This window comes from Pecten maximus, chromosome 19, assembly GCF_902652985.1.
Source record: "Pecten maximus chromosome 19, xPecMax1.1, whole genome shotgun sequence".
NCBI lineage: Eukaryota > Metazoa > Mollusca > Bivalvia > Pectinida > Pectinidae > Pecten > Pecten maximus.
In genome coordinates this window covers 8,638,972-8,889,138 of record NC_047033.1, presented here as the reverse complement: position 1 = coordinate 8,889,138, position 250,167 = coordinate 8,638,972, and the positions used below count along the sequence as shown (strand labels likewise).

At 36.8% G+C, this 250,167-nt stretch overlaps 7 protein-coding genes across 14 annotated transcripts; 5 read left to right on the top strand and 2 right to left on the bottom strand.

Moving 5' to 3' along the window:
* Window positions 1–2,388: 2,388 nt before the first annotated feature.
* Window positions 2,389–12,218, top strand: LOC117317889 (acetylcholine receptor subunit delta-like). Its single transcript, XM_033872858.1, has 6 exons — window positions 2,389–2,571; window positions 5,686–5,837; window positions 8,110–8,154; window positions 8,405–8,517; window positions 8,759–9,291; window positions 10,766–12,218. Exons 1-6 carry the CDS (start codon window positions 2,529–2,531, stop codon window positions 11,194–11,196), a joined length of 1,317 nt encoding a protein of 438 aa, XP_033728749.1. The 5' UTR covers window positions 2,389–2,528; the 3' UTR covers window positions 11,197–12,218.
* A 10,962-nt stretch (window positions 12,219–23,180) lies between these two features.
* LOC117317796 (trihelix transcription factor GT-2-like) lies at window positions 23,181–33,696 on the top strand. Its single transcript, XM_033872730.1, has 3 exons — window positions 23,181–23,316; window positions 26,493–26,537; window positions 29,849–33,696. The coding sequence occupies exons 1-3, from the start codon at window positions 23,214–23,216 to the stop codon at window positions 31,009–31,011; spliced, it is 1,311 nt and encodes a 436-aa protein (XP_033728621.1). The 5' UTR covers window positions 23,181–23,213; the 3' UTR covers window positions 31,012–33,696.
* A 4,197-nt stretch (window positions 33,697–37,893) lies between these two features.
* LOC117317761 (zinc finger protein 62-like) lies at window positions 37,894–53,573 on the top strand. 3 transcript variants are annotated; one of them, XM_033872681.1, is made up of 3 exons: window positions 37,894–38,003; window positions 39,398–39,453; window positions 49,009–53,573. In XM_033872681.1, exon 3 carries the CDS (start codon window positions 49,168–49,170, stop codon window positions 53,365–53,367), a length of 4,200 nt encoding a protein of 1,399 aa, XP_033728572.1. In that variant the 5' UTR covers window positions 37,894–38,003; window positions 39,398–39,453; window positions 49,009–49,167; the 3' UTR covers window positions 53,368–53,573. The 3 variants fall into 3 exon arrangements, with proteins under 3 accessions (XP_033728572.1, XP_033728570.1, XP_033728573.1); XM_033872679.1 differs by having other exon boundaries at window positions 39,398–39,457; XM_033872682.1 differs by having other exon boundaries at window positions 37,894–38,054; window positions 39,398–39,457.
* Window positions 53,574–91,247: 37,674 nt separating this feature from the next.
* On the top strand, window positions 91,248–163,903 carry LOC117317832 (ankyrin repeat domain-containing protein 33B-like). 5 transcript variants are annotated; one of them, XM_033872782.1, is made up of 5 exons: window positions 91,248–91,338; window positions 136,741–136,938; window positions 147,462–147,591; window positions 160,812–160,952; window positions 162,373–163,903. In XM_033872782.1, the coding sequence occupies exons 1-5, from the start codon at window positions 91,327–91,329 to the stop codon at window positions 162,846–162,848; spliced, it is 957 nt and encodes a 318-aa protein (XP_033728673.1). In that variant the 5' UTR covers window positions 91,248–91,326; the 3' UTR covers window positions 162,849–163,903. The 5 variants fall into 5 exon arrangements, with proteins under 5 accessions (XP_033728673.1, XP_033728675.1, XP_033728672.1 ...); XM_033872784.1 differs by lacking the exon at window positions 91,248–91,338 and adding an exon at window positions 92,919–93,112; XM_033872781.1 differs by lacking the exon at window positions 91,248–91,338 and adding an exon at window positions 116,976–117,409.
* Window positions 163,904–169,811: 5,908 nt separating this feature from the next.
* LOC117317301 (opsin-3-like) lies at window positions 169,812–178,767 on the bottom strand. The gene is made up of 3 exons (XM_033872085.1): window positions 178,047–178,767; window positions 173,013–173,106; window positions 169,812–170,394 (listed from the first exon to the last, which is right to left on the bottom strand). The coding sequence occupies exons 1-3, from the start codon at window positions 178,680–178,682 to the stop codon at window positions 169,928–169,930; spliced, it is 1,197 nt and encodes a 398-aa protein (XP_033727976.1). The 5' UTR covers window positions 178,683–178,767; the 3' UTR covers window positions 169,812–169,927.
* A 5,197-nt stretch (window positions 178,768–183,964) lies between these two features.
* Window positions 183,965–214,358, top strand: LOC117318134 (perlucin-like protein). Of its 2 annotated transcripts, none has more exons than XM_033873145.1 (5): window positions 183,965–184,028; window positions 188,956–189,047; window positions 200,112–200,199; window positions 212,727–212,940; window positions 214,202–214,358. In XM_033873145.1, the coding sequence occupies exons 1-5, from the start codon at window positions 184,001–184,003 to the stop codon at window positions 214,233–214,235; spliced, it is 456 nt and encodes a 151-aa protein (XP_033729036.1). In that variant the 5' UTR covers window positions 183,965–184,000; the 3' UTR covers window positions 214,236–214,358. The 2 variants fall into 2 exon arrangements, with proteins under 2 accessions (XP_033729036.1, XP_033729035.1); XM_033873144.1 differs by lacking the exon at window positions 183,965–184,028 and adding an exon at window positions 185,267–185,377.
* A 3,864-nt stretch (window positions 214,359–218,222) lies between these two features.
* On the bottom strand, window positions 218,223–248,941 carry LOC117317278 (fibrinogen-like protein A). Its single transcript, XM_033872023.1, has 5 exons — window positions 248,341–248,941; window positions 227,981–228,096; window positions 225,938–226,034; window positions 225,446–225,613; window positions 218,223–218,508 (listed from the first exon to the last, which is right to left on the bottom strand). Exons 1-5 carry the CDS (start codon window positions 248,684–248,686, stop codon window positions 218,261–218,263), a joined length of 975 nt encoding a protein of 324 aa, XP_033727914.1. The 5' UTR covers window positions 248,687–248,941; the 3' UTR covers window positions 218,223–218,260.
* Window positions 248,942–250,167: the final 1,226 nt, after the last annotated feature.

The window sequence follows — 250,167 nt, the reverse complement described above, 5'->3', positions numbered from 1 at the left end:
TATAGCTTCTGTTTGCAAATTAATATTGAGTCAATTTGCATATTGTATCAGGCGCGTAGCTGCCTGTACGCAGGTACGCAGGTGAATCCACTTAATTTTTCATAAAAATGCATCTTGTATACATTGTAGAACCATATAGTGACACTGACACATCGGGAACAGAAATGAAAATTAAGGTTTCCTGGGAGGGAAAACCGGACCATCGACTTTGTTTGAACTCCATTTTAGTAAGTATTTTCAAAACTTTCCAAAACTTTCGAGCTCGCGCTCGTGAATCCACTTAATCAAGGGCCCAGACTTTAAAGAACTTGAATCAGGGTAAACTTTAAAGAACTTGAATCAAACCTGAGAAACCTGGATTCCCTAAAAATATGCGCTACCACACACAGTGTTACCACACACGAATGACAAAACGCACTCATTTCCAACACCAAGATCAAAACGCACTCGTTTCCAACACACATCGACCGAAAACGCACCATTCTGCCGGACACAAGAAAAAGCACAACACCTATCACAGTGACATAGAAAATGAAAAATACAGTGAATCATCTTAATCAAACAGAAACATATGATCTAAGCATAGTGGAGAAATACGTTACACTATACACCATACATACATATTTACATAATCGTTTTGTAACAACAAGGACAACTTTCAACTTTGTTTATTACTTCTCTTTACAAAAAATACAGTGTATAGAGAGAATATATTTACAACATTCAACAATTACAATAGATATGGAGGACAAATCATATAACTTTTTTAAACAGTACTTTGATAAATTCCTTAAAGATTTGATATTGGTAAAGTTCATTCTGTGAAAATTGAACAATATAAGGTATGGTATCAAAGTATTTCTTAATACATAATTTTCGTTCAACAGTAAAAAAAAAAAGGTCATTTTAATAAATAATAAAATTCATCACCGATGTCATTGGTATCACAGTGTGGAAAACAATCATGGACACAACACAGCTTTCCAACACGCACACTCATTCACCACACACGTGCAACTCACACACATGGGGGATGTCGTCCAAATGACCCAATAAACTGTTGATAGGATATTACACAATGTAAAACCAATCCAACCCATGTACATGTGTATTTGATGCGTAATCACAGGTGAAAAAAAACCTTATTTAACATTATATGGTCTAATTGTACGTTTTATTTGTTATTCGTACTCCATGGGGCTAACTTTTCTAAGTTTCATCTTGACGTCAACTGCTTAGTTCTGCATTGACATTATTCCCGACAAAGAAGCTTACTTTGTCAGGCATCGGGCCAAAGATGAAAGCGCGCCGCTGAAATTCTGACACAATTGTAATCTGGATATATTATTATTCACACTGTATTGGAACGCGGTTGTTGTGATAGAGGACCACGGAGGTTTACTAGATAATACTATCAACCTTAGTGTTGGCGGCATACTATCATAGTTAATCAAAAATTAACATATAAATGTTTAACAAATTGCACTTGCACTTTAAATGATTTAATTTTCCGAATGTATACGTACCTGGTACACTAAACCGAACCAAAATAAGCTCGCACTTGAAATTACATTTACAACTGACAAAAGCATATACCAAATTAAAATGCTTCTAAAGTAACATTTCAAAAATATGATTTAGATTTTGCTTGATTATGAAATTTATAGAGCTATGCATGGGCTACTGCATCTACAAATCGAGTTTTTTTTTCATTTCATTTGAACGATTTAGAGTTTCCTCCAACATATCTACAATTTAGACCCTTAAATTATATACAATTTATACCCTTAAAATTAAATTCAATTTAGACCCTTAAAATTATATACAATTTAGACCCTTAAAATTATATACAATTTAGACCCTTAAAATTATATACAATTTAGACCCTTAAAATTATATACAATTTAGACCCTTAAAAGCATATACAATTTAGACTCTTAAAATTATATACAATTTATACCCTTAACATGCATAAGAATGACGAGTTTTAGACGAACGAATCAGTTGTTGATGCTGTTTGGCTCTCTGTATCTGACGCAACTTGTAATGCTTATACATGTATCATAATCGTCTTTTGTACAATCCATGGTAAGGAACTCTCTGGTCGCATCTAAATTAGAGTGAAGCTATTTTCACCATATTTTAATATTTTTGATTCTCTATGATAATCTCAATGACGCATATACATATATATATGCACCCATATATAGCATTAAGGCTTAACTTAATCCAGTTTTAATCTATAATAACAGGTTATGAATTATTCCTGTGATAGTATAATTCCCCTTGTTTCGTGATACGGTGATATTGATGATAAGGTGACTATTAGACCGCGTCCTTAATATATTGTATAAGGTTAATGACTGGAGGATTAGCCACAGACGCCTTTAACACTTTAACACTAGTGACTGCCGTGTTCTCGGTAAAAAGAGAGAGGTCGGCGTATGAGGTATGAGGTTTTATCATACCTGATGCTGTTACGTGTCTTACATGTGTTAGAGGAGCCTTGGCTTGGATAAGGTACCACCATGACTACCTATTGGACACTGTTACTAATACTTCTTGCTGCAGGTAGGAATTTTGTTGTCATATTAGTAACTTAGTAAATTCAGAAATGATTAAGAAAATCTCATATTCGCCTACTTTTTCGAGAACAACAAAGTTATACTTTCTTCGTATATCATACTTATTATGGCGGGTATAATGTGTTTTTCTTTGTCAATTTGCATTACATAATATTTTATCAATTTAATATAAGTAAAAATATACATAAGATATTGGCCACGTTTCTCATTGATAAGGCTAATAATCATATATCGGAATTTTAAAGCAACCATATATAAGAGTGAATTGCATTATTCATACAAATATTTCAACTGTTACTAGTTTTAGTAATTCCCGATGAATATATCTAATACAAATTCAGATTTTTATTCAATGTCAATGGATAAGGCAACAAGGTGGTGGCATTGTTCAGTGCATTTTTAACATAGTATTGAGAAAGTACAACTATTGAGAAAAGCCAAACATTAATCAAATTTCATTACACTTCTAGGACTCATCAGCAATTACTTTGTCTATAAAATTTGTTGAAGTGAAATACTGTTGTATAACGAACAAATCGGTATCCAAAGTTATTTAGTTATCAATTATTAACGGCCAATCAACACTGTTAAGGTCATTAGGCCCAAAAATGGAGAGTAAAAAATATGACTAAAATAGGCAAAAGATGAAACATCAAACAATATAAATTGGTACTCACGTTTAAAATCTTGCGATGCAGACCAACAGCTTTCAGATAGTTCAAAATTTTGTGTATATTAACAGACGGGAAAAGAATCTTTTAGACTTGCTATGCTGTAAAAACACTCTTGTTCGTTGTAGATCTATGTAATTCAATTTAAAGTGTTTAACAGTAAATGGTGTATTGCACGATGCACAGATGCAGGTCCCCACGCTTATAGAAAGTAGAAATGAAATATATATGTATGGCCCATCCTACGACGGTCACAAAGCCATACGCAGATATATCATACAATTAATTAGCTGTTGGCAATATATGATATATACATAGTTACTTATTGTAATGACACTATCATTAATATTACATTAGGGACGTATTTTAATAGAATACAAAGAATAGAAGAAATACAATAGGATATCGGCGTATTCGTTTTAATCAGCAAAACTAAAATCACATTATCATACGACATAAATCCATGTTTGATCGTGTATACACTCAGGTCAATACAAATGTTATGTAAAGTATCCAATTGTGTCATGTAACACAAATACTATTCACCTAAACAATCAAGACATACCAACTTAAACACTGACCCTGGTCAATAAATGGGACATAACAGGATTAAAAGAAAATTAATACATGGATTATAGAAGATTTTTTCTTACTAACACAGCACGCTGTCTATAATGAAATGAATGTTATTCATGACTATATAAATCATGATTATTACAAATACCATGTACATAAATGCGTACATTTACGTTGCGTGCTATTTACGAAAATATGACCAATATACAGTCAAACCTCGTTAACTCGAAGTCATCGGGATCGTGAAAAAAACTTCGAGTTATCCGAGTCTTCGAGTTAACCGAGTTTCAAGGTAGACTTGTTGGTATAAATATATCTTTAAAAAATCATTTACATAAACATGCATCCTTAACAGAAACACGCCTATTTGATTTCAAATAATAATTATAACAAAATCGTATTTATTATTTATGCCAAAAACGATATTTCTAAAAAAAAAAAAAAATATTATATTTCATGCAATACAGTCGTATCGTTTTGAAATCAAGTAAGCGTGTATGTCTGTGATTGGGATGTCATTTTCTAAGTGAGTGAAAGTCGAGAAGATTACCACGCAATTTCATCACTTTAATATCTATTTAAATAATTTCTATCGTGGTACATAAATGATATTATTATTAAAAATCATAAAACAACAATATAGGAAGTCTGCAGCAAATACTACATACATGTACACAAATGTATCGGCACAGGCCACGTGTTGACAAGTGCAGTAGCAGCCGGAAATGCACAGTAATTGTCTTGATATATAGTACCACACATATGCATGTTAAGAGTTTAACACGAGATGTGTTTATGACGAATTTGTCTTAGTAATGCTGTAGCTATAGAATATGAATGTCATTGTGTCGTCCGCCATTCCGCCATTATATTTAGCATTGTATCGTCAAGTGCCCGTGGTATTATGACGTTTGAAAGTTCGCTGTTATACATTATGTAGATGGCATTATTTCGTTTGACTGTTCTTAATTATAGTTAAGTTGGATTTGGTTTAATTTGTTTAACGTCCTATCAACAGCTAAGGTCATTTAAGGACGGCCTCCCGTGCGTGTGACATGTATGCGTGTGTTGAGTGCGTGTGTGTGTTTTGGGAGGCTGCGGTATGTTCGTGTAAAATCTCCTTGTGATAGGCCTGAACTTTTGCCCATTTATAGTGCTACCACACTGAAGCATACTGCCGAAGACACCCATTTAAGCTTAACATTCCCGGGTTATATACAACAGCGTTCAGTTTGATGGCATCACTACCATTATTAAGTTCGACACTCATTTAGAATTAATATGAACTTTGAGGTAGTTAAATAATGTATGTCATTATGGCGTTTAACAGTTTTTGGTTAGAGATGTCGTTAAGATGTGAGTCGGTCAACAGCTAGAACTATGACATTCGTTCGTATAGATGCCGTCATGATGTTTAATAATCCGTCCGCGTCTACAAATGTCTTTATGGCGTTTGACAGTCGATAGGAAGATTTGTCAATATTAAGCTTGTCAGTCTGTTGTCACAAACGTCATTGTGACTTTGAAAGTCCTTTTAAAATCCCATTCTTCTTTAAAAAATCATCAGATCAATCAAATTGAATTGTCTGGACTGGTCTATATTGTGACAGATCTTGTTTTATGATTAACGTTTCCAAATAGCATACCATATGACACTTAAACTACATATACTAGAATACTTATCCAGTGCTCATATCGTCAATCAGACAAGGATATTTTAAAGCTGTGCATACAGTTTTACGGTAGATTAAAAATGAACTTATTTTACATGATTCAGTTCCTATAGCAAATACCCCAACAATTTCAGAGGTATAATTTTTATGTTAAATCTGAAAACTTTATTATTCTTGCAGAAATACCCGTCTCGCAGGCAGTTTTCGACTATGCTACGGAAAGCGATCTTCGAACTCTTATATTTACAACAAATGGTTACCGGATACAAACAAGGCCAGCTGAAACGGTTGATGTCAGCATCACCTTCAGCATTCTTACGTTCAACACTCTGGTAAGTGCGAATACAGTTATCTGGGCCCAGTTGTTCAAAAGGTGATTAGCTTCATCGCTTGATTAGTGAAAATTTCATTTGTCATTTAATGCAAAACCCATCAGTATATCATCTTTAAATTATGCCAGTTGGGAGAGAATTAAACATTACATAATTCCATAAAGTTGTGTCAAGTTAGTTCTACCAGAAATTAATATATCAGGATTTGAAAAATGTTACAAAAATGTGATTATCATAATCACCTTTAAAACAACCTGGTCGTAGTTATAATTCACAGCATATTGATTGAAAAAGTCAATAGAATTACTTAAAAATGCTTTGCATATAAAAGGACGATGACTGATAAAATTGTTATAATCTTAAATGCTTGTTGACAAAATAAGGTCGTCCGGATCAGCAGATGGTGGGCTTCGATTGTTTTAAAACCAGAAACTCAAACAAACTAAAGTAAACATGCCAGACAAACTGTAAAAGACGAATGCTGTAATATGAAAAGTACCTCGTGTAGGTTGAAGGTCAACACATTCCAATACACTGTAAAGGCTTAGTCTCATCGCATGCTTTAAACCGATGCTGGACATCGAGTTTCAGTAATTAAGAATAACGGGCAGGTGTATCAATTACAAGACTGACAGGGACAGCCTTGTCTTGTCACCTATTTTTATATAAATCATTTGTTTGTTTGTTGGGTTTATCGCCTTGTGAACAACAAGAGTCATTATGATGCAGTCTCCTTGTAGTAGTTGGTGACTACCTCACTGAACAACATATAGGAGAACAGTCACGTGTCATCCGGTGCAGTTAGGGAAGAATGTCTTGCCATAGAACAAAACCACGACACCACAGACCGGCGTTTCTCAGCTCCACAGGAAACAGAATCTGACACGGTTGAAAACGTCGAACCACGCACATTGGATCTTCACCCGACGTTTCCAGTGCCCTTTCCTACTGAGCTATCGCAGCAGCTTACTGAACGTCAAGGAGACAACTCACTGTACTCGGTTAAATAAATTTTAACATTCAGCTTCCTATAACTACAGTTTGACATCATAAAAAGCTTTTATCTGTATAAGCATCTGTTAGATAGGTTGGAAAAATGAATATGGCAGTTTTCTGACATCTATTGATTGATAAAAGCCAAGCACAATGGCAAATCAACATCTTTGGTCATATATGGCCTAACTAAGTATACAAAGAATACAAACAAGAATATTTTAGTCATGAAAGGTATCACTGTACAATTATCTGGTCAATGAAAGTTAACAACAAAATCAATTTAAGTAAAAAACATATTGTCATACATTTATAATGGTTTTATTCATACATACATATATATGACTTCATGAGATCTTACAATGAGGACCCATAGGCGTCTTTACCTCAAAATATATCGTAGTTCAGAATATTTCAATGGCCAATTCTGCAAAAGTTACAAAAAGTCCGGCTTTGTTTCAATATATCCATTTCTAATAATATTTCAAAGTATTGATATGATCAAAATATTTCCTTTGTTTAGTTCAGACAAGCGACATGGTTTTAGGATACAAACTAGACACATTTTGTCCAATGCATGCTGCTGCGACAAGGATGGAAATCGCCAAAGGCATTTGCTCATTTAAATTCATGAAGAACAAAATGTATATCAAATATCAATTAATAATGGGAATCGCTTGCAGCCAAATACTATATTTGCCCAATGTCTCTAGATTATCTAAAATTTTGATTTTGTTAAATAGGATATGTCTTATTCAAACTAGGGAAAGATAATCTAGTATTAGAATTTAGCAATTCTTAAAAAAAAAAACTGGTTGCCAGTCAATTACGTCATGTACAAGGACTGATACTGCCAAACCTCGATTAGACATTCTGATGTTCCCGAATTACTTCCCCTTGTTCGAATCTATCGGTACAGGTTTAATAGCGATACGCTTGACAGCCGATGAGGCCAAGAAGGTGGTTCGGGAGTAATTATATCTGTTTACAGGCATTTGTCGTAAACCATATGATTAAAGCAGGAACGTCCCGGTCTAGCTAGATCTATGTAGAGTTTTTAGACATTAAATAGTGAGTTGATTTATATGCTACATTGAGCGTACCAATCTCCAAAAGAGCATAAAAAGATACTTCTGTACATTTTCTATTGCACAGAATAGCCGTCATACGAAATTCTAACTTGTACAGAATAACCTTTTAATATAAGCAATGCATACAACCTTTCATTAATGTCAAAGCGTTATCTTGATTGTGCTATATTTTTTTTTATATTTCCCAGGATGTCCGAGCTCAGTCTTTGACCACTACTGGCTATTTCGAATTGGTAAGTGCTGACTATTTGTTTCTGAAACATGTCGAATAACACATCGTATACTTTCAAATATATTGTTAATTACATTCACACAATGATGGAATCCTATATATTGCGCTTGGTTATCATTTTCTCCCAGATAAAAAAAAAACACAAAAAAAACTAAACTGTGTCCGTGTAGCAATGCATTTCACAAACTACATGAAGCAGTTATATAATATGTACTATAATTTACTATAAGGTACAATGTTGAATATTTTAGTCCTGGTATGATTCTCGACTTGAGTGGAGCAATCATTCGACCTATAGCCGTATTTTTGTTATATACTCAAATGAAGACACGGTGTGGCGACCACCTCTCATCCTGTCAAATTCGTAAGTATTCAAAACTGAACAACGGCAGTAATAGTTTGACAGATAAAGACAATTAAAGAAAAAACGTTTAACGTGACCAACATATGTCTTGAGTAGTTTTAACACAAATAGTCAATAAAACTACAAACCTGGGGAAAATATTAATTTACAAGAGTTAAGGAAGAGTAACTTCACATTGATAAATATCAAATACCATATAATTATTCACACAAACATTTTTTGGATTTGATATATCTTTTAGGGTAAATGACATTTCTGTTATGAGCGACTCTGCCATTCCAATACGTATCCTCCTTGATGGAACCATCACATGGACACCGGCTGGGATATATCAGACACTCTGTGAGACGGATGTTACATATTATCCGTTTGATACACAAGTTTGTGATATCACCATAAGTACGTGGGGTTACACATCAACCGAAATCAGTCTTTATTTTGATTCATCACCTGTCGACACTACCTATTTCACCGAAAACGGAGAGTGGGAGTTTACTTCATCTTCTACCAGTACGACAACAAACCAACGACGTGGAAAATCATTTTCTTCGTTGACGTTTCATATGAATCTCAAGCGACGGCCGATGTACCATGTTCTGAATACTTTGACTCCGACAATTTTACTAGCCTTTCTTAGTTGCATGGCGTTCAAACTACCGCCGGAGTCGGGCGAGAGGATTGGCTACAGTCTCACAGTTCTGCTTTCCTACGCTGTATATTTAACTCTGGTATCCACTAACATTCCTACTACGTCCGTCAACACATCTTTACTGTGTAAGTATCATAATGTCGAAAAATGTTTTTGACTTATAAGGTCATGTAATAAACATTATTTGTAACTTAATTTCTTGTCAACGCCCAGTATTTAAAGCCAATAAAGTAGCACGAAATATAGCGCTGAAATGAACAAATAGGACTGCGGGAATGGGCTCGGCGTTATATTTACACATTAAATCCTCTCTATGTTTTTGATTGTATATATAAACTTTATCAACTTAAGCTTCACAATTATTTGGGGAATAATTTTCATGTAATTCCCTTAAAATCTACCAAATTACACCAACAATTCATAATCAAAGTATGTAAACATATCTATAAATAGAACGTGAACCAACCCTGCGTACGCAGACTTACATCCCCGGGTGATATAAAGAAAAAACATGGTTCCGTTTATCAAATGCCGAGAAGTGTCACTGTCAATTCATGGTGGTTATTCACGTCAAACTTATCTTTAATATTTGTCCAAAAGACTTGCGTTGAATCTGTAAGTCGTAGGTGGGGTAGTGTTTTTTTTACCCAATCCTTTTCCTTGCCACTGCGGCAGCAACCAGTATGTCTGATCGCCGTCGGGCTTTATGATGCATGGCTTTGATACAAGTCCGCCATTCTTCAAAATAAACCAGTTTGCGCATGCGGGCATGAACTATTCCGCGGTCATTTACATATAGAGAGTGAAGCACCGCATTTGAGATTCCCTGTAATCAATTGGTAATTTCCTGGTTTTAATTGCGATTATGAAAAACAATGGTATTGATTTCTACATTTATCATTAAGGTATAAATTCTATCATTCAACTTTAGTTGTTTTTTTTTGTTTTTTTTTGTAATTTTATCATAATATTGATTATACGAAAACATAGAGGCTTTCAAAGTCATAGCAACATGTTCCTCTTTCAAAGATGTTTAATTACGTTAAATGACTAAGATTTGAAAATAAAAATGTGATTTAAAAATCTGTCGACAGTTTTTGAGCATTTATAGAGAAGCATAATCATAAAAAGCTCTTTGAATAATTATTTGACCCTTGTATTGTGTTTTAAGGTTGCTGTAAGATGCATATCCAGTGATATTTTTAAAACGTATAAGCATATACTGTGTTCTCCTTAGATTCTGAAATTAACAAGTAGCTTAACTGGTAACACAAGCTCCATGGCTAAGCATGATAACAATTGATCAAGTTACTTCCGTTCCATTGCACCAGATTAATGATTCATAGGCTTGTAAAATATCAAAGGATTTGCTACTTAGACAACCTTTTTTGGGGGTCGAGAAATATATCTTATTATGAAAACATTGATTAATATTGCTGTGTGATACAAAATTCATGAAATTATGTTATATTGATTGCATCACATTCACTTTCTGATACAAAGTTATTAGTATTTTCCAAAATATGTTCCATTACCATCCTGGTACGTCTTGTCTTTCTTTGAAGGGTTTACATTACTGCTGTTTGTTTTTTGTTTCAGCTGTGTACCTCGTATTAATTCTGGCCTTGGGTATGGTATCCGTGTTGTTAACCATCTTGGTTCTGGAATGTCACCACACCGACCCGGAAAAGAAAGTTCCAAAATGGCTTCTTAACATTTTAAACTTTCTGATGATGATCACATTCCAGAAAAGGAAAAGTGATTTTCGGTGTTGTTGCTTACCTGGCCAGCGAAAGAATGACGTCGAGACTTTGGAAACACCTAATCAACAGCAAAAAGACAAAACACCAACGAAGGATGGCAGCATCGGTGCATTAGCCACTAACAATTATGTATCGGGTACCACTTACACATGGATAGAGATCGGTCAGCATTTAGATAAGAGTTTTCTAAGGTTATTTTTGTTCATTGTTCTCGTATCGACGATGGCTTTCACACTGACTCTAGGAATTGTGTATGCTATCGGTTAACAACATACATAATTTGTCAGATTCGCAATAAGACCAAGTATCAAGGTTCCTAATCGATTCCTAATGAAGAAACATGGCATCGAGGTGGATTGGTTGGGTTTGCTTTTATTTGTTTAACGTCCTATCAACAGCTAAGGTCATTTAAGAGTATGACTTTCAGGTCTTGTGGTTGAGATTTTGAAATTTGACATTTTCTTCTCACGTGCTTTGTGTCACGTGATCATTTGTTTACGAAATCTGGAATCATTTTGACGTCGCATCCTCGTGTTCAACTTGTGACTTTATGTGCTTACTGCTACTGAAACTAAATCCGTTCTGTGTCGAAAACTATTACGTTCACCCCATTAATTGTAAAATATTTATGATAGCGATTTGTTCGACAAGGATTTTGATGATTATATTGCATGATAAGTAAGCACAAAACTCAGTAATCCAGTAATTAAAGAAATTCGAGCTTCCTTTCAAAATGTTATGGTTGAATGAAACGTATACAATTTGTTTAGAACTGAATTGAATGATAACGATACAAGAGATTACAATGCTATTATTTTGACAGAGCAATTACATAATTTGAAAAAAAAGTAATGATAATTATGAATGTTTTAAACGGCGACCTTGAAACTCAACTTGTCCCGAGATATTATGGTCCATTGTATTTCTGTAAAGTTTGATATAACCCCCATACCAAGTAATGAAGCCGGTAGACCGCTGACATAGGTGTGCATTGGTTTCACATATACGTACGTACACAGACGGACAGAGAGGGAAGTCCCACTCTCATTTTTTTACCGACGGCTGAGGACTATAAGAACTATTAACAACAGTCCGATCTCACAGAAACATTCCAGATCAAAACTAAGAGTCTAAACTCCGACAGTAACAGCAGATTGCACCATATTGTGTACATTTAGTTTGTCATCGTTAAAGAATTATCCAACTGCAGGTATTAAATTTTGAAAAACGTTTAACTAGCATCAGTTTGTCGCATAGTTGTTCATGACAAATATATTTGAAAGTAATAAGTTATGTTCATCATTATGCCATATTTGCATACGACAGCGAACAAATTTATTTCAATATCGTTATTGTTTTAGAAGTTGAAAGGCATGATCCTAGATCTTGTTAGCTATTAAAGGGGCATTCCTTCGTTCAGAAATCAGAAACATGAATAATTTCTATTGATGAAATCTATGTCCGAACGATGATTGTATGAGAGTTTGTGCCTTCATGTAATGAAAATAACGCTGTATCGTATACAAATACCGTATGACTTTGCGGTATTTAGTGATACTTCGGGTCGAATTAAGAATTTTCAGGAGTAAATCTGCCTTATTAATGTAAAAAATATAACTTTTACTACTTGGAAAACTACATATTTTCTAGGAAGTTTAATTTTGACGACCTAAACTTTATTCAAATGAAGGAATGCCCCTTTAATTAGCCTGAATGAAACATATACTATTTCTTACAACCACTGTGTTACCATGTAATTAACATGTAAAACACGGAGAGAAAAAAAAACAAAAAAAAACATCAATCCTGTGCCATAACAAATCAGAAAGCGCAATAATTAATATAGGCAAACACATTTTATGTGATTAGTAAATGGTCATGTGCAAGTTAAATTACAAAATTTTCCAACCGGAAAATGTTGGGTGCGATAATGTATTGGCACTCTTTATTATCGCCATGCCACCACGGAAAACATCTCCAACAAGGATGAACATGTGATCACCCTGGCTTAATGCCAAAACAACTACCTGTGAAGTTTGATGGAAGTCATTGATTTCATCGGAATCTGTATATGAAGTTCCCCTAATCTCTCCATTCACGATCAGTTGAGTCTGGAATGCTTTGTGAAGATCACATAGAATCGTCCAAGAGATGGCATAAGTACCTGGTTCTGGTACAATGTAAATTCCGTCATTTGGGTTATATCCATTGCCCTGGTCCAGAGTCTCGTGGTTAAAGACCACTGTAGCCAGTGTTCCTATGGTTACTGATGCTGTCAGATAGGCATGGAAGGCAACAGATTCGACAGATGGAGATACACCTGTAAAATATAAAGTAAAACCAAATACATTTGCGGGATAACTGCACGCAAATATTTGTAAATATGCAAGGAATATCAAAAAAGGGAAGCCCTGAAGGGTCATCTGAATTTGGAAATATTTCAGTTAATTTGACCATTTGTGGCACCGCCTATCAGCCGAGAGGGATAGTCAGGGCCTACATATGAAAACCATCAAACTGCCATCATCGAAATTCAACAATGATATTGAAAAATATAATTTCTTATATAAATTATAGTAAAGTATATTAAGCATATGATTCATATTTTGGTTGACCTTAGGCCATTGAAGGTTTCTGAGAAATTTCATTGAAAATGGTGAAGGGGTTTCATAGAAGAAGTCGAAAATGTAAGTTTTTTACGGACGGACGCCGGACAAAAGGAGATTAGAATAGGTCGCTTGAGACTTCGTCTCAGTTGAACTAAACGTTTCCGCAAGGTTGTTTATTTTATTCATCTATCTATTTTGTATTTCCACATTCCTTCGACAGTTGGAGCAATTTAGGGTCAAACAACACCATAAACAGACTTTCAGAAACTAAATACACTAATAAGTTATCAAAAAACTCCGGTGATAAAAAATCGATTCACATCTCTACATTAAAATATACACTGAAAACATTGACAAGGGGTCTATGGAGCCTGCATCGTTCACCTAGATATAATGATTTTGGCAAATTACTTGAAGTGATATAACAAATACTTTTCTTATGTTGAGATCTACCTCTTGATACCATATATTGCGGTCGAGATTGTCCTCTTACTAATATTTATATCTCTTGCTCCAAAGATTAGAGAGAAAAAAATCAAAGTTAATTAGAATGAAGAGCACACGGCATTAATCTATTCGTTTGGTCAAAATCCACCGAATCCTTAATGGTAATCAATATCCACTGAATCCTTTATGGTAAGTAACGATACCAACAAGTACACAATTAGTAGGGATTTACCTCTCTTTTCTCACACCTTTGCTTATGTAAGATACATTTTTCTCTCACCCTGGACAGGAATATCCGCAGTTTTACCGGGCTGAGATTTTCTTATCTCACCATAGGTAAAAGACAAGCTACACGTGCTCTTTGAACGTGCTCTTGTTCTCGATAGGGTGACGTCACTATGACCTGAACCGGGACGTTGGAATGCTAAATATCAATATTATTCACAAAAGAAATTAAAATAAGTATTAATTATCAGAGTTAACCGAGTGTTTGGTGTTCTTTTTGACAAGCTAATCGCAACTATATTTTGTATGAAATCAACACCATCAGGTGTAAAGCGTATGCTGCAGCCTTATCACAACTGTCATCCGCCGTCCAAGTGTTGTTGTTTACATACGTTTGCATTTGGTTCACACTTCGATTGCAAAACAGGGTAAGAGAAAAATAATCGTTCATCCCTTTTTGGGATGAGATAGGGGGATCTCAACCCTCGGAGGGAGATTGTTAAGAAAGCCTCGTGTTTGGAAATTTAACAATCTCCCTCCTCGGGTTGAGATCCCTCAAAAGGGGTGAAAGACTCTATTAGTCCCATGTGGAACATCTATCCCACATAGTTACACCGAGTGACCTCAGGTCCAGGACTACATTTTTATGTACAAAGGGGAGTAACAGTCGTTTGCTTGACATATGTAAAGTAACTACACGTATAAAGGGTTTGAGACTGCAAGTGTGAATGATTTCATTCTGGATCAAGAAAACGACCTTACTAGGAGAAAAAACACATGTAGTTGTTGAAGGAATTCCTAGGTACAAGGTACATTTAGTTTGAGAAACATTGAAAACATTGAAAACATCCCACCCAAAGACCTAGACAAGTATCTCAGTGACTTCATAATTAATGTGAGGACTAAAGATGACAGAGAGTGTGAAAAGGGAAATGGTCGGTAGTTTCGACCGACACCTTAGAAGACAGATATGGCTATCAAATAATGAGCAGTATGTGTGGTGAATTTTCCACTACAAAGGATGCCCTTAGGGCCAAGCAAAATAGTCTTAAATCACAGGGGAAAGGCTCAATGCCATTCAGATTAGTACCCATAAAAGCTGACGACATAGAGAAAATGTTTGCTTCTGGCCAGTTAGGAAACAAAACTCCAAATAGTTTGAAAAACACCCTGTGGTATAAAAATACATTGCATTTCGAAATGAGTAGCGGGTCGGTCGAGCATAGAAATATGTGTTAGGGGCGACGTACTGTATTTTTAAAATCAGACACAGGTACCAACTTAGAGTATTTGGAGTACAATGAAAGGATCACAAAAACAAGAACTGGGCCTGAGGATGTAACAAATACCAGGACATGTCCACCAAGAATAGACGCTAACCTAGGGAATTGTTGTCCAGTGTTTCTTTTTAAAAACTAGAGCCCGTCAGACTACTGCAATTTGGTAGACCCTTTCTACCTCACGGTCGTTACAAATGAAAAAAATCTAACCAATCTGAGCGCTGGTAATTGAAAGCCTCGGTTCTGACCCCCAAATTCTACACCCTAGGTAGGAATTTCCCTATCCCAAATACCCGCATATTGATAGACTGTATTAATCCTGTTTAGTTTAAGTTTAGCTTTACAGTTGTTGGCCAAAACAAGTTTGCAATATGGCCACCATGGCTCCAGTAAAATGTGTGTCGCAGGCTATATGTTTATGTTGTACAAAGTAAGAACCGTTTTAGAAACCATGCTCTCCGGACTTATTAGCAGAGGTAATTTTTTGCCTATGACAGAAATAATTTTTGAGTTGCTCCCCTTTTTACGTGTTTTTGGTCGTCTGTTTCAACCATGGGTCGCCGTGGGGCCGAGATGATAGCTGATGTAAAAGAAACTATTGGTAAGCTGTAAAACGAGGGTAAATCTTCTGGTAAAATTGCAAGTATAACTTGAATAAAAGCCTGAACCACTCAGAAAGTTTTGAAACGGAGAAACCACCGAGAATCAGCCGCGAAGAGGAAGACAGAAATTGTCAACATACAAAAAAAAAGTACCGCGATAACAGATTCCTCTTCCGTATGGTAAAGACAAATCGCCGACAGACTCTACGGCGACGTCTGTTTGCGGAAGGATACAGAAGAAGTTTCGTTTCCAAGAAAATTGCGATTTCACCTGTGCATCGAGCGAGGAGACTTAATTGGCTTTTTTCGGCAAAAACTGACATGGAATGTAGTGGATACTAGTAATTGTTCCTCTATTCCTTTTAGTGATGAGACCAAAATTATACATGTAATTGGTAAAAAGCAGAAAGTACTTGTTTAGAGAACATCTGATGAACGTATATTAGGTTGGAATGGCAGACTAGGAGAGAAATTGTCACGCATCGATCACGTTTTGGGGATGTATTCGCTAGTACCATGCAATTGGAACAATTGCACCTGTCGATGGTAACATGAACAATGACAAATATATTTCAGCACTGGATGAACATGTATGGTCTGTGGTTGCTGGCATTTTGCAAATCTGCGTTTGATATACCAGGAAGAAAATGCTTCATGTCATGTTTCCGCGGCGGCCAATAAATGGAAAACGGACAAAAACAATATTCCAACACTTTCTTGGCCAGCACAAAGTCCGGACTTAAACCGAATTGAAAATTTTGAAGAGAACAGAATATTAACGTTCAGAAAGTGAAGCGCCTTAACTTTCTACTTGAGTTGTACAAATTCGTCGTTCTGGTGTTGGATTTTTTTTTCGAGTTGTTGGATGATTTCGTCTTTGGCAGTCAGGCGTTCCTGGTCGATATCTTTCTGATTATGAGAATCGTGAAATGTGTGGTCCTGATCTAAACTGTGTGTTGTCTCACCGTGTATTTCTCCGAATCCACACAGAATTAAAAGAAATGTTAGATACATTATGTACATCTCACTGTAAACCTACATAAACCTACGCGTGTATTATACTGATACAGTACAGGATTGTGATAAAAACCCTGTAGACCTATATATACTTCTTATCTATAGAAAGTCAAGTAGACCATGCTAATAGAAACATTGGTATTTCTATTAACAGTTTAAACTTAGCTGTAGCCAAAGAGTCAGAGGTATGACTTGAGAACGGTATGCGTTAGCATTGTACTGAAAATGTTCCCTTAATTAGAGTATATAACGATACTCGTAATCAGATATAGAAAAAAACTATTCTTAGGCAATTTAAATAGGAACAAGTGGCCCAAGGGGCCTAATCGCTCAATTGGATATTTCAGTTATTATGGCAAAGTTCTTTTGGCTTATATTACAACCGGTTTTCCCATTTTAGGGATCAGCCGCTCGAGACCTCACATGATTTTTTTTCATAATTTCCTTATTTCCTTTGAAGGAAATTATAATACCTGCATGTCAGCGAAGGCCGCAATAGTCATCTTGACGTCATCTGCCGATATCGCTGATGCCCAGTTTGACATATTACATTTAGTTTGGTTTGTTATTGATTAACGTCCTATTAACAGTTATGGTCATTAAGGGCGGCCCTCCTTGCATGCAATATGCATGCGGAACTTTTGTCGATTTATAGTGCTATTCTCACTGAGGCATACTGCCGAAAACACCCAGCAGGACACACCACCCGGTCACATTATACTGACAACGGGCGAACCAGTCGTCGCACTCCTAATATGCTGAGCGTTAGGGCAGGAGTAGAAACTTTTAATGAATCTGGTATGTCTCGGCCAGGGGACAGAACCCAATGCCTTCCTCGTGAAGCGAACGCTCAACTCAAAGCCAAAATTGAGGCATTGTCCAGAGAGTCGTTATAGGAAGAAGAAAGTTGTTCAGAAAGAAGAGAAAAAATAAGACCCCAATTTTAGTCGCCTCTTACAATCAAAGGGGGCAGCAGATACAATTCTAAAGCCCTACCTGCAGGTAGAACCTTGTTGATATTGGGCGGAATGTTTATATTGTCAGTGGGAAGTGGAGTTTAAGAGAGCCCAACTAGTTTTAACGCGTTAAATGTTATGTTTAACGCGTTTTACTTTAATTTAGTTCAAACATATTTTATTGCCATACAAGCAAAAGGATCGGGCACAACATTATCAACGCCCCCTCCTTTAGAAATGGACAGTTGCACATATATATACATCATAATATGGCATTAACAGTGATTTCTGTACAATAATAAATATAATTTAGAGAGAGGGGGATTCCTTCATGTTTAAAACCTTAGCAAGGATCCTCACATGATATCAAAAGGAGATGATATTAAGAATATTAGGAATGTAAAATGGCACGTTAATGGAGCCGTTAGATTTTTCTCGTTTTTGACATGAACGGCATTTGATTCTAAAGGTCCTCGGAAGAATTACCCTTTTTTCTCCTCGTTGGCGCAAACTATTAACTAATCTCACTATGTCCGCCAGTTTTAAGATTTATTTTTGACTTAATTTGCCCTGTAGCAGTCTTAGGATTTAAGACAGAAAAATAGACTTCAGTTTTATTTCATAATCCCCAGCTTAAGTCTGTTTCCAGACTTGCGTCTAGAATCTTAAATTTAAGTCCAAACTCAAAGGTTGTTTCATGATCCCAGCCAGAGAATACCGATACCATCCGTTAACCAAAGGACAAAGGTCAATATCACTGATACGAAAAATAGAAAATTCGTTTCCTTGTGGTTACTGTTGTAATCACTCAGCTTTCTGCACATGACACACATCTTCTACTGTGAAATTCTTGTGTGATGAAATATCCTCCTTCCACAAAAGACCGCTAAAGATAAAAATCAGTTCTTAGTTGGGAACGTTCTCAAGCGGGGAAAGAATATGCTTGCTTTATCTTACTGCGCATGACGTCTGCATGTTGTAGGAGACGACTGATTAGAATTGAATGTTAAACTTGGAATGGCATTTTTTTACAACAATCTTATTTCTTATGAAAATCAACTGAGAAGCATATCACTGAATCAGCACGAATCCAGCCTTTGTTTGAATAAGATGTTCTTTAAAGGTCACTTAGAACAAAAACTCCGAGATCGGTTTATTCAAAACTGGTTCTCTAACATCGATCATTCGTCGAGAGGTCAGTTTTACTCAATTTGCAAGTCTGAATAAAGCGCGAGGGAATATCTCACTCCAAAACCGCTTAAAGACAGAACTTTACAATATATATATGTTTATTACTATGGGACAAATTATACACAGCAACAGACTTCAATGTACTAAGGATATAAAATACATTTAACAATGTTTGGAAATGTACAGATTGATAGTGTTGGTTGAACACGCCTACCAAACATCATTCATTTGCAACGATTTTAAAGGGCTGTGTGCATCAAGGGTCATTTTTGGCCCCAAGCCCGATTTTTTAAATTTTCATACAATTCATATTACAGCATATGCCATTTGTAAAAAAAAACAACGTAGTTTTAAAGTAATTTGGTAAATGGTTGCCTAGCAACAGTCCTAGCAACCAATTATTATATGTATAGCTTTTTTTTCAGCAACAGTACTGTAATAACATCAAAAACTAAATTTCAAGTTGTTGGATGGACTATTTACTGTATAATTTCATAAACACATGTATTTCATTTAAAATGCATACATATATAGCACCATAAACAATGTTCCATATCAACAATTTTGCCTTAGCAACGCATGCTTCTACAAACCAACTTTAAAAATGAATGGTAAAAATGAATATGGAATAACACTTTTGATTTGATATTTATCATACATAAATTCGTATTTAATCGATTTAATTTGTAAGAAATTTGTTACTACATATTATCCACTTACAAAGTAGTAAAGTCAGGCTCGTGGTGGAGTGATGGCAAAAAATGTACCCATATCAAAACCTCTCTTTAATATATTTCATAATTGATATATAAACACAATTGTATGCCTAGAAAATTCTCCATTTCTGAAAATTTATTCATTTCAGGGAGATTATGGTTATTTCAAAAGGACTGCTATTTCAAGCTAAAACTATTGTGTACATTCTTTTTTAAGATTTCATTCATTATATACAGAGATTCATCATTAACGTATTAACAAGTTTAAAATTACAGTTATCGATATCATAAAACAGTTATTGGAAAGGATATTAAAACAACAATGTCTTTGAAACAACGGGATACAAATCAATACAATTTCCCGATCTTGGAATCAAAGGATGCATGACATGACATGAAATATATAGGATTTCACAAATGTCAATTTCAACTTATTCCATCTTAAGGAACCAAAAGTTATTCATCAACGGAATCGTCATCGCGTTCGTCTACTGCCTGTGGTTGTGTTAAGCTCTTAGCAGTCATCAGATACATGCTCCAGTCCTTTCCAGGTTCATATGGTAGGTGTAGATGTCTGGCGAATCCGAGGGTACCAGAGTACGGAAGAAAATGTGTACACATGCACCAACTACCCTTGATCCAGATTTACACTTACAATACCAGCACGTATTGAGTATTCAATCCACAATTGGTATGATTTAAATGACTTATGCCTGCTTTGGATCTTTGCACAGACTAAGCCATCCTGTGTTTTGTGTACTAGTATATGGTACCGCCCTACTTCGTCAATGTGTTTTCTGCTATATAACTTGGCCAATTTTAACTGGTACACTCCTGTTGATACAGAAATATTACATGTATGTCATTTAATAGCCGTTACATGAAGCAACAATTTCATTGTGTTTAATGATGATGAAAATGAATATGGTATGAATGGAGATGTTAAAGCTAAAATCAAAAGTTTTAGACATTTTTGCAACATGACAAGGATTCACTTGTGGGATGCAGGTATCAAAGAAAAAAATACAACTCGTTACTTTTGAAGAATTTGTTAATGTCTGATACACGCATATGTTTAAAATGGAAATATTTCGCTTTTTACACATTGTTAGGGGACTGTGAAGTTCAACATTAAAATCTTACAAATGCATACTGATATTTTCTTCTATGCAAGCTAATTACCTAATGTGAGGTTTCGGAGCTGTTCCTCATCCAGTTTGGGAAAGTCTATAACGGCATCAGAGGCATCAATCGGTTTCCAAATTACGATTCGTTTATCAAGTTTTTTTCTCACAACGTATAGAGTGTTTGCACACAGCAGGAATCTGGTAGCTGTGCTGGGGAATTTTGGAGCCTGGTCAATGTTGTAATTCCTAGTATCAAATTAGTAATTTAACTTTCTTCGAAAGAAAATCATTAATTCATAAAACATAATTGAGAAGAGGAGGTATTAAGCTTTCCATTAGTACAGTTTATTCTAATTTTGAACAAAGTATACATTTGCAGCGTCTCAAGGAAAATTGTCATATTTAGTATATAAATACGATATATATAGCTTGAGTGTAGTGGTACCACCACATAGGGTATATACATATATGTGTACCAGTGTGAAAATTTGGCAATTTATTGGTTTTTATTATGTTTGATATATTTTACACCAGGTACGCGCCGCTCGCTGTTTTAGTCAACGTTTTCGCGGTGCGCGCGGACTTGTGTACGACTGTGCTGTTTACCTGAGTACGTTACTTGTCTTACATGTATGTTGTGAATTGTTATGTAAATGTATATTATTAATTTAGGACATTATTATTTGTTCCAGCAGAATACCGGCCGGCACTGGCTGAGAGTTTTCTCATGAAATATTTGACACCCCAAACCCATTGTTCGGGAACGTATGTACATGTATGATGTAAAATTTATAGATATGTATCATCGATGGAACTATATTAAACCATAGATATATTAAAGAATATTTTGTTTGTGTAAATTATTCTATAAGCTAAGTACATGTACGCCAAATGGCGGGAAAAGTTAAATAATTAAAGTTTGTAAGTTTCAACGTGTAACATGTCCATAATACTTATAATGGTGATAATATATATACGTATGTATGTATATATACTGTTTTACTATTTGTATTGTAGGGTTATTTTATATGAATAATAAAGGCATGGAAATTTCAACTCGGCTTGGATGATTTTGTTGGAAATTACATATGTTTATCTAAACCCACATCCTGTGACATCACGTGAACGTAGTTTATTGTGGCCTTGTTTTGATTTGTATTCTATACTTCAGTATTAAATTATACATATGTTTCACTATAAAGTTGGCCTCGGTTCCTCGCTATCCGGAGAAATCAAAACACGAAGCCTCCCAAAACATTTTATTCTTACACAAGGGAAGACGAAATACTTTACTTTTGCTGTTGGTACATAAAACAGTACAAAAACTAAACAAAACCATTCTTTATTTCACATTTACATTAAATAATAACAATACAATACAATTTGAATAATCAAAGACTTCAATGTATGGTAAGCCTAAGTGGAAAAAAGTCCCCATTTATGGTATCAATAAATCGAGTTATGGATATCAATAATAATTTTTTGATTTTCATAATTTATTTATGGAAATCAGTAAATAAGTATTGAAATCCATAAATGAAATACTGTATGGAATTTCCTGCTTAGATTTATGGATATCCAGAAATGAATTATTGATATCCATCAATGAATTATTGATATCCATAAATGGGGACTTTTTTCCACATTGGCTTGCAATATTAATGTGAAAAATAGAAAATAAATGACGAAGAAAAAATATATAACTAGATAATTATACAATGATAAATTATAATCGTATACAAACAGAATACAGGCAACTGTTGAAATGCATACAGATATTACAATATTACAAATTTAAACCAGGGGCCTAACATTCTATTATAGGTCTCTCTTTAAAGTTACTTAAATAAATACATGTGTGATTAAGTACATTGAATAAAAAAATAGATTCATTCGCCGGTAACACACCGTACAATGTACATGTATATACATATTATTAGAGAACTTGACTCGTATAACTATACAGCTTTTCTGGTAGGCTGTAACAAAGCATTCCACGGGAGCTATCTACTTAAATATCGATCAATCATGACTACGATTACCCCGCATGGGCCCCATTGTGACTTGTAATCATAAACATGATTGACAAATCGCTGTCGACCAGGGCATACAACATGGCGGACTCCGAGCTAAACAGTCGATCGTTGCAGGACGTCGGTTTAACGACTTCGTCAAGTGAAACGACGGGTGATGGGTGTGGATTTGATGGCAACGATGGTAAGAGAGATTTACTTCAATAAGTAGCGATAAACATGTATAATTCTGACCCTTTCCCACGAAAAACAGAACAATCATTGTAAATCATGATAGCAGCCTAAGGCCGAAGCATAACTATTCTAAAGGGGGCTCCCGGCGGGGGATTTCACAACGCCTATTAATTTTCATTCGTGTTGTAATGTCAATTACATTGATTATAATGTTATTCTCCCATTTATACTGGTGGTTTGACATCTTATAAGATCACTGTGTACTTACACATCTATGTACTAGTATATGCCTTGATAAAATGCCGATTGAATGTGTGTATCGACCGACTCCACAGTCGACCTATCTCCGTAATAGATATTGAGCTACACATATGTATACGCGTGTAGAGGGAGGCAGTGTAGTTTGTGTGTGTGCCTGTCGATGATAGATTATAACAGTTTAAGTATGAGAGTCGATCAGGACTGGCGTGTGTTACACATGTAATCGACCATGCAAAATCTCTGTATGCTATTACTTTAGTATTATCGGACTGAAGTCTCGAGCTCGCTCCTACAGCCTCCGATTAATGTGGTGTTGTGAACGGAAACCATGTGTCCGACACAGACGGAGTTAGATGCAGACCTAGCACTCTGTTCTGTTATCTTCTTTTTAAGCACTGTAATACGAAAGTTATAACACAGAAAAAAATTGTTTATTCCATTACGTATTTACTTGTATTTTATTGTCATTTTAGTCTAGTAAGGTTCATAAAAACATAACTCGAATAATGACTGCTGAAAAATGCACATATGATTGACTGGTGATTTAAACTCCTCGCATGAAATTAAAAAGGTATACAGTGTATATATAAATGTCGTAGGGATTCAATATTTTCCTTGGTAAATTATTTCTACGCTATATTTTTGGTATGAAATTTCCCCGATCTTCGAGTTACACATCGAACCCCTTCTTTTCAGGGATCTGAATGTACAGTCGTTAATCGCGCTGTATGCAGTAATTGGATGGATTCACTGGATGGATGTTTGGGACTGTGACATTTGAATTTTAAACTCGTTTAGTAATATTTCCCAGTGTAACATTAAATGAGTTATATTCTTCATGTAATAAAGTTTTGAAGTGTATTGAGATCATGTAACGCTGGACTCGCATGGAAATGTTTTCAAACCCTACCCCTACCTCCGCTGTCATTAAATTGTATTAACCTGAAACCCCCTCCATTCCTTACTCTCTGTATACTCTTTTATACTCCAACGTACCCCTCTCTTTCCGGGTAGGAAACTTCAATAACATATATATATCTTAGAGGGTTGCACAATTTAGATTCCATTGTGTATGTGTGTTTTTGAATGTGCCGTTATGGAAATCGTACACTTCAATTTACCATATAAAAAGATGATATGTGAATTGTTGACATTTTTTATATACTATATATCTAGCAGGCCGTTCATGTTGTCTTGATTGCGTCATAACTGGAGTGTTGAACAATATGAAATGTTTATATCCATCTCATATTCGCCAGAAAATAAGTCTGCCGAAGCAATGCGATTTCCACTCAACAAAAATTATACGTGAACAGTGTACACAATGTAGTTATGAAGTATGGGGCGCCGTTTTACTATTTATTAACAAAACTGGATATCTATAATTCGAATTTAGGATATCCATAATTCATTTCTGGATATCCATAATTCGAATTTAGGATATCTTAAAATGTTTTGAATTTAGGATATCCATAATTCGAATTTTGGATATCCTTAATTCATTTTTGGATATCCATAATTCGAATTTAGATATATCCATAATTCATTTTTGGATATCCTAAATTCCATGTATTTTTGGATATCCATAATTCGATTTTGTAATATCCAAAAATGCTCAGTGTTATCAAATTGGATTGCTCCCGGCACTACTACCGGTCAAAACCGACCCTTGTTACGAACTTGTAAATACGCGTAATGGACCTGAAACAACGTTTACGAAATAGAATACAGCAGAGGAGTTCCAAAGGACAAACTTCCCCAGACAGTTAGGCCCTTACATACAACATTTACCAAAAGTTACTACTTAGGGTGCTCCGACAAGTCAACGGAGGTTTTGTACAAAACAGAACATGTCTGTCGATTTCACTGTCTAATGCTCTTAAAGCACTTGACACCATTCGCTCCATCTTGGATTCGCATTGATTCGTATAGTGAAGTCCGAGGACTTCCGATCCTACGAAAAAACGCGCCCGCGGGAACAGGATGTAGCAGGGAGAAATCATTAGACAGTAAAATATTAACATTTCCCCGATTTATGGATATCCAAAATTCGAATTATGGATATCCTAAATTCAAAGCTTTTTAAGATATCCAAAATTCGATTTAATGATATCAAGAAATGATATTTGGATATCCAAAATTCGAATTTTGGATATCCATAATTCGAATTATGAAATCTTAAAATGCTTTGAATTTATGATATCCATAATTCGAATTTTGGATATCTATAATTCATTTTTGGATATCCATAATTCGAATTTTGGATATCCAAAATTAATATTGGATATCCAAAATTATTTAATGATATCATAAATTCGAATTTTGGATATCCAAAAATGAATTATGGATATCCAGTTTTGTTAATAAATAGTAAAACGGCGCCCCATAATGAAGTACTTTTCATTAAACACATGATCCAGTGATCCTTTGAATCCGGATTTCGCAGTGCCGACTTATTTCCACCAGTGAATGTTACTTGAACTTACTGACTCCCGCATAATATTTTGGTGCTGACAACAACACAGTGACCAATTTTGCAATTACAAATTCGCTTATTTATTTTTTTCCGTTGAAAGGAATTATGTGATTTATGGAAAAGAAATCTTAGTTAAAGCCTCTATGGTTTTGTTTATAGATGTAAAACTTTATCAAGTTATCATCATTTACAAAATGTAATTTCCGTCAAACCTTTTCGGTTACGTTAACATGTCATAAATTACATGTAAGTACGTGTATGTAATAACTTTAAAAATATATCGTCAACCACATATACTGAGCTGGAACTGTATGCATGATTCGTGCTATGAAATTGATTTGTGATATTCATATGATCATAATTGGTTTCCAGGAAAACTGTGAATACAAGAACATACAATATGTTCAATTGATAAAATGTGTAAATATATTCAATTTCCTCGTTTTCAGAACCTGTGTTTGTCAAGACTGAGATGATATCAGATGAAAGTAATGGTAAGTATACATTGGAACACACGAATTATACAACAATCCTGTAAATGCGGAATAGACTTTTTGAATTATATTTGTGAAAAGGGGCCATCAGGTGTCGTAAATGCCATTAAAAAGAATGAAATAAATTTAGAATTGGATGAATATATAAATATCAGCAAAGTCATCTATGTTTGCGACATAATTTTCTATTATAACGGACCTTATATAACATGTAACATTTGAATAGTTTTCTATCATAACGGGTCGTATATAACGTGTAACATCTTACTAATTTTCTGTTATAACGGGCCGTGCATAACGTGTAACATTTGAATAATGTTTTGCATGTATTATAACGGGCCGTAACATTTGAATAATGTTATATTATAACGGGCCGTACGACTTGCATCACCCTGTGTATAACAAGGATTGTTGCATACCAATATTGATATCGATAATATTTCTCATAATAGAAGTTCAAAATGCAATTCATACATGTGAAATAAGTGCTCAAGAATGTGAATTCTTACAAGCCAAAACAACAATTGATACGTTACAAGTTTTTTCATCATCATTGTTTCCTAAAAAATATGCTGTCATATATATATTTACTCATTTTACGGGAGAAGACGGATTATAAGTTTTAAAGTTGTGTCTGATCCCATTTTTAAAAAAATGTTCAAATCAATCCACTCGAAGTCAAGATACCGCTATCTGGGACTTTTGGATAATTGTTCGAAATTGATAAAACTTGTTCTTCAAAAGTGAGCAGTTTCCAGACAAGATTCAAAGAAGAAACTTTCAAATTCAATATCGTGGGTGTTCAATTTACAAAGTTCTACGGCACGGTCGTTTTTTTTTTTAATTACTCAAACTAAATTAATAAACAACTTGTAAAAGCATAAATTCGGAACAATTCTGATGTGAATGGAAACCAGGCTGGCAGATACGTACACTGTATATCACAGGTTTGTGAAATATACGTCATTGAGACGCATAAACTCACAAGCAATTATCGGCACGTGTTAGAACGCCTGAAAGCACATGCTGTGACAGGTGTCTGGCTGTTAATAGGACGTTAAACAAAAAAAAAAAAAAAAAAACCAAACCAAATTTGACGGGTGTGACGAGCGTGTGGACCGTATACATGTACTGCCCTGCAGGTAGGGCGTAAGAATTGTACCTGCTGCCCCCATTGCATGATCGTAAGAGGCGACTAAACTTGGGATCTTATCTTTTCTCTTCTTTCTAGATAACGTTCTTCTTCCTAATGTCTCCCTTGACAATGCCTCACTTTTGGCCTTTAGTTGAGCGTTCGCCGCTGTGAGGAAGGTTTTGGGTTCTGTCCCCTAGCCGAAACATACCAGAGTCTATAAAAATGGTAGTTGCTACTCCTGCTTATCGCTCAGCATATTTTGGAGTGGGACGACTGGTTGGCCCGTTGTCAGTATAATGTGACCGGGTGGGGTGTGCTGCTGGGTGTCTTCGGCAGTATGCTTCAGTGAGATAATCTTTAAATCGGCAAAAGTTCCGGCCTATCACAAGGAGACTTCACATGAACATACCACAGCCTCCCAAAACACACATACGCACCCACCACACACATGCATGTCGCACGCACGGGAGGCCGTCCTTAAATGACCTTGGCTGTTAATAGGACGTTAAACAAAATAAACCAAACCAAACCAAAGTATACATGTAATTGCACATATTGTGAAATTGTTTAGCGGTATATGAACCCAATCGCAGTCGAGTACTTGTAATTTTCCGAACATGGTTGTATAGATATTTTACTAGTTAAGTCCTGTTTGAAGAGAAGACATGACTTGCGACACACGACTGGGAAGTAAAATCACAAGTACCCCAATCACTTCAAGGTCATTTATTTAACAAAACACGTAACCTTTAATCAATGCGACAGGTTTACATATCAAACAGTTTAACACGTTTTTAGCATTAATTATAATTAGTCATGATGGATTTAACTGTCTTTTCGTGTTACACTATCAAAAACGAAGCTGAAATTTTGGTTTTAATAATTATCTACAATATTGAAATATATTAGTGCATTTTGTTGACGATGACGAGTGAGCTATGGCTACAATATATGCAAATACACTTTAGTTCCTTTTATACCTCTTCATAAATTTACTGTAATGTTTTCTTATTTAGTGTGCTGTCTGCCTCTACTACAGGTTGTAAAATTTATTCCATAGGGTAGATGGAATTCTAAATGTAATGACATTTTTCACAATGTTTTGAATTTTAAACACCCTCAGTTATATAGTCAATTAAAAGTAAATATGTGCTTCCATCTTACAATGTTGGGAGTAAGCTCATGGGTTATAGGACAGTTCAACCTATTGAAGTTTTAGCTAACGATCAAGGGTGATTTAGTGCACTGTTGGGAGATATTCCGATTCATATATTTAATTGGAATATTTACCCAAATGCAAACTGTCAGTGTTTGTTGTGAAGGATGTTTTTTTTTACATAATTTCACTGACAATGTTCGTAGATATATTCGTAGATATATCTTCCTCAAGCATTTAATTGTCGGTAAGCCATGGGACCATGACATGTGTATATTAAACGGTCTGTATCTGTAGAAGTACGTTGTAGCCCGTAGGTCCTAACACTGGTGATATAGGACAGGAGAGAATGTCAACGTATTTATATTTGAATATTTATTTGCGAATAAAATGGCACATTATATAATAACAAAGTGTTGATGTCGTGTTCTTTCATAGTACATTGTTTTGTGATACTATAGGTAAGAAATGGTAAACACGTAACTTTATATTTTTTTCGGTGATTGGCCGATAACTGGTCGTGAGAAACAAAGCAGCCGTGTTAGGAAAAGCGGTCATTTTCAGAGTCCGTTTCACTAAGATTTAATTTTCTAAAAGGCTACAACTGGATATGGTTGGATTCCACCTTCTTGTGGATAATCTTCGTCAAATTCATCAACCTCAAAACTCATGTTAACCGATTTTGATGCGGTTTGCGACATTCTTTGTTGATTACATGTACATAATAACATACATGTATTTGAATATCGTTTTCCGTTCGGAGTACACTTGAAGGGTTATCATGGGAAGTTTTTTAAGGGCGTTAGGCTGTTGCAGAAATTGCGTTGAGACTGGCAATGCAGAAACTAAAAAGAATGGTAAAAGTATAACATTATTGAATACTGACACATTTAGTCACGAAAAGGTATAGATTGTAGCATGTATGTGTGTTCGGTTTTGAATGGATTCTAAAGTTAACTGTTCGATCTCTGTGAGAGTCCTTATTTCCAACTGTTCAAATTTTGTTGCTGTATTTTTCAGAAGCCGGTTCCACAGACCTAAGCTATTATCCTGCGAAAAGACCACGCACCTACTTTATGGATAATTCCTTGAACTCCACTGTGACGAATGTGCAACCGGAAACCCAACATCCAACAGTGTCCTCGTTTGACGATTCGTTTGACCGTCCACTTGTGATTGTGGGCGATAGTAAGTGGACGACTCCCGCGACCGGTTTACTTTTAGACCTATATATCCAAAATGAGGATAAGTTCAACAGTCCTCACATCAAGAAAAAGTTATTGTGGAGAAAAATATCCGAAAGATTGAATGAAGCTGGTCATATGTTTGACTCAGATAAGTGTGAACGTAAGTTCTTGAATCTGAAGACGACTTACAGATACACAGTTGACCACAACTTACAAACAGGCAACCAGAAGCGTTGTGCGTTCTATGATCAACTTGACAGTATTTTTAAATTTCAAGCGTCCGCCGAGGCATCTGCATTTTACAAAGAAAATAATAGTAATAAGGATGACACCATCGATACATCATCCTCTCATCTCAATAGGCCGATACCTCCTCCCGATAGAGGGAGCGTCATGCACGCGCCTCATCCTGCATTTCCCGTCATGAAGAATGACGCTTCGTCCATACATTCAAATGCACAATATATGAACAGACTCACAAACGCCGTGTCTGGAGCTAAGGCGAACCATCATGTAACCATGGCAACCAGACATGACCCAGTACCGGTCTCGCATCAAAATAGTCCCGTAAATAGTGTCTCGTCACCAACTGATAACTTCAGTCGTCAGCATTTCCCGCGGTTTCCTCAAGCAACACACCATCGGAACGTCAGCGGACCAAATACAAGTACACAACATCCGAACAACAACAGTAACGATAATAATCACACACGGCGACCTCCAACATATGTCATTGAAGACAATGGACCACCTGAACTTCCGAGCTCATCGGGCAGCATGGACGAATCCGAGACGTCCCGATTTCAGAGAGGACGGAAACGGAAGCAGACAGAACTGGATTATCTTTTGGCCACGTTTGAGCGTTACTGTGACGAGCAGCGGGATAGAGAGGAGAAACGCTTGAAGTGCATGAAGGAATGGCATGATGAGGAAATGAAAGTAATGAATAGATTTCTTGATATTATTCAGCAGAGTATTCAGTCTGGGAAATCCTAAACCAGCTGTGTCGGGATGTTGATAGCTCTATCTATGTTCTAACTGCAATCATTTATACTATCGCAGATCAGTGATACAATAAATGGAGTTACGGGTATTTATATCATTACTCGGCCGGTAGATGTCGCGGCATTTACTTTGGAGTCGTCATGCTATAGATACACATTTGGTACCATAGTCCCATAATCCACCAGAACTGTGTTCACGTGTGTCTATAGGTCATAGAGTCTCTGTTACTAGCAAGCACAGGTACGCATGGTATTCTGAAGCGTTTTTCAATTCGAACATGTTAATCTGGACAATTATTTGAGGCTAGTTATCACTTTTTGAGAAGTGAAAATTAGATATGTACTTTCCATAAATTATTTGATCACGTAATTGCGCAATATAGAGTTATGTGTTTAGATCATCATTACTGTAGTTGCAAACCTCTTCGTCGGAGCAATGTGTAACCCTGGTAAATACTAGCCGCAATATACCGCTCGGCTAGAGAGGTCTTCTCTTTAGCTCGATCGGTTGAGCGTAAGACTAGTAAGCCCAGAGGTCCCGGGTTCGATCCCTAGCGGAGGCAGTGATTTAAATTTAAGTTATCATGCGCTCTGTTACAAATGTATCAGGTTGATCGATGCCAGGGTGCATTGCTATCTTGTGCATGGAACGCTGGGAGCCGAGACTGAATTTGACGACACGGGCAATTATTGGATATGAAAATGATTGTCATGTCAATTCCTCAATGATGTATATTTTTTGTCGTGTGCCAAGTAAAATGATTATAAAAAATGTCAAGATTGTGTACAGTAATAATAATATGATTATAACGTATATACATCAAAATGATATACTATACATGTGTGACATCAGTACAATGTACTTATACATGTACAATGTACATGTACGTATACTGTAGTTATATCTAGTCAACTTCAAGGCAACAACACGAGTTTGATAGGTTTTATATTGGTTAATGTTTTACATGCGTCCTATTAACAGCCAGGGTCATTTAGGACGTGCCAGGTTTTGAGGTAAAGGAAAGCCCGTGTACCTGGAGAAAAACCACCGGCCTACGATCAGTACCTGGCAACTGCCCCACGTAGGTTTCGAACTCGTGACTAGTTAAATAGGCAATAATGCAAATGTAAAATTACTCTAATATGCCGACCCAATATCCAATACAAGTTTTGATAGTTCAGTGCCCAAATTGTTCAATAATTGGAGCTTAATCACTTGATTAATGAAAACCTCATTTCTCCTTTACTTCGCACTCTGTGAGTGAATATTGTTTTAAAGTAGGCAGGTAGGAAGACACTGACGAGTGCTATAGTTTCATAAACTTTTGTTCAGATAGTTCTACAAGAAAGTATTTTATCAGGATTTTAATTTTTTTTTTGCTAAACTGCGATAAGCCTTATCAGCTTTTGAACAACTGGGCCCAGGTGATCCTCATAAACTGTCGAAGCCCGGTGTATCAGCAATGTCATGCAATAAGGATTGTTTCATATGTTCTTCATATATGTTATATATAATGTATAGACAATCGTACTGGTGTTAAAAGGTGTCTGTAATGCTGTTAAGAATTATTAAGAAAATAACTATTGTTGCACGAAGGTCAGGGCCCAGTTTTTCAAAAGGCGATTAAGTTAATCACAGTTTAACAACAATTTTAAAATCCTGATGAAATAATTTCTGGTAAAACTAACTTGACAAAATTTCATGAAACTATAACACTCTTCAGTGTATTCTTACCTGCCTATTTTAAAGGCAAAAGGAGATTTTCACTAGTCAAGTGATTAAGCTAATTTACCTGTGTCCTTTCTTTCTATTGTTGATTTCATTGTTTCCTCTGACCCCACACCAGGTGTTAGTCACTTTGGTCGACTTGTGTCAATTTCAATTTCTTTATTAACTGTGGGCCATATTGCCCAATAGCACATGTTATAATATACAAAGTCGTAATATACGTGAACAGCAATAGAAATTACAAAGTGGAGAACGAGTTCAGAGTTTGTACATATAGCCAGGATCTTATTGGCTTCGAAAATAAGATTTGCATGATACAATTCACTGACATAAGTTATATTAAATATAAAAGTCTATGCTTAGTCAAATCATGTACTATTGGTTACATATACTATTGATATAATAACAGTATATTAAAAGCTATGTATTTGATCCAAATGAATCATCTCAACGGTGAAGGAGATGCGAGAGTGGTTGGGGTTACCCCTGACATGGGACATCCTTCCGACGTCTGATGTTGCTGGGGCCAGAGTAAACAAGGCTTTATCGGCATCCTGAGAGCCAGGATAAGAAAGTTGAAGTTCGATTCCGTTTTTTTCCTCTGGAAGGTCTCAATGGATCGGTTTATTGTCGTGCATATAGCATTAAGAACTGATGAAAAATAATGATATAAGTACATTCATCATATTTTGTCAATACATCTTGCCAGAAGAATGTATGATTAAGAGTGAAAAGTGTGTGAAAGTAAAGAAAATAACAGACTGAACCAGTGAAGATCCCAATGGTTGCGTCAAGATTTCTCTGTGACCTTTTGACCAAGTATTTATGATGCATGTTCTAAATGAATGTTAATTAATATGTGGATATCCGTACAGTGGCAATACAATTATGTTATACTAGTGATGTCCAATTCATTTGGATTTTAAAATAAAATATCGTAATGAAATGCTTGTGGTCTCTTCATTAGCTTACGCGTACATGGATTATAGTGAAGAGCAGACATTCAATAATGATGGAGTAACCAATGTAATAATGGATGAGCGCCTTCAACGTTACATGTAAAGATCGGACATTTCATCTCATTACAGCACAAGGGGAGCAACTCATAGTTCACATTGCAGGTCTCGCACAGTTTCACTGAACCAAGTCCCCGAAGAAAATGTGTTTCTTAAGTTTGTAGCTATTTCCTGAGTAAATAACACATGCAATGGATACTTTCTATATATGAGAATAAATAGTCGGGTCTTGAGATTTAAAAATCAAAACACTGGTATAAATAGAAAGGTTTAGGATTCCAGGTGTAAAAAGGCGGGAATTCCCCAGGTGGGGGTTCCCCTGTCCTCTACGGTTACTGTTTTCCAAGTGCACTTATGTGCTGTTTAACCTTTTCTGGTAGGGAAATCAAGCTTTAATTTCATATAAGTTTCACATTTGAACTTCAAATGAGCGATTGAGGGGATGGAGTCATTGGTCATAACATATACTGAAATAATTAGTTGTGCATGTGAGACCTTGCAAAGGAAAGGGCCCAAACGGTTGGAAATTTTGATCCGAAGTTGTTCGTATATGAAAGAAGACAGCACCCGGTGATACATTTTTTTCATGCGAGCCTTGACAAAGACTTTCAAGACCTACAGTTACATCTGCATGCTCGTCAAGATATATATTATTTAAAAAAAAAACAAATAGACCCTCGGTGAAGGCTAAGGTAGTGCAGCTGCAAAAAATATGTTATGAATTATCAATAAATTTATTGAATAAAATAAAATAAATGTACGTTAACACAAATGAGTTACAAATAAATAAAATAAAAGGGCCACACCCACCTTCCGCACTCAAAGTCAAGAATTTAGGTAAAGAATTAGTATAAGCTTTTCGCTTGTTTTCCAATCCTATTTGTATATATCATTGGTATTGTGATGTTGTATGTAAGTACTTGAATATTAAAAGAATATTGATTAAACTAAATTTAAGTCATAAAGAATTAAAAATTTGAATTTGTTGTCGAAGAAGCTTAAAGTAATCACTGGCGTTTGCTTTTGGTTAGTAGGCCTATTAATAGAAAAAAAATTATTAACCCCTTTTCTTAATATTGATATAGTAAGAGTAAGTGTAGTGGCTGATATTATTTTTTTCTATGAATACTTACCATAAAAAGACGCATGTGAAGAAACTAAAACTAAGTCAACATCTCCTTAATTACCCGGACTTTGAAATTGAAAACCAAACAATGTAAGCTATTGTTTATGTTCATGTATTCACCTTGAGAGTCGTGTCCCTAAAATCGGACATATAATTTTCAAGTGAAAATTGTTGATGTTTTGACTTAAAAAAAAAAAAAAAAAAATCATTTCTACCACTGGTGTATCGAAAATTATTCATCATCAAAAGTAATAGTTTTCATTAGTGCAAAATATCACTCTTTTTGAAATTATTTAACATCAAAAGTGGAACTTTTTCATTACTGAAAAAAATCGCTTTCTGAAATTACAATGTATTTGTTATCAAAAAGTGCTATTTTTCATTAGTGGAAAATAACACTCTTTTTGAAATTATTCATCATCGAAAGTGATACTTTTTCATGAGTGAAAAATATCACTTTTTCTGATTTGATCAATCAAAGCACTGCTTACAGACGACAATTGAAGAACCTGAAAGCTGCCCCGGTAGATTTTGCTATGAAATGTAATAAACTGAATATCAAACAATATCTTCAGTATATCATAAAACTGTTTGCTGATGACACATCTTTGTATGTCATCGTTGAATCTCCACATCTTAGCGCTAACCTGTTAAATGATAACCTTAGTAAAATTAACGAATGGTCTAAAACATGGCTTGTTAACTTTAACCCTTCTAAAACTCTAACAATGACCGTAAGCATAAAAACTAACAAACCGATCCACCCCTCCCTATTCATGAATAATACCATACTTACGGAAGTCACCTCACACACACATCTAGGTATCACACTCTCAGCTAACGGAAACTGGACTGATCATTTACAGCACATTATAAGTAAAGCCTCTAAAAAACTAGCTGTCCTTAGAAATCTCAAATTTGGCATTGATCGGAAATCCCTTCAAACTTTATACTGTTCATTTATTAGACCTTTACTAGAATATGGAGACATTGTCTGGGACAATATAACATTAGGCCAAAGTAAATTATTGGAAAGTATACAACTTGAGGCTGCTAGGATCATTACCGGGGCTACAAAACTTACAAGTCACGACCGCCTATATTTATAGTCTGGTTTAGATACTCTTGTTAACAGAAGAAGAAAACATAAAATTATTAAATTTCATCAAATGGTTCATGACCAATGTCCTACCTACTTAACAAACTTACTTCCAGCTCGCCACTCCAATATCCACTCCTACAACACAAGAAGAGCCGACTCCTTCAAATTAATTCCCTGCCGAACTAATCTCTTCAAAGACTCTTTCCTTCCCTCTTCTGTTGTTCTGTGGAACGCACTACCTGAGGTCATAAAAACTAACCCCTCTATTATTAATCTTAAAAAATTCCTCAATGCTGGCACTGAAACCGTACCCCTATATTACTATCGTTGTAAAACTAGACACAGTCAGATTCACCACGCACGACTCAGGATGCATTGTAGTTCTCTGAACAGTCATTTATATACATACGCAATCTAGTTGACAGTCCCCTGTGTTCATGCAACTTATCTGACGAAACTACAGAGCACTTCCTTCTTCACTATCCAAACTACCAGCACATCAGAATTCAATGGTTTAGAAACTTACCTCCCGACTACAATGTTAACATTTTATTATATGGTAACCCTGATATGCCAGACCAGTATAACGAAAATATCTTTGATATTGTTCAAACGTTTATTATGCTTTCTAAAAGATTCTAGAGTCACTGGTACACGTCTAACATCACATTCTTATAATGTGTGCTTTTTATATGCGCAATATCTATACGCACCGAAAACACCATACGATTCCATACCGCAGACCTGGTTACCGATATAAGGTTGTAAGGTTGTAAGGTTGTAATACAATTATTTCGGTTAATACATGTGCAAATATATTTATATACATATATATATATATTAACAAATTAATCCTATCGGTAAATCCATGTAACAGTTTCCTCTTCTCAACCCCACACGCTTTCCTCCCCTCCCCGCACCCCTCACTACCTGTATTAAATAATGTAGTCCACTTTGTCAGTACCGTCATTTTGCCAATATGTTACAACTTATGGAGACAGATTAATATAAGTACACTGTACTTGTTTCTGAATCCGATCATTTTCATTTATGTTGCTGTACTACATGTTGTATCGAATCACAAATAAAATACGATTTAAACTAAACTAATATCTTCAGTAACACCAAATAAATTTCCCTCGTATGGCCAGAGACCTATATACTAGTATATAGGTCTCTGGTATGGCTAATATTTTGATATTTTTCATTCCTGCGTGGCTAACATTTTGATATACAAATATTAGCCACACGAGTGAAATTTATTTGGTATTACCAGATACCTATATACTATAGGTCTCTGGTATTACAAAGACACTTTTAGATATCCTCTCTGTATAGATTGTATTGTCTGAAGAATTTCGGTTATTGAACGTTATTTCAAATATTTCAAGCGATATCATAAAAAAGTGACAAAGCTTTCACACGAAGCAAATAAAAGTTACATATAACATCATACAGGTATAACTATGATTAGCAGTAAAGTGCTGTCCACTGACAGCACATTACATGTAAGCATTATGCAAAATGTTAGATTCAAGATGTCTGTTTTTTTAGTAAGTGATCGTCAGAATCTTGATATATACGTCTAAAAAATGATTAATAACATGCACAATATAGATGTCCACGCTCATCCCGAATCTAACGAAAATATATGACAATGGCAGTGGGAATGTATACAGTAATATATTGCTGAAAAAAAACAACAGACACGCGGTCATCCCTGTTATGGTATTTGATATATGTAGTAGTCCTTTTTTTTAAATAAGATATTAAACAGCTCAGTAAGAATTAAGAAAACCCAATGCCAATACGACGCATTGTATTGGTGTAAAGACCTTGTCGATGACTCACTGAAAATATCCGGAATTCTCCTCCTTTTATATTTTAGTAACATAGTAGTACATCCGTTGTTGTTTTGGCGAAGTAGTGAAATATGACATTAATATTTATCCCGTCTTAGCAGAAGATTTCTCTAAGCTGCATTCACACGTAGCATATTCCATACATCATGGTAATTAATTGTGTTTGCTTTACCATGCTGCATACACTTTGCAAACTCGCAGTAAGTCTATTTATTGCAGGACTAATGGGAAGGCGTGTCTCTATAGGGGCTATTTTGTCTTCTGTTTACGGTAACACCTGCAGTGCTTCAACTGCTCAATGCGGATATTTGTTTATAGTGGGAATGTAGCATGACATGGCAATTTTATAAGCTATTTATAGTGAATTATTGGGTTATTTCTCGTACTGGCCGTGCATTTTCCCTCTACTATTACATATGGCGGCTAACTAAATACCCACTGATGTGGTATAGGGTCTTGCGTGTGTCTTCGGGGTCGAAGACTTCGTTAAAGCAGCGAAAAGTGTAGCTGAACTGGACTGGGATGAACGCTGGCAACCAGGTAGCACAGTTGGTAGAGCATCCAGCTAGTGCTCAGAGGTCCCGAGTTCGAACCCCTGTCTGGATGTGCATTTTACTGTGCATTTTACCTCTCCTATTATATATAATTACAATTCTAGTGCTGTTCTCTATGGCTGAATCTGATTGTGGTAAGAAATTGGTGAATTCATGTCTGCTAAGCAAAATCTTTAGAGGAATTAGTGTGTCTGTGTATTGTGTAGCTGATCATGAGGTTGTGTCAATCTCGTGTTCAGGGGCCGGGCTCCAGTGTGCATGGATGACCCTAAAATAGTACCAATGATTGCACTGGTCTGATCTGGCCTGGTCTCCTTTGTGCATGTATTTATACATTTCAATATTTTAGGTAAAAATAAAAAACAATCTCAACGAAATTAGTGAAGCTATTAAATTATACAACTGTATACATAATGAAAACAAATTCACCAATGAATGGTGGTTAGTTAGCAGATGTTAGCATAACAGGAGAGGGAAAATGCAGTGACCAGACCGGGACTCGAACTCGGCACTTACAAACTCTAGATGGACACTTTAATCATTGAGCTATAGCTACCTGACCAATGGTGTTCAGTCCAGTCAAGTTCCGCTACATTAGTAATAAGTCTGATGTTCTGTTAATGAATATCTCTATTTCCTATGGTATGTTAAATGTATGCAGCTTTGAAGTATTTTTGATATAAAAAATTACAAGAAAATACTGATCTCTAAGTCGGTTCATTTTCTCTTTCTGCTACCCGTGAAATTCACATTAGTTCTGTTGCAAGGGAAATAACTCTTAATATAACCAATATTGCATACTTTTTTTAGAAAAATATAGTTATATTGTTATGGCTATTTGGAGGTGGTTATTGACTTCACAGAATGTTCTAATGTAAGTTGACATTTTGGTACATGCATTGTATTTCATCTGATCATCATAAATATGCATTGTTCTAAAAAGTTTTCAATTGGAAGACTGCATCTAAACTTGTATTTTTTACTCCCAGATTGTGCAGCTCTTGTCAATTAATGAGATGTGAAGGAAGGATCCACAGAGAGAAGTGTAGGTTTGTATTTAAAGTATTCTCATATTATTGCACATTTGTTGTGTACATGTGTGTATTGTTGTGCATGTGAGTAGCACATCCCTATATATATGCACACACATTCCCTGCAGGTATTGGGCGTACGAATTGTACCTGCTGCTGTAAGAGTCGACTAGATTAGGATCTTATCTTTTCTCCTCTTTCTAAACAATATTCTTCTTCCTAATATTTCCCTTGTCACTGCCTCAGTCTTATGGAAGTTGGACGACTGGTTCACCATTTGTCAGAAGATAATGTGACCTGGTGGGTGGTCCTGCTGGGTCTTTGGCAGTATGCTTCATTGAGGTAGCACTTCAAACTCGGCATCAGTTTCGCTCTATCATAAGGAGACAAGCAAAAACATACCACAGTCTTAAAATTTCACATGCTTATACACCCCATGCATGCATCTCGCACACTGGGGAGGCCGTCCTTAAATTACCTTAGCTGGTTTTTTTTTTATATTTTTTTTTTATTTTTCCAAAGTTTTTACATTACATAAAGATCCACCCCACACACATTTTCTTGTATTACAATCCTAATACATATATCTATTATTATTTAGCAGTAAGTATAATACACAAATGTATTAAATTTATTTCAATGCCTCTGCTAGGATTCAAACATGGGACCTCAGACTTTGGTTTGGTTTATTTTGTTTAACGTCCTATTAACGGCCTGGGTCATTTAAGGATGTGCCTGGTTTTAGAGGTGGAGGAAAGCTTGAGTACCTGGAGAAAAACCACCGACCTACGGTCAGTACAAGGCATCTGCCACATGTGGGTTTCGAACTTGCAACCCAGAAGTGGAGGGCCAGTGATTTAAGTGTCTGGACACCTTAACCACTTCGCCACCACGGTCCCGTCAGACTTACTACTCTCACGCTAAACTGATTGAGCTAAATAGAACTTCTCTCTTGTTGAAAGATATATAGAGGCTTAGTTCACTAGTGTTAGATATATACACCTCCACCAGGAAGGAACTGGTCTTTAGTTTCCAGAGCTTGCAGCAATGCTATTAGTTTTATAGGTAACACTAAGTATATTTTCCAAATCCCTACATTTGTGCAAATGAAACAGAGAGCATGATAGATTAAATTTGTTTCAATGCCTCCACTTAGTTCAAGCCCAGACCTCTGGCTTTCTAGTCTTACTCCCAATCGATTGAGCTAACGAGAAGTTCTCTCTAGCCTAGATGTATATTGCAGCTAGTATTTTACTAGGATCGCATTATATAGGAATCTTTATCAGCCATGTTCAGAACTGATGAAGTGGGCATCAATTCCATACTGTCCAAAGGAGGCAAGCATGAGGATATCACAGCCTTTCAAAATATACAAACATTCACCACATGCATGCATCTATGACCAGCTGGTGTTGTCGGTCATAAATGACATAATTATTGTGTAACAGTGCCTCATCACGATGTTACCTTGTGTCACAAGATATATATATGTCACAAGATATATATATTTATCTTGTCACCAAAATATCACAACAGTCCAATATCGCCATTCCTCATGTTTTACTGTAACTAAACATGATTATTTGGGTCAATGTACCGGTTCATATTTCTCCAACAGTTCTGATTCACACCCATACACATCATCCATACTTGGAACTTCTTATACTGTACACAGCCTGACTCTGAACCTGAGTCTGAATACTAATATGATAGTGAAGTATCCAATCAATATGAATGAATACAACAGAGAACCTCCTTATGATTGATGAATCTTATTGTTATTGAAGATGCACCTTATTGTTGTAGAAGAATCTATTGCTTTTGAATAACCTTATTTTGGGTTTAATAAATTGATTTAAATAATGAAATTTAAATTAATTCATTTAATTCAATTAAGAGATTTTACGTCCACTATTACGGCCTTTCAGCTGACAGGCTCATAGCCCCTACTACATTGTATATAACTTCAGCTTCCTCCCTCACGGAGGACAGAGATCTCTGGATATTAATTGACAGGACCAGTTTGTATTTCTTACACTAGTTTCATTTGTATACAAACTTCACTATTTACAATCAATATAAAAGTTTATCTTAAAGAGGACTTCTTCTATTTTCTACTGATATAGAAATAATATAAAACCATTATTAAGTATAAATGTTACCCTAGAAATACAGACTTCCATATACTGGACATTTCAGTTAAAGCTACACAGCTTCTAAACTTAAATAATGTTGTCTATTGAATTATAAAACAGTAGTATAAATTCTAGACCACTTACTGCATCTAATGGTATGAATATTATATTCTTCATTAAAATGATTATTAGTAATTTACTTTCTTTAGCTCAGAAAGTCTTCTGTACCATATGGTCACCATTGGGAACAGACCCTTCCCTACAGTCAGGGGTTATTACATGACCCAGTATGACACCTCTACCTGTACAGTGGATAGCCATATCCTGTTATCTATATATAAGTCATGTTTATTTATGTAACATGATTTAGACAATTTCTATCTGATGGTCATCTCTTAAACAGGGGAGGCTTTCCTTAAATGATCATAGCTTTGAATAGGATGTTAAACAATACTGAACCAATACAAACAAGTCATGTTGAATGTTTAGTTTGTTTAATTTTTAATGACATCTTGTTACACACAATTGGCAAATTTGATATTATAGCTAGGGAGCCACATAAGGGGAAATATGTCATGTTATTCAAACTATGTACTTAGAAACCATTAGTGCTGGAGACTTATAGAATATACTTCCCTGCCTTGGGGTGTGACAAAAAAAATCTTAACTCCAGAGGAATTCAGGAATGTCCAACCCGAAGCTTGCCAAAGGTTTGACATTCATGAATTCCCCCGGGGTTTGTATGAATATCTTGATTTGAGGAAGTACCCATCACAATCCCCAAAAATTGCAAACCAATCTCATCACACAAGAAAACATGGTCCTAAAATTAGTTCAAAATATTTATTCAAACAGACACTAAAATAAGTTATCTGTGATAGTATTCTTATAAAAGCAGAACATCTTGTCCCTTCACCAGAAAAAACCCACATGAGTTACGCATCCATGTGCCACCCAACACATCCGTTTCATGCTATCACAAGGAGACAAACATAAAGAAACTCCAGCCTCCCAAAACACACGTACATTCACCGGACAAAAGCATCCTGCAGAGGGAAGACCCCATCCTAAAATGACCTTAGCTGTTGATACAATTAAATTAGAATAAGACTTGTGATTTCCGCTTCTCTACAATACACTGCAATACAGGATCTAAGAATTCCCTGAAGGAGGTCATCTCAGCATGACCTTTGATCTCAGCCAATCAGCACGCTGGCTATGCAATTGTCTGTGTGATTTCATTCTTAGGAAGTATACACGCTTACGGGACATCCCCAAGGTATTCGGATGATTCATAGCAACGGTACACAATATTGCTTCTCCCACTCCAGCATCACCGAGAACACTTCAACAAATTCATAGTTATAGTAGTTATAAATGTTTTAGTTAACAAACGTGTGCTGCCTCTGTGGTTTTACTTCATTGTATGAGAGATAGGCAGTGAAGACAACAGCATCGCAAAAAAAAAATTTAGTTTGAAAGGGAATAACATGTAAGGTAGCGATGTTGACAACACTACCTGTCTTGTCCACGAGACATTGTATAATTGTTTTCTGTTCTTCTTTCAATGTAACGTCCAGAAGATTAGCAACTTTTTTTATCACCATGGCCATTAAGATAAAAACCAAACTAACCCTACACAAACACTCACAACATACACAGCCATGTGTAACCCTATACAACCCCTGACAACATACACAACCATGTGCCACCCTACACAACCCCTCAAACCATACACAACCATGTGTAACCCTACACAAAAACTCACATCATACACAACCATGTGTCGCCCTACACAACCCCTCACAACATACACAACCATGTGTCACCCTACACAACCCCTCACAACATAAACCATGTGTAACCCTACACAACCCCTCACACCATACACAACCATGTGTAACCCTTCACAACCCCTCACAACATACACAACCATGTGTCACCCTACACAACCCCTCACAACATAAACCATGTGTAACCCTACACAACCCCTCACATCATACACAACAATGTGCCACCCTACACAACCCCTCACACCATACACAACCATGTGTCACCCTACACAACCATGTGTAACCCTACACAAAAACTCACATCATACACAACCATGTGTCGCCCTACACAACCCCTCACAACATACACAACCATGTGTAACCCTACACAACCCCTCACAACATAAACCATGTGTAACCCTACACAACCCCTCACATCATACACAACCATGTGCCACCCTACACAACCCCTCACAACATACACAACCATGTGCCACCCTACACAACACCTCACAACATAAACCATTTGTAACCCTACACAACCCCTCACACCATACACAACCATGTGTAACCCTACACAACCCCTCACATCATACACAACCATGTGTAACCCTACACAACACCTCACAACATAAACCATGTGTCACCCTACACAACCATGTGTAACCCTTCACAACCCCTCACAACATACACAACCATGTGCCACCCTACACAACACCTCACAACATAAACCATTTGTAACCCTACACAACCCCTCACAACATAAACCATGTGTAACCCTACACAACCCCTCACAACATACACAGCCATGTGTAACCCTACACAATCCCTCACATCATACACAACCATGTGTAACCCTACATGACCCCTCACAACATACACAACCATGTGTAACCCTACACAACCCCTCACAACATACACAGCCATGTGTAACCCTACACAATCACTCACAACATAAACAACCATGTGTAACCCTACACAACCCCTCACAACATAAACCATGTGTAACCCTACATGACCCCTCACAACATACACAACCATGTGTAACCCTACACAATCACTCACAACATACACAGCTATGTGTAACCCTACACAACACCTCACAACATACACAACCATGTTATACCCTACACAACCCCTCACAACATACACAATCATGTGTCGCCCTACACAATCCCTCACAACATACACAGCCATGTGTAACCCTATACAACCCCTCACAACATACACAGCCATGTGTAACCCTACACAACACCTCACAACATAAACCATGTGTAACCCTACACAACCCCTAACACCATACACAACCATGTGTAACCCTACACAACCCCTCACAACATAAACCATGTGTAACCCTACACAACCCCTCACAACATACACAACCATGTGTCACCCTACACAACCCCTCACAACATACACAACCATGTGCCACCCTACACAACACCTCACAACATAAACCATTTGTAACCCTACACAACCCCTCACACCATACACAACCATGTGTAACCCTACACAACCCCTCACAACATACACAACCATGTGTAACCCTACACAACCCCTCACAACATAAACCATGTGTAACCCTACACAACCCCTCACAACATACACAACCATGTGTCACCCTACACAACCCCTCACAACATACACAACCATTTGTAACCCTACACAACCCCTCACAACATACACAACCATGTGTACCACCTACAAACCCCTCACAACATACACAACCATGTGTACCCTACACAACCCCTCACACCATACACAACCATGTGTAACCCTACACAACCCCTCACAACATAAACAACCATGTATTACCCTACACAACCCCTCACACCATACACAACCATGTATAACCCTACACAACCCCTCACACCATACACAACCATGTGTAACCCTACACAACCCCTCACACCATACACAACCATGTGTCACCCTACACAACCCCTCACACCATACACAACCATGTGTAACCCTACACAACCCCTCACAACATACACAACCATGTGTAACCCTACACAACCCCTCACACCATACACAACCATGTGTAACCCTACACAACCCCTCACAACATACACAACCATGTATTACCCTACACAACCCCTCACACCATACACAACCATGTGTAACCCTACACAGCCCCTCACAACATACACAACCATGTGTCACCCTACACAACCCCTCACAACATAAACCATGTGTAACCCTACACAACCCCTCACACCATACACAACCATGTGCCACCCTACACAACCCCTCACAACATACACAACCATGTGCCACCCTACACAACACCTCACAACATAAACCATTTGTAACCCTACACAACCCCTCACACCATACACAACCATGTGTAACCCTACACAACCCCTCACATCATACACAACCATGTGTAACCCTACACAACACCTCACAACATAAACCATGTCTCACCCTACACAACCATGTGTAACCCTTCACAACCCCCCACAACATACACAACCATGTGCCACCCTACACAACACCTCACAACATAAACCATTTGTAACCCTACACAACCCCTCACAACATAAACCATGTGTAACCCTACACAACCCCTCACAACATACACAACCATGTGTAACCCTACACAATCCCTCACAACATACACAATCATGTGTAACCCTACACAACCCCTCACATCATACACAACCATGTGTAACCCTACATGACCCCTCACAACATACACAACCATGTGTAACCCTACACAACCCCTCACAACATACACAGCCATGTGTAACCCTACACAATCACTCACAACATAAACAACCATGTGTAACCCTACACAACCCCTCACAACATAAACCATGTGTAACCCTACATGACCCCTCACAACATACACAACCATGTGTAACCCTACACAATCACTCACAACATACACAGCTATGTGTAACCCTACACAACACCTCACAACATACACAACCATGTGTCACCTACACAACCCCTCACAACAAACACAACCATGTGTCACCCTACACAACCCCTAACACCATACACAACCATGTGTCACCTACACAACCCCTCACAACAAACACAACCATGTGTCACCCTACACAACCATGTGTAGCCCTACATAACCCCTCACAACATACACAACCATGTGTCACCCTACACAACCCCTCACACCATACACAACCATGCATCACCCTACACGACCCCTCACACCATCCACAACCATGTGTAATCCTACACAACCCCTCACAACAAACAAAACCATGTGTCACCCTACACAACCCCTCACAACATAAACCATGTGTAACCCTACACAACCCCTCACATCATACACAACCATGTATCACCCTACACAACCCCTCACATCATACACAACCATGTGCCACCCTACACAACCCCTCACAACATACACAACCATGTGTAACCCTACACGACCCCTCACAACATACACAATCATGTGCCACCCTACACAACCCCTCACAACATGCACAACCATGTGTAACCCTACACGACCCCTCACAACATACACAATCATGTGTAACCCTACGCAACCCCTCACACCATACACAACCATGTTATACCCTACACAACCCCTCACAACATGCACAACCATGTGTTACCCTACACGACCCCTCACAACATACACAATCATGTGTAACCCTACGCAACCCCTCACACCATACATAACCATGTTATACCCTACACAACCCCTCACAACATACACAATCATGTGTCGCCCTACACAATCCCTCACAACATACACAGCCATGTGTAACCCTATACAACCCCTCACAACATACACAGCCATGTGTAACCCTACACAACACCTCACAACATAAACCATGTGTAACCCTACACAACCCCTAACACCATACACAACCATGTGTAACCCTACACAACCCCTCACAACATAAACCATGTGTAACCCTACACAACCCCTCACAACATACACAACCATGTGTCACCCTACACAACCCCTCACAACATACACAACCATGTGCCACCCTACACAACACCTCACAACATAAACCATTTGTAACCCTACACAACCCTTCACACCATACACAACCATGTGTAACCCTTCACAACCCCTCACAACATACACAACCATGTGTAACCCTACACAACCCCTCACAACATAAACCATGTGTAACCCTACACAACCCCTCACAACATACACAACCATGTGCCACCCTACACAACCCCTCACAACATACACAACCATGTGTAACTCTACACAGCCCCTCACAACATACACCATGTGTAACCCTACACAACCCCTCACAACATACACAACCATGTGTAACCCTACACAACCCCTAACACCATACACAACCATGTGTAACCCTACACAACCCCTCACAACATACACAGCCATGTGTAACCCTACACAACCCCTAACACCATACACAACCATGTGTCACCTACACAACCCCTCACAACAAACACAACCATGTGTCACCCTACACAGCCATGTGTAGCCCTACACAACCCCTCACAACATACACAAACATGTGTCACCCTACACAACCCCTCACACCATACACAACCATGCATCACCCTACACGACCCCTCACACCATCCACAACCATGTGTAATCCTACACAACCCCTCACAACAAACACAACCATGTGTCTCCCTACACAACCATGTGTAGCCCTACACAACCCCTCACAACATACACAACCATGTGTCACCCTACACAACCCCTCACACCATCCACAACCATGTGTAACCCTACAAACCTCTCACAACATACACAATCATGTGTAACCCTACACAACCCCTCACAACATACACAATAATGTGTAACCCTACACAACCCCTCACAACGTACACAATCATGTGTAACCCTACGCAACCCTTTACAACTTACACAACCATGTGTAACCCTACGCAACCCTTTCCAACTTACACAACCATGTGTAACCCTACACAACCCTTTACAACTTACACAACCATGTGTCACCCAACATCACGCCTCACAACTTTAATAACCATGTATCATGTATCCCCTTACACTATCCCGAACAGCTTGAAAATGAGCCACGTTTCACCCTACAATGTCCTGCACAACTTAAACAACCATGTGTCAAACTTACCTACCTTCACAGGAAATTAAAAGGGTATATTTGTTCAATAACAGAACTTGGTTTGCGTTTTGCCATTTAGTCTTTATCTTAAGTGTTTGATGAAACACATGTTCACATTGGTAAAGTTTGCTTCCTTTTTCTGGTAAAAAAAATGATGACATTAATCAGCACTTTTTAACAGTTGTCAATATTGAACACGAAATCATGTGACAAATATGAAGTCCATTGCGTCATAGTCCAAGGTCACAACATCCCATCTTGTTTAGAATATACATGTATGGTAGATATGTAGTCAAATGTCAATATAACCTGATTTTTGTCACATCACCATTTAGTTGGAGAAAATCATTGTTAAAGTCTTCAGTACCTAGTAAATGGGAACAGAATATATAGTTATCACTTTATATCTGTCTGTCATTGCAAATGTTGTGTACGGTGAATATCATAAACCATGGATATATTGCAATTGTATCCATATTCACACCATAACACTACAGCATGAGAAGCTACACACGATTTAACTTACATGAAATTCTACGACATTCATGACCTTGATTCATCACTGATTACTTAATTAACTTGTTTTTTGTTTTGTTTTTCAGACTGATAACCATAACATGCACGTGGAACCTGATCCCAACCATAACATGCACGTGGAACCTGATCCCAACGCTCCAGTAAACTTTATCTAGAGACCAACAGCAACATTTGTACATATCACATGAGTGCTACCCAGGAAGTAGTGTGGTTGGGGTGCCGATATGGATATCTCAAAATCGTATAACAATTCTGTTAGCTTTCTTATTCAAGAACGTCAAAGACTTCAGGGATTATCGAAATCACAAGTATATAAGGAAAAAGATTTGACTAAAATTAGCATGGCAGAAAGTTTTATGAATGGAAGAAGTGCTTCACCAATTGGCCATGGATTTGAATCTGTTCAGTTTAAAAATGACGTCATGTTCAGTAGTGCATCTATGTCAGAATCTTCAGCAGATGGACGTTCCACGTCTGGTAATGAAAGTAAAATTACAACTCCATCTCTTATCAATGCGGGTGATAACATAGTTTTTTCTGAGAGGTTTGGACAGAATGTTTCAACCGATCTGTCAGTGACTGACATGAAAAAGGAGCCTGTTTCTGATGACGAAGAAGCTGTGGACTCATACTATCAAACAAATTCACAAACCGTTTTTCCTGGAATGATTACATCATCGATTAAAACTGAATCTGACCTTGGTGTAAATTCTGCTCAATCTGAAAGTTCCCAAGACAATGTGTCTCTTGTTATCAAACAGGAACCACTGACAGATGATGATGATATAAATGACAATGGTGTGGAAAATGACGTGTTTGGGGATTACTTACTGAAAAGTAATGATATGGATGATGATTCTAGTACAAGCATGGTTCATCAGAGCGAGGAACATCAAAAGAAACGGAAAAATACCATGATTGAAATTGCCTCAAGTAGCAAAAGAGTGAAGAGAAATGCCACTGGAAAATTGTATAACAAGTTTGGTGATGAATTCCATATGGACAAGGTGGATGATCTTGATGAAGACAGTGTGCCCATCGACACGAACACAGAAGAGGAATACACACCAAGTTATTACATCGACCAGAAAGAGAAAACAAAGGAGACAGAAAATACAGAAATGAATGGTAAAACGCCATTTTCATTTGAAAATCTTGAAGGCAATACTTTAAACATTAAAGGAACGTCCAAGAATCTTCACGTTAAGATTTTTAAATGTCCAGAATGTCACGATATTTTTACATATGAAAGTGTTTTCAAGAAGCATATGCGTAAACACACTGGCGATTTGCCCTTCAAATGTAAGCACTGTAAGCTTGGTTTTATGACACAGTTCAGTCATGACGTCCACAGTCGAGTACACACATCTGACAAACGGTACAAGTGTGGAGTTTGTGGCGAGAAGATGAAACTAAAAAAGGAACTTAAAGAACACAATGCAAACCATACGCTTACAAAGAAAGCACAGGATGTTTCAAATCTGCCCGTAAAAATCGAACCAACATCAATAACTGGGGAAAATGAGAACTTATCTGATGTAGGTTTGTCACCATTCGGCTGCAGCATGTGTGCTTTTGTGGCAAAAGATTTCGCTGAAATTGGAAACCACGTGATGGAGTCCCATTTTGTTGACAGACGATGTTTTTGCGATATCTGTAGTAGACGGTTTGCTAATACTGACGATCTCAAGATTCACAAGACTTTGCATGACGGTCAGTATGAAGAAGTCAGTTGTGGTATATGTGAAGAAATTGTGGACAGTAAAGAAGACTTGATGAAGCATTTAGACATTCACCCCGAGGCCAAGCCATACAGATGTTGTCATTGTGGTGATAAATTCATTGTGTTGACACAACTAAGAAACCATATGCAAACCCATTCATTCACTAAACGCTACAACTGTCCACATTGCTTAAAACAGTTTTTTCACGAAGATACACTCGAAAGTCATTTACGCGTTCATACTGGGGAAATTTCATACACTTGTCCCGTTTGTGACAAGGGCTTCAGAGCAAAAGATCGACTACGAATACATATGAGACAACATCCAGTGCCTTACAGTTTATTCAGTAACTATGAAAATAAAGTGATAGATAATACTGGTGATGCCATTAGTTCAAAGAAAGAGATACAGAAGATGGACGCTTATGATGAAAGGAACGTAACTGATTTTCAAGAAAGCAATAGAGAGAACGATAATACTACGGAATCTCGAAAACTTGACAGTAATGTTGAACTTTCAAGTTCGAATGTCTATCTTGATCAACTGAAAATCCGTATGAAGAATACATCTGAGGAAGAGAATTTGGAATCGCTCGCAGTGAAAGCTGATTCAGTCACTATCAAACAGGAACCTGATATTGAGGAAAACACGGAAAATTTAGGTATTGGAATGGATATCAATTGCAGAGATGATTTGTATGGGAAAAGCGGAGAAATTGTTAACAGTTTTTCTGATTCTAATGTCTTCGAGAAACTTCGAAAACAGGGGAGTATTGATGGGTCTCAATTACAAACTTCCGGAACTACGAATACTGGAACACCGTTTTGCATTTCTGTTAAAAAACTGACGAAAGTGGCCATACCAAACAAGTCTACAAGTACTAAATGCACAAGTGCGAAACAATCAAATACAGGCATGCAGTTTACTGAAATGGAAGATACGATGAATCTGCAGATGAACATTCACCAGTGCATTGTTTGTGGTGCAATGTTTGCCTACAACAATATGTTGAAAAAACACATGATGAAACATGCAGGAAAAGAGCCGTACAAGTGTGATACTTGTGGACATGGATGTATGTCCTCGTCAGCCCTGAAAGCTCACAGCATGGTACATTCTGGTGAGAGACCTTACGTTTGTGACAAATGTCCTAAAGCATTTCGACAGAAAAGTGGTCTCAAGTCTCATTTACTTACACACAGTGCAGAAAAAACGTTCGAGTGCAAACGTTGTAAAAAGACATTCAAGGATTCATGCTTGTTTCAGCGGCACCGAAAAGGCCACTGTGAGCCGGATGCCTTTGGTTGCAGTATCTGTAACACCACGTTTAAGGATATAGCCAGCATCCTTTCTCACGTTAGCTCTGTCCACTTCAACGGACAGACTGATGTTTGTGATGTCTGCAGCAATCGCTTCGATTCCCTTCAAAGTCTAGAAGAACACCAAACAATACACCTAGATTCAAAGACATACACGTGTGGAATTTGCAGTAACGAATTCACAGACAAAGATGAACTAAGTACACACATGACCGATCATCCTATCGCCAATCCTTTCAAGTGTCAGATTTGTTGCAAACGTTACCGTTCAGCTACTTCGTTATCCTCTCATGTGGAGTCTCACTTAACAGATGGAAGCGTGTTGGACACGACTAGTAGCAACAATCTTTCTGCACCAGAGACAAGAAAAAAACCCGAACAAAATACGCTCGAGCAGTCGGGGAAACAGTTTCCTTGCAAATACTGCAATCAAGTGTTTTCTTCCGGAGTTCAAAGATGGGCACATTCAGCCGTGCATGACAAAGCACGACCTTATAGCTGCTCAATATGTGGAAAGAGATATATTAACAAGGGTAGTTTAGCTAGTCATGAAGAAAGTCACGAAAACCCAAAAGGGAAAAAATCAAAATGCAGCGGTGAAACATTGGGGAGAATGAAAGACCTAGTCGAGCAAAATAAATCACCACACACATTTGACGAAGGTCAGACAAAGAAAAAAGTCGAAATAAAAAAGAACTCGTCTAGATCAGCTAAAAAGAAAAAACAAATGAAGGAGAAAGACTCAATGGAATCGTCCGATATCTTTGAAAAGGAACAAACACTCTTAAGTTCGGAAGTAGAGGCAGGAAATATAGACAGTGATGTAGCGTTACCAGATACTATGAATGAAAGCTACGATTGTAAGAATTCTACGCACGATTTTTACGACCAAGATTGCAGTTTTATAAAAACGGAACCTATTTCTGTTGGATACCCTGAAACCGAGACAAACGTTAGCTCGACAGAACCTATTTCAACAGGTTATAGTGAAACAGAGACGGATATTGGCGAAGCCAATGTGGTTCAGAGAAGCTCTGGTGCCATATCAGCGCTTGATACCTCTTCTGAGAGTTACCAGCCAGAAATCAAAACGGAACAGGATATGGATGAATGTGACGCCATAAAACCAACATATGCATGTTCTATCTGTGGTAAAACATTCGTGAATCAACAAAAACTGGAACTCCATGAAAACAGTCATTCTACAGTCATACCAGATCCGGTAGAGTTGATATGCACAGAGTGTGGAGCTGATTTTTGGAAACAATCTGATTTGAACAAACATATACGTAAACACCACAACGAGACAAATAAACCGTCATTTAAATCCAAATTGAAGAAAATTAGAATGAAAGACAGCACACTAAGAAGTACTTCATAAATAAGTCATTCAGCAGTTTAACATTAAGTAAAATGATAAGGGTACCTGTCCATATACTGGTGTCTTGTCTTTCATCCAAAATTTAGATTTCTTCCGTCATTTTTTAATCTGTCGAATTAAAGCGTAAATGCTAATGTAAATTTATACATTCTTAAAAGTCTATTTACGAGCACGTGATACCAGTCAGTAATAAACATCAAACACATTGGCTGCATTTCTTATTGCTGATGCGAAAAAGAATGTTTAGATGTAAGGTGCTTCTTCAAGGTTAGGTATCTAATTGAGTTGCAATATTTTAAAAGGTTGCAATATTGAAATTTGTATGCATGTATATAAGCATGATTTATTACAAAAGTACAACAGGAATTCGTGAAAATTATTAGCTTTATAATTGTTTTTGCTTCATCTGCCAAGAGAGCAAGTGAACATGCGCCGTGGCGATGTGTCCGTCGTCCGTCCAGCATCAACAATTTTCTCTAATGGGGCCTTCTTAATTTTTACCCAATGAAATCTCTAGGTATAGTATGGATGGCTAAGTCTATTCAAATCAATAACCTAATTTCAAAGTGAGGTATTAGATTTGAATTTTCAGGTAAGTAGACTATGGGCTCTTATTTTCATGAAACGTAACAGTTTTCAAAACTATTATTAATTTTCCTTATTTTTGTGTTTTCTATGATAAACAACATCAATCTCAAAAGTTGTTGCCGTTATTGAAGTTGCTAATGAACCTTTCACAAGAGAATCCTTCGGAATCTATAAACGGACCTGACCTTGTCAATATATAGCAGCAAAGTTAGTTTTTAGCCCACCATCATCATATGGTGGGCTATTCAAATCAACAATTCTTGTTATCGCTATTTCTCAGAAAACGCTGAAGGGATCTTTCTGAAATTTCATATGTAGGTTCCCCTTGGTGCTTAGTTATGCATATTGCATTTTGAGACCAATCGGAAAACAACATGGCCGACAGACAGCCATCTTGGATTTTGATAATTGAAGTTTGTTATCACTATTTCTCAGAAAGTACTTAAGGGATCTTTCTCAAATTTCATATGTAGGTTTCCCTTGGTGCCTTGTTATGCATATTGCATTTTGAGACCAATCGGAAAACAACATGGCCGACAGGCAGCCATCTTGGATTTTGTCAATTGAAGTTTGTTTCCACAATTTCTCAGAAAGTACTGAATGAATCTTTCTCAAATTTCATATGTAGGTTCGCCTCGCTGCCTAGTTAAGCATATTGCATTTTGAAACCAATCGGAAAACAGCATGGCCGACAGGCAGCCATCTTGGATTTTGACAATGGAAGTTTGTTATCGCTATTTATCAGAAAGTGCTGAAGGGATCTTTCTCATTTCATATGTAGGTTCCCCTCTGTGCCTAGTTATGCATATTGCATTTTGAGACCAATCGGAAAACAACATGGCCGACAGACAGCCATCTTGGATTTTGACAATTGAAGTTTGTTATCGCTATTTCTTAGAAATTACTGAAAGGATCTTTCTCATTTCGTATGTAGGTTTCCCTCTGTACCTAGTTATGCATATTGCATTTTGAGACCAATCGGAAAACAATATGGCCGACAGGCAGCCATCTTGGATTTTGACAATTGAAGTTTGTTATCGCTATTTCTCAGAAAGTGCTGAAGGGATCTTTCTCATTTCATATGTAGGTTCCCCTCTGTGCCTAGTTATGCATATTGCATTTTGAGACCAATCGGAAAACAACATGGCCGACAGGCAGCCATCTTGAATTTTGATAATGGACGTTTGTTATCGCTATTTCTAAGAAAGTACTGAAGGGATCTTTCTCAAATTTCATATGTAGGTTCCTCTTGGTCCATCGTTTTGCATTTTTGGACCAAATGTCCTGAAAACCTGGCCAACAAGCAGCCATTATCGGTAAATCTCAAATTTCATATATAGCTTGGATTCCCTTGTTTGGAAAGTACTGGGGGGATGTTTCTCAATTTGCACAGATTAGTGAAAGGAAGGGAAAAATAGAGAGAAGATCAATCTGACATAGAACCTATAAAGATTATTCAATGGTGGGCACCAAGATCCCTCTGGGATCTCTCGTTTGGTTAGTACAGGTACCAGATATCTGGGAAATGCTGTAAAGGTCCTATCGTGTAACACACAGAATTGATATATAATTCATGATTACAATATTCGAGTACAATACCTTATTAAGACTTAAATTCATAGTAAATATCGAGTTACTTCATAATATGAATAAAACGTGATCCAATTACCGTATCAAATTTGACATATATAAACAATCAAGAAATGCCAAAAAGTAATGATGCATGATTTACAATATGAAAAAAAAAAAATCATGCAAAATTCATAATATGAATAGAAATGTAAATAGGTTTCACGTTGAATTTGTATACGTATATAAAAAGCGTAAATGGCTACCGAAATAAAACTGTCTTCATAGTATCTACATCTTTTATATTTCAAGTTTATATTTATTAACAAGCATGGCCATAAATGATTAAATGGTGCTTATAGAACATTGCGTTATACGATTACCTGTATAATTACTATTGTGTTTAGTAAAAATGTAATTACCGATGCCACACGAAAAACATGATTAAATATTTGAATGCGCAGAGTAATGATACCTAGCATGTTATGTAGACTTAAATTTGACTTCCGCACCAAGTCCATGCATGATACTGTACCGGGAGGATGTGATTGAATGAGAGCCGCCTAATACAAATCGATATATATTGTGTACAATGTTCCTGTCTTAAGCGATGATTGCGAAGTATGAGTGTGAAGTATGATACTATATATACTTTGTCGAGGTACATGTAAGTGTACATATATCTTAGCGGTAATCTAATTAAGCGCATTTTGCACTGGAAACATTCCGTTAAATTATACTTTTGCCAGTTGGAGTTTCTATATACATATTCAGTTACGGCCTAAAATTTGTGTCCACCAAAATCTGTATGTTTACACTGTATACATTTCTACCACAATTCGATGGGTGTTGAAACTCCCTGTGCATCGAATAAGCATTAAAACTAATTAGTACCTTATAACACATATGGTAAAGATTGTGAATGCCTTTTGACTGGTTAACGGTGACCTTTGACCGGGACTATTGTTTTAATCACGTGTTTCATTGCGTTTTGGTTGGCTGACACCTGAAGGCCGCTTTACGCGGTCGCGTACAGGATCAACACAAAGTAGGTCGCAATTGTTTTTGTGATATTTTTTCATATATAGATTTCTATCATTTCTTCTGCTTTAAATGGTTGTTATGAATTATAATAAATTGTTATATTTCCTCATATTTCTGACATTTTTGCATATTGATTCCTTACGCCCCTAACGTTGCGGAAACAAACACATTAATATCGGTCAGTTCATCATTAGAATATTTTTTTTCCATTGTGGTAGAAACAAGCCAAACAAACGTGTGGTTGTTAAATATATTTCGTTAAGTTATTTTTCAAAAACTAAAAACACTCGCTGAAGCTCGTGATTTTCTAGTTTTTGTTTTTGTTTTTGTTTTTTCTAATTTTGAAAAATAGCTTATTCAGGTGAAAGGAATACGATATACAACAACCACTCGTTGTGTAACTATAAATGTATAGTATCTCTGGTTATTAAACAATTTGAAAAATGTCTTTTACCACTTGTAACCTTTAACTGGACTTAAAGGTTTTTCCGAATGCATATTCAATTAAAACTTAAATATCTATGATATATAGTTAAGTACACGTAGTCTTTCTTAAATATATTGCATTTGTTTGCGCTTTCATGCAATCACACTTGATGATAATATTGTTTGTATCATTTACAACATACATAATGTACCTCGTTTTGACAGTTCTGTGCGTGTTAGAGGGAGAAATCTTTTTTTAAATATAACCTTTTTTTTATACATTTACCTCGTGGGAACGTATATGGATATGTATTTTTCTGAATGGACATTTCTTAGTTCAGCAGCGCAATAAATAAATATGTTTGCAGCGGTGATGTGGAATTTATCGTTTTATTTGTAGGAGTTATGTCCCATGTAACGGCTAATCAACGTGGACATCGTGTATCGGTCTAAATACCGGGGGAAAGGGGTGTGTGCTGACAGTTAGATATGTTGGGTAAGACTCCGTTTACAGTAATCAGTAATCACAGTAATCACAGTATGACATCAATGTAAGCCTTAAAAGGCTTGTGTGATGTATTACAGGTACATGTAAAGGGCAAATCAAGTGTGTGATGCAGTTTATATTCATTACTCGACACATGCTGCATATATCGTATTCATTGGTATTTATAGGTGCTATTTTCATGCATTGAACTTCTTTTAGGTTGCATTCATGGACTTATGATTGCCGTCTGGACATATGCAAATTTAATGAAGCGCGGTGGTTCAATGCTTATAATCAAGGAGACGAATTGATATAAGTACTTATGTACTTGTTTTCGAATCCTTTTTGTTGATTTTTGTAGTATTTTGTCACTGCCATATTTTGAATAAAATACTGTTTAAACTAATGCTTATAATACAGTATCAATCACTTTATTAATTCAAGTGTTCAGCATTAATCGTCCTGTCAACCGCCTACCCATGTTTATCCGTATATATATATAATAGTGTGTGGGACCATACAATACACGGCAATAATAATCAATGTAATACTGATATTTTCGACATATAAAATAAGGATAATACGTATTACACTTGTTAAATTTAATTTTCTATGACAGAAGGTTCATTTTCCGAATGTGCCATTTTCTTCACTGTTATATTCATACTCCAGTGATGAGTTGGTAACGCCCACCTACAGTTGGTAAGGACACATATTGACAATACCATAGAGTCGTAAATATTTTGTAAAAGAGCCTTTATTGATTGTTAATACGAATTACTTTTACAAAGATTGAAAAACAACAACAACAAAAAAACGTTCATTTATGGTTATGAAGAATAGATATATTCATCTCGAGGAGGTTGCATCATGTAGTTCGACCCACTGAGAGTTAACCGCATTTTATTAGGTCATCTGACCCGAAGGGTCAGGATGACCTATAGTCATCATGTTTCGTCCGTCGTCGTGCGTCGTGCGCCGTCCGCCGTGCGTAAACTTTTCAAATTTCAAACTTCTTCTCAAAGTTCCATCAGTGAGATTGAGCTGAAACTTGCCTGAAAGGATGCTGGGATGGTCCTGACCAAGTGTTGTTATTTTTCGGGTCCGTCTGAAATCCAAGATGGCCACCATGGCCCGCAGTGCCACTTTACTCGCTACAGAGAATGCATACTACAATAGTATAAGGGTCTTTAATTTAGAGTCAAATGACCGTTAAGGCCCTTGGGCCTCTTGTTATCGTTATGTTAAACTATTCCAGCATATCGTATCCATATGTGATGAAATAGTTATATTTCATTTTTTATTTTTTATTTTTTTTTCAGGTTCAAAATAATTTTATTTATCAAAAGCAGGCATGGAGTATACATTTGTGTCCTCACGCAGGAGAAGATTCATTCGACACACATCTCTCTATTTTCCTTTTTTGTTTATTTACTGTTTACTTGTAAATATAGATGACAAATGTACATACGTGTACCTCTCAGCTGTAATTAGAATCCAGACAGTACGCTAAATTGACAAATATTTGTATAACAATAATTTATGTAACCACACATACATACCATACATGTACATACATACATACATATATACATATATACATACAGTTCATGATAGTTTGATGGTTCAATCATGATCACCAGCTGTGAGCCAGTCGTGTTATGGTCTAGCGTGGAAATCCACACTTACCATGACTGACTCATAGCAGTTTTATTATCAGACGTCCAGATTCTCATGACTGACTGGTAGACATAAACTATCGATATCATAACGCTATGTCATGGAGATCAAGCAATGCACGGAAGTGCATATGCATGACGTCAATGACAGGATAAAAAAAACGGATGAGTTACACGAGATAATCAGAATAACGCTTGTTTTCCAACGGAATCCAGAAAAACAGAAATTATATCCATACACTGTTTTACGGATTGAAAATAGCTTATATAAAAATAATTTATTCTAAATATTAGATGCGAAATATTTATCTTGATTTTATCTGTATTCTAGCCGACGAGATGGTTGTCTGTTCAATGTTTTTCGGTCCGTCCGTCATCCCTCAGAAAGCAATCCGTGTTATCGTTATCTCCTAAAGGCTACATTTAACATTACAACGTCATAATTATGTTGTCCTCTTGGTCCCTTTGTGAATTGTCGATTTTGAATGGAAAAGCAAAATGGCCGACAGCCGTACGTCTTGTCTTTTGACGGTTGAAGCGTTGTCATTGCTATTGTAGAGAATTACCGTACGGACATTTCTCGAACTTTTTATACAGGTTCCCCTTGATCCTTAGCTGTGCGTGATCTATGTAGTTCTCTTCCAGTAACATATTAGTTATCCTTAAAAGCAATGTGGTCTCTGCAGATTAGTTTCGCTTTACTGTTTTATAGACGTGACAATGCCTCGTTGCCATACGATTCCCAGTTTCTTTAAGTGGATGGCTGACTGATGTGACAAGACACATGGCCGACCACAGGGGAACCTTATAGCCATAAGATTTTGTGTATTAATCTATTTATTGACTTCAACTGGACATTAATAATCTAAAAATAGCAATGCGATATTTTATCAGATAGTGTATTTCAATACCATACAATGTTTTAACATTTAGAGCTGTGTCTTCCTCGAAGCCTACGGTAGTCAACAGCGCTTCATATTTTGTTTGATATTCCCGATCGTAGATTTTTACAGATAAAGTGGTTTTAGGTTTTCGGAATTATCACACTGGTGATACTTTTTTTTTACACCATTCCATTGATTTCTAAAGTTTTAAAACAGTAAAATGAACATGTACACGTCTGTTTTTGCATAATTCCGAGCTATATAATATTCCTAGATGAATTTGATAACTTCTTACATAGGTTTCTATGAAGGCAAAACTTTGCCATGGTAACGATTTCGGTGTTTGCTCGATTTCATCTGTTAGCATTTATCTAATGAGAGCTACTTTGTTAGAAATATATGAACTTGTTTTAACATTAACAAGCAATGGCATTTCAATGTGCCACAAATTATACTGTTTGGTATTACCATACAGCCGGACATTTTCGCGGGTCAAATTTTCGCGATTTTTACATAAAACAAAAGAAAACTTGGTTTTAACGAATTATAATTTCATGATTTGGCTATAAGAGGTTATACAGATTTTGTGAATACTGCTCCCGGTGTCGTGAAGTAAATGTATACATGTATCTATCTAAACTGATCCCAATGCTTAAGTTAACCTGTGAAAGTACTATATAATGGCAGTCTTAATCGAGGTTTATTTCGTGGATGACATTTACCCGTGTCTTATTGTTTCATTGATTATAATTTCGCGACCTCATCAACGACCCGCGAAATAGCGAAAATACCATTTCCGCGAAAATACCGACTATACGGGTTTATCTTGTTGTAGATGTCGCTTGCAAACGAACGTATTTTAAACACAAAATCAATGAAAGAAAATAACAAAAGGAAAGATAAATACAGTATCAAAACGCTCTTTTACCGACAATGCCAGCCATGTAGATCCGAATCAATTTCAAGTATGAGCTGTCCTTCATATATTAAATACATGATATGGATAAAGATTACGTCATAGCTTCTACCATAAGACTTGCCCAATTTTTCATAAACCTGCATTTTTCAAAACTATATGTTTGTCAAAATTATGTAACTAGACACTTTGGTGTTTAAAACGGAAATGGAAACGAGTGGTTTACGTAATGTCAGTCGTCTCCTGGATTGAAATATTATAACTGTTCTTAAATACAATTTATCACCTTGACTTCTCCAGACCCTCAAGATGTATGCTTTTAAAAATATATTGTCTCGTTCGGAGACCGAGTGCTTAAGGTGTACCGACACTTTATCACTAGCCCTCCACCACTGGGTCGCGAGTTCGAAACCTACGTTGGGCAGTTGCCAGGTACTGACCGTAGGCCGGTGGTTTTTCTCTGGGTACTCCGGCTTTCCTCCACCTCCAAAACCCGGCACGTCCTTAAATGACCCTGGCTGTTAATAGGACGTTAACAACAACAAACCAAACCAATCGGAAATGAAATTCGGATCACTTTCGCCATGTTCCTTTAACAAAAACTTCCAGCCGTAATAATCAAGGAAGTAGACGGATTCATGATGGTTAATATAACACTACCATACACCCTGTTTGACAAAAAGACCAAACCACTTTTCCTTGCTTGATAACTAAGGTGACTATCCCTACGAATTTGCTTGTTTTTCCAAAGACAAAGTACTACAGTAGATTAAAATGCTTCAGTATTGATAACTTTCAAATTGCCGCTTCGTTATCGGGATGTACACCTTCCTCGTTTGTATTGGATTTCGAAACTTCACGAAAAGAAAAAAGAATGCTGACATTTGTACGACACCGTTTAAAAGCGAGATAAAGAGTACATATTATCAATACAATCTATATTTACATGGGTAAAGTTGCTTTATTCTAAAACGGAATCATCCAATTGGTTGGTTCCAATGATTGTTATATATAAGACCATCATCCAAGGTCCATGACAGGCTGGCCAAATCATCATTTATCCGTCCGTATGTCTGTAGACAAGAAGTTGTCGCTTTTTACTTCCTGAATTCATCTTTGTTCCCGTTTGTCCTTAGTTATACATGATCAATTTTGAAACAGGTTGCTATATTGAAATTAAACATCTTAAAGTTGTTTTTCTTATTTCTTAGGAAAATTAGTTATTGAGTTTTCCAAAATTTCATTTTACACTATCAAATTTCCTTAATACAACATGTCACTTGTACAAAAGATCACACCAAATCATATGATGGTGGGTACCAATATCCATGTGAAAGCTATTGTTGATAGTTAGGCCATAGATAGGTTTAATATATCTTCATCATACCAATCGCCTTTCAACGACTAATAAGGTCACTAACTGCAAATGAAAGGTGTTCACTCAGTTGAGTATGCTTATTTTTACGTATGTACTCTAGATGTGGATTTTCTATTGAATACCTTTTCGTAGATTCCTTGAGGCGATGTTTTAATCCACGTTATGAAAATTTTATGGCCGTTATCGCGGATTAATTTTAACCAGTGATGCGGTTTTGAACACGATGAGATGTCGTGTGTACTTTACAACATTTTTAAAAACCAGAGATAATTACATGGGCACATTTTTCATGCATGTATAATGAGTTTGTACGGTTTGAACTGGTGCTGACATGTGACATTAACTTTGTATAATTAACACAATGTATTGAAAAGTGATAATCGGTTAATAGAAGGTAGTCTGCCAATTTATTAATTGCATATTCTTCGATATTGTCGCATTGTTAGATGGAATTAAGTGGTTCTTTTACCGTCATGCACTCTCGAATTCAAGCTAATTCATCAGGCTGATTTCCTGTTGAAAGCCCTTTACTTCATCGTATCCTACTCTCCTTCTTTAGGTTAAGGGACTCCCATCAATATTTGTGATAGCCTTGTTTAATGTTCCCTTTGATGACTATGCCCGTTTCGATTTAAGCGACGTTGATTCATTTCAGTAGAATGTTTTTCTCGTGTGTATATTTTTTTTATAATTTATAATCTTTGGCCGCAAAACAGACTCATGACATGAAAGCTTTTAATCTCTCCCGTCGTTTTGGAACGAATTATGTCATTCTGTCAGAATGCCATTTATTCTTGTTTCTCGTACAATTCTATAGTTACGTGATAGCTTTGTGTCAAATATGAGGTAGATGCCATATTGGAATATCTGTTCAGTTTTCAATATTCGATCGAATCTAAACTTTTTTAGATTTTTTATAATCACTAGCAAAGTGTACAATGACGATTTTGCCCCTATGTTTTTGTCTAACTATCGACCAGACCCAAAGTGCTCTTATTCTGTTATTGTCCTTATGTTTTTGGTCTACCTATCGACCAGACACAAAATGATCAAAGCTTTATAAAGATGTCTATGCAACGTAATGTTCTTGTAAGAAAATAATTTTGAAATTTCGAAATATCCAGTACTACCAAAGGATTTTCAGACATACAAATGGATTGTAACACTATAGAGACATAAACACATATACTATATGTCTAGAAATAAAGAAGGGAAATTATGACCAGAAATACCAATAATATCACAGACAAATATATCAAAAAAAACAACACTTAATTTCAGTTTCTTCTCAAGTCGGACACGGTGAACTGAAAAATTGTTGCCTGTTTCATTCACCTACAGATTTGATCAGATCAACATGTGCGTTTGGATACGTGGCATTTCACCATTATTAATCCGCTACAAACAATTGAAAGACTTTGACGTATTTTTCGTCATTAGAAAAAAAAAGACAATTTTATTCGTATTTCGTTCTATGAAAATGACAATTCGGTAACGGGCTATACTTTCACATAGCCTTGGACAAATCGTATCACGTGGTCCTCAGATGTAGACTTTTGAAAGTGCACTATGATTTCAAATAAGGGAAGGATTATATATAAATTGAAATTGCATTATTGACTCTTGCTTTGTCGATCTTTCGGGGGATGAATTGATTTAGTCTCAAGACATATTCAACATGAACTGATTCGCAGTTTTTAAATGTTTCAAGACCAACTCAACCATCAGCCTATACAATTGATAAACGCTAAATTCAATCCTTAAGTAAACAACACTTGAGACAGATATATCAGCGGATGGTATAAACGACACAAAATATGTTAGCAACATTAAATGCTTATTGAGAATTAGATACAGTAAGGCGAAATGGAATCAACATTGCACCATACACAGGTTCTGTCCTTCCACCTCTGGGTTGCGAGTTCGAAACCTACGTGGGACAGTTGCCAAGTACTGACCGTAGGCCGGTGGTTTTTCTCCGGGTACTCCGGCTTTCCTCCACCTAAAAAACCTGGCACGTCCTAAATGACCCTGGCTGTTAATAGGATGTTAAACAAAAACAACCAAAAAAAGTCCTTCCAGAGTTCGTCAGCGTTACTAAGGATCTAATACATTGCTATATATCAAGTGACCTATCAGTTAATACTACAGGACGTGATCTGCCACCTGAGGATACAGGTTAACATTAATTGAGCTTCCTATTTTGATATATTGTATCGTTTATGAAAGCAGATAGCCGGAAGTTCTCATAGGCGAGGTCTATAACGTTGTACTTCGGCAATTTAGTTCGTCTGCGGTAAGTCAAAGACTGAGATTCAATTGTCCGACGTACAATTGGTTGTTTGTCGTCCCATTATCAGTAATCACCAATAATAACCATACAGATCACTGATATCGTGTGTGTGATAACCGTACAGATCACTGATGTCGTGTGTGTGATAACCGTACAGATCACTGATGTCGTGTGTGTGTGTGATAACCGTGCAGATCACTGATGTCGTGTGTGTGATAACCGTACAGATCACTGATGTCGTGTGTGTGATAACCGTACAGATCACTGATGTCGTGTGTGTGATAACCGTACAGATCACTGATGTCGTGTGTGTGTGATAAACGTACAGATCACTGATGTCGTGTGTGTGATAACCGTACAGATCACTGATGTCGTGTGTGTGATAACCGTACAGATCACTGATGTCGTGTGTGTGATAACCGTACAGATCACTGATGTCGTGTGTGAGATAACCCTACAGATCACTGATGACGTGTGTGTGATAACCGTACAGATCACTGATGTCGTGTGTGTGATAACCGTACAGATCACTGATGTCGTGTGTGAGATAACCGTACAGATCACTGATGACGTGTGTGTGTGTGTGTGTGATAACCGTACAGATCCCTGATGTCGTGTGTGATAACCGTACAGATCACTGATGTCGTGTGTGTGATAACCGTACAGATCACTGATGTCGTGTGTGATAACCGTACAGATCACTGATGTCGTGTGTGTGATAACCGTACAGATCACTGATGTCGTGTGTGTGATAACCGTACAGATCACTGATGTCGTGTGTGATAACCGTACAGATCACTGATGACGTGTGTGTGATAACCGTACAGATCACTGATGTCGTGTGTGTGTGTGATAACCATACAGATCACTAATGTCGTGTGTGTTTGATAACCGTACAGATCACTGATGTCGTGTGTGTGTGATAACCGTACAGATCACTGATGTCGTGTGTGATAACCGTACAGATCACTGATGACGTGTGTGTGATAACCGTACAGATCACTGATGTCGTGTGTGTGTGTGATAACCATACAGATCACTGATGTCGTGTGTGTGTGATAACCGTACAGATCACTGATGTCGTGTGTGTGTGATAACCGTACAGATCACTGATGTCGTGTGTGATAACCGTACACATCACTGATGTCGTGTGTGTGATAACCGTACAGATCACTGATGATGTGTGTGTGATAACCGTACAGATCACTGAAGTCGTGTGTGTGTGATAACCGTACAGATCCCTGATGTCGTGTGTGTGATAACCGTACAGATCACTGATGTCGTGTGTGTGTGATAACCGTACAGATCCCTGATGTCGTGTGTGAGATAACCGTACAGATCACTGATGATGTATGTGTGTGATTACCGTACAGATCACTGATGTCGTGTGTGTGTGATAACCGTACAGATCACTGATGTCGTGTGTGATAACCGTACAGATCACTGATGTCGTGTGTGTGATAACCGTACAGATCACTGATGTCGTGTGTGATAACCGTACAGATCACTGATGACGTGTGTGTGATAACCGTACAGATCACTGATGTCGTGTGTGTGTGTGATAACCATACAGATCACTAATGTCGTGTGTGTTTGATAACCGTACAGATCACTGATGTCGTGTGTGTGTGATAACCGTACAGATCACTGATGTCGTGTGTGATAACCGTACACATCACTGATGTCGTGTGTGTGATAACCGTACAGATCACTGATGATGTGTGTGTGATAACCGTACAGATCACTGAAGTCGTGTGTGTGTGATAACCGTACAGATCCCTGATGTCGTGTGTGTGATAACCGTACAGATCACTGATGTCGTGTGTGTGATAACCGTACAGATCCCTGATGTCGTGTGTGAGATAACCGTACAGATCACTGATGATGTGTGTGATAACCGTACAGATCACTGATGTCGTGTGTGTGATAACCGTACAGATCACTGATGTCGTGTGTGATAACCGTACAGATCACTGATGTCGTGTGTGTGATAACCGTACAGATCACTGATGTCGTGTGTGTGATAACCGTACAGATCACTGATGTCGTGTGTGATAACCGTACATATCACTGATGACGTGTGTGTGATAACCGTACAGATCACTGATGTCGTGTGTGTGTGATAACCGTACAGATCACTAATGTCGTGTGTGTGTGATAACCGTACAGATCACTGATGTCGTGTGTGTGTGATAACCGTACAGATCACTGATGTCGTGTGTGATAACCGTACACATCACTGATGTCGTGTGTGTGATAACCGTACAGATCACTGATGATGTGTGTGTGATAACCGTACAGATAACTGAAGTCGTGTGTGTGTGATAACCGTACAGATCACTGATGTCGTGTGTGTGATAACCCTACAGATCACTGATGACGTGTGTGTGATAACCCTACAGATCACTGATGACGTGTGTGTGATAACCGTACAGATCACTGATGACGTGTGTGTGATAACCGTACAGATCACTGATGTCGTGTGTGTGATAACCGTACAGATCACTGATGTCGTGTGTGTGATAACCCTACAGATCACTGATGACGTGTGTGAGATAACCGTACAGATCACTGATGTCGTGTGTGATAACCGTACAGATCACTGATGACGTGTGTGTGTGTGTGTGTGATAACCGTACAGATCACTGATGACGTGTGTGTGATAACCGTACAGATCACTGATGTCGTGTGTGTGATAACCGTACAGATCACTGATGTCGTGTGTGTGTGTGATAACCGTACAGATCACTGATGTCGTGTGTGTGATAACCGTACAGATCACTGATGTCGTGTGTGTGATAACCGTACAGATCACTGATGTCGTGTGTGTGATAACCGTACAGATCACTGATGTCGTGTGTGTGTGATAAACGTACAGATCACTGATGTCGTGTGTGTGATAACCGTACAGATCACTGATGTCGTGTGTGATAACCGTACACATCACTGATGTCGTGTGTGTGATAACCGTACAGATCACTGATGATGTGTGTGTGATAACCGTACAGATCACTGAAGTCGTGTGTGTGTGATAACCGTACAGATCCCTGATGTCGTGTGTGTGATAACCGTACAGATCACTGATGTCGTGTGTGTGTGATAACCGTACAGATCCCTGATGTCGTGTGTGAGATAACCGTACAGATCACTGATGGTGTATGTGTGTGATAACCGTACAGATCACTGATGTCGTGTGTGTGTGATAACCGTACAGATCACTGATGTCGTGTGTGATAACCGTACAGATCACTGATGTCGTGTGTGTGATAACCGTACAGATCACTGATGTCGTGTGTGTGATAACCGTACAGATCACTGATGTCGTGTGTGATAACCGTACAGATCACTGATGACGTGTGTGTGATAACCGTACAGATCACTGATGTCGTGTGTGTGTGATAACCGTACAGATCACTAATGTCGTGTGTGTTTGATAACCGTACAGATCACTGATGTCGTGTGTGTGTGATAACCGTACAGATCACTGATGTCGTGTGTGATAACCGTACACATCACTGATGTCGTGTGTGTGATAACCGTACAGATCACTGATGATGTGTGTGTGATAACCGTACACATCACTGAAGTCGTGTGTGTGTGATAACCGTACAGATCACTGATGTCGTGTGTGTGATAACCCTACAGATCACTGATGACGTGTGTGTGATAACCCTACAGATCGCTGATGACGTGTGTGTGATAACCGTACAGATCACTGATGACGTGTGTGTGATAACCGTACAGATCACTGATGTCGTGTGTGTGATAACCGTACAGATCACTGATGTCGTGTGTGTGATAACCGTACAGATCACTGATGTCGTGTGTGTGTGATAACCGTACAGATCCCTGATGTCGTGTGTGTGATAACCGTACAGATCACTGATGTCGTGTGTGTGTGATAACCGTACAGATCCCTGATGTCGTGTGTGAGATAACCGTACAGATCACTGATGACGTGTGTGTGATAACCGTACAGATCACTGATGTCGTGTGTGTGATAACCGTACAGATCACTGATGTCGTGTGTGTGATAACCGTACAGATCACTGATGTCGTGTGTGTGTGATAACCGTACAGATCCCTGATGTCGTGTGTGTGATAACCGTACAGATCACTGATGTCGTGTGTGTGTGATAACGTACAGATCACTGATGTCGTGTGTGTGTGATAACCGTACAGATCACTGATGTCGTGTGTGTGATAACCGTACAGATCACCGATGATGTGTGTGTGATAACCGTACAGATAACTGATGGCGTGTGTGTGATAACCGTACAGACCACTGATGTCGTGTGTGTGATAACCGTACAGATCACTGATGTCGTGTGTGTGATAACCGTACAGATAACTGATGACGTGTGTGTGATAACCCTACAGATCACTGATGTCGTGTGTGTGATAACCCTATAGATCACTGATGTCGTGTGTGTGATAACCGTACAGATTACTGATGTCGTGTGAGTGTAATAACCGTACAGATTACTGATGATGTGTGTTTGATAACCGTACAGATCACTGATGTCGTGTGTGTGATAACCGTACAGATTACTGATGTCGTGTGAGTGTGATAACCGTACAGATTACTGATGATGTGTGTGTGTGATAACCGTACAGATCACTGATGTCGTGTGTGATAACCGTACAGATCACTGATGTCGTGTGTGTGTGATAACCGTACAGATCACTGATGACGTGTGTGTGTGATAACCGTACAGATCACTGATGACGTGTGTGTGATAACCGTACAGATCACTGATGTCGTGTGTGTGTAATAACCGTACAGATCACTGATGTCGTGAGTGTGATAACCGTACAGATCACCGATGTCGTGTGTGTGATAACCGTACAGATCACTGATGACGTGCGTGTGTGATAACCGTACAGATCACTGATGACGTGTGTGTGATAACCGTACAGATCACTGATGACGTGTGTGTGTGATAACCGTACAGATCACTGATGTCGTGTGTGTGTGATAACCGTACAGATCACTGATGTCGTGTGTGTGTGATAACCGTACAGATCACTGATGACGTGCATGTGTGATAACTGTACAGATCACTGATGTCGTGTGTGTGTAATAACCGTACAGATCACTGATGACGTGTGTGATAACCGTACAGATCACTGATGTCGTGTGTGTGTAATAACCGTACAGATCACTGATGTCGTGTGTGTGATAACCGTACAGATCACTGATGTCGTGTGTGTGATAACCGTACAGATCACCGATGATGTGTGTGTGATAACCGTACAGATAACTGATGGCGTGTGTGTGATAACCGTACAGACCACTGATGTCGTGTGTGTGATAACCGTACAGATCACTGATGTCGTGTGTGTGATAACCGTACAGATAACTGATGACGTGTGTGTGATAACCCTACAGATCACTGATGTCGTGTGTGTGATAACCCTATAGATCACTGATGTCGTGTGTGTGATAACCGTACAGATTACTGATGTCGTGTGAGTGTAATAACCGTACAGATTACTGATGATGTGTGTTTGATAACCGTACAGATCACTGATGTCGTGTGTGTGATAACCGTACAGATTACTGATGTCGTGTGAGTGTGATAACCGTACAGATTACTGATGATGTGTGTGTGATAACCGTACAGATCACTGATGTCGTGTGTGATAACCGTACAGATCACTGATGTCGTGTGTGTGTGATAACCGTACAGATCACTGATGACGTGTGTGTGTGATAACCGTACAGATCACTGATGACGTGTGTGTGATAACCGTACAGATCACTGATGTCGTGTGTGTGTAATAACCGTACAGATCACTGATGTCGTGAGTGTGATAACCGTACAGATCACCGATGTCGTGTGTGTGATAACCGTACAGATCACTGATGACGTGCGTGTGTGATAACCGTACAGATCACTGATGACGTGTGTGTGATAACCGTACAGATCACTGATGACGTGTGTGTGTGATAACCGTACAGATCACTGATGTCGTGTGTGTGATAACCGTACAGATCACTGATGTCGTGTGTGTGTGATAACCGTACAGATCACTGATGTCGTGTGTGTGTGATAACCGTACAGATCACTGATGACGTGTGTGTGTGATAACCGTACAGATCACTGATGACGTGTGTGTGATAACCGTACAGATCACTGATGTCGTGTGTGTGTAATAACCGTACAGATCACTGATGTCGTGAGTGTGATAACCGTACAGATCACCGATGTCGTGTGTGTGATAACCGTACAGATCACTGATGACGTGCGTGTGTGATAACCGTACAGATCACTGATGACGTGTGTGTGATAACCGTACAGATCACTGATGACGTGTGTGTGTGATAACCGTACAGATCACTGATGTCGTGTGTGTGATAACCGTACAGATCACTGATGTCGTGTGTGTGTGATAACCGTACAGATCACTGATGTCGTGTGTGTGTGATAACCGTACAGATCACTGATGACGTGCGTGTGTGATAACTGTACAGATCACTGATGTCGTGTGTGTGTAATAACCGTACAGATCACTGATGACGTGTGTGATAACCGTACAGATCACTGATGTCGTGTGTGTGTAATAACCGTACAGATCACTGATGTCGTGTGTGTGATAACCGTACAGATCACTGATGTCGTGTGTGTGATAACCGTACAGATCACTGATGTCGTATGTGATAACCGTACAGATCACTGATGTCGTATGTGTGATAACCGTACAGATCACTGATGTCGTGTGTGTGATAACCGTACAGATCACTGATGACATGTGTGTGATAACCGTACAGATCACTGATGTCGTATGTGATAACCGTACAGATCACTGATGACGTGTGTGTGTGTGATAACCGTACAGATCACTGATGACGTGCGTGTGTGATAACCGTACATATCACTGATGACGTGTGTGATAACCGTACAGATCACTGATGTCGTGTGTGTGTAATAACCGTACAGATCACTGATGTCGTGTGTGTGATAACCTTACAGATCACTGATGTCGTGTGTGTGATAACCGTACAGATCACTGATGACATGTGTGTGTGATAACCGTACAGATCACTGATGTCGTGTGTGTGTGTGATAACCGTACAGATCACTGATGTCGTGTGTGTGTGATAACCGTACAGATCACTGATGTCGTGTGTGTGTGATAACCGTACAAATCACTGATGTCGTGTGTGAGATAACCGTACAGATCACTGATGTCGTGTGTGATAAACGTACAGATCACTGATGACGTGTGTGTGATAACCGTACAGATCACTGATGACGTGTGTGTGATAACCGTACAGATCACTGATGACGTGTGTGTGTGATAACCGTACAGATCACTGATGTCGTGTGTGATAACCGTACAGATCACTGATGACGTGTGTGTGTAATAACCGTACAGATCACTGATGTCGTGTGTGTGTAATAACCGTACAGATCACTGATGACGTGTGTGATAACCGTACAGATCACTGATGTCGTGTGTGTGTAATAACCGTACAGATCACTGATGTCGTGTGTGTGATAACCGTACAGATCACTGATGTCGTGTGTGTGATAACCGTACAGATCACTGATGTCGTATGTGATAACCGTACAGATCACTGATGTCGTATGTGTGATAACCGTACAGATCACTGATGTCGTGTGTGTGATAACCGTACAGATCACTGATGACATGTGTGTGATAACCGTACAGATCACTGAAGTCGTATGTGATAACCGTACAGATCACTGATGACGTGTGTGTGTGTGATAACCGTACAGATCACTGATGACGTGCCTGTGTGATAACCGTACAGATCACTGATGACGTGTGTGATAACCGTACAGATCACTGATGTCGTGTGTGTGTAATAACCGTACAGATCACTGATGTCGTGTGTGTGATAACCTTACAGATCACTGATGTCGTGTGTGTGATTACCGTACAGATCACTGATGACATGTGTGTGTGATAACCGTACAGATCACTGATGTCGTGTGTGTGTGATAACCGTACAGATCACTGATGTCGTGTGTGTGTGAAAACCGTACAGATCACTGATGTCGTGTGTGTGTGATAACCGTACAAATCACTGATGTCGTGTGTGAGATAACCGTACAGATCACTGATGTCGTGTGTGATAAACGTACAGATCACTGATGACGTGTGTGTGATAACCGTACAGATCACTGATGACGTGTGTGTGATAACCGTACAGATCACTGATGACGTGTGTGTGTGATAACCGTACAGATCACTGATGTCGTGTGTGATAACCGTACAGATCACTGATGACGTGTGTGTGATAACCGTACAGATCACTGATGTCGTGTGTGTGATAACCGTACAGATCACTGATGACGTGTGTGTGTGATAACCGTACAGATCACTGATGTCGTGTGTGTGATAACCGTACAGATCGCTGATGTCGTGTGTGTGATAACCGTACAGATCACTGATGACGTGTGTGATAACCGTACAGATCACTGATGTCGTGTGTGATAACCGTACAGATCACTGATGTCGTGTGTGTGATAACCGTACAGATCACTGATGGCGTGCGTGTGTGATAACCGTACAGATCACTGATGTCGTGTGTGTGATAACCGTACAGATCACTGATGTCGTGTGTGTGATAACTGTACAGATCACTGATGTCGTGTGTGTGATAACCGTACAGATCACTGATGTCGTGTGTTTGATAACCGTACAGATCACTGATGACGTGCGTGTGTGATAACCGTACAGATCACTGATGTCGTGTGTGTGATAACCGTACAGATCACTGATGACGTGTGTGTGATAACCGTACAGTCACTGATGTCGTGTGTGTGATAACCGTACAGATCACTGATGTCGTGTGTGTGATAACCGTACAGATCACTGATGTCGTGTGTGTGATAACCGTACAGATCACTGATGACGTGTGTGTGATAACCGTACAGATCACTGTTGTCGTGTGTGTGTGATAACCGTACAGATCACTGATGTCGTGTGTGATAACCGTACAGATCACTGATGTCGTGTTGATATGTTAGATGTTACCACCAATATGTACTTTAAAAATATATGTCTGTATCGTCCGTGTGTCTGTCTGTCTGTCTGTTTGCCTCCTATCTCTGTATCATCTCTGTGACCGCCTGTCTGTCTGTCTGTCTGTCTGTCTGTTTGCCTCCTGTCTCTGTATCATCTCTGTGACCGCCTGTCTATCTGTCTGTTTGTCTGTCTGTCTGTTTGCCTCCTATCTCTGTATCATCTCTGTGACCGCCTGTATGTCTGTCTGTCTGTTTGCCTCCTATCTCTGTATCATCTCTGTGACCGCCTGTCTGTCTGTCTGTCCGTCTGTCTGTTTGCCTCCTATCTCTGTTTCATCTCTGTGACCGCCTGTCTGTCTGTCTGTCTGTTTGCCTCCTATCTCTGTATCATCTCTGTGACCGCTTTTCTGGAAAACTAAGAGTATTCGGTAGTTCAAATCAAAACTAGACTGTTAAATGAGCAGCAATTCTCACTTCAAGTAAAAAATAATTCTACAGACCTATTGGTGTAGTTAATTTCATTTAACGTCCTATTAACAGCCAAGGTAATTTAAGGTCGGGCCAGGTTTTGGAGGTGGAGGAAAGCCGGAGTACCCAGAGAAAAAGCACCGGCCTACGGTCAGTAGCAGACAACCCTTGGTTTGGTTTGGTTTCGTTGGTTTAAAGCGACTCAGAGGTGGAGGGTTAGTGATAACGTGTCGGGACACCTTAACCACTCGGCCACCGCGGCCCCTACAGACATCTATATACAAGTTAATACTAAGAGAAAAATAAGTATCAAAACAATATAAATATACAAATCAGCACTATTCAGCTATATATACTACGAAGGATCAAAACAATATAAATATAAAAATCAGCACTATTCAGCTATATATACTACGAAGGATTAGGATGATCTATTTCCCGATTACTTATAGTGTGTTAATAGTTTTTGCATTGGTTTAAGCAGATTAAAATCGTTACTTAATTTCCATGCCGATCGCAGCAATATATAAAGCATACAACATCGTATGGACATTTGAGATGTCCTTTTCTATAACGTGGCTAAGCTACAACAGCTTCACAGACACAGGGCATGGTTGATTTTATATCATGATTTCCCCACGGGAAGCCCCCCCACTTCACCAGCACTCGGCCATCAATAAGGCGGAGAGCTGGCAATATCAGCTATGTGTCGCCCGATGCTAGCCGATCATTCACTAAAATAGAATATCGGTGCCACGGAACATGGACATTTAAAAAGAGTGCGGTATTGGAATTTCCTCGAAAACAATTAATCAGTATGTTTGAGAAGGTCAATTGTGATGCTATGTTTTGAAATTGATAGAAATCTACACATTGATCCTCCAGCACTTTTGTTTGCAGCTGTTTCTGGACCAGACAGTCTTTACAATTTTTGATTGATGCTTTTAAAATCACGTTATTTGCATAGTTTTAACAATCTTTTATCAATAACTGACATTTGAGTAAACACAATGAGATGATTCAAAGTCGAGAAAAAGAGGGAAGCATTTCAACTAAATTGGATTTACATTTGTTAAAGTTAACGTTAGGAACAGGCGTTCCGGAAGGGTAGACGTCAAAGATAGGTTAATCACATGTAAGGGCAAGGTCTTCAGAAACGAATAAGAATACCAAAATAATAACTAACTCAAAATCGATCAAAAAGGACAGAACATACGCAAAAACATACATTTTTATGGATGCTGTTGAAAAAGTACCAGGATACATATAATAAAACAATGTGTTCCGGAATAATGAGCGTCTTCCGTTTCATCGACGACATCCGCAATACAAATCTAGGTAAAATCTGGGTTAAGGCATACATATGTATTATCAAAATGGGAACTAAGGACGCGACAGCCGAGCATCTAGACATATAAACATGTATCTAACCTGCCTGACTTGATATCGCCTTAGGGAATAAAATAGTTCCTAATGAGATTATGTCGTCGAACAAAAAGTAAAGAACTGGGTTGGTAACTGCAAAAACCTATGACTCACTAGAATAATTTCCGGACGAAACCAATACAAGAGAACATTATATAATCCAAAGTAAATCTCAGACTTAATACCAGTAATCGCAAACATCAACCATATACTATCAAGGGTCAAGTCTAAAACAGATCTCAGACTTAATACCAGTAATCGAAAACATCAACCATATACTCTCAAGGGTCAAGTATAAAACAGATCTCAGACTTAATACCAGAAATCGTAAACACCAACCATATACTATAAAGGGTCAAGTCTAAAACAGATCTCAGACTTAATACCAGAAATCGTAAACACCAACCATATACTATCAAGGGTCAAGTCTAAAACAGATCTCAGACTTAATACCAGAAATCGTAAACATCAACCATATACTATCAAGGGTCAAGTCTAAAACAGATCTCGGACTTAATACCAGTAATCGAAAACATCAACCATATACTCTCAAGCGTTAAGTCAAAAACCGATCTCAGACTTAATACCAGAAATCGTAAACATCAACCATATACTATCAAGGGTCAAGTCTAAAACAGATCTCAGACTTAATACCAGAAATCGTAAACATCAACCATATACTATCAAGGGTCAAGTCTAAAACAGATCTCAGACTTAATACCAGAAATCGTAAACATCAACCATATACTATCAAGGGTCAAGTCTAAAACAGATCTCAGACTTAATACCAGAAATCGTAAACATCAACCATATACTCTCAAGGGTCAAGTATAAAACAGATCTCAGACTTAATACCAGAAATCGTAAACATCAACCATGTACTCTCAAGGGTCAAGTATAAAACAGATCTCAGACTTAATACCAGAAATCGTAAACATCAACCATATACTATCAAGGGTCAAGTCTAAAACAGATCTCAGACTTAATACCAGAAATCGTAAACATCAACCATATACTCTCAAGGGTCAAGTATAAAACAGATCTCAGACTTAATACCAGAAATCGTAAACATCAACCATGTACTCTCAAGGGTCAAGTCTAAAACAGATCTCAGACTTAATACCAGAAATCGTAAACATCAACCATATACTATCAAGGGTCAAGTCTAAAACAGATCTCAGACTTAATACCAGAAATCGTAAACATCAACCATATACTCTCAAGGGTCAAGTATAAAACAGATCTCAGACTTAATACCAGAAATCGTAAACATCAACCATGTACTCTCAAGGGTCAAGTCTAAAACAGATCTCAGACTTAATACCAGAAATCGTAAACACCAACCATATACTATCAAGGGTCAAGTCTAAAACAGATCTCAGACTTAATACCAGAAATCGTAAACATCAACCATATACTATCAAGGGTCAAGTCTAAAACAGATCTCGGACTTAATACCAGTAATCGAAAACATCAACCATATACTCTCAAGCGTTAAGTCAAAAACCGATCTCAGACTTAATACCAGAAATCGTAAACATCAACCATATACTATCAAGGGTCAAGTCTAAAACCGATCTCAGACTTAATACCAGAAATCGTAAACATCAACCATATACTATCAAGGGTCAAGTCTAAAACAGATCTCAGACTTAATACCAGAAATCGTAAACATCAACCATATACTATCAAGGGTCAAGTCTAAAACATATCTCAGACTTAATGCCAGAAATCGTAAACATCAACCATATACTATCAAGGGTCAAGTCTAAAACAGATCTCAAACTTAATACCAGAAATCGTAAACATCAACCATATACTCTCAAGGGTCAAGTATAAAACAGATCTCAGACTTAATACCAGAAATCGTAAACATCAACCATGTACTCTCAAGGGTCAAGTATAAAACAGATCTCAGACTTAATACTAGTAATCGTAAACATCAACCATATACTATCAAGGGTCAAGTCTAAAACAGATCTCGGACTCAATACCAGTAATCGAAAACACTTACCATATACTATCAAGGGTCAAGTCTAAAACAGATCTCGGACTTAATACCAGTAATCGAAAACACCTACCATATACTACCAAGGGTCAAGTCTAAAACAGATCTCAGACTTAATACCAGAAATCGCAAACATCAACCATATACTATCAAGGGTCAAGTCTAAAACAGATCTCAGACTTAATACCAGAAATGGTAAACATCAACCATATACTCTCAAGGGTCAAGTATAAAACAGATCTCAGACTTAATACCAGAAATCGTAAACATCAACCATATACTATCATGGGTCAAGTCTAAAACAGATCTCAGACTTAATACCAGTAATCGTAAACATCAACCATATACTATCAAGGGTCAAGTCTAAAACATATCTCAGACTCAATACCAGTAATCGAAAACACCTACCATATACTATCAAGGGTCAAGTCTAAAACAGATCTCAGACTTAATACCAGAAATCGTAAACATCAACCATATACTATCAAGGGTCAGGTCTAAAACAGATCTCAGACTTAATACCAGTAATCGAAAACATCAACCATATACTCTCAAGGGTCAAGTATAAAACAGATCTCAGACTTAATACCAGAAATCGTAAACACCAACCATATACTATAAAGGGTCAAGTCTAAAACAGATCTCAGACTTAATACCAGAAATCGTAAACATCAACCATATACTCTCAAGGGTCAAGTATAAAACAGATCCCAGACTTAATACCAGAAATCGTAAACACCAACCATATACTATCAAGGGTCAAGTCTAAAACAGATCTCAGACTTAATACCAGAAATCGTAAACATCAACCATATACTATCAAGGGTCAAGTCTAAAACAGATCTCAGACTTAATACCAGTAATCGAAAACATCAACCATGTACTCTCAAGCGTTAAGTCAAAAACCGATCTCAGACTTAATACCAGAAATCGTAAACATCAACCATATACTATCAAGGGTCGAGTCTAAAACCGATCTCGGACTTAATACCAGAAATCGTAAACATCAACCATATACTATCAAGGGTCAAGTCTAAAACATATCTCAGACTTAATGCCAGAAATCGTAAACATCAACCATATACTATCAAGGGTCAAGTCTAAAACAGATCTCAAACTTAATACCAGAAATCGTAAACATCAACCATATACTATCAAGGGTCAAGTATAAAACAGATCTCAGACTTAATACCAGAAATCGTAAACATCAACCATGTACTCTCAAGGGTCAAGTATAAAACAGATCTCAGACTTAATACTAGTAATCGTAAACATCAACCATATACTATCAAGGGTCAAGTCTAAAACAGATCTCGGACTCAATACCAGTAATCGAAAACACCTACCATATACTATCAAGGGTCAAGTCTAAAACAGATCTCAGACTTAATACCAGTAATCGAAAACATCAACCAAATACTAGCAAGGGTCAAGTCTAAAACAGATCTCAGACTTAATACCAGTAATCGAAAACATCAACCATATACTATCAAGGGTCAAGTTTAAAACAGATCTCAGACTTAATACCAGTAATCGTAAACACCAACCATATACTATCAAGGGTCAAGTTTATAACAGAGGTCTGAGTAAATAAACAACTAGTAATCAACACAACAACCATTTATACTCCAGCGTCAAGTCTAAAACAATATTCGGAGTTTATACAAGAAACCGTAAACATCAACCATGTATGCCCAAGCGTCAAGTCTAAATCAGAACTCATAGTATATTAATGCATACTCAAGCGTCAAGCCTAAATCAGAACTCGGTTTAGATAAACCTCTAGTAACCGAAACATCAACCATGTATGCCCAAACGTCAAGTCTAAAAGAGAATTTAGAGTTGATACAAGTAATCGAAATCATTAATCATATATACCCCTGTGTCAAGTCTAAACATAGCTCAGAGTATATTCATGTATACTCATGCGTCAAGCCTAAATCAGAACTCAGATTAATTAAACCTCTAGTACCGAAACATCAAACATGAATACCCAAGCGTCAAGTGTAGAAGATAATTCAGTCTTAATAGGAGTAATCGAAAACACCAATCGTGTATTCTCCAGGGTCAAGTCTAAAACATAACTCAGATTAAACCATAAGTAATCGAAACATCAATACAAAATATGTATATACCCCAGTGTCAAGACGGAACCAATAAGAAACGTATCATTAAAAAAGGAATCGAAACGAGTTGAAATATAAGTCTAGGAATACAACTCAACCGAAAGTTCAAACGAAGAGTCGTTATCCAAGGACATCGAACATAAAATATACATCCCAGCTTCAAGCCGAAATCAGAATCGATAGGAACATGCGGCATGTGACAATCACCATGTAGTTAATTATGGAAGATAGTGTAAGTAACCATCGATCTTTATCATAGTGAAAAAGGTCTTCATCAATAAACGTCACTGGAATCGTATTCCTAGAATATATATACCTCGCAGAAAGTATTTTCTCTTCTAGGACCATGGATGGTTGAATGGTACACTCGCTTTTCACCTAGGTGACAAGAGTTTGATTCACCGGTCTGAAGAGGTATAGAGTTGCGTGTAATTTCTCTGGCTACGTATACTGGAAGTGATTAATATAAGTTTCAGGAAACGGATTTTAAAAGTCGCTACAACTTGTTTCCGGAATCCTATTCATTTGTACTGTACTATGTATTGTTATGAGTTAAATGTTGAATTCTGCACGAACTAAAGTTTATATTGATATAAGTTGATATTAAGTTTGTATTTATAACGAACCGGCCTCGGTCGGTATTGGTTGTCCGAGCTCTATAAATCATCATATCGATAGAAACATTGCCGTAAATGTTTTATTACAATACGACATCAAAACCGGAGCCCAAAATGCTAAAGGTATTTTCCAATTAAGGATTGAATCTTGATTTGGTCGATTTCATGGGGTCATGAATTTAGTTGCTCTTGAGACAAATTTAATGAACTGCGAAGAAGTTCATGTTGAATTTGTCTCAAGAGCAACTCAATTCATGACCCCATGAAATCGACCAAATCTTGATTCAATCCTTATATTTCAATTGTTTTTTTTTTCGAATAAAAAAGTCGGTCTAGATATTAATATCTTGTAGCTTGTGCAAGTCTAAATGCGGAAAAGTCCGAGGAGTTCCGGATTGTGCATGTCTTGTCGGTCGAGTAAAATAGTCCGCAATTTTAGGATTAAAAACAGCATTATTTTGTCAAAAAAAAAAGTATCTAGCATATCTGGTCTTTCATAAAATACAAGAATACATTATCAATTTGATAATTTTAATAATTAATCCATGTTTATAACAACAATGTAGAAAATGTGAAATAGTTCCGCGGAAGGATTTTAACCATGTATTCATACGCACTGATCAATGTTAATCTGGTCAAATTCATGAGCAAATGAAACAGATTAAGTTTGGTAGTTTCATCGAGTCCAACTTGAGTAGAAATTGAAATATTGTCAATTAAACTGCACCATACTCAATAATGTTCACCACAACGTTATACATATCGTCAATACAGTGATAACAATCATTTTGAGCCCTCGTGCATCTTGACGGAAATTGGTGTCTGACAATTTTGAGTGGCTGAAATTACATGATGTCACAGAAAACTCACCCTAACGAGCGACACGACGTATTATCATTGTCGCAGAGTGCAACACGACGTATTATCATTGTCGCAGAGTGCAACACGACGTATTATCATTGTCGCAGAGTGCAACACGACGTATTATCATTGTCGAAGAGTGCAAAACGACGTATTGTCATTGTTGCAGAGTGCAATACGACGTATTATCATTGTCGCAGAGTGCAACACGATGTATTATCATTGTCGCAGAGTGCAACACGACGTATTATCATTGTCGCAGAGTGCAATACGACGTATTATCATTGTCGCAGAGTGCAATACGACGTATTATCATTGTCGCAGAGTGCAACACGATGTATTATCATTGTCACAGAGTGCAAGTATCGCTTCAGATGCAACGGAAGCGAAGAAAAAGATAGTTCTTATTTTGAATGTGTCTCTACAATATAGAAAGTAATTTGATACCGGTTTTATTAGCAAATAGTTCCAGGTACTGGTTCCAGCACATTCAAAATGGCGTTCTCTTGTTCCCAAGCGGGACATCAAAAGAATTTAACCTCAAAGTTTATATCTTCCCCATTAAAAAGAAACAAATAAAAAATCACAGTCTTAAGCAATATGGATATTTGACTCGTGAAATTTTCAGTGAGACCTGACTTGACCAACACTTTAAGGGATTGAGTCATTGTGTCAGATAAGTGTCAGTTTGTCGGTTCAGTTAGATTCAGTGTGGGCAATGGCAGTTGAGCATGTCACCGCTCTGATATATATGGTCGGATGTCACAGGATGTTAAGTCATTCGTCGTTAAAGTAAGTTTCGACAATGACAATGGAACATGTCACTGTTCTGGTTGATATGGTTGGAGGTTTTAGAGTCAGTGGTCGGTAAAGTCATTGGTCGGTAAAGTCAGTGGTCGTTAAAGTCAGTGTCGGTAATATCAGTGGTCGGTGATGTCAGTGGTCGGTAATGTCAGAGGTCGGTAAAGTCAGTGGTCAGTATAAAGTCAGTGGTCAGTATAAAGTCAGTGGTCGGTAAAGTCAGTGGTCAGTATAAAGTCAGTGGTTGGTAAAGTCAGTGGTCGGTAAAGTCAGTGTCGGTAAAGTCAGTGGTCAGTATAAAGTCAGTGGTCAGTATAAAGTCAGTGGTCAGTATAAAGTCAGTGTCGGTAAAGTCAGTGGTCAGTATAAAGTCTGTGTCGGTAAAGTCAGTGGTCGGTATAAAGTCAGTGGTCGTTAAAGTCAGTGGTCGTTAAAGTAAGTTGCGGCAATGACGGTGGAGTATGTCACTGTTCTAGCGGATATCGTCAGATGTTACGGGATGTCGTTAAAGTCAGTGGTCGGTAAAGTAAGTGGTCGGTATTGTCAGTGGTCGGTAAAGTCAGCGGTCGGTAATGACGGTGGAGTATGTCACTGTTCTAGCGGATATCGTCAGATGTTACGAGATGTCGTTAAAGTCAGTGGTCAATTTAATCAGTGTCAGCAATGACAGTTGACCGTGGCAACGTTCTGATAGATATGGTCAGATTTTACAGGATGTCGTTTAACTAAGTGGTCAGTAAAGTCAGGTTTCGCTGTATGTGATATTAAACAGAAAACCACTGCATCTACACGTACTCAGCTACAAAAGTGAGGCTACCAGTTAAGGAAGATTGCCCGGATGTAAATGCATTCAAACTTTCTCCAAACATAATAGCGACTTACTATATGTTAATGAGGTTTACAAAGCTTGACTTGTGCTTTTTGTTTTTGTTTTTTGTTTTTGTTTGTGGCCACGCGTTTGTTTCTTAAACATTTCACTTCGATATTTTCTAAGATTGACGGAATTTGGGATTTCGATTTCGACGTACATTATATGTACATATTTATATATGGTGCTCACTGCCCCCTCATCTCGATTAGGAACATAACCAAAACAGAATATCGCTTGAATAGCTTTAAATGCTTTTTCTGGATGTCATGGTTCATGATTTATTAACCAGGGAGTTGTGGCTGCCGTCTTTTGGACCTAGACATTTCAAATGGTTAACGTTTTTATTTTATTTTGTTGTTATAGCGTTTCGGTTTTAATCCTTTTGAGAACGTCTTGATGCTACCTAGACCCATATGTTTTTGGTAAAGGATATGGCACTTACTCTTCCGGACCTTATATATACCAATTATTAACTGCTAATATTTCCCAGCTACATTCTAATTTTGTAATACTCATATGTTCATTAAACTGGAAATCAATAGGAAAGGACTAACATAAGCTGAGCCTGTTGTCCTTTCCCTTTCGCCAACACCAAATCTTGATGATATTCTATGTAAACATACCTTGTTATTATACTTGTTGTGTTGACAATAAAATGTTTTGAAACTAAACTACTCTTCCGGAACACCTGGTCTTATTCCCGCTGTAGCCTCCAAAGGGTTTCCAAATGCTTTGCTTTTTTTCCTCAGTCTTTTGGAATAGGAATTATTGGTGTTGATTCTAGACCAGTAATTTTCAGTTTCTTTGTTCTATATTTACAGCCATCATCGAGGAGCTGCATTCGATTATGTACATGCGAATATTTAGGATAAGTATTGCTTCTAGATGCTTCACTTGCAGTGAGTGTTCTACTTGAACATGACGAAAGTTTGTATGATATGGTTTTATGACCGTTTGATTATGTTCTTGATTGCCGGATCTAAATTTTCGTCCTCTTACTTTTTTTCGACGGGTCTGTGACAATCGATCGCATCTGCTGAGTATCACCAAACTCTGAAACAAAGCCTGACCGAAATTCATTCGCTAATATGGTCCTCAGCTCGTACATTATTTACATTTAAATGCGCATATGCGTCTATGGATTCAATTGTCATCTCAGGCATTTAAAGGCCATTTGTCTGCGAAGGTGACTGACCATACAATTTTGTGAAAACGTTGCACAAAGCACTCAGTGTTATGCGAGCCTTTGTACAATACAAGTTTAGCAACATGATGTCAGCGTTTTAATTTGTGGTACAGGACAACCTCCATCGCAATATTTCGCGTAGCTTTGGTCACTTTATTACATATAATGAATTATAAGAAGACGGTTACAAATCCCTTAACCGGCTACAGTACTAAGCTGTGTTTTTTTTTCTATCATGTTTAATGAGGTTTCGAATACGTAAGGGGAATAATAGCAAGAATTTTAAGTTTCTTTTCTTTGAGATTACCACTTATATATTGAAGGTTCATTGTGATAAGAGTTTCATGGCATCACCATTTTAGTTGTCTCCCTGTTTAATAATGGTAATTATTGTGATTGATTTGAGGGGGGGGGGGGGGGGGGGGGGGGGGTCGTAAGTGATACATACATATATTGACCTATATAGTATATATGGCCAGTCCATAGTGTACTCTCCTAATGCTGTCTAGAATACCTTACATACTTGCTGTCACAGTCTACAAAAACATAAATTTCAAAGAAACTGTGAAGAGTTGAAAGCAAAATATTTTTCCTCTTGATTTTCTCTGTGAAAGAAAATTACATTTAGTGAGGTGACAAATTGATTCAGTGTAATAATTAATATAAGAATAATTAATTCACTCGCGCGTGGCGTAATTCCAAATTGGCGGGAAGCTAGTGAAATTATCATGGTGACAAATGACAATATAAAAACGCGCTTGATTTATAGAAGTTCTGATGCGAGGGATTGCGCTTAATAGAAAAAATAAAACGCGCGTATCCGCTTCAGTATAACACAACAGGAGTTAATAAAGGCATTTCCGTGGCCTGATACTTCAGCCGATCGATAACATTAGTGGGATTTGCTGCACTAGCGCTGCCCGTAAGTGGAATGACTATTTGTCCAAGCCGGCTATTTGTCGTCTGATAGCAGAGATCGCTCGGACCGGTCAGCAGACACAGATGCGGAGGCTGAAATCTTGAATTAAACCGTATTTGGCTTGATCCGCTTTTCACGGTTGTCTATGGATAATGTTCGCCAAATTACAGCATGTGGGCTGCGAGGAGAAAATAGGCTGATCCGTGGTGTAGAGAAGATATTGTGATTCGTAAAATCGTATACAGAATTACTATGTAAGGATTTCTGACATTAGGTCTCGAAACACTTTGTTTTCTAGCGTATTTGATTACTTTCACATTCTGTTTTCCCAGTCGGCTCTTGTCTGACTCCTGATGGCATCGACCTATATATTTTTTCTAAATACTGTATTGTTTTTCTCAGGCCAGTTCTTAATGAAAATACCACACTTTGCGTGTAATTATTTCCTAATTCTATGCATGCACAAAATAAGGACATGTTGGACAGATATGTTGTTTTAATTATACTTTTAGTTCGATTGTCCTCATCTTAAATACCGCTTTAACAACACATTGTTTCGTTATTATAATTGAATGGAGTTGTGGGGAACGAGATAACGTGAATTTGTTTTAACTGTAACACGGAACTGTGTTTGTTTGCTTGCTGCATTTATCGCCCAAAGAACATATATGGTCATTTTGATGTGTGGTCTCCTTGAAGAAGTTGGTGACTGTCTCTCTGAAAAACGTACGGGAGACCCATTGCATGATATCCAGAGTAATTAGGGTAAATGGACTTGCCTTAGAACTCTTCTTTCTTAACAGCTTTTTTCTTCCTGATGTCTCCCTTGACAATGCCTCACTTTTGGCCTTTAGTTGAGCATTCGCCCCTGTGAGGAGGGCATTGGGTTGTGTCCCCTGATCGAGACATACCAGAGTCTTTAAAAATGGTAGTTGCTACTCCTGCTTAGCGCTCAGCATATTGGGAGTGGGACGACTGGTTCGCCCGTTGTTAGTATAATGTGACCGGATGGGGTGTCCTGCTGGGTGTCTTCGGCAGTATGCTTCAGTGAGGTAGCACTATAAATCGACAAAAGTTAAGGCCTATCACAAGGAGACTTAACACGAACATACCGCAGCCTCCCAAAACACACATACGCACTCACCACACGCATGCATGTCGCACGCACGAGAGGCCGTCCTGAAATAACCTTAGCTGTTAATAGGACGTTAAACAAAATAAACCAAACCAAAACTAAGAACAAAACCACGAAAGCTTCTCGGGAAACACAAACAAACACGGGTAGGGAACGTCGGACCACTCACCATTGGCCCGGAGTTTACGTAGCCGGCGCTCTAACCCACTTAGCTATCGCCCCTGTAAAACGGAATGATACTCAGCCGTACATCCAGGAACAATAGTGCATATTATCACCATCTAACATATCAGCTTAACATGAACTGGCGCATTCACACCTCCATACTTGCCGTAGGGATTGTACACCTAGGCTGGAATTAGCACGACAGAATTGAAGGGCAATGAATTCATGGCGAAAATAAGATCATCGCTAAAATATGTACATTTGCAGAAATCAACCGTTTATTTTTGTTATGTACGTTTAATATATCATCCACTAAAATTAATGTTATGCAACAAAAATATAGATCTGTCAAACAAACTCTAATTTAACGGGGCAAAATGTACACAGAAAAACGGTCACAATTTATAGAGAATATGCAATGAGATAGGGCGTTTCGGAAGAGTAAGCGTGCTCAGTTTCGTCGAATGAAAATGAAAACCATAGTAGTTACGATGACAGTACCAGCATGTGTAGACACGTCACACTTCATACAGAGATCACTCGAGTAGTCAGCAACCTGATCTAAACACTGCGCTGTATGTTTTACCCTCCACAATCGACATTTATCACGGGAAAATAAAGCAAGCCGTGGACTTTGGAACTCTGCAATGTTAATATCTTTGCAGGTATGTTATTTCAGAGAAAAGAACATTAACAGGAGCGAGATTATTGAACCAATCCCACATATCATTCAATCTAATGGTAATTTGTCGACATCAATATTGTATGTATATAGCTGAAAATATGTTATCTACCACGTTCTTCAATAAACAACAAATGTTCTGAACACAAAAGAAAGCTGGTCAATATGATGACACGGTTTGTTCAGTAAGGTATAATATATACATGTACGTAAGATCTTAAATGATGGTAGATTTTAGAATAAGAGTCTCCGAAGATTTTTTTCTTATTTGACTTTGGCGAGCAAAAATCTAAATTTTGAGACGAGTTTCATGAAATATCTATTATCTGAATGAAAACAGAATCAAGATATTTTTTATTGTATAAATCATTATATGTTTCTGTCCGACGTAGCCTGTGAAAACGCCACAGGGTAAATTATAAAGGGGATATTTGCCAAAATATTACATGGAAGAATTGACTGGATAAAGGGTTCTTACTTGTCTGAACGTTTTCTTCGGGATTCTTTATTATATTGTGTATGAATATTTCCTACCTAATCGATTTTGAGTTTGAATTAAGGTTTCGTTATTATGCCAATAATCATTTTTATATATTTACATTTGGTGTGGCAATGCCCTTATATATTACTAGTAAATCCCTACCAAAAGCAGCTTCATCTATGAGAGTATAACTGAAGTTGCCCTGAGGGCGTATGAATATCTCACTTGCAAAATATAGGCCGCACTGCTACAGTTGTTAACATGTTCCATGACACTTCAATAGTTATTGTATGAATGTGATTTGTTTTTCAATATTGAATTAAATATGTTCTAAGTATTAAAACAAATGAATATAAAAAGATAGCGTTGTTTCGTCTTTTCAAATAGTGTAGGAAATTGCGCGTGACGTCAGCTGTTACTTGTGCGCCGTTCTAGATATTCACCTGACCCGACGGTAGAAAGCGGGAAATTTGAATTTTGGAAGATTTTTTTCATATTTTTTTTATTTTTGCGATTCATTAATAGAACGTAAATATAAGCAATAAACTGCCTAGATGCGGCAGACCTACTGGTATAACTGCCACATGTGTCACAGACAAACAATCATGGTGCGCTAGCGCGCACCATTCAGTTTGTCTGTGACACATGTGGCAGTTATATCAGTAGGTCTGCCGCATCTAGGCAGTTTATCGCTTATATTTACACAGACAAACAATCATGGTGCGCTAGCGCGCACCATTCAGTTTGTCTGTGACACATGTGGCAGTTATACCAGTAGGTCTGCCGCATCTAGGCAGTTTATTGCTTAAATATATGAATGAAAAACCAGTTTGCCACCAGTTTCAACAAATGTACTCTTTACAAGAAACCATATACTTCTCATCCTCAGTAATACTGCTAAGATCGTGTTGTAACATCAAACAAGGAATTGTTGAAATCGAACGCAAGGTATTAGCACATTTCAATACAAATTAGGAGTTTCTATTGTAGATATAGAAGAGACAGAAAATAATCAACTCTACAACTGCTTCATCCTTATGTCTCGTCAGTGGTGCATGAGGGCGTGGACGGGTGGCACAGTCACCAAGTGACCGGGGTTCGATTCCCCGAGCAGAAGTGAAAAGGGTCACCTGCCCGACCTAGTTTTCCCTGGGTTCTCCTTTTTTCCTCCCACAGTAAGACCCCTCACGCGCTTCAATCAGGGCCAACAAGCGCAATCAATATACGCTGATATAACTTGTTTTGAAATTGTTGTAAAACAAACCAAGTTTATATTTCACATGTTTTTCACAATTCCAAGGCCCGAAGTGTTCATACTTAGGCGATTGAAATTCGCAAATCGAAGAAATTACCATAACCTGGATTGAGCTACATGTATGAAATAGCCCCATTACTCTTTACTTTGCAACAGTTGGTTTTAAAAGAACGTCTTCACACGTGTTTTCATGGACATGACTACTACTAAATCACCAAAATAGTATTCTGTCATTCATGTTACGGCAAAAGCCCGGGAAAATGTCCATCAGCAGTTTTAATCACCTAAATCGCAAAGGACAAAATACACATACGATTATTATATAATAGTGCAACGTAATGCCAATTGAGAATTACATTGTGGATACTAAGAATCCAACAAACCATGCCTTAGTTTAACTCTCGGTCATATCTTCGGATCGCAGTGCGCTTTTCTCGAAAAAAAAAAAGAAGTTCTACAGTTTTATAGTTTATTTTGTCCTTGTGCTTTTAAAATGTAACATATTTTTCTTTGTACATTACATATTTTGTCATTATATGTTAAGACAAGAAATATGCAACCTTGTGTGAAATATCATTTCGTACGTTTCTGACATAGTGTTAGAGGTTGATACTGTGCAATATTTTTGTTTTACGTGTTTTAAAAGTCTCATGTCAGTCATGTTTATATGATGAGGACACGTGTCAAACTCAAAAATAAAAAAAGACAGGAAAGAAAAGAAGGGAATAAAAAGTATCATGATGCTGTGATACAATTTTGCATTTGCTAATTTGCGTTGAAATAATTCTATATTTTTTTTCTGTTGAAGTAACGCCGTAATGTTAGTGGGTTTCCCTTTGATTGCACCTTTCCACTTCTGGAAGCATACTGCTGCAAGGCAAAAGTGAAAACCAAAATCCAGATATGGATTTCATCTAGAAATCAACAGGTAACAGAATTTTGTAGTGTTTGTAAGATAGGGATCTCCTTTAACGCCCTTTGGTCCTGTAGAGGGTTCAGCGTTTTGTTTAGGTTATGGCTTTTTTAATTCAGTATTTACATCAGATATTTCACATGCTATTAATGCCATGTTCTCCATAATTGGCGCCGCCGCACACCTACGTAATATCGATATTCCGGTAGTTAATGAGATCTCGTTAAGGTGCATGTGTTATCAACAATGTACTCGACACTATTGATCCCAGAATTCCTAAGGGTTGAGTAAATATGCACACACCTTTTCATTTGTTCAATAATGAGAAATAGAAGAATCTGTGCTAATACGGACGTACTTCTAACACCACACCTGTATTGGTAATATGACATTGAGATGGTGAGTAATGGTCTTTTTTAAAACACAACAAATGAATAGCAGTATTTACACGAAACAATAGTCTTTAGTAGATCATCGATAAACAATTTATTTTGGCGCACTCAAATTTAAACAGATCAAAATAAATAAAGTTAGTGCACAAATAATGTAGCGGTCTGCTTTCAGTTTGAAGAAATATAAAATAAGATTACCACCAAAAAGATGCCAGTTTATATAGTTAAATCGTAAGAGCAAAAACCGTGCGTTCGGGGCGATTAAACACATTCTTCCTTGAAGACGCCAACCTTCTGATTGTCGTCACCATGCAATTTGGCAATTTGGTGTTCATATGCGTGTTCAGTAAAAGGCAACAAGAGTGATGCTCTTTTAAACATTAGAATGTCAACACCATGTGTAATCGTTATCGAAAAAAACACACCAAAAAAATAAGGAAAAACCAAGCAAACAAACAAACAAAAAAACAAAAACAACAGAAAACGAAACCTTATCCTTTTCAGCTGATATTTGATGTCTTTACTAATAGGGTTGTGAAGAAAGCAAGATCTGTCTTGGGTGATATTGGATATCATTGTTAGGTTATGAATGAAAAATTAAACCAAATCGTCATAGCACATATAGGGCATCTTCAATATGATGAAAAAACGAAGCAGAATATTTTCAGCTGATATTAAATGTCTTTAATGGGTTATGAAGAAAAAACTTAACCAAATCTATTCAAGGTGAAAAAGGATATCTTTAACTGGTTATGAAAGAAAAAGTATACCAAATATGTCGTAGCACCTTTAATGTGATGTAAAAAAAGAAACCAAATCATTTTTAGCTGATATTGGATGTCTTCAATGGGTTTTAAAAACATGAATAAATACAAATTAAAGAATAAAGTCTATTTCAGGTGATATTGGAGATCTTTTGTAGGTTATAAAAGAAAATTTTCATCAAATTTGTCAGAGCACATATTGTATATCTTTAATGTGATGTAAATAAAGAAACCAAATCTTTTTCAGCTGATACTGGATATCTTTAACGGGTTCTGAAAGAAACTACATCAATCTATCTCAGCACATATATGATCTCTGTCGATCACCAGGTTAAGTGAACTATGTTCTAAAGGTTGATATCCGTGTAGCGATAACGTTTCATTGTAACTAGACAACGTCGCCTACTCTCGATAATGAGGGAAGATCACCAGGATTCATATTAAAAAAAACCGGACATATATCAGCCCCCACTCACACCGAGAGATCACAGCCAGTACATTTGCCAAGGGTGCTGCGGATGTAGGAATGTGGATTATATTGACTTGACGTTGTGTGTATTCGAACAAGAACTATTTCAATTGCAAGACCAACAACATCTATGTCTTTATATTTCCCTGCCATATATGTACCAGTTGGTAAGTCATGTAGATGAACTTTCATGTTTTAATGGTAGTTATTATATATTGTCTCTATAGTTCAGACTGGATATCTTGGATATCATTATCAATCCTGATATTGAGCCAAATCAATGTGCTGTTATATCGAAGTCAGTGGGGTAATAAAAACCTACGTGATATCCAGATCATTCGAGGTAAGTGAGTATCTATTCTATATAAGTTTAACTGTCGGAACTGAATTTTACTTCGAGTAGAGTCTTCGAATAATCAGAATTCGGGATAACAAGGTTTGACTGTATTTCAATCCATATTTAGATAGCAGAATTGAAACAGTGAAATTTCGATAACCTTTAACCGCATTACAGTGGTAGGTTATGCTGCGTTGCCTTATTTGCTAGAGAGGAAGAGGAGTGGGATGCCATAGACATGTACATTAAAATCAATTACTTTTCGATGATATGACTGCATATCTATTACTTTAATGTAAAACATTATTTTATGATGTTTTCGTTTACATTTACCATTCGAAAGGGGCAAATTAGATTTTTCTTCCATCCTAAATATTAGTACTCAGATATTGCATTAGCTCATAACAGACATCCTTGTCAAAAAAGCTTTTAAATAACACAATCCAATTAAACCTTATATAAATTGTAACAAGGGGATAATCTAAAATGTGATGAAGTACGAGGAGGAACACGTGTGTTTGATTAAATTGATTGATGTTTACGGCCTACAGCCAGGAAAGAGCTCAATATCACTAATTACTGCAAGTAGTTTTTTCCCACGGTTAACGGTTGGATTTCGTTAATGTTTTTAAAACACATATTAAGTATGACAAAAAGAAAAAAAGAAAGACAAATAAAAACTGACCTATTGGTACAGTTGTGCAGTTTTCGTAGCGATGTGATTCCGTCGATGGTGAGTCCGCGTTCTGCACAAGGTCCCTATCGAAAATTGTTTTCTTTTGTCATACTATGTTTCGATGTTATGCAATGTATATTGTAACTTTTTGATGTAAATGGGGTCGTTTTTACTGAACCCGTCAAATTATCTCTTCAGGGTTAAATATTGGAATATCAAATTACCATATCTTAAACTTGATCAGGACATTTCAGGGCATTTAATTTAAGTATCATATTACAAGTGTTTTCTAAAATAAATGAAGCATAAACCATCTATTGTCTATTGAATGATGATTGATAGTGTCTTCATGCCGCGGTATATTTGATTGAATATCGATATCAATGAACAACAAATACGTTTAGGTTATATAGCTGTACAGTTTATATAACAATACAAACCCGGGATCTTTTTCGTAAGTTAGAACAATATTAGAATAATAATATCCGTCATCTGGTCATTCTGATAGAAACGCTATACTATAATTTGTAGACGAGATGTCGGAAAGGGTCTGACTGTTTTGCACGCAATAATAATCGTCATTTGTTAAGAATCAATCATTACTTCTGTCAGAACGGAAGTACTCTTCAAACATGAAGGTAAAGAAACTCACTGTGGACACGCGCTGGCGGTACATATAGTGTGAGTGAATTGAGATATTGGATGCCACACAGAGTCACGGTGACCAAACCAGCAGAACCAGTGATATTCGATATGAGGAGATATACGTGCTGGACAATGACTGGTTTTCACTGCTAAGGGGCAATAGAGAGATCATTTTCGCTTTAATTCATTATTCCTTGGATTGGATTTTAAAATTGTGCTATGCGTTTCTCACCTAGCTTGTCTATTAGTTACTAAACACCTTAATCTCAACACCATCAAAAAGGTAAGCGAATTATCAAAATAGCAAGAATAAATTTTCACTATATTATCATGTCATTCATAGATCATTATGCAATATGCCATATTTATTATTTTGAAAATTTAATGGTGGTTTAGTAATGATCAATACAAAATTCGTTTTTTCACTTAAAAAGGCTTAACATAGAAATGAGATTGCTTTCATAACTAAATCACAATCTAGAAACAGTAGTCTTTTAAAATTGTGTTTTGGATTAAAACCTGGGTATGTTGTTCTCAATCTGAACACTGAGATGTATGGATTTTCTTTTGCTTGCCATGACGTTTTATTTTTATTCAATATTTTATATTTATTATTCATTATGAAAAGCACTTCTTGAATGTTGAAAAATATATATTAAATGGTTACTCGATACGAAAAAGTTTTTATTTACGTTTGGTTAGTTTGCTAATTAACATGCCAATTAGTTCATTTTTTTGAAAGAATATACTGGCAATCTTATCTTCTATTTTGCAACAATGCAAATATAAAGGGAAATACTAATTGGCAAGGTTTTTGTAAGCTAACACATTTTCAGAATTGCACAGAATATTTGGTTTTGATACCAATAAAGGGAAAGGCAAATACATTGTTTGAAAATGTTTCCTCTGTAAGTCGGGTTTAATAAAGAATGAAGTGAGGTGAGGAATGATAACGGAGTTGTCGTTCCTTCCTAGGTCAAAATAGGGAGCAGGTATGAACCCAGCATGACAATGAAGAACTGAGGAAAAGTAAATATATCGTTTGAAAATTTTCCTCTGTAAGTCGGATTTAATGTGTATTAACAGAAATCAATTTATTGTTGAACATTAGAAGTGAGCGATTAGATATTCAAAAATGTAATTGTAATGGAGGATATTAACACACCAAAACAATAGGAAATACAACATTAAATTAAAGAAGGTAGGGTCGATATAGAATAACAGTTACTATGTCTTTCGAGTTCAGTTTTGGAACGAGCAGCTAACATACATGTATCACAGATTATCAATCCTGTGGTATTGTATAAGGGAACGTGATAATGTTATTTGATCGTATGTTCTAATCAGTTCAATGACACGGATTAAAATAGCTCCTAGGTGTGTTGTACATTTGTATTAGCAGTATGAACGTGATGTTTGTTGAAGTAAATGATTGTTGAAACAGTAGCGTATTTGTGTTCGAAACATTTATACCAGTAAATACAATTGTTGAATTTTGTTTCCCTTGAGATGATAAAGTGTGGAACAATCATAACCAATATCGGCCGTGGCCGGAGACCGCAGATGATTTTGGGTCGTTAAAATGCATCTTATCAATAACATTTAACTTCATATCATATATACCTTCAATACAGTGATAACGCATCATATGGCACGCTTGGCATCTGATACAAACCCGAAAATATATTAAAAGAAAGGCCAGAAAACGCTGCAATGTGTGTAAAGCTGCCCGTTCAATATCGCGTTGTCATGTGGTCAAGCATCATAATGATACGGGGTCATAAATAATGCTTCTGATTCTGGCTCTTTTTCGTAACATAGATTTTTTTCATCTTTAAGACAGATATAGAAAGAAAATTGAATTGTTTCTCGTTGAATATAAATAAAATATTTCCCTCATATGACAGAGTATACCGCCACTTTTCACTCTCGCATGCGTGGAAATATCTATATTTTGTCATACTGTTATATATAATGTATGTAATATTTAACCGGAAATCATTCAATTTCTACATATTTCACGTTTGCTTTGATTTCATTTCATATTCCTCTGTATATGTTGTATTTGCGGTAATTTAGGTTGTGACACCTTCATCCTTGTGATGACGCCGCGATTGTATTTTAGTGTAATGACGATGCGGTATATCTAGTTTCCTTTCTACAAACACCGTCATATATTTCGTCCCGTGTATTGACGATATGATTGAAATATCCTTTATTGTTGAATGCGTGTATACAATTTAAAATATGTTGGTATTTCAGTGTGATTGCACTACAAAAGCGTCCGTCATGGGGGATAATACAGCCGTGAATTCGAAATTTTGCGAGGACGTAACTCCAACCATTAATGTATTCATACAAAGAAAGTATAGTAATATCTACTTTCCTTTTTGTCATCGTTCATGGTCATATACTTCTGGTTCATCTACAGCAGGAAATGTTTATTTTATTTGATCATGTCGCTAAAGCCAGATATTGTATACTAATTGTTCTTCAGGGAACCTTATTGCTGTTGCGTATTATTCATGAGAACGCAATTCCAATTTATTAACAAAATTATGTCACGTAAGATGATCCAGTCTACAATAAGTTCAACAATATCGATATGTTTGTCCAGTAGGAACATATCTGAAAGGATTTAAACTATAACCTCGACATATCTTCATGTTCAAAACTATTTACACGTTCCTTTAAGTCTTATCTATATATATCAATACGGTTAGGTGAGGCAACCTCATCAGCCACATACATACTGTCTGGATTCTAACTACAGCTGAAAGGTACACGTATGTCCATTTGTCATCTATATTTACAAGTAAGCAGTAAATAAACAAAAAAGGAAAATAGAGAGATGTGTGTCGAATGAATCTTCTCCTGCGTGAGGAAACAAATTTATACTTTATTCCATGCCTGCTTTTGATAAAGAAAATTATTTTGAACCTGAAAAAAAAAGTCTTATCTATCTATTTTTCATTGATCGATACTATTGTGAGCTAAATATTTGTTATTAAGAAACAAATGGTTATTGGAAGTATTACCATGAAGAATACAATAGCTTGTGATATTGATGACCCGATAATGACAATGACGTATGAAATGTCGTTCCTAACATTCTTATCATAGCGGAAGCATCATAGATTTACATAGGCTACGAATTTTAGTAAAGAAACATGTATAAATGTGTTCTCATGACCCCAGTTTCTTCATAAACCTAAAACTCGTCCAAGGAAAAAAATTATTTCAGAAAACTTTTAATGAGAATCTTTCCTACAGCTTTACATGGTTTTTAAGTAAATGAGTTTCCTTAGATCTTGGAATATTGATAATATTTGGGCCAGGTAAGACTTACTCTGCCCTAAGAATAGTGAGCGCCCTAAGAGCACTCTTTATTTTCCATTCATTTGCGGTCGATAACCCTTCCCTTTGGCACATTGCTTTGATGCACAACACCTACGTCTTTATTTGAACTTGCTTCCTGGTTGTTGCGAGGACGTTGTACCGAAACAAACGGAATAACAGCATACAGATGTTTGTAGAGTCCTTTTTACAGATCATTATACTGTTTCCTTTAAGACGAGACGGTTTGTACTTAAATCTAATGTATAGGGCGGGAGAGCAGACATCACAGGATGGAGAGCTTATCCACACGATAAATCGTGAAATGGCTAAACGTTTTTTTATAGATATGTCTAATGGAAATAGAAAAGAGCAATCTCGTCAACACTTATATATTAATATGTATGTTAATTAATGTCGGCTGTAAAACAAAGAATGGAATCTATATACGTTCATTGAGAATGGGACCACAATGCTATTGGGTCTCATTCTATTTTTGTTTTCACAAGCAGACATCATGGTTCTGTACTGTTTGATGCAATCATTGTTTTGTGGTAAGATTAACAAGAAGACCTTTCGAGGTAACTAACTGGATAGTGGAACGTTTGGTGTGTTTATTAAGTATATATTCAACACAATATCATGTAGTATTTCTCACTCCCACTGATGACAGAGTTCACTAACAAGCAAAGAATGATGTATCAAAGCTTTGGATAGGTGTCTTTAACTTAAGCACGTGTTTTAGACTAAATGACGTCTATGCAATCATCAGTTTTCTTAGCTAAAACCATGTAGAGTATAAATCACGTATCCTTATTTGGCGCAACCACTTGTTTTAATCTGAATCACGTGTCATAGCCTGAATTATGCATAAGTATGTACCACTTGCTCTACTTAACCAGAACCACATGTCTTAGTCTTGACATTTCCTGCTAGGTGAATACTTCTAAGTCACATACACGTGTCTTAGTTTGAATAAGAGTGAAACGTGTCGCATTTTGATTCATCTTCCTCAAATTAATTGATAATAATGTCTTGAAGCCTCAATTATGTGTCCAAGGCTGTAATACATGACTAAACATTTGAAAAAGTCCTTGGCCTGAATCACGTGCCTTTACCTGAATGAGGTGTCTTAGTCGCGATAGCATGTCTAATTCTGATACACGTATCAGCACCGAACACGTGTCTAACTCATTCCCTCACGAATCTACCGATGAATCATGCTTAAATATACTGTGTTCCAGCAGTATTGCATTATTTTGCACTTCATCATTTAAGTTTGGGATTCGCTGACATCAGTACGTTATCATGAGACCGACACCCGCCAAATCAATGCAAATCCGTTTCTATGACTATATGTTAGGCATGTACAAGCGATAAAACGGTTAGTATTGACTTTTTTCAATCATTACAGACCAGGATATTCGCATTTCCGGTAGCGGCCGTGATTACTTCCACGCGCAAGTTAGAACGGATCTCCCTATAGACTGACCCAGAAAGGTTGGTTGGTACCATCTGAGGGTGATAACATTGCATTGGCACTGGATTTGATTTTTGTGTGTTATCAAAGTATTAATTATCAGCTACTCCACATTGCACTTTTGTGAGAACATCCCATACAAAGTCAAGGATCCTATTTTATATCAAACCCACGTTGATCAATCGTACATCAATCTTATTTAACTGGGAGAGTTCTTATCATAACATATAACATAAATTACTTGTATTAAAAGATTTCCTTAATAGCGCCTTTTGACAGTTTATTTTTTCTTTTATGAATAAAACAGAGCATGATTAATTAAAATTCAAATCACTGTCTCCGCAAGGATCAAACCCGAGACCTCTTATTAGTCTTATGTCAAACGATAGATATAAAGGGAAGAATCGTTGCTGTTTTTATCAGCGTTACGCATATTGAACTGCCCAGTGCAGCTGTCTCCTCCTTTTCTATGACTCGTCGTCAATGATGCAAGAGACATCAGAAAGCTGTCTCGTCCTTCTCTAGGACTCGGCAGTGAATCTTTGGGCATCATACAGCTGCCTCGTCCGTCTCTAACACTCGTCGGTGATGCAAAGGACACGATACCGCTCTCTCCAAGGACATGTCAGTTATGTAACGGGCATCATACAGCTTTCTCGACCACCTAGGACACGTCAGTGATGCTAGGGACCCCATACAGCTGTGTCGTCATCCTAGGACTCGACAGTGATGCTAGGGGCAAAACATGTAGAAATTCAGAAAGGACGTGAGCAGAAAAATCAAATTTGCATAAATAGATGATGAGATACATAAGGTATAAGGTATATATCACTGTGCCTGGTTTCTTTGGGATACATTTACCACCATTGGTATGGTTTTGTCTATATGAAAGCAAAAGGAACAAACGTAACTTTCGGGTCGAGAATTTATAATCAAGCAGTCCAATAATTAATTTCGTTTATAAAGCAGAACAATATGCTTAAACTCAAACTGTAAAAACTATGAAATAATTTCCAGGCACTATGATGTGCTCTAGGTTGCATTGGTTGTAAGCAAATACGTCAGAGGAACTTAACAAGTGAAAGAATCTTCCAATTTTACACTAACCCAATTTGCACTTTCCCTGTCTATCGGACTCCAAGATGGCTGTCTGGCGCTCTGCATAAGGCACTGTCTCCAGTGTGTATGGAACTAACATAAATTTAAAACCACAACAGCCCGACAATAAATCATGTATTATTTCAGGTGCTGGCTGGCCATCCAGCACGTGTCCTACCAATTCCTTCCTTCGAAACTATACCGTCTCGCCAATAAGACTAGTGATTTTACTCTCTGTCTCACTATTCGTAGCACATTTAGGATCGTAAACTAGATAACTGACCTTTGTAGGTGATACATTTGATGCGTTTGGGAAACAGTGGAAAATTTGCTCATCAATTTGTCTCTATCAGGTCTCGGGGGATATCCCATAAATGATCCACCTGTTTGATATCTTAATCAACCTTGTCCGACTTCTGTCTCATTTTATGAAACAGTAAGACTCGAGTAATGTCATAAAAACCTAACGACATTATGATGACGTTATAAATCTGTTGTACATACATGTATCGCTGCAGCCTGGTTGTTCTTTTGCTGCACGAAGAAGTAGGCACCTTTTTTATTCATCATTTTGGCACTGAATATGGATAACCTTGTCACTGTCCTTACATGTGACTCTTTAAAAGCATCTCTTGTATTTTTCCTCTGCATTCTGGTTTCGTTCTTTCACAGACTTAATGAAACTGCTGCCATTGCAATATTTAGCTATACTCAGTCCGACTGCTGTCGAGCAATCTACATAACTTTGTTGTTTTGCAGTTAATTATCGGTCGTTTCACCTTTTGGTGATCTCTTCTTGCACATTATACACCATGTAGCCTCTTTCTTTTAAATTCTGTAGATATAGCTATTGATGACATCTCTAGTAGTACTGTAGCATACAGTTGATCTCATTGTCCTCTTTGACTGAGTAATTCCATCCATCATTGCTGTCTTAGTTGTCTGGGAGTTGCTCCATCTGACTGTGTCACATTCGTGTAAGTGTGGCTTTAATTGCTTTATCAGACTTTCGAAACAATCAATTTTGTATGGAGAGACTCCAGAGCTATGACCGTTAGGCACGCCACGAAAGAGAATAGTTCTCCTCAAAAACTTATAAAACATCAAACTTTCCTCCGTCAGTCCCAAATTTTATTTGGCTTTCTTGGTTTGCTTGATGGTTTCAGCTTCTTTTTTTTCAATTCAATAGATCATGCACTTTGTTGTCGGGTTTCTCACGTCACGCAGTCTGAAGACACATGTACATTGGATTTCCCATAAAAAAGTAAAGACGGCGGCTCTGGCGAAAGTGATACCAATGAGACCCTGCTTCCGCAAGATTTAGGTCTAACAATTTGACCAACTACAACTGCACACACGGGGCCAAATCTCTCACATCGTTTGCCACTGCAGACGTTTGATGTCGGTGATGGACCCAGCTTCCATGCTTAACCGAACTGCTCCTCTATATGTCAGTGTGTCAGTCTTTAGTGTGGTACTCGATGAATTGGTTTAATATTGTTTAAAGTAATAACAACTGCTATGGTCATCTCAGGACGGCGTAACCAAGTAAAGTTTGGGAAGAGGGACCTAGCTCCAAAAGTTTTTAAAACGTCTGCACGTCATGCAGCCCAATGGAATGATGGAAATGTGTTCCATGACTACCACCACTGGCTCCCTTCTCTGTCGATTCCTGTATATACATTTTGTAATGATCATTACAGAGTACAACAAGTAGTTTCATTAATTGCATCATTTGATATTTTCTCAAATGTTTAATTGTCTCGTTACATGAATTTATGATTGAAGTTTCTGTCATGGCTCATGAATATAAACCTATGATTTTTAATTACGAATGCAGAGAAAACAATGTCCGTAGCATGCCGTATGCAAACGAGACATGTTCTGTAACACATCAGCACTTGATGTATATTGAATACAATGTTAAACATCAATTTTATATTAAATTGATATCAAACAATTTGTAAAATACAAATAACCTGCGCATTGCATCTTATTATTCTCAAGATGATACAATCGTTCATAAAGATTGAAAAAATGTTTTGAAAAATAACGGTGTTTGTCGTCTTGGATGTGCGATTAATAAATGGCTGGTGAAAAACAAATACAAAATGTAGCTTCAGCCAGGGCAATACCGTCACATAACATACAACTTACCAAAAGTGACGATAGGCCTTATTTCCCCCAGATGGTAGCTGTGGTGCGTCTTTGTCGATCTGCTTAATAATATATTACTACTTCGTTACATGGATATAAATCATACTTTCTCCTCGTCACAACAAGTAATGTACATGCAGCTTGAAATGGAAAATATTTTCTACCAGACCAGGTCAATCATTGTAACATGATACCACGGATGTTGACTCATTGAAATTGTATTTGATATTAACATTACACTTTAATTGTACAGATGGGCAGGGTTGATCGTGCACTGTCTTTGTCTTGAAAATCAAAATGAATTGCTTTCTTTTGTCCCTGTTTATTTCATGTGGCGCTACTTTCTTCAAACCGTTGTATCAATTCCAAAAATATTGTATATAAAGTTCGCAATAGTACAAAATCATACTTCATCAGTTTTCAGATAAATTGAAAAAAAAAATCATATATTCTGATCAAACGATATCTATTAAATCTTAAATTGTTGTGTTATAAAACTACTTAACATATGTCTTAGGATTACAATACATTGTATATGTGCTTAGCTACGACAGCGTATTAGGGCCAATATAAAAAAAATAAATCGTACGTACGATTAACTAATTCGTACGTACGGATTACCTATTCGTACGTACGATTTACTAATTCGTACGTACGGATTACTAATTCGTACGTACGGATTACTAATTCGTACGTACGATTTACTTATTCGTACGTACGGATTACTAATTCGTACGTACGATTTACTAATTCGTAAGTACGGAATACTAATTTGTACGTACGTACGAATTAGTAAATCGTACGTACGAATATGTTTAATTCCGTTGTAATTATCGTAATACAGATGACAGAAGAAAATATACCGTGTGTTCCTTTATCGGCTCCGTTCCAGTTGTACCAAATAGGCTACGGCATCATATAATGGAATGCAATTGAATCTCAAGCGAGTTCTAAACATGGCGGCCGTTGCTCGCTTCAAACATAAATATATATATATATATATTCCTTTTAACAGCGTAACGGATGTAAAATCAGTACCCGAATATAGCCGTAAAACATTCACATATATGATTTATAAGATTTCATCGCAAATGGAGAGTCCTAGTCTCGTTTTTAACATGACAAATGAAGAATCACAGTTCGGCCATCTTTGATCCAAGTGGTACGTTTGAAGATCCACGAGAACCGATTCTGTTGGAACAGTGCGTTCCATTATGAGCACAGCAGATTCCTACAGGGATAACCGATATATAACCGATATATAACCGATACAAACGTGGAGCAAACCTACACAAGCGGCGATTCATCTCGAGTCCCTGTGAAACATAACATTGTCTTAACCAGGCAGCTGATATATTGGTTTATGTATGCATGGCTACGAATACAATAAAGATTGTCAAATAATCCAGACACCGATCTGTCATATATAAAAGTAATTAAATGTCAACTATACAAATGTTGTTTTTGAATTGAATATTTTATTAATGTACGATTCTATTACATATTTCCGAAAAACAAAGGTTGCAATAAATATTCGGTATATTTGATACCTAATATTCAATGAGTAATAGACTCAATAACTCATATATCTAAAGTAATATAGGAAACAGTTTACCCGAATAACGCATATAACTAAAATATTTTTATATCAATGACTTCAGCATAAAGCGGAGCCCCCGAACTCAAATATGGAACAAAATCACGTGATTTCTAACACATTTATGGGAATTCAGAGAGCATAAACATTTTGAATAATTGCGACTGTTCCCTAGTCTAAAATATTGAAGGTGCTTAAGTGTGCATGCATTATCTTGTGTCGTTTGTACAATCATGTTGTGACATCTGGGTACCTCGCTTGATTCCTGACGTATATAGATATAAATAGTTTACAGAACGTGACCAATCTCAGAAATTCCAGGATCAGTTGTTTATTCTTTTCGTTAGCACCCTCTGTCATACATGTAGCATGTGGTCAGTACGTACGATTTACTAATTCGTACGAACGGATTACTAATTCGTACGTACGAATTAGCAGAGACATATATAGAGAGATTGGCAGCTCTCTATTTGCCCTTATGTCTACGTGGTGGCCCCTGACCTTCCCACAATCCGTTGCAGTCGCTCTGTTCAGTCTTCTCCTAATGCCATAATGGAAAAAACTTGAAAACCAGACACAAAGTTATCGATAATTTCTATTTGAAATCATCACCAAGATCCAATGATGTGCTTTAATTGCATTAATAGCAAAGTGCAGAAGTGTCATCAATATGGAATATATCACATTTCTGTCAAAGTGTTCGTATTTTGAGTATGAAAGTCAAGCACACTACAGGAAAGATGGGGTTTTCGAAAATACGGATAAATGACAACAATGTGCATAATAAACAAGACCATATCCCATAAGTATGATAGTTTTTGGATAATTTAGTAACTTTTGTAGTGGCCTAAATAAAACCATGTGCTTTTTGTGTGTATTGAAAATTGACGACGTTTTGGTCTGACGTAATGGCGGATTCACCAGAACATGTCGAATAAGTTCCAGTACATCGATAAACATGCGCTTAGCCCGATTTACCTGTGTTCGCGTGTGTTTGATGGGACAAGACGCTTCGATAAGGGATATGCTTGAGTGGTCACGAATAAATAGCGATGTTACTTTATTAAATCGTACGTACGAATTAGTAAATCGTACGTACGAATTAGTAATCCGTAAGTACGAATTAGTAAATCTCACGTACGAATTAGTATTCCGTACGTACGGATTAGTAAATCGTACGTACGGATTAGTAAATCGTACGTACGAATTAGTAATCCGTACGAACGAATTAGTAAATCGTACGTACGATTTAAAGTTTTTTTTATAGTGGCCCTAATTATACGCTTCCGTACTTAGCTGATGGTTGACGTAAATGCAAGGTTTAAAACAGCAGAAATAGTTCTGATGACGTCAATTCTAAATGTAGACTTAAACTTATAGGGGAATATATATTTGTCATGATAAGAAATTGATTGACAATTTGTGCATTTCAGCCCTTTTTAAAGAGATATAACGACACCTATCGCCATGTCTCCTCGCTTATCGGGTTAACTGAGTTAATACTGGAGAGTGTACATTTCTGTCTACATTCATCCGAATCAGCCAGCGGCAATTTTGTAGATAATCCGAGAAAATAGCTCCGATAATTTTTACATCCTGGCCATGAAATTGCAACACGCCGCACGTCAAAACAGTCACGTTAATATGTTGGATGTTTATTACGCATACGCTTAGATAGAATGTATTTAAGGCAACCGAGGTGAATACAGGTCATTGTTGTTCACTCTATCAGTGTATACTTAGATATCTCAGATCTACACTTGGATTTTCTAAAGATTAACTGTCAGTTTTGTGACGTCATTGGAAGGTGTTGATTTATTTGCTACCCGGGTTTGGCGCTTTAGGCCTTTGATCTGACCACATGCTATGACAGAGGGTGTTAACGAAAAGAATAAACAACTGATCCTGGAATTTCTGAGATTGGTCACGTTCTGTAAACTATTTATATCTATATACGTCAGGAATCAAGCGAGGTACCCAGATGTCACAACATGATTGTACAAACGACACAAGATAATGCATGCACACTTAAGTACCTTCAATATTTTAGTCTAGGGAACAGTCGCAATTATTCAAAATGTTTATGCACTCTGAATTCCCATAAATGTGTTAGATATCACGTGATTTTGTTCCATATTTGAGTTTGGGGGCTGATATATATCAAGTCATTGATATAAAAATATTTTAGTTATATGCGTTATTCAGGTAAACTGTTTCCTATATTACTTTAGATATATGAGTTATTGAGTCTATTACTCATTGAATATTAGTTAATATCAAATATACCGAATATTTATTGCAACCTTTGTTTTTCGGAAATATGTAATAGAATCGTACATTAATAAAATATTCAATTCAAAAACAACATTTGTATCGTTGACATTTAATTACTTTTATATATGACAGATCGGTGTCTGGATTATTTGACAATCTTTATTGTATTCGTAGCCATGCATACATAAACCAATATATCAGCTGCCTGGTTAAGACAATGTTATGTTTCACAGGGACTCGAGATGAATCGCCGCTTGTGTAGGTTTGCTCCACGTTTGTATCGGTTATATATCGGTTATATATCAGTTATCCCTGTAGGAATCTGCTGTGCTCATAATGGAACGCACTGTACCAACAGAATCGGTTCTCGTGGATCTTCAAACGTACCACTTGGATCCAAGATGGCCGAACTGTGATTCTTCATTTCTCATGTTAAAAACGAGACTAGGACTCTCCATTTGCGATGAAATCTTATAAATCATATATGTGAATGTTTTACGGCTGTATTCGGGTACTGATCTTACATCCGTTACGCTGTTAAAAGGAAAATATATATATATATATATATATATGTTTGAAGCAAGCAACGGCCGCCATGTTTGGAACTCGCTTGAGATTCAATTGCATTCTATTATACATTCTAACACGATTCGTTTGCAACGCGTGTTTTGATTGGTTGCGGACCGACTTCTAATCTGCGATAGAACCATGACATATCGTGTTAAGCCACGCCCCGTTTCTAATCAAAACAATATGGCGTCAAGTTCGACTCGTAGCGAAATTCAACACTCTGCACCATTTTCATGATTGATGACCCGTGATATTGGAATCGAAAGTGAAGAAATCGAATAGAATGAATTAACTTAATAAATTTAATAAAAATCGTTAACTTCATTCTTACCGTCATTTATTGATTGAAACTTTCATTTCGTCCGTGTGTAAGCATCTAAGGTCAAATAAAATCCGAAATGAAATGGAACAAGTGCACACAACTTCACATAACGGTTGAGCCTGTAGAAACACATCAACCCTGACTTTGTCAAAATGCACATGTCGTTAAGCATGCTGCGTAAATCCAAATATGTCTTTAAATCTTTGGAACCAGGACTTTCACAACAATCCAAATACCCCGCTTCGTTAACATACAGACCGAGCTCTCGCCAGTATGGGCGTGGCCAATTGACCGACTTTGATAGCTTCTTTCTGGTTGGTCAATCCGCCACAGTATGACACGTCACTAGCGGAGGTCACAGAGTACTTAACAGCGTACTTGTAGCGCTGTAAAACAATGTTTCTAAATATATGCGATAGTAAACGTGTTAGAATGGGGATAGTACGTTGTTTTTCGTGGCTATACTGGCGATTAGAACATGAAATTTGGTTTAAACTCTCGACCTATCGGTCTCGAGTTCAAACCAAATTTCATGTTCTAATCGCCAGTATAGCCACTCAAAACAACTTACTATCCCCTAATTGTATGATGACGTAGCCTATTTGGTACAACTGGTAAGGACCCGATAAAGGAACACACGGTATGTTTTCTTCTGTCATCTGTATTACGATAATTAAAACGGAATTAAAAATGAAAGTTATTGACAGTTGCCTTTAAGGAAGTAGGCATCGTTAACGTAAGTGATATCGTACGCCACACGTCCGCTGGCGGTAACCAAGCATTTCAACAGGTCTCTTGGAGACGGCTTTTATACAAGTTACTGAATCTAATTGGTGTTGTAATTGTTGTAGGATTATATCTCACTTCATTAAAATGAGATACAGTTCATGTTAACAGTTCTGCTTTCATTCTGCTGTGGAGAGGTCGAGGGAACGACAAGACGCACAAGCATCGCGGCAAACTTCTAAGAAATAATGCCATGTCAAAGATGCCCAATGGAATGTCAAAACTTGTCCAGTGACCAATGAACTAAAGAGGGCGCCCCACTTCCGTGGTAAACTAACAACATTGAAAGTTGGGGGAAAAGGTACCTGTTGTGGGGGTGTAATTATTATTCATTTTGAGCAGTCCAAAATTCCACAATTACATTGACCCCACAACAAGACAGAAACAAATAAGAAAGGTGTTTAGCCGAATTTTTAACAAATAACAACAAGCATTGACAATGCACATTCAACAAAGTCAATACACGTGAACTATCATCTAAAGCTATATGGCTTTTTTTCATAATAATCATTAAGGATCAATAAAGGATTTAACAAATCATCTTATTTCCATTCCTATTGTGTTTAATTTCGGTTTATCTCGAGTTGTTACACATTACCTTTCTTGATAGTAGCATGACTTGATGCACAGTATTCGAGATTGACGGTCATTTTCGCAAATCAAAATGACAAATCTATGTTATGTTTAGTTTCAGCTCAGATTCTTTATTTCCGAGATCCATCCGGCTCATATGCAAGATGTCATTCAATCACACCACCTGATACATACAATATATTAAATATAGGCATACGATTACCACTAAATAGGTATGCTTTTGCATAATCCTGGGTAAAATAAGAGGTCGTTCAATCAATAATATGGTTGACATAGTAGTATTTTCAATAACGACTTTTGGGACACCTCATATTATATCACTTTTCAAAAGCTCCAGTGGTATAATTGTCGATATTTTCGTTATTTATTGTGTGTCCAGGCGTCATATTTTAAGTAACACTTTACGATTTCCTGTTAAATTTGTATAATTGATACAGTAACACTGCGTTATTTCAGAAATTCGACAGACTAATACATTCTGGTGTATGTTATGATGGCTAGTTTTAAAGTATATATATATATATATATATAAAAGAACTTTTAGTGAAGCAATGCTTAAGTATACTCCCTATACTCGACTGTACACTGAAAGCAGACAACTTGTCTAAACATGTAAAACTCCTCTGGCTTGTTGGGGAATTCATTAGTGAGAACCAGGGTTAAGTGATATACTGGATCAGAAAATAATGGTCATGTTGACTTTTCCCTCCTTTACATTCGCGATAATGTGGCGCCCATGGTCTGTAGTCGGGTTGTGTTTACGTGATAGTTGATTTTGTCCGAATCAGTTTGGCCTGTGTGCCCTTGGACGCCATTGATTTGTCGAAGCTTTGTGATATGTGAGGCCGAAAGACACATCTTACTATTTATTGACCACAGTGCGGTTCCCGCAGAGATCGTGGATGTTACAGTCTTCATGGGGCAAGGTGACCGTTTTAATTTGTTGCTCAATTCAACACATGTATACCCGTCTTTATGTAGAGTGTAATGGAGTATCATTTGAGCATTTCGTCCATATATTGTGATTAATAATGAATGTAGGAACAGAGCTAATTGAAGACGAAAATTCATAACATGATCAACCTATCAGTTTATGTGATATCTTTTAAAGGTACAAGGAGATTAAGACCAGGGGTATCGAGGAGTAAGCGTCAATGTGTCTACTGAAGTAAGGCTCTCTAACAAAACAAAGTATACTATCGGCTGTATTCACGCATATTTGGTTTGGTTTGTTTTTGTTTAACGTCCTATTAACAGCCAGGGTCATTTTAGGACGTGCAAGGTTTTGGAGGTGGAGGAAAGCCGAAGATCCCGGAGAAAAACCACCGGCCTACGGTCAGTACCTGGCAACTGCCCCACGTAGGTTTCGAACTCGCGACCCAGAGGTGGAGGGCTAGTGATAAAGTGTCGGGACACCTTAACCACTCGGCCACCGCGGCCCCATTTACGTATATAAAACCACATGTAAAGAGACGTTATGTATAATATTAACATCACGTAACGCGAGATTTATCAATAGCTAGGAAATCGTAAAACAAGTTATGTAAACAAAGATCTCGTACAATATCTCTTACAGAGCAAAATGAATAAATAGAATAATTGAATTTACATAATGTTCCCTTACCGCTACGACAGAAACACTGGTCCTTAAAAAAGTTATTAGATATGTATATTTTAAGCGTATGGAGATTTCTGTGTGTACACGTGTTTTCCTCGCGGGCATTCATATGAATCAAATAAACATATTGTGACTGAGTTTTATACTGACAGACCAGCTGTCCTTTGTTTCACATGGTAGATATTTGTACTGTGTCTCTTTGCCGTTATATCAAAAACAAAATAACAAAAAGAAATTTGGCACCTTTAGCGTTGATACTAAAAAACTAAAATCTGAAGAATACTCAACGAATGATATCATCTCAAGTACAATTTGATTGGTCTAGCTCCTCGGATTCTTTACAAAAAGTTTGCAAACATTTTGTTCATACCCCTATGATTTTAAATGATCTTATAAGGGATTTTTTTCACAAATCGAAACCGTGCAACGTTAATAGCTGTATGGTGATGTCACATTATTCACGCGCGCCATTTTCGGATTTCTTTTTTTTCCACAGAGGCATACAAATCTAAACCAATCACAAAGCTGCATTCTGCATACAAACAATGGAAAATTCATTATTGTTTTATGTCCGGTTTACATCACCACTGTATGCAAGATGCATCTTATGGTGAGTGCTTCTATTTTGTTTTGAGCCTGCGGTATGTTTGTGGGTTTTTTCTCCTTGTGAACCCAGTAGGTCACATTCTGACAACGGGCGAACCAGATTCCCATAACTGCTGAACACTAAAACTGGTATGTCTCGGCCATCGGCCAAAACCAAAAGTTATATCCCGACCTCTGCAATCTATCTTGTGTATCGTTCAAAATAAAATGTAGCTCGTGATAACTTTCTTCTATACCATCACAATGACAGGACACAGTTATGCAGCCTGTGTTTTACAATCATTTTCGAGTTTTATATATATATCTTGTCTGTACTAGTATCATAAAACGGATAAATTATGGGGTTAATGGATTTATAGCAGGATTCTGGTTTGCTATATGACTATTATGTAATCCAAATCAGAAAATGTATCCTCAGTTGTGTAAGTGTCAACATATAATCATCTCAGAGTTTGGGATGGTAATGTCATGTTAAATGGTAACTGCACATTGAAATAGGGTGCTAACAATTAATATTAAAGTGCTTTTTGATACAATTAGTTGTATCCGTAAAGTAGACTAACAAAAATTATTCATTTATTTATCTTTTTTAATTTGAAATTTTAAACTTGTTTTTGAACATACACATTTTTTATGTTAAATATGTTTGTTTTACTCCGTCAGACAAAATTTTGTATTAGATATAGAAACATCTTTGAATATCAATGTATTTACATGAAAGACATCATCAAAGAGGCAAGTTATAGTTGATTTTTTGTTTGTTTTTGGTTGTTTTGTTTTTGTTGTTTTTTGTTCATTTTGCTATTGTGGTGTCCTCATAGCTTTAAATAAACACCATCACAATTCAATAAAGTTCCCAAGTTTGATCACAAAAGTAGCCTCATATCCTGGTGTGCGTTTATGGCGCGTTCCACATATATTTCAGTTAATTCACGATTCCTGGGTTCATTGTATGTTTCGTATCAATTTGGATTATCTATTCCCTAATCCTGTTGTTGAATTCGATTTTTAATGTACTGGTAGTCATTCACTCGTCTTTTTAATGAAAATGGTGTTAATGGGGTTGATATACAAATGTAACAATGCACAATTATAACATTTAGATGAGGTCGCTACATGGTTATATCAATCTAAGAATAAAGTATCGACCGTTGACGAACTCTGAGGTCGATGTTTTTTAGGTCGACATAACCATGTATTTACCTAAGTCAAAATGCTAAAATTATTTGTCTTCATTATTTTTGTGTTTTTATTTTTTTTATTAAAACAAAAAGCAAATGGAATTCTTCAAACAAACAAAACATAGTCTTGTCTCTGTAATGTAAACATGGTATTTAAAACACATACCGGTTTATTTAAAGAATAATTGAACAACAAATCCATAAGATCAGAATTGTACTCATTGAATGATTGAGTTGTTTACACATGGATACTCCCCTAGTAATCTCACCGCAGTCATTGTGGCCCTTTTGGTATTGGCTGAATCCGGGTTATCCAATATGGATTCAATTTCCTATCCTCTGAGCGAGGGGAATGTTTTCAGCTGTTTTTGACGTCTGCGTCGTCCATTTTCCCAAGAGACTTGGTAACAGGTCTCCCGAGCGCTTGACTATGAAGGACTTGGTGCACAATTCAAGCTTCAACGTGATATACGACGATACTCCCCTTGAGGTCTGTTTATAACCGTGCAACACACGTTTTACCACCCTTGTTTGCTTCCATCAAATCAACATCCTTTTTGCAGATGTTCACGAGACACAGTTCTAACCAATCAGTGAACATGAAAAGTCAAGAAAAATAATTCTGAGAATTGCGTTAGTACTTAACTTCTGTAATGATAATAGCATATGCAACTAAAACTAAAATGATGACATCACAGCAGATCAACAGCACATGCCGGTACAATGATGCATCCAAATCAGCCGGAAACCATATGCAAGTAAAATAGTATGTGATACAAACAAGTTCAACAGCTCATGCCAGCAAAGTGATGCATACAAACGAACTAAACAACATATTTCAGTAACGGCACATGCCAGTAAATTGATGGCATATAAATAAGTAAAACAGCACAGGCCAGTAAATTGATGGCATTCAAATAAGTAATACAGCACAGGCCAGTAAATTGATGGCATACAAATAAGTAAAACAGCACAAGCCAGTAAATTGGTGGCATACGTGTACCAATGTAATATAGAGCTTGTCAATGAAAACTTGTTAACTGATATTAGAATACGGATTGTTACCTGGCAGGCAATCTTATGCCATAGTCAAGGCAGTTGGAAAATAATTTGTGATATAACCCTAAAGCTGTTTGTGTGCATGATACCAGCGGCACGTTGAAACGATAAAATATTTCGATGAAAACATATTATCAGATCACATTTTAACACGAAGGCAGACATATTTCTTACAAGTAACTCCATAAAAGGAAAATTAAATGACGTCATCACAAACGATGTACATAAAGTTGATTGGTGTCTGAGCGCAACATTACGCCCTGCAGACCAACTATGGGAAGAAAGTAATGGCGATTATAATTAAATATCTCGTATATAAATTTACTACGAACAGATGCCAGAGTACATGTCTTGCTGTACTTAATGCCTCAGGGTATCTGTACGTCATCCACACGTGGCTCGCAGTAGTTCCTTCTACAACATTAAATTCGACCATGTAATTCACTTGGCAAAGGCATTTGCCCAAGATATAATAAACACTATTACGAGAATATTGATTGAGATAAACAGATGGTCCTGTAGACATTGCGTGTGGTTATTGGTTCGTTCTAAGAATGAGAATAGCAAGTATGTTCAGGATCAAGTAAACTCTTGATTTAATAAGGTCAGCTTTGCATGAACAAGCCAGGGTATCCCCGACCTGACTAGAAGCTGTAACATCACGAGACCCGTGCCCGTGCAGGGTTAAGAGACAAAACTTTTTGTCTTCAACATATAAGCAACCGATGTTAATTCGGAAGCATTCTGGTATTGGTTTTACTATATGCCTAGCTTGGCTATCTTTTTGAGAACGTCACAATTTTTTTTTATCTAAATAGTTAGCAAACTAGAAAACAAAATGTTTCTTAAAAAAAAAACGGTTTTATTTTCTTTGTACCAACTCATATCAATACGCCTTTGTACATGTAGTATATATGTCGTCAGATATATCTGTCCACATTAGATTTTTGATGTTTATTGTTAATCCTTTTCTGCTCTTTTGATTTTTACGTTATTGCTCCAGCGGATAGGGTCGTGTGATACCGCAGATAGTGGGGGTCGGACAGTAGTCATGTGATACCGAAGGTTATTTGGGGTCGGACATTAGTCATGTGATACCGAAGGTTAGTGGGGGTCGGACATTAGTCATGTGATACCGAAGGTTAGTGGGGGTCGGACATTAGTCATGTGATACCGAAGGTTAGTGGGGGTCGGACATTAGTCATGTGATACCGAAGGGAGTAGGGGTCGGACATTAGTCATGTGATACCGAAGGTTAGTGGGGGTCGGACATTAGTCATTTAATACCGAAGGTTAGTGGGGGTCGGACAGTAGTCATGTGATACCGAAGGAAGTAGGGGTCGGACATTAGTCATGTGATACCGAAGGGAGTAGGGGTCGGACATTAGTCATGTGATACCGAAGGTTAGTGGGGGTCGGACAGTAGTCATGTGATACCGAAGGGAGTAGGGGTCGGACATTAGTCATGTGATACTGAAGGTTAGTGGGGGTCGGACATTAGTCATGTGATACCGAAGGTTAGTGGGGGTCGGACATTAGTCATGTGATACCGAAGGTTAGTGGGGGTCGGACATTAGTCATGTGATACCGAAGGTTAGTGGGGCTCGGACATTAGTCATGTGATACCGAAGGTTAGTGGGGGTCGGACATTAGTCATGTGATACCGAAGGGAGTAGGGGTCGGACATTAGTCGTGTGATACCGAAGGTTAGTGGGGGTCGGACAGTAGTCATGTGATACCGAAGGTTAGTGGGGGTCGGACATTAGTCATGTGATACCGAAGGGAGTAGGGGTCGGACATTAGTCGTGTGATACCGAAGGTTAGTGGGGGTCGGACAGTAGTCATGTGATACCGAAGGTTAGTGGGGGTCGGACATTAGTCATGTGATACCGAAGAGAGTTGGGGGTCGGACATTAGTCATGTGATTCCGAAGGTTAGTGGGGGTCGGACATTAGTCATGTGATACCGAAGGTAAGTGGGGGTCGGACATTATTCCGAAGGGAGTAGGGGTCGGACATTAGTCATGTGATACCGAAGGTTAGTGGGGGTCGGACAGTAGTCATGTGATACCGAAGGTAAGTGGGGGTCGGACATTATTCCGAAGGGAGTAGGGGTCGGACATTAGTCATGTGATACCGAAGGTTAGTGGGGGTCGGACATTAGTCATGTGATACCGAAGGGAGTGGGGGTCGGACATTAGTCATGTGATACCGCAGGGAGAATGGAGTGGGTCATTAGTCGATGATACCGAAGGGAGTTTGGGTGGGCCGGACATCGCTCATGTGATTCTTCAGCTGTTCAGGTAAGATATCGATCGTATGATTCTAGAGGGATGAGACTCGTGTAATAATAAATTCAAGTGATAGTAGTGATATAAAATGACCAGCTACAAATGCGGAAATACGAATAATTAAACAATAATAATTCACATTGATGAACATTATCCATGGACTCGTGAAGATACCATGCTTGTATGTTAAAGGCCATTTAGGAAGAATTAAAGACGTATACTTAAGACCTAGCTAGTGATATTTTTGAAAATATCTCCTCTATTTTGAAAAAAAAAATGCCTCTCGGATATATTGATAAAATGAAATGGATATTGATTGCTTATTTTCGACCACGAGATCAATGTTATGTAATTATGAAGAATAATTTTGTCGACCGGAAGTGACGTTAATTGCAGTTAAAGATCACTTATCATCCGGTAAGAAATGCTATTTCCCCTCAACTCACACGGTTAGTGTCGCTGATTACTAAAAAGCACTCAACAGGATTCCACGAAGTTCTCTGTTATACTACCTATCCTGTGTCTAAAGCATTATGATAGCTATAATAGGTCTCTGCCAAGATAGATATATCATCAACCAATCGTCAATATAGACAGCCAATGACCATCTCCATACATCATAGTCTTTGTCGCTTTTCTATTATTCCCCATAAGTATGATGTTCACATCTGCACTTGGGGATTCCCGAATTGCATACATCCGTCAGACTAAACAATCTCTGTACATCAGAAACGTTTGACACTTATGTCTCCCTTGGTACAAAGGCATAAAAACAGTAATCAAGACTAGGGATTCTATAAATGTGGCCGTATATACATATCATAGGCGGTACGAGCACAATCCAATAGCGACTGTATATAGTGTTCGCTCATAATGGGTATTGGGTTGTTATTATTTTGTCAGTTTCGTGTTACAGCTCTGTACCATTATAATAAACAGTTCATGACTATATCGATATAGCCATATCCATGATAAGAGCGTATATATAACGCTCGTTACTGTAAATGTAGATATTTTTGTGTACTTCAATTCTGGCGGAATCTAATTTTTCAAAAGTGTCGTTACTCGTTTCGTTGGCGGATCCATAATGTATATAATGCATGTAGAATACAACATGGCGAAACTTTAAATTACAGTAATTATATTTTAGCGTAAAATCTTCGAAACAATAATCACATGAAATATGCTAACCGCAAAAATACGTCCGTTTACAGTATTAAGAGACATGGGGAGTAATTCGGAGATATAAAGGATACATAACAGTGTCACCAAAAATACCAAATATATTTCATAAGTAGGGTTAATATTTTGATATTTTTCACGAGTGCGTAGCTAGTAGCTGAAAAATATCAAAATATTAGCCGTACGGTTGAAATATAATTGGTATACCCGAAGATACTGTTGGATGTCTGTTCATTACATTCTGTAGCAAAATCTGCAGGGGCAGCTTTATAGTTCCCCCATTGTCGTTTGTAAGCAGTGTTTTGATTGGTCAAATGAGAAAATATGATACTTTGATACCTGGTGAAAAATATCAGAAAAAGTGATGTTTTTCACCATAGCAAATTACCACATTTTTAGAATGAATAATTGTCGATATTTTACTGGTTAAAATGTTATGATAAGTATTACACTATTGTGCGATGAAGCATTTATGTACACTGCAGGGTCCACCCCCCCCCCCCCCCCCCCCCCCCCCAAAAAAAAAAAAAAAAAAATACTGGTCCAAAGAATATTGTAATATTTGTATGTTTACTGTTGGCTCCGACACTCGACATATCTTACATCTACAATTTGAACATCACACAGCTGGACATATATGTACGACATCAGAATGTCGGATGTGGAGGTATGCGTCATTCTCTTTCTGAACGTTGAATGTCGACGATGTCGCAAGTTGAGCTGCGCAGCATCTAACTTCTGCGCATTGTATGCATCCAGTTTCCCGATTGGACGTCAAAAGGTATGGGGACACTTTCCCGACAATAGAGATTTGGATTTTACCCTGGTACTCCGGTTTCCTCCCACAATAAGACCCCTCGCGCGCTTCCATCCGGGCCAACAAGAATGATTTATATAAGTTGATATAGATAAAGTTAAAACTGACACAGTGGAGATTTTATAATGTACTTGGATTGATCCTTGTTTTGACTAAAATATTGGACATTAAAATCATTCCGATAGGTCCGCCTTTCCCGAATCGTAGCTCATGTCGAGGTTAGTGGTGCCCCTGCAATGAACCTATCTCAATACTGTACCAAGCGCCCCCTGTAGACTCATCACAAACAATACTCTGCCACGATAAACATCACACTGCAAAACAAATAACACCCACAGTGCTACTGCCAGCGCCCCCTGTAGACTATACTACCACATACCGTCGTCTACCACAAAAAAGCGCCCCTCCCCCATGTTGCCACACAGAGTGCTTCCTGCCGTCTCAGCCGCCAAACACAGCGCTTCCTGTCACACCCGCCGCCAAACACAGCGCTTCCTGTCACCCCGCCGCCATACACAGCGCTTCTTGTCACCCCTACCGCCACACACAGCGATTCCTGTCACCCCTACCGCCACACACAGCGCTTCCTGTCACACCTACCTCCACACACCGCTCTTCCTGTTGCCCCGCCGCCACACACAGCGCTTCCTGTCACCCCGCCGCCACACACAGCGCTTTCTGTCACCCCTACCGCCACACACAGCAATTCCTGTTGCCCCGCCGCCATACACAGCACTTCCTGTTGCCCCGCCGCCATACACAGCGCTTCCTGTCACCCCTACCGCCACACACAGCGCTTCCTGTCACCCCTACCGCCACACACAGCGCTTTCTGTCACCCCTACCGCCACACACAGCGCTTCCTGTCACCCCTACCGCCACACACAGCGCTTCCTGTCACCCCTACCGCCACACACAGCGCTTCTTGTCACCCCTACCGCCACACACAGCGCTTCCTGTCACCCCTCCCGCCACACACAGCGCTTCCTGTCACACCTACCTCCACACACCGCTCTTCCTGTTGCCCCGCCGCCATACACAGCGCTTCCTGTCACCCCTACCGCCATACACAGCGCTTCCTGTAACCCCTACCGCAACACACACAGCGCTTCCTGTCGCCCATGCCACCATAAATCCCGGCAAAAGCAAACATGGCACCTTGCACAGTCTTCTGAGAGGATGCGCGAGGCCTACATGAACATGTACCTCGCGGCATTGCCATATCGCTTCTCATCACCCTTTCGTTACGTTACATAATAGACCATACACTGTTGGACTGATCAATATATCGATCGACCTGGAAGCAGCTGGTTATGATGGGGTCAATCGTTTATCGCCGTATAGCCGGTTTTCAGCTTATTTTCTCGTTTCGATAGTTAATACTGTATTTACTGCATAGACTGTCGCTGAAGTGGAACAGTTGGAGATATAATATTGAGCTTTTGAGATAGTTCTATAAAAACATTTTTGTTTGTTTATTTTGATCGACTAAAGACAAGCTGTCGTTATTTCCGAGTGTTTCCTATATAGATGTCTCGGTATACACACTGATCTGTGATAACTGGGCTTATTCTAAAGGATATGAGGGACCACGTGTTGGATCAGACCGGTCAAGTGAGTACATGAACGTTTGATTCAGTCCAACTCTATCACTTTGTAAAATCATTAATAGGTTTCGGTAACATTCGCACTAACCGAAACAAAATTGAGGTTTGCTTTTGATTAGTAAAGTAAGGCAGCTGTGATTAGTATAACTAATATTTTTTTTACCAGTCTATAGTTATCAGCATTAATTGCAATTGCTATCACGCACATCGCACCCAAGTTTCATTAACGTACACAACTCAAGGCAATTCCTTCAGGTATTTTTTTCGTCCGAAAGCATTAGATTGGAAACTTAGTAACTAAGATCTTATCGTAAATTCTGTAATGATTTTCTATGAAAGTGAGTTGAGGAAAGCTTGTTACAATATTTTGCGAGAAACGCGAGAAACCGGGACCAGAAAAAGGTTGTGTTAATTAAGCGTGGGTTACTTTAAATGCGTAAAGCTCATAATTAAAAATGTAATATATTTTGTCTTTACTGTAATCATATCGTAAATAAAGAAAAAAAAGTAATATATGTAAATACTATTTTAAGATAAAACGGTTGGCTTATCGTCGAAGGGAATATTGTAAACAATAACGCCATATGTATATTTACTTAGGCAGAACTTATAATTAAATAAGTAGGAACCACCACTGAATGTATTGTTAACTTGCCCATTTAGCAAGAACGAATGAAATCAGAAATACGCAATATATCTGAATAATTCAGAAGCGCGATGTAGAAGTATTCCTGTTTTAACTCGATGACAAAATGTTGCCGTGCTAAGTTACGGAATTTCTAAATGAGTAATAATTCTATACTATATAAGCAGATGTCTATGGGAAGGCTTCTGTATAATTTATTTAGATATTTTCAATGTGCTTTGATTGTTTGTTTCATGATGTTTTCTGACAAGCTGGTCTCCGATTCCTTATCATTATCTTTGGTTTATTTGGAATGGGGGCATTTCACGTTGAGACTTGTACTACTGAAGGACTCACACAACTAAATCAGCCAATCAGCTGGTGAACCAAGTCCCCGAGGAAATTGTGTTTCTTAGGTTTGTAGCTGTTTTCCTGGGGGTTACAACAGCCAAAATATTGTCAAAGTAAGACTTTTTTGTGAGGTTTTCTAATTAGTCCGTTTCGTAGTCTCTTAATATTAGTATAGACCAGTACAATTTACTAATGTAGCTGTCTGAATTTCTTATATTATGTGATTGAGCTCATTTGTAGGTATTGCCTACAGTTTGTCTTTTCGCCATAGTATTTTCATATTGGTCGGAATTCTGGCTATATGACAACAAGTGGGAACATCTTTGTTTTCAGACATGATTCTGGATTCAAATACACAAGTAAATATCATTTTTGTGTTGACCAGTGATGTGTGATTGCTGTGTGAGACATTCCCCGTTGGAAATCTTAGAGATTTAGAAAGTTTACTGTACGTTCGGCGAATTTTCTCAGAATGCAATGAGAATTAATTTCAGTGGGTGTTATATACATATGGTAGAGTATCTCTGCTAATGAGATTAAAGGATAATTACGTCTGTCAGGTCAGTCAAGCGTCATTATAGCAGCTTATTTGTCCCCACCACCATTCTGACAGATCACTCAGACACCCCACCTGAGGGAGCAGAATGGCTATGTTTGATTCCCAGATTAAATCTGGTTACCAATGTTTATTTATATCATATAAGTATACTCTTCACTAGTACAAGACAGACTCTCAGTACCTCCAGCCTCTTACATTTAAAAAAAAATCTTGTTTATTTAATCAATTTTCAGGTATTTATTATATAATTATTTAAAAGTTGATAAAACTGCATTGAATTCGTGTATAAGTTTCAAATCATTAGTTTATTAAAGGTACATATGTGTATCACAAGTGCACCAATTTAGAAAAAAATAATGTTTAAAACGGATATGTAAACGAGGGCATCAACGTAGGTGAGGTCATTGTTACTCTTGGCACAGTCAAGGTCAGATGTGCCAGCTCATAATGGGAGACAATCTGCTATTTCAGGAGAACTGCTCAATGCAGGTTGCTGTGACTTGAGAATTTTGTCTGCAGAACATTATAGATTAATATTAATGAGTTTACGGCTAAAGAAAAAGTAAAAAAATGCTCTTAAAGGACTCGCACAACTAAATCAGCCAATCAGCTGGTGAACCAAGTCCCTGAGGAAAATGTGTTTCTTAGGTTTGTAGCTGTCTTCCTGAGTGCATAACATATGAAATGGGTACTTTCTAGGTACGAGAATAAAGTGTAGGGTCTTGAGGTTTGGAAAATCAAAAATATACACTCCTACTGAAAATAGAATGGCGTAGGATTCGAGGTGTAAAAAGGCGGGAATTCCCCAGGTGGGGGTACCCCAGTGTACTGTTAATGTCAGGGTTACTGTCTTTCGAGTACCCGAATGCTCTAATATGCCATTAAACCTATACAATAACAACATTTATCTGATAGAAAAAAAAAACTTCAATCTTTAATTTGATACATGTTTCACATCATTTGAACTTCAAACGAGTGAATAAAGGGATGAGGTCACTAGTAATAACATATAGTAAATTATTTAGTTGTGAGTCCTGAATAGAATTCCGTACTCTGAAAAGAAGAAGAAGAAAAAAAATCGTGAATACACGGATTGTGTTGATTTCTGTTTGTTATATTTTTTTGTGGAAATAAAATTCATTAAAAATAATTAAAAGGAAAAGAGCACAAGCCAAGCACAATAATATCACAACTGGATATGGTATTACGCAATTTTGTTATTATATTAAATAATTGACATATATCAATATCACGGGGTAAATTGAGTTGGGTTTGGGGCAAAAGTTAACAGGAACGGTTTAATCTTTCTGCTCATAATTTTTTTTGAACTAACGCATAAAAACAATAAGGGTGAGATTCGTCTTTGAATTAAAAAAATATGGAGGAAAAAGTATAAAACGTTATATGTATTTGTTGTTTGCTAGGGTTATCGCCCCGTGAACAGCAAGGGTAGTCTTTTGAGGCGGTGACTCCATGTACATGTAGTAGCTATGTAGCTACCTCACTGAACAACATGCATTCCACCCAGAGCAAAGTTTCTTGCCCAGAGACACAACCAAGACAGCAAAGATCTGTCCGTTTCTCAGGTTTCATAGAAACACAAACCGACACGGGTAGGGAATATCGAACCACGTACCTCGGATCTCACCTGATGCTACCTGACCGGCGCTCTAATCAATTGAGCTTTGATTAACGACTTTTGGCTGTAAACAAAAAAGTTAATGTTTATTTTAAGACGTGGTGAAAAGGTTTAATTTATTAATCACATAAGAAATATTTACCAAATTACATTCTACATGAAGGTGTTACATCTCAGACAAAGAGTTATTTTGATCAGTTAAAGACAATTGTGATGTCGTTGTATATTTTTTTTTACTATACAAGAACTCTCGTACTTCATATCAATATCAGTTGTAAAATACAGGCTAGTGAGAACGACACATACTGCTTCGTTAATATTGGATTACTAAAATCTTACTACCATTCTTGGCACATTTTAATTTGTGCTGCGGTCTTATTAGGATACAATTTGCCCCAGAAGTAGAATTAATAGGTTGTGGGTTTTGAAGAACTCTAAAGATCTTTCGGTTGATCTTATTTATGTAACGTCCATGCATAGGTTGAATAATAGAATCTTTCCCTACCTTGAGGGTGTGACAGAGAAATCTCAACCTGAGGGGGAGATTCTTGAATGTCCAACCCGAGGCTTGCCGAGGGTTTGAACATTCAAGAATCTCCCCCGAAGGTTGAGATTTCTTTGTTACACCCTCAAGGTAGGGAATGATTATTTTTCTCCCACCACATTTCCTTTATGTGTTTTCCCATCGGCGATCTCCGTCTGTTTGTAAACAAGCACACATTTAAAAAAAAAAAACGCGGGAAATAATCCACATTTCCATTCATCCATTTCACGTGGGGTGACGTCACTCACTCATCACTGTCCGACTCGGAGTAAATCACACGCTTTGAAATCGACTTTGTGTTGTCATTATGGCTGTGGAAATGGATGTTAAATGTTCGACTTCCCCCCACTAATTGTGGATCCATAAAACACCGATCTTGTGACATCGGACGGAGTTGGGCACAAGGAAATGCTGTTGTGCGATCTTTTTACTTGTGACAGTTGAACAATTTTGTCGCGATCGGTGCAGCCTGCAGGTAGGTGCACTTGTGCTCTCAGTTTCAGTTGTAGACCTACAGTTGGGGGATTCATTTGTATTTGAAAGAATGGCAGACATTTTTTTTGTTTTTGGAAACTGTTCAGTTGTCTGTAGTTGTTTAGAGACTGGGGATTTTTGTATTATTGTGTACACAATTTGTTTGTTGACGTAGCAGACGACGTAATGTAAACAAAAAAAGTAGTTCCGGTAGTACTTCCGGTGAAGAAAGTGAGCGCGTGCAATCTGTCACACCCTAGGGTATGACAGATTGCACGCGCTAAAAAAGACAGAGAAATCTTGTACACTCAAAACGGGAGACAAATCAGTGAAAGGTGGGAGAATGATTTTTCTTACCCTGATGATACTCTTATGTATCTAATATTGACGTTACATCAATGCCAGAAAATGTTGTTGTGACGTGATTGAATTGTCGACGTGACGTCATTGTACTGTTTCTATGACGTCATGTTATCGTCGACATGACGAAATAAAATTGTCGAGAACGTGAAAGGAGCACATGTAGCTTGTCTTTTCCCTAGGATGAGATACGAGATTCTCACATACTTCACAGGGTTATCCGACGTTTGCTAGGGAAAACTTAAATCAATCTTACACGGTCATCTGGCGCGCGCTTTATGACGCTGCTCACAATAACCTAACGTCATCATTTTACGTTGAGTAACCAAGTCGTAAATGATGACGTCATCAAATTTGACGCACATTCCAAAGAGCATTAAAGACGGCTCGATGAAAAACTTTCATAAAAACTTACGTACAGTTGCAAGTATGTGAGAAAAATAATCAATCATGGGTCTGTTCCGCGAACAAGGATATCTCAACCCTCGTGTAAGTGTTTGGCTGGCCAGCACTCAACAAGTCTCGTGCTAACTGTCCAAACTCTTACACGAGGGTTGAGATATCCCTGTCCACGGAACATACCCATGTTAGATTATATTAATTCCAATAAATGGGAACGGCGTTATACGGTTTAGGTACATAGCTGCGAGTGCTAGCGCAGATATACGTGTGGCCATGTTATAGAATCCTGCCGTACATTTTTCACAGACAACCAAGAATCTAGGGCATCGCAATATCTGAAAAAAAAAAAAAAAAAAAAAAATAGAAAATTCAAAAGCGAACGTCTGCCATGCGGGGTCATGCGTTTTGCATGCTAATCAATATTGTTTGCAAAATTCTTGATATTGATATCTAAAAGTCAGAAAATCACTTAAATGAAAATTGCTGCAACACGCGTGTGGAGGCATTGACCATATATCTTTTATATACGTGTAATACATTTTTGTACACCGTTATCTTAAATCGTGTGACAGTAATATTGCCTGCCGAGTGACAGTAGTAAATATTAAAAGGTTAATCATAAGAACTGGTATATAATTAATGCTCTTTATCTCGCACGCACATACTGAATATCACGTGAGTCGTATATCTACCTATCATATGTACCTGTCAGACTGGAAGTATCACGCAAATAGCAGAGGTCGTCCATGTATATGACAATGCATCTTATATTACCACATTGTTAGAAATGGCATGGCGGTTTTATAAAGTAAACGAATTACTTGATACATCTGAAAGCTAAGCGCATTACTAATCGAGAGCGTGGCCTTTGGGTAATGACGCTGTGCCCATTGTTGTGCACGCCTATCGTATCAAGATTTCTGAAAATAGACCGCTCTTTGTTGAAAAGGCGCTGAACCCCGCTAATGATTTGATACTCTTGTCCAAAGTCTATGTCCATATTGTGTTAAGGTCTGGACAAAGCCATTGTCGGAGGGCAGTTTACAAGGGTTATCAACTGAGTAGGAGGTTTCAAGCATATGAACGTGAGGAACGTGACACCTTGACATGAAGTTGGTAACCAGCTTACAGCATGGATGGACCACCGCAAAACATATGTCGTCATCGTAATTTAAAAAAAAAATAAAAAAAATATACCCACATAAAAATACCCACATAAAAAATACATCGGTACTTCTTTTAAAGTTATCAAATAGAATAGACTCGGATTACAAGGATTTTAATACGTCAGTATATATCTACCTTCCAATACATATCTTTACTTTGTCTTCTGCGAGACGATATTTTATAGAGCGACCTTATGAATATTTGACTCTTGTAAGATTTATCGTCGGTTGTGGACATCGGTTAAAAGTGAGACCTTTATGGCATTATACGTCCTGGAGTGTTTTCTTCTTAATGGATATGCTGGTTTTCCCTTTGACTGAACTTTGTCTTGAAAATCATATTTAAAATGTGAGAATTTACGCTGATAGTTCTGTGTCTATTGCGGATTATGTTTTCGGATTTGGACACCGGCCACTACTTTATTGGATGAGATTGTTGCTGAGAAAGAGGTGTTTTGTTTTAGGTATTTACTCGTTTACACGATTCTGCCTGCTGCTAATGTCGTCTCAACGACCATAGCAAGTGTCGCGTACTAACACGTCAACAGTGTTATCTACCTCTGCTTCTTCGTCGCCATTGCTGACTTTAGCCTGGGAGTTAGTAAACAACAGCCGGGCGATAGAATAACTGACGGTGCTTTTCCCGTTACCGGTGTGTTAACTGTGTAACAGGTATTTTTCCTGACTTATTAATATTTGGTAGCACTGATCTTGTCGAAGTTGGAATATCCTAGTAATTGCACCACATAATTGGTAATTGGCCTTTCAATAATCACGTCCTTTTGTCATCTGTCTATTTGGTATTTCGACAAATAACGATATTGCAATATTTGTGTAGGTAATCGCGAAGACGTTCCATGTTCATGATGCAGTTTTAATAATTGATAATTAACCTCATCATTTTCTAGATTCGATGAACTGAGCACAACCCTACATGATACTTATTGACACATCTCTCGGCAAACGGGGAGTTGCATAGGAGTTGATCTTGAGAACAAACGCTCAACGCAATTTCAGTATCTTCTATTGTTATCTAGCTTAAAGTTTTAATTTTTCTCATGAAAGACCACAATTTAGGAAAGAAACGCGCAGCAAAATAACAAGTTATTCTAATTTCGCTTTATTTGCATCTGAACCGAAAAAAGCGGCTTTTAATTTTGTTAATGAAAACATCGCGCTATCATTGGTTAATACCAAACGTTACATGTATACCATTTTTATCGGGATACAAGACTACGCAGAGATAATATAATGTTGATAATGTCTGATACGTCACTTGGAAAATGTAACAAATTGACTATCAGAATACACTGAGGTTGATGGAATGGGACATTTACCATATACTTGTACTTAAGCATTTAGTAAATATTCTTCATGAAATGTAGACTCGTTTGAATGTTTTGCTTTTGTTTAAAACAAACACTATATATTAGTGTAGCTAATTTTATATTTAGTAAATTCATTCTGACGCTAACATATCCCATAATGCAATAATGTACTGCACTCAATTTGAAAAAAAAAATAATAATAAAAAAAAAATGCAAGCACGCATGCTTTAACATTTTGGCGCTGCACGCTTTTTTAGACCTGTTATTAAAACAAATGTCGCTTATTAGCGACCAGAGACTACGTATCAATTTTGAAACACGTCATCTGTAGCTGGTTGTGGTTCACACCATCACTATAACAGTACCGTATATATAATTGTATATCCTTGCTCAGTGTTTGTGTCAGTCCAATACTTCACATGGACGCGGTTTGATCGTTATATTGGGATTATAGTGCTCGTTCCGTAAGAAAACACCAGGTGTATGACAAGGTAATGATGAACAACAGTGTATGTGGCTTTCTTGTTTACAGTCAAGGTACGTACCGTGTTGATTCCGAGGACAGTATACAAACCTGTCCCTAATATATTCATATACACTGTTTTCATTGATTTCTTATTACGTCCAACAAACTAGCAGAACATATCATGCTTAAATTTGTATTTTGGGTTCTTAGTATTCTGGAAAAAATGGATAACATATAACAGATATGCTAATATTCTTTTCAGCGGAAACGATCAACATTTCTTGCAAGTGTCGTAAAAGTTGTATTTTCAAATCTAAAAGGTATTTTTAAAAAGCACATCTTTAAAGTATACAAAGACTCAAAAGTTTTACCAGGATTTATACATTTTGAACATATATATTCATTACCTTCCGAAACTAAGGAAAATGTCATCATTGCCTTAGCATCGATTTATACGTGTGAGTTGGCCTTGTTATGGAGCCGAGTTCAGTCCTATTGGCCTGAGGTGGAGGACATGTCTGTCACACCATATCAATTTCCAACAACGTGATAAGTTTATAAGAACAAAAATGAACAACATTGTCACCAATTAACGGCAGGGTATGATTTTCCAATAAGGTGTCACCCCAGGGTCTGTTCTCGTTATCATTCAGGGGTCATGTACGTACACTGTGCCTATTGTCTTATTATTTACTGACGTCATATCGATACGACGTCACAACAATTGCGAACGAAGTTATATCAAATTATATCAGTCCCTCTTGTCGGTCCTGATGGAAACGCTCGAGTGGTCTTATTGTGGGAAGAAACTGGAGTTCCCTGAGAAAACTCAGGTCGTCAGACTGGCGACTACATAACTTTACTCGTCCGAACGGAGAATCAAACCCTGACCGCATAGGGCTGGTTTAATTGTTACTATATTTGATGTCCTCATTGCATGATTCGAAAGAAGCAATTAAATTTAGGATGTTACCTTTTCTCTGCTTTTTAAACAGCTTTCTTATATCTCTAATGCCTCGTATTACAATGCCTCAATTTTTGACTTTAGCGTTATGAAGAAAAGGAAGAGTTCTTTCTCCTGGCCGAGACATACTAAAGTCTCTTTAAAGTACATGTACTTGATATTCACAATATATAAATGTATCACAATGTACTTTATCCTTCGACAGCAACCTCAGATTTATAATTTTTTGTTTAATGTTGGTGCAATCAGCGTTTCTAATTACATTTTCAGGGACTCGTGCTAGAAAACAAGTTTGATAGAGGTTTTTATTCAACGTGGCAGCGAAATCATTTTCGTTGTTTGTGTGTGATCTCGATGTGGCGTAGATTCGATCAATTTAAATCATTTGACGTCGACAAAAAAAAAAAGATACGGAAAAAGTGATGACGCGGTATTGAGTTATTAGAAGGGAGGGAAATAGACGAACATGTCGTACATGTAGGGGAAACTCATAAACCTTTCAGAGAATTACGTCATCATTACCAACTGAAAGTAAACGAGTGTATTACAGACAGAGACATCGACAACTGAACAGGTCGTGTGGGGAAGACACCAATGGTTGTATGACAGGGGTATTTTTTCTGGTAGCGGTTGTCAACGAAGTAAAGTTTAAATGTCGTTTACATTTTTCGGGAATGATCGCGATGTTGGATATACCCGGACATCTAATGCAATATGTGTCTCAGTGAGAAATCTGTTCAATTAAATTTCAATTAACTTCCTACATAAAACTAAATAATTAATGTCCCTTGTCTACTTCATTGGTAATCGAGTTGCACAGTGGTAACACCTGTCTTTCACCTTGGCGGCCGGGGTTCGTTTTATATTGTTCAGTGTCTTTTCGTAGACATATGTAATGTATATCTTATCTACAAACAATTCTTTATAAGGGTAACCTGTTCTATATATACTATCCATAGACAAAAAGGGAATATCAACAAAATCTTGTTTGGAAATAGCAATTTTCTCTCTATCTCCTGTATACAAATTATTTGAAATCCTCCCTACCTCACCCCAGGCCCCAACGAAATTACAATAATCGCCCCTCGTGTGTCTTCAATCTCGCTCAGTTTTTCAGACTGACGTCTTGCATTTCAACCTCTGAAATGCTATATTGATATGCCATGATACGGTCTTTTTCTTTCGGCATCATGGAGATTCTTTGACAACAGTTACGTATTATTTAATCAAGATCCCATCAGTCCTTACCCGAAAATTTGACATATCATATTCTTTAAATATTTTATAAGAAATGAAAATGAAACAACTATAAGTTACGCATTTTAAAAGCAACAATGATTGGATAGTGGTTAACATACGATGTCAACACTTGAATAGATGATCATGGGTAGAGTCAGTATATGAAAGGGTTGTTTCTTCTCCATACCACTTTTATACATAGAAGGATACGTGATATGCTGACCCATTTCGTCTCATACGTCTCCGATCGAGTGTTAAAATGAAGCCATAGACATTACTGTAATCCCCACTTGTCTCGTCGCTGTTTATCGATCATCTTCATTGTAGACCTATAATAATTTGATTTTTTTTCTTCATTTTCTTGGCGATCTTTCGAGATTGTGGTGTACGCTAGTGTTACGTTAATGTTTTATATCAACACAATATATATTGAAAATATGCCACCACGCTCCCAGGGCTCGACCTGTCGACCTCTAAGCGGACAGCCTACCATCATCAGTGTGACCCAATAGTCCATCTACACACTACTCTTTCCTACACAAAGTCTTCGCCCCAAAAACAACCAGAAACAACGTTATTTGAACACAAGGAAGTCTCCTAAAATTAACTCTGAGTAAACAACATCAAATCTATAAAAGGATAGAATTTTTCCGGTGGTCGTTCGAATTTATGATATATGCTTGGATTTAATATTAAAATATAATGAAAACACCCTGTCCAAGCTGAAGCTAATAACATTTCGCTCTCGATGCGGACATCCTAGTATATGACACTATTCGAAAGGGATGTTCTAATCAGCCTGCCTGATATGGTGATCTTATACTCTAAATTTTCACATCACTCCCTCATACACAAAATCTTCTCTCCCGACGGCAACCACAAGGTTCGTTGACTCCAAGGAAGCTCCTCAATCTGCTACCACTAGCTTAAAAAGATTATTCCTAGCAGCGTGAGCTAGTATACTAACCATACCCACTCAGTGGCCGTTTTCAGTGATATATTTTAAAAACTCGACGGTAGATATAGTATATTTACTGAAAACATTCCATTTACTGTTAAAATAAGAGATAAAATCCCCTTTTGATTGTACGTTTAGGTAGAACATGTGCCCTGTTACATTTCTATTAAAACCGTTTAAATTACCATCAATGTACATTGTATATATAACATCCGGTTTATTACAGACCGATGATTAGTATTTGTACCACTCCTAAAATATAACCGAGGGAACGTTGCCTTAATTAAGGTGGACATCTTTTTCCATTGGGGAGACGTATCATTTTCTCACATACTTCACAAGATGAGATTTGCTGTAAAAGTTAATTTAATAAGTGAGATGATCAATCTCTAACGGAGTTCATAAATAAGTTTATATTCCATACTATTTTCGTGGGGGTGGGGAGTGGGGGTGGGGGTTACTTTATTTAAATATGTTGGGCGGGAAAATATATACCAAACGAATATCTTAATCACTTTTTCTGCAATGAAAAAAAAAGGTTTGATGGCTATTTTTTTTTTCATTTGAGTTTTCATACATGTAGCTTCATTCGTTTTTCGCCAGTAAGAGCACGCGCAGTATTTGTAGTGAAAGTATCGCCCATGAAGAAACTACTTATTGGGAAATATCAAAGAAAATGTCATCTAGCATTCTTCACGTTTACGCAATACTGGTAAATATTCGTCGTCTGCAATCTTCAACTTTCTGACAAATGCTGGCATGTACTCAATCACTGTCGCTGCCAGGAAGCAAGCATGTGACCAGTCTTAATAACTATGGCAAAACTAAATCAATTTGAACTGCGCTAGCTTCTATATTTTGTCATCAACAAGTCATGATCAACCCCCATGATCATCTTTACTCGACCCACGTACTGTACCCACGAAGTGACACAACTACAAGCATGGTGCAGTCTGTACACATTTTTTGTTTTACTCGCCCCATAATTTAATCCGATATGTAATAGGGCAGAGGCATTCGACTTGCATGAACATCAAGCAAGTCTTCAGAGCTCGCATCAAACGAGAAGGTGTTTCGTCCCGATTCATTTTCGTACCCAATTAGTATAGCTAGCGCGTAAGTCTATTCACTTCAGTGTTAGGGATTGAACATAACACACAAACCCTGGTCTTTGCAGTCATTTTTTTGTGATATTCATCTTTTATGCCCGTCCGAAAATCACCCCAATAGGTGTGGGTCGACAATATATTCACATTTATACATAGACATGTCCCTTAGTCAGATTATGACATCTATGTCGGTGATATTATTACGCGAACATTTTCAAACATTCTACAGTAGTAAAAACATAATATATTGATCGTAGAATATTTGGATTAAAGGACTGGAGCATTACATGTGTTGTATTTATTTACGTTATATTAATCTTTTTCGAAACTTGTCTCCATTATGTGGAACTATATTATTCAGTGGAGGAATAATATAACGGCAAAAAAGTAGACAGAGCGGCAGATTTAAAGTAGCATCGGTAAAGACTGGAAAAATCCAATATACAGGATTGAAAAATATAGTTTACACCCCACTCGATAACATATAACTGGTAATTAAGAAACAATGAATATTATCTATAGCTTTATTTACACAAAACACAAATTCACAATTTACAGTAGACATTACCACGTAATGTTAACTAGTCAATTTCAAATGGCTCCATGCTATTTAACAGCTATATACTAACTCGAAAACAAATATATTTTATAAGGAGAAGCTTATTGCAAACGCATTTTGCAGTGTTTTTACTCGATGCAGGGAGTTACTACCGACATTTTATATGTGGCCAAAGGAAGGTGTAGATCTGGTGATTCTGATGTGAGTAGTTGTAGATTACGAGGTTGAGTGTATCTTCATCAATACCGTTAAATGGAATAATATGACCAGTTGCCATACATGTACATGTACATATTTACCTATCATTGGCGTCTATCAGCATTAGGAATGTATCGAAAGCTTGTACGTGAGAATGTTTCTGATGAAATATATTTCCATGTCTTACAATTTTGATGAATTCTAAAATGATTCATTATACCTTATTTATTATGTAATATATTACTTTCATGGTGATAAGGTTTTTTAGTATATATATTGTATATAGGCCCGATTAGTTTTTATTGATCGACAACGTTACCCGTCAAATTATCAGTGTTTCATAGGCAAATATTATGTAAAGTGATGATGTAATTGTGCGAAATTTTGTTCTATTTGTAGATTTACGTAAATATCACTCACAATTTTAAGTGCTTTTAACATCCCTTAACCCAATATGACATTTTGTCCGATAGGAGATTGACATACCAGTTCATCCATTATCACATTAAACGACAATTTTGATATTACTGGGCTATCTGTGTGTCAATGTACTGGTACAGTCGTCAACAAGTGAGACAGTCGGCTACATATACAGACAACACTTCTATTTATTCAGTATTGTTTTGTAATAACCGTTCCCTACTTTTGTAGTGTTTTATGCACCCACCTAGAAAGGGGGAGGAGGGGTGTATTTAAGGATTGAACGGCTTTCAGTTGGCATTCATATTGACTATGAATGCCAACTGAAAGCCGTTCAATGCTTATATTTACCATCTGCGATTTTTTATTTGTCGTGCGATTTTTTGTTGTTGAAATTTTCCAATTCAAATTTCAGTTGGTAGTTCATAAGCTGGTGAACTCGCAACTGAATTGGTAGGGTTATATAGTGGCAGTGCCATACAATGATAAATATAGTGTTATGACCACGTCCCATCCCATCACGTCTCGCCCCTTTCCGTCCCGAGCTAGCTAATCTCGGGAACTACACATGCGATACTCACTAAACGTTGCATACAAAAAAGGTATATAGTGTTTTTGTGCACCCTTTTTCTTTTTTCGCTGATCAAGAATCCAGGCCTCTGATTGGCTGAAATCATATACAGTTAAAAACAACGAATCAAGTGGCAGCGGGGTCATTTATCCCTTACAGGCAGTTGCTTGTTGAATATTATCATATTTGGCATTGGCAACATTTTTGTTGCTTATATAATATTTGTCTATAATTGTGAATAGTTTTTGGACTTTATGTATTACATAGTGTTTATGTACTAGGAAGCGTTTTTTTTTAATTTGTAGATATCAATTGGTTTTGATTTTTAGATCACAAACATCTTCGTGGTGGTTTTTTTTTTTTATTATTTTTTAAATAATTGTTTATACATCTTCCCCCGAAACAGATATTTTATGTACGTGACATCATTGTACTATAGATGTCGTTTCCAAGTAACAAAATACAACCCATTTTCCGATTAGAAATACTATTTAAAAAATACCACGGTTTAGACCAACAGTGGATTGTGCAAGCTGACAGACATTTCACCTCGACAACAAAGAATAACCAAACAAACAAAATGACCTTTTAATCAATTTGTTTTTTGTTGATGAATTTTTCTCCTTTTCATGCAGAATCGGAGTATTCTTTCCTGTGTCTTGATTTTGTTACTGTCTTTCCCGCCCGTCGATTATTGGCTTAGACAACATTTCGAACATTCAGAACTGTATTACATTGTATGTTGTTCCTAGGAAGTCATTCAGAGACTGTCTCCTGGATATGTTTGTCCTTGTGATGTTGGGACACTGGAGATAACAATATTGATCTGTTCGCTGCATTGCAAACCTTACGCTAACATTTCACCAATTTCATTACATATGCATTTGTCCAGCTCTCTGTCTCCTGTTGGTGTCACCCTTGAGACATATTGCCGCGATGACGATAAAGCTTTTTGTTTGTTTGTTTGTTTGTTTATGTTTTACGGCCCATCGACAACTAGGGTCATTTAGGGCCAAACAATATACTAACGTTTTTTTATTTTTTAAGTTAAAATCAGATAAAATTTGTCATTGACGATAAAGCGTAAACAAACAAGTAAAACAAAAAAAACGAAAGTTCGTACTTAAAAAAAAGACGAACAAACACATGAAAAACATGTAAACTATGAAAAAAGTGACGTGACCTTTAAACCCGTTACCTTTTACCAATAACTACCACAATGCAATCTTACAATAGAACGTGTTGTTATAGAAATACGGCATATATATGAACTGAATATGTTGTGAGTGGTTTTAAAGCTGATTCGGAATGCGACACGACTTGCGGACATTGGTAACACTATATGCCCAACTTGCAAAAAGAGTCATACAGTCTCTGTCAAGTCATGTCTCATGAATAAGAAACAGTATTTTAATTGACAGAACGCCCACATTCATTCAGACAGTTTGAAACGCGAATGATCGATGATGTTGTTTACAGTTATTGTAGCTGGTTCTCTTTTTTTTAGGATTAACGAATTTATCCTATTTTAAACATTACCATTTCAAAGTGTGATGGACAATAATGTTCTAAAATTTGAAACCCCCTCCCCACTTCCCTAATGAACCAAACTTATTATTTGTAATGCTCTATATATAATCATATTAGTTCCCGAAGCGTTGAGGATTCGGTGAATCAGTAAATGAACTACATGTGCTTGGTAACGAGAACGGGATTTCAATTACACAGTTGTAATTAGGACAAGGCTTTCTTTATAAAATAAAACCCAGACAAACAAACAACGAAATATATATAAAACACAAAAAAAACTTGACGATGAATTTTCCTTGAGATCCAATTTGTTTTCTTTGTCTATCGATTATGATTTGCTATTCTACAACGTATAATTTATTGACTATTTATTTTCTATTTCATCTTCAACTGTAATACATATCATGTTAGTGTAGGAAATCATTGGTTAGTTCGGTTTGGTTTATTTAACGTCCTATTAACAGCCAAGGTCATTTAAGGACGTGCCAGGTTTCGGAGGTGGAGGGAAGTCGGAGTACCCGGAGAAAAAACACCGGCCTACGGTCAGTACCTGGCAACTGCCTCAAGTAGGTTTCGAACCCGTAACCCAGAGGTGGAGGGCTAGTGATAAAGTGTCGGGACAACTTAGCCCCTCGGTCACCGCGGCCCCCAGGATATCAGATCAAATGATAATTACATTGTTCCCTGATAACTTTCTTCAACAAAACGCCTGTCTTTATATCCGGTTATCTAAACGGTAGCATGGATATTCCCATAGGTAAATGCGTGATTTTGTCCGGTATGGTATATCATGTGACTCTGTTTTGATTATGTCATACTTTTTCATTTCTGCCCAAGATAGCGATCTGATGGATACATCAGTCTTTCGGTAAACATAATTATATATATATATATATATTATAATCATATACATTTGTATATATCCCACTCACGAATAATAAAACATAAAAATTATGTCGATTTGCTCAACGTGAACTGACTGAAAACATGGAAATTTACGCGATGGGGAAAATTACTCTAATTACGTGGAGTCCTTTTGATCGCCAACAATTTCCCCGACACTTATTATTTGGATATCCATCTGCGTAATCTCGAACAAAAATGGTTGGTTCGATCACGAAATTAAACCCCGCGAAAATAACCATGTTTACAGTATTTGCTCTCGAGGAAATTCGTATAATAACAACATTTAACAATGAAACGTAAACAAAGAAGTATGAAACGGGATTTGTATCCGCCTTCATTTAAATGCCTACATTATTTTTTACCTAAACGTTCCGCTATGGTCGACATGGGCCATAATATGTACTTTTACTACAGTCTGTAACTGTTTTTAAAAACAACTGCCAATCTTCCCCTATTAACAAAAAGCCGGTTTCCAACAAGTAATGGACACATAATTGCTTCCTTCGATATTTAACTGGGTCATTGTCGGCTTCGCTGAGAAAAAAGTTGCACAACATCACCAGTAATTGTTAAAAGTTGATTTAGTTGTGTTCTAGTTGTTGGACAGATATACAAAGCAGCCATGACACAGGGAAATTAATTTCAATTGATGGATACATAAAATGTGTACGAGGCCATTTCATGGACAGGTACATGTAGTATCAACATTTAAAAAAAATTGAATCTGACACTGATTAGATAAAATGAGGAAATAAAAAATATCATGTTGAACGTTGAATAGATTTGATATTAATGTGTACACACAAATCTGTGAGAAATATATTTCTAATAGTGTAGGATCCGTGTTTGGTGGCGTATATATACATATGCTTATATCCAAGAGGTACACTATATGGAATATTTGTGGACGTAAGGACGAAAATATAGCATCGACATGGAACGATATAAGATGCCTTTCGGTTAGAATAATTTTCTTAATACACCGAAAGAGCTTGCGATGTTGATTGCAATTGTTTGTCATATTGAATCTTTTTGCTTATATATATATGGGTCAAAGAAGTGATATAAACAGTAATTATCCGGATAACACTGGAATCTTGCAAAGGTATGTCTGCAGGATACGAAATATGGGGCAAAGAAGTAATTCTAACAGTGTGGACAATGAAAAATTTCAAATCACTGTACCGTCAAAACTTTCTTCTAAAAGGTATCATATATACACTAGGCAATTGAATATTTTATGAAAAAAACACAGATTCGGCCGACAGCAAACGAATGACATCCGTGTCGTCATAAAAAAATCACTTGCTTTACAAATATATTTACATTGATGGATATAATCTAAACGTAAAACATACCAATTTATTATCTGGAATGCGTTGTTTGAATTAATTATTTAGTAGTTGGACGAGTCTGTCATTGCATCTAGGATGTCGGAGTTCGGGTCATTTGACAGGTACCCGGGGCTCAATACCCTGATCGGTTTCCTCCTATAGTAAGAACCCTTATCGTTAACATCCCGGCCAACAAGTTTATTATCATACATTTATACAACTTGTTTCGCTATCGTAAATTTAGTGAAATATTAAAAAAAATATGTATAAATGCTGTAATTAAGAATAAGAGATTTCTTGATATTGATATATATTTGCGCATTATATGATTGATAAAACAGCTTTTGTATTCATGGCTATAGAAAGTAGAATATCGAATTGGTATAACAGTGGAATGTCTGTAGGAATAGGAAATCCTATTACATTTGGCATAGCAAAGATACAGCTTCACTAAAATTAAGTTACCATAGAACTCATTCAATTGTACTTTGGCAGGATGCAAAGAAGGCTGTTCGAGAAAACGTGTAGCTGGATTCAGGGCATCTGCAAATTTAATGAAAGCGTTAATTAGCAGCGTGATTACCAGATCAATATTGATGAGCTCATACACTCACTCCTAATTGAGATTACGCAATGTGAAAATGATTTAAACAACAGAGAATTAAAGAAAATAACAACAGAAAAAATGCGTGTATACATAATTAACACGAGAGCGACCGTAATTATTCCTCAACATTGATAACCGACAACATAAAACCAGATGTTAAAGTAGATTTAAATGAAGTACAAGTGGAATGAGACGGTTGTTTTGTATATCTGTATTATTGTCTAGGAATTTGTAATGAATGGGAATAAAATAGAAATTATCTGATACAATTTTCCGTTTTATGCAATATGTATAGAACGAGTTCTTAGAATTGGTAAGGTTCCTACCAAGGCAAAGAAAACGTTTGGACGAGTTTCATAACTATGATTGGATTTACTTTAAAGTGTTTATTAAGCTTTTATGTGAATATTTATTTATGTGATCTGTAGTCAACTGTGATACGCCATGTCCGTGTAGTTGTCACTACTGGTGCGATAGTAAAGCTAGTCATTTATACATAATTATGACAATCGTGGCTATTTAATATCCTCGCCTATCAATGTTCACAGTTGATTCTATATTCAGCGATTTCTCCCTTGTATCACAATTCTCGTGAAATATGTAGGCAGCTGACGGGAAACCAGCAACATAGAGTTTAGAAAGATGCAGATTATTGAAAACCACATAGAATTGTTATGATATCATCTAAAGATCTCATTGAGAACTCCTCGTGCATTATTCAATACTACCTTATATACCTGCGTGTTTCGTCGTCTCTTCCTATTGATCATTTCTCGGACGTGGACAAATTGTATTTGACCAAAGTTTGAATGGTGAGTGTTAACAATGACACAGGGGACGCTTATCCCACCGGGTCATCTGGTCTTTACCTTGTAGGCATAATTTAAGGGTTTCCATTCATATAAACATTTTGGCTCATATTCTGCAGTCATGCGATCGGCTTTAGTTAATATACATATGTCGCTTGCATGTCGGTTTTCCTAGCTTCATTGTGCACTACAATGTATGATGTCGCATTTCTATTTACAGGCATATGCACGTCATAAACACACCATCATGAGTACGTCCACTGATGATGACGACACCGGAAGTTTTGATGCCGCGTGTCTCTATGACGACCTGACGTTATTGGAGGCCTGTCAGGAAGGAGATATTGAAAGCGTACAGAATATTCTCGAGGATACGCCTACTGACGAAGAAATCAACGAGACAGACAGAACTGGCAAGGTTAGAGTTTCCTCTTCATTGAAACGTAGGAATTGGGCAGGCGATCTGGGTACATACTTTCACTGTTCACAAAACTTACGAATGGGGCGGGCGATCCTAGTGGATACATTTCTTTGTTCACAAAATTTACGAATTTGGCGGGCGACTTTAGTACATGCATTTCAAAGTTCACAGAATTTAATTCTGCGGGTGATGTTAGTAGATACATATCCCTGTAAACAAAATTGATGAATTTGGCGGGCGATCTTGGTTAGATTTATTTCCAAGTTCACAAAATTCAGTAACGGGGCGGGCGATCCAGGTAGATACATTCTCTGTTCACAAAACGTACTAATTGGGCTGGTGACTTTGGTAGATACATTTCCCAATTAACAATATTTACGAATTCGGCGGGTGATGATGGTAGATAGATTTCCCCGTTTAAACAAATCTAACAAGTATTATAATTCGAAAGGATCAGATATGATCAATTATCGTGGTGGCTGGGTGGCAAAGTGGTAACATACTTAGCTAGGCGACCGGGATCGGACGTGCAAATTTAGGGGGAAACCTGCCCGATCAAATGGGTTTTTACCGGGTATTTCAGTTTCCTCAAAAACTAAGACCCCTCACATGCTTATATCCGGGCATATATGCATTATAAATTTAAAATTGATATAACTCGTTTCGCAATTGTTGCAAAATAAATAAAGTTTACATCAGTAATTGAAAGATATGGGCAAATGCGAAGTCAAATCCTACTGTTTAGGCAAATAATGAGCATGATACATTGTATACCGCGCACACTGCTGGTATCTTGTCAACATAATGAAAGGCTTATATGTTTTCGATAATAGAACAAGTAAAAAGTCGCAAAAATAACTATAATAAAAGAATATTACAAGCCCATAACCCTCCTCCTCCCATTCACAAATTTACTCGGATATTGTGTTTGAATCAAAGACAGCATATTTTTGGTCTATATTGTGGTTGCTGCATGGTCTATTTTTACTTAGAACAGCGATAAGCCGTAAGTAAGGGCCTTCATATTAAACGGGCTAACCCCCAGAGGCGATCTACAATAATTTGATTGTGAGGCTACATTCTGTTTTAAATAATCCATAACGTATATGGCGTGTCATTAAGACGTTAACAAGAAATAAAACCATCGACGATAATCAAATTTCACTTGTGACGATCTCCAATCTTCCACTCTAAATGCATCGTCGGGTTAAAGTAGATACCACATATTGATGTTAAGTTGATGAACCACTGACAATACCAAGGCCAAAGAGCTAAATGACCGCTGGGAAAATAAGTAAAATGGGTATAGGCTGTAATTGAAAACGTATCATATATCTTTAAGATACTTTATCCCAAACTTTCGTATTTATCGTTAGACATTTTATTACCAATGTTTGTGCTGGCACATGTTTACACACGCACCTGGGTGGTATATTTGTTGGATATATATATTTCACCCCAACGAACACTCTAATTGTTGTGAGGTATTCATTATTAATGTATGTGTTGATATTATATTGATACATGGGCGATCCTTTTATTCGCGAGCTGACGATGCCAAATTCAAAGTTCAAATAATTTAATATATCACCACCTATCCGACTAGTTCACAAACAACAAGTTTTCATTCCTAACTGTAGAAAGGTCAAATTTGCAGCAGTATGGCGGTAGTATAGCGGCAAATATTCGTTTTTAAAGTTTTTCTCTATTACTGCAATTTCGCCGCAGCTTTAGATCAATAAACTTTACTATAGTTTTGCAAATTATAAATGGAAACTTACATTATTGAGTGCGCAATAATATTGTCACTGTTTAGAAACAATAATACATCGGAGTAAAGGTTATGTACATCAAATGTACATCTGACTTTCAACTGCAACATACAAAGTGGTTAGCAGTTGCTGGCTGAAAAAGCAATTCCTAATACATAGATGTTTAGATAGTATTTTTGTAAAGGAAATGTGAATGTTTTTGCATCTTAATTATTTCCCTTGTAAATTGTCGATATTCATCAATGTCTTGTATATATTTAGATATTTGCAAACCAATGCCAGGGTGAACATCCAAACAACCAGAAAACTTATTTTGTCAAAAGTTTAAAATGCTATGCAATGCTTTTTTTCTGCCACAAAGACTACGAGTTTTGTGCATAAATCTTATTTACATACGTAATATGACAAACACCACAATATTGCCAGAATGTTAACAGCTTTCGCGCCACTTTGCGGATACACTTTGTTTCCTTCATTTCTGGTATGGATCGAATCTTCATCATGTTGTCATTGAACGTTTCTATATGAATAGCAATTTTCGAATAAAAAAGTAGTTTCCTCTCTAACATGGAAAACGGTGCTGATGTTTATTTCTCAAATGGTTGATTTATTTACATTGTAAAGCAATAAAGCCGATGCTACGAATTCTTCTAACATAACCTAATAACTGCTGTGGAGTTCATAGCTGTAATAAACATCAACTATTTAGGAAAGTGACCTTTAAGTTATATAGATCACATGCATACAAAATGTACAAGTTATGTAGCCTGTTTATGACTAATATAAAAAAGTGGATGTATTTTGTAACTCGTATAGAAGTTGTAAACATAATTATACAGGAACGAACACTTATCTGATGAAATATTAAATTTTCTCCTATCTCACTTTTATTCAAAAACTATTGTGATATAATTTTACAATATAAGTTTCCAATATTTTTTTTTCATTAATTTTTTTTTCACTAACATTCACCTGATGTTCACGTCACCCGTTGCTTGTAGGTCAAACTTCATCTCAAGCATGACAAGCTACTTATCTATATCTTACTGTACAAACAGAGCTGGGAGTTATTCCAATTATTGTTTACTATCATTTTATTGTTGTTGTTTTTTTCATTCACGTTCACCTGATGTTCAACGTCACCCGTTGCTTGTAGGTGAAACTTCATCTTAAGCATGGCAAGCTACTTATCTATATCTTACTGCATAAACAGAGCTGGGAGTTATTCCAATTTATTTTTACTATCATTGTATTGTTTTTTGTTTTCATTCACGTTCACCTGATGTTCAATGTCACCCGTTGCATGTATGTGAAACCTATATCTTAAACATGGTGACTTACTTATCTATGTCAATGTACAATCAGAGCTGGGAGTTTTTCCAATATATTGTTATTTGCATTTTATTGTGCTTTTCATTTACGCTCAGCTGATGTTTTAGTAATTTCCTTTAAACGTCAAACGTTGCTGGTAGCTGAAACTGAAATATCTAACGCAATGGGTACTGTAACATGATTATTTAATTTGATATTCGCGGTATGTTGCAAAAAGAAAAAGATACTGCTTTAACGGGCTTGTTTTATCATGGTCTCCGACTGGTAAAACATTAAATGGGCTGTTCACACTGAGAATCTCACGAACAATAATTTTCAGGGGGAAATGCAGTGGTGTACATGTATATCCGAAATGAATGAATCCTTGATCGAAGCAGTGACCCCTTTGTAACACTATTATGTCATATACAGTATATCGCGTTACCGGAAGTGTCACGTTATCGGAAATGCAATTAAAAGTAACGTCAGTTATTGATGGGTCCCTTTTGTTGGCGTTAGTTCTGATATCGGAATTGGTTTGACCTTACTTTCATGATTGGCCTTTAAGAAGAAAATAAGTTAATTTAATAATGTTCTGTTATTTTTGTTTTACTAAAGCTGGACATCAAGAACAAAGTCCATATATTCATGTAGTGTGAGCAAGATTTATGGATTTGGTTAGACATTGTAAAGGTCATCATTCGAAAAAAATATAAATTCATGCAGAAACAGCTCGTGACGCTTGCACATTGGTGACATATGCCGAGATAATTCACCTTTTGTGTTGTCTATTGTCTAGCCATTCCCGAGGAAATGATACAAATCACCACCCACGTAAGGTTATCATTCCTACGTGGTTTAATGCAATATGATATACTAAAGGCATATCACGTTGTTTCACGATATTGTATACTAATCACACATCAAGGCTCAGACGCTCACCATGGCATAGTAACTCACAGCGATTGTATAGACCTATCAATTATTGGAGTGTTCAAAAGTCGTGTTAGGTATATAATGAAATACAGAAACAACTTGAGATGATGTATAATTCATATAAGATAATTTCTTTGAAGAAACTAAGACGCAGAAGCAAATCGATCTGATAATTCAATAAAGACACTTCCCATGAGGGCAATAGCTTACGGTGAACATATTCCATGTGCCGTTAGGGAATGAATGATCGTCATAAAAATACTGCTGGGATAGGGCTGTATATAGTTGTCATCCATATGCAAAATCGTGAATGAACGAAATGTCGTAAACAACCATACAGACTTTGACAGTATCTCCATTAAAACTAACTAAAAATCAATAAAGCGTAGGAAAATAGGCTACAGTTTATTTTTAGTGTTATGCATTTCTATATGTATTTTGCTGCTCATTGGGTTTTTTTTTAATTTTATATAACAATGTCCTTGGAAGTGGCGTTACATCATGTGCTGATCTGAAATCGTTCGTTAAAGATGCATTAACAGTAAATTACCACATTCATAAAAAAAAGATTCACAAAACTTTAAAATATCGAAATTCTGATATCATGAAAATATATGTTGTACTCTAACGATATCCATTTTACTTAATCGTTGTAAGAGACTTTGCCATGATCATCTGAGCTTTTATGTAGGCTTAATATAGAAATAATATAGAAACCTATGCCAAGGTACCAAAATATCATGATATATCACTGGTAAGTATATGTACAATGTATGTAAAATAAGGTAAATAAGACTAAAACTGATACGATTTATATCCGCTCAGGAGGTTGGTGAATCAGACATTCATCGGAACATTTATTTGTAGATATATCGACAATGGTTTTAATTTATAATGTATTGATGGAACGTAAAGACCGTATAGACATAGTGGTTTTCTACTGAACATTACATCTATGACACTAAACGGTCTCGAGATATGCAGGATTACCATTTTAAAGTTGACATCCTGATTGCATTTGGAAAAAGTTCCTGATATGATGTGAAATCAGACATGTTCAATGCTTGTTAGTTGCTTCATTGCCATCACTCTAGTTCTCATTTTGAGAATGTGACGTAACCCGGATTTGACATTTTCCCTGCATGTAAGAATTTCATTTGCTGCCTCCATTGCATGATAGTAAAAGACCACTAAATGTGTCATCTTATCTTTTCTCTTCTTTCTGAACAATTTTCTTCCTCCTAATGTTGGCTCACTATTGACCTTAAGTTGAGCTATTGACTTCGTGAGGAAAGCTTTTGGTTATGTACCCTGACTGACATATAGCAGTGTCTATAGAAATGGTAGTTGTTATTCCCTCATAGCACGCGACATTTTTGGCATTGGGGAGAATTGGTTCAACCGCTGCACTATAGCGGGTGAGTTGTCCTGCTGAGTGCCACTGGCAGTAAGCTTTGGTGATGTGGCTTTATAAAGTCTGCATCAGTTTCGCGCTATTACAACTTTCCAAACCACACTCACATACGCAACATACATGTATCTCGCATACAGGAGAGAATAGGCCGTCCTTAAATGAATGACCTGTTGCCGTAGCGTTACAATATACTTAACCAAATCAAACCCGAGTTCGATGTAGATTTGTATGGCGGGTGTCGGCGATGATTCAGAAGTACTTCCCCTTCTTGGTCACCTTGTCTTATTTTCCTTGTACTTTGCCAACGGTCTACATGTAATCTATATTTTGTTCATATTGTGATATTGCTTGATCAATTTTTTTGGGGATTATTTCATTATCATGTGGGTATTCTTAATTGTTTTTTTTGCAACTGTCTCTACCCCATTTTGTATTGAAAGCATGACATACCGAGACAGCCTACCGCTATAGTATGTTAAGGTGGGTTTTTTTTTCGATTTTCCTACCGCGATGTCTGGCAGTTCGTGATTACAACATCACTGCTTCGCCCATTTGTGGAATGATGTGACAGTAAGTTGTATAAACTTGTTCCCAAGGTTATCATATACATGGTATATATCGACTGTTGATTGGCATGTGAATTCGGGAGTTGTAAGTTGACGAAGGCTATCAGCACGTCAGGATTATGCAATATGACCTTCAAAGCTTCTGATGTTCGGTAGTGTGTTGATGGTTGTACAACGGTTCTCATTTTCAAAGATATGATTGATGGGATAATACCTTGTGCTTTCGTAATGCTAAAATGCTAATCCTTTCTGTATTTTTTATGTACTTTTTCCAAGGGTCTCTATGTCAATTGTTCTTTTTTGTTTGCTCTCAGCATCGCTTTGAAAATGATTCTTATGGCTTTTGCATACGATACAAGGAAAGAAGTCCATACTATCGCTAAACACTTTTTTGCTTCTTTAACTTGCTGTACTTGAATGCTTTTCCTAATACACTTCAGTTTCATTTTCAAAGAATTTTATTAATATCAGACAGAGCCTATTAGTTCTCTCCAAAACATAATAGCACAGTCACATAAGACAAAGAACATTCAACATATAATTAGTCATTAGATAATTGATAATATACTTGTCCCTTCATACTGCTCTATTCAATTTGCTCGTGTTCTCAATGTTCAAACTTCTCCCTTAAGTGTAAGCCCAATGAAAGTGTTGTTTCTTATTAGACTTAATTCACATACTTTGAAATAGGCTTCCGTTTTATAGAAAGAAAGTGATCCTTGTGACAGACCGAAGAATTACTGGAATCAAGCATAAACAACAAATTTGATGAACTAACCTGGAGTAACGTTTAGTCGTGGAACACATTGATTTGATTTTGAATTCCTTGGGGAAGTGTTCAAAGCGAACACGCATAATATCTTTGAAAGAGAGTAACGTTTTTATGGCAGCTGATGTTTTAAAATGTCACGAAATGTCCGCAGTAATTGCTTTCCAAAAAACGTTCTACGCGATCGTGTAATCTTAACCGCTGAGTGTCTTGAGATATTGTTTTAACAAGAAGGAATTGAGCAAATCACAAGCGGCTTATCGTTGGGAAAATCAAATTTTGAATTGCTTTTGGTTGGAGAGATGGATTCCGATTCGAGAAGAAATTTTGTATTAGATAAAATCATACTTTTTTTTGTGAGAATAAAATTGATCATATTATTAAGAACATGGTTTTTATGCAGATCTGGATGCTATTTTCGGAACATTTTCTATGCAAAATATTGAAATTATCAACGTCGATATTTTAATTGTTTTATTAAGGTACGTAACATGACACTTGGAAACGATAATCAAACGCACAAAGCAGAAATTTCTCCCTTAAATTTAAAATTGATATTCTTTGAGTTCTGTTAAACACTCTCCCTCCCCCCCCCCATTTTTTTTTTTATAGAAAAAGCAACAAAAGAATCTCAAAAAGAGGTAATACATGAAGATATATAGGGATGGCATTAGATGTAAAATGGATTTAAGACAGTATAGTTAAAGAACTTAAGTGACTGGTGTTAATAGTGCAATACGGTCATCAAATGATCAATCAATAATAGGGAATATACAGACATAATAGCGAAACTAAATATAACCTTACTTGAACAACTGATCGAGCAAGTTATAAACCATTGCTTATAAGAACTCTTATGAAGTTTAGGAATCCTAAATAAACAACCTGCATCCTTCTCAACTATCAGAAATTTTGAAATCCCGAAGAATGATACGACAGTAAGTTGTGTTTAAAAAGCGGACAATAGTTAGGTAGGGTTATCCTCCTCCTCATACGAGTCTAATATATAAGCAGAAAAACTGTTAATAGAACATTATCGAATTGATGGATGCCTTATCTTCAGGCCTGTCGTATAACTCTTGTACATTGGGATCAAGGAATACAGACATCAATTTACCTATTTGCTAAAAGCCACACCTGCCTTTTCGCAATTGGCTAAGATGTCGATAATTAATATCTAACTTATATATTTATAAGGTACGTTTGGTAACGAACGGTGGCTTTAAATACCACCAGTGTCATTGACACGTCTTTCATTATTCTACTAATCCTATTTTAAACACAATATGCTCTCTATTAATCAGATTTTCTTCTGATATAGTAAAATGCACCGATGATATTCAAATAAATACGCAGTAGGCAGATTTCCGTTCCCGATGCAGGTTCCTTTTATTGTATTTGGCTGTTCAAGAAACTCTGCATGTTGATCAGTTTAGACACAAAGTTTAAGCTTCCAAATCCCATTCTAGCTTAGCCAGTCCATAAATAAATAAATCATATATTTTCCTAGTAGGGCGTAAGAATTATACCTGCTGTCACATTCAATGCTGCCAAGATATGACTTTATTTTCGATTTTTTTTATCTTTTCTTCCTTATTTCACCCTTGACACGTTTTTACTGTTTGCCGTTGAGCGTTCGACCCAGTGAGGAGGCTTTGGGATCCCTAACCCAGGCCGAGGCATTCCAGAAGCTTTACAGTCATTACACTATATGTCGTTACTCCACCTACACTACATTTTGGGAGTGGAACGTCTGGTTCGCACGTTCACAGTAAAAGGTGACCTGCTGGTTGTCTTCAGCAGTACATTTAGTGACAAAGAAATATAAAAATTTTGCTCTTTCAAAAGGGGGCAAATACGAGCATAAAATAACCTTCAAAAACACATAAAGAACCACACCCACCTACAAATACTAACTGGCACCTACATCCATCAACACACCAACTCAGAATTGTTGATAGAGCGTTGAAAATACAAACCAAACCAGCCAGATACCCTGAAAAAAGCATATCCTGGCCTCGCTATTAACAATGATTTGCCAATCCCTTACTAAGCTAAACATTTTGTGTCACTAATAGAACACACCGTAAATGCGTATATTTTTTAGTATTCAAATTTAAATATAATGACCAAATGTAGAGTATAAATATCAAATTGAATTGACTATATAAATTATTTTCTTACATTAAATTACGTTATATCCAAATCTGATTGTCATGGATGTCAACATAGGTAGATTTTCCAATATCATTTTAGAAAGAAAATTGAGAATTACGCTTTGCTTGGCAATCAACCGTTATATGGGAGGCACTTAAAGTAATGTCGTAAATCTAACCGAGAATTAGATTTGACGCACTCTTTTAACATTTCCTAAGTCTGGTGTAATAAACCAAAGTAATACAGACAATTGCTGGAAGTATTTTGAAATTACTTTTATAATTATTTTGAACACTTATATTGCTTATCTAAATTATTTTTGTTTATTTCGGCGGTTTTCAGACCAAATTTATTGAACATTAAGCAGTGAGTTATTATTATTATCAAACAAAATTCAACTGAGGACGCATTTAAATGTTTGAATGGTAACATAATGTATTGACTATGAAATATTAGAGCGTTCGTGTAACATTTGTATAGCTTTTCACATTTTGTATGTATCCGAATTATCACCTTTTACGCTACGTTTTAATTGTCAATTAACGGAATCATATTTTTAAATATTGCAGAAATTACGCATCAAATTATGATTGAATAAAACAATCGATGATGTATTTACTTGGTTCTTGTTAAACTTCTTTGGTATTATATTTTGCATTTTTTTTTCAAAATCAGAACTAGTTTGCTGGTATTAAATTTTGCGAAACACCGCCTTATAAAGATACAGCAACAACACTTATATACTTTGTTTGTATATATAAATAATCGCAGGATGTTTAATTTCCCACTTTATTGAAAGACCGGGACTGTAGCGAAATTAAATCAAGCAAATATTACCACAAATACAGTATCTAAATGCATGTACTTGTATTGCTTCCTTTCGCGTCATAGAAAGAAAATGCAGCTGACCAGATACTACTGTAATGGCCATCAATGGTTTAATATTTCATCAACGTTCCTTAATCTATGGAAACCCTAACCTTAAAATTATCCACATAAAAGTAGTATTCGATTTCTCTTTGTTAAGAAAATTTCCTTAAATTTTCTTATACTTTTTGAAAGAAATGTCATTAAGTTTTTACAGGCGAAATTAAAATAAGATATTTTTCAATGTACTTTTTGCTAGGTTTTCCTAAAATACAGCTTTTTCTGTCTGAAAGATGATATCAAGTTATGATAAGAAAGATTCCAGCGGCTGTAATTAACATCCTTTTCCACATTGACGTCATGATTGTGAACATGGACATCGCCATTCATCGTAAAAATAATCGTTCAATCTAAAATATTATGGTGAAAGTAGTAAAAAAACCTAATCAATTCATATTCCATGTTATCGTCGAATCAACACATTTGTCTTGTTGCGACTTTAAGTCATTCACGAGATAAGGCCTGTACTACTTATACGTTTCAAAAATTATGTTTGATGTATTGGTAACTTTAATGTGATGTCGCGATAACTTCTGTCATTTTAGACAGCCCCATTTTGCAACAAAACCATTTTTTTCCTAAGCATCATTTGATAGATGCTAGGATTAGGATTCCTAGAATAATCCTTCTTACAAATTATCACCTCTCGTCTTTTCCTATTCTTTTAGACCGCCCTAAGCCACGCTTGCGTATTAGGACTAACCCCGGCGGTAGAACTGTTGTCGGAGACCCCAGGGGTGGATCCAAACCTTGGGGACAAAGATGGAACCACGCCCCTTATATTTGCTGCTCAAGCTGGTAAGTATATCGGGAATGAGCGGCTACATAAGACGACATCTTTATCTCATCGCATACCATGCGAACATTATATTTTTCTAATACTTGCTTTATTCTTATATTACTTTTGAGCGGGATCGATCCATGCAGTATCCTCTTGATATGTATATGATGACACAAGCCCACCCCAGGTATCACTTTTCAATATGTAGTCCCAAGTTAGACGTGTTCGATGTCTAACACCAATGTCAGACCAAATAATGAGAACATAACATTCCTGCTATGACCTTTATTTACCTGCAGGAAGTCGAAACCGGGCAGAAGACATGTTAAGTTTTGATGGTCTCTTTGTATATCGGAAGTTTTTCGCTGGTTTTGCACATGTTTTATCTTTTGCTAACATCATATTTTTTTCTCGCTAGTGCTCACTGATTTTAATTGATGTACATCACATTCTCGATACATACAAGTATGACATTAGTTAGCCTGAGTTATCTGTGATTGCAATTATCATCAACACAGACATCGATATTTCCTAATGTCAACCGCCGCTTGTGTATTTTTAGTCATCGTAAAAAAAATGAAACCTGATCAACATAATATTTTCACGCATTTCATATAATTTTCAAATTTAGGAACCTTAATAAATCGATTAAATTATGGCTATTCATGAAACGTGTGTTTGAATATGGACCTGTGTCTAAACATACACTTAATCTGGAATTGATGCAAATGATGATGTACGGTCATGTTTAAAACATTACATGAACTAAACTCTTCACCCGAGTTCATTGTTCATTAGATAACAGAGATGTTTGTTTGTTCGGTGTTAGACCTACTCGCAACTTAATTTTCATTTTAGAAAATAAGCAAGGAGAAAAGAATGAGAGGACAGGAAAGACAATATATTCAATAATATGAAATACAGGGCAAAATGTAAAACCTATTCTCTACATTGTGCCATAAAAAGAAAAGGGAGAGAAGGAAATCACCTATCCTGAAAGGAGTGTGTGTTGCAAATGGGGTTGGGTTGGAGTTGAACTAGACTTTTATTCTACGATCGTAAAAAAATAGATACAGGTGCTGATGGAAAACGAATAATGAAAGTTAAAGCTTCATCTACGTTAAGTTGACAATACTTTTGATACAAACTGCGATCTTTTGTATTCCCAAGTCAACGTTTTTGGCGCTTTGCCACGTTTTAATTAATTATATTTGGTTGATTACTGCTAATGTCTAACAACACTAATTGCCGTCTTAACACCACCCTGGCATATGACAAGAGGTCAAGGCTAATTACCGTTATCTTAAATACCTCCATGGATACTCAATCCTGATTCTCGATTGATTATGTAGATTTGATGTATACATTTGGGTTAGAATTTAGGGTCATGATATTGATGAGCTGGTGTCCCTGCAGACGTTCAGCGATAATTTGCATCTTAATGTCCGTTAACGACATGTGTCATTTAAGTTCGTGTTAAATTGATATGATACAATTGTTAGGTGAAGTAGTATTCTTGCATAATTGTCACCGTTTATGTAAATATTAGTTTTATAATATAGATTGACTTTGTGTGCGTCTTTCTTGCCACTATTTTATTTATTGCACATCCTGCTGTGAGTAAAACACTTTCCGTTGCCTGTCAAAAATGTCTTCATCGATATCAATGGTGTAAACAGTGGATAGCTGTTAGCAAGGTTCTCTGACTACACTTATTCCAACACAGTCAGGGTAATACACTTCCTTTTTCATAGGCAATTTTGACATCTGAATTGAACAAATTAAACACATACATGTATTCCAGAAACTCTCCAGCATACTGAATTCGAAATTGTCTGGCTAAGTCAAAGCATAAAACACAATATAACACTTTCGAATCGTGATCTGTCAGAGAAAAAACCCATTTGATTTTGAATTCAGCATTGATGTGGAAAACAAAGTTCCAGTAATGTCTAGTGTCTGTACTTGGGGCAGTACATAAATAGCTAATGCATTTACATGAAGGTACTTATCATGATCTGGGATGTAGATAGATTAGTCAGAAAACGCGGACGCTTTCGTATTTGGATGACCATCCAAACTTTACCCTTTAACATAAGCTTCTCATAAACACATCCATTGAATTACGTTTTTGGACGCAATTCACTCACACTGTAATTAGGGATTTCTCTATATGTTACTTACTAGTGACGTCTGTATTTAACACTTTTGCTATATCTTGCGAGAGAATGTCATGCAGGAATGCCAAATGCTGGCCTCTTGTACAAATCCTTCAAGATTATCAACTTGTCTTTACCATCATAGTGTCTGTTTTGGTGGGTGATAGAAATCTGCCGATGTATGACTGTAATGATTACTGAACGAAACATTACAATATACTAAAGTATTAGGTCTCAAAAAGTAATTTCATGAAAAGCAGATGATTTCATATTCATTTGGCAATTAAAAAAAGTTCAAACCTCTTTTATTACCGCTGTGTTAATAATGACTCATTTGCTTTATACAACCTAAATACAAACACAACACTCCAGTAATTGTGATAAGTCGATATTCACCGTTCATAAAATACCATACATTATATAGTAGTTTATAGGTTTATATATATATATATATATATAAGAAAAGGAAATCTGTCCTTGCAAGGGTGAATGTATAAAGATAACACAAACAAGACTTTGCCGCAAGGCCTTTCTGCCCTCTCAGGCTTCTTCAGGCGGACTATATACATAAATGTATGTATTGAATGCATACAAGGTACTTTGTAAGGCCATTGATGATTGGTTATCGAAGAAAATCTAACGTTGCATGATATACTGTTTAGCGTTATCAGAGACAACGCTCTAATATCAATAATTTCACTGTGCATATAAGCGAATACATGTCTCTTTGTTTAGAATTAATGCGTTTATTCTTTTCTTAAATCATAGTGTTTTTTTTATTCAAATATTTTCTCAAAATTTCGATATTTTTCATTAGTGTATAAATGCTATTTGATCGTCCGAACAAGACACATGCACCACAAAAATCAATAGCGCTAGGTAAAACTCAATTAGCGCAACGTTATGCAAACACTACAGTCAGCAATATGCACAAAGACCTTATAAACCGTGACCTCGATTCGCTTAAAGCTAATAATTTTGGTAGGCTTACAACCTAGTCAAAACTGTGAAATAAAAGTACATTACACACAATAAAATTACAGAAAAAATAAAGCAACCATGAAAACAAATAATACCAAAAGAACAAATGTTACTAAAATAAGGAAAGATACTAAAATGATAAAATCTAAAAAAGAACAAATGATACTTAGCAAACAAAAGATACAAAGAGAACCGGTTATACTGAAATAACAAAACTAAGGGAACAAATGAAAAAAAATCAACAAAAGACACTAAAAGAACAAATGATAAAAATAAACAAAAGGCACTAACTAACAAATGATATCATAAGAACAGAAGAAACTAAATAACAAATGATATCAAAAGAACAAAAGACACTAAAAGAACAAATGATATCAAAAGAGCATAAAGGTGCTTAAATAAAAAAAAGGTGCTAAAAAAAAAAAAAAAAAAAAAACAACAACTAACAAATGATACAAAAATAACAAAAGACAATAAAGGAACATATAATACGAAAGTACAAAAGATACTAAAAGAACAAATAGACTATAGTATAAAATTTGATTTTCCGATTGGACTGCAACCTGGATCTCTCCTCACATTTACAAAATGTTTTCGTAACTTGATGTAAATGTACTACCGAAAGTGGTTATCTCGAATTATGATAACACAAGTGGAGGACACAACAGTTCTACTGTGTTATTGTGTTTAACAAAAAGTCACGCAGCACAATTTCTTATTGAAGTACTGTTGCTAAATATTTCATCCTTCTCATTCTGAAATCACACAAACAATTCCAAGATAGATATGAGAATGGTGTATATCTGTAATTGGTATATTATCACATTTCCATCCACTTCCCTCTATTTTCAAATTAAAAAAAAACCTGGCAGCTGTATGCAATATTTACTGAGGCTACAAATAAATAAAAAGCATTCCCACAAAGAACATTATCCTTCGTATTGACATGATCTTAATGTTTGATTACAATTAAGGCATCGATCTGGATCCACGATTTACCTGAATTAGTGGAGGCAGAAATGTAAATCGGGGTATAAACATGACTGAAACGGCCGACATTAAACTGCGTTACTACGATTTTATTATTTTTATAGTAATCTAACGAATTTGACAGCTCAATTGGTCTGAGAAAAACAATATTCAATAGTGTGTGACATTAACCTAGTTAAAGCTTCCTTGATATGCTTTTGATTATTATACCCCCGCAACGAAGTTAGGGGGTTATACTGGAATCAGGTTCTGGTACTGGAATCCGTCCGTCCGTCCGTCCGTCCGTCCGTCCGTCCGTCTGTAGACGCATTTTGTCCGGACAACTCCTCCTAAACCGATGGGTCAATTCCGATGAAACTTCACACAAGTATTAATGATTATGTGTATATGTGCATGCCACTTTCTTTTCTTTCAAAATTATGGTTGCTATGGCAACTGGTCACTATAAACAGGTTTTCTGATAAGAACCATAACTTTAAGTTTGTCGGGACAACTCCTCCTAAACTGAAAGGCCGATTTCAATGAAACTTCACACAAATATAGAGGACCATGTGTAGATGTGCATGCCACTTTCTTTTCTTTACCTGAAACTTCACATAAATATAGAGGACCATGTGTAGATGTGCATGCCACTTTCCTTTCTTTCAAAATTATGGTTGCTATGGCAACTGGTCACTATAAACATGTTTTCTGATAAGAACCATAACTTTAAGTTTGTCCGGACAACTCCTCCTAAACTAAATGGCCAATTTCAATGAAACTTCACACAAATATAGAGGACCATGTGTAGATGTGCATGCCACTTTCTTTTCTTTCAAAATTATGGTTGCTATGGCAACTGGTCACTATAAACAAATTTTCTGATAAGAACCATTACTTTAAGTTTGTCCGAACAACTCCTCCTAAACCGAAGGGCCGATTTCAATGAAACTTCACACAAATATAGAGGACCATGTGTAGATGTGCATGCCACTTTATTTTTCACAAAATTATGGTTGCTTTGGCAACTGGTCACTATAAACAGGTTTTCCGATAAGAACCATAACTTTAAGTTTGTCCGGACAACTCCTCCTAAACCGAAGGGCTGATTTCAATGAAACTTCACACAAATATAGAGGACCATGTGTAGATGTGCATGCCATTTTTTTTTTTTTTTTTCAAAATTAGGTTGCTATGGCAACTGGTCACTATATTACTGGGTTATCTTAGTTAGCCTCTAATTAACAGTTCCAATTCACCATTGACTCGTGCAGATTGCGGGGGTATTAGTCAGCCATCCTGGCAACAGTTCTAGTTAACATTAATTCGACAGAACATATATATATATATATATATTTGTTTAGCTGTTTCACTAATACTGTAACTGAAATTGTCAATATATGTTCATAATTCTTTAAATAATGATGCTGCCCTATGACAGCTAGAGGAAAGATGGTAAATTCCACACATAACTGTTATAGACACAATGGTGTTTTGATAAGTTATATTTCTCTTATGATATATTGTAATGATGTTATGTACCATAAGATACAACATTTAAAGAAAGTATACTGCCATGTTAACAATACGTCACTAACAAGCATTTGTTTACAAAAAAATCTAGCATATCCAACCCTAGATTTCATTTCGTCATTCTTATTATAATGTTTTAAGCTAGTAGCCAGAAGATATTGGTGTCATCAGACAAACCCATGCAGACAGACGCGATGATGTTGTCAGTTTCTGTTAAGGCTGAAAATGCTTATATCGTGGATATATTTCCTTTGATTTTTAACCAACGTGTACTTTGCCATGTTTAGTCTATATCTGAACATCGACACGTTTGTCGGTATATCATAAACTCCCTCAGCTTTAGCAGTAGATGACTGATACCTCAAATTTACTCTACATGTAAAGCGCTTGTGTTTCTTACATGCTATGCTCAACATATTTCACCACACAATAATGCGACAGTTGGGAAATAAGCTATAGAGATATGTGTTGTTAGGTGGTCATAGGTTACACGGTAATAAATGGAGCGTATATCATATGTCGTAAACCAGTCGGTACATTAGGTCTTTGTGTTCAGATGGCCGGTCATAATGAGAGTGCGTAGGAGGCGTTACATAACTGTCAATGAACATTCAATGTCGCCCCGTATAGAAGTCAACAATACGCGGATAATGCAGAAGGATGGCTCCTGAAAAACACGTACATTTCACCCATATTGGTAATTAGAAAATGTAATTCTGCATCATAGATTTTTTCATCAATCAGTTTTGTTTGAGTTTAATCATAATTGTAATTTCGACGTAAATGTTTCCGACACATTTCTCAAATACATATAAGGCGGAACCTGATGAAGATTGACACACATCTTGATCATGGGCAGGGTGTGTGCAACTAACCTTTATTTTTCGATCGGTCAACCAAGTTGGCCGTCGTGGCCTCTGAATGGCCGGAACTTTCGAAAATCTAATTCGTTCTGACTGTTTTACCACTAACTGAAAATTGATTAGAGGAATAGTAACAAGTTGTATGTGCAATCTTCTGAATTTAGATTTTGGCGGATATTTCTGTAATTTAGTATGTGTGTGAAGTGTGGCACTACAAAACAAGGCGGTGTTTGAAAATAAAAATGACTGTTATTTCCTGGCGCCTCTGGTTGTTCAAAATTTAAATGTTTTCCGAATTTTATGAAATTTGGTAAATAGGTAAACCATAAAACACCGGTCGATTTTGTAACATCAGTTCCACATTTTAACCAAATTTCCTGGCCTCCGATTGGTCGAAATTGAGATATTGTTATTGATGATTTGTATATGGTATTAGGAGACAGCGAATTTAATCGTATTGGTTTCGTTGCCGTAGCCTGGACATTTGTGATTATGTTAGGGTTTTTTTAAGTGGACATCTGTAATTGTATATAATCTTATTCTATTTATTGTTTTCGCCTCTTTGGTTCTGATCTTAAGTTAGTGACCTATTTTTGACTTGCCTTAGATGTTCAATGTATTTATATATCGATGGAACAGGTAAAGATTTTCATGACAGGGGTCTCAGTATAAATGTATATTTTGTTAATATTTTATCAATTTTGTATCCGGTGTTTTATGACAAATTACACCCGAACTATTCATTGTCCTACTACTATGAGATTATATATACATTATAATGAAATGCACAGATGGATACTTAATGGCCATACGTATTCTGTGAAGTCAATGTGGACATGCATTTTGATCAAAGTGATTTATAATCTGTATATTTCCAACAAGTTATCCAATGCTCGTTGCGGCTTCCGTATTGATTCTGCTTTAATGGGAAAAAGACACTGTTGTATACCGCCAGGATAAAGTCACCAAGGAATACAGTCAAATAGAACATATTAATCTTTGCTTTAAGGTTATTGTACGTGTCATCAATTAGTCATAAAATACACTGTCTTTCGTCTCGTACGTCCCCGGATATATCTTCAGATTTGAATAGCATGAAGATTTGAATAGCATGAGAACAAATAATTATGCTGACACGATTATATCAACTCGCGGTCAAGGCTGTGTTGTTGTGACTACCTCAGACAACTTCATTTACAGAAGAGGAACTGAACTAACAAATTGTCAGCCTGAACATGACAAAATAGTATCATGTTTTGCAGATCATTGTTAATTTCTATTTATGGTTTTACATCCTTAAGTCAAAACACTATACACGATTGAAAAGTTCCTATTACATAACAGTCATCATAAATTTATATATCAATCAATATCTATATATACTAAATGGACTAATAATATAACAATTATGTGTTTATACCACTTTAATTGCATCACTTGATTTGTATTTTCTTTTGTCTGACTTGATGTAACATGTGTCTTAAACTCTGCTGAAATGATTCTTGAAATTTACATTGTAGTTCCCCTAACATACAACAAATACATTCCATTTTCCCCATTAGGGCTCTCACAGATAAATGCTTACTGGTCATAAGAGTTTCTTGGAGATCTGCGGATAGATAAAAACACAAATGATAAGCATATACATGAAGGTCCACCTCTCATTAAACCCGCTAGACACAAACGACATTTGTATTCGTAGTCGATTTAAATATACATATGGTATTCGTCTGTTATACTGTAGCCTTTAAATTCATTGAAAATGACATTTTCATGCAGCTAAATACGGAACGCTCCTTTAAACGATCTTAATTCACAATGATCTTAATCAATAGTCAAGTAAATTCTAAAGAAAATTCGTTCTAATCGCAAAACAATTTCTGATGTTATCTCGCTGTTTATGTGTATACAGATAGTTTCATTATATGACAATGGGCCCTCAGTGGTTACATTGACGCCATTCACGATTCTTTTATTTCCTAAAAGAGCTTCAGTTTCGTCTATGTACAAACTTGCAAAAGATATCAATTCAATTAAAATAAACGTGTTTCGCTAATGCCATTTATATCCTTGTAAATGTAGAGATGGACAGCGATCCCAATATATTATCAATACTGAATTCTCTATACTTGACAGTTGTGTGCCGATTGTTCGGATAGACAGACAATATCTCACAATTGTAAGAGGCCTAACACTCTGATGCGACAGACTCCTCTATAATGTGCCAAATCTAAAACGGCTGGATCGAAATATATCTAAAGGGTATTTCTTGTTCCATCTATAAAAGGCTACACAATGAATGGCAGCCGGAAACAAAAACAATTCACTTGCTTTCTCTTTGAGGCAATTGCTAATTTCATTGATGAAAATATATAAAATCCTTTTTTTTTGCACATATGGCTAAAACGGTTTTAAATATGCATTAATATGAAATGGTAGTTGGTTAAAATTTTCTTTTAAATGGTTTTTCGATACTGTATAACAAATTATTTAGTGAATAAGGTCACGTGGTATTCAATCAATAGATACGAATCATAAGGACAATTTCAAGATTACATTGTATGGCTTATATGCAGAGAGATGACATAGATACTATAAAGCAGAAACTGTAAAAGAGAAATATGTATCATATACTGACAGCATTATATTATAAAACATATATTTCAGGTTGTTAAGTATGAATAGGAATGGCCCTGTAAAGCATCGATCATCTTCATCAGTTACCGAAACACCAAGAAATTCTACACTGATTGTGATATACCAAATAACACTGATATCATTACTGCCTTATTATCTTTCACAGCAAGCAGGGCATTATAATGTTTAATTTAAAGCAATAATCCAGTGCATGGATATATTACTATTACTTTATCTGCTTCGTAGGAGTTTCTAAAGAAGAGTGTAGGAGTGTCTTTGGGATCCCACGAATTAGATGAACGATCGTGGTAGCCTTGTGTATACAAGTATCTCACTCTGGGTATGATGTATTGGGATCTACATATCCTATGTAGAGGACAGACATGTGACAAAATATCAATTACGCCGAGGACTCTAAGACGTCGTGTTAAGATGGATACGTTCTATATACTATTAGCGTCTGTCAAATATCCATCGCTCAGACTAACCCGCAATCAAACTGGCCCGGGGTCTTCTCAGCTTTTGTGGCTCTGACACAGCTGCATTTTATGTAAGAGAAACGAAATGGCCCCGAGGACTATATTGATGAGAGTACGCCAGTGTTCATTTCAGGCCGACAGTAATTGGTGGCGCAAAGTATCCCTATTTGTCAGCACGTACTTCATATCAAACACAGCAAGGCCAAGGGAATATAATACATATGCATATCAAGACCAATGCTACGATAAGTATTTTATTCATTATTTTTAAATTTGAAAAGCTCTTAACAAGAGGGCCTTCAAACCACGTTATATCAGTGCCCTGATACGTGATGACACAATGTAAAGGAAATGTTACAGCGAATTTCTCTGAGAGCGATGGTAATTGACAGATTGATCTACCCTTAACAGTCGTTGGTTGTTGTTGACGGATAGGCTGTAAGACATTGATAATGAAATGTGATGACACGTTGTATTTGTTTTCATACCTTACAGGTTCACATAGATAGTCTGGAGATGACGAAACACCTGAAACACACCTTAATAGTGTTGTCACACTAAAATACACAGCTTTAGCGATAACAAGACTATCCAACTGATCGCTTTAAAACCGCGCCTTTAAAATTTGTCCCTACTAGCCACATAAAAGCTGAGCGTCGAGCAGAAAATAACGATCACCATTATTATTGATATTTGTCTGCCTTGGCTAGTTGACAGAATCGATAAAATTGTTTCTCAACTTAAGTGTCGATAGTCCATTGTGCCCGATAACAAAAATTTGCACACTGAGAGAAAAAGCATCTGACCTAAACATGCAATAGATGCATTAGGTGCAGTGGATCCCTTTTGGGCCATTTGAACTTTTTCCACTTTTCCGTCCAGATTTTTAGATTACGTATGACCTACTGCGGCAGTTGAGTTGGTCCACATCATTTTAGGTCATCATCATAACTTCCGAGTCTGAAAAGGATGATACAGCTGCTTGGTCCAGTTTGATTAATGTTTTGCACTATTGCATCAAAATCTATTTTTAAAGGCGCTTTTATCTTATGAACAATACTTTTATCAATCCTGGGTCTATGAAGACAAATTTCCAGGCGATGTCAATTCCAATCACCTCTTACTGACATGCAGTATATCCTTTTACATCCCCGACCTTCAGGCTATATATTCTGTCGTGCATGTTCTATTTTAGTCTAGCATACCTGATTTGTCCTTTAACACATTTATGAACCGCATGGTAGGTTGCGTTTAAAAGACACGATTTATTGAACCGCTGAAGATATAATTTATATTTATAGGTGTTTACTGTATTCAATTTCTAATTTATCCTGAATTATTTTTAGGTATACATCATATTTTCACTAAACCTTCAGCCAGATTTATTTATAGTATTATTGATAGTATCTACAGTATAAAAATATCTTCTATAAATAGTATATTATGTTACTTAAGACATAAATGTCAATATCAAAAACGTCCATGAATTTACCGAAGTCTTCTTATCTTGTCACGAAACCTATCTCTGATCGGGATATGGACAGCGGACGTTGTTTATTTACAGATAGCAAGTAAGAGCGTTAGACGAAATCAATAGTAATGGACCTAGCGGTTTGTCATGTGGAAAAGCGATAAGATGATCCAATAATGTTATATATTTCATTAAAAAAAACTCGGGCTCTCTGGATTTGATTATTTTAGATCACGAATGAAAACGAATAATCAATATATGTGTCATTTAATTTATAGCATTTTACTAGGTTCAACTTTGGTTGGCATTGAAAACTGAACTATTACACTAAAATGTTGATTTCTTCTGTCATTATATCTACGTTTCGATCAAATCGATGGTACCAGATTATGAAAAAAGTTCTATACACATTAATAAATGCTAGGTAAAGGTGGATGATGATTTGTATTAATAATGGTTGACTCCATATTTAGACATGTACTCTCTAATCCATTGTTTCGATTTCACACGTTTACTACTAATTTGATAGAAATACACTCTTTTGATGACCTCCCCCCACCTAACATCACCTTGTGTCGGTGTCCATCTGTTCCTACTAATGCCAACATCACATTGTGTCGGTGTCCATCCCTTCCTACTGATGCCATCATAACATTGTACTAGTGTCCATCTGTTCCTACTGATGCCAATATCATATTGTACTAGTGTCCATCTGTTCCTACTTATGCCAACATCACATTGTGTCGGTGTCCATCTGTTCTTACTAATGCCAACATCACATTGTGTTGGTGTCCATCTGTTCCTACTAATGCCAATATCATATTGTACTAGTGTCCATCTGTTCCTACTGATGCCAATATCATATTGTACTAGTGTCCATCTGTTCCTACTTATGCCAACATCACATTGTGTTGGTGTCCATCTGTTCTTACTAATGCCAACATCACATTGTGTTGGTGTCCATCTGTTCCTACTAATGCCAATATCATATTGTACTAGTGTCCATCTGTTCCTACTGATGCCAATATCATATTGTACTAGTGTCCATCTGTTCCTACTGATGCCAACATCACATTGTGTTGGTGTCCATCTGTTCCTACTGATGCCAACATCATATTGTATTGGTGTCCATCTGTTCCCACTAATACCAACATCACATTTTGTTGGTGTACATCTATTCCTACTGATGCCAACATCACATTGTCTTGGTGTCCATCTGTTCCTACTAATGCCAACATCACAATGTGTTGGTGTCCATCCCTTCCTACTGATGCCAACATCACATTTTGTTGGTGTCCATCCGTTCCTACTAATGCCAACATCACATTGCGTTGGTGTCCATCCCTTCCTACTGATGCCAACATCACATTGTGTTGTTGTCCATCTGTTCCTACTGATACTAACATCACATTGTGTTGGTGTCCATCCGTTCCTACTGATGCCAACATCACCTCGTATTAGTGTCCATTTGTTCCTACTGATGCCAACATCATATTTTGTTGGTGTCCATCCGTTACTACTATTGACAACATCTGATTGAGCTGATATCCGTTTGTTCCTATTTAAACAGACAGGACAATGTGTTTGTTTCCATTCGTTTCTACTAATGCCAACATCACATTATATTGGTGTCGATCTGTTCCTACTAATGCCAACAACATATTTTGTTGGTGTACATCCGTTACTACTGTTGCCAACATCACATTGTGTTAGTGTCTGTCTGTTCCTACTTATACAAACAGTACATTGTGTTTGTTTCCATCCATTTCTGCTAATGCCAACAGCCCATTGTGTTCCCTACTAATGCTTACATCATATTGTGTTAATGTCCGTCTGTTCCTACTTATACAAACAGTACATTGTGTTAGTGTCAACACGTTTCATTTGAAGCCAATATCGCATTGTGTTTTGTCCATCAATTTCTATTGATGCTAACATCACATTGTTTTCGTGTCCACATGTTCCCATTAACGTCAACATCTCATTGTGTTGGTGTCTATCTGTTCTCACTGATGCCGAGAGCATATTGTGTTGTTTTCATCTGAGGTCAATATCACATTGATTGATTTTATAATTAGCAGTTGATGTAATGCATTGTGTATGTAACTCACTTTTGATAAATATATGCATCATATATATTTGCAGGTTATCGTGAAATAGTAAAATTTCTCTTGAATGACTTCCGGAAAATCAATGTAGACCAACGGAACAAGCTTGGGTTCACTGCTCTGATGAAAGCTGCGATTCAAGGGAGAACATCATGTGCAAAGCTGCTGTTGTACGCTGGTTAGTGGTCTCTAAAATAGTTAAATTCTGGTATCAACTCGCATCATTTCACCCTGTTACTATTAATGAATTACACATTTTGAGTATATGCCACTTTAGAGATACATCGTCAACATAAAAGATCCTCTGCTGCACTAATTTCTTAAATTAACGTTTTTCATCACAATGTTCTTCACTTTATTCAAACATTTTGATTGATAATAGTTTCGTTGAGGAAAATTCTTTTTATGCTTATCAGTTTTAGATGCAGCTTTCATTGATAACGCAGAAATACTTGATTGATTTGAACAGCATTGATACACATCGACCGATACTTCTGTACAGGTTGTGTTTCAAATCGAAAAGAGTACCAGATCCTTCTCTCGGTTTTAACGACATATCTTACCGATGTAAAAAGACATATGGTATAACAGATTATTATACAGCCGAACATCGTTATCTCAAAGCAAGGGCGTCATTAAATATCCCAAGGGTTCGAGGAAATATATACAACTTTTTCTGACGTAGTTTTAACGTCAAATTAATAAGCCTTCGAGCTATCAGCTGCCCTACAGGTAGGGCGTAAGCTTTATACCTGCTGCCCTCTTTAATTGATCACAAGAAGCGACTCAATTTGGTATCTTTTCTTTCAAAACAAGTTTATCCCTAATGGCTCCTTCGACACTGCTTCATTTTTTACCTTTAAATTTAGATGAGCGTTCGCCCCTTATAGGAAGGATTTGGGGTCTGTCCTCTTACCGCAAATATCGGAATATATGAGAATGGAAGTTTCTACTCCCGCTTAACTTCGGCATTATAAGAATGGGGCGTCTGTTTATCTCGTTGTCAGTATAATGTGACCGGTTGAGGTGTACTGGTGGTGTCTTCGGCAGTATGATTCAGTGAGGTGGCACTGTAATTTTGGCATCAATTCTGCACTATCACAAGAAGACAAACACAAACATACCGCAGTCATCCAAAACACACAACCACGTTCGCCCAACATGCATCTCGCATATACGGGAGGACACCTACGCTTTTAATATGGCTTTTAAACAATACTAAATCAAACCAAACAAATCATATTACCAGGGTTAGAGCAGCGAAGTTTGACTTTTGATGTTTCGACAAAATTTTGCTTCTTTTAAATGTTTAAATGTTATGTAACAGTTAAAAATAACTAATTAGAAGATTCATGTTAAAATTTGCTTGCTATTGACTCTGATTTCGATACAGAGAGATATCAAACACAGTTGGGAACTATTCTTTACCTTACTCGATCATCGTTTGGTTCTACTAAGTGTGAACAATTGTTCCCTGTTGATAAGAAGTGTAAATGCATTGAAGAATTACGGAACAAAACCAGCAGTATGATCACCTAACATCAATGGCAAATTACAGATTTTATAATTTGCTCAATGCAATGTTTAATCAATTTCAGGGGCAAATCCAAAATTGCGGGACTATGGTAGGAAGCTCTGTGCCGAAGAGTGGGCAAGGTTTACCGGGAGACAAGAATGTGCAGATGAAATTGCCAAGTTCATCAATACCAAACGATTTTTATCAAACTCTCGTAACAAGAAAGTACATGAACGCTCAAACAGTGAACCAGACTTAACGAATACTTGCAAAGGAGATAAAGAGTATATTGGTCGACAGCGAAAAAAATCAAAATCCCTCCGCAGAAAACTGAAGAAGATGATTCACGGACATAATACTCATTCAAATCCGCCTACAATGAACTTTTCAGAGAGTACCAAAATTGATAATCCCTTTGCAATAATTGCACGATGTGTGTCAACTCCCATACTTCCGGGAGTAGTAACACAGAGTGGTTCACCGCCTGTTCTTAAACGTCCAGTCAGTGCTGAAAACATTCCACGCGTAGAAATTACGTCACCTTCTGACAGGAAGTGAAGTGTTTATTTTATTTCAAATCATGTCATTATTTCAAGATTCGTTGTGGGAAAAAAAGGAATTATATGATGGAATATGCCGCCTTCATCTGGTGGTTTTCACAGCGATAAGATAATTGTAATTTAAATTAAAACGTAATTTCGGCAATACGCCTGAATGATTTTCAGTTAAAGCAACGTGCATAAACCTGATGTTATATACCTCGATCGATGACGGGGATTGATATATTACATACTTGATACTTTTAATTTCAAGTTACATTTTGTACCTTGTTGTCTATTGAGGGATGTTAATGTTTGCCAGCTCTGCTTTCGAAAAGTGGTGGCCCAAATTTGCAAAAAAAAATTTCATATTGACACAATAATTATCGAATAGTGCATGTCTTGTGTATTTGTTTTACTCTCATTTTTGTGTAGTTATATCTCCTCAACTTTTGTTTTATCTAAGAAAATATGAGAAGACTAGAATTTATCGAAATTTTCAATCTACAGTATTAATTATCTAATCAATACATCGTAATACTTACGCTTCTCTATACAATATCAGTTTCTTAAACTTGTGGTGTTTTGTTGTTAATATACATTTTTTTTCCATTTTTATGAATTAATTACATCGCTCATTTAAGAAAGCTTACATATTATTTCAATACATGATGTATCGGGTAAAATATTCCATTGTCTTTAGAGAGTGATATTTTCCGTTGCTATGACAATACAGCCACAAGATATTCTTGTTTCACATTACCTAAATTTGCTTTCTATGTGTATATTTTCTTCTTTTTATCTAAAATATTAATTAAATTTTGTATGATTTATTTAAACCTCAATATATTTTTTCTGTCATGTGACTGTTAGAAAGTTGTCAAATACATTTATATGTATCTAAGCATTGTCCGGAATCCGTCATTCAATACACTCGTATGTGTTATTCTCTACCGCACAGACACATTTCTTTGAATTCATGTTTAAGCATTTCTCTTAAACATTAAGATGATAACAATTATAAATAATAACAATTTTAGACCATTTGACTAATAAACTATGTTATTCAACAAATATGTGTTATGAATTCGAAGGAGAAATTATATATATGTAATTAACCTTATGTCCATTTCCAAGACTGATTGTATCCTATGTTCAACATTATATTTCAGTGTTAGATATACATGTTAAATAATTAGAAGGTAGTTGTTCATTAACATTATTATATATTTAGGGTGAAGCTACCGTTAGAAGACAACTGCCCTGAAATATAAGACTGTACCAGAAAGTAGTTCTGACGGGCGCTAAAGAAAGACAGTTATTAAGACCATTACAGATATCGTCAGAGAGGGCATTATGTTGGCTATGGTGTTGACGAGATGAGCCGAACTGGAGACCAAACAACAGCATTGATTGACCAGCCAATCAGAGGATCTCGTGGAAACAGGGTCGATACGGCCGATAACGGTTGGAGTCCACCTGTCGACGGTGTCTCCAGAGATCTATGTCGCTAATACGTAACCCAAATAGCGACTAGGTTCATCAATCGCGGGATAAATCTGTGTGTTCATACAGTGACTTAATATGATTTTCCTTTGCCTTCTAGTATGTCTCGATATTCTTCCTAACTGCTCCTATGATACAGTATCGTGGTTTGCCTCTTAGCTGGGGCAAGGGTACACGCTCTACTAATCATAAATGTCAAGAGTGACTTTATCTTGATTTTTTCACTTCCTTCTAACTCAGATTATATTTATCTCGCCTTTAGATCGAGATCCCCTTGAAAAGGAAAAGATAACTGTTCTGCCCTAGGCCATGTCGTAAAAGTAGCAGCTTCCTGCATAGCTAAGGTTTTCAGAATTTTTGGACATATTTTAGACCAATGATTGACAAGCCTATTAGAAAACAAACAATATATGATCACTGTACAACAGTACACAAAATACACCAGACTGAGACTTGGCAAGACGAAATTTAGATCCAACATCAATATTATGTTGAAGCAATTATCGCAAATCTGTGAGTTCTCTGCTAATTTCCAAGCCATAGTTCATGTTTTTCTTCTGTTCAAAACATTAGGAATTAAATTGTAAACAGTTCCCGTTGATTTCAATCATTCGCTGTTGATATTAGCTTCACTGGATAACCACGGTGTTGTCCACAATATCAAACATTAAAAGCTAGGTTCTACCTCCCGAATTCCCACGAGGATAGTGCCTGGGGTGTTTCCACTGATCTGCCAATAACTGGGACATACTGAGACACGGGATGTCTGGGGTCGCATCCAATATGCCCAATACTCTGATAAATAAATTACCAGGGTCCTTACCAGTTGCATCTGCAATGGGTGGTCGAGGTGTATCCTCCCTGCTACGAATCATATGGTAATTTATTTATTTGATATATTTATCAGTTTTTATCTATTAATTTATCTTTTATTTTCAAACAAGTAAAAAACAACATGTCCCCTTTTCTTGTACGTACAAGGACGTCACTTAAGTCTGGTTACCAATTCAGCTCGTGAAATCTGCTATACTTCTCTACACCTTAAGATAATATGATATTAGAATGAATACAAAAAGAAGATTAGTCTTTGATATCATTGAATTAAAATTGGGTCATTTTTAAACTAACTACCATCCAAGAGATAGATTATGTCAAGCATGCTGCACTCATTTCTATCATTTCACCTATAAATAGAGACCAATATTTTGCCAGCATGGGTTATCGTCAACGGAAAAGTTGGGCTTGCAATCCCTCAAATCTCCCATCTACAAATTTTTAAATTGACCATATTCCGTGATCAAAAGTTTTTTCAGTAATGAACTCTGATAACAATGTGAACAATTTAGATGCTAAAGTGCATATGGTATACTGATCAAACAAACTAGATTTTCTTGAAATGAATGAAGAATTTTCCTTTAAAAGATGCACCTCGTGTTTCCAAAAGGAACAACCACATACATAAATTTGGTCCAAATGTAAAACCAACACCCATATATACTTCGTCAGCCGTAACTTATATATACGAGGGCTGATGGATATGTTGTGAGCCTCGTATTGATGGAGATATTCAAGGATGTTCTTTGTAAGTCCTACTATCTCTGACTATATAGGACCGTGTTTCCAAAGACTGGCCTCAATTGGTTAGTTTATATCGACGAGGTAGCACTCTAAAGTAAAGAGGAGAAGCCGTGCAAACTGGACAAAATCGATGAAGCAGCAGTGATACAATATATGCATTAAACAGGTTTAACACCTAAGGATATCCATAATGATATGGTAGCAACACAAGGGAAAGATGCCCCTTCATATGCTACACTGAAAAGGTGAGTGGCGGAATTTAAGCTCGGCCCACAGAGCCTTGAGGATGACCCCCGTCTTTGCAGGCCTGTTAATGTTGCAACCCCAGAAATGGTCAATAAATTTCATGTTATTGTTATGACTGACAGACGAGTGACAGAAAGATATATAGCAAGTAGAGTTGGAATTTTACAGGAACGAGTACATTCCATTCCGACCGAGGATCCTGCAATGAAAAAGCTTTAGGCTCGACGGGTACCAAAACTTCTGACAGTCGATCAATAGCACACCAGGCGCTCAGTATCCCGTGCGAAGATACAGTCAACTTTCTTCAGAGATTTGTCACTATGGATGAAACTTAGGTCCCTCATTTTACCCCAGAGGCCAAACAACAAACAAACAATGGAAGCACTTTGGGTTTCCCCCGCCAAAGAAGGCAAAGACTATTCCATCAGCTGGTAAGGTTATGGTCCTAATTTTCTGGGATGCAGATGGTATTCTGCTAATAGATTATCTCCTAAAAGGCCAACAATCAATGACACATACTGTGCTTCATTTCTGAGGCAATTACGATAATTTTTTTAACTTAAGCGCCGCGGAAAGCTCACTTAAGGTGTGTTATTCCACCAGGACAATGCTCCTGTTCACAAGTCTCTCATTGTCATGGCTGCCATTCACGATTGTGGCTTTAAATTAATTGTACACCTGCCTTATTCACCTGATCTCGCTCCATCAGTCTTCATATTTTCAGTCCGGTGATGCAGTGGATGACTTTCTGAATATCCAAGAAAAAGTAGTTCTATAAAAGTGGCACTGAGGCCATTAATCACCACTGGCAAATGGTTAATAGATACTGAAGGGGACTATGTTGAAAAATAATTCAATATGTCCGGCAAAATTCAAATTCTTCAATATGAAGCTCACAACATATCAATCAGTCCTCGTATATGTTGCGTAAACTGAACGGGATTGTTGAATATTAATGAAAAAAACACAGTCTAAAATACATACAACATTTATTTATAATTTGTATCATGATATGTTATGTTTTTCATTAAAAACTTAAAGCAACAATTTGTTTTACAACAATTTCGATGCAATCTTTAACAGCTTATATCAAGCAAACTTGTTTTATGAAAGCGCGCTACGGGTCTCATTGTAAGAGGAAATCAAAGTACATGGAGAAAACCCAAGGCATTGGTTAAATCAAGTATAAATTACATACTGTACATGTAAATACACTTTGCAATCAATACATAATAGGGTAGGGATGGTGGGTAGGGGTGTTGGATGTTGGGTGTGTGTGTTGGGGGGGGGGGGGGGGGGGGGGGGGGGGGTGTAGTGGAATATGGCATAAATAGCATAAATCCGTAAAACAGACAAATGATAAAATTATATATCCAGATCAACAACTTTGATGAAAACACATGCATTTGAATGATTCATTAAAATATGCCATCGTGCAGATAAAACAAGTAAAAGCATCTACCGACAAAGCGGCATAAATCCATAAAAAGCACTGTCTCGCTGTAACGAGATTCAGATATATAATATCATAGCAGAAGGGAGGTAACTTCGACAAAACAATGCAGACCCAAGCATTAGGTACATAGCATTCAATGTATGACGACTGTAGCAGTAATTCTTCATAAATTGTAAATTAAAATTATAGGATATAGATTCTGAATAAAATTTACAGGATAAGATGTCTGAAAACAAATGGGTTTAAATGTGGTTAACATATATAATCATACCGACCATTTGGATAAAAACACCACAGGGTTTGTCCAAATAAGTTTATCTCCATACAAGGGACATCATTGCAATACAATATGCGGATACAAAAAATAAGTTATTCGGTTTATGATGAGTACATGTCTATTCGAATACTAACTGGAGGATTCAATTAACAATTAAAGAGCAAAAAATAAGCACAGGTGTGCAATTTCTATGCACGATGACTACATCAACAGAGGTTATCAGTTTTATGGAGACTGTCAGTACAGGGGCAGATGGACTGGCAGACATTTTATTTCATGTTCACAATCCACTTATTAACTTAAAACGTAGATCAAAGTTTTAAAATGAAACATTTAGACACAATATAGCACGGGACGTGATGGTAGAAAAAGGATGTAACGAAAACATGGATTTCTTTAGCAAATACTGGGCATGTCAAGACTCTGACACAACGTGAAATACCGTAGAAAAAATAATGTTCTTTGATCACTAGTATTCTACGTCATTACTTAAAGTCACATGTTGTACTAAATTTACGTGAAAATATATCTTCAGTTTTAATGTTAACCACTCTAACGTTTATAAATGAATTTAAAAGATTTATAGCACTGTATTGTTTCCATTGGCATAATCCTAATAACGAGATAGTGTATTGACAATTTTGTCAGATTGTTTTCGTGTATAATTATCGTACCACGAATAATAACATACAAAAATTGCACTATGTCCGTAATATTCAAGGTAAAGACAGTTTCTTACGTATTTTCTATTACACATTGTATAGTTAAATCAATGAAAACGGACAACTTTAAAATGTGGAAATATCGTAGAACTTAATGCGTGTATGAAACAACATGTGTAACTTGTCTGTGGTTTAATTTTCCTTCCGAATGAAAATTAACATCTGCATTACCATGTATTTCCAAAAAGAAAATCGCGGTATTACATGTACACAAAACATATATATATATTTATATATATATTGCGCTGTTCTTTGTTCAACCTTCTATTTGACTCTCTATTCAAAGTATCTGTTCACCATATAAGAGGTTTTCTCATTAATTACAATAGGCCTTTGGCGATTTAATCATCGACCGAGGGGATCATTAACACAAACACGACGATATTGCTCGTTGTTAATCTGCTAAACTGCTATGTCTATATGTGATTGTTTGTAATTTACTTGTTTTGATAAAAGGTCCGATTGCCTAAAAAGTTCGACAATCTACTTGTACATTTGTATGTACTGTCGTTATTACTACATGCTCAATTGTTTATTTCTAGTAAGCACCAGCGATCATGTTTGTTAGGACCGAGTACCAATATTAGACCATACCGACGTTATTAATATTAATACATCTATGTGACCATTACAAAAGAATATCAGCCTCATGATAATAAGTCATTATCGCCATCATGTGGTTAAAGAAACATATTACGTATATTAACATGCGCAATGAATCTCCGTCATACGGTGGCTGATTAAGGACATACAAAGATTTTGTTTTCTATGTTAGGGCCCTACCTTAGTAACGTAGGGCCCTAACTTAGTAACTTAGGGCCCTAACATAGTAACCTAGGGCCCTAACATAGTAACCTAGGGCCCTAACTTAGTAACCTAGGGCCCTAACATAGTAACCTAGGGCCCTAACTTAGTAACCTAGGGCCCTAACATAGTTACCTAGGGCCCTAACATAGTAACCAAGGGCCCTAACATAGTAACCTAGGGCCCTAACATAGTAACCTAGGGCCCTAACATAGTAACCTAGGACCCTAACATAGTAACCTAGGACCCTAAAATAGCTAGCTTAGGGCCCTAGGTTACTATGTTAGGGCCCTAAGCTCGCTATGTTAGGGCCCTAGGTTACTAAGTAGGACCATACGATAGCTATGTTAGGGCCCTTATGTAGCTATGTTAGGGCCCTAGGTTACTAATTTAGGGCCCTAGCATAGAAAAAAAATGTGTATGTCCTTAATCAGCCATCGTACTATAAAGGCATGATTACAGTACAATATATACAGATCATTTTCATTCATCGTAGTTTCTTTTAAGAATTAATTACGGACGGTGAACATATCAGCTTTAACCTTAAGACGTGATGTGGGATTATTCCCAGTTTTCATCGAAGCAGCCTTTTTATTGAGCTCTGTACACTCATCCTCCAGTTGTATCCCCTGTTTCGGTAGACGCTTGCCCGTTGTCTGTGTACCCTCTGTTGAAGTGCTTGGCAATGCTACCATTCCTGTGGTATCATTTCTGTACATATCAGGTCGTATCTGGCCTTGACCCTGTAACCTCACACATGGTAAATTGAGCCAACAATGAAGAAACGGGAGGAATTCTAACATGGACCTGCGTATCTCTCTGTTTCTGTAGCTATAAATCAGCGGGTTCCAAACTACACTGATTTTGGCCAAGATGGTAGGGCAGACAGACAAGCCAGGTGAAATAGTTGATGCCCCACCAATCACAGCTGTCATGGACAAAAGGGCATACGGAGACCAGGAAACGATGAAAGCAACTGAAACCGAGAAAAAAACAATATCTGGGAAAAGGTTTGTAGACCTGTTTATTATCATCATGATTTGTCCAATGACTTTGACTTATACTGCAAATCTATACTTCCGGCCCTGCAAGCATTATACCTTCTTTTTGAACTATTTTAATACTAATCTATTATGATTTCATTATAACTCTCTGTTTCTCTGTCTCTCTGTCTCTCTGTCTCTCTCTGTCTCTCAGACAGACAGAGACAGACATATAGACAGAGAGAAAGAGAAAGAGAAGAGACAGAGAGAGGGGATGGACTATTGGTTTCAGAACTCAACTCACAATGTTATGAAATTATGAATAAATAATTTACAAGAAAAAATACAGAGTCAGACATATATTTCCACAAAGCAATAAGTTCCCCCCATTTTTTCCATCCCTTTTAAACTTTTCTTTATAAGTATTTCCTTTTGTATTCGCTATAACTCTTTGTATATTATGGTAGTCCTTAGTTGAGTTATCCAATGCACTTATATTTAAGGAGCTATGAAGACAACGCATTTTAAATTCAGTGTTTAATTATAATGAGTATTTCATTATCCATTTTATCATTCACATTCTGTGTAAGGAATCCAAAAAAGATAAGATTCTTTAATAAAATAAAAAGGAATAATGAGTGCATCTAAAAGATTTTCAAAACTAAGAAGAAGTTTCTGGACCTCTTGACATTCCCATAAAATATGGATAATGGTTTCAATCTCGGAATTGCAAAGTGTATACATGGGAGATAAATTTTTCGAGTTTTAAATAAGAATTAATTTGTTGTTAGAATATGGTGATTTATTCTGTACTGGAACGACTGAAATTTTGTGTTAGTAGTTATAGCAAAAGGAAGTTTAAATATCTGTTGGCAAGAGAAGTAACTAAAATCAAACACTCTATTCCATTACTTCTGACCTGATGGAATTACATTATTTTTAACAGGATGCTATAAAAATGTTTGGAACCTTTAGACTGTTAAAAAATTGTTCCATGTCAACAGGAATAAAGGGACATATCAATTTTAATTTAGGAAAATCTATATTGGAGTTGAAATATTTTACTGCAGAAAGAACACTGTGATATTGGAGAAAATTAGTCTGTATTTCTTCCTTTAATAGATATTGTAAAACATCTTGAGTACATTGTTTTCTTTCCGAACTATTTTGTTTACTGTCTGTTGTCAATGACACCAAGGTAGCGCCATCTGGTGTTTTCCGATTAACTTGGATGTTTCATTAAGGAGGACTTCTGTTCCAACCATGTGTATAAGGCGATTTGTTTCCATTGAAAACAATGTTATAGTGATCAAGTGTAATTATGAAGTTTGTTTTTGTTTTTGTTTTTAGTTTTCGTAGCTGCATCGAAGTGCATTTACATTGGGCTAAGTAATATGTATTTTCCCCAATGTTACTACTGTTCGATGCAACTACAGCAAATTAAAACAATCCTGCCTCACAGGATCAAAACAGCATGCGTTATGTATCGTGTTGCTTTTAAATAGTAGAAAAGCCTGCATTTAAAGATAGTAAACTCTGTATTTCAAATTTCCCACATTCGTCATGGATTCACAGATGACACGTACAGCACATGTATATTTAAAACTCAAGGTGCAGAGAGGCAGTTCAACATTTACACGTTGTAGAGAACGAGAACGAATCACTCTTTAACAAATATATAAAAATACACTAAACACTGAGTAGGACGAACAGTGGAACTTACACATACATTACTAAGGGAGATAACTCGCTATTATAATTTGCATCAATAATACCAATTTAAATAGAATTACTAAATATTACAATAAATACATAGAATCTTTAAGATATCAAAGATTTACAAATTCATTGACTTCAATTAAATTGTATCAATAATAACTTCTTTCGAAAAATTATAACATTACAGATATATTAATAAGAATTACAACTAAAGAAATAATCTACAATCTATCATACATATACATCATTGTGAAAAGTATGCTACATATAGTATTACATAACATTACCCGAATTCATATATAAAATAAATTAAATATCTGTGTAGCAAGTTTCTTACTTAAGTATTTACTACTTTTTGATCTTATATTAAGTTAAACTGGTATTCTGTTTGTATTTTGATTATACTTGTAAATATATAGATAGCAATTTTATCAAACTTAAAGAAAGTGTGTGGCACAGAGCCATCCTACACACAATACTTCCACCTGTGCACAGTTGTAGTAAATGTTTGTCCTGTCCGAAAAACTTTGATAAATTAAATATGTGTGTGGTCAGCTTGACCAACAGGAGTCTAAATGTCTTAACAACAACATTCCCGCAAAAACCTGACCAACAAACGAAATGAAAATACTGACCAATAAAACACAAGAAAATAAAAGGACATATACTCGTGACTTAAATCGTAAACTGTAACAAAAAATACATAAAGACATTATACAGAATACAAAACAACACCAGACCCTGTAACATGTAACGCCAATAAACGAACAAACACATACACAATACAATCTGGGCATATTATAACAGACATTTGAACACACATATAAAATGTAATATATACAATGATAAAATCTAATGAAATAAGATCCTGTTACAGTTGTATTTAACTTACGTATCATCCACAAGATCGTCTTCGCTACGTCTCGGTCCATTTTGGAGCCACGATCAGAGTCAGAAAGTGTCTGATTATGACCACTTCTTCTTACCTGTCAATATATTAAGAGTTATCCAGTTATGATAACACAAATGAATCACAGAAAACTTTTGCCGAATTTATATGGGGTATGCATAACACAAACGTATAACCATCATTCCAGAAAGTCCTTATTTATAAAACAACTGTTCTCCATAAAAGGTACTTCCTACATAGAAGAAAAATATCAAGGGATTACGAATATTATTTGAGAGAAATATTTACTCACTTCCTCCTTTAAATGTTAAAGAGTGATTTCAAATAATAATACATTGTGTACCTTGGTAATGAGTGCTATTATGAAATAAGCTACATGCACTGCCATTCAATGTCTACCTTGAGATTTAGTGGTATAATTAATCTTAATATGCACGTCAAATGTCAAAATATGCCCGTCAAATCTGTTTGACAGAAGTTTGATGGTTAATGTCGTCCGTCAGGCCAAAGCAAACTTTACAATTATTATAAGTTATTTCAGTTTGTTTATTTCAATGTTTGAATCTTGCCAGATATCTTCTTTATTTATCAATCGATCTCTTTGTTATCATAACATGATATTGTATTAACCTGAAATAAACGGCATTTCAATTTGACTCTTGTTGCTTAAGTTATTGTCTTATCGTCTATTTGATTATTTGAGTTTAATTTGTCATCTCCGCCAGTTTCAAACTAGCTTTGAAACATAAATGTTGCTATTATATGAAATTGTGAAGGACATTTTTGATTAGACAATATATTATTGATTTATATATTTGCAATCATCATGATACGATATCAGGTGCATTATATTTGGTATGGAGCGACCGTATATTAAATGGATATTGCGCTAGCATGCGTGAATGTTGCTAATATGGAAGTCAATTTGCTGTCAAGTGATAGACCAGAAAAATAGAAACATGATTTGATGGTCATACACGAACGATTCCTTTTTACAAAAATACGCATTAGTCCTACGATTGATGAAATGACCGTCTGCAACTACATGTATATTACAATAATAAAAATAAAAGTTAGATTGTCTTTGCACCATAGCAATGTTGAGATCAACGTTTTGAGAATCATAAATAGGAGCCATGCGGATGAAGGATTTGATTTCCTGCTGTTTTGATGACGTCATGTCCACAGAATTCCCCTTTTTTGATAATATTTACCGATGTAATCTTATGACATTTATACATTTTGGTATGAAATAAAGCTTCCAATGGGTTTGAATGGTAAAGTTTGAAAATAAGGGGAGCCTGAAGTTTGTTCCGAGTTCCGAATTCCGTTTAATTAAAACGGAACTCGGACACAGTTTCGAGTCCGTTTAACCAGTTCCGAGTTCCGTTTATTTTAAAAGGAACTCGGAACTGGGACCAAGTCCCGTAAAGTTTATGCAGAGTAGTTTGTTTTTCTTAAACGGAACTCGGAACTGGGACCAAAACCCGTAAAGTTAATACATTGCAGTTCCGTTTATGTTAAACGGAACTCGGAACTGGTTCCGAGTTCCGTTTACTTAAACAGAACTCGGAACCCGGAACTCGGAACCAACTTCAGGCTTCCGAAAAGAAGAGATGGAAAAAAGGGTTGCAAAGCTTCTTTTTTTGCAGAAACGAGTGATTCCATGGTCACAATAACACATATCTCATATTCAGACCTTGACAGAACTGCTCAGTGCTGCAACTTTATTAGATTTAATGATATATAATTTTGAGATGAAAACCAGTTCACAAGCGAATTTTTCGATGTTCTTGTGAAAAGCAGTTCACAAGTCTTATATTATATAAAGAAACTGAAAATATATATCTTTTTTTTTATGTGATCGAAACCATTGCAATAATCAAAATATGGTGATTGATATTCTTTATATAATGATTAATACTCCATATATTCATCAATTATGGGCCATTAGTGAGGTCAATATGGTGTTAAACCGAACTGGTAGAATCTAAAATATTGACCTTGGGTCCACCTAGCCATGTTTTAGCCAATGAGAACAAAAGAAATTCGGCCGATATCCGATAGTGTAACTTATGATGTGGATATTGTTATTTATAATTGTATTATAAAACAAGTGCTAATTGTAATAGGGAAACCATAACAGAAGTCCCCCAAACACCTCCAGTCATACCATTACGTTCATCATCCCTCATTATCCCTATATACCGAATTTCATTGAAATCAAACAATATTTAAATTTCGACCAATTAAAAGTTTCCGTATGGTTGCTATGGTAGCGAACCCCGTTCAGTTGATTTTGCAGTCCCCTAATACCCCTACATACCAAATTCCATCAAAATCTGACAATATGTAAACTTCGATCAATCAGAGGCCAGGAAATGGCGGCCATTTTGTTAAAATATGAAAGTGAGGTTACGAGAGTGACTGGAGTCCCATGATATTGCTTCATGCAAAATTTGATCAAAATCGGACAATATGCAAATTTGGACCAATTTTGCCAGGAAATGGCAGCCATTTTGTTAAAAAGTGAAAGTGATTTGCAGTCCCCTAATATCCCTACATACAAAATTTTATCAAAGTCAGACAATATCTAAATTTTGACCAATTAGAGGCCTGGAAATAGCCGCCATTTTTTCAATCTAGAAACGAAAATTACAGTAATGTTTTAAGTGTCATAAGACACCTTAATACCAAATTTCATGAAATTAAAGTTATAATGAAAATATAAGGGGAGCTGGCCTAGAACCCTGGGATCTCGGGAAAAAAAGTGTCTCAAAATAATTTTCACATGTTCATCTTTATTCCCACCAAATTTCATTTCAGAGCAACCGACGGTTATAGAGTTATAGCCTATTACATTTTAACCAATTATTGGCTCTGGTTGCCATATTGGATGTCAAATCGAACAATAAATAGTGAGGTGCACAACTTCAGATTGCCATCTATGTTCACTCGAAGTTTCATTTCAATCCGACTTACAGTGTTCGAGAAATGCGTTGGACAAAACTTGGCGGAAAAATAATGATAAGAAACGGAGTAAAAACTTAAATATGACTTACATTATAAATATGTTAATTTAAACTGCTTTCTCTGGAAAGTAATTGTCCCATAATTCTCACAAGATTGTAAACAAATGAAATTTGTCTGCAATCTTGTGAGAATTGCCGTTATCCTATAACTACCAAGAGATTGCAGACAGGTTGATATGACTCCATGGAAATCAGAAAAATTTAGTTGTTTTTATTAAAATCTTGGAAATATTCATAAAAATAGTACGGCAAAAATAATAACATCAAACGGTTTACAATTGATCTCAGTGATAATTTGTCTTTGTAGGGACCACAGAACCAAATAAAAAATGGATTGTTGGTTTTCCCCGTTTCGGCAAGGTAAATGCATCGGGGCCTACTGATTGGATATTCAGGCGAGAGAATTTTCTAAAATTGTATGTGCCCTGGGCAATACATGCACATGTACATGTATATATAAAATATATAGCAAAAAAATATAGTCTGTTTATGTCAGGGAGAGTTAGTTAAATGTGTAATTTCTTTTGATTCTGGGTGATTTTTTGGTGTCATTTCCAATACAAGATTGTGGCCCCCACATAAAAAAATCAAAAAAGTATCATTTTTAAATACTCTATTTACAGGCTTGAGAGATAACAGTTTTCAATATTATATAAATAGTGCCCTGGTCTGAGGGGAATATGGAGGATTGTTTCCCCGAGGGAACATTATCTTCCCTAGCCGATAGGCGAGGGAAGAAAATGTTCTCTAAGGGAAACAATCCTCCATATTCCCCTCAGACAAGGGCACTATTTATTTTATTATACCGAATAGATATCAATTTATCGATATCCTCAAATATTGAGGCAAACCTCTTGGACGTCTGCTCCATGTTTACAAGTTGTCGGTGTCACTGTTGGGTTTGTAAGAATTGTCTCCCTTCTCAATGTTCGGGATTTTCCGTAAGAATCAATCGTGCGTTTTCGGGCGGAGCGGGGAACATTGCAATATCCCACGGCAATGTTGACCGCTGTTTCTGACACTGCATATTGTTTCAGGTCATGTGATTAGGAATTGACCAATAATAAGGCGAGAATCGTACATAAGGTATAATAATAGGGTTTGTGGACCAGTGTTGAAAACTGAAAACCATTTTGTTCCGTGGTTCCAATACGTATGTCCACACACAAAATCATAGCTTTATTGACCAGATTAACATGACAAGCAAAAAGAAATGTATGCTCCTACACATATGGTTCCAAATATACGTATGTAATTTCATTGAAAATGAGACGCAGAGCTAGGGATCAGTCTGGGCACGATTGTCTAATCGCTTTCCTTCTTTTGGTGACCATGGTAAACAAATGACGTATCATATTTTAGAAAATAGTACCCTCTAAACTCATTAATTGGACACTATTATAAACTTTGACCAATAAATTGACTAATTGAAACTGATTTAATGTATGATAAGCTGTTGGTCATTAAAATGGAATGTGTGTGAAATGACCGTTCTCGCATGGTTACAAAACTTAACAGAAAACAACAACTGCATGCGAATCTCTACACATAGTCCCTCACACTTCTGTTTATCCGGGCATTTTTGTCGACACACAGACAAATTGCGTAACCTCCATAGAATTTTTGGCGGGGTATAATAATACTTAATTTTGATAGTGACAACATGATATCTTTCATATAATTATCAAATGTTTAAATATATGTCATTTACACATTTCAACCGATTCATTGCGTACTTGAAATGAGCATAAACATATAAAGCAAATAATTTCAACATTATTTATCAGTCTAGATGTTTTAGATATGACGTAAGATGTAAGAATATGAATGTGCTAAATTATCAAATTACTTAAAAACACCAATGATACCACAGGTTAAGTATTTGAAAGTATGAAAATATTTGGTAGTTGGCAATGAGTCATTATCATTTAACAGTGAGGTTTACATCCATAACTTACATACGGTGATCAAATGGTGTCCATACCTTATAAAAGATGTTTCCATAACAGAACAAAATTACTCCGACAGGGACCAGCAGGCACAATATTAGCATCGCTACACTGAAGGATGCATCGTTGAGGGTGTCACTGGTCCAGTTTACAGAACATGATATACTGACACCTTCCAAAACATATTCGCTCCATCCAACAAGAGGAGCAATGGCCCAAGCTAGCCCATACAGCAGGCAAACAATTATCATACTCACAGCGACACGTTGACTTATCATAGACTTCAAATGAGTTTTTACTATGACAATGTAGCGATCAAATGATATAGTAGCAAGGATAGTGATGATAGATAATCCTACGAACGTCATTATGAATCCGTAGTAAACACATCCTTTAGCACCAAAAACCCAGTGCTTTCCAAAACAAGAAATCGCTACCATTGGTAGTCCAAACAACGACATGATGAAATCCAACAGTGAAAGAGCCAAGATGAAATAGTTTGTTGGCGTTTTAAGCGATGTCTGTCGCCAAAAAACGTAAACGAAAAGACCATTAAGTCCGATTCCGACGATTGATGCTCCGGTCATTAGCACGCCAATAACAACGTACGCATATGTCGAGAGAAAAGGGGTCAAACCTGTTGAATTTTCCGATGATATGTTAAGGGACATAGTTTCTGTGATGACAGTGAACTACTAAATTGGTGTACAATGAAAGAAATATGGTGGGACAAATAGAAAGCCAAGGCACTATATAACACATAACCGACTGTTTCGTTCATTACACAGTGGCATTATCATATCCTTGGATGCAACACCGACGATTTGTTTCTATTTATTGAACACTCGGTTGTCCTCACATCTGTAGGCATTGTTCAGACAAGAATACATTATACACCAAAAGCTTATTATGCAAGACTGGCTTAGTAACCATATATTTGGCAATGTACAGAATATGTGTTAATTCGTTAAGAGTGACACGAGTAAGTATATTACGTTATAAACCCTGTTCAATGATCTTGTCAATGTAACATTGCTGGCATTGATATGAAAAAAATCAATCAAATTATCACTGACGATAATAACAGCAAAAGAGATACGTAGACACCTTTGTGGCAATAACCTGACCTTAACGCACTACCCGCATTCACTCTAATGGTGGCATTTGCATGAAGCACTGGACATGACTTTCATCCAGCATCATAACCGAGTCAATACAAATGTCTTCCAGGAAACCTACAATGACCATAAATGTCATATTTATATATATATTGCAATTTACAAAGTGTAATAATATATCTTTCAACCAAATACTCGTGACTTAATCCACTGTTTTCACATTTATTCCTAACGTAGTGAGAAAGCTCAATGCATATGCTTTCATTGTATTAAAAAACAGCCTGCGCCAGCTTCACAATATACCGCACATATTTAAATGTATTTAAGCATTTACACATATGGCGCCTACACCGTTTTTACACCGAAAATAATATCCATTGTCCTGTGTAACTCATATATTGCGTATATGTGAACACGCTAAGAAAATAAGTTCAATGAGAAAATAAGTCCCTGCCCAAAGTATTTGCTTCAAACACAAACACTGCTTCCACGGTAGGTACACTAAGAAACGTGAATGCGTTGCCGTTGGTCAAAGACTCGCTGGTAAATCTATATCATAGCTAGTAAATGTCAATGCGCTTTGACAACGGCGTGATTATATTACCGCGATGACAATTGTGTCACGCACAATGTGCCATATGACTGTTTTGGAATTAAATGTAAATCGGATTATAATATGTAATTCCTGCAAAAGACGGATAAAAGACTTGTACGTTGGCCCTACATGAAGGCTCTTTTACATACGTTTTGATTATTTTATAGCACGTAGACATGCAAAGGAATAATGTTTTTAGCATTCATTGATATGTGTGCTGCAAATGTTCAATTTTGGAGTAACATCAAATCGATCGCCATTTTAAAATACCCAGATAATATCGATGTTAAAAAGAATTATAATTGCAAATCCATGAAACTATGGAAGAAATTTGAAGACAAATATATATCATTGAGAGAGTAAAAGAATACGACCATGTGATTCAGAAGGGTGAGTGTCTTCTGCATCATAGACGACACTCGCCATGCCAATCTAGGTAAATCCGGGTCACGTCAAATGTCAATCAGAGCGTTGCTAGAACAACACGTGCCTATGACATTTGGTGGCAGACGACAGAAGGTTCATAACCTTAAAAGAGAAAGTTTTGAAAAAATATACTCATTTATACATATTTAAACTAACAAGATAGATTTGCAGTCTATGAGGGCATCATTCGCACCCAAATTATGACAATATTCCATACTTGTGAATGTATTCACCAACCGGTACTGCAACCTATATCAATAAACATGGCAACCATTGAATTGCCAGAGAGTGCGAAACTACAAAATTTATTTTCAAACGGAAAAAAGTGAATAAAAAACGCAGACATAAAAAAGACGAATCTATTTAAAAACTACCCAAACATGTTCAAGTTCCTTCAAAACAATTTTAAGGCAATGCTCGTTTGTTTAGCAGGAAAATCCATGTTCAACAAAAAAGGCAAAGCGATTCAAAAGTGTTAAAGAAGAAGAGGTGGAAGAAGTTACCGAATGAAATACAAACAATTCTATCAAAACAAAATATTGCAGCATTAACAAAATCAGCAACTGTTTTAACGTTAATTTTGTAGACTTAAAGGGGTATACTTTCCAGTCTTGAACAAAGAAGCGAATATGATCTTAAAAGATTCCTCATGGAGACGCAACGTTCAGAAAAGCTTTTACATATGTTTTTGTTCATTTTGAGGCAAAACCGAAATCAATTATAGAAGAAAGGAATGTGCCACAGCGTTTATGCCATAGGCATTAATTTGATTAGAGTAAGTGCCGTTTTTTAACAGACAAATTAACAGCTTTAAAAAAAACATATGTATTGTCTGGCCAGGGACAAATAATGTCATGAGACGGGTTGTTAAAGAAAAGACGCGTTCGGGAAATCAAAACGTGTAAAGCATAAATAATATTATTTAGGAATCATGTTTGATTAAAGTTGTCTCCTACACTTTAAATTTCATAACAACCTGAACGGAATTCAATCACCAGTTTAAAACTAATTCTTTGGAATTGCGCACAGGTAATTCCGGTGAAAAAAACGTCCACAAAACATGTTCAACAGAGATGCACTAAGTAAAGTTGAGATAAGAAAAGCACACACCAGTAAAATATTAATTGTGCCTTTCAAGAGTAAGAGACATGCCAAGTGCTTGCTAGTGAAAATATTATATAAGAGTTAAGCTTAATAGACTAGTATATGGGTTTATCTTCACACAGAGAGATATCTCACCCTCAGTGTAAGAGTTTGATGGGTCAGCATAACACTACCAAGAGTTAGTCAGTCAAACTCTTACACGAGTGTTGCGATTATAAGATTATTACATGTTGTTTTTTTTTGTGGAAAGCGATATTCCAATTCCAGTTTTAAAGTTTCGATGGTCAGCATGACGCTTGTCAAGGGCTAGTCAATCAAACACGATGGGTTGAGATTAATACACTATAAATGGGTATTTTCCGTGTAGAGATTTTTAACCCAAATGAGTTTCGCTGGTCAACACGAGGCTTACCTAGTGCTAGGTAGTCAAGCTCCTTCACGAGGGACTACAGTAATAGAATCTTAAAGGGATGTTTTCCGTGGAGAGATATCTCAAACCTCGTGTCAGAGTTTCGCTGAACCGCATGGGGCTTTCCAAACATGTACATAAGGGTTGTGATTAATAGAATCTTTCATCGATACTTTCTGTGATATCTCAACCCGAGTGTAAAAAAATGGCTGGTCTTCAGAAACAGCAGTTTCCTGTGAAACGTGATATCTCATCATCAATGCTAACTGAAACGTGCCTTGAAACTGATGACGTTATCAATGTGTGGCATTATCCGAAAGAACTATATTAGAATATTATGGAGAGTTTCATTTATCATTTGATCATATCATTACTTGATGGAACATATTTAACTTCATGCCTTTAAGATGATTCAGTGTAAGTAAGTAAGTTAATGGCTTACCGCCTACATGGTTTATTGACTTTGTCTGCATAATCTTTGTGACATTTATGAGAACTGCATGTAATACATGAGTGACACTAGCCACCTATTGACAGGTAACCCTGCCATTCAGTTAAAGCATTACACATGTTAAAGGTAGATCACACAAAACATATGGCATTATCGCATTTACCTTTCCAATATGGACGTGCATCAGCCTTTAATAGCACAAAGTCTACTCGTGTGCTATTAGATACTGAATCCACCGCGACATGTAAGTTGCATTGTTGAAGGAATTAAGGACGACACGTAAACGATTGGAAATTCTAAAAAGTTACGCTTCCGATACATTTTTATGGCGAGCTGTTAAGGTCGGGATAATCGGTTAATGTAGAGGAACTACACACACTATTAAGTATTCTGCTCATATCGACAGTATTTATGTTATAGCATCACTGCTGAGTCCTAGAAGGATGGAACAGCTGTGCGATTCAGTTTAATCAATTTGGGGTCTATTCTATCAGGATAAAGTTGCTTATATCCTGTGTGTCTTTTGTACAATCTTACATATAGGTAGCTGTTGAGATACTCTTATTGCATATTAAGATTTAAGCAGAAAACGATAACTATTTTAAATATGAATTGGGATGAGATAAAACATATGAATTGTAATGAGATTCAAACAGTAATAATGCACCAAATATAGTTTGTCACTAAGACAACGCCGACGTATGACAATATCGCGGCGTGTTTTGGGGGTCATATTGAAAACGGGCATGATTCCTTTCAAAAATAGACGTTAGTACAATTTTGTCAGATAAACATTTAATCTGAGGATAATCCGTAATCTTCGTGGGATCTTATAAGATGGATATTTAATGAAGTCGGGCTTGGTGTCGATACCAAAGCACTATGTCATCTTGAACGGATCTTCTCTATCCTCGAATCTCATGAATCATGCCTGAAGCTTTTGTTTGATCAGTAGTGATTGATTTTCGATTATATTAATGTCTGGGTTATTTGCGGGCTAGCTCATGAAAGGAATTTTCCTCTTTTGTTATTGTCAAATGTATCTGGTCATTATCTTGCTGGAATGAAAATGCCGTTAGGAAAATTGTCAGCCATAACAGACTACAAGTTCTGGTTATCATTTGATGATTATCAATAAAATTGTTCTTCACCAATGTTTTTTTCTCATTTTAAGATTTTCCCCTCTGCACCATGACCACCATTTCCTCTCGATTTATCTAGTTATCTGAATGGTCCATTCTATTCGACCGTAACTGGGATTAATTATTTTCTGACTTATGCCACTTTGTCTGATGTTTCTAACAGAGCCTCGTTGCAAAATACGCCACAGTACTAGTATGTGAAAAGTTTCTATTTTTCTCCCTTTAAGCCCTTCCTTTCTAGTGAACTCTAAGTATAAGAGCAGACGGCAACAACTTCATGTGGTCTTTCACGTCACGTGACTTTGAAAGAATGGAATGGCGATAAAGAAATCCAAAAGCCCATTAAAAGCCTAATGATACTATTTTTTGATCGAGACAGTGTAAGCCATGACTTAACAGAGATGACATGCCGATGTAATCATATTTCTTCTCTAATATGACATTTTACAGTTTCTAATGTTTTATCGGATGTTGACACGCTACTGCTGTTAGTTCCATTGTCATTGGTTAATATTCTAACATGTGTTGTTTCATTGGCTAGTTTTGTGTAGTATTAGGCTAGGAGGATACAAGTTCTGTGCAAGAACTTTGCGTCGAAGGGCACCGAGGTATTAATTCATGTGCTTTGAGATAATTTGTCAGTTTTAAAAGTCATTTGTAGGTGGGTTCATTTCCTTTTTCTCTGTGTTCCTGTAGGCAAGAGTATGACTATGACTTTGAAGTCGTAACGGAAGGTTTTCAAGGATGCCAGGGTGGGTGAAGGATATATCAGGTATGATAATAGGTTATATCGTTTTATATTTTTAAACGGAGCTCTTGTGAGGTTGCATGGTATATTTGTATGTTCTTTACCTTCGCCTGTTTTGTTTTTAATATACGTTATTTAATAGATGTTATTTGCAGTATATGCCATGTTTGTGAATCGTACCTGAGTAACTTATACACACTGTACTGTACAGAAATAAACATTAAGGGACGGAAACGCAAGTATTCCTTTGAACCTGGGTTGCTCATGGTTGTTGGCGGACATTGCAAATCGAACCGTTTCACATCAATTCTTATTGCATCATGCTGTATAGATATACAATGTATCAGACTTGGACACGCCCATACGTCTACTTCGAGTTACCGTCGTATACTTAATTTCGGGTGATACCTATTTCATGCGTTGATACTTTAGCAATAAGTATTACAACATAATACCGTATTAAATAGTTTAGGAAAGAATCAAACGTTTCGCAGCCCCGGGAAATATCAAATTCTTAAGTAAACTTCTCCGTGTGCTGGTATAACAAAGACGTGTAGCATCTTAAACCAATTTGAATAGTAACTTAACGGTATACATAACATTTTTTCATGGACCATTTATCATCCAACATAAAGGAACTCGATCATAGTATATATATTGGCGACATTGATGTGATTCAGAATGTTCTTACCATGAATTCATTAATATTTTTCATTAGGTATTTGTAAATTTTTGAAGTTAAATATTTGTATAGCTAAATATTTCTAACACTCATGGCCAACTATCTTTACAACATTTACAAATTGTATTGAAAATAGTAAATAATTTTCAGGTGAAAAGGAATTTAATTTTTTTTTTAAAAGGACTACGAAAACAGGCCACGCATGGATATGCTTATGTATGACATATTGTATGAGTCAAATACTTTAACAAAATTCCCCTAAAACGTCCAATTAACAACCACAAAAAGTTGTTGATAATGAAGGTGAACTACATATGGATCATACCTTAATAACATAATTATAACCATCTTTTGAGATCAATAACTGGATTTATTAATCCAAGTAGACATTGCATTATCCAAGGACGTATACGTAGTCAGCTGGGATGTTCGCCGCATCATTTCCGTCCATGTGCCTATATTAACTATGAACTACTGACAAAACTTCAATAAGCCGTTTTGTATGAAGTAAAAGTGTAACAAAGCCCCACCTACATGTAACAAGGTGTTATGGTATATCCTATATCATATCTATTGTATCATTGAACCTTTATCTACTGATAAGGATAGAGGCCAATATAATTCTTATCTTACTAGGACTACTGAAAAATGGCGTCCATAACCAAATGGATTGGTCTTTTTGTCCTCATTGGTGAGCATACAGTACATATAATATATACGTGCACATTACTGATGGTGCTATATTAAGAGCGTAAGATGAATAACAGGTAAATAGATGTATAAATCTATGTCAAAGATTGTCGATGGAAAAAGGACATGGTTTATGTGTTAAATAGAGGTATGAAACCGAAAATGCATGCGAAGGACAATCCATTCATAATTCGTGTCATGTGCTAATATTAACAACAAAGGTTGGATACTGATTCTATTAATCCTCACGTTGTATCTTTAAATGACAAATTAAACTATTAATTACCAATGCTGAATGGATTTATAAAATGACATGTAATTTCCTTTTACTAAAACCTATCCTCTATCCATATTGTTCACCCTCTCTCCAAACATGCAAACCCTTAGGCGAGAGGATGTCTTTGTGCACTTGTGGACGATTAAATCCTCACTGTTCATTAAGCTTCTACGTGGGCACCTTATCACTCTTACTCATATTAAAATCGTATATACTGCTGACCATATGGCTACACCGTAGATATGTGATCTTAGAATATGCCACCTTGTTTAGGATTTACTTTTACTTTTTTTTCTTTGTAATATGGTTATTTCCGAACTACCTATCGGGCATTCTAGCTGTATTGGGAATATTAAAGTTAACTAAGAATGTTAAAACAGCGAACTGTTATCAGATGCTGAAATGCAGTCGATATTTGGGAAACATGAGAATTTATTCGAATTGAATTCATATCTCCTGTATATCAATTCATTTTTTTTCTTTTTTTACATCTTGCATTTATTTTGTTTTTCTATAATTAGGAATGAAACGGACGTTTCAGTTTACAGTTTTCAAATACACTTGTAATACGTTTAAATAATACACAAGCATATACATTGCATTCATGAACAACTAATATATAGTTTGACGTTTAATTGTATGCATTACACAGCATTGTTTGAACACAAATTTTGTTACATTGTTTGCATGTTTTGTTGTTGTCTTTTTGTTTGTTTGTTTGTTTTTGGGGGTGGGGGGATACTGGGGGTCGACGAGATGCTGCGTTATCGGTCATGACGCGGCCATGAAATGTAACAACATAAATCGAAACAAATATGGTTACTTAGCAATAAGAAAAAAATTATCATTTTGAAAAGTGGCCTTTGCTAAGCAACCATGCTGATTGTTTTACTGCCAATGTCGAGTTATTATTGGGCAATCATTGCTATTTTACAACAGAGAGATAATTAAGTCAATTATCACATGTATCATACGGCAAATTTTGATAGATGAAATGAGGATGCAGACAGATGTATTGTATGTATTCACATACAATACATAAAAGTTATTGAATGATTACCTGTTTAATATAACATATATTTCACGAGTATCACAGAATACCAATATTTTAATATCTAAATATACTGCCATTCGAGTAAGACATAACTGAGATGGAAGACCTATGATGGATAACGTTCTATCACAAAAACAAATCACGGGTTCTTTGTGTCCATCATATACTTACTATTGAAATATTAACCTTCCCAAATTTTACATAGCAGTAAATAAGCACCAAATCACTACATATATCCCATAGTTAACCTATTGTTCGGGCTTCATAAACAATGGAACAACATGTTTATGCATATAAGTAATATCCGATTATATTATCACGATAAGTTTTTGCTAATGTTGACAACATACGCTAAAGAAAAAAAAATAATATAAAAGCCCGATTTTCCATGTTCAGAAGCTAATTTATCAGGAACAAAATGGAAATGGAGAAAAGATGGAGTTCCCGGTAAGCACAGCTCACTACTGGCAAAGTCGATCTTTCAATTCGCAGTTAATGAGTTTCGGGTGATAACATGGCACGTCAAAGGTGTAAAGTGGTTATTTATTTCGCAAGGTACTGAGTTCTGCCCACTATCCAGGTATAGGATTCATATCGCGGCGCTTCCATCCGGGTCGACAAGACTGGGTATACTAGGAGGATATAACTTGTTACGAAATTGTTGTAAAATGAATAAAGAATATATCATATTTATGCAGTCATTGCAGTAGTAATTTAAGTCTGAAAGAATAAGTTTAAGGAAACGACATTCTACGATTATCTGTTGTTATGTCCAGTATAATATTTCGTATTGTGTATACATACATTATCATGATATATATATATATATATTTATTTATCCTGCAACTGCCACCGCAATGTCGGAATACACCCACCATATATAGTTTTGTTGTATACAACAATGACGGAAAAAAGTTGTATTTTGGAATCTAAGCACGTGCGTCAATTCGACTGACCTACATTTTTTACTTCCAAGTGCAACAACATTTAAAAACGTATTTGGATCATTATTGATACCGTTTCACTTCAAAATGATTATTTCTGATGACTGTTGCAGGATAAATAAAATACATGGTCAGTGTCTTAAAATACAATGTACAATCTTTATTTTTTGCTCGCCAAGGCTCGCCACTTTTTTCTCTCATCCCTACCGGTATCATACTGGTCTGTCCAGGTAAATACACCCATGCTTGCTGTGTGTGTATTACCTCGCTTCCGGTGTAGGATAGCCACGCGCGCGCAATGATACAAAAGTAGGTCGCCGAACCGAAAGTAGATCTATCTATAGATTTGTAAACACATCGTCTGCTTCATGTGTTAGGCCAGATCTAATAATTTATTTTATTTATGATATAAATTATGTAAAAAAACACGTTCTTTTATTGTTTTTTATTAATAAAACATGGAACTATATTTTCACGCGAAAGGACACACTAGCTTGGCCGACATCCAAGTGATTTGGCTTCGCTTGCAATGACAGGGCTGCTGAAACAACGTTATAGACTGTGGAAATGAATGGTTTCCTTCGTTTTTAGAACAGCAAACACAGTTTGCATATATGGGGTATGGTAAATCGATTGGCGCTGTTCTTTTTTTATTATATGCAGTAGAAAAAAAGTTTGGATTGAGAAAAAATGGCGTCTATCTGAGAAAGCTATCGACAGATAGTGCCTATTTTGCATATTTTAGGTTGGGGAATGAGAGAAAAATACTCAATCATATGTGGTTCATGTAGGATAGGGATATTTCAACCTCTGGGTCACAAAATGTGGTAAAACCCTCGGCGGAGCCTCGGGTTTTACCACATTTTGTGACCCCTCGGGTGGAATATCCCTATCCTACATGACCACATATGATAGAGTCTTATAGTCTTTCTTTACCCTCGCCAAAATACAGCTTATATTTTAAGACACTGACCATGTATTCTCTATATATACATATACATTAATCTTCGTATGAAATACGGTATACAGTTAAATAACAGTGACTTAAACTCTGATAACTAATTTACATACTCAATTAACGCTTACTTCGAGGTAAAACTTCACTTTTGACAGTAAAATATCTATATAAGATAGATTCGGGCTATCTCGATACTCGTGATATAACGATGCTATTTTATGACCCCGACTTACTTCGAGATATCTAAGTTGACTGTATTTTTATTAAATGTGAGTTTGCCAGATGTACGTTGGAGTGTGATTTATTGAAAAAAAATCCCAGAGCATATTCATTTGGAATATTTCAGGTTGTGCAGACGCTTGTCTGGATGGTTGGATAAAACATGGTGATGAATGCTTCCTGTTCAGTCATAACCAGATCACGTGGACGGAAGCCATGGTAAAATATAAATCTTCTCGTCATTTTGCATGTACATAATGGTTTGATTCTGCTGGAGTCCAACTACTAATTTGATATAATGTGGCGTAAACCTAAAATAAGTTGGTGTCATGCGACACTTTCCGGATCATTAAAACCCTTGTAAAGCCATCGTTAGCCTGTACAAATGCGATTACACAAAAGACAAAAAGACATTTTGGATTGATATAGGTTATTTTGTTTAGTTTATGAATTCATAAATCTAATAAAAGAGTCGGGGGCAAGTTCGTTAACCATTTTTACATGCAATACCCGAAAATAAAAAAAAATTACAACCGTGTTTCAATGATGCAGAAATTAAATTGTACTTTTAAGACTACTTACATATGTACGACCATAACATATTCAACCTTTTAGTATTTTGAACATTTAAATGTTGAACTGGAAGAATTTAACATGAGACATCACATGATGCACACTGACATCAGCTTCAGCAAGAAAAAATGAAGCTAAATACCCCGGAAATCGAACTACTCTGTAGAGTCTTTAGATGGCCACAGTACACTGTAAACACCTTGGCCTATTTCCTTCTTGTTTTTTGTTTGTTTTTTTTTTGCACTGGAAAATGTGCCTTGGACAATTTTTAAACATGTCTTGAAATATAGTAAATAAACCTCACTCTTTCTTACGAAATTTTATCAACATTCTCTACCGTAAAGCACCAGTCTAATTTATTCTTAAACCGCCCGTGCAAGTCGTTTACCAGGGACCATTTTCATTAATATATCTTAACTCACGGAAACTTTCCATAGGAAAGCATTATTTAGATTCAAAGCAAAAAATTTAATATAGGAACATTCCTTAAAATCTGTGATGCTTTCCTATGGATTTTTTTTTGTTTATGTTCAGGAACATTGATAAAACTGGGAACAGTTTGATACATACTCCCACCACTTTCTGTCACGCTGATAATGTGTCATTAAATATAGTAGAAATTCCATATAACTGAATATTAAAGTTACCGTGCTGAAAGCTATTTGCTAAATAATGATTCTAATCGCAATTACAACATACAGGTCACTTAGCTATTTGGCCGAGCATACAGCAATTAATCTTCTATCTCATTTGTTAGGCATTACGATTTACGTAAGCCAAAATACAGCATTTACAGTTGCGATATTTAAAGCAAAATGTGCTGTAAAATGGCCAAGTCATGAAATCTAAATCTTCTATTGTAATTCTACGCTCAACACTACTGACACCATTTGATAAAATGACAAAACATGGGGGCCCGTTGTCATAGTAACCACAGTTCTGATATCATAACATAGCAGAATATTGTCGTAGGTCATACGAAACAGACGTCTAATCGATTTTTACGACAACAATACCAGCATGATGAGATATTTGATACAGTTTTCGTTAACGAAATACAACTTTTACATTTCTTGAATAATAATGAACTGTCATATTCTTTCTTATTACAAACGTATATTATAAGAGATACACTCGTCTATTAAGACCATATGTTGTCATTTAATATCACCGAATTGGATTAATGTTATAAAAAATGATCGCCAGGTTTCTGTGAGCAACGTGCAATATGGCATCATAGATCACTCGACATTTCGTTTTCATATTAAAATGAAAGTATTCTTGACGGAAATATCAGTTTCATCGGATATGTTGAAAATATAGATTAAAATGAATGTGCATATGTTTCGCTCATGTGCAGTAGTGGAAATATTGATAAGAAGCCGTGAAAACATACGGCAATTTCGTCCCTCCATGTAGACATTTTATAATGTATCATGTTGTCATGTGTTATATACATGTAATATAAGGGACATTTGCTTCTTATCCCTATTCAATACGATCAAAGCCTCTGACGACAGGATTTCTCGGGGTAAAACTTTTGGAAAAAAGTAAAAATTAGCTTAACGGATAGTCTGATACTCCATGGGGAGAGAAGGATGAAGACAAAATTAGGGAAAAAAAACAGAAAATCAATTTTTAAAAAGATTTTTGACGATGTTTATCTCAATGTTCATTGGGTTCGTGAAAAAAAAGTTTTTTTTTATGAACGGATTATAATCCTTTCTGTATGAAGCGGAGGTTGATTTTAAAATAGGAAAATAAAATCTTTAAATTGAAAATGTTGCGCTGGACTCTTGTTTTGTTCAGAACCAAGCATATTTTAACCACACTCTTTTCCCTTTTGTTTTGATTTATAGAGAACGCAACACTGGCGATTGAAATCGTCGTTTTATTCGCAACACGCCATGAAAACACATTCTATGTGATGAATTCAAAAACAAATTCACGTACATGTATTTTGTCTTCCCGTGATTCTTTTAATCAAATTGATACACATGTACGTAGTCACGGAGGGTGACATGTCAGAAGGATCGTTAGTTCGAGTCCCTGCACAGGCGTTATAATGTATCCTTGAACAAGATACCTTACTTTGTTGTGGTTTAATCGACTCAGCTGTAAAAGAGTACGTGAACGGGCAGTGTGTACAATGTACGTGTTTTTGTAACAAAAATAGCAACTCCGCCCCTATGCTCCTTAGGGAGTTGAGAAAGACATTGACTGATTGCTAAAGGTCCTTTCTACCACAATACCCTGTGTTATTCAACTCTCAGACCATCAGTTAATCATTACAGCTGTTGATTAACAATCTGTTTATACCACACGTGGTATAAACTCTGTACGCATTTCGATTGGCTAACATCGTTGATACGATTTTCTCGCTGTATCGAACTTTTTACTTGGTCCTGAAATTTCTCACTATATATTTACATTTACACTGCAGCCCCACTATATAACTTTACCAAGCCCTCTTGGAAGTTATGAGTACATAACTTCCAAATCTTTATTATGACGCTATTAATATAGTGACGTCATAATTGTTACGTCGGCGATAACGAAAGATGGCTGTTGAACAGTCTGTTCCGTCTGTGACGATAATAATTTGTTCATCCATCGTCGGAGCAAAATTCCTGGATATAGTCTTTAAAAATCATTGTCAAATGTAAATATAAGCATTGGACTGCTTTAAGTTGGACGTTATGGGCTGATGAATGCCAACTGGACAAAGGCAAATTCAACATGAAGCGCTAGCGCGCTTCATTAAATTTGCCTTTGTCCAGTTGGCATTCATCAGCCCATAACTTCCAACTGAAAGCAGTTCAATGCTTAAAGAGGCTTGCCCGCAGAGAGATCAGAAAAAATGGCTAATAGAAAAAGATTTTTTACACATGACAGATTGTTGGAATTGTTGAGTTTTTCATTTTATTTTCCTCATAAAACGCTGAAAAGTGATATTAAAACCTGATTTTTAAATATTATTTATTTAATCGCAACCCGCAAAAGTCTAATTTTGCCGTTATATTCCATACATTTCCCTCTCAGGTTGAGTTTTAAAACGTCTTTTAAATACATATTCTGTAATTGTTTTCAAGAAATAAAGCCGGAAAGCCTCCAATTTTGTCACATAGAAACGTGTACTGAAGTTTATTTAGTGATCGGAGATGTGCCGTTTACCGGTCCGTCTGCGGGTAAGCCTCTTTAAATAACGTTACTAACGAACCTATGTATGATTCGAATTTTTACAAATCAAAATTTTCTATATATCAAACATTTTTCATGGACTGTAGCTATGATATTTGTGGGTAATTGACATCTCATGATTCGAACGAATATACAATGTATGTACCTGTACTGAAAACTGGACAGGTGTTTGTCGTGACCCCCACGGCAAAATGTCACACCTCCCACGCAAACGCTCTGACTCACAATGGGGATTATGATAGCGAGTGTTGCCCAGCCTAGAAGTGATTCTAACTGTGTGTTTTGGTGATTTTGTAATAAAACTAGTATACCCTGGGTATCTTTGCAATAGTCCAGATTTGACGCGAGGTACTGGTAATCGACCGCCGTTCTGTACAGACACTCATCATATATTTGTATGATACACATGTACATAACAGCGTCCGAGTACCCCGTAAGTAGCAAAGCGTTATGCGGTGTGTCTTTAGTGTTACCCATGTCCGTCTACTCCATCATACCACATTCCACATCAGTGACGTGCATTTAAAACTCCCTGACGCTCTTTGGTCATATTTGCATCATACATATGTTTTTTCATGACGCCAAACTCCAACCCTGATCATATTTTGGTAGTCTTAGTCAGGAGACACATTCTTGCACAACGCCGGGGCCTGGATTCATTTCTTACACCACTATTATGGTTACACTTCGAAAATAAACATTACCCCAAATTTCCTTTGTCCAATTACATTTGATTATGAGTGCAGGATTTACATCATTTCATAATTTGATACCTTCATAGATGTCAGATTAACAAAAGCAATGACTACTCATTCTACATAATAAAAGCACATATTGTATTATGTGAGATGAAAAATTGGCTCTCTTGTATCTCGTTTTTCGTACTGGACATACATGGATATTAACCATGTGATATTGTATGCATTCTTAGACCGTGTGCTGTATGATATAGAACATGTATTACATATATTTTGTATGACAGCTGTTGAGCGCATCCGCCTTAGTAGATATATTGTATACATAAGCAACTCTCGTATGTGCTTTACACAAGGGAAAAAACAATTGAACTGTACAATCTTTTCTCCACTCTCTATATCGTTATACCTGGTCAATTCAGTACGTGATCCTCATGAGCTTGCTGCGTTTTCCTGAAAGTTAAATGTCAACAGCAAGACCATGGTTAACCATGATACATATGAACAATTTATCAATTTCGTCTGTTCTATTGCACCAGAGAAGTGATTTACAGAAAATATCCCTGGATTTGACATTTACATGAAACTTGACACTGCGCATTATATTCTTTATTGGGAAATGGTCAGGTTTTTGTTTTAGAAAATATGATAAATATTTGTTGTAAACGAGCATTTCATCTTCAAAATGACAAACTTATGTTATTTATGTACAGTGTATATCAAGCTTTCAATATAAAAATAATATAAATTGTGTTGCCTTGGCGACGAGCGTAGCTGTCTGGCTTCTGTTCCACGACTGTGCATACATGTACGATAAGCAGGACAATGTTAAAAAGTAACCCACTTTGCGATCGGATGACAATTATTTTAAAATGGTTAAGCTACATGTAAATATTAGGATCAAATTGATTGCGGATATTGCTGCTTGCATCGACGAATGAAGGAAAGTAAATATCGTGCAATTGGTACATTCAGGTTAAAGTTCTAAACCGGATACCTTTGGGACCACAAAATAAAGCCGGTTTGTAGAGAGTTCCGGATTGTAGAGATTCTACTTGATATCATTGTTGAATGCAAAAAAATAATACTAATAAAAAGATATATTACAAAGAAGATGTAATTGTGCATTATTCATGTATATACAAACTTTGAATTGAATAACATAATTTAATTCAACACTTGCAATATGACACTATTGTAAGGAAAATTGGTTTTCTGTTGGAGTTATCTCCCTTTTACATACAATTGTTAAGCGCTGTTTTATCTCATTGATTATCGGATGATTACTAATTAATGGTTGGATTGTATAGATTGAAAATGATTCCTAAATATACCTTGATTGATAAGAAAGATAATATACCATGTAAATGTGTTTGTATATATAGATGATACAAGGTTTTAGAGCGAAATGTGCAATATGCAAATGAATGGCACCACTGGCTCGCCGAATAGCCTGGCACATAAATAGCCAGCTACGATCTGTGTTCGGGGGAGAATATGCCGCTAAAAAGTGGGCGTGATTCTGACTGAAACTGACAAGTTTCAAACCCCGGTAGCTACGAAGGCTGAGTAAGTCTCTCATGTAGCGATTGGTGGTTGCTGAATAAGTGCCCATTAGTCGTGAGGTAGATGCACAAGGTTACAGTGCCGGGAGCACTTGTATTGCTGTGGGAAGCTGGTGCGCAAGTTTAACCACTACCAGGTTCCAGTGTCGGGAGCAATTGTATGGTTGGTGCGCTGAAGGAAGCTGGTGCCGGGAGCAAATGCATTGCTGTTGCGCAGGGCTGGATAAGCCAGTGCGCAAGGTAGACACTGGGAGCACTTGCATTACTACTGCGCTTCATAAGCTGGTGCGCAGGTAGCCGGTGCGCTGTGCAAGTGCCGGGAGCACTTGTAATAGGCGTGAATGATCTGGCATTGCCGGTTCCCGAGGTAGCCGGCGTGCTTGATTGGTCATTGCCGGCGCGCACGACAGCAACGGCTCGTACCAGTGCACGGCGAGAGCACGTGCATTAGGCGTTTGCGAGCGTCAGTGCCTACTATAGTTTTATTTGTATTGTAGTTTTAGAGGTTCCGTGGCAAGCAGCACGGCCGTTTTATCTGTTCTTATATGTCACCTATAGATTAATCATGTGTAAATATTACTTATTCCATACCGACTGAGATTGAACTAGTCAAGTGCGCTTAAGGCACAGCGTATCCCAGAAGACACTTGGGACGGACCAGGTGCACGTTACACTATGTGTACGTTACATCGGTTGAAAACAATCACTGATTGTTGTTTGTTTTAAGAGGCCTTCCACCACACAAGTCCGAACAATCAACCGATCTGACACTTTCAACAAGTGCAGATTCCGAGCCACCTGTGGACAATGACGTTTAATGGTCAATTAATAACGCTACCGCTACCAGGGAAACATCAATGGGACCGACGCCGGTTGATACAGAGTAGATTTACAAGTATACAGAAGGAATGGGGCCGAAATACATGGCCGGATTACAGAATAGACAGAGTCATGATTATGCAGAGTTTATTTACTATAAATAAACAAGGGAATTTTCGGGACCAACTTATTTTGCCGGTTTTGGCAAATATCCGGATTGGACAGAGTCCGGTTTGGACAGAGTGCACTGTATGACAACTTAAGCGGTTTTCATTTTTTCTAAAATTTTCACCATGGATATTTAACATGATGGTCCAAATAATTGCCAAATATATTTTTTTTAAATTGGCTTACAAAAATAGGTATTCTTGGGGTTTAAGATAGTGTAATTTTTTAATAGATATTTTTTTGTTGCATAAATACATCTATGATTTGCAGTTAATATCACTCTAAAGAAAATGATAACTTTTTGAAGCAAATAAAGTTAAATGTGCGTTATTTTGACTAAAAATGGAACCCTGTCACACTCCCATGTAGAGTGATATTAAAATGGTCATGGAACAGGCCCCTGGGACATTTTGAATTTTTTTACATGGGTTGTCTCATATAGTACTATAAATATCACCCGGTACTTATTAAATTGGCTCGTGGCCAAAACTCAATGTAACCTGTAACAGGTCCTTTAACCAGGTAAGCGATACAGCGATAAATAACGCGACCGGGCAACAGTCCATGGGCAGCATTCACGGTTAATCATGTTTTACAATTAAGCTTTTGGAAAAAACAGTTAAGTTTGGTTAATATCCATTTATATAGTGAGTCAATAGAATATGTTAATTCAAATGTATGTTTGGTATTAATAATCATTGGGACAGTTTTCATTTGAAACAAGTGATAGCTTTAGAAATTCTTCAATTTATACATGGTACACGAGTTAGTAAAGATATATATGTGTGTGTGTTGTAATTGTGGATGAAAATGTAGATTTACGAAAAGAAAAGAAAAATGTCTGTATGCTAATAATAAAGTTGAGTTTTCCAGAATCAAATTAAAATTTCCGAACTTAATTTTTTTTCATTAATTCATTGATATTTAAAAAAAAAAGAAAAACAATAAGTTATTTAGTGCATAGATGTGGGGAAAAAAATAAAGAAAATCATCAAGAATCCCGTAGTGCACTATAATAAAAGGACTTAGTACATATGGTGAAGAAAACGACCATAGGGCGGACGTTTTACTTTTGCTACGGAAACGTGAAAAATAGGAAGGGGGCGGTGCAGTCACTGTTTACAACAAGCGGGATGTTTTAAAACGTAGGTGGGTTAAATAGCGAATTTCTCCTTGTAAACACAAATACTAGGAATATGACATTGTTGTGTCTCTGATTGACTCGTTTGGGCTTTTTCATATTTTGGTGGATTTTTAATGTCCGGTAAGGTAAGTCGAGTACGGGAAATCCTTCACGACGGATTCCGCAACACGAGAAGACATTTTCATTCCCTCAATTACACGGATATTTAATCACAGGACCACTTCACTGCCGTGACGTTTTAGATTGTTCTAGATAGTTTGAGTTGTCAATTTAATCTGCTATAATCTGTGACTCATAGTTTTCTAACAATTAGGAGCTGGGCCTATTCTGACGTTACATGCCTACTGAAAACTAGTGCTAAGTCTACACTAGCGTGCAGTACTGTCAGTAGATTCTTGCGATAGGCCTAGAGACGTGGCCCTGGGCTTACGACCATCGATATGTTTTATGAAATATATATATATTTATCGAGCTTCTGTATAACGTACATACAAAAAATCAGGTTATTTTTTTTTATTAAAATTCTGCTTTTTAATAGCAACAAAGTATTGTTTCACGAATAAACTGTACGGTTTCTATCTTGAGGCGAGCACGTAAATTGGCGGTGTCGGCCATATTTAATACAAGAAGAGGCCAGTGGGCCTTAACGGTCACCTGAGATTTGAAATGTTTCAGTTAATCTAATTGCCCCTTTTTGGCTCCACCCATCAGTCCAAGGGGTCAGTCAGGGCCAACATGTGCATATCATTAAGCTGTCATCCCATGCTTGTTAGAATGAATTCGAATAAAAATCAAACAAATGATTGTCAAAAATACAATTTCCCTATATAAACTATAGCAAAGTTTACCCTCTCCCAAGGGGCAAACGTGCGACCCAAGGGTCATGCAATTAACAATTTAAGACCCTTCCATCTATAAAAAGTATTTGATTTTACCATATCTCAAGTAGAGAAGAAGATTTTTGAACCCCGCCCATCAGCCCTTGGGGGTCAGTCAGGGCCAACATGTGCATACCATCAAACTGTTATCCCATGCTGATAATGTTAACCAGGGTAGAAAGAATTCCAATACACGAATGTACAAATCCAACAAATGTTAGTAAAAATATATAAACTATAGAAAAGTTTATCCCCTTCCCAGGGGCAAACGTGAAACCCCAGGGTCATGAAATTCACAAGTTTGGTAAAGCACCTTAAGACCCCTCTATCAATGAAGAGTGTTTTATTTTACCATATCTGAGAGCAGAGAAAGAAGAAGATTTTTGAAATTTCAGTCAATTTGACCCTTTTTATTCCCACCCCTCAGGCCCCCGGGGGATGGGGACCATATAATTCACAATTTTGGTTGACCTCTAGTCATAGATGCTTTCTGATAAATTTCATTGAATTTTGTTAAGCGGTTTTGGAGAAGAAGTCAAAAATGTAAATTGTTTATGGACGACAATGGACAAAAGGCGATTAGAATAAAAATCTGACTTAAGACTGTCCTCTAGTACTCTTAGGACTTAAGACTGAAAAATAGACTTAAGACTTAAGTTTTCTTTCATGATCCCCGATTTAAGTCTGTTTTCAGACTTTAGTAAAAAATCTTAAGCTTAAGTCAAAACTTAGACTTAAGACTGTTTTGTGATCCCGGAGCCAGGTCTAAGAGGAAAATTTACAACTAAGGGTTTTTCGTGAAGCAGGTGCATTATATGATTGTGTGGTCCGTCTAATACAACACGCACGATATCATTGCGACACATTGTGTCCATTTGTGTGATATCTAAGTTCGATATGTATAGCATAAACATGATGTTATTATATCGCAGATGTAAATAATAGGGACAATACATAGAACAGAACACTGTTGTTCGTCAATAAAACTTCATCGCATTGTTCTCTCTTCGTTTTCGAAGACATCTATCAAAATACTTGTTTTTGTCGTATTTTGCACTCGTTATATACATACTTAGGCCTTTACTCGTACATAAGATGTGAGGTGTCTCAAAGCTAGGATATGATGGTGATGATGATTATTATGTTTGGTAATGATATGCTATCAGATATTATTACTGATTTTGTACGTGAAAATGAAAATATAATGGCAAAAAGACAAACAATATTGCTTCAATCCTGATGACTCCTTTATTGTACTACCGTAGTTTAGTTAACTGCATCGTGTGTGGTTTGTTTATTCGGTAATCGTTTATGATGATAAATATAATTTTCATCTACCTTGAGGGTGTGACAGAGAAATATCCTACCCGAGGGGTGATGTTCTTGGTTGTCAAACTCGAGGCTGTATCGATGGATACTTAATTATATACAATCATAAACAATAAAACATTGTCCCGATCTTGGAGATTTCTCTGTCGCGTCCATAAAGTAGGGGATGATTAAATTGATCGAATCATACTATTTTATTTACACAGGACTAAATTGTTAAAATATTTGTAATAAAAATGCAACATACAACACAATGATGACGTTGCCTAATTGAAATGCTGACGTAACGTCATTGTATTGATGCTAGCACGTGCGATCTACCATACTCTAGGGATGACAGAAATATCTTTAACAGGTATAACAGGAAAGTAATCGGTAAATGATGAAGCGAAATGTGATCCGCTGACCATGATGATAATTTTTGCTTGATACATTTTTTTTATAATTTCGTTTCTATTGTTAAGATATAGGCATAGTTTTGTACAGTAAATAGATTGGAATCTTATATTATTATATTATTGGTAAAGAAAACACAGGTATAATATGCATTTAAATCGAGTCCACATTACCACTTAATTTATTATTTAGCAATTTTACACTTGTTTGAATTGTAATTATTGTCACTATTAATGCAATCAGGATGACTGATAAATAAAAAGGCGCTCATTCGTAGCGCATATCGACGCATTTCTACAACGTTGATCAAAATGACGTCCAAGTAACAATCAAGGTACATGTACGAAAGCTTGACTGCATCTATCTGCTTATAGATGCAGCCAAGATAAACATTGAGGTTATGGGAGCCTGTGATGCCAACTATAAATATAAATAATTTAATAAGTAAATACATGATTAGCTAACTTATTTATTCAATCTATATTATTACATTTATTTATTGATTAATTTTACAGGATATGTGTCAATTTTTCGACAGTAAATTAGCAGAACCACAAACAGCAGAGTTGGACGGATTCATTGGTAAACAAGCTGTTAAGAACCGTAAGTACACACTAATGGTTGAATTTTGATATTTGAAAGCTTTACAACGAGTAAAACTGTTTTCTTAGATTGCAAGGGACTATTTGGTGTTTCAGTATGTATACGTAACACAGATAACGAAGGGAGACAATCTACGACGGATGCCATGACCAGACCTAGAAATCGCAACTTTGATTATCTATTCACCTCTCAAATTATGTTCTAAACTACAGACCCGTGTACGTTCGCAGTTCCGATTTAAGCGTAGCGTTTCCGTAGCACTTCCGTAGCATTACCTTATCACTTCCGTACCATTTCCGTATCACTACCGTAGTATTACCGTACCATTTCCGTAGCATTACCGTACCATTTCCGTACCATTTCCGTAGCGTTTGCGTCCACTTACCGTAGCATTACCGTAGCATTTGCGTTTACCTATTTTCACTCGCTGACCGTCTCATAACCGTTCGGTAGAAAATTTTGCGGAGTGTATTTTTTATCGAAACGAAATTTAGTTAAATATACTTACCGAACGTCACTAAAGCATAGTAGCGACAGCAAATAATTTAATAAGGAGGTGAGAATTAAATATATATGGTTATACATCTTTCTGTATCTTTGTTTAGAAAAAATAACACTCTCACAAAAAACAAGTCGAGTCACATGGTCCATCGATCTTAGTGTGATAAAAAAATGGCGGATCCTAGTATAGTAGTCGACGCATTACGATGGAAACGAAGATGAAGATCGTGTCAAATAAACAAAATGAAAAATGACTTCATGCGTTTTAAAGACATACACAATTCGTATAGCAAACCGTATGTTATGCTAAATACGCCGAATATTCATAATTCAACAAGACTGTATATATGTAAAATGTTGACGTGTGTGCCAAATGAACAGGGACAAACCTGTAGAATTTGTGAGCGGCCCATGGTTGATACAATAAGACACTTCACCAATAATTGTACGTCTACTTTTCTTCTGAGAGACACATTTATGACCAAACTAATTGATTATTTTGGCGTCCAAACATATGTTGTTCTTGAAAATTTGTCGGAAGAGGATTTCGTCAAGACCCTTTTTAAGGGCAACCATGAAAAACTGTATTTTGAAAATGAAACGATTCATCAAGAGTTCATATTAGACTGTGCATTTTACCTCCGAAAAGCTGCAAACGTATACTTCAATATTGATAACTAAATATATGTCCATGAAATAAGAGACATTGTAGTTACGACTACCAAAACAACATAATTTCTTTGTAAATATTATCATTATATACATGTACTCTCATTTTTGAGGAATAAAGAATGATGATGATGACAGGTAAACTAGGGTAGTTAGACTTAATTGTCAGCGATGATACAAACAACACAGCATGTTGTACACTGGTCAACTAAAGGTACGGTATTCTGTGGACCAAGTGATACTAGGTGTGAAAGGTAGAACAATAAGAGATAATTATGACCTACAGGTAAGGCTATAGACTGCTTCATAAAACTTGGCTTCCAACATTAATGAGAATGTCATCGTGATCTACGGAGTTATTCATTATTTATTTCAGTTTTAAAACCCAAAGGTCTTATCACAAAATTGATAACAAATTGATAAAATCAGAGACCGTATAAATGTGATATATATTTCTCTCGGTAAAACTACGACAGGAAATTCAAATCTATATCTTCGGATCATATGTGATATATATGTATGTATGTGATAAAGTATAACAAGAGTAAATTAATTACAAAGTAAGAGCAAATACGGTATATAAAGTGCATACACATGTGAAATAGAACTGATGTCCTAAATAGAAATCATCCAGATAATCAAGTTAGTCTTGTTATGAACAGTAAAACAGAGACTTAATTCTGAAAACAAATCTTCGTCCGACATAAATCTCTCAAGTGAGACGTTAAAAAACTGTCAGGGATATGACAAACGTAGTTTTAATCAATTAGGACTCTTTTAAGAACATTACAATTTCTTACAATAATCCAGAATTTACAGGGATAAAGCAGGGTTGAGCTACTCGACCTAGTCAAAAAAAGATGTGGAACTAAAAAGTTAAATTATCCTGTACAAGTTCGATCAAGCAGGCTATGTAAAAATTTGAATAAAAATATATGTATTAATGCCTACATACCAGACTAGGTAAGTTGAATTGTGTACAAAACATGTAATATAGACTATGATCGTTTAATTTTGATTTAAAACACGTAAAAGATGTAAAAGAGAGGGTGAATCATTTGAATCGCATAGTTGAAGGACTGATATTATACAGATATTTTTTGTATCATCACACTAACATCATCGTCAAAGTTGGAATAGCAAAAACTTTTCTTCGTGTCAACGTTGCTTTACTTCATTAAGAAACAAATCCGCTGCTAGTTTGATAGAATTTTATAATTATTGGTATGCACAAAAAATATTTGCTTTGGTGTCTTTTCTAAAATTGTTATTTTGTAAAAAAAAAAAAGAAAAAAAATAACACACACACCCTCACACATATACACAGATTTAAATAACAGTCAAACAAGACACTTGTTAATACTTCTATTATAAAAAGCATACATTTGTAATTTAAACTCTTGAGATGGTGATGGTTTCATGATATATGTAAACTTAATAAATTTCGATTTTTACTGTGAATATCTAAGATTTGTTATAAGTAGCCTCTATAAATTCATTTGAATCATTATTGTATAAGTCATATTCAACTTGACATTTTCATATTTTCTTTCATGAAAGTAAGAACAGGCTACTGCTATAGTTTAAACTCACTCAGGTGTAAAATTTGACATGTTGGCCAGGTAATACAGGTAAATTTCTGTATGTTGGCTAAGTGAGAATAAGCCATAATTGGACCCCGGGGGGTTAATTGGGGACAGGTCACCTGGCCAGGTATACCACGTGCCAGACATAAAAGAGCTAGACTGATCGGCATCTTACAGGTAAAGTGTGATAGGATGCATGTCCTCAAGGCTGTGGGGTTGCATATTGCGCCCAGTTGGCCATTGGCAACAGGCCTTTCATAGATGTTTGGCTTCAATGTAATGTACATGTGGTCTGGACATGTACATGTCTCAAGATCTGTCGACAGAACATACAATGTATAATATCATATAGATGACTTGTACCGTAAAAAAACCTTTCAAGTTGAGAATAACAATGTAAAAGAAACTTTAGTAAATTAACATTCAATTAAAATTTAAGATATTAATATTTTGTCTGACAAAATATTTACATGAAGTATATGTACACCTGAGTCATCCATTAAAAGGCCTCTGACACAAACTGATGTATTGTAATAGAAGCATGTAAATGATTAAAATGATCGCAAACAGCATCAAAATTAATTTCAAAAGTAGATTCTTCACTCTACACTGTTGAAGTCTTTATATATTGAATCAAAGTATTACCGGGTTATGTCCTTTGTGATAATAAGTTTAAAAAAAAACTATTGTGCACTAATTATACGTTTACTTCAGTACCTTAAATCTCGTGCACTTCTCACTTCTCCTATGGTGCAAAGGTTAACTGATTGTCACTCAACTGTAGTTGTAGTCCATTAATAAATATTTTCAGAGTGTTATCCATTATCACGTAAACATACAGAGTCTGCTCCATTGCAGACGTGTGATATCAGAGACATATATATGTCTATGGTGATATACACGTATCTGATTGCACATGTACATTGTATAGTCTTAAGTTTATAATTATTGATGTTTTGTTTTTAGTTTTTATCCCTCCCGATGCAGCCAGAATTTCCTCTGATCCGACATCAGACTTTTAAACAAATCGTCAATGCTTACACACCATTAATATTACCAGTGATTGTTATATATAGACTTGCCAGGCATGTACATGTACTTGACTTAACTGTCCCCCTTACTTGTTGCCATGGGTACTAATACCCCCTCCCCACCACCATCAACTTCACCTGATGGCCATGGATATACACTTGATTAGGAGTCACCGGGCTCAGGTGTGTAAGTCATAACCACACCTGGCCAGTTTCTCCTTTTTACAATTAGCCCTAGGCGGGTCTATTTATAGCCTGGTCAATCTGTGTTCAGAATTCTTGATCTGTTTACCTGTACCTAAATTAACACTTTGATACAAGTTTTACAATTCAATTAGTTTATTACTTAAACCTTAGGGTTTATCAGTACAAATGCGGTGAATAAATGCAGTGAAAATATAGATAAATACATAAAAACAAAACGATAAAGTTCGGACACACAGAGACAACACATATGCGACCGCAGCGCTAGTGTAGAGAGTGATTTTATTTTAAAATTAAATACTATCGTCTTTTGTTGCCGAGAATAATAAATTATGACCTTAATATTTCCGGTTTCTAAAAGTTGTACAAATTCTCTCAAACTGAGGTTTTCTATAGTAGTACAGTTTGATAAAACGTTCTTCCACTTCCCGATACAACATTCACTCCATCAGACACCTTTCACTGTCGTTTCTACGAGTTCGCTTCGTCTAGGATCCGCTATTTATAAGAACCAGATAATTTATTCAGAAACGGTCGATTATTTGTGAGCGTCAACCGTAGCATTTCCGTAGCATTACCGTAGCACTTCCGTAGCATTACCGTACCATTTCCGTAGCATTACCGTAGCATTACCGTACCATTTCCGTACCATTTCCGTAGCATTACCGTACCATTTCCGTAGCACTTCCGTAGCACCTCCGTAGCATTACCGTAGCATTTCCGTAGCGTTTGCGTTTAAGAACAGCGAACGTACACGGGTCTGTAATTCCACGAAAACTACAGCGGCAATTCAGTTGATTATGTTACATCTACACTCTCTCTACATTTTTTTGCAAGAGGTTCAACGGATGTGCCCTTTTTCTCTAGTTGTTTGCACAGGCGCTTGCATGGAAAATATGATTTTCATTTTTTTTATTGTTTTTTTTATATGACAGTGGTATGTGTAATCTGTTAAGCTCAAGGTTTGCAACTCCGCCACGAGCGAAACGGCACCCCATCTCACTTCAATCGACTAAAAAACACATTTATTCAAACTGACATGGTGCACACTATATACAAACGTCATCAGAAAACATTCATCTTTAACCTACCGTGTCACTCAATACGAATTGTTACATCCAAAACACAATAATCCGTGAAAACATCGCCGAATTCCTCGCTCAGAACGCCATTTTTCAAACGGCTCCCTCAGCCTGTCCAGATTCTTCATTTACATACGGGGTTCAAAGGTCATGCGATTATATAATCCACTGTCACCAGGTGCACTTTTTGGGGCCATCTCGGCATACTTTATTTTACAGGTGCATGCACAGGACGTCGTTTGCGATATCACGGACTAATAAGATAAAATGTTTTAATGCCATGCAGTGATGAGACCGTCCTTTCCTTTTCTTCAACTGCATCATTTCGGTAGTTGTTGAACTTAAAGTTTTTAGATTTAAGTGAATATGTTTCGGTATTGCGGATTGACAACAAGATCAAAAGCCGGGGTTTTTTTTGGGTTGGATTGCAATTGGGCGGCATATTGAAGAGCCAGTGTTTTCCTTCTGTCATTTAAAGATGGTTAATTTGCCTCTACATAAAGGCTCTGCACTGGTGTTGTTCGCAAAGCACCAAGTGCTAGACGTAATCCTTGGTTTTGGATAGGATCCAGCATCTGCAGAAAAGAATTGCGTGCCGATCCATAAACGATGGAGCCATAGTCGAGTTTTGATCAAATACGTACCCTTCACGGGCTGCACCCCAGTCAGTATGGGATAGTACGCGTAAAATGTTCATTGCCTTTAAGCACTTATCCTTCAGGTGTTGTATGTGTGGAACAAAGGAGAGTTTCGTATCAAATATGAGTCCGAGGAATTAAGTCTGCTCGACAACTGCAATTTTCTTACCATTTAATGTTAGATATGGATCATTATGTGGTTTTCGTTTTTGACAGAAGTGCATGCAGACAGTTTTTGTTCTGGAAAATTTGAAGCCGTTTTCATCTGCCTATGTTTGTAGTTTGCCTAAACATTGTTGAAGTTGTCGTTCTATCGTGTGCATGTTCTTCGACCTATAGCAGATCACGAAGTCATCAACGAATAGAGACCCTTCAGTTGACTGACAGAGACATTTAGTTATACTGTTAATTTTCAGACCGAAAAGCGTTATGGATAGGATCCCACCCTGGGGGACTCCCATTTCCTGTTTGGCTGTTTCGGAATAAGCTGAGCCAACGCGAACTTTAAAATGTCTGTCAGATAGGTAATTTGAAATGAGTTTTGGGAGATTCGCACTTACACCAATTTCATGCAGATCTTTCATAATACCATATTGCCATGTAGTATCGTACGCTTTCTCCAGATCACAGAACACATCAACAAGATGTTCCTTCTTTGCGAATGCTTCTCGAATGAAGGTTTTTAATCTGACTGAATGGTCTACCGTTCCTCTGCGGTTTATAAATCCGCTTTGGAGTGGACTCAAAATATTATTGGATTCAAGGAACCAAACTAGTCTTGTGTTAATCATTTATTCAAGTGTTTTACAAATGAAGCTCGTTAGCGAGATAGGACGGTGATTAGTTGGTTCATTAGCATCTGTTGCGATACCGAGTGGCTAGTACTGAAGCTCTATTGCAGGAAACATACAACACCACCACATTCTAAATTTAACAATTTAATAATAAAAGAAACAAGTGTAAATGGTATTTACAATGACTTGAATAGATTCACCCCCTCTCCCACAAGATAGGCCTCTTTCTCGCTCTACCAATTCTATGAAAGAAGTACAGTTATATCATACAAATTACTTGATTAATTATAGACAATTATCCAATTTCCTATGATAATATCACCTAGTTCTAGGGTAGACTGAATCAGAAATATTCAATTACATTTCCTAGTCATAATAAGTACACAGTAACACTGGTCTGTATTCCAGGATTGAATGCACACGTGAAAATGTTACACTTTTATACACAACTTAGTTATAACACAATTATATACAAAATCTAATCATCTGACATTGTATCACAGCTACGACGACAACTGACAATGTCACTGACTACGTAGGGTACGCAGCAATAACTTGGTATATAATGTTCGAGAACTGAACCTGTAGTGTTCAGTGATATATAATGGATACTATCGCCAGTCCTCCTTGTTCAGTTTCTGACTGAGTATTCCAGGAACCTTGACGATGTTACGACTGGACGTACACATAGTATACCGTACGTTACCCCAATTGTAGATACATAGGACGGAACCGACACTCCGTTCCTGAGGTTCACAACCAAGCTCAACCACTTGCTGACATCTCGCCGGAAGTAGTTACTCCGGAAGTTTACACCGGAACTTCATAACACAGGTGACGCACGCCTCTGATGCATAAAACATGACTTGAGTGCGACTGTACCACTAAGGCTCCTCACATGGCCCCGAACTGGTCTGCTTAACTGCCCTGTTTCAGCTGGCGGTCCTAAGCCCCAACCATGTCAGCTATAAATTATGGTACAAAACAACAATTTACCACCTAGCCATTAACATACCACTATCCTTAATTTCTATGCATTTCACAATACAACAAAATTCACCGCGACAGTTCTCGCAACACGATAATATCAGTACAGTACGTCATGTGGTTAATACTGGTCTGTGTTCGCTTGTAAAACCCGAAATATGAACAAATAAAGGGTTTGCTACGGGAAATTACTTACCCTTACGGATCCAGCTTTCCTGCTGTATCTAATTATCACCTCACCATAAGATGTCATTGCCACAACACGGCCCGCAGGACCCAACCACTCCTGCAAACGTTACTGCAATGTCGCAGACCTCACACCACTCTCCTAGACATTCTCTTGCAACGATTGGTCAGTTAACCTCACATGACTTACCTTATCTAATCATCGCCTTGTTTACCGCATAGCACACGGGGTGTAAACGTAACGACTAGAGTAGGCAAAATACGACTTGCCACGAGGTATACATCTGCCACGAGCTGTAACGACTACCCCATATTCTGGATATTCTTCAGCGTATAACGACTTTTGAACAACATATATACATAATCCCAACACTCCTCCCTCCTTGGAAAAGATGTTTACATCTTTCCTGTACCAACTGTACCTGTGTTTTCAGGTGCTTTGATAGCTCTGCTTAGATAATCTGCACCCAGATTATCACTTCCTCGAATCGCTTTGATTCTGATGGGATATGGTTGTAGCTGTAAAGCCCAACGCATCAACCGAGAGTTTGACACTTTTGTCTTCTGTAAGTACAACAACGGTTGGTGATCCGTTTCTTGACAAAATATCTGGAGAACTTTTCAACTGCCCACACGATTGCCAGGCATTCGCGTTCCACCGTGGAGTAAGCTTTCTCCCTATCTAGTAGTTTGCGGCTAGCATAGGCGACTGGGTAGAGAATGTTGTCCTCTTCCTGCAACAAGACCGCCCCTATGCCCCGTGCTGAAGCATCAGTACGCAAGACAAACCCTTTCTCAAGATCTGGCAACTTGAGTATTGGTTTACTCGTCAACCTTTCCTTAAGTTCCTGGAAAGAATTCTCCTGTAACTCTGACCATATTACTTTGTTAGGTTGCCCCTTCTTGGTAAGATCAGTCAGCGGCACTGCTATGCTGCTGAAGTTTGGTATAAACTTGCGGTAGAAACCCGCAAGCCCAATAAATGCCTTCACTTCTGTCTTGGTTGTAGGCCTAGGTGCTTCACCAATCGCCTTCACTTTGCTTGGTAAGGGCTCCAATCTACCCTCTCCCAGCACATGTCCCAAACATTCAATACTCTTCCACCCAAAGCTACACTTGCTAGGTCTGGCAATCAAGTTTGTTGCCTGTAGCCTCTCAAACAGTGTTCTGAGTTTTAACAGGTGCTCTTCCCATGTATGAGTAAATATCAATATATCATCCACTCCCGTGATGCTTTAGATTATTCTAGATAGTTTGAATTGTCGATTTAATCTGCTATAATCTGTGACTCATAATTTTCTAACAATTAGGGCCTATACTAACATTACATACCTACTCAAAACTAGGCCTAGTGCTTACGTTACACTAGCCTACATACGGTACTGTCTGCAGTAGGACTAGAGCCTTACGATAGAAACGTGGCCCTGTGCGTACGACCATCGATATATTTTATGAAAAAATATATCTATATTGATCGAGCTTCTCTATAACGGGAAACATAAAAAAAAATCCCGGTTTTTTTTAAATTAAAATTCTGCTTTTTAATAGCAACAAAGTATTGTTGCACGAATAAACTACGATTGCTATCTTGAGGCGAGCACGTAAATGGACGGTGTCGGCCATATTTAAGACAGAAATCTGACTTAAGACTGCCCTCTAGCAGTCTTAGGATTTAAGACTGAAAAAATAGACTTAAGACTTAAGTTTTATTTCATGATCCCCGATTTAAGTCTGTTTTCAGACTTAAGTCAAAAATCTTAAGCTTAGTCAAAACTTACACTTAAGACTGTTTCATGATCCCGGAGCCTGGGCTATATGTTTGGCAAATGCATTTGCAATTTCAGATGTAGAAGAGAACATTTGGTTTCTGTCGATAAGATAGGTTGATGGTGCTGTTAAAATTATTGGAATTTTCAGCGGTAGGAGAAGTCAAGAATCGTCTCAGAGCTGCCTTTTGGCCAGATCTATTGATAAAAGAATCTTCAGATAAAAGGAACTTCGTAGGTTATGGAAAGACGTTTTTGTGGTAATAGAAGTAATCGTTTCAGTGACTATTTTAATTGTGTCATCGAGGTTAGTAATGTTTATTACAGTAAGCTCCTCGTTGCAATGGTCTTGGAATTGGATCCAATCTGATTTGTGCATATTCCATCGAGGAAGTGGTTTATCCAGAGGGGTACCAATATTCTTAAGAAAAATAGGGAAGTGGTCACTCCCACATAGATCATCATTTACCCTCCAGTCATAATCGAGTAAAATGGAGGTATGGCATAATGATAGGTCGATGTTGGCGCAAGAGCCTGAAGCAGGGTGTAGATATGTTCGGGTATTATTGTTAAAAAGGCACAAGTTGTTTTTATCTATAAATTCCTCAATACGTCTTTCTCTCTCATATGTGTTCATGGAGCCCCACAGACTGTTATGCCCATTAAAATCTCCGAGATTTATGTATGGTGCTGGGAGTCGCGAGACGAGATTATTAAGTTGCTCACAAGTGAAAGCAAAACACGGAGGAAGATAAATTGAACAGACGGTTACTTGTCTGTGTAGAGTTGTACAGACAGCCACATCATGTGAATTTGTGTTTAACGTGATGATTCTGTGAGGAATATTTCGATGGACAGCAACAGCTGTGCCACCTCTGTTTCCTACCGTTGCGATGCTATGGTAGAGCGAAAATTCTCTAAAAGTAATTGAGCTTTTTAGCATAATCTCCTGCAGGCAAAATAAGGCAGGTCTAAATTCTTTCGATACTATATTTTCCTTTAGAGTGCGTATGTCCCATTGTATAATAGTATTGTTTGTATGGTTGACCACTATCCAGGTTCGTGATGAACGATCTTTGGACTGACAGGACTACTAGGTGTAGGTTGTCTGGTAACAACGGCATTGCTGTCACAAAACTTCACTGTCGTCCGCAAGAACGTCGTACCTGTTATGACCACAGGCGCTTGCGTAGAATATATGATGGGGTGCCGTTTCGCTCGTGGCGTTGTTGCCAACCTTGTACTTAACAGATTACACATACCACTGTCAAAAAAAAAAAAAAAAAAATCATATTTTCTATGCAAGCGCCTGTGGTTATGACCATGGATAGGGTCATCTGAGCATTTGCCGGGCTTGTTGTTGTTTAAGGGGGTTGCACCTTCGTTTTTCGTTGGTCTTGAGGTGGTGTAGTTGCTGGTCGTTTATTGGTGTTACCAGCAATCCTATTAAGGTCTAACGGCTGTGATACAGTCCGTCTGTGGTGAGCGACCCTTAGCTTCGATGTTTGTGTCATTTGGCGTGCAGGTGCATGCACTGGAGGTGCTGGCATATGTGTTTTGATAGCTGCCGTTTCATCTTGCTGAGAAGGTCTAACTGATGGCGAAGTGCTCTTAGACGCTACCCTACCTGACTTGAAACGGGATGCCGAACCGAAAGAATCCTATCTTTCCTTTCGTCTGTAGCAGGCCGGGTTTTCATTGTAAATATTGTACATAGTTGTATGGTCGCCTACAGTCGGTAGAGCGGCGGACCAGTATGCCGACGGTCACGGGTTCGATCCCGACTGGCTGCATGCTACTACTCCTTGAACTTTTACACGTCTATCAAAGGTGGTACCTCCGCACCGAAAGCTGGCTTATCATCCTTGTACTTTTGCATCGCTGACTGTTATTTGATTCTGTTGTGTTTATGATTTTGTCATTGATGCATAGGACAACGCAGCAGGGTCATTACTCTCGACCACTTTCCTGGCGTCAGTGAAGGAAATGTTGCGGTTATTCTCTACCCGCAGAACTTCCCTCTCCTTCTTCCAGGAAAGACAGTCTCGAGAGGAGGCTGCATGGTTGCCCTTGCAATTGACACATCGTTTGCCGGTGGTATCGCAACTATCAGCATCGTTATGGCCCTCTCGTACGCAGTGTTCACAAACTTCCCTCCGCCTGCATCTATCCCTATGATGGCCGTATCTCTGGCAGTTTCAGCATCGTAGAGGATTCGATATATTTGGCGAGACGTTACATCTCATGTAGCCTACCATTACCGATGGAGAAAGGTTTGGCACTACGAACGTGAGGACGAACGTATTTGTTTTTACTGTTTGGCGTTTTATTTTGATCCGCCTCACCTCTATGATCGGGATATTCTCTTACTTGAAATATTGCAGAATCTCTGCGTCACTGTCGTTCTGCAAGGCAGTGCATCTGATTACCCTCTTGCTGAAGTTTAGGGACTGATGGGCCCTAACATGGACACTAATCCCAGAGAATTCTGACAATTTCAGGAGATTATCCGCCTGTTGCTTGCAGAAGAGCTCAAAAAGGAGGTCTCTCGATCTCAAGGGCTTGACGGATCTTGCAGTACCAATGCATCCTTGGATAGTAATCTGGATGATGATGGGCGATTCCGATGATTTTTTTCCAGTCTCCTTCGCTGATATAAGGAGATACTGAGAGAAAGTCGTATCGAAAGTTGTGTTGTTTAGGTTATTCTCATTTTGCGATTTTGGGGGTTTTGGGCTTATTATAGACGTGCTAAGTAGTAAGGTGATTCATTACTCGTGCGCCCACCCTCCTCTGAGCCTAACAAGGGGACACTGCTTGAGGCGCGGCTCTCCAGCGCCGAAGTGTCAGGGTTACACAGAGTAATATACTCGAGAAAGAATACGATTTTGATTGTGCGAAAATTGTTATTCTCTCGCGATTGACCATAAGCCACCGCCCTCTAGATATTAAATATCCCGGGCAGAGCACCAGTGTACCCAGTCTCTGCGATAAACTTAATCACCCTTTGTATAGCTGCCTCGATCATAATCTATAATCATTGCACTCTTTTACTAATTAAATCATGCTTTCATTGAATTTAGACCGTAAGTACTGGCTGGGTGGCACGGACATAATGCATGAGGGCCATTGGATTTGGATGTCAAATTTAGAGGCTATAACGTATACTAATTGGCATGCACCGGATCCTAACAACGGTAACCAAGGAGAGGATTGTTTGCTGAGCAATTGGTTTGGAATAGGAGGTTGGGCAGATGGTGAATGCGAATGGAAAGAATATTACATCTGTCAACGAATGTAAGTACAAAAAGGGACAAGAGTGATTATCCATGTCTTCTGTAATTGGTTTTTGTCTTCTTCAGTGATAACTGTTTCAAACTCATAAAACCAGAGACCCTACCCTCTAACAAGTATAATAAGTCTTTTCTTCCGCAATAAATCTTCCAAGCTCTCTAAACCGTTGGTCATATATCTTCATTGAGGTACTTCTCCTTCCGCTTATACACACATACATACATGTTATATATATAATGAAATAAGTATATTTATTGCATTTTGCCAGTTAAATATAGAAATCTAATAAGCCAATAAAACAAAAATCCGTTTTTGACCAATCAGAGCGAACCTTTGTATTCACCTCATTAAAACTTACCGATTTTTTCACACCTATGCGAAGATAAATAACTAGGTTATTTTTTGTATTTCTGAAATATTTGGATTAGTTTTTGACAAAATACTCTCTTGGCGTTAGCTATTCATACACAGATTAACCGATAACAGCAGAAAATGCTTAGGCACCTATATTTCGTTGATCAGTCCTTTCAAAATGGCGCCGTCAAGTCGACGTGGAGTAACGTCACAAAAAGGTGACGTGATAAAAAATGTGACTGATTCCCGCACATTTTTTAAACTTTTAATTTTTCGATTTTTTTTTTCATTTTGTTTCTATGTATATAAAATGCAATAGAAAGAAAATTAAATGGTTTTCCGTTGAATATAGCATATATTTCACGAGTATAACAGAATATTTCGTTATTCTGTCAAACTGAAATATATGTTATATTCAACGGGAAAACATTCAATATCCTCTATATATATATATATTGCGCGTTTTACCATTAGTGTTCAAATACAAGTCGAAGGATTAAGTGATTATTAAGGATAACTACTGACAAGACTAAATTACTAAGCGCAAGTGGAATTATCAATCGTGAATATGTATTTGAATAGATTAATGAAACAGCAAAGATGTAACCATACAAGTACGAACCTAGCTCCAATCGTTACAGAAACAGTGGAATTTGACGCACTCAAAATTTACCGAAACCGAAAATCAAATCAGATTAGCGGAATGATGAATTAGCTCACCAACAATGATTGGCATAGAAGCAAATAAAATGAAATGCTTCCAGGGCAACCCCCCCCCCCCCCCCCCCCCCCCCGAAAAAAAAAACCCCGTTTAAAATAAGATCACTACTAAAATATATACGTTCATAGTATATAGTCAATGCGTATCTTATGCTATATTGTGGAATGCTTTATCATTGTCTGATTCCAGGGACGAATCTGTGGGTTCCGGTATCATTGGATAAAAAGTCCTTAGGGTACTGTGTTGCTGTAATAGTAGAAGCGAAGGATACATATAACCTTACATTTTATTATTCTCTTTCTGTGTCTGATTTCATCTAATAAAGAACAGTTGTGTTAAAACAAGAGTTCGGCATACATATGTTGTTGTTATCTAGGAAATTGAAATATCCGAATGAATGTAAAAATGGATGGCTAAAAGCTTTCTCATGCACGGCATTCATTGATGTACCAACAAAATGGGCGGGGTGAAATGTTGCTATGTTGTTATTCTACGTCAACCGCTCCAGAATAGACATCATTTAATAGCACAGGGTCTGCGATGCTTATTTGAAAAAAAGATAGATCCAGTGTTTGCAGGGAAATGACTCACAAGTTAAAAAAATTAATTAAAATATCTTATACTGTTTTGTTTTCACTCTCATTATCGAAATTAAGGAGTTTTGTTTTCACTCTCATTATCGAAATTAAGGAGTTTGACGGTTGTTTTCCGCCTACTTATAATGGTACCTATGATGATTATTTAGGGGTACAAAGTTAAAACATGCAAAATTCGCATTTCATACGTAATATTAAAGGGAAAAAGAACACATTATATAGTTAAAATTGTATATCCGTAAAAACGGGTATTGTTTAGTGAAGATATCTTAGATCATGTGTCTTTAACATTAAAGCTTAAAAAATGTGACTTCATTTCATTATTCATTAGATCTTATCTCGACTTTTACTCCAGGTTACACATATCACCGTCGAATCCGAAAAGGACGGAACAGCTTGAACATGCAGTTTTATATTCACATTTTTTACATGCTTGTATGGAGATTTGTTAACAAACGAAAAGTAAGAATTGGTAATCTTTTTGAGAAAACACTCTCGGAAGGCTTCATACTGTTACATTACCCATGTTTTAGACATCAGCTATTAGTTACACCTCAGAGCCATACAGATGTTTACTCCTGTCGTTACTGGTCTGTCCAATAACTCATCTTTGTCATAGCACTAAACTCGATATCACAACAGTATCATTAGATATATACACCACAATCAAGTGTAGGTCAACTATAAAGACAAGAGAAAACGATTTACCAAGTTGCGTGCAACAACTGTATTCACTGTTAAATTGGTAAAACTATCCTGATATTTGGAACATAATTCTAAAAACATTGATATGACGCAGCGGCAAACTCTACACAAAAATCAGCAGGAACTTAAACAAAATTAAAAACCAACACAATGAACAAGCCTTCCAAGACCACGCAAACTTAAACAATTTTAACAGCCAATCAGTAGTAGTAAGGAAAACAAGATGAAGATGTTTTGGAGACTAAAATGCGTACAGACCCTTCCAAAGCTCACTTTATAGGTACAGTTTAAAAAAGCTTTAAAAGTGTTCAATATATTGAGGTTACCCAACGAGTGGTTATTTCATATGAAATTTATTTCATATGAAATTTATTTCACTAGAGTAAGTTATATTTTTTACAGTTATAAAAGACACGAGCTTAAGCGATTTTCAAAAATACAGTAACTTACTCGTATTAAATAGATTCCATATCCAAAAAACAAGAGTCGTGTTACTTCTTCTACCCAAATGATATCGGCTGGAATCTCAGGGGAACGTGGGCGAATCTAACTTATGCACGTATGCAATCAAGGCGTACAAGTAACGGCCAGGGCCCGTTGATGTGACATCATTCGATTATTGAAAAGTGGGAAGAGCATAAGGAGCAGTTGATACAATAAAACAGCCATTGTATGGGTATTTCTGGAAATAGCACTTTTATTGTCCTCCTTGACATTAACTATTTCCATCGCTTCGTCTTGGGAAATAGTTCATGTCTCGAAGGATAATAAAAGTGCTATTCCACTCACACCCATAGAATAACTGTATGTTATATTGTTATATTGTTATATATGGAGAGATCTTGAAAATTTTGGTTGAAATCTGAAGAATGTAGTATGGACCTTTCTATAGCTCTGTTTGCTTCTTAGAAAGTTGAGCCAACAAGATTTTTTGTTCCAACTTCTCAGGAAAGCCCTAAATCAAAATCAGCTTTATGAGAACAAATAACGATCCCTTCGTTAAGGGTCTCAGTGCATGACACAATTTTTACCTACTTATATCCAAACTATAAGGACAGGGTCTAGTTCGCCTATGGTCAGTACAGAAAGAATAGGATGAGTGTAGTGCACGTTTTTGAAGTATTTTTTGTTTGTTTTACTTTATAAAAACAAAAACAAAATAGATTTATATAGTGAATGTATTGCATTTTTTGACAAAATCATCTCTTATTTGTATAATGTACAAGATATAAAAGCAATCATGAAAAACTTTAACCTTTATAAATGTTTTTATTATTTATTGAATCTATTTCCTAAAGTGCTATAAACAATGCCGTATAAACAATAAAACATTAGTAACCAATCTAAAATAGATTTCGAAACATCATTTTAACAAGACTGGTTTATTGGCATGTATAGTACACCCATCACAAGGTACATTTTATTATATAAATGCCATATGAAATAAAGAGTGGCATGCCAGTTTACACTAACTACAGTTGTCAATAAATACTTCGTCATTTGTTAGCGTATCGTAAATATTTAATGCATCGAAAGCAATTTTGCAATAAGTATGCTCCTTTATAATGTGACGTCACCAATAAATTAACATATGTAATGCCCCAAATTATAGTGTTCCATGCGCCTGGAGCTAATACGTTGAAACAATTAGTGTGAACCGTTACCTGTCTGTTAATCTCTATATTTGTCTGTCGTTTTCCGCCTGTCTCTCTTTGCCTCTTTTTCTGTCCGTCTATCTCTCTTTGTATCTGTCTGTCTGTCTTTTGCTATGTGTCCCCTTTTACCTGTCTGTTCGTTCGTTGTCTCTCCTCAACTCCCTCTCATTATCTTTAGCAACAAAATACCTATATACCAACAATCAATCCATCAATCAATCAATTTTTTTTTTATTTAAGACTTATATATCATAATTACATTGTAGAAGTATATAGTGTACAAAGTATAAAACATAGGGGCCGCAGGAGCCGAGTGGTTAAGGTGTCCCGACACTTTAACGCTAGCCTTCCACCTCTGGGTTGCGAGCTCGAAACCTACGTGGGGCAGTTGCCAGGTACTGACCGTAGGCCGGTGGTTTTTCTCCGGGTACTCTGGCTTTCCTCCACCTCCAAACCTGGCACGTCCTTAAATGACCCTGGCTGTTAATAGGACGTTAAACAAAAACAAACCCAAAAGTATAAAACATAATATCGGGGATAAATTATCTCAACCATGATAAGATATTAAATGTTGATATTCTCAAAAAGAACTGTTACAGTCATATACATGTATATATATAATATAACATAGTAACACAAATGACAAAGGAAGACAACTTTTTGACTCGTGCCCTGACCGGGCCTCGAACTCACGATGTACGGCACCCAATCGCCTAGTCAGAAATACCTGCAGCTTATACCGCTGCGCCACATCGGCGTTCTCAAATAGAGAACGTTTCAACGGCGCAGTGATGATCGGCCCGATACCCTGACATGATCATTGTCGAAGTTGTCTATTAGATGACACGAATACCTGGATCTCAATGTATTTACATACATGGATACGAATTGTATATATACATGTATATATATATATATTAGATAATTAAAACCCCGAAATCGTACTCCCATATACATAATGATTAAAAAACAATTATTGCATAAAAACATACTATGTCTTTTAAAATAGTATTGAATAAAATAAATAAGTTTCTTGCTCTGAGTGAAATTTAGTTTCCCAAGGGTTGTAGAGAGCCCTACCAGCGAGGTGTGCTAATTATATAAATTGTAACTCTAAGCTTGATACAATTAACAAATCAACTAATAGAAAAAAAAAGAAGATTTATCCTATTACCATACATTATCATGTATTTAAAATTAACTAACAAATTACACTATCTAATTATATGTGATATTCAGCCAAACATGGCTTACAAGACACTTAAATACATCCAAAGGTAACACATACAGTCCTATGCTTTGATAAGCATCATTCTCATTGTCCTGACAGGTGTGTAACTCGTTGAAGCGGAGACGAAATACTTCCAAAGCATTGAGTCGTAGCCAGTTTCTGACGTGTACCTCCCGAACAGGTTGGAATCAATACACTCACCATACCACCATGCTCCATATGCACCACTGGCGCAGCTACCACTATAGGCGTCATTATCATTGTCATGGGTGGAGAAAGGCCTGCCATTATGGTATGAAAGGGCGTTAACTGTAAGAAAACAGACAATAGCTCTTCAAACAATACACGCAAACACTTTTGATTCAATTGTATTTTCTGCATTCCATTAAATATATTTCGGTTACAAAGTATCACGTGTTTGACTGAGTAAATCATTCACAGTGTACTTCTGAAATAATGTTATTATCAGTCATTTCGATTTTAAAAAAAATGAAATACTTTATGTAGAATAACCAAGACTAGGATTTTTTTTTTGTAATTTTACCAAACAATTCTTTTAGATTTCGCTTAAACGCAATCAAATGTGGATTTTGCGCATCTAAAGACGACAATGATTCTAATTGTTTTCCGCCAAAATTAAGACTATTTACTTACTGTAAATGTTTGTATCATATGCAAAATTAATCAAGCCAAGGTGTTGTAACTTTATTGATACAAACCCATAACAATCATTTTACTGTATTATGATAATTTTAATTGTGTTGAGATGGAAGTTATATGTGCTGTCAGTCAGTAGCCAAAAGAATGGGCAAATTGGCTTTTCTTTTCTTCACATCATTTATAAAAGGGATAACAATTCTGGGGGAAAAAAAGGGGGAAAAAAAAGAAAAATGAATTTCGAAAAAAACTGAATTATATTCCGAAAAAAAACCCGAAATAGTAGTGGAAATGTATAAAACATTTTCTTACTCATTCATATATATGTACATAATGTAAACATAGATTCATAGTACAATGTCCATTCTAATGACAGAACATAGCTTTAACATAATAAAGCGATTGAATGTAAAGGGTGTGTTTTTAAGTGCGATTCTGATTGGTTGATAGAGACTCAATCCGACCAGCAGGTGCTCGTCAGCTGAGCGGCCACAAAGCCGTAATAGCGGACGTAAAACCCGTTTAATAAATAAATAAATAAATAGACCAGCATGCTCTCTCTCATGTTATCGCTCGGACGACTGAACACTTAATAAAAAGTAAATAAATTACAGTGACCAAGCTAAATAAGTTAGGTCCTAGCTGCATAAGTAAGGGTTCCTCTGTTATCACCTATCGTTACAGGGTATCAGAGTACAGGGCGACGTACTGTGTTACGTTGACTGTGACAGGTACCAAGACAAGTGTTTGCCGTGTTTTCGTAAACCGGTGACTCGGTCAAAGTGTGTCTCGGTAAATAACGGTAGCCGCAGCCACGGTGTACATGTGTCACGGCCAAGTTGAAGCGATCAAATGTGTTGGTATGTACATTGTGATGCAGTAGTCTTATATATGCATGGGTTGTATTCGGCGATCATAACGTTAAATATTGACCAGGTAATCGTTACATATTTAAGTCAGGTAGACTAGCCATTGTCGGCAATGGTCAGTTTTGTTACAGCAGTTTGTTGTGTACAAGTTTATTGAAACGCACTAAAATCACCGTGATCAATGTGATATAGACTATAGTAAGCCTCGTTCTGGCCTCTTCCGACTTGCATGACAGCATGTAAACATTGATGTAAAAGGCCTCAAATGAATACACAGTATTACTGTTGATCTTTATTGTGTCTTGTCTTCACACACACATAACATTGTGTCAGATACGGACCTACAACAGCACAGAGGCGGTATTGCGACGAATGTCGTGTAAAAATTTGGTTATTAACGATTGCAGAGTGCGTACATTTGAACCACGTGTTTGCAGGAATGAGCCAAGCTGAACGAACTTTCGCCATTTGGATACGTGTTGCATATTACAAATCATGGCTTCGTATAATGTACAACCCCCTGAAAACTTTACATTTTCGAAGCCGGAAGAGTGGACTTTTTGGTTTAAACGTTTTGAGCGTTTTAGAATTGCGTCTGAGCAAATGGCCAAAAATGAAGTTATTAAAGTTAATACACCTATTTACTCCATGGGAGGAGAGGTGGAAAATATCATGAAATCATTTGGATTGAGCGTTGTCGATATTAAAAAGTACAGCGTTGTTGCAGCTAATTTAAAGGGTATTTTATCACGAGGAGAAATACACTATTTGAGCGCGCCAAATTTGTCAACGGAAAATAAAATGAAGGTGGGGCAGCAGATAGTTTCATCAAGGCATTATACGGCCCAGGTGCGACAAAGTGAAGCTGTAAAAAGCAGCAAACTGTCGTCAGAGACTATATGCAATGTAGTTACTACCACCACTCCAAGTTCTAGTGTTGATGCACTGCCAAAAAATTCTTAAAAAAAAATATGAACATCATGGTAGTAAGAGACAATCCAATAAGTCACACACTAGTAAGTTTCAAAGTCAAGCTAACCAGGAGTGTCAGAGATGTAGTTTCGAATACAGAAAAGACAAATGTCCAGCTTTTAATGCCACGTGCACGATATATTCCGAAAAAGGACATTTTGAGAAGAAGCGTAGAACAACTCTCAGTGAAATTGGGAAGAGCAAAGATATCAGTTTCTAGAATCCATCGATGATAGCAGTAAACCATGGACCGTTAGTCTATGCATGGATAGTCTGCCAGTAGAGTTTAAAAAAGACACTGGAACAGATGTCACTGCAATACCGGAATTGACATTCAACAAGTTCAAAGGGTTGGAGTTCGAGAAAACTTCGAAACTACTACAGGGCCCAGGACAAATCCGATTAAGAGTTTGGGGTAAATTCGTGAACACTCTCATTACAGAGAAGGGAGTACAAGCTACCACAGAAGTGTATGTCATCAAGACATTTAACAGAGCATTACTAGGTAGACCTGCTATAGAGAAACATAACCTGGTTCAAACAGTTGCAGACATACATCAACATTCAGTCAAGATGAAAGAGAAAGAAAAAAACAGTTTCCAAAGCTATTTAGTGGACTTGGGAAGTTTCAAAGTTAATACAAGATTAAAATAAGAGAGGACGCAAAGCCCCATGCTTTTACGACGGGTATACGTAGCCGTTCCATAACTCGACAAGGTGAAGGACAAACTTCAGAGAATATAATTTTTCCAGTTGTAGAACCTACAGATTGGTGTTAAGGCCTAGTGGTTGTACCTAAGAAAGATGGGAGAGTTTGTATATGTGTTGTCCTCACTCAGCTGAAAAAATCGATACGTAGAGAACACCATCAACTTCCAAGTGTGGAAAAACCTTCAACAGTCTGACCGGTGCTAAGGTGTTTTCGAAAATAGACACCAAATCTGGATTCTGGCGGATTCCTCTAGAACAAACCTCCAGATTGTTGACAACATTTATCACACCCGTTGGACGGTAATGCTTTAACCGCTTACCATTTGGTATCTCCTCAGCCCCTGAGCACTTCCAGAGACGCATGTCACAGTTACTTGATAGTGAGCTAGGAGTAGTGTGCCGAATGGACGATGTACTCATATTTGGTATAAATCAAGAGGAACATGATCAGAGCCTTGAAAGCGTGTTGCAAAAAAATCTTGAGACAGCTGGTGTCACATTGAATGAGGAGAAATGTGAGTTCTCAAAACCACGTGTAACATTCGAAGGGCACATCATCGACTCTACTAAGGTATCTGCAGACGCGTCGTCTTATGGATTGGGAAGCGTTCTACTTCAGAAACCGCGAGATAACGGTGACCAGGACTTGAAACCAGTCGCTTACGCATCAAGGACAATGAATGCCACAGAACAACGATACGCGAAAGTTGAAAAATAGGCGCTGACAGCGACTTAGGCTTGTAAAAACATTTCAGACCTACTGGTTGATATGCATTTCCAGATTGAAACTGATCACAAGCCGTTGGTTTCTTTGCTCGGATCGAAACCTTTGTCTGAACTACCACCCAGAGTTCAACGGTGTCGCATGCGTCATCGTTGATGCTCTATCGAGAGCCCCTTTACGACAACCAGAACCCCAGAAGAGGAAACTTTCTATCAAGAGATAGGGGTATACATGTACGTCGAAATTGAGTTCGACAACATCACTGGACATTGTATTGCACTTACAATCCATATTCGCATGGTATACCGGAGACGCTAGTATCAGATAACGGACCACAGTACGCGAGCGCTGTGTTTCAAAAGTTTGCAACCAAGTATGGATTCATCCACAGGACAAGCAGCCCTCACCACCCTCATGGCATTGGAGAAGCCGAGAGGGCGGCTCAAACGGTAAAACGTCTATTTGGTGGTTCTAAGGATCCCTATCTCGCCCTGTTGACATATCGCGCTACACTCCTCAGATGTGTCTGACAGGTTATACCTCGTAAACGGCCCCTCCGGCACAATTAGAAGGAATCGTCGTCACGTAATGCTGGAACCTTAAAACCTGGAACCCGATAAGCCAGAACGAACGCAGAATTTTCCAAATGAACAAACTGTGCTTAAATCCTATGCTAAAAATAGTTCTAGTCAAATGGTAGGTGGCACCCCGGGGAACCCTGTTAGTGCAAGATTGTCTAGCCCTAACGTGTCAAAGACAGTCGAGCCAAATGTAGTTAGAACGCGCAGTGGTAGGGTTTCAAAGGTTCCACAAAAATGAACATGTAATTAATTAATGTGTTAAATTTCAATTAAGACTTTTAGTCAAACGTTGTTTGTTAGTTGTTAATTTAATCGTTTGTGTCAGATATTGGGAAAATATCTAGTCAGTAACAATTCGAGTTAATAGTTGTACTAGTTTCAATAATTCCTTTTATAAAGTATAATACTTAGAAACTTGAGGGGAGATGTTGTGTACTAGTTTATTGAAACGGACTATGTGATATAGACTAAAGCAAGCCTCGTTCTGGCCTCTTCCGACTGGCATGGCGGCATGTAAACATTGCCTCAAGTGTATGATCTTTGTTGAGTCTTGTCCTCACACACACGCAGTCGTTACAATAACGATCATGTGCGCCAGAGCTTATTGTGTTATAGGAATCACAGAACCAAATCAAATATAATTGTGGAGTTTCCCCGTTTGGGCAGAAGATTTAATAGAAAGGTGAATGCATCGGGGCCTACTGATTGGATATTTAGGTGAGAGAAGTTTCCAAAGTTGTATGTGTGGGCTGGGCAATACATGTAGATGTAAAATATATATATAAAAAGTTATTTTTACCTAGCCTGTTTTTGTCAGGGGGAGTTAATTAATTGTGTATTTTGTTGTAAATTTGGATGAATTTTTGGTGCTGAATTCAATTAAGGATTGAATCTTGATTTGGTCGATTTCATGGGGTCATGAATTGAGTTGCTCTTGAGACAAATTTAATGAACTGCGAAGCAGTTCATGTTGAATTTGTCTCAAGAGCAACTCAATTCATGACTCCATGAAATCGACCAAATCTAGATTCAATCCTTATATTTCAATTGTTTTTTTTTTTTCGAATAAAAAAGTCGGTCTAAATATTAATATCTTGTAGTCTGTGCAAGTCTAAATGCGGAAAAGCCCGAGGAGTTCCGGATTGTGCATGTCTTGTCGGACGAGTAAAATAGTCCGCAATTTTAGGATTAAAAACAGCATTATTTTGTCAAAAAAAGTATCTAGCATATCTGGTCTTTCATAAAATACAAGAATACATTATAAATTTGATAATTTTAATAATTAATCCATGTTTATAACAACAATGTAGAAAAAGTGAAATAGTTCCGCGGAAGGATTTTAACCATGTATTCATACGCACTGATCAGTGTTAATCTGCTCAAATTCATGAGCAAATGAAACAGATTAAGTTTGGTAGTTTCATCGAGTCCAACTTGAGTAGAAATTGAAATATTACAAGATGGTGGCCCCATATAAAAAAAAAATGTTCAAATTGGTAGAATTTTTAAAAATTCTATTTACAGGTTTCCAAGATGACATTCTTCAAAATTATGGCTAGTGGACAAGTGTTGAAAACTCCATTTAAGCAGGACAGTGGTAAACGTTAACATTATCGTATATGGGAAATCATTTGGTTCAGTTGTTCCTATAGGGAGCTACAGTATATGACGTATTATGCCTTTCAGCGTCCCTGGACACCAGATGATGGGACCCACCTGCACATTTCGGCTGGGATTTTCATCATGGAGGTATTTTGCCAGAATTTGTAGAGAAAATTAGATTCGGGGATTGTTTATAATGAAAATATGGACTTGTGTAGAGTGTAAAGGGGGCCATAGACCAGGAGGATACGGAGATATAGTTTGTAATTCAATGGTAGCTGTATAAAACCTGTTTTGTAGTCTGGTTGTTCTGTAGTCAGTACCTCGGTTCGATTTTTGGTGGTATTTCTGGTTGTTCTCTTGTCACTAGCCCGGTTCGGTGTTCGGTGATGTGTCTGGTTGTTCTATTAACCATAACCCGGTTCGATTTTTGGTGGTGTTTCTAGTAGTTGTCTTGTCCGAAGCCCTGTTCAGTGTCATGTGTCTGTGTTTTGACCCATTTATATAAATTATAACTCTAGTCCCAGTTGTTTTTTTTTTTAGATTAAGGCAAGAAATGGCATTGAGTTATCCCCGCCTGATCTTCAGGCTTTATCTAATTTGTTTATAGTTTTCAGTAGTACAATATCTATACTAGGTTATAACCAAAAGACAACTGTCTAGATTTAAAATTCATCAAGATATCAAGATTTTAATAAAAAAAATTGTTTCAATTTTCATGTCTTTTTCTCGAAGGAATCTCAATCTCCGGTACCAATAGAAGACTTGACCTACCAGCCCAAGACTTGCAGCCAGCCACTTCATATGTGGACATAATGCCCTATGGTCCTATCCAGTCCCAGAAAAAGGTCAATTTAAAAATGTGTACGATTCTATAAGCCCTTGCGATATACATGATGCATGTCGATTCTATATTCCTATTTACTCTAGGTTCTGATTGAAGAATTCTTAAACAATAAGAACCAGATTTTTTTTTAATTATTCATTTATTTTTCTAAACCATTTTTTTGTTGTTTTGTTTTTGGTTAGGGCATATAGAGAAATTGATATTATGATCTAGTGTTATGATCTTTGGTATTACTAGTCAGCGGTAACAGGAGGAGGTGATCAATTCTACTTTATAAACTTACATAATCCGTCTGGCGTGCTGTAACCGCCTATAGATAGCACATACTTTGATGCCTCATCAGACACGGAAAATGTACTGTATTCGACATATTTTAAGGATCCATCCCACCCTTCCATCTCGATTCGAAGCTTCATATTCTGGGCTAACACCGCTCTCAAGTTCTCGAAACCTGGTGGAAATAGAACACCAATATGTGATTATAACTTACTTTGATAACCAGTACTATTTATGAAATAACTGATATCCGTTGTGAGAAAGTTTAATATATATTTGTTGACAGGTTTATCAAAACGAAAAGAACAGAAATTGATGTCTTCAGCAATAGTGTTCCCGTTATTTTAAGGGACAAAAACATGAAGCATTACGTTTATTAACAAGGGACAAGCTTTGTCACAAATGTCAACTCTCAATCTTATAATTAAGGATTACTTATCGAAACATTTGGTATGCGAGAACAGTGAACTTCAATGTTGTTATAGTAATATGGACATACCTAGCCAGAACTCTCCAGTCAAACTTCCAAACCCATTTTTGTATTGATTCCACGTTTGGTAAAAGTCCACGGACCCATCGTATCTATTGGCGATAACCTAGATGTAAAAATGTAAAATCATCATTCGAACGAAAACAAAAACAACAAGATTATTACATTTCCCAAGGAATAGTACAAATAACGTTAAAACTAAACATATTAACAAATTTCAATGCAATTTGAGAGTCAGGCACGGTGGAGTCATTTAAGCATTGAACGGCTTTTAGTTGGCATTCATATTGACTATGAATGCCAACTGAAAGCCGTTCAATGCTTATATTTACCATCTGCGATTTTTTTATTTGTCGTGCGATTTTTTTTTTTTTGAAATTTTCAAATTCAAATTTCAGTTGGCAGTTCATAAGCTGGTGAACTCGCAACTGAATTGGTAGGGTTATATAGTGGCAGTGCCATACAATGGTAAATATATTGAATTATCATGCATCATTCAGTCTTTTTTGTCTTTCTAGGACTCGTCTTATACATTCTGTGTTTGAATGGACAAAGAAAATAAGTAATGTGTTGGACCGATGTCAAAACATACATAGGGAGGTGTGATACATGTAGATCTATAATTCAATTTCATAATGTGACTTTGATATTCATTGAAAAGACTGATACAATAACCGAAAAATTCTACTGCCAAACTGGTGTTAGCGACCAATTGAGTCGAGCAACTTCCTCTCTTATATATGACCGTACAACACCCCCCCCCCCCCCCCCCCCCCCCCCCCCCCACCCCCCTCCCAATATTATTTACTATACTAGTTACCTAAACATGGATTAAGAGACCACCTGTCATTTGTGGACGTATTCATTGCCTTCTATGGAAAGTCACATATGACAGATTTTCCTGTTGGATTTAAAATGTACAACTCAGAAGTGGGATATGAAATATCATAATACAGTTCAAATTTTCCACATTTCAAACTAATGAATATATCATGGCTTTTATGATCTACACTCAAAACAAGAAAACTCGGACAACAGATTTGAATGAAATGACCATCAAAATGGTGACAATTAACTTTTATGACATACAAACTAGAGTCATACTCATGTCTAAAAAAAAACATAAAAAAGTACAGATAATATTGAATTTAACATACTGTAATTGTGTTCTAGAACGATAACACTGATAACCATAATCAAACAGATAAATTAAGCTATGATGGGTAGCTAGTTGGTGGGATTTAAAAAAGAAGTTTCCGCTTCTTAGTACATCCAAGATGGCTGCAGAATGATGAAGGTGACGCGGGCTCTATTCTATTCTGACCAATTAGTGACCAGCCATCGGCAGTCAATCAAAAGAAAGCTGTGTACATATGTCCACAAATAACAAACTGTACACACGGTGCACGTATAGTCGTACTTGTATATGCACACATATGGTAAATAAAACTAAGGATGCTGAAAAAATAAAAATACAATCCACCTACTTGTTATGCCGTTACGATCATTAATTAAGCTAATTACTTAGCTAACTTAAATTTAAGAAAATCTGCTTCGGGACATTAGATTTCCTAGTCTGACGATCTACCGAATAAGATTTAGCTAGGTAACGCATCTCTAGTCTACTTCACACAAAGGCGTAAATAGAGTGTGTTTCATATGCGTTATAAACATTTATGTAACTAACACTCATTTAAGATATGGAATTTGAATACTGTGAACTTATTTATATTCATTTAATTGGTAAACTAAATGTGATTACATAACCGAAATATAACGGTTTAGGCCATGATGAACTAGCATTTACTCAGTACTTGCCGTTGAAAAAAATACACTTACATTGCAATTAGCATAATTAAATAGCGGCAAAATAAATAACCGCTAATATAGTTACATTATTCCGAATACAGCGCCAAATATAGTAGTGTCTTTCGTTCAATTCAGCACTCCTCAAGTTTGTTTTGCAACGCTCTACATATCAAACAAAGTCATGAGACGGATCTCATTCGAGGAGTTCCTAGTGCTTTCATTCGGGTTTTTCAAAAAACTTACCGTCCATGGTCCTCCAGCAGTGTCTTTATCACAGAAAACTTGGACACTGGTAGTGAGACTCAGTGTGTATACTCCCGAACAATGAGCTATTGGCACGTCACCACAGTGGTTCAGAGCTGAATCAAAAACAGAAATAATTAGGGCAACAGAATAAAGAGAGGATTGGTTCATACACATATACAATCAAACACGCCTTTCAGAAGTGACAACTAGAGTCTTAAACCTCAACCCAAGTGTAAGAGTTTGAGTGTAGCAACGAGGGTCGAGATAATCCCTGTCAGCGATACAGGCCCTTGTTTGATTTTTTTTCACATACATGAAATACTTGTTGCGAAACCTTGTCATCTCGCTATCACCAGTTGGTTCCCATGAAATGCGCGTCGAAATTGATGACGTGGTCAATTTGAGACATGATTACGCTACATAAAATGATGACGTCACGTTGTCGTGAGTAGCGTAGCGTCATAGCACGTGTCGGTTGTCTTCCCCTACCCCCTGTCAGATCGATTCGTCCTATCCCAAACAACCACGGGATCGCCCTGTAAATTATGTTAGAATAGATTGTCCCTTTCCGATGTTATTACCTTTACTAGTTACGTAAACCTGGATTAAATGTTCAGATGTGACCTTTTTTTGCCTCCCGTTGAAGGTCACATATCTTAATATAAGTCTGTGTTACATTCATAACTGACTGTGTGATGTTTTATGCTAATGTTGTATTTGTTATTTATTCTGTAAATAGACTTCGGGTCTGTTAAATTATAAATAGATAAATAAATATATTAATAAATACATAAATAAATGAATAAATAAATATGCCAGGTTTGACTATATTGGCATATTGACCTAAAACTCTTTTGACAAATCTAAATGTTGATATTAAATGATATTTGCTCTGTAAATATGATCGTTAGAGACAGTAATACTGAATTAAACTCAACATTGAAGGCTTTACATTGAACACAAGGAAATTCAATACAGTAACATTAGGTGGAGCAGCATTAAAATAATGCAACATTGGATAGCGATATCAAAACTGATACTGAATGCAGTAATACTTTACGGAATAAGCAGTGTAGAGTACATATATCCGTCATACAGACAACGTCGCCTTAACGGGAATTGGTTGTTATAGTGTCATCACATTGAAATGCCACAATGAGAGACAGTAGCGTAGTGCACCTACATGTACCTGTCAAATTATACCTTTATTCTCTACCGCTATTTATTGTCATGGCCAAACGTAAGAGATTACAGAACAACACTTACCAATTCTATAGACTTTCATACAAGGGACAGTACCATTACTGACTGCAGAGGCAAACGTTTCTAATTAGGTGGTACAGTGGCACAGTGGTAACACACTTGCCTTTCACCAAGACGACCGGGGTTCGATCCCCGATCGGACGTGAAAAGGTATGGTAGTCACCTGCCCGATTACATGGGTTTCCTTCGGGTACTCCGGTTTTCTCTGACAGTAAGACCCCTCGCGCACTTTCATCCGGGCCAACAAGCGTGATGAATATATAGAGAATACATGGTCAGTGTCTTAAAATATAAGCTGTATTTTGGCGAGGGTAAAGAAAGACAAAAGTGGCGAGCCTTGGCGAGCCACTTTTGTCTTTCTGTCCCCGAGCCAAAAATACAGCTTAAATTTTAAGACACTGACCATGTATTCTATTTATCCTGCAACAGTCATCAAAATAATCATCAAAAATAATCATTTTGAAGCGAAACGGTGTCAAAAATGACAGAAATATGTTCGCCTTTTAAACGTAGTTTCACTTTGAAGTAGATCAGTCGAACTGACGCACGTGCTAAGATTCCAAAATACAGCTGTTTTCCGTCACTGCCGTATACAGCAAAAATATATACGGTGGGTGTATTCCGACAATGCGGTGGCAGTTGCAGGATAAAAGTTAACATAGCTTGTTTCGTTATTGTAGTAAAACAAATAAAGTTTACAAATTGTAAAAATGAGACGATGTCAAAGGAAATTCAAGAATATAATTAAATGAAACGAAAAGGTAAAACATTGATGTATTCTGTTTTAAAATCAAGCTATCGTGGCAACAAATCCGATTCTTACATCGTGTGTCTGAAGTCAATACGCTGATATGTACAGAAGGTTCAAATATGCGGATAAAATGTACATTTTGTATTAGGAATGATTTTGTTTCTTTCATTCAGATTCAGGTCCTTTTCCTCTTGTTTGCTTTTTTCGTTTTTCTTCTGTTAAGCTTATAGTATTGTTTTCAAAAATACAAAACTGTTCTTAATGCTAAAATATTGAATAGCTGCCACCTGTATCCAGGCTTTTGTAAACCGATAGCTTCATTCTGACTTTTATTATGGTAACACGATACCACTAGATAATAGGTGTGTCTGAATAACGTACGACACTGATAACGGATTTGTTATTATCTCCATTTTTTCATTAGGGAAATATATATCAAGGTTAAAAGACAATGCGTTCAGGTCCATTTGTCACATCAAACCAGAGTAGCGAAAACAAACAAGCATGACTTGTATGATAACTTCAATATGTACAATACTAGGATACACTTTTCCAATTTTTTTTTATCGAAAACATCAAAAAAATATTCAAATCCAAATTCCTAATGACAACGGTAATACAGAACTGTTATCGAAACATTAATTATGACAAAAAGTGAATAGATCGGGGGTTGAGTTAAATATTTATTTCGTATTTACTATGGTTAATTATTGTTTAACGTCGTACACAGCTAAGGTCATTTAAGGTTGGCGTCCAATGTTTTCGAGAATTAGATCCATGCATGTTGTGAGTGTATGATATGAGTGAGTGTTGTGAGTGTGTGTTGTGAGTGAGTGTTGCGAGTGAGTGTTGTGAGTGTGTGTTGTGAGTGAGTGTTGTGAGTGTGGGTTGTGAGTGTGCGTGTGAGTGAGTGTTGTGAGTGAGTGTTGTGAGTGGGTGTTGTGAGTGGGTGTTGTGAGTGAGTGTTATGAGTGAGTGCTGTGAGTGTGTGTTGTGAGTAAGTGCTGTGAGTGAGTGTTGTGAGTGTGTGTTATGAGTGAGTGCTGTGAGTGTTGTGAGTGTGTGTTGTCGATGTTTTGGCTGTGTGATGTTTGATGTGTGTTTTGAGGTGATGTTGTATCGAGTGTTGCGAGTGATGATTGTGAGTTTGTTTGTGAGTTTGTGAGTGATTTATGAGTGTCTGATTGAGTGAGTGTTGTAGAGTGTTTGATGGTGTGTTGTTGATGAGTGTTGTGATTGTTTGAGTGAGTGCTTGTGTTGTGTTGTTGTCGTGGTGTTTTGAGTGTGTTAGTAGTTTGTGGTGTTTGAGGATGTTGTGAGTGTAATGTTGATGTGGTTTAGTGTTGTTGTGATGTGCTTTGAGTTTTGAGTGTTTTGTGAGTGTGTGTGTGATGAGTGTTGTGAGTACGGTTGTTGAGTGATGTTGTGCATGTTTGTGATTGTGTGTTTTTAGCTGTTGAGTGTGTTTTGTAGTAGTGTGATGCGTGTAGTGAGTGTTGTGAGTGAGTGTTGTGATGTGATTTGTGAGTGTTTGATGTGTTTGTTGTTATGAGTTTTCTATTGTAGTGCTGTTATGAGTGTTGTTTGTAGATAGTGTGTGATGTCTGTGATTTGAGTGTAGATTTTAGTGATTTGTATGTGATGTTTGTTGTGTTGTGATGAGTGTGTGAGTGTAGTAGTTGAGTGAGTGTTGTGAGTAGTTTTGTGAGTGAGTGATGTTGGTTGAGTGTTGTGTTAGTGTTAGTTGAGTTGTTGTGATGTGTGTGTTAGTTGAGTGAGTGTTTGGGAGTGTGTTGTGTAGTATTGAGTGTATTTGGTGATGTGTTTTTGATGTATGTTGTGAGTGAGTGCTGGTGAGTGTGTTGTGAGTGAGTGTTGTGAGTGGGTTGTGAGTGATGTTTGGCGTGGTGTTGTGAGTGGTGTTGTGAGTAGTGTGTGAGTGTGTGTTTGAGTGAGTGTCTGTGAGTGTGTTGTATTTTGAGTGTGGGTTGTGATGTGAGTGTTTGTGAGTGTTTTTGGTAGTGTTGTAGTTTGTGAGGTGTTTTTGAGTGGTGTGTGTGATGTGTTTGTGGTGGTGGTGAGTGTTTTTGAGTGTGTGTGTTGTGAGTGTGTTGTGAGTGGTTTGTGGGTGTGGGTGTGTGTTTGTGAGTGATCGTGTGTGTGAGTGTAGTGTTGTGAGTGGTGTTTGTGAGTGGTGTGTGTGAGTGGTGTGTGGTTGTTTGAGATGTTGAGTGTTGTGAGTTCTGTGTGTTTTGAGTGCGTGCTGTGGTTGTGTGTTTGTGAGTTGTGTGGTGAGTGTAGTTGTTGTGAGTGGTGTTTGGTGTAGTGGTGGTGTGAGTGTTGATGTGTGGTGAGTGTTGTGTGAGTGTGGTGTGTTGTGAGTGGTGTTGTGGTTTGAGTGTTGTTTTTGATGTTGTGTAGTGCTGTTGTGCGTGAGTGAGTGTGTAGTGTTTGTGATTGTGATTTGGTGTGTGTTGTGAGTGGTGGTGTGAGTGTTGATGTGGTGGTGTGAGTGTTGATGTGGTGGTGGTGTGAGTGTTGTGTTGTGAGTGAGTGTTGTGAGTGTGTGTTGTGAGTGAGTGTTGTGAGTGTGGGTTGTGAGTGAGTGTTGTAAGTGAGTGTTGTGAGTGTGTGTTGTGAGTGTATGATGTGAGTGAGTGTTGTGAGTGAGTGTTGTGAGTGAGTGTTGTGAGTGTGTGTTGAGTGTGTGTTGTGAGTGAGTGTTGTGAGTGTGTGTTGTGTATGAGTGTTGTGAGTGGGTTGTGAGTGAGTGTTGTGAGTGAGTGTTGTGAGTGAGTGCTGTGCGTGTCGGTTGTGATTGAGTGTTGTGAGTGAGTGTTGTGAGTGCTGTGAGTGTTGTGAGTGTGTGTTGTGAGTGAGTGTTGTGAGTGTGTGTTGTGAGTGAGTGTTGTGAGTATGGGTTGTGAGTGAGTGTTGTGAGTGAGTGTTGTGACTTTTGTGAGTGTGTGTTGTGAGTGAGTGCTGTGAGTGTGTGTTGTGAGTAAGTGCTGTGAGTGAGTGTTGTGAGTGTGTGTTGTGAGTGTGTGTTGTGAGTGTGTGTTGTGAGTGAGTGTTGTGAGTGGGTTGTGAGTGAGTGTTGTGAGTGAGTGTTGTGAGTGAGTGCTGTGCGTGTCGGTTGTGATTGAGTGTTGTGAGTGAGTGTTGTGAGTGTTGTGAGTGTTGTGAGTGTGTGTTGTGAGTGAGTGTTGTGAGTGAGTGTTGTGAGTGTTGTGAGTGTGTGTTGTGAGTGTGGGTTGTGAGTGAGTGTTCTGAGTGTGTGTTGTGAGAGAGTGCTGTGAGTGAGTGTTTTGAGTGAGTGTTGTGAGTGTGTGTTTTGAGTGAATGTTGTGAGTGGGTGATTTGAGTGAGTGTTGTGAGTGAGTGTTGTGAGTGTGTGTTGTGAGTGTATGATGTGAGTGAGTGTTGTAAGTGCGTGTTGTGAGTGAGTGTTGTGAGTGAGTGTTGTGAGTGAGTGTTGTGAGTGAGTGTTGTGAGTGAGTGCTGTGAGTGGGTGTTTTGAGTGGGTGTTGTGAGTGAGTTATGTGAGTGAGTGTTGTGAGTGTGTGTTTTGTGTGAATGCTGTGAGTGAGTGTTGTGAGTGTGTGTTGTGAGTGAGTGTTGTGAGTATGTGTTTGAGTGTGTGTTGTGAGTGAGTGAGTGATGTGAGTGAGTGTTGTGAGTATGTGTTGTGAGTGAGTGTTGTGAGTGAGTGCTGTGAGTGAGTGTTGTGTGTTGTGAGTGAGTGAGTGCTGTGAGTGAGTGTTGTGAGTGAGTGTTGTGAGTGTGTGTTGTGAGTGACTGTTGTGAGTGTGTGTTTTGAGTGTGTGTTGTGAGTGAGTGCTGTGAGTGAGTGTTGTGAGTGTGTGTTGTGAGTGAGTGTTGTGAGTGAGTGTTGTGAGTGTTTGTTTTAAGTGAATGTTGTGAGTGTGTGTTTTGAGTGAGCGCTGTGAGTGTTTGTTTTGAGTGTGCTGTGTGTGTGTGTTTTGAGTGGGTGATGTGAGAGGTTTTTGTGACTGGGTGTATTGTTGGTGTTGGAAGAGTGTTGTGAGTGTGTTGTGTGTGCCGTTAGTGTATGATATGAGTGTGTGCAGCGAGTGTGTGTTGTGAGTACGTGCTGTGAGTAGATGTTGTATGTGTAGCGAGGGGGTGTTGTTAATGCGTGTTATAAAAAGGTGTTGTGAGTGTGTGAATTGTGTGTATGTTGTGATTGCGTTTTGTTATCGCGTGTTGTGAGTGGGTGATGCGAGTGTAAGTTGTAAGTAGTTTGAATGAGTAAGTGTTTTGAGTGTGTTTTGTGATCGCGCGTGTGTGTGTATGTTGTTAGTGAGTGTTGTGAGTGTGTTGTGAGTGGGTGTTGTTAGTGGGTGTTGCGAGTGTAAGTTGTAAGTAGGTGGGATGAGTAGTTGTTGTAGGTGTGTGCTGTGTGTATGTTGTTAGTAGGTGGTATGAGTTTGTGTTGTTAGTGGGCGTTGTGTGTGTATGTTGTAAGTGTGTGTTGTTATCGCGTGTTGTGTGTGCATGTTGTAAGTTGGTGTTATGAGTGTGTGTTGTTAATGGTTGTTGTGAGAATATGTTGTGAGTAGGTGTTGTGAGTGTGTGTTGTTAATGGTTGTTGTGAGAATATGTTGTGAGTGTGTGTTGTGAGTAGGTGTTGTGAGTGTGTGTTGTTAATGGTTGTTGTGAGAATATGTTGTGAGTGTGTGTTGTGAGTAGGTGTTGTGAGTGTGTGTTGTTAATGGGTGCTGTGCGTGCATATTGTTAGTATGTGATGTGTGTGTGTTATGATTGTAATTTGTGTGTATCTTGTTAATGGGTGTTGTTATTTAGGTGTTGCGAGTGAGTGTTGTTTTTTTGATTGAATGTTGTTAAAGGGCGTTGTTTGAGTATAGTGTGAGTAGGTATTGTAAACGCGTGTTATAAATAGGTGTTGTGAGTGTGTAATTTGTGTGTATGTTGAAAATACGTGTTGTGATCTCGTGTTGTGTGTATGCTGTTAGGGGGTGTCGTTAATGGGTTTTATGAGTTGATGGTTGGTGCATATGTTGTTAATGGCTGTTTTGAGTTGGTGTTGTGAGTGTGTATTGTGAGTATATGCTGTTCGTGGGTGTTGTGAGTGGGTGTTGTGTGTTGATGTTCTGTGTGTATGTTCTTCGTGGGTGTTGTGATAGGGTGTTGTGAATTGGTGTTGTGAGTGGGTTTTGTGTGTCCATGTTGCTCGTAAGTGTTGTGAGTGCATGCTGTTAGTAGGTATTTTAAATATGTGTTGTTAGAAGGCGTTGTGAGTTTTGAGTAGGTGTTGTAAGTGCGTGTTTTAAATAGCTGTTGTGAGTGTGTGATTTATGTGTATGTTGTGAATGCGTGTTGTGATCGCGTGTTGTGTGTATGTTGTTAATTGGTGTAGTGAGTGGGTGTTGTGAGTGGATTTTGTGTATATATGTTGTAACTGGATGTTATAAATGGGTGTTGTGAGTGCAAGTTGCTAATGGGTGTTTTGAGTGGGTGTTGTTAATGGGTGTTGTTAATGGATATTGTTAATGGGTGTTGTGAGTGTGTGTAGTGTGTGTATGTTGTTAATGGGTGTTTAGAGTTGGTGTTATTAATGGGTGTTGCTAATGGGTGTTATTAATTAGTATTGTGAGTGTGTGTATGTTGCTAATGGGTGTTATTAATGAGTGTTGTGAGTGGGTGTTGTATGTGTATGTTGCTAATGGGTGTTTTGAGTGGGTGTTGTTAATGGATATTGTTAATGGACGTTATTAATGAGTTTTGTGAGTGTGTGTAGTGTGTGTATGTTGCTAATGGGTTTTTTAATTGGTGTTGTTAATGGATATTGTTAATGGGTGTTGTTAATTGATGTTGTTAATGGGTGTTATTAATGGGTGTTGTGAGTGGGTATTGTATGTGTATATTTTTAGTAGGTTGCATCTTGAGGATAAATCCAGATGGACGTTTGAACTGATGTTCTATTTTCACATTGCTCTGAAATACATCATGAGATTTAGACCAGTTACCTTCCGGAATGGAAATCTAGGTTCAATCAGCTTTGCCACAGTCTCAAAAATTGAAAAAAAAATAATATCGGATATGAGCATCAAACTATCGCAGTATTCATGAATTTCTAAATCTATATCTTCAATACTGTGATACGCTGCTCCATCTAAGGTCAATATCTTACAAAATTTTGATATTGACAAGAACCATTTATTATGGAATCAATGACGATATGTGACCAGATTAGTTTGCAGAAACAGGGTTATAAGAAAGGAAAATAATAATTTATGAAAGGAAAATCAAAAAGTATACTTATAATTAATTTTGAAGTTAAATTGTAAATAATGAACCAGGTAGTAAACTGCAATGATCTAAGATATATCCACACAAAAAAGAATCGTCTGTTTAAATTGATATATCTACATAATGTGTAATCAAATAAGTATGGAAGATTGTCTTACCGTGAATATTGCACGTATGTTGAAAATTGATTGGTAATTATTCTCGGTAAAATGATATTGAATTAACGGAAACGTCAAAATTTCTTTAATTATGATTATCAGAAGGAAAACGAAATAACTAATATTTTCTTGATTTACTCAACTTAAGACTCATTTCCCGAATATTTTTCATACCATTTTTCAAACCATTATATACAATAAAGAGGTTGGGAGGAATTTGGTAAAGTCAAACCATTTTATACAATAAAGAGGTTGGGAGGAATTTGGTAAAGTCAAAACATTTTATACAATAAAGAGGTTGGGAGGAATTTGGTAAAGTCAAAACAATACAAAATCTGTTGAAAATTGATTGGTAATTATTCTCGGTAAAATGATATTGAGTTAACGGAAACGTCAAAATTTCTTTAATTATGATTATCAGAAGGAAAACGAAATAACTAATATTTTCTTGATTTACTCAACTTAAGACTTATTTCCCGAATATTTTTCATACCATTTTTCAAACTCAATTACATTATTTTACATCATCCATGATTTAAAGGCGAATTTTTGTGGTAGACAGTGGAACGGTCATTGAATACGTATAGTTTAGCTCATCTGATATAGTAGTTTTTAAGTGGTTCCTAATATTATAAAAAATAACTAGTTTTACTACCTGTGCTACAGGGGTGTCAATTAGCTCTCGAAATGCATCACTTATACTGTGATATTATTTTATGCTTTATAATATTCAAAATGATTTATATTTAGAAAATAAACAACTACGGGGTATAATAAAATATCTAAAACACATTTTACAAGTAATCAATGAGTTTCAATTGAAACCGAAAGATGGTAAAACATTTCTAGGAAAGAATGTGACTGTATACCATGTGATAAACAGTACATTCCTGTTGAATAACACTAATTCTGAATGTGTTTAATAACCTTTTTACCAGTGAAATTTTGAAAAATATTCATTCTATAAAAGTTATAATCTCACTAGTGAAAAATATCACTTTTTCCTATTGAACAATCAAATTAAAATTAGACTTGTAATTGCCCTCCTCTACGATACACTGCAATACTAGACCTAACAACCCCCTACAGGAGGGTTTATCTCAGTATGACCTTTGAACATCAAATATTCAAGCCAATGAAAACTGGTTATTGTCGTCATCAGTCAACCAATGACAAACAGTCATATACGAGCCCTCGGTTGCATTGTCTAAGTATCTACGACTCAGCACTTGATTTAAAATACACACAAAAAATCACAAATCACAAATATTATCGGTAGGCTATCTTCATGATAGCGATAATAAAAAGTTGCTAATCCTCTTGAAGTTACTTTGAAAGAAAAACAGAAAACGATTATACATTGTCTTGTCGTCAGGACCGGCAATTGAGCTGCCTCAGTATATTTTGCTATAGAATAAGATAAACAGAATATCAAACAGTATCTTCAGTGATACCAAATAAATTTTACACGTGTGACTAAAATTTTGACACTTTTCACTGAGCAAATATCAAAATGTTAGCTACACTTGTGAAATATATTTGGTATTTCAGAAGACACTGATAGAAATCCTCTATTTTTGTCCGTATTAAAAGACGAACATATTTTCTCTAATACCACATGCTCAATTGTTTTGTACAATATGTTTTTTTTTTTGGGACATTTCGCAATTATAGCATGTGAACACATTTCAATTTCAATGGTACAAACCTATTGTCTATTATGTATTAGAGCTCTTCATGCATGATTTGAATCGATCTACATGGCAAATTATGTTGTATTGTGTTCAAAAGGGATCGGTAACAATCCCGACAATGTTGTTTAGTCGATAATGAAGACACAGCGACGAAAAATATAATTTCCCCTGAGCGTAAAACTGATGTCAGCCATAATGAAATAGTATCCTCTCATTGGAAAGAGAATGAATTATTTACACTAGAATCATGTTTTTAGCAAAACAAAAACGTTAACAATCACCGATGAAAAGGCCCAATTCGCAATAACAAAGTATTAACTGTGTCGTTGACAGCGATGCTGTTTTGTTTTTAGAAAGAAATTGATTGGCGTGATCGGGCTATTGAATTATGTATACGTCAATGGTTTAGACATGGCAACAACAATGTTAGTTTAAACAATATTTTATTCAATATTTACATGGCATATATATGATACATAATAATAAAAGGATTCAGAAAAAAAAGTATGAAAATACTTATTTAAATCTGTCTCCTTAAATAATAGATTGGCGGGTGACAACACTGTATAGCCATTTATTAGTCAAATAGTATAACTTAAAAACAAAACTATTGATGAGAGAGAGAGAGGGAGAGAGAGAGAGAGAGAGAGAGAGAGAGAGAGAGAGAGAGAGATGTAATGAGACCTAGTGATACTATAGGTACTACATAAGCATAATGACATAATAAAACATAGCAATATAATGTAAATATACAGCACTAGTGACCTCTTGGGACTCGTAAAATGGCACTATTAATTTAAAAAAACGTTTGGTTTTTAAAATATAAAGTTGGATGCAATGGAAAATATTTTCATTCTCTGTAATCGATAGATTTGGATTTCCGTATAGAAGCATATCAAAAGTGTAGTCTATTGGTAGATCTACAAAACATTCGTTTCTTACAATGGTATAGTTTGGACAAGACAATAGAAAGTGTTCAGTGGTTTCATACGCTTGTCTACATGAACATACAGGGCTGTCGATAAGATTACGACTATATAGATGGGCATTTAGAGAGCTGCAATTCATCCTCAATCTAGCATGATGAACCTGATCAGAACGTTTCCCATAACTATAATAAGGAGTGACTGTCGGTGAGTGTCTGTGTAGGTATTTACTAAGGGAGGGGCTATTTTTAATATCTGGGGGTAGTGAGTTCCACAGGTCAATAGAAGAAGGGAGAAAAGGGTTTTTATAGAAGTTCGTTTTACAGAATACATTATTTAAGTTATCAGCATCGCGTGTGTTATATTGATGAACGTCCATTCTGCGTTGAGGGAGTAAATTAGAAAGGTATGTTCTGTGTACATCGTTGCAGACAAATAAAAAGAAAAATGCTTAGCGTCAGCTTAAAATAAGATATAAACCAATCAGAAGCAAAAAAAAAATGAAATTAAAAATAACAAAAAACAACAAAAACAAAAAACAAAAAACAAAATCAAGAAACAAAAACAAACTAAAACGCAAATTGGTCAAAGGAGGACTAAAAAAAGTGGCTGTAGTTTTAATTTACATGAGGATCATTGAACAAGAAAAAAAAGAAAATATGTATTCTTTATAAATGCCATTTGTCATAGGGATCTACGCGCGTCAAATCCGGATGTAACGTCACGCCATTAAAGTGGAAAGGGTCGGCAATAATGCAATCACAATGAACATGGATATCACTGATCAAGAAAACGATCAGACAAGGTGAAAGGAAATTGTATTCTGTTTCATACAAGGCTCTTTTATACCGTACTTAGGCCACATCCGGATATTACTTTAGTCTTTAAAAGTAAGAAGAAAATAAATACCATCACAATGTATATATATTACGATACCGGCCGTCTACTCGAGCCGATCCTCTCAATCCAATCATTATCCAGTATCGATTCATCTGTGATTGTAGTTGATAAGTCTGTCAGCGACAATGACAGTTGTACTGCTTGCATTAACATACCTTGTGCTTTTAAATCTACATACAAGCGTAAAATTTGGCTGTGTAAGAAGGCTGACTTTCAAAAACTCAATAATCTTATTTCTAATTATAACTAGAACGACAATTTCCTTGGCTGTAGCTCAGTTGATATTGCCTGTAACCGTTTTACTGATTTTTTTCTAAACTTTGTAAACTCGATGTACTCCATCTAAATTGATGACCTCAGAATTAAAGAAAAAGAATTCGTGATGGGTTGCATAAAATAGCGAGGTCAACAAATCTGATTTCAGACATAAATAAATTCAAACAATAGCGAAATAAGGTTAACAACATGAAAAAAAACATGCACCTTTACTATTTCACGAAAATGTTCATGGTATAGCCTAATTGATGCTTTTTCCACCTCTGATCCGAAATCGTACTGAAAACTTATTAAACAATTTTTAAAAATAAACTGGTACTTCACAATCTGTTCCTACTCTTGTAGATCCTCTCACTGATACTGTTGTCACTAATGATGATGATAAAGCTAACCTACTAAATGACTATTTTTGTAATATAACACAAGTAGATGATTTTAACACTGAACAACTTATTATTGAACCAAAGACAGACAAGACATTTCCTTTTATACAAGTGAATACAAAAGAATTTCGAGACGTAATACCTATACTGAAGCTTGGTAAGGCCTCGGGTGGGGATGGAATCAGTCACCATATGTTAAGAAATACATCACAAACTGTTTGGTTTTCCACTTTAAATTATTTTTTAACCCTTTGATGTTTTTTTGATAGATAACCCTTTGATGTCTGTTTGATAGTTTACCTTTGATTCCTGTTTCATATTAACCCTTTGATGTCTGTTTGACAGATAACCCTTTGATGTCTGTTTGATAGATAACCCATTGATGTCTGTTTGTTAGATAACCCATTGATGTCTGTTTGTTAGATCAACCTTTGATGTCTGTTTGATAGATAACCCTTTGATGTCTGTTTGATAAATAACCCTTAGATGTGTGTTTGATAGATAAACCTTTGATGTCTGTTTGATAGATAAACCTTTGATGTCTGTTTGATAGATAACCCTTTGATGTCTGTTTGATAGATAACCCATTGATGTCTGTTTGATAGATAACCCTTTGGTGTCTGTTTGATTGATAACCCATTAATGTCTGTTTGATAGATAACCCACTGATGTCTGTTTGATATATAACCCATTGATATCTGTTTGATATCAACCCTTTGAGGTCTGTTTGATAGATAACCCATTGATGTCTGTTTGATTGATAACCCATTGATGTCTGTTTGATAGATAACCCATTGATGTCTGTTTGATAGGTAACCCTTTGATGTATGTTTGATATCAACCCTTTGATGTCTGTTTGATAGATAACCCATTGATGTCTGTTTGATAGATAACCCAGTGATGTCTGTTTGTTAGATAACCCATTGATGTCTGTTTGTTAGATAACCCTTTGATGTCTGTTTGATAGATAAACCTTAGATGTCTGTTTGATAGATAAACCATTGATGTCTGTTTGTTAGATAACCTTTTGATGTCTGTTTGACAGATAACCCTTTGAAGTCTGTTTGATAGATAACCCTTTGATGTCTGTTTGATAAATAAACCTTTGATGTCTGTTTGATAGATAACCATTTGATGTCTGTTTGATAGATAACCCTTGGATGTCTGTTTGATAGATAACCATTTGATGTCTGTTTGATAGATAACCCTTGGATATCTGTTTGATAGATAACCCATTGATGTCTGTTTGATAGATAACCCATTGATGTCTGTTTGATAGATAACACTTTGATGTCTGTTTGATAAATAACCTTTTGATGTCTGTTTGATAGATAACCCTTTGGTGTCCGTATGATAGATAACCCTTTGATGTATATTTGATAGATTACCCTTTGATGTCTGTTCGATAGATAACCCTTTGATGTCTGTTTGATAGATAAACCTTTGATGTATGTTTGATAGATAACCCTTTGATGTCTGTTTGATAGATAAACCTTTGATATCTGTTTGATAGATAACCCTTTGATGTCCGTTTGATAGATAACCCTAGATGTCTGTTTGATAGATAAACCTTTGATGTCTGTTTGATAGATAAACCTTTGATGTCTGTTTGATAGATAACCCATTGATGTCTGTTTGATAGATAACCCATTGATGTCTGTTTGATGGATAACCCATTGATGTATGTTTGATGGATAACCCTTTGATGTCTTTTTGATAGATAACCCTTTGATGTCTGTTTGATAGATAACCCTTTGATGTCTGTTTGATAGATAACCCATTGATGTCTGTTCGATAGATAACCCTTTGATGTCTGTTTGATAGATAACCCTTTGATGTCTGTTTGATAGATAACCCATTGATGTCTGTTTGATAGATAACCCATTGATGTCTGTTTGATAGATAACCCATTGATGTCTGTTTGTTAGATAACCCATTGATGTCTGTTTGTTAGATAAACCTTTGATATCTGTTTGATAGATAACCCTTTGATGTCTGTTTGATAGATAACCCTTAGATGTCTGTTTGATAGATAAGCCTTTGATGTCTGTTTGATAGATAAACCTTTGATGTCTGTTTGATAGATAACCCTTTGATGTCTGTTTGATAGATAACCCTAGATGTCTGTTTGATAGATAAACCTTTGATGTCTGTTTGATAGATAAACCTTTGATGTCTGTTTGATAGATAACCCATTGATGTCTGTTTGATAGATAACCCATTGATGTCTGTTTGATAGATAACCCTTTGGTATCTGTTTGATTGATAACCCATTGATGTTTGTTTGATAGATAACCCACTGATGTATGTTTGATAGATAACCCATTGATGTCTGTTTGATATCAACCCTTTGATGTCTGTTTGATAGATAACCCATTGATGTCTGTTTGATTGATAACCCATTGATGTCTGTTTGATAGATAACCCATTGATGTCTGTTTGATAGATAACCCTTTGATGTCTGTTTGATAGATAACCCATTGATGTCTGTTTGATAGATAACCCATTGATGTCTGTTTGATAGATAACCCATTGATGTCTGTTTGATAGATAACCCATTGAGGTCTGTTTGTTAGATAACCCATCGATGTCTGTTTGTTAGATAAACCTTTGATGTCTGTTTGATAGATAAACCATTGATGTCTGTTTGATAGATAACCCATTGATGTCTGTTTGTTAGATAACCCATTGATGTCTGTTTGTTAGATAAACCTTTGATATCTGTTTGATAGATAACCCTTTGATGTCTGTTTGATAGATAACCCTTAGATGTCTGTTTGATAGATAAGCCTTTGATGTCTGTTTGATAGATAAACCTTTGATGTCTGTTTGATAGATAACCCTTTGATGTCTGTTTGATAGATAACCCTAGATGTCTGTTTGATAGATAAACCTTTGATGTCTGTTTGATAGATAAACCTTTGATGTCTGTTTGATAGATAACCCATTGATGTCTGTTTGATAGATAACCCATTGATGTCTGTTTGATAGATAACCCTTTGGTATCTGTTTGATTGATAACCCATTGATGTTTGTTTGATAGATAACCCACTGATGTATGTTTGATAGATAACCCATTGATGTCTGTTTGATATCAACCCTTTGATGTCTGTTTGATAGATAACCCATTGATGTCTGTTTGATTGATAACCCATTGATGTCTGTTTGATAGATAACCCATTGATGTCTGTTTGATAGATAACCCTTTGATGTCTGTTTGATAGATAACCCATTGATGTCTGTTTGATAGATAACCCATTGATGTCTGTTTGATAGATAACCCATTGATGTCTGTTTGATAGATAACCCATTGAGGTCTGTTTGTTAGATAACCCATCGATGTCTGTTTGTTAGATAAACCTTTGATGTCTGTTTGATAGATAAACCATTGATGTCTGTTTGATTGATAACCCATTGATGTCTGTTTGATATATAACCCATTGATGTCTGTTTGATAGATAACCCTTTGATGTCTGTTTGATAGATAACCCATTGATGTCTGTTTGATAGATAACCCATTGATTTCTGTTTGATAGATAACACATTGATGTCTGTTTGATAGATAACCCATTGATGTCTGTTTGTTAGATAACCCATCGATGTCTGTTTGTTAGATAAGCCTTTGATGTCTGTTTGATAGATAAACCATTGATGTCTGTTTGATAGATAACCCATTGAATTATGTTTGATAGATAACCCTTAGATGTCTGTTTGATACATAGCCGTTTGATCTCTATTTTATATCAGCATTTCGATGTCTGCTTGATGGATGGCCCATTGATGTCTCGGATTGTTCGCAGTTTATGTTGAATTTGTCCTAAGATAAATCCAATTCCTCACTCCATGGAATCTATCAAAGTAACTCCCAACCCTTAAATATACCATTGATTCCTTTACTATTATCAGGTGCCTGACTACTTACATTCGCTTATTTATTAACTGATTTAGAGCAGTTGGGGAAATGTTTGTGAAATCCTTCCTTTTATCTTGGTTATAAGCAGAGATTCGTTGAACAATACACGAAATGGTCGGTTGAGAGAGCTGGTTTACACCTTCGATTTTATATCAGACTATAAAACAAGCGGGGAAAGGGCACCTGTTTTAACATTTTGTATCCGTGGAGTAGAAAATGTATAAAATGTAAATAAATTGTGCAGAATAAAAAGAAAATGTAAATATAGAAAGAAACAGAGTCTGCAGTGTTTCAGACAGTCATCAGCGTACGGCAATGTCAGCTTAAACCTTATTGATTTTTATGCAATTGATTTTTTTCAATTTGTTGATTGAGGCGGTTATTAAGTTCTGATATATTCGATTTTATTTCTTTTTGAATTTGTAACATTCCAATTAATGTATTATTTATATAAAAGTATCACACATTTGTCGTATCTATTTGATGTGCTAGTTTCAGAGTGAATAGTTTACAACTTCCATGTGAAGTTTTACATGTGAGAACGGCAAACAAAAGGTGCTAATGGTGTTCATTAGATCTACATAACAAATTGTTACGTAGACGTGATGGAAGCTATGCGTTTGTGCCCTTTGATCTGTTGTTCAGCGAGACTTATAAATGACTGGTCTTTGTGGTACATACTATAGTACTAACACCTTAAGTCGAACTTCGCTATCTCGAAGCCACTGGGGTCATGAGAAATCTCCAGAGATAACTCGAGTATTCGACGTAACCGTGTATATTTTACATCAAATCAAGATACATTTGACTACATATAACTATGAGTCTGGAAAAGGATTTCAGCGGTGAGCGAAGTGAAAGAGGATCGCTTTGTTTTGTTGGGGTTTTTTTTGGAGGGGGGGGGGGGGGGGGGGGGTGGGGGGGGGGGGGGGGGGGGGGGGGGGGGGGGGAATCATTACTGTTCATTGTTGACGTGTAAATGTGTATAACACAACCTTCCATCAGAGTATTTGCATACACATGGGAATATTTACATTTGCTCCGCATTGCCCCATTGACATAATGCTAAGAAGCAGTTGCCACCATACGCCTATAACACCCAGTGCCTCAGGCTATAACACCCAGTGGGTCATGTGACATTAAAAAAGGCGGGATTTTTTGTTTTGGTTTAGTTTTTTTCAAAGTTGACGAAAATGGTAAGACAATGTAAATATAAGTATTGAACAGTGGTTTAAATGTTGTTATAGTCGATATGGCAGCAAGATGTATGGTGGGCAAATGTAGCATGGAAACCCTAATAACAACATTAAAACCACTGTTCATTGCTTAAAAAACTCTATTCCTCTTTGGACGATTTGTCTTTCTTTTCATACGAGTTTGATTACATTGAGGAGTTGAGCATAACATGTTATATAGTTATTGCATTATCATCCAATGACACCTCTAAATCTATTAACAATGCGTTATTTTTTGGTAAATAGATAAATATATATATACATAAATTATAGTCATGTCGATTGGGTATACCGTGTGAAATTTGCGTGGTATCTCAATTTTCCAACTATGTGTTGTCAATGTCGAGAAAGCAACATCCCTACTTATCTATCAATGTTGTGTTCATGACAAAAAGGGGTGGGAGTCTTACTTTTTGCTATAAGATGAAACCCAGAAAAAATCCAAGTTGTCAGTCAGTCAAGCAGGTGCTCTAATCCGTAATCAAGTCCCGACCTCCGATGAAAGCAGATTGGCATTTCATTCATGAGCCGTCGAATAAGCTGATGATCCTTACCCTTACGGAATGCCTGGTCTTATTCTACCGGTATTTTTCTAAGGTTCTGCATATATATATATATATATTATTTCACTTTGTTCCGCCTCAATTAAACTAGTAATGTCATATCACTTCATTTCCCGATGAAGATTTGAAGTCGTTCAATTCTGTCCTGACGGTTGAACAGGTTTTTGCTGGCGTGTGAAGCCATTCTTTTATTTGCATTGGTGATGTAGTTTTATACCACCTCAGACTTGAATGCACGTTTTCATTTTTTTAATTGTGTTCCATTGTTATACACGTATACAACGTGACACAGCTAATCTATGTGCCAATAAAAATGTCAAGGTAAGGCAGTCATGATATATATAATCTGACAGTACATTATCACCCATGATATACAATGTAATCATGATCTGAGCTCCTGTCCTCTAGCTCAGTAACTGTACGAATGCGATAATGGATATCATTTGAGTGGTCACAGAACCGAAGCCTCAATTATAGCACTGTTAGACACAGACTGACATAAGTAATATACTATATAATCTGAGAGAATGGAGGAGAAAACGTCCTGATCGTCTAATACCGCCATTGTTTCTGTGATCAATATTATCAGAATTAACATTTCAAAACACTCATGCGACAATGGATTACCATATTTCAAGAATATCACATGTTTGACTGAGAATCACAATGACGTTTTAATGGCGGTATTCACTGTTGGTTATATACATACTGTCTTATGTATTGGTGTTTCCGTATTTATTAGGCCCTGAGATCTGTATTTGGTTTGCCTGTCTGACTTTGGTCGACTCGTCATTCAGTTTTGTTATCCTTTTCAACAAATATGATAATCAATATATCTGTGAGCCTGAAGCGGAACTTTATTGTTAAGCGGAAAGGAGACGTTCCGCCCCTAAATTATGTCGCCTCATACTATTACGCTCCAGAATTCATTGATATCGCCCAAATTATAAGTAATTTCGCACCAAAATCTCAATTATAACGCGCAAAAAATTTCCATCTCGGCCCAGACATTTTTGCTCCAGAACTGATTCCATATGGAGTATCGTTTTGGATGAATTTTGTTCAATGAAGATGCAATATAAATTGCAAAAAAAAAAAAAAGAAAAAAAAAAATGAATGAACATTCTGGTAAATAACAATCAAAATAATATATATGATTTTATTATACTCGATGTTGCATAAAAGTTTTAACCTCTAAATTGATTATTGTAACTTGTCGGTAGTAATGAAATGAAATACACTGTACATAAAAGATAAGTATGCAATAGATACGGATCGGACTTAGTCTTACGTTCAACTGATTGAGATAAACAAAATTTGTTGTTTTTATTGTGGTTTTTACTTACCAGGGTTATATGCAGATGCGGGTAAAAAGTCCCCCCCCCCCCCCCCCCCCCCCCCCCCCCCCCCCTCCCCGGATACAAACATATATCGTATTTCTATTTTAACGGCGGATTCACAGAAATACAACTTGCACCATAATGGTGTAATATTAATAGTCAATTATTGGAGTGTATATATTTTGTTATATTGATACTCGAAGCAGGTAAGAAAACATGTTTTAGGTTCTATTTTGAGACCAAGTCAAAATGCAGTCCAACTGTAATTAGCATTGGATAGTTAAAAGAAAATTTATTGCTGAAAACAAAAAATGGTACAGTTGGTGATCTCAGTGAGGCGGAGATACAATGCGTCATTAATCATTCCTACATCTTAACTTGTCAGATATCATATCTTGGCAATGACAAAAGTTCAAAGCAAGCGTTGAATTATGACTTATATATTATCTTGGTGCCAATCCAATTAATTCAAACTTAATACTTATATAATCGCTTATAGATTTGGACAAAAAAAAGGGGGGGGGGGGGGGGGGGGGGTTAAAGTTTAGAACGTAACAAGTGTAAACTGCTGATTAAATGAGACAACTGTGTAATTAAATGAAGAATAATGCTAGATGTGAAATGGGTGCAGACTCCAGCTCTAAATATTCATCATACTTACAGGTAAAGCTGACCACTTTTGCGTAGAATGAGACTGTCGATGACGTCACACCGTCGTCTCTGTGGCATATTTCGACTGTGTACGTTCTACACTCCCTCGTGGCGGAGTTGTAGGAGAACGATAAACAGTTCGAGTTGTCACATGCGGTAGCACATCCCAGCTTCGTTTTCCAGGTTGATGAAGATAAAAAAGACCCGGCATGGTTCTGAATTAATGTCTTTGTCACCACTTTGTACTTGTTGTCTGTAATCGTGGCCGAATTCATTCGCAAACATGTTGTCAAAATGTATAGCACGTACAATTCGATCCCATAGCTAGCACGCAAAGTGTATTTTAACAAATCCATTCTTTCCTACGTAAAAATGTAACCGACAACAGATATCGGTTGGCAGAACGTAATTAACAAATTATGTTGTATTCATGTATAAACGCGTGATCTGTTGAACTAATCATGAGCACTAATATTCGTAGTGCATGATACAGTTGAGATCAAAATTTACTAGCTGTCAGCAATTCTCTGTTTCAGAAATCCAAAGAGGAAATCTACGCCATTGCGGCATCTCTACCTATACATTCGTTATGTAAACCTCAATTCACATGTTAAAATCACATAAGTCCTGTTCTTGTCCAGGAATCCGTCTCCAGTATGCTACCTATGTCCTTAATGTAATTAATATGGACGTCACCGGACCAACCAATCAACAGCCTCCTGATGGTTATTACTTCACACATCAGCGCGTGCCATTAAATGTAGGGATACGTTGTGATGGAGGTATAGATGAATTATTTAATTTTCATATTGTATTCTTCCCAAAGTTATGACTTTTGATTAATGTAGGAAATTCGTAATAATTCGATACCGACTGTTTGGTGTAATAGGATAACAATTTAGATTATTGATAGATTTGAATTATGGTGACTTAAATTGCTATATAGAAACCGTAATATGAGTTTTACATCATATACATGTACATTAAAAACCTACTGCCACACAAGTTGGATAAGTATACACTCTTCTTTTGTAAATAAATGCATGATTAAAATGTATTGATTACACCGGGTTGTCTCGTTCGCATACCGTTATTTTGTCTAATATCTATAAATAAACACTTGAAAGAAACTTTGTCGAAGACTGGGGGCAAATAATTAATGTTAGTTATGTGATTTGTTTCCTATGTTGTTTTATTATTTAGATATACCCCCCCCCCCCCCCCCCCCCCCACAAAAAAAATAAAAAAATAAATAAATAAAAAAACAACCCCGAAAACCGAAAACTTCTATTATTTTCAAAATTTTATTCAGAAAGAAGAACATTGATACAGCATTGGTATGTGTAAATCGCATATTTTTTTGTTGTAATTATCAACCTTATTGAAGATCCCAACATTAACATGCATGTACTCAATATCCGTTCGTTCTCGAATATGAATATAGTTTATGTAGTCATCACACTGCTTTTCCTCTATGGCATGATTAGAGATGAGAATTGCAAATCGGACAAAGGTTTCTAATCATTTTAGCAGGAAATCAATAAGTTCTGTGTGAAAAGGGAGATTATACCTCATGCTTCTTTCATTATTTTTTAAAGACTCATTACAGTTTTGGTCATGGTATAGCTGTACCAATACAATCTTGGTTGATTTGTTATTAATGATGGGCGATATAAAGCCGAAATACGGATATTCTGATGAACAACATAATAGAACCGTACCCGGAATCAAAAAGCATTTTATCATTAAGCAAACTCACTAATTCAATTTATTGATTTTTTCTATGTATGTTTTGTAGGTATATTATTTTCCTCGGTTATCTTATACTGGATAATAT

What these genes read in the sequence shown, in the direction of transcription:
- LOC117317889 (XM_033872858.1), top strand. Translation starts at nt 2,529, where the DNA reads ATGACTACCTATTGGACACTGTTACTAATACTTCTTGCTGCAG. An exon ending in CCTCTCATCCTGTCAAATTC is followed by an intron (nt 8,518 to 8,758) that starts GTAAGTATTCAA and finishes TATATCTTTTAG; the next exon opens with GGTAAATGACATTTCTGTTA. An exon ending in CGTCAACACATCTTTACTGT is followed by an intron (nt 9,292 to 10,765) that starts GTAAGTATCATA and finishes TTTTTGTTTCAG; the next exon opens with CTGTGTACCTCGTATTAATT.
- LOC117317796 (XM_033872730.1), top strand. Translation starts at nt 23,214, where the DNA reads ATGGCGGACTCCGAGCTAAACAGTCGATCGTTGCAGGACGTCGGTTTA. An exon ending in TGGATTTGATGGCAACGATG is followed by an intron (nt 23,317 to 26,492) that starts GTAAGAGAGATT and finishes CCTCGTTTTCAG; the next exon opens with AACCTGTGTTTGTCAAGACT. An exon ending in GATATCAGATGAAAGTAATG is followed by an intron (nt 26,538 to 29,848) that starts GTAAGTATACAT and finishes TGTATTTTTCAG; the next exon opens with AAGCCGGTTCCACAGACCTA.
- LOC117317761 (XM_033872681.1), top strand. Translation starts at nt 49,168, where the DNA reads ATGGATATCTCAAAATCGTATAACAATTCTGTTAGCTTTCTTATTCAA.
- LOC117317832 (XM_033872781.1), top strand. Translation starts at nt 117,377, where the DNA reads ATGAGGGACCACGTGTTGGATCAGACCGGTCAA. An exon ending in AGACAGACAGAACTGGCAAG is followed by an intron (nt 136,939 to 147,461) that starts GTTAGAGTTTCC and finishes CTATTCTTTTAG; the next exon opens with ACCGCCCTAAGCCACGCTTG. An exon ending in TATATTTGCTGCTCAAGCTG is followed by an intron (nt 147,592 to 160,811) that starts GTAAGTATATCG and finishes ATATATTTGCAG; the next exon opens with GTTATCGTGAAATAGTAAAA.
- LOC117317301 (XM_033872085.1), bottom strand. Translation starts at nt 178,682, where the DNA reads ATGTCCCTTAACATATCATCGGAAAATTCAACAGGTTTGACCCCTTTT. An exon ending in ATGGAAACATCTTTTATAAG is followed by an intron (nt 173,107 to 178,046) that starts GTATGGACACCA and finishes ATATATTGACAG; the next exon opens with GTAAGAAGAAGTGGTCATAA. An exon ending in GACGATCTTGTGGATGATAC is followed by an intron (nt 170,395 to 173,012) that starts GTAAGTTAAATA and finishes TCTCGGTTTCAG; the next exon opens with TTGCTTTCATCGTTTCCTGG.
- LOC117318134 (XM_033873144.1), top strand. Translation starts at nt 185,335, where the DNA reads ATGGCGTCCATAACCAAATGGATTGGTCTTTTTGTCCTCATTG. An exon ending in TCACGTGGACGGAAGCCATG is followed by an intron (nt 189,048 to 200,111) that starts GTAAAATATAAA and finishes TTAATTTTACAG; the next exon opens with GATATGTGTCAATTTTTCGA. An exon ending in TAAACAAGCTGTTAAGAACC is followed by an intron (nt 200,200 to 212,726) that starts GTAAGTACACAC and finishes CATTGAATTTAG; the next exon opens with ACCGTAAGTACTGGCTGGGT.
- LOC117317278 (XM_033872023.1), bottom strand. Translation starts at nt 248,686, where the DNA reads ATGGATTTGTTAAAATACACTTTGCGTGCTAGCTATGGGATCGAATTG. An exon ending in AAAAGTGGTCAGCTTTACCT is followed by an intron (nt 228,097 to 248,340) that starts GTAAGTATGATG and finishes TTTTTGATTCAG; the next exon opens with CTCTGAACCACTGTGGTGAC. An exon ending in CAGCACGCCAGACGGATTAT is followed by an intron (nt 218,509 to 225,445) that starts GTAAGTTTATAA and finishes GTTTTCTTACAG; the next exon opens with TTAACGCCCTTTCATACCAT.